Here is a 207,044-nt window from a genome sequence, read left to right as displayed (position 1 = left end):
CAACGAGCAGATAGGAATAAGTATCCTCAACTCCTATACCACCAACGTTACCTCAGCACTGCATTGCTAACCCTTACCTCCCATAACACCAACGATTCCCCTGCATTTAACCCCTTTTTCCCTATACCACCAACGCTGTATTAAGCCCCGCATTCCCTATACCACCAACGACCCTGCTGTATTAACCCCTGCATACCCTATACCACAAACACTTTAACCCCTGCTCCACCAACCATCACCTGATCCCTGTTGCTGAACTGCTGCAGTATTAACCCCTGCCTATACTCCTGCACTGCATTGCTATCCTTGCAGTGCTAACCCTCAGTTAACCCATCCCCTGCTGCACTGTATTGTATTTACCCTTTATTCCCCATAGGGATAGTATATTGCTAGGTTGGGTGGGCTGCTGTTATATGTGTGTAATTGTAGTTAGATTCTGGGGAGGACTTGGGATTGTGTTAGCGTAGTTAGGACCGTATTACTGTGTTGCAGTGTGATTATATTATATTACTGTGTTCTGCTATAAATATATATAGATCTATTCCAATAATATAGATATATATAATTATAAGCAATAATTAGACTGTAGAATTGTAATGTGTTAATAAATACCTTTTATTTAAGCACAGTGTATAGTCTTTTTGTTGTAGTAGGCGCCGCAGAAATAGCCGCAGGTAGTTCAGTATAGAGTAAGGTAATCAGTGTATTAGTATATTAGTTATAAATAGGCGGAGTCATCACTAGACGACTCACGCCTATTTAAGAATATTAATTATTGGTATTATCCAAAATATCAATAATTATTATTTCTCTTAACAAGTAGTAAATAGAATTTGGCATTCTGCCTCATTAACGAAGCTGAGTTTGACACTGCAATTTATGCAAATAAACATAGTGTCATGCATAGACGTGAGACGAAGCAAGTGTTGCGATATTTGCCACAAGTTAAGTTGCGATATTTGCCACAAGTTAAGCGGAGGCCATACATTTTACGGTAGGACGGAGGATTTATTGTTAACAAAGTTTTCAAACGAATCAGGTTCGGCTACAGCAATCTGAACCTGATTCGCTCAACACTAATCACAATTTTAACTAGGTACTCCACTTCCCAAATCTAGGCCTCATACAGATAAATATAAAAAATTCTAAAATTTTACTCAAATTAATTAATAAAAATATTCTCTAAATAATCCCACATATACACACCATGATTAGTAAAAACAAAAAAGGATATCAATTGATTCAATAAAATCATATTTCCAGAATACTGTATATTTTACAGTGCAAATTTAGGTATATATACTGATTACCGCAATAGTCCACAAATTGACTCCGCACTGTCACTGCGCTGATATATCAGATAGCAGGAAATAAGAGGCTTGGATACATCTGTTCAGATATACAGCTAGGAGGCTCCACAAAATCACTTTATTAGTATACCAAATTGTTGGAGATAAGACAGCTATATATTATTTGCAAAATGTCACTGCATTGACTTCCCAAAATGCTGAAGAGGAAAAGCTTAGATAGACCAGCTTAGATAAGCAGCTAAAAAGGTCGGCAGAGTGTGTCACAGCAATAGTAACGTTTAGAATTTGCGGTATTCATAATATCCAAAAGTTCAATATAAATACATTATTGCCTCAATGCATCTCGCTGTGTCCTAGAAAAGGTCACCTCAAATCGTACTCAATTGTTGGAATTTATGATCTTAAACAAGCCAGCTCTAATAAGCGGTGTAGGTTTCGATAAGAGTAGTCTTTGAATCGTCCCATATAACTCACTGTATCATCATATTTCAATATTGGAGATACAAATTTACATAAGTAAGTGTAGATATACAGCTTTGATATGCAGTGTACTGTACCACTCTTGAGCTTCGGGTTTGTATGGCAATCCTTCCAGACTCGGTATCTGCAGTATTCCTCACCTAATCGGCGTCCCACGTGTAGCGGGGCTGCCGATCCTTCCTGGTAACGTTTGCTCCAATGATTATTGCCAGCTCCGGAGCACTGTTATCCCATATAGTGTATATAGATGCGCGTTGTTCCAAAATATATGCAGATATTCTCTTGTGTACTGTCTCCTCAAACCATATGCGCTTCGGGGCTTCTAGCTCCTTCATCAGTGGTAGACAGTACAGCTTTTTGATTCCTTTATATAGGTAGTTTTTTTAGTATTTTTATTTTTTTAATACAGGTGGAGTTACTGCCAGTTAGGTAACATATGGAGGTTAATGTTTATTGTTTCATCATGTAAGAATAAAATAAATAAATAAAAATTAAATAAAAACTAGAAAAAAAAATGAAAAAACTATATACATATAAAAACCAAATAAAAATCAAATAGAATGGTAATGGAAAATTTCAAAACCGTGTTTTTCAGGACCACTTGCATCCTGAAGTTACTTTAAGGGGCTTACATAATAGAAATCACCCTAAAATGACACAATTTTAGGAACTACACCCCTCAAACTATTCAAAATTGATTTTACAAACTTTGTTTACCCTTTAGGTGTATTCCATGGGAATTAAAAAAAAAATGCAAAAAAATCATTTTTTGTGTGGAAATTTTCCATTTAAATTGATTTCTTCTGTAACACAACAAGGGGCAACAGCAAATCAAACCTAAATATTTATTACCCTGATATGCAGTTTACATCTACTCAATATGCGGTCATAACCTGCCTTATGGTCACACTGCAGATCTCAAAAGGAATGGAGCTCATTATTGTTTTTGGAGGGCAGATTTTGCTGGAATGGTTTTCAGGTGCCATGTCACATTTGAAGAGACCCTGAGGTACCAGCAAGGGAGCACTCTGACTGGTACCTTGCCGGCTTCTCTGGTGTCTATGCTCTCAGTGAGAGCGGAGACACCGGGGCTGGTACACTTTTATAGGGTCACAGTGTGGACGCAGTGTGGACGTAACTGTATGCCCAATTGCGTCAAGTTATATGCAATTTGTATGTACAGTTAGGCTACTTGCACACTCACGTTTTGGCTTTCCGTTTGTGAGATCCGTTCAGGGCTCTCACAATTGGTCCAAAACAGATCAGTTTTGCCCTAATGCATTGTGAATGGAAAAGGATTCGCTCAGAATGCATCAGTTTGCCTTCATTCAGTCTCCATTCCGCTCTGAAGGCAGACACCAAAGCGCTGCCTGCAGCGTTTTGCTGTCCGCCTGACGAAGCGGAGCCAAACTTATCCGTCCTGGCACACAATGTAAGTCAATAGGGACGGATCAGTTTTCTCTGGCACAATCGAAAACTGATCCGTCTCCTATTGACTTTTAATGGAGTTCATGATGGATCCATCTTGGCTATGTTACAGATAATACATGTGGTTGTATTATTGTAACAGATCAGTTTTTGCAGATCTATGACGGATCAGCCCAAAACGCAAGTGTGAAAGTAGCCTTACATCCAAATGCGTGAAGGGGTTAAGGAGAGGTCTGCAGCACAAACAGCTGAGATTTATAGAGAAAGCTTTTACATGCACCACACATAAGGCCCTAAGCTGAATGAAGTTTTTAATTTTCACTGAGGACACGCTTTAAGGCTGTGCAGTGCGGGAATCACACTCCGTGTGTGAGAGTGATCCTCCATTCTGGACACTGCTTGTCCTGCAATAGCACACGGCATTAGGAGAGTGAATGGGGAAGTGAATACGGCTACGCCCAAGCAACGGCCATGTGCATGAGGCCTTATACTGATTTATAATGCTGTGTGACTCTGCATGACCTTACTGCTACAGAATCATAGTGATATAAAATGTAGAAGTGAGGTCAAGCAGAGGCACATAGCATTATAAATCAGCATAATGCCCTGCGCTGCTGTAAGTCCAGAATGGAGGATCACGCTCACACACAGAGCGTGATTCCCGCACTGCACACGCTTGTGTGAAGCAGCCTTAAAACTGCAAACAAACCACCGGTCACTAGACCGAAAATCCCTGTAGGGGTACTACTATGTGAAGATTAAACATTTTTACTTTATTTGATCATTTAAAATATGGTTATAGATGAACCAATACCCACACACTTAAAACTATCAGGTGATAGTGCTGGGATGTACTAGGTTGCTAATTTTTACTATTTCCCTCACAATGTAACAATTTAGACAAGAGAAAGGAAAAAGATGGAGGAGGGTGGAATATTGTAGTTTTGAGTGTGCAGTTTGGATGCACAGGACGAAGATGTGACCCTATTTGGGGAAACTTAGACCTGGGCCCAGGTCATAATTGTATAATCCTATCACCTATTCACGTGGACCTGCGTATCACTTTCCACTGCCACTATTACCACAACATTTACACACATCCAGGAATATATAGAGTGTATTGCTCGTATTCCTATCACCATGTACACTTATTCAAGCACCTATTAAAGCACTAACAACTGCCTAAAATCAAGTTGCGCCTAACACTAGTCCCCACCCAACATGTTTCGCCGCGATGCGGCTTCGTCAGGAGTTAGGGGTATTAGCGTCAGCGCGCTGAGGAACAGAGAGCTATATTAGCTAAGTCACGCCCCTGTTTGTCCGCAGCGACTGACCTATTGGTCGCGGCTGCGGGGGCGTGTCAGCGGTACCGAGTACATGGACGTCTAGTGACCTCATCACCAAGCGTCCTCTGCAAATTCCGCTTTCCGGCACCATCTGATTGCGTCATCATCGGCCCGCCTCCTCCATGACATGGAGGTAGGAGGGGCCGCGCAGAGCTACACGTCTGCAAGTAAACAAAATCAGAAAGGTGATGGATGTCTTTTTGACTCAAATGAAGGGATACAGGCACGGGAATTTGGATTTGTATCCTACTACTTTTCAGATCGTACTTATGTAAAACTATGTTTATCAAAAAGCGAGATGGATCAATTGTTTTATTAGCAAACTTTAAATTCTCCATACAAATACCATTAACCTCTATCCTCCACTAGTGTCAGAAAAAGTACTCTGGGTCCACCTATACAAACCGGATTCCAAAAAAGTTGGGACACTATACAAATCGTGAATAAAAACTGAATGCAATGATGTGGAGGTGCCAACTTCTAATATTTTATTCAGAATAGAACATAAATCACGGAACAAAAGTTTAAACTGAGAAAATGTACCATTTTAAGGGAAAAATATGTTGAATCAGAATTTCATGGTGTCAACAAATCCCCAAAAAGTTGGGACAAGGCCATTTTCACCACTGTGTGGCATCTCCCCTTCTTCTTACAACACTCAACAGACGTCTGGGGACCGAGGAGACCAGTTTCTCAAGTTTAGAAATAGGAATGCTCTCCCATTCTTGTCTAATACAGGCCTCTAACTGTTCAATCGTCTTGGGCCTTCTTTGTTGCACCTTCCTCTTTATGATGCGCCAAATGTTCTCTATAGGTGAAAGATCTAGACTGCAGACTGGCCATTTCAGTACCCGGATCGTTCTCCTACGCAGCCATGATGTTGTGATTGATGCAGAATGTGGTCTGGCATTATCTTGTTGAAAAATGCAGGGTCTTCCCTGAAAGAGATGACGTCTGGATGGGAGCATATGTTGTTCTAGAACCTGAATATATTTTTCTGCATTGATGGTGCCTTTCCAGACATGCAAGCTGCCCATGCCACACGCACTCATGCAACCCCATACCATCAGAGATGCAGGCTTCTGTACTGAGCATTGATAACAACTTGGGTTGTCCTTGTCCTCTTTGGTCCGGATGACATGGCGTCCCAGATTTCCAAAAAGAACTTCGAATCGTGACTCGTCTGACCACAGAACAGTCTTCCATTTTGCCACACTCCATTTTAAATGATCCCTGGCCCAGTGAAAACGCCTGAGCTTGTGGATCTTGCTTAGAAATGGCTTCTTCTTTGCACTGTAGAGTTTCAGCTGGCACGGTGGATTGTGTTCACTGACAATGGTTTCTGGAAGTATTCCTGAGCCCATTCTGTGATTTCCTTTACAGTAGCATTCCTGTTTGTGGTGCAGTGTCGTTTAAGGGCCTGGAGATCACGGGCATCCAGTATGGTTTTACGGCCTTGACCCTTACGCACAGAGATTGTTCCAGATTCTCTGAATCTTCGGATGATGTTATGCACAGTTGATGATGATAGATGCAAAGTCTTTGCAATTTTTCGCTGGGTAACACCTTTCTGATATTGCTCCACTATCTTTCTGCGCACCATTGTGGGAATTGGTGATCCTCTACCCATCTTGGCTTCTGAGAGACACTGCCACTCTGAGAAGCTCTTTTTATACTCAATCATTTTGCCAATTGACCTAATTAGTGTTAATTGGTCTTCCAGCTCTTAGTTATGCTCAAATTTACTTTTTCTAGCCTCTTATTGCTACTTGTCCCAACTTTTTTGGGATTTGTTGACACCATAAAAATTTGAATCAACTTATTTTTCCATTCAAATGATACATTTACTCGGATTAAACGTTTGATCTGTCATCTACGTTCTATTACAAATAAAATATTGACATTTGCCATCTTCACATCATTGCATTCAGTTTTTATTCACAATTTGTTTAGTGTCCCAACTTTTTGGGAATCCGGTTTGTATTTATTCCTCATTAAAAAGGTATAAGGTCATCATGTGACCTATAACACAATATAATATAATATTTATTTTATATATTATTCGCATTTTATCATCACATAAATTGTCAGTGATAACATATTACAGATTTGCTATATTTCAAAGCAACGTAGACGCACATGTCCAATATTTATAAGAATGTTTATAAGAAGGCAGAATAGGAGAAACCTTCATTAAGTCCAGATGGAGCCTTACTAGATAGTCTATATATCCATTTGGCCTCTTCCTTTAATTACTTGACATCCAAGTTTCCACATCTGGGACCCAATTTCACTTGGAAGAGACCCCAGAATTTCAGCACATCTATACAGCCATTATGGACATATGAAATATGATATGATCTTTTTTAGTATTTATTGCACTGATGTGACCCGATATTCGTCTCCTCAATTCCTGTACTGTCTTACCGGCATATAATTTTGGACACGTGTATGAGGCTATATACACTATTCCGCTGCTCTTACAATTAAACCATTCCCGAATTTCATATTCTCTTCCATCAACTGGATTAGAGAATTTTTTTATTTTTGGCAGGAACCTATAGAAGGTGCAACCACCACATGGGTAGAACCCCATCAATTTTGATTTTAGCCACATCCTATTTTCCTGTCCAATTTTGGAGAGAAAACTGTGCACCAATTGATTTTTAGGCTTGGTCCCCGTCTAAAAGTGACACTAGGATAGGATGGGAGTACCTGGCGTAGATCTGGATCACTGGTAAGAATTTTCCAATATTTCCTCAAAATATTTGTCATCAAATGATGATGGCCATCGAAAGTGCCTATACATCGGATGGTCTTGCTGTCCTGTGAGGTCACAGGGGGGGCAATCCTACTTGGGACAAGAGATTCCCTTCTCAGAGCCTTGGCTCGGTTATAGGCCCTTTTAAGGGCCTTACGAGGGTAACCCCTATCACGAAACCGCTTATATAGATCATCTGCTTGGATTTTGAACAGTTTGTCCGTCGAGCAATTTCTTCTGGCACGTAAATACTGCCCAAATGGTATCCCATTTTTTAGGGCAGTTGGGTGCCAGTTTGAAAAATGGAGGAAACTGTTTGTTGATGTGGGTTTGCGATAAATATCCATTTGAATCTGTCCAGACTCACCCTTCTGTATTTTTAAATCCAAGAAATTTATTTGAGTCGGATGGATTTCAAAGGTAAAATGCATACTGATCTCATTTGCATTGAGTATCTCCACAAATTCGAGAAATTGCCCCCTCTCGCCCTCCCAGAACAGCAAGACATCATCGATAAATCTGCCCCAGTAACTGATGTACTTCGTGTAGGGTTCCACTGCCTCAGTGAAAACAATAGTGCCCTCCCACCACCCAAGAAATAGATTCGCGAAGGTCGGTGCACAGGGCGTGCCCATCGCTGGCCCGTTTATCTGGTGAAAAAAAGTCCCATTACATAAAAAATAAATGTGCGTTAAGACAAACATTAATAATCACAATACGAAATCATTATGTGCATAAAACTGGTTTCACACATAATTTTAGTGTCGCTTTTCTGCACTTTTTTTTACACCTGCATTTTTGTTGTGTTTTGCTGTAAAAATGCCATGTTAGCTGAAGGTCTATGGGAAATAAGAAAAACAGGCTACTACCATTTTTGTTCATTAGGTGGCGAATTTTTGTCTTGCTTCTTTTAAAAAATGCAGCATGCTTCAGCTGAAGGGTGTTTTGATAGCACCTTCTCTAAAGGAGAAAAGTTATGAAGAAAATGAAAAAAAATTTTTTTCCTGCTATAGAAAATTCGCTGATAATCAGTCAATTGTGAACCCAGCCTAAAAGTTTTTCTGGCTGAAGTGTGTTTCATAGGCCTGAATATGTATTGAACTATCGTACTAATTGTATCAAGTTAATATAATATAGTATATAGAAATATAATTTCACTTTTATTCCTATGTTTAAAAATGATACTTGAAAATGCAAAACGCATCTCATGCTCTCCTTAAACAATGCGCTAGGATTCCGTAGCCAGTGATCAGGCACTGATTAGTGGAGCTACCACCTTGAAGATAGGACGGCGACTCCTAGCTGGGACCTGACAACTCAGGCCCCTATTACCATCTTACATGTCCCTATGCATGTTTCATTAGCCAGCACTATGGAATAATTGCTTTGTATTGCACAACATGACACCAGAAGATTTGGAGCTTGACTCTAATCTCCCACCATTCCCACCATCTACCTCCATGAAAGCAGCCTAGGAACCATGCCCATTAGTTTGCAGTAGGAGCTAGAGGACTTGTATTCCCTGCAATTACCAAGTGAGTCGGTTTAGTGCAGATGAGCTGTGCGCAGGATACTGTCAAGAAAAAACCTTGGCCCTCATTTACTAATGTGATTGCATATGGATTCTGGTATAAATTGCAAGAAAAAGGAGCAAAAGTTGGCACAACTAGGTTGACAGAAAGTTTCTGTTTCTAGAAGAGGGCATAGCCTAAGCTGTGCTATTTCACTCCAAAATTGCACCACAATTCTGGCATAAAGCGGCACATTTATTAAGACCTGGGTTTTAGACACCGGTCTTAAAACCCTAAGCTGTCGGTGGTTCTGCCAATTTTATCAAGATGCCGACTCGGATTTTAAATGACCTCACCCGGCTGTAACAGCCCAGCAGCACATGCTAGGAGGAAAATACCTGTTTTCCCAGACCAAACCTCTGTGTCACATACCCCCCCCCCTTTGTTCAACCCTGAGGGGATGAACACACGCTAGACAGTGTACCCGCGTTGCCCTGTAACCGGCCTGCCCTGTGTTCCACCGGAAACTTAAAGTTTTGTAGGGAGAGAAACCATAGGGTGACCCGGGGATTTCTGTCCTTGGCCTGGCTCATCCACTTGAGAGGAGAGTGGTCAGTCACCAGGCGGAATTGTCTCCCCAATAAATAATAGGGGAGAAATTCTAGTGCCCACTTGATGTCTTGAGGAAGACAACAGGATGCTCCTCCCCACTGACTTTATTTGCCTAGTGGTGACAGGTCAGGGCCAATTCCACATCACCTCTATTTTGTTTACTTGGGGTTTGATGAATCCGCACCCAATGACATATCCCAGGTACTTAGTCTCTTCTAACCCTATCACACATTTTTTTGAGTTAGCGGTTAGGCCCACTTTCCGAAGGGAGTCCACTACAGCCTGCACTTTGGGTAGGTGATTTTCCCAGTCGGTACTGTGGATGACAATATTGTCCAGGTAAGCCGAAGCGTACCGACGATGTGGACGAAGCACAATGTCCATTAGTCACTCAAAAGTGGCGGGGGCGCCATGCAGACAAAAGGGTAAGACCTTATATTGATACAGGCCCTCAGGCGTCATGAAGGCAGTTTTCTCTTTGGCAGCCTCCGTTAAGGGCACCTGCCAGTACCCTTGCGTGAGGTCCAAAACAGAACAATACCGGGCTTGTCTTAACCTATCAATGAGCTCATCCACCCAGGGCATGGGATACGCATCGAATTTGGAAACCTCGTTACGTTTTTGAAAGTCATTACAAAACCGCAACATCCCGTCCGGCTTGGGTATCAATACTATAGGACTGGCCCACTTACTTTTTGACTCCTCAATGACGTCTAGCTGCAACATTAGCTGCACCTCTTGTATCAGACCGAGGGGCTGGTACCTCTTCTCCTAGAAAACCCGGCTGCGGGCTAGTTATCTGGCAGGTCGGGCAAGACTTACAAAACTCTTATACTTCTTTGAATATGCTGGGCCAGTAAAACCGCTGTAGAATACGATCCTGAATTTTTTGCAGCCCCAGGTAAATCCCAAGAACGTGTTGGTTTGCCCAATACAACATATCCTGATGAACCGCAAAATGGGGAAACATTGACTCTGCCCCAGTTTGTTGTGGTTCACCATATACTATTAACACATTTTCCCACGCGCAGGAGAGTTGGGTCCCGATGTTGGACCGTACCAAAATTATCCCCGGAGACATTGAGGTCTGCCAATTCAGGACCCAGCGGCAAGTCCTCCACGTCTCCCACCATCACTTAGTGGGGTTGTCTCCCCATCTTCCACCGAAGTGGCGGTCACCCCTACCGCTGGCCCTTCGGTCTTAGGTTCCCAGGGTTCTGGTCTCCCCCCTGAGTCGGGCCACTCTGCTAGGGTTACCCCTGTCTCATGGGTATCAGTCACTCTCATAGCAGGCCACAGTGCTGGGAAGCCCAGGAAGTCTCTCCCTATTATGATTTCATAAAGTATGTTTGTGGCGACAGCCACCTCGTGGGTCCATCTACCGGCCACTGTGGTTAGAGACACCACCGTGGTGGGGTAGTCTTTTAAGTCTCCGTGGATGCACATCACCCCGATTTTCCTGCCAGTATACTCAGTGGACTGCACCAGGGCATCCCTTACTAGGGTCACCAGACTCCCTGAGTCCAGCAGAGCCTCCGCCGGAATGTCTCCCACTTCCACCTGGCACAAGTGATCTAGAGACTCTGGGGTACCGGTTGCACACAGCCTCCTGGCATATAGCAACTGACAGTAGCCATAGTTAGTGTTCATGGGCTCAACCCGATGGGGACAGTCAGCCCTTACATGGCTAGGCTCTTGACACCGCCAGCAGACTATCGGAGACAGGTCCACTGTGGGTACATCCCGGGCGGGTTTTATCAGCTCAAATCTCCGGGCCTAGGGTGGAGATTTTCGGGGTTTGCCGATCCCCCTCCCGACAGAACCCTCCTTTAGATTCCTGGTAGCTTCATAGAGTTCCACCAGGTCCACCATCTTAAGGGCATTGCCAGGAGACACCTGACCGATCCAGTGCTGGAGAGGGTATTGCAAAGCCCTCCAGAACATATCGGCTAATAGTCTATCCAGCATGGCAGGGGACTCAGCACATCAGGCTGTAGCCACTTTTGCAAGAGGTGGAGTAAGTCATAATACTGGGTCCTCGCAGGCTCTTCCTAACATACGTAGGAATCAATATCGTTCCAACATATCAAAATTATTTGCCCTTACTACACCCCTTTGCGCCAATCTTTCTCCTCCAATATAGATAAATTAAACTTCCCTACCCTCTCGTGGTTCGGCCGCAAGAACCTACTTACATCTCTGATCCTACCCCGCCTTACATACCTACAACAGATTCTGCCAGTTCCTGTTCTTAAATCCTATTATGACTTACGTAGGAAAAAATTCTGGTCATTTATATGGAATGGGAGAAAACCTCGACTCTCATACTCCTTGCTTTCCCGGCCGGTGCAAGCGGGAGGGATTTCCCTTCTGGACCCAGAACTGTATGGCAAGGCAATGCTCCTCTCCATAATTGTAGAATGGTTGAGGGGCTCCAACCATAAATCATGGGTAGCTATGGAGCAAAAATTGATAGTAAGGCCCTTACACTCGCTCATTCTGGGAAACACTAACCCATCGAATATCCCCTCCTCACCATACCCAAATATTCGAGCCACCCTTAATGCTTGGAAATAGCTTCAATCAACTCATTGCTCAGTCCCTTTCCCTTCTCGCCTTCTCTTGTTGAGGGATATTTTGGGAACAGCTCCATTGGTTGTGATAGACAGCCCTCCACATGAGTTGAGGAGGTCCATCATTGCTATTTCCTCTTTCTTTGGTCCTACTGGTTCCATCCGTAGTACCAAAGACATACTAGAGCTACTTACTTCCCATCACCTCTATTTACCTCTAATATCCTTCCTCCACTCCTTTTTGTCCCGTAATATAAAAGGAGGTGACCTCGCTCGACCATTAGTTTGGTTTGAATCGCTAATAGATGACCCCAATCCCCCTAAAACGCTAACTTCACAACTTTACAATAGACTGAGCTCGTCAGCCTTGCTTACCAAACCGGCTTTTATCTGTTATTGGGAACAAAACCTTAGGGAGCTTTCTTTTTCCAAACTACCAAGCATATTCCTATCTCTCCACAAGTTGTCCCGGTGTGTTCGTATGCAAGAGAATGGATACAAACTCCTGACCAGATGGTACAAAACACCTGACAAGACATGCCTCTTCTCCGACTTGGCCTCAATGCAGATGCTGGAGGTGTCCCGGGGATAGAGGGACGTTCTTCCACATTTGGGATTGTCCCTTAAGCAACAAATGGTGGAGTGATATTTTCCGCATTAGTAATTAAATTTGCCACACCAAGGTGCAGATATCACCTAGTAAAGCTTTACTTAGTTATTATGAAACCAACAAGATACATACACCTCCCTACTTATTTAGACAGCTGCTTATGGCAGCTTGTCTCCTTGTACTGAAATATTGGCTATCCACGTCCCTTCCTCCTCTAGAGCAATAGAAACAGAAAATAGACCAGCTCTATCTCTTTGAAGAACTTTCCTCATGGGAAGCCCGCAATCACCAGAAGTCTTTAAAACAATGGCGATTGTGGAAGGTGTATAGACACTTAGATACATCCTAATAACTCATCTACACTTAAGCCGAATCTTTGCTATTTCTTGGCTTCTGTCTAAGAGATTTCGTAGTGTTTAGGCTTATTAGATAAGAAATATGGTTCTCAGCTTCGATTATAATTCTTCTCCCCTCCTCTCATCACGATTTTGCATCTTGATACTGCGATAGTTTCAAAATAATAATTGAGAACAATACACCTATGATACTTTGTTTGTTAAAGATGTAATGTTCTTAATATCTTGTACCTTGTTATTTTTTATAAATAAAAGTTTATAAAATAAAATAAAAATTAAAAATCCAACTTTGATCTTATCTAACCAGAGCACCCTCTTCTAAATGTTTGCTGTGTACCCTACATGGCTTGTGGCAAACTGCAACCAGGACCTTTTATGGCTTGCTTTCAAAATGGCTTTCTTCTTGCCACTCTTCCATAAAGGTCAAATTTGTGTACTACACAACTAATAGTTGTCCTGTGGACAGATTCTCCCACCAGAGCTGTGGATCTCTGCAGCTCTTCCAGAGTAGCGATGGGCCTCTTGGCTGCTTCTCTAAGTAGTGCTCTCCTTGCCTGGGTTGTAGGTTTGCAGTTGTGCCATACTCCTTTCATTTTCAGATGATGGATTGAACAGTGCTCTGTGAGATGTTCAGAGCTTGGTATTTTTTTTTTTGTAACCCAACCCTGCTTTATACTTCTCCACAACTATATCCCTGACCTGTCTGGTATGTTCTATGGTTTTCATGAGGTTTGATCGCTATTGTTCACTAATAAACCTCTGAGGCCTTCACAGAACAGCTGTAGTTATACTAAGAATAAATTATATACGGTGAAGTCTATTTACTAATTAGATGACTTCTTAAAGAGGACCTTTCATGTTATTTTTTAGTTTAGATAAATACCTTTACTTGCGGGGTACCCACTGCTGATGCTGCTACCCTGCCTGTTTTTTTCTAATATCGCTCCTACTCCCCGCTGTGCCTCCCTGCAGTTTTCCTACTTAGTATGTTAATACTGGGCATCGGTACAGGGAGGAGGAGACGCCAGGGTTTCTCAATGGGTGTCTCCTTCTCCCTGACTGTGCCGCGATCCAATCACAGCGGAGAGCGTCACAGCCAGGGAGAAGGAGAGCTTTTTTTTCTCCCTGAGTGTGAGAGTCTCTCCGCTGTAATTGGATCGCGGCACAGCCAGGGAGAAGGAGATGTTCATTGAGAAACCCTGGAGTCTCCTCCTCCCTGTATCGATGCTTAGTATTAACATACTGAGGGGAAAACTGCAGGGGGGCACAACGGGGCATAGGAGCGATATTTAAATAAAAGAGGCAGGGTGGCAGAATCAGCTGGGGGTAAACCGCAAGTAAAGGTATTTATTCAAACTAAAAAAAAATAAAAAAAAACATGAAAGGTCCTCTTTAAGTCAATTGGTCATATCAGAGTACAGGGGGGCTGAATACAAATGCATGCAACACTTTTCAGATTTTTATTTATTAAAACTTTTTAAAACCACGTACAGTATCATTTTCCTTTCGCTTCATACTTGCTACTTTGTGTTGGTCTATCACATAAAATCCCAATAAAATACATTTACTGTAAGTTTGTGGGTGTAATGTGAAAAATTGGGTAACGTTCAAGGGTTATGAATACTTTTTCATGGCACTGTACATATCTGTTGATTAATAACATTTACTCGTGACTGAGGTTTAGGTGCTTACTACACAAACTAAAATAGTCTACGTTCCTCAACATTACATATTTCATCACTGCTAATGTATTAATTAGTGCTTTTATTTACCTCTTATAGATTTATTCTAATGTAATTTTACAGTTCATTTAGCAAATGCATAGCATCCAGACTAAATCCTGACCCATTCATTTAAATAAGTACGTATATGTTTTTCATGCATCATCTTTGCGTTCTGGTGTTCTGTTTTTATGCTGCCCTGGCTCCATAGAAGTGAATTCTGCTAGTGTGAAAAACGGAAGGTATCTGGATGCAATGTGTTTTTCACTGATGGTTGCTAGGACATGTTGAGTGTTAGTCAGTTTTTCTTCACATGCATGAAAAACGCATGCAATCGGGATACAACCTGGAAGGAAAAAACAGAAGACCAGCATGTCTAACAGTGTCTAACATTGTGTTATATCAGTGACTTGTGCATGCTGCCACCCCGATCTCCCAGGTGGGCATGGGCACTGCTCCACTCACTTTCCATCCTTCTGCTCTTGTGGCCTGGAGTAGCCAGCTATTCTCTGTTTCCTTGGGGCAGGCCCAGCTGCCAGAGTCGCCTGTTCTCTCTATGAGGCTGCAGCCTGCTTCTTGCCATGCTCTTCCAGGCTCTTATAGAGCCAGCACACACCCTAATTTGCACCAACCAATGGTTGGTTACCTTTATTTAAGGCATCTTGCCCTATGAAAGGGTGCCTGAGCAATAGGTTCCCCGCTTGCTCAGGTCCTGTCCTCAGGACAGCGATACAGATGCCTGCCTGTGCTGCGGTAGGGGAGGGAGAGGCGTGTCCCTTTCCCTTCCTCTGATAGGCTGCCGGCCTAGTGCCTGCAGCCTATCAGAGGCCGGCGCAGGCGGCGCGATGATGTCATCGCGCCGCCTGAGCCATACAGCGTGGGACACAGGCCAGAAGAGGCCTGCATCGCATCACTGACATGGAGGTAAGTATGTGTTTTTATTTTTATTTTTATTATATACAATACTTTTACTGGCAGGGGCTGTTATTACTGGCAAAGGGGGGGCTGTTATTACTGGCAAAGGGGGGGCTGTTATTACTGGCAAAGGGGGGCTGTTATTACTGGCAAAGGGGGGCTGTTATTACTGGCAAAGGGGGGGGCTGTTATTACTGGCAAAGGGGGGGGCTGTTATTACTGGCACCTGGGGGCTGTTATTACTGGTGGGGGCTGTTATTACTGGCGGGGGCTGTTATTACTGGCAAAGGGGGGCTGTTATTACTGGGGGCTGTTATTACTGGCACAGAGGGGCTCTTATTACTGGGGGCTGTTATTACTGGCAAAGGGGGGCTGTTATTACTGGTGGGGGCCGTAATTACTGGCAAAGGGGGCTGTTATTACTGGCAAAGGGGAGCTCTTATTACTGGGGGCTGTTATTACTGGCAAAGGGGGGCTGTTATTACTGGGGGCTGTTATAACTGACACAGAGAGGCTCTTATTACTGGGGGCTGTTATTACTGGCACAGAGGGGCTCTTATTACTGGGGGCTCTTATTACTGGGGGCTGTTATTACTGGCACAGAAGGGCTGTTATTACTGGGGGCTATTATTACTGCACAGAAGGGCTGTTATTACTGGGGGCTGTTATTACTGGCACAGGGGGGCTCTTATTACTGGGGGCTGTTATTACTGGCACAGGGGGTCTGTTATTACTGGGGGCTGCTATTACTGGCACAGGGGGGCTGCTATTACTGGCATAGGGGGCTATTATTACTGGCACGGGGGGGCTGTTAATACTGGCACATGATTGGGGGCACTATAGGGGCATCTACTGAGGCCACAAAGAAGGGGTATTTTATATGGGCTCTCTGTACAGTACAATTTTATACTGGGACACATTATGGTGGGTACTATGGGGAAGGGGGGAGAGGAGTACGGGGGGCACTAAGAAGGGGTATTTTATACTTGCAAATTATGGGGGACACTGAGGGCATCTACTGGAGCATTTTATACTGGTACTTTATGGGGGGCACTAGGAGGAAGAAGGGTGTGGAGCACTATGGGGTCATTTACTAGGGGCACTATATAGGGGTATTTTATACTGGCACATTATGGGGGCACTATGGGGACATTAGCTCAACTGGGGGCATTACAAGGGGGTATTTTTTGCACTGTCACATTATAAGGAGAATTATTACTACTGGGGGGGCATTATGGTGGGCTTTATTACTCCCCCATGGTATGACCCCCTAGTAGCAGCACCAGCCTCTCCCTGCTTTGCTATCCCTCTGCCCCTTCTCCAAATCCTTATTATGAAATCTTTCTTATTAGGATAAAACACAACATCAGCTCCGCCGAGCCCCCGGCCAAAGTGTGGAAGTGGCGTCCGAGATCCCCAAGGGCCAAGCCAAGTAACTGTAAGTTTTCATGTGAAATATGTTTGTTATACACATATAGCCGACACTGTGGAGTCTGTTGTATAAGCACCATTGTTTTGTGGCGGCGGACAGAAAATAATCTGAAAGTGCCCCTCCCGAGACCAGGCTCTGGATCCGCCACTGGCCCTGTGCCTGATCTGTGTATTGTCCCTACGCTGCTTACCCTAACCTCGGACTGTCTGCCCTGACCTCGATATATCCCTGACCAGTTTTGCCTGTTGCCTCAGTGCCTTACACCAGTGTCTCTTGATCCCCGTGGGTCAGCTGTCAATTAGGCCTCTTTCACATAAGCGTATTGGTTCAGTTCCATGCATTGGAGACCCCAATTTGTGGTCCCCAATGCACGAGACACGTCCGTGCGGTGGCTGGGACGGATCCAGACCCATTGAACTTGAATGGGTCCGTGATCCGACCGTTCTGCAAAAATATAGAACAAGTTCTATAGAACTCCATAGTGCTTCCGTGATGCGGAATGCACACGGCCGGTGCACCGTGTATTGCGGAACCGCTGTATGCGGCCCGCAATACGGCCACGTGAGCACTACGGCTATGTGAAAGAAGCCTTACACAAAGACTACTCCAGAAGGCAGTGGCTTGGTGGTTCCCCTGCAGCGAAGCCCAGATCCCTGTACAGAGATTAAAAGGAGAAAACCAGGGGGCTTCCTTAGGAGTAGCCCAAAGCCAAATCTATTGATTGATGCAGTGATTCCAGACCCACTGCTGTAACACCTTGCACAAAATGTAAGCAGGCTGTCACTATGATCCCTCTTTGTTACAAGGTTTGCAATGGAAGTGCATGTTTGTTCAAATGGATAAAACAGCAGTGTCTGGGAGAAGTAGGACCCAGAACATAGTTTAAACATCTATGTTCAAGATAAGAGTTTTAACAAATAAATGAGATTATCAATAATAACATTAAAATAGATCCCAATCACTTAGTTGTTTTTAGACATTTATTCTTGTTTAAAACAATTTTCCAGGTTACAATGTCTTCTAAAATCACACAGTCAGCTCAATAACTTTACAGGTAATTATATACAGAACAATCAACTACAGAATAGTGTGCATATTCCAATGCAGGCCCATGACAAGAAGAATCCACACTTTTCTTCAACTGGCAGTAAAAATCTTACAATTACAGATGTTGTATCTGTATATATTACACATTCATTTGTCGACCACCCCAATGCCTCAAACAAATGCACAAGTTTCATACTTTTTAGAGCTAGATAGCAGTTTCCATGCAATATAGAGGTTATAACTCTGTACTGCCACAGATAATAAGGTTTGAAACTAAACCAACTTAAAGGGGTTGTCCACATAGCTGAGGAGCTACTCCTGGGATGTCTGGTAATCAGCTGTGAACTGTTGGAACCTGAAAGCAAGTGTTCAGATTCCCTGCAGCATCATTTCATGAGAAGTGAAGCTTTACATAATGCTAGTAAAGTGGGGTGTTTGTCTTTGGAAGTGCTGGTGCTCCACAGCAATAGCATATTTCATATTTTCTTCCAAAAGCAAATCAATGTGAATTTAGAAGTGAGAAATGACAGAGTAATGGAATAAGATATAAAGCACAAAACAGGGAAAAACAATGTACGATCAGCATGTCATACATATCAATATCTAAATAGTGCAAAATGTAAAATCATCTCTAAGCCTAAAGTCTATACAATATGTGTATACTTATTCTAGAGTTTGGCTTTTACAGACACAGTTGATGCCAAATGCTATTTCAATTCCTATATTTCTATGCAGTCCAGTTATGAACTGTCTGGAGTGGCTTGCGTTCTTCTGGCCAGGACGTGGCCGCTGGAGGCAATAACTGGCTTTAGTAGTGACATGTCGCTTAGGGAAAAGAAAACAGGCTGGGGATTGGAAGACGATGGGATAAGAGCCAGCGAGCAGGACCATCGCAGCATTGAGCAGGTAAGTATGATTCTTTAAGGAGGTGATGCAGGCTAGTGGCCTTACCTTACCAGGTTAAGGGGCTGGCCCATCTGGGGCATTGTTGGCATATTGCTAGGATATACTTTCAATGTCAGTTAGGTGCAGTTCCTACCTCCTCTCCATGAGGGGGCTCACAAAGTGAAGGAGAGAGCACTTTCCTATGGTTCTTTGGAAAATAGCCAATTGAGCATGCGCAGTTGTTTTTGGAAGTCCCACAGCAGTGAACGGAGAGTGGCCACTCTTGCGCGGTTCACTTTGGGGGGCTCCATTCTGGAGATATGAGCAGGTCTCAGAGGTGGGACCAGCACCTATCTGAAATTCAGGGCTTAGCGATATGCCATCAATGTCCCAGATAGGCTAACCCCTTTAATAATCACAAAAAAAACTCCCTCTAAAGTCCAAATCTCTTAAACGTTTGTTATACAGAAGTTTTTTTTAAACAAAATTCATCCTAGTGGACACGAAAAGTTGAGACTCTTTCTGTAAGACTGCTTCACATACGGTATGAATAAAGCGTAATTGCCTACTATTGACCAACTATAATAATATATAGTGGTAATAAAACATTGTGGCCTCTATTAAAATGAGTGCACACAAAAACTAGAGGAGCTACCAATAGCCATTAGTAGAATCTAGCTTCCACTTGTGGTCTGACTGCTCCCTATGGGCAACTTTCCAGTTTGTCTGCATTGTTCGTTTACATGATCCAAGTAAATTAGACGTAGAGGTAACATTCATTTCATAAACAATACCAGTGAAATCCTGAGCTGGGACATTTTTACATTTGCAACTCAAAGCCAAACCCAACTCTTACATGGATATGACATCATATATTTACAGCGCTTTGTATCTGAGAATACTTTATGACTGAAACAAACGATTGGTCTGCAATCACAACAATATAGAGGGTTGGTAAAATAAGATTTAATTCATATTTTTCAGTTACCCTAACTTTTCTTACATTTTTTTATTTACAATTTTTTTACAAACCTCGTGTTATGGACTATTTCAGCACACCAACATTATTGTTAACTAAGGGCTACTAGGAAGCAGATATCTATGTTATCCTTTTTACCTACTGTACGTGTCATACTATTTTGTGATTGTTCCTTCTTCTGGGCACAGATGTAAAACTTGAAGTTCCTGAGCATCCCTTTTGCCATGTGCCATTTATAATACTGGCGGTCTTTGGTCCACCTGATGTACCAGGACCTGCTCCTCTGCACCCCGTATAGATACGTCCCTGCTTCTGACTTTATCATTCTATTGGGATTATGTCATAAGACAAATGTATTACAATGTTGTGTGTACAGCTAATGGCACTCCCAAGTAGCATGACTCCCATCATCTCTTTAAACTAACTGAGTCCTGCCATGAGTCCTGTAAATGCAGGACTGGCAGCTGCTCGTATGATATTTTTCCATCCATCTGGTAACAAAGTCAGAATGGGCATCACTTAATATCAGCCGCCTAGGTTGTGCTACCTGTATGCCCCTTTGTTTCAATCCACTGAATGGGCTGATTGGCCATAGACCCTAAAGGGAAATTTCCCAGTGGGCCAATGCCCAGGGGACCACTTAATCTCTCCTCTTGGCGACCAGCCAGGTACATAAAGATCTGATGGTCTTAGCATTTAATAATGTAGGAGCATCAGGCACTTATGCACTTGACCAGTGACTGCAGGTGCCCTCCTGAATTCACCGATATTGCCATCCTCAGGATGATGATACATCTTCATAGTGTGGGGCACGCAGCAGTATTTTGTACTGCACTGTGGTATTTGGTTTCCCAGAGACAGTTTGTAGTGCTGCACTGTGGTATGTGGTTCCTCTGAGGCAGTATTTTTGCTGCACTGTGGTACCTGGTTCTGCTGGGGTCAGGGGTGTATCTATCACGAGGCAAACAAGGCATTTGCCTAGGGCGGCACTTGCCAATGGGGCGGCAAAATGCCTTGTTTGCTTAGTGATAGTTACACAATATGCTAAATATTTTTTTTGCCCCTTGTCCAATCCGATCCTTCACTATGCGAGCGGCATCACCGACACTGCATCCCCTGTCTTTTGCGTCCACTCGTTGCCATCGTGACATCACACGGAGGTGGAGTCACGGGCCAGCAACGCTAGGATGAGCCTTATCTCCTCCAAGTGCAGAAAGGATCCTGCACACGGTCACCGTGAACACTGAGGCCAGGCCCTGGCCACCAATGCACTGATCCCTGAGCCTGCTGTCTTCAAAAACTGTACTTAAATTACAGCAATTCACAAAAAATCAATGACTTAGTTGTTTTATGGGGTAAGGGGGTTGGGACCCATTGGGTGGTTAGAGGGGGGAGAATTAGGGAGGGGTTAATACTCCAGCTGCACATTGTTTTTTAACAACGAAGGGGTGGGTCAAATTTATATTAGGGGGGTGCCTGAGTTTAGTCTCGCCTAGGGAAGCACAAAACCAAGATACACCACTGGCTGGGGTGGCATTTTGTCCTGCATATGGTATTGCTGGCCCCACCTACTTCTGTTGTCCAGCCTTCTCTCAATTTGGACCCGCGTAGAACATGAGGCCACTTTAACTTTTTTTTTTCAGGGCCACTTTAAGTTCCCAGTCGGCCCCTGATCCACTGTCCCTATTCAGCTTTGTTTGCTGGTCTATCTTCTGATAAAATCCACTGCTCTTCATACACAATATGTATACCTCAACAAAATCTGTATTTGATGACTGGTTTTTCAGAACATGAAAAATGATCAAGGTTTTAATATGAAAATACAAGGCTTTCAGGCCCATGTATGTGTGTAATGTATGTACTCTGCAAATGTGGTGAAGTGGACTCAGTGACGTATAGATTTTTTTAATTAGAGCTAGAGGGAGTAAAAGCTCTCCTGACATGCTTTGGTTTAAAGGGAGTTGTCTCATCTGAGACATTCGTGGCATATCACTAGGATATGCCACAAATGTCAGATAAATGCAGGTCCCACCTCTGCCAGCTATTTTTGGCACTTCCATAGAAATGAATAGAGGGTGGCCACTCTGTGTCATACCATTCCCTTGTTATTCCTCTCTTGTATTCACCCCCCACGTGGGGAAGACAACTCTTGATATGGGAAAAGGTGACATCCAGTTGTCAATTTATGTATACAATTACAGGAGGAATAATAGAGCAATGGCACCATGAAGCTTTGTACGAAAAGATGCTTCAGATATATTACATAGGGAATACAAGAATTTAATAGAGACATGTCAAGAGAGCATGGAAAATGTTCACTTATGCCAAACCGATAATGACTAGTAGCCAACATTCCGGTTTGTATATGTGGAGCACTGTTCTGATTGCAGCTTCGTCTTTCATTCAGCCAACAAGAATGACGTATATCCATAGTTATGTAAACTACAAAACATGTCCATAAACGTGGGGCAGAAATAACATAAAAAAATGGTAATGGAGCTAGATGATAATCATATAACATAATACATTATCTACCTGGAAAATGAAAAAGAAAAAGAAAAAAAAATATTTACAGTCTCATAAGATAGAACAGCTTTTTGACTGAGGTGCTTGGTCAGCTACTGGGATGTTTCCTCCATTTTCTTTCCCTGTCACTGCAGGGCCTGTGGAGATAAGAAGAAACCATGAGGAAATAAAGAAGCAGTAGATTATTAAGTATATTCTCTGAATTCACATGAGTGGTATCGGACTGGGGCTACTTGGGCTCACAAGAGGAAATTATTCTGAGGCCCAACACATATCATCAATCATGTCTAATAGGCTGAATTACAAATAAAAATAGACTCCAATGGCAAGTGATTGACACCAAAGGCAGCCAAATGTTTTTTTTCTCCTGGACCTTTGGGGCCCACTATAGTGTTACAGCCTGGGCCCATTGGATCATCCTCTGGAACTCTGGTGGGCCAGTCTAACCCTGCACACGTGGAAGACTTTGTTGCAGAAAAGGGTTTAGCAGAAACCCATATGCTTAGTGCCAAAGAACTCCATTCAAATATATAGAATTGAAAATTTCAGGAACAATTCTATCAGATGTGATTTCACTCTTATACTAAGAAGTTCAAGAATTTCTGTAACCTGGTACATGAATTTTTGATTCCTATATAGACAAGAATGGCCACTAGTAGTATCATTTTGCTTTGATTAATAAGAATAATAGTCTCGCCCTATTATACCCCTACCTTGCTTTGCAGGCTGGTTGCCTTCTTTCTTCTGCTTCTCCTCTTCTAGAGCTTTCATTTTTGCATCATATTCATCAGCCAATGCCTTCCATTCCTTTTTGTTGTTGAGAATCCTGTCATACATTGGTTGTATCTCAGGATGGAATCTTGAAAACTCCTGGAGCAGGACAAAGAACAATCTATTAAAGGGGTTTTCTGAGATATTTTTATGACTATAGAGTCATAAGAATATACGTCCAGAATTGTCATTTTATGGTTAATTTAATTATTTACTAAAGCTGACAGGAGTGGTGAAAGGTCCTTTTTACCAATCTTTTTGTCCTACTGTAAACAGGTCACAGCATGGAGGCTGCTGCTCCAGCCAGCTACCTTATAGCTAGCCACAGAATCATGAGGAGGAGAGACATAGCTAAGTTCTTGAGACACACAGATAGGATTTCTTTACTCAGTGATAATAGGATCAAAAGGTTAGCACAAGATTAAAGGAAACCTGTCACCTCCCAAAACCATCCCAAGCCGCCAGCAGTACCTGCGTGGAGCCAGCATTTTATTTCTGATGATGCCTTTCTTCTTGAAGGCAGATGCAGCAAAAGTACTGAAAACATTGTTTTATCCCCTGCCCGGCGCGCCTCTCCACACATGCTTGAAGTCAAGGGGGCAGCGGCCTCCTTGCTTCAAGTCACGGTAACCACGCCACCTTCCTTGGCCCTTCACTCTGACTGACAGCGCTTATGAAGAGAGTTCGGCAAAGCCAGCTGAACTGCCAGCTGTCAGTCACAGCGAAGGGACAAGGAAGGGGGCGTAGTTACCGTGACTTGAAGCAAGGAGGCCGCTTCCCCCTTGACTTCAATCATGTATGGAGAAGCGCGCCGGCAGGGGATAAAACGTTTTCAGTACTTTTGCTGCATCTGCCTTCAGGAAGAAAGGAATCATCAGAAACACACTGCTGGCTACACGCAGGTACTGCTGGTGCCTTGGGATGGTTTTGGGAGCTGATAGGTTCCCTTTAAAGGAGGAAGGACTGGGATACATTTTTTATTTATTCTTTGATGACTGTCCTCAACCCAGAGTGGAATGGTATTAAAGCTCTTGCACTGCCCCTATAGACAGCATCCAGCCTTCCACCTGTAGCTACAGCCTGATGTCAAAACAGGGCAATGAGAGTCCATTAATAAATGTAAGCACTAGATGTTCTCTGTATTTCTGCAATGTGAATACATTCATACAGGACGAATGCATAGCAATACAATAACAATATTAATTATAACCCTCTTTTTTGTCATTCTCGTAAACACCACATTTTCATATTTTAATACTAACAATTAAATCTATAAAAATATTGTAAATTACTCATAATTGTTATACATTATTTTTCAAGATATTAAAAGAGTAGCTATAACGAACCAAGCCCTAACACCTCGAAAAAAAAAAATTCTTGCATGAACTTTTGCTAAAAAGGAAACAGTATAAAAAGGCCGATTAAGGGTCCCCCACTGTAATCTGGTAATTTGTGCGTGAGGTGAAGCCCTAAATAGTCGTCTCAATGAACCGCATGTGCAGGATGCACATTCATAGCGCCGATCCACACCCAGTTTCCTTGAGTGACAGAAGCCCAGCCAGAGCCTTGGGTGGGTGCACATCAGGTACACATTTTTGTGCAAACTGTGGGGGAGTATGGGGGAGTATGAAAATAATATTTACATCAATGGATCAGCATCACTTTAACACTATGGGATGCTGGCAGATTTCATTTAAGTGCCCGTTGTCTACCTAACCACATAACAAAGTAGTATTATTTTACAATACATATGTAATAAAGTTCATAATTTTCATAAATTAATAAATTATTTCTGATGATAATTTAATCACTCTAAATGTATACATAGGGATAACTTACCTTATATACAAAGGTGCATACAAAATCAATAAAACCACACTGCAGCTTAGGCAGCTCATCTGCTTTGTTCCTGTCCATCATTGGCTATAAGAAAACAATATTTGTTATGCTTTTAACTAAAATCTGGTCTGTGAAATAAATGCGCTCTCTATGTTATATTGCCCATTGCATACTCTCCAGATGGTAGCAGTCGATAGAACATGGGTGGAATTTTTTAAGTTAGGTTTGCTTGAGTCTGCATTCCATTATTTGCCCCGAATTTCAGTGAACCGTTGGTTCCTCATAATTGCCTGATTGCTCCACTGCATTTACATGCAGCGAACAACTTCACTGTATGAAAATGAGCAATTGCTACTGCCATTGGAGACTGTAGTCACCGGCTAGTTTCCTGCACTGGGGTACTGCAGCTCAACTCCTGCACTTGATTGTTGCGGTGCCCCATCATGATAGCCAGCACCAGTGGCTGGCAGAAACAGGAGATCAGTGGGTATTGGACTCCCACAAATCTGATATTGGTTTGGTGACATATCCTGAGGATAGGTCATTGATATCTAAGTACCTGAAAACTCATTTTAAAAAAAATTAAGACTTTTTTGCCTTTGAAAAAGGTCTCCCCAACATTAATTCCATGTTAATGGCAAAAATCCATGTTAATGGCAAAAATGTAATGAAATATAACAGCATAGCATATAAGCAAAAACAACACCAGCTTTCCGATGATCACAACATACAGGCATCATTTTTACATTGTTTTAAATTTTTTCATGATATATAGGACATTTTTTTTCATACTTTCTTGAATATTTTTTCTACTTTAGTTTTGTTAGGAAAAAATTGTACTGAACTTTAATTTGTTTTCTTAAGTGCTTGATTGCTCCACCTTCACTACCAACCCTTTTGTTGTATGGGTATAGGCAATTGCTACTGCTATTGGTTGTCCACATACAGATTCACTGTTTCTGGGCAGGAAAAAATTATTTTGGGTGCCTCATAAAAGATGCCCGATGAATGAGCATTTACTCATTCATTGGGTGATTAACGGCACAAATATACAGGGCAGTTATTGGAAACAACAATTGATATGAATTTTGGTTTCTAATAAGTGGTCCAATAATCAGCCCATGTAAAATGCCCGTAAGTCATTTATGTTGTATCTGGAGCTTGGTACACAAACAGTGATCTAATTGGGGTAATAACAATGCAGTCATTTGTTTCACTAGACCTCATTCAGACATGATCTCACAATTCTTCAGTTAGTACTGTGTAACTTACAATAGGGTTTTGTTGCAGTACAGTTCTTTCCAGGTCACCTTGTTCCCAAAACTCAGCGGCAACCAATAATGCAACCTGCAAGTTAACGTAAAAGGGATGATCCAGTAAATGTATAGCACCTTTGGTTCATATATTGACTACCACACATTCATGTAATATACCGTATAGCTCTACATTTATTTCCACTGATAAGTTGATCAGAGCCTAAAGGTCATTTTAAACAGACCAATAATCAAGCTAATTATATCAGGTATGAGCCTTTGAAAATGCTTTTTTTCAATAATTGGCCTGTATAAAAGATGCCGGCGATCACTGCTTGTTCGTTGGGTGATCCTGTCATTCAGCCAGCGCCAAAAATCATCATTTCTGCGCAGCGGATCATACTGCACAAACAAGGATCTGCTGCATAGGAACAATTATTTTTATGGGGAAAAACAACCACTCCAGCAGTCCCTTGTCCCCATCCATAGAATGGAGATGTTTGCTGCACGTAAATGCAGACCTCTTCTCCATTGACGATCAGGCAATTATCAGAAGCATTTAATTCATTTTTGATAATTGCCCAATATACTGGTCCATGTAAAAGGACCTTAAGGGCCATTTTAGACCACAATATTTTGTCTAAATATTGGGAACAAGCATTCATAGGAATTCTCCATGCCAATAATTGACCCGTATAATGCAAATACTCGTTTGTCGGCTGAAGGGCATTTTTCATCAGGATGATTGCAAAGTACATTCCCCTGTGTAATCATGTCAGGCATGTGCTGCTGACAATTAACAGAACGGAATGAGGGAGGAATGTCTCACATTCAGTTTGTATCAGCCTATGTAATCAGGCCGGTGCAAACCAGCACTGGTGGATGTGTTATCATCCATTGCCGCTCGCACTGCCCGAACATCAGGCAATGTAAAACAGCCTCATTCAGCCAACTCAGCTGAGCACTGGCGTCTCTTTATTTCAGTATGGAATCCCACCATTCAAAGCTTCTGACATGTCACTAAGACATGTCAAAAGTTTTGGATAATGACCCAATAAGGTCTGTCTCCTCACTTTTGACATTTTGTTAGCAATAGCACAAGTTTGTTCTTAAATCATTGGTAAATTATTATATTACCATGTTATGTAGTACACCGTGAATAGTGTGTATGGATGGCAAACCAGGGTTAACAAACCCTGCCATAATCTTAGTAGGAGATTAGGTATGTGGGCTGACCCCATACTTAACCTTTGGAGAGTTTAAAATGAGTGAGTGAGGAGGAATGAAGCAAGTCCATGTACTCCTCCTTAGGCCTTAGGAGACTAACAGATCACTGTGAAACATGCTGCTTCTGCTACAGTAAGAAGGAGAGAGAAAGAGAACTTGGAATCTGTATGACCAAGCATATGAGTCAACAATATAAGATGTGGCTACAGCTAAACATACTTTGTTACTTGTGAGGGATTACAGTTAAGACATCCATCACTTAACCACATCTTGGCCAGACATGCATCTAAATATCTGTGTCCCACAGTTGACAATACAGCCATAATTGCCATATTACAGTTACCGGTCAGAGAGTCTAGAGCCTTTAGCAAGATAGAGAGAAAAAAGGACAATTACTCCCATTCTTGTCTAAATCAATACACTGCTTTGATAGAATTGCACTGTGAACACTCAGAACTGTGTTTTGCTATAATTGGATGTACTATTACTCCCATTTTGAATGTTTATTCTTCTAACTCTGGCCTGGTTTTCTGACTCCTGCACCAAATACTGCCCATTGCACTCTACATGTCCTACCTTGCACCCATCCAGACACCTAACATCACGGGCACCCCAGCTACAATCAGGCATCCCAGAATCAGAGTGTGCTCCGAGGTAAGAAAGGATGCCCCCTCCTTTCACTGCATGGCTCTAGGAAGCAACATTGTGAGGTCTGCTGCTGTGATTGACTGTGACAGCCAAAACCGCTACCACTCCCATTGTGCCCTCCAGCTCCTGGCAGGTCACTGCACATGCTCCAAAATGCCAATTTCTGACTGCTGATAAGGAACATATGACATGATTTTAAATGTTATGCAGCTTATATTGAAAAAAGGAAATCCTTCAATATTGCATGACTACCTGCAACTAAAGTGATCTAAATTCAAGAACAGAGCTCTCTGAGCAGGGGAATACAGTGGTGGTCACTGATCTTCTGACATTTATCAAAATATCACTTTCTCTAGAGTTCCCCTATAAATTACATGAGGAGAAGGTTGTACGCTCAACAACATTTTCCATTTTATTAACAGTGGCTCAGCATTTTTTCAAGGATTGGGTCAGCATACCTTGCTCTGGATCTCCCAGGGTTTTGCAATGGCTGATAGGTCACATGCAGTCATCATCATTGCCCTAAAAAAATAAAGTGCTGCTTTATTGTATGAACAATATTCCCTATACTCATATTTTCACTAGACTGGCAACGTGATTGTATATTATCCTACTGCACATCATTACTGAAAAATATGACTTACTTTACAGATCTCATTATAGTGCATGGTATATTTATTGAACTGGACCCATCAGTCACTGGTATTGACATCATCGTTAAAGTGGTATTCCAGGACTTTAAAGGGGTTTTTATTCCATATAGGCCATCAATATCAGATAGGTTGGGGTCGGACCCCCACCAGTCAGCTGTTTGAGGAGGCCATGGTGTTCTGGTGATCGCCGCGATTCCTTGCAGCTTACAAACCACACCAATCAACCAATGAATAGCAGCTGTGCTTGGTATTGCAGCTTGGCCCCATTCACTTGAATAGAACTGAGATGCGCCTAGGCTATGAGCCCAATAAATGTGAGTTCCCTGGCCTAGGAAGAGCAGCCCTCACAGCAGCGCCATGGCCTCTTCAAACAACAGCGACCCCCACCCATCTGATATTGATGACCTTTCCTGAGGATAGGTTACTAAATTCAGAATCTCAGAAAACTCCTTTAATACTGATGACGTATCCTTAGGATATCAGATATCCAAATCGTTCTATCACCTCCAAAATCAGTTTCAAAATAAGTATACCGCCAAAATCCAGTCCTCTTAGGCTCCATTCACACATCCGCAAGTGTTGTCCGCACCCTTGTGCAGACCCACTCATTCTCTATGGGCACGGAATGGATGCCGAGAGCACACTATGTGCTCTCCGCATCTGCATTTCCGGAGCGCAGCCCCGGTCTTCTGGTCCGCAGCTCCAGAAAAAAATTGGGCATGTCCTATTCTCGTCCGCAATTGCTGACAAGAATAGGCATTTCTATGGGGGTGCTGGTCGGGTGTATTGCGGATCCGCAATGCACTATGGACGTGTGAATGGACCCTAATCCTGAGAAATACCCCAAAACATAACCATACCTTTCTAACCATAGATAGATCCTACATACAACAAACCATAAGTTGGTGGTGTTCATGTAACATACATGACAATTTCTTTGCGGGTCTGTTCCAGCATCATATACTCTGTCCACACTTGCTCACTTTCATATGTTTTAGACTGATCTACTATCTTCTGGAACATAGCCCTCTTCCTGTATGAAAAAAGGAGAAAAGCATTCAAGATATTCTGCACTTTCCACATCAAGTGAATACCAATGAAAACATTTTGTTACATGGATTTGAAGTTATTCCATTAACTGCTATATCCATATTCAAATTATTTTTTTTCTAGTTATCAAGCAATAATTATTGTCACTTGTGGGAATCACTTGTTCCTGCTATGCTTTGTTCCCTACAGGTTCACACAAAAGGGACAAGTTCTTGTGGGACTGTTTTCAATATACTGCCACCTTGTTGCCTGTATCATATGTGTGTAAGGTGGTGTTAGCTTTCTCTTGCTTAGGCCTCATGCACACAACCGTATTTTGTTTCCATGTCCGATCCGTTTTTTTGGCGGATAGGATGCAGACCCATTCATTTCAATGGGTCCGCAAAAAACACGGACAGCACACCGTCACACCGTGTGCTGTCCGCATCAGTATGTCCGTTCCATTGCTCCGCAAAAAAAATAGTGCATGTCCTATTTTTTTCTAGTTTGCAGACAAGGATAGGCAAAAAAAAAACGGATGCCATACGGAACGTCATCCTTTTTTTTGCGGATCCGCAATTTGCGGACCGCAAAACACATACGGTCGTGTGCATGTAGCCTAAGGTGCAGTTTTGTACATGCCCGGGGCATTGGGGAAGCCCAGTTACCATAGGAGGAGGAGAAGTACTTGATTGCATTGGCCTATTATTGGCCTCTTCCATTCAAAGTTAATAGAAGAGGAATGATTTCTGCTGCAGTCATTTTCCCCCCATTCATTTCTAATGATTATCGGCAGCACATTACACAGGAAGATGTGCTGCCAATAATTGTGCATCTTACAACTGGATGAAACATGCAAATTCGATGAAAAATCAGTGTTTACTTATTTATCAACTTATCGGCAACACCATTATACTGGTCAGTTATTGGTATCGAGCGTTAAGGTCTGAAAACCATCCAGTCTAATAATAGCAACTCATGGATCCTTTTACACTGCAGATTTTTCTGCTCAAAACAAGCACCAATTTACATTGAGCAATCATTGGTACTGTATCTGCTCTGAGCAACTGTTTGGGCATATACATGTGTACACGGCGGACTGCCACTTCTGGGCTTTTACAGTACTGACAGGGCAATGAGATGAGACTGGCGGGTTTCTTTCCTATGTGTAACATGAAAGAAATCCGCTAGTCGTGGGCAGGAGGAGGGGGGAAGGTCGGCTCCATGAATGATCGTTATTAGGATCGTTTGTCCCTCATACACTTTACACCATGTTGGTAACACCCCCTGTTTACATGTGCTACAAACCAGCGAGCCTTTCTTTACATGCATAAAAGAACCAGTCAGTGTTTGCTGATTTGTCAGCTGATCACAGCCCTGTGTATACTGGCCAATGATCGGGAATGAATGCTCTTACAAATGTTCATTTGGCCAATCATCTATCTCTGTAAAGGGCCTTAAAAGGGTTTTCCATGATTTTTTAACTGATGACCTATCCATTTCACTTGATTGGGGCTAAGCTGCTCCTAGGCCATGTGACACATGAACATGTCATCACTTGGCCTAGGAAAAGCAGAGAGAAGGCCGCGGCGCTCAAACAGCTGATCGATGGGGGGCCCAGGTGTCGGACCCCCACCGATCAGATACTGAGGATAGGTCATCAGTGTAAACATTGTTAAATGGCCCGGTTAAACAAACTGACTTTTTTTTTGGGGGGGGGGGAAACTTAGCATACACAGTATAAATGTTACTAACTGTATGGGAAAAATAATGAACACTGCTATTACATTATCTTCCTACTTAAAGAAGAAAAGCTGATGCATGCTTACTTGAAATACAAAGCCAGGTCTGTTGCGATAATTGCAATATCCATCATATGGATGGCATGATCATATTGTCTCCTGTTGAGGTTTTGGTAGATGTTTATTGTCTATGAACAAGACACCAGGCATTAGAGGGATATCATGGAAAGAGAAAATAAAGAAGGTAAGCATACTGTATAGCCATGATAGTCTCATAATAGAAGGACATAGCTGGTGGTAAATTGTATGTTCATCTTTGAATATCATTTAATACTTTAAATTCATAAAACTCAACTTGTATAAATTAATTTGCACTTTATTACAGTCTAGAGCTACATCCACACTTCTTGTAGTTTTTAATTTTTTTATTCTGTATCTCATAGTGGGAATGCACCTACAATGTGAATTTCAGACCCCTCCATGATTTCTAAGTGGGAGAATTTGCAAAATCGCAGGGTGTTCAAATACTTCTGTTCCTCACTATAACTAGGATGATTAAATTGGTCAAATGGGTCTTACAAAGACAACCCCTGATCACCTGATCCTCATGGGTCTGGTTACACTTACCCCTAGTGATCAGCTGTCCTTGCTGGGAAAGTCATGCCTGATCATACATTTTCCCTACTAATACATGTTGGTCTCAAGTCTGCCTGAGACTGTCACTGTTTGTCTGCTATGACACATATAGATGATTCCAAGCAAATTCAAAACTTTTATAAGGTCTATATACCTTAACGGCTCATTCACAGGACAGTGAAAAATGGACCAATTAAAGTTTATAGGGCTATTCACATTGATGTTTTTTTTTTAACTACCAGTAAACAGCAGCCATCAAAATATAGGATATGTCCTTTTTTGGCTCTTTTTCACAGCCATACAGACCCATTGAAATCAATGTGTTGAGTTAGTCGAGTGCATCTGACTAATGGGCATTAGAAAACGGGTACACTGTGCCAAAAATGGGCCTTTCATGATTCAAGAAGCATCAGGTCCTGGTGTCAGTGTCAGTGCAGAGCAAGTGTATGAGTTGATTCGATTTTTACATTTTTGGCACTACTAGAGGAACTGGTAGTGGTGGCACAACTGGAGTAACATACATATTGAGGCACTAGGGTCAATTACTTTTACTAGTGGCACAAAAGGGGCCATTACCTACACTTGGAGCACAATGGGGGTCATTACTGTACTTATACTGGGGAAGTACTGAGGGCGGCCATTACTTATACTGGGGGGCACTATTTTGGCCACTACCTATACTGGGAGGCACTCTAGGATCCATTTTTCATACTGGAGGGCACTATGATGGCCATTACTCATACTGGGGTGGACTCTATGAGGCAAATTCTTAACAATGGGGGTACTATGGGGTGCATTGGATGTCCAGAAGGCACTATAGGGGCATCACATATACTGAGGGCACTGTAGGGGTTGGGATTTAAAAAAAAGCCTATGAAATCCAGGTTCCAAACTGTCATAAAAAGCAAATAAATAGACGAAAAATTGATGCAAAATGGCCATGACAGTTTATCAATTTCTATTAGGCGTTTTTTCACTTTCATGTGAATGCAGCCTAACAAAACATATGGATGTGAAGGGACACTAGAACCCATACATGGACAGCAGCTAATTGGAAGATGGGACACTTTCATTGATGTATTTATGGCAGTGTGGGTAAAACATAATTCTGTGGGCTCCTAAAAATTATTTACACAAGCTTAGAAGTAACCAAACTAGGCCAAATTTTGTAATCTTAGATGGTTTAGCATTCAATGATAAACTGTAAATGTTATCTATTCATGGAAAACTTGTTCTTGAGGGTCTACAGTATCGTCAGGTAGCAGAAACAAATGAAAAGAGAGCTCATATTACCAAAAAATATATAAATTTTATTATCATATATTTAAAATAACAAAAAGAGATAAATAAATGCATGGGATGCCGTGAAACAAGGTGATGAGGGCGGAGAAAAAGCAGAGCGCCACCCTGGGAAGAAAGGTACACACGGAATGAACATAAAAAGATCAAAGTACAATCATGTCTAACATGGGAAAGAAGAATCCTGGGTACAGTGCCCAACCCATGGAAAGAATATGTGAATAGTAAAATACAATATTAGGTAGAGCAAGGTCAGCTCCTGCATCCCCACTGGATAAAGTTGCAGAAGTAAGTAGCATGAGGGACAAAGTGTGAGTAGACACAAATGACCACAAGACCAGCGGGGGGCAGGGTGAACCAGAGCTCACCTGAGAAGACCGTGTGCAAGAAGACCCAGGGTGGCGCTACCCCAACGCGCGTTTCGGCGTACCTTCGTCAGGGGGTCCTGACGAAGGTACGCCGAAACGCGCGTTGGGGTAGCGCCACCCTGGGTCTTCTTGCACACGGTCTTCTCAGGTGAGCTCTGGTTCACCCTGCCCCCCGCTGGTCTTGTGGTCATTTGTGTCTACTCACACTTTGTCCCTCATGCTACTTACTTCTGCAACTTTATCCAGTGGGGATGCAGGAGCTGACCTTGCTCTACCTAATATTGTATTTTACTATTCACATATTCTTTCCATGGGTTGGGCACTGTACCCAGGATTCTTCTTTCCCATGTTAGACATGATTGTACTTTGATCTTTTTATGTTCATTCCGTGTGTACCTTTCTTCCCAGGGTGGCACTCTGCTTTTTCTCAGCCCTCATCACCTTGTTTCACGGCATCCCATGCATTTATTTATCTCTTTTTGTTATTTTAAATATATGATAATAAAATTTATATATTTTTTGGTAATATGAGCTCTCTTTTCATTTGTTTCTGCTGTTTCACTCGGGAGCTTTTACCGAGTTACACTTTAGGTATATCCCCTGTGGCTACCAAGGGTGGGCATTGTTCCTTACCTGCCCTGGGGATATCCTGGGTCATTTTTGTTTATCTGACTAATACTTACTGAGTATCGTCAGGTAGTATCAGATATTTATTCAATATTACCTCATCTTTAAGTAGTGTTTTGCTGAATTCTAAATGATGCCTTTCTAGGATAGATGAACCGTGGAGCTTTGCTAGTGGATGTCCTGATCTGAAAAGAACAGCAATTAAAGCCTTAGTTTACATACTAATCCATTAGATGAGGAATGAAAAATGATCTTATGGCAAATGTTATGCCCAGTCCACACAACATTATGCATTGGTGTGTAACACTAAACATCATTCCCCATCTACCAAAGTTTTGAACCAATACTACATATGAACACCATCCATAGAGCATTTGTTCCCTAGTAAGCATCTAATAACATGAATACCCAATATATTTTTCTTCACATCTTTGTTCCTTTTCTCCAGCTAAACTGGTGAAAATAACCTGTCACGAACCAGTGGGTGTGAACCCACTGTGCCACATGTCCTACCTCCTCTAAGGACGTTGTCTAAGTGAACCCCTTGATCTTTACAGTACCCTTGATGGTGGGGATTCCCGAGGTGAACACCAGGTCGCTACCTCTTGAGGAGTATAGGCACACGAGGCCTCTGGTCCAGGCAGACCAGGAGGTACCTGAGAAAGGTACCAGAGCTACAGGCGTTGTCAGCAGGCTGAATCCTAACCAGGAGCAACAGTGCAAGACTGAAGGATGAGGCAGAGGTGAAGTCAGATAGGCAATAGGTCAGGGCAGGCAGCACAGGTACAGGTCAGGCAAACCGGGATCGGCAACAGGAGAGTCTAGGCAAGCAGGAAGGGATCAAACAGGTAGCAGAGTCCAGGAATACAAGTACGATTCAGGAACACAAGCGGATATCAGGAACCTTAGCAGGACACAAGGACCTTGACACTGAGATATTTGGGAAGGGCGCCGAGCCACTTATATATGTGCAGGAGGGCTAGGATTGGTTGGTGAGGTCAAATGATCCAACCCATGAAATACAGGAAGTGACACACGCTGGCCCTTAAGGAAATGCTGTAGGAAGCAAGCAGCAACCATGCTGTGGCCAAGGCTGAAAGGAAATACTGGCAGCAGATCACCACTGAACACGGGGCCCGGGACCGCGACGGTAAGCACGAGAACAGCGGCTCACAGCAGCCACTGTTACATAACCTATATAATGGTACGACAATGTTCCACTCAATGCCCACAATATGTCTGTAATGCAATCTGGAACTTAAAGGGGTTGGCCACTTTGCAGTTACTGTTGACCAACGTGTTTGTAAGATGATTATATAATACTTACTAATACAGTCTTTGTTTATATTCTGCACCATTTTCTATATTTCTTAAAGTATGCTGCCTTGTTAGCCAAGTCTTTTGTGTTGACTACATAGAGATCCTGTCCATAAAATGGCTGCTGGTCATCCAGGAAAATCACCTAACCCTGATGTCTCCTCCATTCAAATAAACTGTACCTGCCATCTGCACTTGCTCTGTTGGGAGTACAGTGCAGGTGCAGTGTGTTTGAATAAAGGAGACTGTGATTTGCCTGGTCACATGACCCTCCATCAGCAGCCATTTTATGGACAGCACAAAAAACTTGGCAAACAATGGTGCATATCTTATAAAATATAGAAAAAGGCACAGCATTTTAACAAAGGCTGTATTAGTAAGCACCATATAATCATCTCATAAGCACATTTGTCAACAGTAGCAGAAAGTGGCCAACCCCTTTAACCTTAGCCTTTCACCTTAAAATGCCCAGGCATTTGAGAAATAGCTCACGTCCAGTAGTAAAAAGTACGTCCATAAGGCTAGGTTCACATCTGCCTTCTGGTATTCTGGTAGTCTGGCAGAGGAACAGACTTCTGGAATTACCACATCCGGCAAAGCCAGAGATTGCTGGGGCCCACCGGATCCCTATTCTCTAATGCAGTGTTTTGTTTTTCTTTCAGGCAGAAAGCATGAAGTAATAGTAATGATTTATTCTCTACAGGGAATATAGTGGCACCGATTGGTGAGAATTGAATCTGAGCAGCAGAAAAATGCATACTTATGCAATTAATATATACCATAGTTTCTCGGAAAATAGCCCCTCCCCTTTTCATTACATGTGGCTGCATCCTAGGCAAGCGTCAATCAAAATATAACAGTTCTAAAGAAATGTCCAATTTATATTACATTACAGCAGAAATGTGTAAATAGTGTCTAAGTAAACTTACTTCATCTGGTACAGGTTATTAGTACCTCGATGGTCAATATCATGGCAGAATGCAGCAGTCACCATTGCCATGGCCTCCAGATCTGTATAATAACGTTTTAAGTTTCCTGTCTAAAAAAGAGAAATAGAAAGCCATACCCAACTGAAGAAGAAGTGAAGCTGGGCTTAAATGGTTATAGTTATTTGGGTGTAATGCAGCGTAGACTGTTTTCACTGGCATCATGGCCCTGTTCCCTCGGAATTGTGTTGTCCCTGAGGGGGCAGAATAGTCATGTCTGCTGCTCTGCCTATCAAAAAAACAAACCTGAGATCTGACTGTCCACTATAGAATACTTTTGCAGTCTATGGGATTTTCACTAGCTGCCTATCAGGCCATGCTTTGGGCACGGCTCTGCAGGAGGATTGCTGAGAAAGTCCTAGAAGCCTTCCAAAGGCTGTCATAGCAATGGATCAGAGCCCCACGGTTTTGTAGCAGGGGCTTTGATTGGAGAACAGTGGGAGCCCATTCTCTTTGTCTAACTACTCAGATGCCATGGTTGCTATTGATCACAGCATCTAAGGGATTAAATGATCAGGATTGGAGTTATCTTTGATCCATGTCTTTGATCATTTCTTATTTTTTTCAGGCAGCAAGGTGATTAAAAACATGGCATCTTGGGCACATCTAAGGGGTTAAATGACTTGGATTAGCATTATTTAGAATCCTGGTCGTTGTGGGTACTTGCCAGCTGTATCACACATTCGGCACCAGCCGCATATAGAGCACGATGCTGCTCCATACACTTATACTACACAAATGACGAACAGTTATGTTGTGGCGTGTGTAAGGGTCAAAATAAATATGAAAGCATTCTACACTATAAATATTATTAGGATTATTACTTCCTTACCATAAGGAGAGTGAACATGGTTTGTCCCACGTTGAAGCCATGCCGCCAGTTGTGATAGGTAATTTTTCTGTATCCTTTGCTTACTGAGAATATGAACCGCACTAAAACCTGTGTGACAACTCATATTGGTAAAAATGTTCATGTAAAGCACAGGTAGAAACAGAAAATATCATGAAAACACGAGGGGTTCATTGCACATTGCTATAGAGATCATTTTAATATTACTGCAACACTCTAGGTGAAATTTTAGATAATCTTCAGACCCATGGGAGATAACTTTTACCATACCAGATTTTGATCTTGATGATCAAAGTCACAATAAAAAGTTCCAATCACGTAGCTTAGGCTACTTTCCCACTTGCATTCAGAGCGGATCCGTCTGGTGTCTGCACAGACGGATCCGCTCTTATAATGCAGATGATGGGATCAGTTCAGAACGGATCCGTGTGAAAGTTGCTCAAATGGATCCGTCCAGACTTTACATTGAAAGTCAATGGGGGACGGATCCGTTTGAAAATTGAGCCATATTGTGTCAACTTCAAATGAATCCGTCCCCATTGACTTACATTGTAAGTCTGGACGGATCTGTTTGCCTCCGCACGGCCAGGCGGACACCCGAACGCTGCAAGCAGCGTTCAGGTGTCCGCCTGCTGGGGGGAGCAGAGGACAAACGCTGCCAGACTGATGCATTCTGAGCGGATCCGCATCCACTCAGAATGCATTAGGGCTGGACGGATGCATTCGGGGCCGCTTGTGAGCCCCTTCAAACGGAACTCACAAGCGGAGCCCCGAACTCTAGTGTGAAAGTAGCCTTAATGGTACTTGCGCTGCAGGTCCCAGAAGTGAAGTGGGTATGTTCACACAAAAGGTACGATACAACATTATTTGAACCGCGCTGCTTGCTACACCGTTGACACTTTATCCTTTGTTGCAATCGTCCACATAGTCCGACACAGGACATCAATACTCCATATATTGGTGTAACTGGACTTCTATCGGCTCCTCTGTAGAGTATCAAAAATCACACAATAGTGAGGTACCACAGCTCTGTGACGAGAAACAGATTTTGTGATATGCTGGCAATTTTATTCTGTTTGTGAGTATAATAAAATCACTGATTTTAACTATATCGAAGGTACCTCACTACTATGTGATTTTTTAAAACTCTACAGAGGAGCCGATAGAGGTCCAGTTACACCAATATATGGAGTATTGATGTCCTGTGTCGGACAATGTGGATGATTGCAACAAAGGAAAAAGTGTCAACGGTGTAGCAAGCAGCGCGGTTCCAATAACGTTGTATTCATCTTGATGATGGCTGCATAATTAAGCTCCACTATTCGACTGATTCTAGTTACCTCTAAAGGCCATTTTACACAGGCTGACAAGGCAATTATCGAAAAAGAACTGTGTGTTCCCAATAATTGCCTGACGTTAGCAATGGGGAAATTGTCTCGGACCCTTTTCCATAGTTCTCTTTGAATGGCACTCATTCTTTTGTATCCCTGTCTCCTGTACATTTATTGACGTCAATTGCTTTTCTTTATCAGGCATTTCAGGCTTAGGCGTAGTTGACCAAATTCTTCTTCAATGGGATGGATTGACTAGAAGTCTATAACAATGTTATTACTAATATTCTTCACATTTACTCAGCTCTCCAGTTGCATTATATTAGTTTCTTGCCTTATAATGTAACTTTTTAAGAGAGTTCTAGCCCAGCATGTCTTTCTTTGAGATGTCTATCAAACCTATTTCATCCCCATGCTGTAACAATTACCTTACCTCTTGAGGTATATGGAATTTGTCAACCACTTCTAACTCGTAGTACATCTGAATTGCACATTTTACTAAGAACAGCTCTGTTTGAGGCAAATCACTGAAGTGGAACTCATAAATCTCAGCTTTCTCTGGATCAGGCAGTTCTTCTTGCTGTAGGAACAGAAACAATTATAGCAGTTAGCCAGTAACAGGTTTTCTCATTGTGTTCATGTTATCATTACAGAATATAATAATATCTGTCTTATCTAAGGCAGAGGTGCACAACCTGCTTCCCATGATCATCAGGACACAGATGGGAAGGGAACAGTCGGGATGTATGAGTTTTATTGTAAACTATTGCCACTCAGTGATAAAAAGCTATGACCTACAGTTTGACCACCATGATTTCAGTGATGCTGTCGGAGCACCTGCCAAATCAGTGGCAGGAGCAGACTGCGGCATAGTTCCCTGTTCCTGCTTCAGCTACTTCGATAGGAGTACATTTCTGTAACAACACTTTCAACGATGTGATCAAATTGATTGCACAAGGAAGCCACTTGTAAAGGTGACTGCCAGTCTCAGCAGCATGATAGCCTCTGCAGGCATTTCCATAGAAAGCCATAGGTCTTATTTCTATACACACACAAAAAAAAATGCTGCCATGCAAAAAGTATGCCTGCATATTCTGTGCAAAATAATAAAATGTACAGTTAATGAGACAAAATTTGTACATGTGAATCACTTAAAATTACATGCAAAAGCAATTTTTAAACAAAGTATGTTACTGAAATATACTGTATATTATTTCATTAAATACATACAACATAAAATAACCCTGACATATTTGGTATCTCTGTGTGCACAACAACCTGCATAAATAAACAGGCCAAGAAAAAAAAAGGAACTGTGGGGATTTTTGCTATTAGCTGTGATAATCTCATGAAAGTTATTTTATTAGAGCTTCTACCAGGGGTGCCACCTGAGCCCTCCTCACTGCTGCAGGCCAGGTACATAATGACCTGATGCCTCTGAGGAAGTTAATGCTGGGAGCATCAATTACTTATGTATCTGTCCAATGACTGCAGATGCACTCCTGGATTCAATTGTATCTCTGTCCTCAGGATAGTGATACAGTTAAATACTGAAGCAGGACATAGGAGCCTGTGGCTCCCTGCTGTTCACCCTCAAAGGCCACAAGTCACTATATAAGGCAGGGTACAGATGGCACAGGGACACAAGCACCTCAGGCCACATGCTGGAAAAGGCCTGTGGCCTTCACCGGAGATGGCAACTTTGAACAGCATTAGGGTATTTGATTTATTTTCTTCTTTCCTTGGCCACTTGGGGAGCATACTACTGGGGCACTATAGCGGTCATTAGTAAGGGAAATCCAGGCAGCATGCTGAAGGTAGGGTTGGCTTGGTGCTGTGGCCCACATCTCACCTCCCCCTGCTCCATATCTGAATTAAAGACAATTGGATGAAGAGGAGGACAGAACGTGGTGGCTATTGATGGCCACCACAGAAGGACAGCTTCTGGAACAGTTGATTTATTGCTGCACTGAGATATTTGGTTCTGCTGGGATGGTATTTTGTGCTGTATTAGTGTTGGCCATTCTACTTGTTTTGGCTCTGTCTACTTGTATTGCTCCACCTTTTGTCTATTTGGACCTGCCTAGTGCCTACAACATAGTCCACTTTTAGGTTTTTATCCAGGATCACTTTAAATTCTTAGTCCCCCTTGGCTTTGATATTCAGATATATCTGCTTACCTCTCCCAGCTCACAGCAAGCCCCTTAATTTCCTGTTTCCTGTCACATGTGCTCTCCTTTTAAAGGAAGAGAGGTACTTGCTGCATTATCCCCTGTTACATCATCTCCTCCATAAGTGCGGGTCTGAGTGATGAGACCACCACCAATCTCTAGAACAAGGGGAGCATATTGCGTTCTCTCTCCTAGTTGCTGAAGAGGGAATCGGCATGCTTCTCTCTCCACGTTGTAGAGATTGGTGGGAGGTCTCAGCCAGGGGTCGAGTGGAGGGGGAACGCATGGGAACGGCGTTCCTGCACTTTTTTCATGGCAGGAACGCCGTTCCCTTTCAGCCTCAAGCCAGGAGAACACAGCTGAATCAGATTCACAGGGGGAGACGGAGCGCACTGTGCAGGGCAGGTTAAGGGAGGAGGGGCGGCTTCAGTTGAGAGGAAGCTGTCTGTGCGGTGCCGCTGCCTGCGACTCCTCTCATGGCGCCCCGCCCCCTAATGACATCATCTCCTTCACTACGAGATCATTTAGAATGTCTTTTAGAAAAGTTTGTCCTGGGATTCGAACTCACGACCTCTACACATCAGAGGAAGGCATTTACCCTCACAGCCATGAAAGCCGTCTAGGTAAATGCTTAAAAAAAAAAATATAAGACTTCTAATTATACCTAGTGTACTGATATCTAGTGTACAACCATACACATGACAGCTGCCCACTGTGTATGGATGTAGCAGAGCTGGGTGCTGGGTGTGTTGGGGCAGCTGTCATGTGTATGGTTGTACACTAGGTATCAGTACACTAGGTATAAGTAGAAGTCTTATTTTTTTTTTTTAAACAGCTACCTTGACAGCTTTTATGGCTGTGAGGGTAAATGCCTTGCCTCTGATGTGTAGAGGTCATGAGTTCGAATCCCAGGACAAACTTTTCTAAAAGTGTTTTTTTTTTTTTATAAGACTTCTACTGATACCTAGTTTACTGATACCAAGTGTACAACCATACACATGACAGCTGCCCACTGTGTATGGATGTAGCAGGGCTGGGTGTGTTGGGGCAGCTGTCATGTGTATGGTTGTACACTAGGTATCAGTACACTAGGTATAAGTAGAAGTCTTAGTTTTTTTTTTTTAAGCAACTACCTCAACAGATTTTATGGCTGTGAGGGTAAATGCCTTGCCTGTAATGTGTAGAGGTCATGAGTTCGAATCCCAGGACAAACTTTTCTAAAAGTGTTTTTTTTTTTTATAAGACTTCTACTGATACCTAGTTTACTGATACCAAGTGTACAACCATACACATGACAGCTGCCCACTGTGTATGGATGTAGCAGAGCTGGGTGTATTGGGGCAGCTGTCATGTGTATGGTTGTACACTAGGTATCAGTACACTAGGTATAAGTAGAAGTCTTAGTTTTTTTTTTTTAAGCAACTACCTCAACAGCTTTTATGGCTGTGAGGGTAAATGCCTTGCCTGTAATGTGTAGAGGTCATGAGTTCGAATCCCAGGACAAACTAAAAGTGTTTTTTTTTCTTTTTCTGATACTTCTACTGATACCTTGTGTACTGATACCTAGTGTACAACCATACACATGACAGCTGCCCCAACACACCCAGCTCTGCTACATCCATACACAGTGGGCAAAGTTACCTACAGTAGAAGTCTTATATATATATTTTTTTAAGTAGCAAGCTAGACAGCTTTCATAGCTGTGAGGGCATATGCCTTGCTTCTGCTGTGTAGAGGTCATGAGATCGAATCCCAGGACAAACTTTTCTAAAAGTGCTATTTTTTTAATTTATTTTTTAGTCCGCAGCGACACAAATTACAGCATGCTAGATTTTCTGTGCTTTTTTATTTTTTGGAGGGGGGGGGGGGTTGCAGTGGATCTTGGGTGAGTTCCCACACTTTTTTTCCCAGGACTTGACCCCTGGTCTCAGCACTCAGGACCCCAGAGTTCAAAACTTATGATACATCTCTATGACATATCAAAGGTTTTTTTTAAGTTAGTGACTCTTTAAGGCAAAATTTGCCTTGATAGTGCTCAACTTTTTCTCACAGGATAGCATCTTGTTTAGCTGGAAACGTTGTCTGAACCACTAGTTATTTCCTGTTGGGAATCACCACTCTCCATAACAGCTCCCTCAGACTGGGAAGGTTCACCAATATTTTCTGATGGTAGGACTTTTAAATGTCAGGCATTGCTGATATAAAAGTGTCCATCTTCCTTGTATTTCCTTTCTTGGCCATTGTCACGGGCAGTAGGTTTGGACCCACTATATCAACTGATCAGTCAGACAGTGCGCTAGTAGTAAGGGCGTTATCCTGGTGGTCCCATGTTTTTTTACCCTTTAACAGTTATACAGGGATCCAGTCCTTGCTGTAGGGGAGCCATCAGGCTGCTTCCACGTGTAATAGTCCTGGTGCAGTTGGCAGATGACCCATTGGGGGTCAGAGAAACCAGTGTGAAATACTGAGGGATCCAGCAATACTCATAGTCAGTAAACAGGCAGAGGTCAGTGCAGGCAGCAAAGGATCATTACAGTAGGCAGGCTAATGTTTGGGCAAGCTGCAGAGTATCAGAGTTGCTTAACAGGCAAAGGTACTGTATGGTACACTTGCAGACAATCAGAATAGCACACCTTCACTGGTAAACTAGAAAGCCAGGAACCTAAGATCAGGCACCCTCCTACTGGGGAAGGTGCCCTATGTAGTTATCATTATGGGAGACTTTAATCTTCCTGATGTAAGCTGGAAAACCAAAATAGCTAGTTCTGCCAGGAGTACAGATATTCTAAATTCCCTACTGGGATTATCTCTACATCAAGTAGTTGAGGAGCCAACCCGGAAGGAGGCCATTTTAGATTTAGTATTCAAAAATGGGAATTTGGTATCTGAAATTACTGTAGGGGAAAGCTTGGGATCTAGTGATCACCAGTCAGTGTGGTTTACTATGTAAGTACAGTGACTGATTCACACCACACAAAAACAAAAGTTTTAGATTTTAGAAAAACTGACTTTTCTAAAATTAGATTAGTGGTATACGAGTCTCTATCAGATTGGAACAGTTTCAATGGAGTCCAGGAGAAATGGGACTACTTAAAAGTGGCACTATTGAAGGCAACTGAAAATTGCATTAGACTTGTCAGTAAAAGCAATAAAAGGAAGAGACCACTGTGGTACTCAGCAGAAGTGGCCAAAATCATTAAAAACAAAAAGATAGCATTTAGTAATAAAAAAAAAAAAATGAGGATGACAGATTGGGCAGAGAGAGGCCAAACAAGTTATAAAAGCTTCTAAAGCGCAGGCAGAAGAGAAATTATCTCAGTCAGTGAAAAAAGGCGATAAGACATTCTTCAGATACATAAATGAAAAAAGGAAACTAAAACAAGGAATTACCAAATTAAAAACAAAAGAAGGAAGGTATATGGAAGAAGATAAAGAACTAGCTGACTGCCTCAATTAATACTTCTGTTCAGTTTATACAAAGGAAAATTAAGGAAAAGGACCTCAGTTAGGAAGGAAGACTAATGAATCTTTTGATGCATGTGTCTTTACAGAGGAAGAGGTTCTAAGTCAGCTGTCTAAAATTAATACCAATAAGTCACAGGGGCCTGATGGGATACACCCAAAGCTATTAAAAGAGCTCAGCGGTGAACTAGCAAAACCATTAACAGATTTATTTAACCAATCACTGGCAACAGGAGTCGTCCCAGAAGATTGGAAATTAGCAAATGTGCCCATTCACAAGAAAGGTAGTAGGGAGGAATCGGGCATCTATAGGCCAGTAAGCCTGACATCAATAGTGGGGAAATTAATGGAAACCATACTCAAGGAGAATATTGTGGAACATCTAAAATCCCATGGATTGAAAGATCAAAAACAGCATGGGTTTACTTCATGGAGATCATGTCAAACTAATCTTATTGATTTTTTTGATTGGGTGACTAAAATAATAGATGGCGGAGGTGCAGTAGACATCGCTTATCCAGACTTTAGTAAGGCTTTTGATACTGTCTCACATAGAAGGCTTATCAATAAATTGCAGTCTTTGGGCTTGATCTCCCATATTGTTGAATGGATTAGGCAGTGGCTGAGGGACAGGCAACAGAGGGTTGTAGTCAATGGAGTATATTCAGACCATGGTCTTGTTACCAGTGGGGTACCTCAGGGATCTGTTCTGGGACCCATATTGTTTAATATCTTTATCAGAGAAATTGCAGAAGGCCTCGATGGTAAGGTGTGTCTTTTTGCTGATGACACAAAGATTTGTAACAGGGTTGATGTTCCTGGAGGGATACACCAAATGGAAAAGGATTTAGGAAAACTAGAGGAATGGTCAAAAAACTGGCAACTAAAATTTAATGTTGATAAGTGCAAGATAATGCACCTGGGGCGTAAAAACCCAAGAGCATAACATAAAATCAGTGATACAGTCCTAACCTCAGTATCAGAGGAAAGGGATTTAGGGGTCATTATTTCAGAAGACTTAAAGGTAGGCAGACAATGTTATAGAGCAGCATGAAATGCTAGCAGAATGCTTGGGTGTATAGGGAGAGGCATTACCAGTAGAAAGAGGGAGGTGCTCATGCCGCTCTACAGAGCACTAGTGAGACCTCATTTGGAGTATTGTGCGCAGTACTGGAAACCATATCTCCAGAAGGATATTGATACTTTGGAGAGAGTTCAGAGAAGAGCTACTAAACTGGTACATGGATTGCAGGATAAAACTTACCAGGAAAGATTAAAGGACCTTAACATGTATAGCTTGGAAGAAAGACGAGACAGAGGGGATATGATAGAAACTTTTAAATACATAAAGGGAATCAACAAGGTAAAAGAGGAGAGAATATTTAAAAGAAGAAAAACTGCTACAAGAGGACATAGTTTTAAATTAGAGGGGCAAAAGTTTAAAAGTAATATCAGGAAGTATTACTTTACTGAGAGAGTAGTGGATGCATGGAATAGCCTTCCTGCAGAAGTGGTAGCTGCAAATACAGTGAAGGAGTTTAAGCATGCATGGGATAGGCATAAGGCCAGCCTTCATATAAGATAGGGCCAGGGGCTATTCATAGTATTCAGTATATTGGGCAGACTAGATGGGCCAAATGGTTGTTATCTGCCGACACATTCTATGTTTCTATATCCTGACACAGACAGACATAAGCTGGGGAAGAATTAGGAAATGCCCTATGGGAGAGAACTGCCTGCAGGAGAGGCACAAAACTCCAACGGCCAGGCCTGCTGTGGGTGAGAAAGAGGAGCAACAGGGTGTCCATACCGCAGGTCAGAGATGGAAGCGTAAGTAAGGCAGCACCTATGTCCACTCTGGAGTGGAGCAGTGGCAGGCCATCATGCTAACATCCACTACCTAGTATTCTGCTTGGTCATATATTGGAAAGGTCTTATCATTATGCCTTTGACGTACAACAACCTTATCTCCCTTCCGCATGGTAGTTGGCTGGACATTCTGACTATTGTCTGTTTCATCTTCTCCTTGTTATTTCAGTATGTTGGTCTTACTTGGAACTCTGGTAAGACAGGTAGTCCATGGTAATACATAATGCAAGGAGTTCTGTTTAGTAGTTGCGTAGGCATAGCATTGGCTGTAGTTGCCCATAGATTTATACTGTGTTTGTTCCAATTTGTGTGCTCCAAGTAAACAGCTTTAACTCTCTTTCCTAAACTGCACATGAATCATTTCATTATTATATTAGCTTGTGGCCAGCAAGTTGTTACCTTCCTGTGGGTGGACCCGAGATATTCAGAAAATTGTACAAATGTATGTCCATTAAATGAGGCCCAATCTGACTATTTTTGTAATACCATGCTGAGAAAATGTTGCCCAGCCGTGGTATGACACTGGAAAATAAGGCTGAAGAAATTAATGCTATAGCAGGGTATCTTGAATATTCGTTAACTGTCACCAGAATGTATTGTCCTTTAGGCGGTGGACAATAGATACCAATTGCTACTTCCTCCCAGACAGATGTAGATAGGAGGAGACATTTGTAAGGACTCTGGTTTTGATGAAGGGGTAACTAGCTAACATGGAGCAATGTCTTATTATTTCTTCTACTCACTGATACATGTTTGGGAACCAGACTTTTTCCCTGAAGAAGTTTTTAGCTAATTTCAATTTCCATATGACTTTCATGAGAGACCTGTATTATGGAGTTATGTGAGGCTTTAGGAACAACCAATTTGGTGCCTCAGAGAATAAGGTGCTCCTCAGTGACTGACATTTCTGCTCTCACATTTGAGAATCCTTTTAGCTCCTTTATTTTATGATCTCAAAACTTTGCTCTCTCAGTCTCATGGCATTTTTCATTCTGGATAAGATTTCATTTTCAGTTGCCTTCATAAACTAATCAGCTGAAAGTGCTTTGGCACTGCATGTACAGTAAAGCTGATATACTCTTTGGTTAACCAAATGTGTGGTTTGAACTACTTCTTTGGGATGTGTTGAAACATATTCAGCTGAAGTGCTATAGTTTCCTGGCCTGTGAACATTTTTTTTAAATCATAGCCTTGAGGTTACAGACCCCACAATTCAATCCTTGCTGGTATCTTGGCTCTTGGGTTTCCACAGATGATGAGGAGAGTTTAATGATTTGTATGAATGGAACTCATAAAACAGATGAAAATGATGACATCCTTAGGCAACCGCTAAGCTCTCCTTTTCAGGTTTAGAGGGCTTTCATGTACTTTTTAGGTCTTTTCTGGATGAAATGAAAGATGCACAAATCTGGATTGTTGCTTCTGTATTAACTAGGGTTGCTTTTAGTCCCACTAGACTCACATCCACAATCAATTCAGTAAGTAAAGGTGGATCAAAGTAGGTTTTTGTTGTTGTTGAGCAGAGTTCACTTTTAATATCAAAGGAGGTTTGGCATTCTGGAGACCAATTAAATCCACAGAATTGTGACTTTTTCACTGGTGCACTGATAGTTGTAAAATGTTGGATACTGTATATCTAGTAAACTAACTAGACATTGCAATAAAGGAAGGCACTTCACATACATTCTGAGGAACTGAGGCCATTTTTCAGCACCTGTACCTTTTTTTGGGCCAAGTGGAATTCCAGCTGCAGAATAAATGTGACCATTGAACTCCAAAGAAGTTTTGTTAAATTCAAATTAGACATTGGAGGATTCTTATGATTCTGTACATTTACGAGACCCAGTCTGTACCTTTTTTTATCTAATATTACTTATGAACAGTCAAGTGGTTCAATGCAGATTAATTTGTGCCAATATATTTTGCTGAGCTTTCTTAGAAATAAATATATAAATTACATTTAAATATCTATAGCCTATTTCATTTGTAACTTTTTTTTTTATCACAAAGTTTTTATTGATTATCTCCAAAAAGTAAAATCACAAGATCACATACAGGGCGTAATAGCGCCTAAACAATAGTTATTAACCACTTAAGGACCACAGGTTTATACCCCCCTAGTGACCAGGCCCTTTTTTACAAATCGGCACTCCACAACTTTAGCGGTTTATTGCTCGGTCATGCAACTTACCACCCAAATGAATTTTACCTCCTTTTCTTCTCACTAATAGAGCTTTCATTTGGTGGTATTTCATTGCCGCTGACATTTTTACTTTTTTTGTTATTAATCGAAATTTAACGATTTTTTTTGCAAAAAAATGACATTTTTCACTTTCAGCTGTAAAATTTTGCAAAAAAAACGACATCCATATATACATTTTTCGCCAAATTTATTGTTCTACATGTCTTTGATAAAAAAAAAATGTTTGGGCAAAAAAAAAATGGTTTGGGTAAAAGTTATAGCATTTACAAACTATGGTACAAAAATGTGAATTTCCGCTTTTTGAAACAGCTCTGACTTTCTGAGCACCTGTCATGATTCCTGAGGTTCTACAATGCCCAAACAGTAGAAACCCCCCACAAATGACCCCATTTCGGAAAGTAGACACCCTAAGGTATTCGCTGATGGGCATAGTGAGTTCATAGAACTTTTTATTTTTTGTCACAAGTTAGCGGAAAATGATGATGATTTTATTTTTTTTATTTTTTCTTACAAAGTCTCATATTCCACTAACTTGCGACAAAAAATAAAAAATTCTAAAAACTTGCCATGCCCCTCACGGAATACCTTGGGGTGTCTTCTTTCCAAAATGGGGTCACTTGTGGGGTAGTTATACTGCCCTGGCAATTTAGGGGCCCAAATGTGTGAGAAGAACTTTGCAATCAAAATGTGTAAAAAATGGCCTGCAAAATCCGAAAGGTGCACTTTGGAATATGTGCCCCTTTGCCCACCTTGGCAGCAAAAAAGTGTGACACATCTGGTATCGCCGTACTCAGGAGAAGTTGGGGAATGTGTTTTGGGGTGTCATTTTACATATACCCATGCTGGGTGAGAAAAATATCTTGGTCAAATGCCAACTTTGTATAAAAAAATGGGAAAAGTTGTCTTTTGCCAAGATATTTCTCTCACCCAGCATGGGTATATGTAAAATGACACCCCAAAACACATTCCCCAACTTCTCCTGAGTACGGCGATACCAGATGTGTCACACTTTTTTGCTGCCAAGGTGGGCAAAGGGGCACATATTCCAAAATGCACCTTTCAGATTTTGCAGGCCATTTTTTACACATTTTGATTGCAAGGTACTTCTCACACATTTGGGCCCATAAATTGCCAGGGCAGTATAACTACGCCACAAGTGACCCCATTTTGGAAAGAAGACACCCCAAGGTATTCCATGAGGGGCATGGCGAGTTCCTAGAATTTTTTATTTTTTGTCACAAGTTAGCGGAAAATGATGATTTTTTTTTTTTTCTCTTTTTTCCTTACAAAGTCTCATATTCCACTAACTTGCGACAAAAAATAAAAAATTCTAGGAACTCGCCATGCCCCTCACGGAATACCTTGGGGTGTCTTCTTTCCAAAATGGGGTCACTTGTGGCGTAGTTATACTGCCCTGGCAATTTAGGGGCCCAAATGTGTGAGAAGTACTTTGCAATCAAAATCTGTAAAAAAATGACCGGTGAAATCCGAAAGGTGCACTTTGGAATATGTGCATCTTTGCCCACCTTGGCATCAAAAAAGTGTCACACATCTGGTATTGCCGTACTCAGGAGAAGTTGGGGAATGTGTTTTGGGGTGTCATTTTACATATACCCTTGCTGGGTGAGAGAAATATCTTGGCAAAAGACAACTTTTCCCATTTTTTTATACAAAGTTGGCATTTGACCAAGATATTTTTCTCACCCAGCATGGGTATATGTAAAATGACACTCCAAAACACATTCCCCAACTTCTCCTGAGTACGGCGATACCAGATGTGTCACACTTTTTTGCTGCCAAGGTGGGCAAAGGGGCACATATTCCAAAGTGCACCTTTTGGATTTTGCAGGGCATTTTTTACACATTTTGATTGCAAAGTTCTTCTCACACATTTGGGCCCCTAAATTGCCAGGGCAGTATAACTACCCCACAAGTGACCCCATTTTGGAAAGAAGACACCCCAAGGTATTCCGTGAGGGGCATGGCGAGTTCCTAGAATTTTTTATTTTTTGTCGCAAGTTAGTGGAATATGAGACTTTGTAAGGAAAAAAGAAAAAAAAAGAAAAATCATCATTTTCCGCTAACTTGTGACAAAAAATAAAACATTCTAGGAACTCTCCGTGCCCCTCACGGAATACCTTGGGGTGTCTTCTTTCCAAAATGGGGTCACTTGTGGCGTAGTTATACTGCCCTGGCAATTTAGGGGCCCAAATGTGTGAGAAGAACTTTGCAATCAAAATGTGTAAAAAATGGCCGGTGAAATCCGAAAGGTGCACTTTGGAATATGTGCCCCTTTGCCCACCTTGGCTGCAAAAAAGTGTCACACATCTGGTATCGCCGTACTCAGGAGAAGTTGGGGAATGTGTTTTGGGGTGTCATTTTACATATACCCATGCTGGGTGAGAGAAATATCTTGGCAAAAGACAACTTTTCCCATTTTTTTATACAAAGTTGGCATTTGACCAAGATATTTTTCTCACCCAGCATGGGTATATGTAAAATGACACCCCAAAACACATTCCCCAACTTCTCCTGAGTACGGCGATACCACATGTGTGACACTTTTTTGCAGCCTAGATGCGCAAAGGGGCCCAAATTCCTTTTAGGAGGGCATTTTTAGACTTTTGGATCCCAGACTTCTTCTCACACTTTCGGGCCCCTAAAAAGCCAGGGCAGTATAAATACCCCACATGTGACCCCACTTTGGAAAGAAGACACCCCAAGGTATTCAATGAGGGGCCTGGCAAGTTCCTCGAATTTTTTTTTTTTTTTGCATAAGTTAGCGGATATTGATTTTTTTTTGTTTTTTTCTCACAAAGTCTCACTTTCCGCTAACTTAGGACAAAAATTTCAATCTTTCATGGACTCAATACGCCCCTCACGGAATACCTTGGGGTGTCTTCTTTCCGAAATGGGGTCACATGTGGGGTATTTATACTGCCCTGGCTTTTTAGGGGCCCTAAAGCGTGAGAAGAAGTCTGGAATATAAATGTCTAAAAATGTTTACGCATTTGGATTCCGTGAGGGGTATGGTGCGTCCATGTGAGATTTTATTTTTTGACACAAGTTAGTGGAATATGAGACTTAGTAAGAAAAAACAAAAACAAACAAAAAATTTCCGCTAACTTGTGCCAAAAAAAATGTCTGAATGGAGCCTTACCAGGGGGGGGGGGGTGATCAATGACAGGGGGGTGATCAATGACAGGGGGGTGATCACCCATATAGACTCCCTGATCACCCCCCTGTCATTGATCACCCCCCCTGTAAGGCTCCATTCAGACATCCGCATGATTTTTTACGGATCCATGGATACATGTATCGGATCCACAGAACGCATGCGGACGTCTGAATGGAGCCTTACAGGGGGGTTATCAATGACAGGGGGTGATCAGGGTAATCAGGGTGATCACCCCCCTGTCACTGATCACCCCCCCTGTAAGGCTCCATTCAGACATCTGCATGATTTTTTACGGATCCATGGATACATGTATCGGATCCACAGAACGCATGCGGACGTCTGAATGGAGCCTTACAGGGGGGTTATCAATGACAGGGGGTGATCAGGGTAATCAGGGTGATCACCCCCCTGTCACTGATCACCCCCCCTGTAAGGCTCCATTCAGACATCCGCATGATTTTTTACGGATCCATGGATACATGTATCGGATCCACAAAACGCATGCGGACGTCTGAATGGAGCCTTACAGGGGGGTTATCAATGACAGGGGGTGATCAAGGTAATCACCCCCCTGTCACTGATCACCCCCCCTGTAAGGCTCCATTCAGACATCCGCATGATTTTTTACGGATCCATGGATACATGGATCGGATCCACAAAACGCATGCGGACGTCTGAATGGAGCCTTACAGGGGGGTTATCAATGACAGGGGTGATCAGGGTAATCAGGGTCATCACCCCCCTGTCACTGATCACCCCCCCTGTAAGGCTCCATTCAGACATCCGCATGATTTTTTACGGATCCATGGATACATGGATCGGATCCACAAAACGCATGCTGACGTCTGAATGGAGCCTTACAGGGGGGTTATCAATGACAGGGGGGTGATCAGGGAGTGTATATGGGTGATCACCCGCCTGTCATTGATCACCCCCCTGTAAGGCTCCATTCAGACGTCCGTATGCTTTTTGCGGATCCGATCCATGTATCCGTGGATCCGTAAAAATCATACGGACGTCTGAACGGAGCCTGACAGGGGGGTGATCAATGACAGGGCGGTGATCAATGACAGGGGGGTGATCAGGGAGTTTATATGGGGTGATCATGGGTGATCAGGGGTTTATAAGGGGTTAATAAGTGACGGGGGGGTGTAGTGTAGTGTAGTGTGGTGTTTGGTGCGACTGTACTGACCTACCTGAGTCCTCTGGTGGTCGATCCTAACAAAAGGGACCACCAGAGGACCAGGTAGGAGGTATATTAGACGCTGTTATGAAAACAGCGTCTAATATACCTGTTAGGGGTTAAAAAATTCGGATCTCCAGCCTGCCAGCGAGCGATCGCCGCTGGCAGGCTGGAGACCCACTCGCTTACCTTCCGTTCCTGTGAGCGCGCGCGCCTGTGTGCGCGCGTTCACAGGAAATCTCGGCTCACGCGAGATGACGCCAATCGGCGTTAGCGTAGCCTGGGAGCGCCGCGGAGATGACGCCTTTCGGCGTTAGCTTAGCGGTAAGTGGTTAAATAGCCAAATTATTCTCAATTGTCGTTCAAGTAATAATACAAGCGTCTATTACACCGCAGAAGAGCATTTCACCCCTGCCAGGGGTTCATTGAAGGAGTGAAATATCAAAGAAGGTAAAAGAAACGAAAAAACAAAACAAAAATGACAATGAACATAGAACAGAATTAGCATTCTGAACACAAGGCTATCAGGTGTCTTACTAACCGGAATCGCTGCTCGAAACCGATTATGTCCTCAAAGGAGGGCCTATGAGCTATGGGTACTCTGGGTCTAAGTAAACAGGAAATCTGTTAGCACACATACCACTGACTGGAAATCCAAACTGACCATGCGGGTTGGAATTTATTTAAATACAGAGTGCCAGTATGAGACATTTCTTCGTGCATACAGGTGGAGTTTACTAGAGACATCACCTCCTGTAGGGGAGGGGTATTAGGATCCTTCCAATGCTTGGTGATCGTTAATTTGGTTGCCATGAGTATATGAGCCAACACAGTCCTACAGTTACTGTCTATGGCATCTATTCCAATGAACAGAAGTGCCAGTTTGGGCGATAGAGGAGGAAGTGTAGGCATAAGGGTGGCCAGTAGGCGCTGCACACTACTCCATAGATGGGAAACCTTGCGGCAAGACCATAGGATATGGAGGAGGGATCCCCTGTGTCCACATAATCTCCAGCAGTACGGAGTGGCAGAGGGAAACATCAGGTGTAGTCTATTCGGGGTAAAGTACCATCTTAGGCTAGTTTTAAAAATTGCCTCTTGGTGTGTCACACATCTAAAAGAAGAGGTGGCTATTCTGAAGGCTGCATGCCATTGTTCTTTAGAAAACGTTTGACCGAGGTCTTTTTCCCATGCTTTCATGGGGGGCGGTTTTGGCCACTCATTTCCCTGACTCAGAAGATCGTAAAAGAGAGAGATGCCTCCCCTTTTCGGGAACCTGTCATGCAGGAATCTTTTAACTATCTGCGGGAATTGTAGGGACCTGCCCTCCCTCCCCTTCAGAAAAGATCTGATTTGTAGGAATTTGTAGAAATCCCCATGGGGAATGTCATAAGTATCATGTATATGGGAAAAGAATAGAAGGTCCTCCTTGTCCATCAAATCGTGCACTGTTTTAACACCCTATGAGATCCAACTCCAAAGGTTAAATACTGGAATGTGATCAGCAAGACAATGCATGGATATGACCTGGGATGGGATAGTCCCTGCATTGCCAGTACTGCCCAGGTACAATTTCCACGCTGTGAGAGATAATTTAACTGTCTTCTATACTTTTATAATAGATAGTATAACTCCAAAAATAGTTACTACTTCACATTACTCATATGTCTACTTCACGTTTGGATCACGTTATGAATGCCATTTTATTTTTTGGGGACGTTAGAAGGCTTAGAAGTTTAGAAGTAAATCGTGAATTTTTTCAGAACATTACCAAAACTCACTTTTTGAGGACCAGTTCAGGTCTGGAGTCACTTTGTGAGGCTTGCATAATAGAAATCACCCAAAAATGACCCCATTTTAGAAAATACAACCCTCAAGGTATTTAAAACTGATTTGATAAACTTTGTTAACCCTTTGGGTGTTCCACAAGAATTAATGGAAAATGGAGATTCAATTTCAGAATTTTACTTTTTTGGGCAGATTTTCCATATTAATCAATTTTTTCCCCTAACAAAGCAAGGATTAACAGCCAAACAAAACTCAATATTTATTGCCCTGATTGTGTAGTTTGCAGAAACACCCCTTTATGTGGTCGTAAACTGCTGTACGGGCACACGGCATTGCGCAAAAGGAAAGGAACGCCATATGGTTTTTGGAAAGCAGATTTCACTGGGATCATTTTAAGCTGCCATGTCACATTTGAAGACCCCCTGATGCACCCCTAGAGTAGAAACTACCAAAAGTGACCCCATTTTAGAAACTACACCCCTCAAGGTATTCAAAACTGATGTTGCTAACTTTTTCATAGAAAGACCCAATTTTGGAAACTACAGGATAAGGTGGCAGTTTTGTTGGTACTATTTTAAAGTACATATGATTTTTAATTGCTCTATATTACACTTTTTGTGAGGCAAGATAACAAAAAATTGTTGTTTTGGCACAGTTTTTATTTTTTGTTATTTACAATGGTTATCTGACAGGTTAGATCATGTAGTATTTTTTAGAGCAGGTTGTTACGTACGCGGCGATACCTAATATGCATACTTTTTTTTTTTATGTTTTACACAATAACAGCATTTTTGAATAAAAAAATAATAATATTTCAGTGTGTCCATATTCTGAGAGCCCTAGTTTTTTTTTATCTTTTGGGCGATTGTCTTAGGTAGGGTATCATTTTTTGCGGGTTGAGATGACGGTTTGATTGGTACTATTTTGGGGTGTGTATGACTTTTTGATCACTTGGTATTACACTTTTTGTGATGTAAGGTGACAAAAAAATTGCCTTTTTAACACCTTTTTTCGTTTTTATTTATGGTGTACACCTGAGGGGTCATGTCATATTTTTATAGATGAGGTCGTTATAGATGTAGCAATACCTAATATGTATACTTATTTTATTTATGTAAGTTTTACACAATGATATTATTTTTTAAACAAAAATAAATAAATAAATCATGTTTTATTGTCTCCATTGTCTGAGAGCCATCATTTTTTCGGTTTTTGGGCGATTGTCTTAAGTAGGCTATCATTTTTGTGGGATGAAATGACTAGTTTATTGGCACTATTTTGGGGTGCATATGACTTTTTGATCACTTGCTACACTTTTTGTGAGGTAAGGTGAGAAAAAATGGCTTTTTTGACAGTTTATATATATATTTTTTAAATGTCTATTTTTTTTTACATTTAACACAATAAAAGCATTTTTGAAACAAAAATAAAATCATGTTTTAGTGTCTCCATAGTGTGAGAGCCATATATTTTTTTTGGGGGGGCGATTGTCTTACTGTAGGTATGGGCTAATTTTTTGTGGGATGAGGTGACAGTTAGATTGGTACTATTTTGGGGGCATATGCCTTTTTGATGGGTTGGTGTCGCACTTTTTGTGATGCAAGGCGACAAAAAATGTTTTTTAGCACAGTTTTCATTTATTTATTTTTTTACAATGTTCACCTGAGGGGTTAGGTCATGCGATATTTTTATAGAGCCGGTTGATACGGACACAGCGATACCTAATAGTATGTCTACTTTTCTTTTTTTCCCTATTTTTTACAATTTTTTTAACTTTATTTTGGGAAAAAGACGCATTTAAATCTTTTTTTTTTTGAAACTTTAAATTTATTTTTGTAACTTTTTTTAACTTTTTTTTTTGTTCCACTCTTGGACTTCAACTTTTGGGGGTCTGATCCCCTTTACAATGCATCACAATACTTCTGTATTGTAATGCATTGGCTGTAAGTGTATTACAGACTGTAATACACTTACAGCTTGCTTGCCTGAGAGATCCAGGGGGCTGGATCTCATAGGCTCTCCCGGAAGGCAGCCACGATGCCTAAGGAAGGCATCGGACTGCCTTCCCTGCCATCGGGTCCCAGTCACAGCAGCGGGGGACCCGGGGACCCGATGGCTGCTTCCTCCCTGCATAGACATGGCACGTGCTGCGGTCAGTGCTGACCATGGCTGTGCAGGGGTTAATGTTCATGCTATCTGCCGGACCCCTGCCGTGACTGCCAGACCCCTCTCGCGGATCTGCGGGGCGCGGCATAATGCTGCTGCAGCAGAAATATGTGCTAAAATTGATAAATTTTTTTATTAAAACATGACAGTTACCCTTTAAGGCCTCTTTCACACCGGCGTGTGCGGCCCGTTGCAAAATGCGGGCCGCAATACACGAGCTCTGTTCTGTGGGCATTCCGCAGCACAGATGCGGAACCATTCACTTGAATGGGTCCGCGATCCGCTGCGGCTGCCCCACGGACTGTGCTCGTGCATTGATGCCCGCATTTTGCATACAGATTTCCGGATCCGGCGGGCATTTCCGGTGATGGATCTGCCTGCCGGAATCCTCTAACACAAGTTTGAAAGTACGCTAAGATCTCATTTGTGCAGCTATGTACAGCTTCATGTTGTAGATTTTTTAGTGCTTCTCTTCATTCTTTCGATATTCTGAAATCACAGATCAGGAAAAAAAAGTTATGTTTTACTTACCAATATTTCATACAGTTCATCTTCTTCACATTCATCAGGTGGCAGATTTAACATTTCTTGGGTTTTCTGTGCATATAAAAATGTGCCATTAAAAAGCAGAACACTCTAGGCAAGCCCTGAATGAAAAGAATTGAAAGCCAACATTTTCATTAACCCAAATATTATCATTTTATGCATGATCGTGGACATATCTACCTATATGTAACCTGGGAACTGCTGTGCCTGATTTATTTATCAGTAGTGTTGGGCGCGAATATTCGAATCGCGAATATCGCCACTTCGAGAATTAGCAAATATTTAGACTATAGTGCTATATATTCGTATTCACGAATATTCTAGATTTTTATTTACTTGAACACATGATTCCTCCCTGCTTTTTGCTTGTGGGTCAATAAGAAGGCTGCAATATCTTTGTTAGAGCTTAGCAATATCCTTAGCAACCAATAGGAAAGTTGTCTACCCCTTTACTACTGTATATAAGAACCTCCCCAGCAGCCATTTTCTGCATTTTTTTGCATTTATGAGAGAGACAGCAGTGTCATTGCTGTACTCTGTACTTTGGTATGTCAAACTCATTACATTAGTTAGTTAGTTAGCTTATATACAGTATATAATACAGATAGTTAGTGGGAGATAGTCAGTGTAGGTTAGGTCATGATATAGTGTAGCTGATAGGTTCCAGCTCAGGGTGTTAGGTAGTGTGATAGGTTCTGCTGTCCATACATACATGCTACAGAAATAGTACTGTGATGTACAAGTTCACAACAATACTGTGACAATCAGTAATATGTATTTAGACCTGCTAAAATGTGAAGTTGCACGTATTGCGCCAAAATATGCACATCAATAATTGCCGATTTGCGCAATCGCTAATATATTGGAGCACTCTTCTGCCGTGCCAACCATTTTCTCCAGTCTCAGGAAACTTCTAGCAGCTTAAAAAATTTAGCAAAAGTGACCCATGCCTGTATTGCGCGCACATTATTCGAATATTACATTGCCAATTTTTGCAATCAAGAAAATGATCGCAAATTCTCGAATTTATTATGAATATTAGCCCAAATATTCATGAAATATCGCAAATTCGAATATTGCCCCTGCCGCTCATCACTATTTGTCAGTAGTTTTGACCTTGCTAAACTGACAGTGCTATGTAGGGGCTACGAAAAGCAGTACAAAAATACATCTTGTTGAGTTTTTCACATCAGAAGTAGTGTGACTATGAACTATATGTCAGGCAGGGGCATAGCAAGGGGTGGGGGTCAGTGGGCTTGTGCCCCAGGCCCAGAGGGTTGAGCCCCGAGCCCAGAGGCAGTTCATTTACATGGTGAAGCATGGAGTTGTCGTTCCCTGCTTCGCCATTCCGCAGAGGTCCAGAGCTCCCCAACAGGCCACACATTGCAATGCTGGGTGTGTAAGAGGAGCCGTGCAGGCCGGGAATCAGCCATTTCATACACAGCCAGCAGTGCAATGTGTGTTTGGCTGCATCTGCTGGGGATTGCCAGATGTGATCAAATCATCAGGGAAACAGGTGGGTATTTAGGTGTTTTGTTTTTTTAACTTTATTAATGGGGCTGAAGGCGGCACCTGGGACAAAAGGTGGGTGTTACTGCTGGGGAGGGCACAAAGAGACCATAACTGCTGTAAGGGAGCACAAGAAGGACATAACCACTGTGATGGAGACACAAGGTGGGCTAACTACGGTTAGGAGGCACAAGATGGGCTAACTACAGTGAGTGGGGCACAATGTGGGCATTACTACTGTGAATGGGCACAATGTGGACATTTTTACTGTGACTGGGGCACAATATGGGCTTGTGAACTGTGAGGGGGCACAATGTGGGGATTATTACTGTGAGGGGGCACAATGTGGGGATAGCTTCTGCAAGGGGGCACAATATGGACGCTACTACAGTGAGTGGGGCACAATTTAGGCATTACTATTGTGAGGGGCGTAAAGTGGGCATTACTACTGTGAAGGAGGCACAAGAAAGACATAACTACTTTGAGGGGGCACAAGGAGGACATAACTACTTTGAGGGGGCACAAGAAGAACATAACTACTGTGAGGGGTCACAAGAAGGACATAGCTACTGTTAAAGGGGAACAATATACCGTAGCCTAATTACACTGAGGGGGCACAAGGTGGACTAACTACAGTGAGTGAAGCACAATGTGGACATTTCTACTGTGAGGGGGGCACAATGTGGACATTTCTACTGTGAGGGGAACAATGAGGCCCTTACTATGTAAAGGAGCACAATGTGTGCAATTAATACTGTGAAGTGGCACAATGTGGGCATAGCTACTGCAAGGAGGGCACAATGTGAGCACTACTACTGTGACTACTGGACATTATTACTGTGAGGGGAACAATGTGGTTATATCTACTCTGAAGGGGCACAATATGGACATAACTACTGTGAGGGAGCAGAATGGGGGCATCACTAATGTGAAGGAGGTACAATGTGGCCATTACTGTTGTGAGGGGCAGAATGTGGATATTACTACTGAGAAGGGGCAGAATGTGGATATTACTACTGTGAGGGGGCAAAATGCGGATATAACTACTGTGAAGGGGAACAAGGTGGAAATAGCTTTTCTTTTTTTTTTCATATCAACCCCTGCAGTGCCCTCAGTATATATTACAGTATACATCTCCACAGTGCCCTAAATATAAATAATAGCCACCATATTGCCTTCAGTAGCTATAATGGCTACCCTGTATTGCCCCCAGTGTCTATAATGCCCCCATAGTGGTCCTAATATATACAGTATAAGGCCCCTCACAATGCCCCCTGTATATAAAATGCACCTCAATAGTGCCCTCCAGTATAAATATTGCCCCCAATAGTGACCTCATCATCTTGAATGCGAACAAAACTTGCTCGGCACAGGAGGTAGCAGGCCCTGACACTTCTAGTATTGTGATGTCAGGATCGGCTCCCTCCAGTGCATAACAAGTGTTTCCTCACATTCAAGTAGATGAGATGAGTAGTTTTTTAAAAATTTTAAAACCCATGAAGGGCCCTTTTATCTGTTTAAGGGCCGTTAGACGGGTGCACTCCTGTATAAACGCCCATTACAAACGGGCCCATTGATTTCAATGGGGTCTCTCTGGCTGTGAAATTGGCCAAAAATAAGACACTAATCAATAAAAATAAAAAAATGTGAATAGCGCCATAGACTTCCAATGATTTTGAAAATGGCTGAGTGACAGCCATTACAAAAACAGCCGTCACACTGCTATTTTTCCTGTTTGTGTGAATGTAGCCTAACCATCTGCATATCATTTCTACAGACACAAGGGCTCAGGTAAGCTCAATGACATAGCAGAAACAACAGAAAGTATAGAGTTAAACTGTTGTTTCTGGGCAGGAGTCTAGACCAATCACAGCCAGCCTTACACACCATGAGTCTTGGCCAATCACAGCCAGCCTCACACACAGCCTGTATGGGGAATTCCCTAGCAGGAGCTGCTAGAATCATTACACCAGAGGAGATAAGCTGAACATACATTCACTCCACTAGGAGCTGTGTTTTATGGAAGCAGAGAGGCCAAAATAGACTTCTAATGATTCTGAAAATGGCTCAGTGACAGCCATTACAAAAACAGCCGTCACACTGCCATTTTTCCTGTTTGTGTGAATGTAGCCTAACAATCTGCATATCATTTCTACAGACACAAGGGCTCAGGTAAGTTCAATGACATAGCAGAAACAACAGAAAGTATAGAGTTAAACTGTTGTTTCTGGGCAGGAGTCTAGACCAATCACAGCCAGCCTCACACACCATGAGTCTTGGCCAATCACAGCCAGCCTCACACACAGCCTGTAGGGGAAATTCCCTAGCAGGAGCTGCTAGAATCGTTACACCAGAGGAGATAAGCTGAACATACATTCACTCCAGTAGGAGCTGTGTTTTATGGAAGCAGAGAGGCCAAAATAGGTATTTAAAACTGTTATATAATGTTCCTACTGTTAATTTAGTGATTAGAACTGTATACTGAACCAGTTATGTATGTTTACTTACAGTTCCACCAATTGCAAACTACAAAGTTCACAATTGCAACCATTAAAATTCCATATTGCAATCCAAATTGCATACAACCATACCAGATCATACTCAACAAATCTGCAAATAGTATGCTAACTGCATACTGCAAATTGCGACCAAATTCAGCAAGTAGAACCATTAGTTAGACCTCAGATATACCCCTCAGAGAGCTCATAAAGTGCTTAAATAACTTAAAGTGAGAGTACAGATACTCAAGAGAGAAATATATCCACCATTTTATGTTGAATGACAAGATTGAACAGTTGTACCACCATCTTATGCATGCCGCTATTTTGTGATATCTTTTCAACACGTATTATGTACATGGACTATCTGCTGCAGAGGCAGCAGTGTTATATATGAAGAAAAGTTGAAGTAAATAAAGAAGTTATTTCAAGCATTTGGTGTGCTCTTTAAACCTACTGTTTCTATAGAACGATGCTAGAGGAATTACAGAGTAAGGGTCCATTCACATGTCCGTAAGTGTTTTGCGGATCCGCAAAAACACGGACACCTGCAATGTGCGATCCGCAATTTGCGGACCGCATATCACAGACACTATAATAGAAAATGCCTCTTCTGGTCCTCAATTGCAGACAAGAATAGGACATGTTCTATTTTTTTCAGGAACGGAAGTGCGGATTCCCAAAAAAACAGATCCCGAAAAAACGGATGCGGATCCCAAAAATGCGGATGCGTTCCAGCCCCATTGAAAGTGAATGGGTCCAAAAATTGCGAAATGAATGTGGACCCAAATTACGAACATGTGAATGGACCCTAATAGACAGTCTGGTTAGACTAAAAGGTCAGAAATATCAAAATTCTTCTAATGCCACAGCGCAAAAGGCACTTCATAGTTCTGCGCCTGCCACACATATCTCCGTTTTAATGACTCTGTGTAACCTACATACAGTATCTCCTTGTCTGAACCCGTGGATGTGTATGACTTGGTTTGACTTGTTACCTGTATTATCAGCATTTTAACCTGACACATGCACTAAAGTCAATGTAAATAAATGGTAAGAACAAACAAACATCTATACTTTGTACAGTCCTGATCAAAAGTTTAAGACCACTTGAAAAAGGGCAAAAAATAATTTTTTACATTGGTTGATCCTAAGAAGGTTCCAAGTTGAGCTTCAACATGCAACAAGAAGAAATGAGAGTGAGACAAAACATTTTTTGAGCATTCAATTAATTGAAAATAACGATTAAACTGAAACAGGCAGTTTTTTAGCTGATCCAAATTTTAGGACCACATGCCTTTAAAAGGCCAAATCTGTGCAAAGATGTGAATTCATTGTCATTTTCTGTCAGGTAGTCACACGTTGTGATGGCAATGGCATAAAAACTCTCTCTTTTTTAACGTGGTCGGGTTGTTGAACTGCACAAGCAGGGTCTATCACAGAACGCCATCACTGCTGAGGTGGGACGCAGAAAGACAGTCATTTGGAATTTCTTAAATGATGAGGGTTATGGAACAGAAAAGTCAAGTGGAAGACCCAAAAAAATGTAATCAGCACTGATCCAATTGGCTGTCCGTCAAGATACTGGACGATCCTTGACCCAAATTAAGGCCCTTACTGGTGCTGACTGCAGCCCCATAACCATCAGATGGCATCTGAGACTGAAGGGCTTCAAAAACAAAAAACGTCTTCAAAGACCTCGTCTCCTTGAACGCCACAGAACTGCTCGTTTGGACTTTGCAAGAGAGCACCAAACATGGGACATTCAAAGGTGGAAGAAAGTTTTATTCTCTGATGAGAAAAAATTTAACCTTGATGGTCCCGATGGTTTCCAACGTTACTGGCATGACAAGCAGATCTCACCTGAGATGTTTTCTACGCGCCACAGTGGAGGGGGCGCCATAATGGTCTGGGGTGCTTTTTCCTTCAGTGGAACAATGAAGCTTCAGGAAGTGCAGGGGCGTCAAACGGCCGTTGGCTATGTCCAGATGTTGCAGAGAGCATTCCTCATGACTGAGGGCCCTCGTCTGTGTGGTAACGACTGGGTTTTTCAAGAGGACAACGGTACAGTACACAGTGTCCGCAGGACAAGGGACTTCTTCCAGGAGAATAACATCACTCTTTTGGCCCATCCTGAGTGTTCTTCTGATCTAAATCCAATTGAGAACCTTTGGGGATGGGTGGCAAGGGAAGTTTACAAAAATGGACAACAGTTTCAGACAGTAGATGGCCTTTGTGTGGCCGTCTTCACCACTTGGAGAAATGTTCCCACTCACCTCATGGAAACGCTTGCATCAAGCATGCTGAAACTAATTTTGGAAGTGATAAACAATAATGGCTGAGATACTCATTACTGAGTTCATGTTTGGAAGTTGGATTTCTGTTTTGGGGGGGGTCTAGTTTTTTTTTTTTTTGAGGTGTGGTCCTAAACTTTTGATCAGCTGAAAAACAGCCTGTTTATTCGTTGTTTTCATTAAATTAAATGCTCAAAAAATGTTTTGTCTCACACCCATTTCTTCTTGGTGCATGTTGAAGCTCTACTTGGAACCTTGTTAAGATCCAGCCATGCTAAATATGATTTTTTGCCATTTTTCAAGTGGTCTTAAACTTTTAATCAGGACTGTATGATAGATTAGATGAAATAAGCACTGTGGTATCATTTAAAGTCAGGGGTGTAGCTATACAGGATGCTGGGAAAGCGACTGCATTGGGGACCCCAACTGAGAAGGAGCCCATCCAGGAGGAGGACTAAAATGCTGAGGAAGGGGGCCCATTCAAAAATTTGCTGTGGGGCCTAGTCATTTCTAGTTACACCACTGTTTAAAGTAAATGGTATGGTATATGGATATTTTTTTTTAAATTGCAACGCTCAAACACTAGTGTGGATGTAGCCTGGCAATATTTTTAGAACACCAGTTACATTACTCTAACTTGGAAACTTGAAACCTTCCCCATTACTGTATCAAGGCCGCACATAATTAGATATACATGCATGCCATTGAGGTGGAGGATGTTTTCTTACCAGTATTATCTGTAATTCCTCATTGGAGCACTTCACATGATAGTTAACCATGTCTTGATAGATATCTTTCCTGTTCTCAAGCTTGTTCATCTTGTCATAAGTGTCAGTATTCAGGACAGACCAGCCAAGGAACTGTGTCAATGACTGCAAGAAGAAAGCAATAAGCAGAATATGAATGAAGTTGTTGTTCGAACAGTAATTATCAGGGGCCTAGCTATAAGGGGTAAAGGAGTAGCGATCACATCTGGGTCATAGTACATGAGAAGGGCTCTTCTGCACTAGTGTTGGGCACGAATATTTGAATCGCAAATTTTTATTGCTAATATCGCCACTATGAGAATTCGCAAATATTTAGAATATAGTGCTATATATTTGTATTCGTGAATATTCTATATTTTGTTTCATCTGAACCCGTGATCCCCCAGCCTGCTTCTTGCTTGTGGACCAATGAGAAGGCTGCAATGTCTTTGTCAGAGCTTAGCAACATCCCTAGCAACCAATAGGAAAGTTGCCTACCCCTTACTATAGAAGAAACTCCCCAGCAGCCATTTTCTGTAGTTTTATTCAGTTCTGAGTGAGACAGCAGTGTCATTGCTGTGCTTTGCTGATTCATTACATTAGATAGTTAAATAGCTTATACCATATATATATATAATACAGATAGTTAGTGGGAGATAGTCAGCGTAGGTTAGATAGTGATATAGTGTAGCTGATAGCAGGGGCGGACATAAGCCGGTGCAGCCGTTGCAGCTGCACAGGGGCCCGGCGTGTGAAGGGGCCCATTCATACTAGTGAGCTCTTCTAGAAGCGCTCACTAGTATCATACTAAAAGCACATCCAGAAGCTCTCACTAGTATGCAAGAGATCGGCGATTACTTACCCCTCCAGCCGACTGTGTACAGCGTGAACTATGACCTGACGCTGTACGCAGTCAGGTCTTGTGACTGTGCAGCGCGGGCTGTTGAAAACCAGCAGGGCAGGCATTCACATCAGGACACGGAGAGCAGCGGAGCAGGAGAGGTAAGTTTTTATTATTTTTAGTCTGATCTGAGGTCTGATGGGGCCCTGGGGGTCTGTCACATCGATATAGGGGCAACTGAGATATGGAGGGCTGAATAAATAAACAACTGATATTGGGGGGCCCTCCTGAGTAACTGATATGGGGGGGTGTCCTGGGTAACTGAAATATGGGGGGCTGAATAAATAAACAACTGATATTGGGGGGATTTCCTCCTGAGAAACGGATATGGGGGTGTGAATGGGCATCTGATGGGGGGGGGGGGGGGGTCCTGAGCAACAGATATGGGGGCCTATCTGAGCAAATGACATATGTGGGGCCTGCCTATTTTATATACTGTAATATGCAAAATAACTGTTTTATATACTGGCAGACATGGGGGGCACTATGGAGAGGGAGGAGCACTATGGGGACCCTATCTTATATACTGGCACACATGGGCGGCACTATGGAGAAGGGAGGAGAGGAGCACTATTGGGGTCATTATACAGGGAAATTATACTGGCACACATTATGGAGGCATTTTATTCTGACACATTGTCAGGCACCATGGGGATAAGGGGAAGCGCACTATTGGGGCACGAAATAGGAGTATTTTATACTGGTGCAAATTATAGGGCACTATGAGGACCTTGTCTCAACTGGGGGCACTAAGAGGTTTTTTGGGCACACAGTAAGGGGCATTGGCACAAATTATGAGGGTACTATGGGGACATTGGCTCTACAGGGTATTTTTTATACTGCCACACAACAGGGCACTTTTATTTTTACTGTAACACATTATAAAGAGAATTATTACTACTGGGGGCATTATGGTAGGCTTTATTACAGTTGGGGGACTATGAGGAACATGAATACTAGTATGAGGACTATGGGAGCATTATTACTTCTGGGACACAGTGGGAATTTATTACTGTAGGGGCACTATTACTAATACTTGCTGTCTGGTAGGTAATTATTTCTATTGGTGGGACTTTGGGGAGCAGTATTACTGTGGGGGGCACCCTGGCACGATATCAGCTTAGCACAATTATTTTTAGGGAACATTATGTTTACACTATTAGTGTCAGGGACACTGTTTCCTGGGCACAATTATTTTTTAGAACACTGTGTGCCAATAATTATTGAAGGGGAACTATCTGTGTGTAACCTGTATAGAGAGCACAGCAGGCACAGTATTGGGGGTGGCAGGATGGGGTGTTAAGAAGGTGGGAGGATGATGGAAAAGTAGGAAACTAAGATGTCTGTCTGTCAAACTCTGCAGAGAGAAGAGATGGCTGAAAGAAATCATCATGGCGGTCTGGTTGAAAGGAGAAGATGAGGACAGAGAACATCTACATCAAAGTCGACGCCACTGGATGTACAAGGTATGTGGGGCTGTATTAGGCTACTTTCACATCTGCGTTAGTGATTCTGGCAGTCTGTTCCAGCAGAGAACGGCCTGCTGGAATTCACTGGAACAGCCGGCCCCATTGACTATACTATGGGGTACGGCAAAGATCCGGCCACAATCTGGCAAAAATGCAGAGAATCAGCGGGACCGCATGCTGCGGTTTGTGTCTGGCCGATTCCTTGCATTTTCAGCCAGATCAGGTGGCCGGAGAGTAGTGTCGCAGGTGTGAAAGTAGCCTTACCCTGTATGTTTCGTATTGCTATAAGTAATGTTAGGACGGAATAGGTTAGGTTGCGAATTTGGCTTGGGGGGGCCCAGGCACATTCTTTGCACAGGGGCCCTCTGCTGTCTGTGTCCGCCCCTGACTGTCCATACAGACATACATACAGACATAGTGCTGTGATGTCACAAGTTCACAATACTAGTGCACCAATCAGTAATATGTAGTCAGACCTGCTAAAATGTGAAGTTGCATGTATTGCGCCAAAATATGCGCATCATTAGTTGTCGATTTGCGCAATCACGAATATATTGAAGCACTCTATCTGCATATAAAGCTATTGTAATGTTCTGCCGTGCTAACCATTTTCTCCAGTCTCAGGAAACTTCTAGCAGCTTGAAAAATGTAGCAAAAGTGACCCACACCTGTATTGCGTGCAGAATACGTGTATATTACATTGCCGATTTTCGCAATCAAGAAAATAATGTTGAATTCTCGATTCACAAATTTATGACGAATATTCGCCCAAATATTTGCGAAATATTGCGAATTCAAATATTGCCCCTGCCGCTCATCACTACTATGCTGCACACTCGGCTATTTTTTAGCACTTCCATAAAAATTAATGGCGAGCACACCGTGCATGCGCGGTGCGCTATACTTCACTTTTGGGGGCTCGTTCTGGAGATAGGTGTGGGTCGCACCTATCTGACTTTGATGGCATATCCTAGTGGTCTGCCATAAAATTCTGAGATTAAATAATCCCTAGTTTTAAGTCTTTTTATGAACTAAATGCTTCAAAAAGAATAACTAACTAAGTCTAGTTTGCCCGTTTCGGTTTTCCAGCTTGAAAAGGGGGCTTAGCATAGTGTAAAAGGGTCATGTCTTAAGAGGTGACAACATGAACCAAGTTTGTCATGTGCATATAGGACCCTCTTGCCGCATCTCATGAGTTTATCTAACTTGCTATCAGCTGCCTAGTTTTGGCTTGAAATAAGTTACACTAATATCCTCAAATCTCTTTCAATAGCAGGTTTAGGCTACATGCACACCCCCGTGGCCGTATTGCGGCCAGCATACAGCGGGCCCGCAATACACAAGCACCGGCGGTGTGCATTCCGTATCATGGATCGCGGACCCATTCAATTGAATGGGTCCGCAATCACGGAAATGCGGAACAGAGGCACGGATCGGAACCCCACGGAAGCACTGTGGAGTACTTCTGTGGTGTTTCTGGCCGTGCATCCGCACAGCAAAAAAGTAGTGCATGCATTACTTTTTTGCAGTGCGGACTGTCGAATGCGGATCGTGGACCCCATTCAAGTGAATGGGTCTGCGATCCGCATGTGGCTGCCCCACGGTCTGCGCCCGTACATTGCGGACCTATGACCTATAGTTTAAATCACGTTTTATTTTAGACATCTAAAATCTTGCAGTTTTCACAATGGCCACTAGGTTTAATATTATGTCAAGAATCCCTGTTCTGTACAGATAACTTTTCAATAGCCATCACATTATTATCATATGCAGAATTACAATGACAGAGAACACCTCTGTGTATAGATAAGACAAGATTCACCATTCAGAATAGGTGATGTCAAAGTTTGTCCACCTCCTGAATTCTACACTGGTCACAGAGCATGTCTTAAAAAAATCTCCCATAGAAGTCAATGAGGTCTCGTCCTGTTCATTGTGTCTATGGCCCGTGTGGTTGCTCCTAAGGCCTCATGCACACGACCGTTGTGTGCATTCGTGTCCGTTCCGTCATTTTTCAGAGTTTAGCGTAGGTTCCAGTCATTTCTATAGAGCTGTGAAAAAAACTGACAGTCCTCCGTTTTTTCTCAATGTCCGTGATCCGTGATTCCAGTCCGTCTAAAAAATATAACCTGTCCTATTCTTGTCAGTAGAAAACGGAGGACGGACCAATTCAAGTCAATGGGTCTGTCAAAAAAAACGGATGCACAACTGGTATGTCATCCGTGTCCGCGTCCATGTCCGTTTTTTTCTACAAGACCTTGGTGCAATAAAATTACACTTTTCATTAACCTTCCTTTTTTTCCCCCTGTCAGACAAAAAAAAAGGAAGACACAAGGAAACACAACTGAAGCAAAATCGGACACGGACCACTGAAGCCAAATCACTGACAGTGAAAAAACATGTGCATGAGGCCTTAAGAACAGGAATTCTCAACATATTTTGTGTGGAAACTGCAGGATCTTAGAATATAAAAAAAATATATATATATAGATAGTGACATGTAAAATAAATAAAAAATACCAAAAAGTCTAAAACAAAATGTTTAACATAAAAATCTTGATTTAAACAATAGGTCATTTTTGATGAGACATTTCCTTTAGTGAGAACCGTGATATTTGAGGATGATACTTGCATCATGGGATGAACATGATGATGTCGCGGCCACTTTCGTGCCCCAATACTTAGAAGTAGATTTTATAGTATACATTACATCACTGGACTAAGTTCTTATGGGATTAGGTAATTTACATCTTGTATACACCATACGTGTGCTGCTATACAGTATCTAGTAATATGCCATGTTCTGTCATTGGTGTCAGAGGGAGGCTTCAATAACACTTCTAGAGCATCAATTCTTAGAACTGCATATTGTGCCACTCCTCTATTATTCCTAGTAATAGTTTATGAATTGCCAAAAGTCTCCAATAATGGTCCACCTAGGTGTCACCAACTGGTTGTGTTCCTGGGCACAGCCCGACTCTGGCGGAACTGATTGGATAGTGTCACCCTTCCTCAACTGCTAACACCCAGTTAGACTTTTATTACAGACTGCTAGGAATTAATTCATAAACTTCTAGAAGGAATAAAAGTGGAATGACACAACATAGATGAAAAGACGCTGCACAATTGTTATTACGTGGGGAAAAGGTTGTGTATTGTACTCACTTCAGTTAATACTTCGTCCATTTCATCAAATGGTTTTCCATCCTTTCTGTTGTAAAAAGTGGCAACCCCAACAATTTCTTCCTTTTTGTTGACAATTGGCAATGAAAGGACATTTTTAATAGTCCACCCAGAATCGTCAAGTGGACCTTTCTATGGACCGATAAGAACGGTGAAATGTTTAGTTTCTAAATGTTTATACGGTGTCACAAACCACAAGGTAGTGTGCATCATTTCACAGGGATCTATCTATCCATCTCATATCTATCTATCTATCTATCTATCTATCTATCTCTCTATCCATCTCATATCTATCTATCTATCTCTTTATCTCTCTCTCTATCTATCTATCTATTATCTCTCTAGCTAGCTATCTATCTATCTATCTATCTATCTATCTATCTATCTCATATCTATCTATCTATCTATCTATCTATCTATCTCATATCTGTCTAATATCTATCTATCTATCTATCTATCCATCTCATATCTCTCTATCTATCTATCTATCTATCTATCTATCTATCTATCCATCTCCTATCTATCTATCTATCTATCTATTTATAGCCTATCTATCTATCTCATATCTATCTATCTATCTATCTATCATCTCTCTATCTATCTATCTCATATCTCTCTATCTATCTCTCTATCTATCCATCTCATATCTATCTATCTATCTATCTATCTATCTATTATCTCTCTATCTATCTATCTATCTATCTATCTATCTATCTATTATCTCTCTATCTATCTATCTATCTATCTATCTATCTATCTCATATCTCTCTAGCTATCTATCTATCTATCTCATATCTATCTATCTATCTATCTCATATCTGTATAATATCTATCTATCTATCTATCCATCTCATATCTCTCTATCTATCCATCTCATATCTATCTATCTATCTATCTATCTATCTATCTCATATCTCTCTCTCTCTCTCTCTATCTATCTATCTATCTATCTCTCTCTCTCATATCTGTCTAATATCTATCTATCTATCTATCTATCTATCTATCTATCTATCTAGTATCTATCTCCTATCTATCTATCTATCTATCTATCTATCTATCTATCTATCTCTCTCTCTCTCTCTCTCTCTCTCTCTGTCTCTCTTTCTCTCTCAAATCTGTCTAAAATCTATCTATCTATCTATCTATCTATCTATCTATCTATCTATCTATCTAGTATCTATCTCCTATCTATCTATCTCTCTCTCTCTTTCTCTCTCAAATCTGTCTAAAATCTATCTATCTATCTATCTATCTATCTATCTATCTATCTATTTATCTATCTATCTATCTATCTATCTATCTATCTACAGTTTTATATGTACTCATGTCTTTAAGTTTTCTTTATTAGTTTTTAGAGTCTTTACCTCTGCACTTAGTTATGCCTGTGTATCTCCCGAGTATATTTACCTGAAACTCAAAATAATCATCAGCAGCTGTGTTCATAATATTGCAAATCTGAAAGAAGCAAAATTCAGTTTTCAGTTTACAGATTTGGAAACTGTAACAATGACATATGACTGTTATTAGACGAGCAGCTCTCTAAGTAATCTGAAATGAAACCGTTTATAGGCTTGTATGTTCTGGACAATCCCCTTTTATAAGAAAGGTCTTCTGACAATTCAAGTATACTGCTGCAGTGCCACCAGGGGATATGATGCATTACACACTTGTCCATTTCATAAAACGAATGTACTGATGCCATGGGTGCTCCAGAGTGGGAAACTCTTTTTTCGAAGCCACCCTTTAATTTGGCAGATGATACTCTATGCTATTCATTTGTAATACAACAAAATGCATGTATACAACCTGTAGATCTGTCAGATACTCATAGGAAGAAAGCTGTCAATCAAACTCAGCAACTTTCCCTCTACCCTATGCTGCCCTCTGATGGAGAAGCTTAGAGGCCAGGGCAGTTTTAATTCTTAGTGGCATCTGTTGCTTGTGTAGTGTCTTCTTTAGTGCTTTAAAAATGTATTAAATTATTAGATTTTTTGTATTCTGTTCAGCTGGTAGATGTATTAAATTAGTTTTCAAACTAACAGCATTTATCCTCTATCCTTGGGAAAGATGATATGTGTATGATCACAAGTAGAGATGGCCAGTTCGCAGTGTTCGCCAGCGAACACATGCGATCTGCCATCTTAACTCACAAGTCCGGCGAGCCAGTCTGAAACAAATGCGGTCTCTGGGAGCAGGCAGTTCTGACAACAGCCTCTGGGGGCCGTTCTCGGAACAGCCTGCTCCCGGAGACCGCATTTCATTTCAGACCGGCTCGCGCACAGGCACAGGTAAGGACCTACCTGTGCCTCGCCTCGCTGGCGAACATTGTGATCTGGCCATCACTGATGACAGGGAGCCTCACACAAATCATGCGAACTGGGGTCCCCGAGTCCATTGTGTGAATGGTGCTGTGGCTCCTTTCTATGGGATTGCTAGAGATAACTGAGCACTGTACCTAGCAGTGAATGGAGCAGGGGGCACACATGTGTACTACCACTCTCAGGGGCGTCGCTAGTCCAAAACATCCGGAAATAGGGCCCTGGATGTTTTGCCCTGAGAATCCAACAAAATAAATATAATCCACGTCACTCACCCGACTTGTATATAGATCAATATATTGAACATGATGCAGGGAGTAGTACTCAACGGATGCAGCAGTCCGACAGCTGTTTCGCGTCATATGACGCTTTCTCAAGGCCTGTCCTGCTGGACTGGACTTCGATGGTGTCAGTGTGTGGTGCTGACCACTCTACTTTTTCGTATGGTGGAATGTTTTGCCCTGGGCCCCAAACATTGCGACTGCGGCAGCAGTACAGCACATTTGTCCTCAAGACGGAAATATAGTTAAATACTGCATGTGGTGTGTCATGGGACCCAAAAGCATCTTTCCCCCCTGTTCACATTAATAGGCCACAGGTCACTAGGCCTGAAGCCTATTAGAGGATGTATCGATGGCGCAATGACCTGATTGAGCCACCTGAGCCGGGACATATGCTGCAGCAGGGCACAATCTGTGTACCATCACAGATGACGGCATTGTGGACGAGAATGAGGTATTTTATTTTTTTGTCACTATGTCTGCATGGCTATTGGAGCCAGGGCCGTCTTTAATATTGATTGGACCCTGGACAAAAATTTACTTGGGCCCCCTGGATCCCGCCTTCCCACACCTTAGCAGGCAATCACACACAAAAAATCCACACATCTGGTAGAGTACAGTGAATGACTGTAAATACTTCCAGTTCTGAAGACTCCAGCGGCTCAGGATCAGTGCTCTGGGCCCAGGCTGGAAGTGGGCACCGCTCTGCAGGAAGGAGACCAGGGCTCAGCTCACCCTAGTGTTACAGTGCACCCCAGCACCCCACAGTATGCAGTATAGCACCCTATAGTATACAGCACCACACAGTATGCAGTATAGCACCCCACACTGTACAGTACCCCACAGTATATAGTAGAGCAGTATAGCAGCCCACAGTATACAGCACCCCACAGTATACAACACCTCACAGTATACAACACCTCACTGTATACAGCACCCCAAACTATACACACTATACACGATACAGCCCCCCACACTATACAGTACAGCAGTATAGCACTCCACACTATACCGCACCCACAGTATACAGACCCCCACAGTATACAGTACAGCAGTATAGCACTCCACAATATACATCCCCCACACTATACAGGCCCCCCACACTATACAGGCCCCCCCACACTATACAGGCCCCCCCAGTATACAGCCCCCCCAGTATACAGGCCCCCACACAGTATACAGCCCCCCACAGTATACAGCCCCCCCACACAGTATACAGCCCCCCACACAGTATACAGCCCACCACACAGTATACAGCCCACCACAGTATACAGGCCCCCACACAGTATACAGCCCAACACACAGTATACAGGCCCCCACACAGTATACAGACCCCCACATAGTATACAGCCCCACCACACAGTATACAGCCCACCACACAGTATAAGGCCCCCACACAGTATACAGCCCCCCACACAGTATACAGCCCACCACACAGTATACAGCCCACCACACAGTATAAGGCCCCCCCCACAGTATACAGCCCACCGCACAGTATACAGCCCCCCACACAGTATACAGCCCCTCACACAGTATACAGCCCCCCCACACAGTATACAGCCCCCCCACATAGTATACAGCCCACCACACAGTATACAGGCCCCCACACAGTATACAGGCCCCCACACAGTATACAGGCCACCACACAGTATACAGCCCCCATAGTATACAGACCCCCACAGTATACAGCCCACCACACAGTATACAGCCCCCACAGCAGTATACAGGCCCCCCACAGTATACAGCCCACCACACAGTATACAGCCCACCACACAGTATACAGTCCCACACAATATACAGCCCCCCACAGTATACAGGCCCCCACACAATATACAGCACCCCACTATACAGTAGTTTACAGTATATTAACATAACAGCCCCTGTCACCTTTTTCTGATGTAATCTTCACACAAAAAAGCTCCACAGTTAACTTCTCCTGCAACACTCCTGATAAGACCTGTGATGACCTCATAGCCATGTGACCAGTAATTGCTAGGTTACTGGTCACATGGTAATGATGTTATTAAGGTCCTAGATCACAACGTTAAAGTACACAGACAGCTTGACACCTGGGGCAGTAGCTAGCAGGGCTCAAGAGGCAGCTGCCTTGGGCCCCCCAGGAGCAACTGGGCCCGGGGCAGCTGCCCCTTTTTCCCCTTGGTAAAGACGGCCCTGATGGAGCGTTATAGGGATCAGGCTGCATAACTACTAGGGTGCTATAGGGGATAGGGTCTCCATGACTAATGGGGCCCTATAAGGTTCAGACTGCATAACTACTGTGGTCCTATTGGGATCAGGGGCTGCATAACTATGGGGGTGTTATAGGGGTCAGGCAATACATAACTACTGGGGTGCTATAGGCGTCAGGGGCTACATAACTACTAGGGCACTATAGAGGTCAGGGGCTGCATAACTACTTGGGCACTATAGAGGTCAGGGGCTACAGAACTACTTGGGCACTATAGAGGTCAGGGGCTGCATAACTACTTGGGCACTATAGAGGTCAGGGGCTACATAACTACTTGGGCACTATAGAGGTCAGGGGCTACATAACTACTTGGGCACTATAGTGGCTGTATAATTACTGGAGTGCTATAGGAGTCAGGGGCTCTATAATTATTGGGGCACTATGGTAGTCAGGGTCTGCATAACTACTGGGGCACTAAAGGGGGCATTATAGGGGCAACTAGTGGAGGGCACTACATGGGGCCTTATTACTACTGGGGGCACTGTAGATGGGTCTTTACTGTGCATGCTATGAAGGGGCCTTATTACCACTGAGCGCTGTATAGGGGGCCTCATTTCTACCGTGGGAACTATAGAGACACCTTATTACTAATGGGTGCACTATAGTGGGCAATACTATTGGACACACTATGGTGGGCACTACTACTAAGGGCCAACTCTTTGGGAACAGTATCAATTTTTTGGGGCAGTGTAGAGGGAACTGATTACTAATGAAGGAACTCTGGGAGAAAATTATTACTATTGGTGGGACTTTTGTATGGAGCTATATTTATGGTACTGTTATTTTTATAAGATGTCTGTTTGGCAAAATCTACAGAGACGAGAAGCAGCTAGAAAAAGGTGTCATGAGCGGAATAGAGAATGTTGGGAAAGAGAACATCTACATCAGAGGAGACATCACCTGTGAGGCACTGGATGTAAAAGGTATGTGGTGCTGGATAGTCCTGTATGTTTAGTAGCATTGAATGTAGTATTCATCTAGCAAGTACAATATGTCCTTAGTGGGAGGACAGGTGGTGCTTGTGATTAGTAGGGGCCCCGGTGGTTGCCCCCCCCCCCCCCCTGCAGTCATGTATTTATCACCTTTTTCTATTCTATGTATAGAGGATAAATGTTGTCCATGGCCAAACCCCTTTACTAATGTATATTTAATGTATATTATACTTACAAGACCATTTTCTGCAACGTATGTAGGAAGTTTACTAGCCAAGGCCCAATGATCTGCAGGTGGGTTCCTGTTAAAAACATAATATTAAACCTTAGTGTTGTTGTGGAGAGTAGGACTTGGCATTATCAGCATATTTCACGTGATGAGAGTCATTGTACTAGATATGTATGAGATGAAGATAATTATACCTCAGGTTACAATCTAATAATTTGAACGCGATTTCCTAAGGGCAGATGGTAGAACTGGATCTCCTCCGTGGGCAAAATAGCTTTTGTTTTTCTCAACTTAGTTGTCCAAAAGGTAATTTAGTGCTCCTGCCTAAAATTGCTACAGATAGAAAGATTCTACAGGTGGGGGTATGGCAGCAGTTTGCAGGTGGTGGAGTGCCCACCTTGCTCACCAAGGTCAGCACTTCTCTCAAATGTTTTGGCATCCCCAGGACATCAATACAGTTGAACCCTCAGACAGAGTAGGGAGTCATAGCCTCCCTGCCCTAACATTCTTTGTCTTGTATGCCGCAGGCCCTCAGGCCTTTGTCCTATAGGACACTGGGCCACACATAGGAAGTTTAGCATCTTTCTACAGGTGGCACAGTAACGCCGACACATAGGGCTGTCTGACTGATGTGTTCATTTTCCCTGCTATATATTTTCTGAGCTGTGCGACCGTGGTTGTGCAACAAATTCTCACTGGGTCTGTTCTGACTCTGTCTGCTTGTTCAGTATTGCAGCTTATATCTGTATCCCTGCTCTCTTCGGATTGTGTTTGGATATGTTCAGATTCAGTCTGTGTCTGAATTCTGACCTTGTTCCGTCTGCCATTTCCCTGTGTCTGCTCCATAGCTTAGTATGTACTCTGCCTGACCTTGTCTGGCTCAGCCTGTGTTTGCCTTGAAGTCATGTATTCTGCCAGAGTGTTCTCCACCTAGTTCTGTTCTGTCTGTGTGCTTTGCCTATGTCTCTGGTGCTTTGCACTGTAGTCTCTAACACCTATGTGTCAACTTCCAACTACACTGGGGCTATTCCAAGAGGTAACGGCCTGGAGGCCTGCCTGCAGCGAAGTCCAGATCCCTGTGTACGGGTTAAAAGGTGAAAACCAGGGGACTGCCAGGACAACACCCTCTGTAATGGGCCGAATGCACATGGCCGTGTTTCACGGCCGTGAGCGGTCCGTGGAACCATGGGCTGGATTCCTGCTGAGAGCAGGAGCGCACAGCGTCATTGGTTGCTATGAAACCGTGCGCTCCCTGCTGCCGCCGCAATACAGTAGTACACTGGTATGATCTATACCAGTGTATTACTGTACTGTGGCGGCAGCAGGGAGCGCACGGCGTCATAGCAACCAATGATGCTGTGCGCTCATGCTGTCAGGAGGAATCCCGGCCGGGTTTCCACGGTCCGCTCTCGGCCGCGGAACACGTCCGTGTGCATGAGGCCTTAGCCAAACTTGAAACTGGTTAGTTAACACAGTAGTTCCACAACCATTGCTCGTAAGAGTTTGCACAGGCCCTGTCCTTAAGAATGGGGTATTGGAAGTATCAAGCCCTGCTTCTATCATGGTGTGGTATTACCTGGGTTGGGAGCTCACTCAGATGAATGATGTGTTTTTTTGCCCATCCCCCACAATGAGCCCCTAACTATGACTCTATTTCTGATCTTTGCTTTTTGTTTTAATATAAAGTAATTTATTCTTCATCCATTTCTTTATGGCCAAATTGTCATCTATGTCAATTCTTATGTACTGAGTAGCTAACTAATTGAAACTCCTGTTTGTGTTTGAATGTGCATAGCTGTAGTGTTTATGAGATCAACAGGAACTACATGTAGGTTGAGAAGTAAGAAAAAGCACATATAAGTCCCTACATACACAGGGGTAAGCAATCTTCCTAAAATGGGTCCTGATGCTTTTGATTATATATCTCTATCAAGTTCTGCTTCTGTCATTCAAAAGATATGATGTTTGTGTGCGGCTTTGCAACAAAAGGAAAGTGATGCTTTAGGCTTTTGTTCAATGGAGCAACCATAAAATGAGAGACAGAGTATTGGCAAAGTGACTTCCTTCTTGAATACCATTCCCTGTTAAATTATACAGTAGGGTTGAGTAGTAATATTTTAGATTATAATATTAATACTTAATGCATGGAGTTGTCAAGTGAAACATATTGATGTGCTGTAAAACTAGTCATTGTAAAATTAAGTAATGCTTATCTCATTAAAACTTACGGAATAACTTTAATTTCTTCTTTTCCATGCAATATGTAGTCGATCACTTTATAAAATGATATTTCCTGGGAAACAGAAAGCAAATGATTTTAATTTTGTTGAAGAATGAGAACCACTTTTAATCATAATCTTCCAAATAGCATTTAACCAGAAATAGCTATTGTAGAGGGCTCTACACGCCAGAATCCTGGCTTCAAAAAGTCACAAAATAGGGATTGTATCTTTTTGGCCTTTATTTGCACACTTTTTTGTGACTTTTTGCATTTTTCACCGCTCATCTAGTTTTGCAAAGTGGGTAGGAAAGTGACTGTGTTACACAAGCCAAGCTAACTTAAAAGGGGTTGTTCAGCCAGTACATACTGATGACCTATGCGCATGATAAGTCGTCAGTATCTGATCGGCAGGGGGTCCAACTCCCTGGATCCCCGCCGATTAGTTGCTTGAAAAGGAGGCAGCAAGCATTAAACAGGTATTTTTTTCAAAAAGGGAACAAAAAGGTTTTTTTAAAAAGGGAAAATCACTTTTTGAAATCAAACCAGACTGGCAATCAGCTGATCATGGAAAGTTGAAATACCTTGTGATAAACTTTTGTGGTTTTCCCAGAAAAGACAACCCCTTTCATGTATTTGTAGGATGTCAATTGAATTAGTGGGCTAAACACAACCGATGTAACAGGCACCAAAGTATTTAAGAGTAGGTAGTGGGGTGAACTGTTTGAGGATCCATGGGCTTCATAGCTTTCACATTTGCGGCACAGTTGAAATATGCCGGGGTTCGGCCAGAAAAAAAAGCAAAAAAACGCTGCACGCATTGGTATTTATCAGGCTGATTCAATGCCAGAACAGCCTGCTAGAAGGCTGTACTGCAAATCTGAAAGAAGCCTAATAGAACTTATTGGCACCATCTAATCTCCAGGAAATGTCAGAGGGCGGATAACCATGAAGGCACTCTGTATTGTGGGGGTAATCACAAGTTCACCCACTATTTCACTTAATATTACATCTTATAAATGTCTTTATCGAAAAAGTTGTCTTCATTAATCTGCTCCTACTACTACTATTAATACTCTACTTCTACACACTACAGTATATTGTTACTTTGACACTGACTAAACGATAATGGTTTTCATATTCTGTATATATGGGGCTTACAACTACAGAAGATCAGGGCAACACTGAAAGTTAGGGCGAAAGCATTTACAATAGGAAGGTACAAAATGTAAATCTGATGCCATACTCTCCCATCCGGTGTTTTTGGTCCTGAATAAGGGGGCACTTCACCCATAAGCACTGGCCATTGATCAAAAAATTCCTGCAGAAAGAGCATAGTATTAGCAAGGTTGTTATGGGTGACACACATATATTGGCAAATACTAAAATGATTATTATACATGATGTCTGACAAATATTATCCCAAAAATTCACATACTGAAGTTTTTCGTGTTAATATGCAGTAAAAGACTGTATCCAGACATAAATAAGAATGTATTGGCTGCATACCTCTGTACCTTATTGATTTATACAGAATAGATATTACTATTCTTGTGAAATTCTAATAGATATTACTATTCTATTGTATTTAGATTATATATATTTAATAAATAATTTGAATATGAAACTGCTCAGTCCTTTGTACAAAAATAGTAAAATTCTACACGAAGCTACACAATTGTGTATCACTCAAAAAAACACCTTTGTCTTTGTCATGTCCAGAAGTCCCACGGAGTATCTATCACAGTTAAGGAAGGCGCGGACTGTATAAAGGGCTTTGTGAAACTGTCTCTCAATGTCAGTAAGTTCTTCAAAAACCTTGTTGGCTGACCACAACAGTATCTATAGAAAAGAGTAAAAAGGGGAAAAGCTTAGATTTTTTGCTACTTTTCGAGAATTTTCCAAAGGGCATATGCAGATATCTTAGGGTATCATGGCAAACTTAGTAAGAACCTTCCTTTCCGAGAGATTTCTTCAGAATTTACATAAATTTTTATTGAAGATAAAAAAATGTATTTAAAAAAAATGTACACCCACTTTATGGCATGCATAATGGCAACAGTAAAATCTCTATGCAGTAAGCTACCCCCTAGAGGTAGCTACAGGAAAATGCCATGGTTTCATATCAGGAAGCAAGGTGAATTCAGCACTCGTTCCTCCCCATCCTTAAGTGCCATAGCAGTTGCATCGTTTGCCTCTATGCTGCATACCCCATTGGTTGCTTCCATATACCAATGTTGACAAGTTTCTCTTCAGCGATGCAGTTAAAATCTAGTATTACATGCAGCCCAATAAAAAAGCTGTATTAAGTCTGCCAGAGAAGGGGCAACTAATTTTAGGTCAAAAGACCCTTTTAAGGGTTTTTATGTCTTTTTTTTTGTATTACATACCAAATACGGTACTTTATTTCTTCTTAAGGCACTCAATGTATTGCATTAATCTTATATTGACATACCTGGCCCCTTCTAGTTTCACAGTTGTGAAGGTAGGATAGATGATACACCTTGAGTATCAAGTTGGCAAAGTTGAGGTACTTAAGGAAAATCTGAAAAAAATATATAAGATGTACATAATAAATCCTACCTTAAAGAAAACAATTATGTTATATTTTATGAGATATTTGTTTTTCTTATCTCACTTGATATATAGTTGGATTACCCATAAAATTATTTGCAAAGGTTACGGATAGCAACAAATGTGGATGTCTTGGCTTATTAGTAGACATGATTACATGGATTTTTTGTACCCTGATCTAAATGGGCTGGTCAAGTCTAGTTCTCAGCCAAAATATAATATTCTATAATTAATATTCTATATTCTAATATTTTTATTGTTGCCCGCAGTTGCCTATTTAGGCTTCAGTTGCATGTGGATTCCACCTCTATGCTGTAGATTTCTGCTATTTCACCATGTCAGACATGGTACGGGCAGGTATTTCCCAGCAAAGTGAATCATTTGTTGGGGGGAGTGTACTGTACCTATCAACTTATGTCTCCTACTGACTGGTGCACTGGGATAGTGCAAAAAAGTGATGGGTGTTCTATTCCTCTTCCAATATCATAGCATAACAATGCCAAGTTTGCCTTGCCAGGGCCAAGGGAAGCGCAGCAGTGTTTAGGGTGTGGTATATAAATGCATCTTTTAAAAAAAAAAATAATAGCTGCTGCCGACACTGTGGCTTTAAGACAAACCCAAACACTGAGCCTCTCATGTTGACCCGCTACTTACAAAAATGTTTATAACTAATAAAGCTGATTATACATGTGGCATATGATGGGTAGTCAAGCGGACTTAAGCAAAACATGAATGACGGGCTGGAAATAGAGTCCTGGACAGCTTCTAGCCTTGCTTTCTCTCTCTGTGCTCGGCCAACACTGCATGTTCCTTGCTCCCCTTGGGAACTGGTTGCCTCTGCTTTTCAGGATGGGGAGCCACTATTGCTACCCATGCTGCACATACCTAAACTGTGAAGAGACTGCTATTTATAGGAGATAATAAAGGGTGGCATACAGGGACAGTGTATAACAAGGGTTGACATAGGGTATAACAAGAGATGACATAGGGCAGGGCTGGCCAACCTGTGGCTCTCCAGCTGTTGCAAAACTACAATTCCCACCATGCCCTGCTGTAGGCTGATAGCTGTAGACTGTCTGGGCATGCTGGGAGTTGTAGTTTTGCAGCAGCTGGAGAGCCGCAGGTTGGCCAGCCCTGACATAGGGTGGCAGAGTATAACAGGGGAAACAGGGAATCCAATCACTAGCAGATTCTGAACTGCACCATTCAGCCTTAAGAGCTTCAGATAAGAATGAACCAGAACCTCATGACTGACTAGTCCTGTCCACTCCAAGCAGAAGATACAAATTATCATCAGCACTGGTGTAAGTTCACATTTGCTATGCTTGTTTTATCAATATACTGTATATCCATTTTTTTGCCTAAACATGGCATTTTTGGGGAAAGTACATCAAGCTATATTCAAGGATTTACTGATGCCATTTTGTATCTTCTACATGGGGCATAACAGGGGGTGATACGGGATAGCATAGGAAAGTGATCAGTGAGCAGAACCAATAACCAGAACCATGGGCCCTAGGTACTGTACCTCAAATCTGCAGCAATTCTGCCATGTCTGCATCCAGTGGTTCAGTGAATCCACACAGGTTGGAATTAATACAGCAAAATTCCAAACTTTGCAGGTAGCATATGCAGAGTTTGCAGTGGATGCCGTAGCATATTTCTATGGCAAAAGTTGAAGGCAGACTCTCAAAATTCTGTTGCACAGTGTGTGAATACGGGAAAGCCCATTCATATGTATATGGTACAGACTGACACTGGATTTGATCTGAATTTTGGCACAAAATCCATGTGTAATTCAGAATTTCTGAAAGTGGGCATAATGGGGTGTATTCAGTTTGTGTACCTAGGGAAGCATGAGCTGAAAATACACCCGTATGGCTTGCAGCTCTAGATTATACTTCTGAAGACTGACTTTTTCCTACACTGCCGTGGGCGAGTTTGAGACAAGAGTGAATCACTGCGTGAAACACACGGTATTATAAATCTTTATAATGCCATGTCGCCTGGACAAAGAGGCAGAGTACACTATGGGAATTCACTCTCTCACATGGAGCGTGTTTTACGGAGTGAGCACTCTCATTGGAAATTAGATTTTCTCTCGCTTGGACTAAGTATAGTGGAAGGTTCTGTTGGTTACGTATATGTCTAAGTCTAAATCTTAAGTTGCACAATCCTGACCAGAGATGGTCTGGGAAACCTCAAAGAACAGGATGCACCTGCTGCATGATACAAGTTATACAACTTTTCACAGTTTAAGGTATAATCCAATAGAAACTAATCAGAAAATTGTTGTCACACCATGAGTACTCCACACACACACACATATATATATCTATATATGTGTGTGTGTATATGTGTGTATATGTATTTATATATGTATATATATGTATGCATATGTGTGTATATATGTGTGTATGTGTGTATATGTGTGTAAATATATGTGTATATACAGTACAGACCAAAAGTTTGGACACACCTTCTCATTCAAAGAGTTTTCTTTATTTTCATGACTATGAAAATTGTAGATTCACACTGAAGGCATCAAAACTATTAATTAACACATGTGGAATTATATACATAACAAAGAAGTGTGAAACAACCGAAAATATGTCATATTCTAGGTTCTTCAAAGTAGCCACCTTTTGCTTTGATTACTGCTTTGCACACTCTTGGCATTCTCTTGATGAGCTTCAAGAGGTAGTCACCTGAAATGGTTTTCACTTCACAGGTGTGCCCTGTCAGGTTTAATAAGTGGGATTTCTTGCCTTATAAATGGGGTTGGGACCATCAGTTGCGTTGTGGAGAAGTCAGGTGGATACACAGCTGATAGTCCTACTGAATAGACTGTTAGAATTTGTATTATGGCAAGAAAAAAACTGCTAAGTAAAGAAAAACTAGTGGTCATCATTACTTTAAGAAATAAAGGTCAGTCAGTCCGAAAAAATTGTAAAACTTTGAAAGTGTCCCCAAGTGCAGTCACAAAAACCATCAAGCGCTGCAAAGAAACTGGCTCACATGCAGACCGCCCCAGGAAAGGAAGACCAAGAGTCACCTCTGCTGCGGAGGATAAGTTCATCCGAGTCACCAGCCTCAGAAATCGCATGTTAACAGCAGCTCAGATTAGAGACCAGGTCAATGCCACACAGAGTTCTAGCAGCAGACACATCTCTAGAACAACTGTTAAGAGGAGACTGTGTGAATCAGGTCTTCATGGTAGAATATCTGCTAGGAAACCACTGCTAAGGACAGGCAACAAGCAGAAGAGACCTGTTTGGGCTAAAGAACACAAGGAATGGACATTACACCAGTGGAAATCTGTGCTTTGGTCTGATGAGTCCAAATTTGAGATCTTTGGTTCCAACCACCATGTCTTTATGCGACGCAGAAAAGGTGAACGGATGGACTCTACATGCCTGGTTCCCACCGTGAAGCATGGAGGAGGAGGTGTGATGGTGTGGGGGTGCTTTGCTGGTGACACTGTTGGGGATTTATTCAAAATTTAAGGCATACTGAACCAGCATGGCTACCACAGCATCTTGCAGCGGCATGCTATTCCATCCGGTTTGCGTTTAGTTGGACCATCATTTCTTTTTCAACAGGACAATGACCCCAAACACACCTCCAGGCTGAGTAAGGGCTATTTGATTATGAAGGAGAGTGATGGGGTGCTGCGCCAGATGACCTGGCCTCCACAGTCACCGGACCTAAACCCAATCGAGATGGTTTGGGGTTAGCTGGACCGCAGAGTGAAGGCAAAAGGGCCAACAAGTGCTAAGCATCTCTGGGAACTCCTTCAAGACTGTTGGAAGACCATTTCAGGTGACTACCTCTTGAAGCTCATCAAGAGAATGCCAAGAGTGTGCAAAGCAGTAAACAAAGCAAAAGGTGGCTACTTTGAAGAACCTAGAATATGACATATGTTCAGTTGTTACACACTTTTTTGTTATGTATATAATTCCACATGTGTTAATTAATAGTTTTGATGCCTTCAGTGTGAATCTACAATTTTCATAGTCATGAAAATAAAGAAAACTCTTTGAATGAGAAGGTATGTCCAAACTTTTGGTCTGTACTGTATGTGTGTATATATGTATATATGTGTGTGTATGTGTGTATATATGTGTGTATATGTATGCATATATGTGTGCAGATATGTGTGCATATGTAATGTGTATATGTATGTATATACAGTGCTGTTTGAGAATTTTCAATATTTCTGAATAAATTTAACATAAAATAACATCACACAAGTTCTAAACGTAGATAAAAGTAACAAAATCAAACAAATAAATCAAACATATTTGACTTGCTAAATAATTTTTTGAGGAAATGATCCAATATCACATATCTGTGAATGGCAAAATGTGAACTTTGTGCAGCAATAACTGCAACTAATTGTTTCTGGTATAAGTTGATTAGTCCTACACAGCAGCTTGGAGGAGGTATAGCCCATTCCTCTGTACAAAACAGCTTCAACTGTTGGTGTGGTGAGTTTTCTCTCATGAACTGCTTGTTTCAGGTCCTTTCACAATATTTCTATTGGATTAAAGGGGTTATCCTGGCTTTTTAATATTGATGACCTATCCTCAGGATAGGACATCAATATCAGATCGGTGGGAGTCTGACACTCCGACACGCCATGGGACTGCAGCAGCGGACAGGAAGAGAGAAGGGAGACGGCACTTGTGCACTACACGCCGTCTCCTCGTACAGCTGATCGGTGGGAATGCCAGGTGTCGGACCCCCACCGATCCGATATTGATGACCTATCCTTAGGATCATCAATTTAAAAAAGCCCGGACAACCTCTTTAAGGTCAGAATTCATTGTTTAGAATTAATTGTTCTATCAATGAGGGCCAGATGAACAAAACAGGCCCAAACCATGACACAATTACCGTCTTTCACAGATATGATGAATTTTATGCTGGAATGCAGGGTTTTCCTTTCTCCAAACACAGTGCTTCTCACCTTCCGGGCAGCAATGTGCTTTTTAGAGAGCAGCGGCTTTCTCTTGCAATCCTGCCATGCACACCATTGTTGTTCAGTGTCCTCCTGATGGTGAACTCATGCACATTAACATAGCCCATGCGAGAAAGGCCTTTGTTTTGTAACCTTTTCCAGCCTGGTTAGCATCAACAACTCTTCTTCTGAGATCCTCTTTTATTCATGCCATGATACATTTCCACAAACATGTATTGTGAAGATCAGACTTTGATCCGTGTTCTTTAAATAACAGGTCTCCCACTCATACTGATTGTCATACCATTTATTGAAAACAAATTTCGCCTTCAAATTATTAGCTTACCCTAAAGGTTTACATAATTTTGCCACTCACTGACGTTATATTGGATAATTTTCTGCAATAAATAAATGACCAAGTATAATCTTTTTGACTCATTTGTTTGATTTGATTATTTTTATCTGATGTAGTTTGAGGCCAAATTTATGCAAATTGTGAAGGGTTCCACTTTTAAGCACTAATATATATATATATATTCAATTCCTCACCTCTTCATCCTTCCTAGTAAAATTGGAACCATCATTTTTGTTAACAGCCATTATTACAGCCACTACATCTTTTCCATTCATTACAGGGGCAGCCAATATGGACTTTGTTGCATATTCTGTAAGGTTATCTACGAAATTGCAAAAGTGGGTGTCCTAAGGAAAACAACATGTTATGAAACATATAACTTTTTTCCTCATACATTACTACACAACCTAAAACATGAATAGGAAAAAGCTGAGAAAGGGGAATGACCCAGTGTCAGTTATAGAACTTGCTATGAAATAGCTCAATATTTACTTACCATACGTTGCCCAAGAATCTGGTTGTGAAAAACTCATTGAATATATCCTGTAGCCATTTATAGCCTACATTTTACCCAAAAAATACTAGAAAGGCTAGACTGGTAGGGCAGTGGACATGGCTTCAATTTTAGGCATTCATCAATTCATGGTTGCTGAAGGGATATAGTCATAGAGCAGAACATAATGACTCCTATTTTTGCCATTATGGTGTCCTTGGTAGGTGTCTTGTCTGACTAAGCAATGATCCAACCATGACTAGGTTTAGAGCTACACTGATGTAGTCAATGTGATGTAGAAGACTGCTTATCTCTTTTCTTAATATGTCAATTTACAGTTGCAAGAAAAACTATGTGAACCCTTTGGAATGATATGGATTTCTGCACAAATTGGTCATAAAATGTGATCTGATCTGCATCTATGTCACAACAATAGACAATCACAGTCTGCTTAAACTAATAACACACAAAGAATTAAATGTTATCATGTTTTTATTGAACACACCATGTAAACATTCACAGTGCAGGTGGAAAAAGTATGTGAACCCTTGGATTTAATAACTGGTTGAACCTCCTTTGGCCGCAATAACTTCAACCAAATGTTTCCTGTAGTTGCAGATTAGACGTGCACAACATTCTGGAGTAATTCTTGACCATTCCTCTTTACAGAACTGTTTCAGTTCAGCAATATTCTTGGGATGTCTGGTGTGAATCTTGAGGTCATGCCACAGCATCTCAATCGGGTTGAGGTCAGGACTCTGACTGGGCCACTCCAGAAGGCGTATTTTCTTCTGTTTAAGCCATTCTGTTGTTGATTTACTTCTATGCTTTTGGTCTTTGTCCTGTTGCAACACCCATCTTCTGTTGAGCTTCAGCTGGTGGCCAGATGGCTCTAAGTTCTCCTGCAAAATGTCTTGATAAACTTGGGAATTAATTTTTCCTTTGATGATAGCAATCTGTCCAGGCCCTGATGCAGCAAAGCAGCCGCAAACCATGATGCCCCCACCACCATACTTCACAGTTGGGATGAGGTTTTGATGTTGGTGTGCTGTGCCTCTTTTTCGCCACACATAGTGTTGTGTGTTTCTTCCAAACAACTCAACTTTGGTTTCATCTGTCCACAGAATTTGTTGCCAGTACTGCTGTGGAACATCCAGGTGCTCTTGTGCAAACTGTAAGCGTGCAGAAATGTTTTTTTGGACAGCAGTGGCTTCCTCTGTGGTATCCTCCCACAAAATCCATTTTTGTTTAGTGTTTTACGTATCGTAGATTCGCTAACAGGGATGTTAGCATATGCCAGAGACTCGTGTAAGTCATTAGCTGACACTCTAGAATTCTTCTTCACCTCATTGAGCAGTCTGCGCTGTGCTCTTGCAGTCATCTTTACAGGACGGCCACTCCTAGGGAGAGTAGCAGCAGTGCTGAACTTTCTCCATTTATAGACAATTTGTCTTACTGTGGACTAATGAACAGCAAAGCTTTTGGAGATACTTTTACAACCCTTTCCAGCTTTATGCAAGTCAACAATTCTTAATCGTAGGTCTTCTGAGAGCTCTTTTGTGCGAGGCATAATTCACATCAGGAAATGCTTCTTGTGAAAAGCAAACCCAGAACTGGTGTGTGTTTTTTATAGGGCAGGGCAGCTGTAACAAACACCTCCAATCTCATTGATTGGACTCCAGTTGGCTGACACCTCACTCAAATTAGCTCTTGGAGATGTCATTAGTCTAGGGGTTCACATACTTTTTCCACCTGCACTGTGAATGTTTACATGGTGTGTTCAATAAAAACATGGTAACATTTAATACTTTGTGTGTTATTAGTTTAGGCAGACTGTGATTGTCTATTGTTGTAACTTACATGAAGATCAGATCACATTTTATGACTAATTTGTGCAGAAATCCATATAATTCCAAAGGGTTCACATACTTTTTCTTGCAACTGTATATCTCCCATACATATGTCCTTCCTTCCTTAAAATGTTCTTTACTACATAACTAAACCAGCATACAGCGTCACTTATTGCAATAATATTTGACACCAGAAGATGGCAGACTATGTCCATTTTTCTTTTACTATAACTTACAATATTACCAAATAATTTAAAGTCAAGCCCAGGTGTCTAGAATCGAGAAAGTGCAGACTCAGAGCCCCCGCCCCCACTCGACCTCAATCTGATTAATGTTGTTTTAATAAATGGTTTGTAAGTACTTAAATCATCTAACACAAGTTGTTATGTCAATTATAAGGGAAAAGATTGCATATAATAAAAACATAGTAAATAGCAATTTTCAGACACTGAAAATACAGTACATTGCTGCTACCCAACATCTGGAAGGACAGTTTAATGTCATATCAATATAAACATTACCTTTGGTCACATTGGCCAACGAGTGCAAGAAATACGTTCCATGTGTCAGAGGTATTTCCAGTCCTGATTGCTGCTCCTATAACATGAACCCGTGGCATTTTAATGATTTATAATGCTGTGTGTTCCTGCCTGACCTCAGCCCTAATAAGTTGTACTTATGGCATTATGTGAGTACCCTTCATTTCAGTTAGGATTGGGCAGGAACACACAGCATTATAAATCATTATAATGCCGTGGGTGCATGTCATAGGAGCAGCATTCAGGATGGAAATATGACACACAAAGCATATTTCTCCCTCTAAATATATTCATGTGAAATTGGCCAAATAAGCTCTACCATTGCAAGTGGAACCTTCAGCTAATGACATTGTCTGCCAAGTCCAGATGTATCAAATGTTAACTTGACGATTACCACGTTAATTACACAGCAAGCGCCATTGACAGTGTCACATTTAAGTTTGTTGCAACTGTGTTATTTAATGCAATATCCCAGTTGTCTGGTATATATTAAACCCTTTACTATATCTACAGATGTTTTAAAATATGGCATTGGATCAGGAGTCGCCAGTTGCGTCCCTGGGATATCTCAGTACTATTGACATGACAGCTGTAGCCAACCACTGGCCTGGTTGTGTGCATGAATGGTTCTGAGGCCAGTGAGAATACCAGGTTCCTGTTTTTAATCAGTGCTACATTTGGCCTTATCAAGGGCCTGTGCTGCTGGGATTCCTTTATTTTTTTTTATACTGGCTTTATTGGTCTTGTGTATTATATAGCTCAATAAAATTATATTTCTTTTTGCTATACATTGGGTGTGTGACTATGAGATCAGATGTGACAGTTATAGATTTTCACTATGCCACTGACCTTCTTTAGCCTGCTGTTGCTGATTTGGACTGGTGGTGTGAGCACTCATTCTGGAAGTAGAAACCTTCCCGGATATTGCAAGTGGTTCTAAAGACTGTAATGTGGGTATTGAAAAGCTGCACATAAAGACTGTTTTGTTGCTTTATTTGACAAGCTCCATGCCTATCATTTATATCTTTGCAACAACTAAGCTCGGTGGCACATTGGCACAATGCTCTGTGCAATCATCAAGACTGTGCCCTCTCTGAGAGACTGGTACCTGTATGCTCATTGCCTCACTGCAGTTAGGGTTAACCTTGTCAAAACCCAAGTGAGTCACTGCACCATCCTTAAGTGGGGTACTATACAATGGTCAAAAGCCACAGATATGAATTTCTGATCCTCTTACACCTTTCCTTCCACCATGCCACAACCTTAAAGGGGTTGTGAAAAATTGGGGAAGGTTACTTATCTGCTTTCCAACACTGGCTCCACAGAGCTCTCTCATTAAAAACATCCAGTTTGACTGCTTATAGCCAATCACTGGCCGCAGAGGTGACCAGATCCCCTTGCATCATGTGATCATGTGTCATGATGTAAGGGGAGCTAGTGACCGGGTCCCAGAGGTGTAAATTGCAGCCATCCAATTAACTTCAATGAGATAACTCCATCCTATTCACTTGATTTGGAGGGAGTTGTCCCATTGAAGTGAATAGGGATGAAGGAGCTGCAATTACACCAGCTTGCTTCTGCAATGTCAATGATAAGCGTTGCATTCTCCTTAAACAGCTGTTTAGATGGAGTGGTGCTGGCAGTTGGGCCCTCGCCGATCTGATATTGATAACCTATCCTGAAGATAAGACATCAATATAACAATAATGCATTTTGTTTGGTTTTCCAATAACACATCTGTCTTTTTTATGTTTAATTTACATTTTTAACCAACCCTCTGAGCAGCAGGGGTCATATTCGAATTTGCGATATTTTGCGAATATTTTGTAGAATATTCATTGAATATTCGTTGAATATTTGCAAATTAGAATATTCGTTAGGAGTAGTGTTGATTGCAAATTTTCGCAATGCAAATTTTTGTAATGAGAATTTTCGTAATGCGAATTTTCGTAATGAGAATCAATGAGATCGTGAAAACTCAGATCTGATAGTATATTCCAACCCCCAGACGTTCCCATGGTGACGGGGACGCTTGTCGGGGACGAGTATGCCAAAGTGGAACAACTGTACAGATATTTTTTTAAAAGACGAATATTCTAAAAAGTTGTCAATAAGTGAGGTTCTTGTTAGGTCACCAAGTCAGTAGGATGACCAGAGTGAGGAAGTGAAATCACTGACCCAACCTGGGAAAGTGGCAAGCCGAGCAAGAACAGCAGTACAGAGGTGGAGGGATCCGCAGCACCGCAACAGGCTGGAAGAGGCAGTGGGGTGGCAAAAGGGAGAAGGCGGGTCACACCAAACAGTCCCTGCAACATTTCCCTGGAGCACCCCCTTGTGGCAATTTTCCTTGCCAAGGGTTAAGTGTTCCGCAGTCTGGCGCTGTTTTGAGGAAAGTGCGGACGATAAAAGAATTGTCATTTGCAACCTGTTCTGTACCAAAATGAGCAGGGGCATGAACACTAGCAACCTCACCAACACCAGCATGATCCACCACATGGCATCAAAGCACCCTAATAGGTGGGCCGAATGCCTGGGTCTACAATCAGTGTCTGTGGTCACACTACTGTCTCCTCTTCCCCTGTGTTACGTGCTGGCCAATCCCCTGTCCAAGATGCAGGCCCGGATGCCTCCTGCCCTGCACCTGGACCTTCGCAAGCACCATCAGCTAGCACATCCACTCTGTAGAGCACCTGGGCATCCTAAAGTGTTCTACTCTTGTCGTCATCATTGTGAAAATGAAAGGCCTTGTTGTTGACTCATTCAGTGAAAAACCTGACTGAAGGAACCCTAGGGTCAGTGGCATAACTAGAACTGACTGGGCCCCCAGCAAATCTTTGAATAGAACTCACCCTTGGCTCCCTTAATGCAGACCTCAGACCAGACCACAAAAAAATACTAACTTCCCTTCTCCTCCTGTGGGTGTCTCTTCTCTTCGTGCAACACTGTTTCTAGGCACACCTAACATGGCACAGTGTCAGGTCAGTGCTCTCCTACGCAGACTACATCCTGTCCTGAAGCTGTGCACAGCCAGAACTTGTGCAGTGCAGACACCCAGAGAAGAAGAAGAACTATACTCACTGCTCCCTGGTCCCTGAAAATAAATCCATTTATTCTTTTCCCTGGACCCTTTATGTGTTCGGGCCCAGAAGCAACCCCTTCCTCTGCTTCCATGGTAGCTATGCCCCTGCCCAGGGTTCTTGGTAATCCTGACTAGAAAACACTGATGCAGAGTATGACAAGTAAGGTTGAATCATGATAAGGGAATATGGGCATATAGGAATCAATACTTGTGAGTAGGCCAGGGTTTTTTGTGTGGGCCTAGTCACAGGGTTGACTAAGTATATTGACAGGAGATACATCTCTAAAAATCCATACTGGCTCAAAATGATAGAAAGTTCTTAAAAAAAAAATTCCAAGCATGAGGCATTTTTGTTAAGTAGTAGGAGGAGACAACATGTGAAGGAGCGTCATCCATTAGTCAGTTCCTGGAAAATGCTACAGTTTAGGCCATGAGCACCAATAGAAAAGCAAGTTAAAGGAGTTGTCCAGGTTCAGAGCTGAACCCGGACATATCCCCATCTTCACCCATCCAGCCCCCCTGATATGAGCATTGGAGCATTTCATGCTCCAATGCTCTCCTTTGCCCTGTGCTGAATTGCGCAGGGAAATGGCATTTTTTGGCGATTTGGTGATGTACCGGGCTCTCTATGGGGACTGCTAGGCAGAATCACTGGCACTAATGGGCGGGCTTTAGTTCACAGGGAACACTGCTGGGCGGAAGTCTTCATCTAGCAGTGTGCCGATGTAAACAAAAAAAAAAACTTGCCCTACTCCGATGCTCATCGGGGCGGAGGAAATCGTGGGAACATATTAATTAAATTTGCAGCATGTTACCCTTGGCAGTGTAACCTACAGATGCAATCAGAGACACATAACCAGGCTGATCAGGCCCCACCCTTTTGCTCTAGCCGCTCTTCCTATTGGCTGCTTGCCTTTGACAGTCCTGCCCAGTGCCAGAGTCTGCATTCCTACGTAGCACAGGCTGCAGTGCTGCACAGCCAGTATGGTTGCCTGCCGCCCTCCCCAAAATCTGAAGTCTGCAGAGCGCGGCGGCGGGTTTAAAGGTAGCCCAGCAGGCAGCACAGTGATTAGGGAAGAAAGTAGAAACTGCCTCCTGCCTGTGATGTGACTGAGCAAGACAGAAAGAGGCAGTAGACCTGGACGTCACCTTCAGCCTCTCTGTCTCAGGCTAGTACTGACTCTATAGGTAATAAGAGTTAAAATACTGTTAAAATGTTTTATTTTGCACATTTTATTTCCTTGCCCCTGGAAAGTGCAACTCCCAGCATGCCTTGTCAGATGCAAACATACAGGACCTGCTGGGAGTTATAGTTTTCCTTTCTGCAACTTGCTGTAATTTTATGTTCCAACTATGATGCAGGCATCTTGCATTCTCACCCTCTACCCGCACCATCAATTGCCAATACAAAACCAGAAACCACTGTATACAAGCAAATAAGGGTGGGCTCACACTTGCGTTCTGGCTTTCCGTTATAGGTTTTTGTTTATAACAGAATGCGCAGACGGAATGAAAAATGGAAACCTTTAATGGCATTCCATTTTGATCCGTCACAATAGAAGTCTATGGGTAGCATAACAGATCTGTCTGGTTTCTGTTGTGCAGGATGGAAAACAAAGTACTGTCGACAGGATCCGTTTGCTATCCAAACTACTACTGACTGTACAACGAGTTGCTTAATGATAAACACTTTGATATAGTGCATTGCACAATACCATTCTGTTTTGCACACTGTATTGTGTACTAAACTACAAAGATTCATGTATGTAAGGCCACAAAATGAACAAGTAATATTTTCCGTTTATGGCAGCTGTAGGATGGGCCCCTAGAATGATTTCCACTGGTAGTTCCTAGGCACCCCAGTCCAGACTGTCCTTAGGAACAGCATTGTAAGAGTGTGCAGAAATGAGAGGAGAGCTCCAGAACCACCAAAGTGTAGTGGTGTCAGAAGCACCAGAACTTTGTCACAAAGTGTCTGCTGGGGCTCAGAATAGAGTGGCACAGGAAGAGGAGGCAGCCGCAGCTTAGAGCGGTGCTGCAGACCGGAAATCTCTGGAAATACAGGAGTCAGTATGAGTACAGCACCTGTGCAGGAACAGTGGAGTGTGTGTGAGAACAGTGCTGCGGTCCATGGTACCTGGGGCATCAAACTACTAACTTAAAAGGAGACTTCCATCAAATATGTTATTTTTTTAATCACATATTAGCAACCAAAAACGGGTGGATGGTTTTCTGGATATAAATTTCTGTGTATTCTACTTCCTGTCCTGGCTCTTTAACTTCATGTTTGGACTTTAAGCAAACAGCCTCGCTTAACTTTTTTACTTAGACCATCACTAGAGAGAGCCCCCTGTAAAGACTCAGAGCATCACATCTTATACTACTCAATGCAAAGCTCTTTTGTGGGCATCTTTATCAAGACCTATTGAGAGAACAGAGCTGCCACACTGTTATCCTAATTCTGAACCAACTATTATCATGTGGATTACCTTGCAGATAAGCTCTTTTCCTCACAGCAGCAAACTGACAATTTGATAGAGATCTACTACAAAGGTTTAATCATTTGTCTTGACTGCTACAGAAGGACACGAGTTTATATTTTTAAAGGCAAAATACAGCTGAAATAAAAAACAAAAGGAGCCAAAAATTGTAATAAACAGGTTTTTATGTATATTCTATATTCAGGTACTGCGCGAGTACCTGAATATAGAATATACTTGTCACTTGTGAACAGCAGCGGTGGCGATACCGCTGCGGTACAGCAGCGTTAGCAACTGAAAGTGTAAGCGCCTGTGTAATAAAAATAAGGAGTGTTCCACTAAGGTTTTTATGTATATATTTTTTTATTAAATTAATTTTTATTTTTCCTTCAAAACATAAAAATTTAACAAACATGATGTTACAAAATTACAATACAAAATATGCATATTTTAGATACATTTTTCTGTCATGAATGCTACAGAAAAAACACAATTTATCCCATCTCCCCCTCTCCCCCTCCCTCATTATCGTTGTCTGGGGGCACATCCGCTGCAGCATTAGACCTTACGACCATGTCAACCAGGTTCTATCCCATCTAGCTTTCTGACTTATTATAAATAGCAATTTTTTCATATTTCCTCACTTTATCAACCAGGTGGTACTATTCAGATTTCAACAAGGGTTTTTTTGAGCCCCAGTTCCTAGCAATTATTACCCTGGCCAACATAAGTGACTTCATCCAGAGCAGATTTTCCCGTCCCTGTTCTTCATATATATACGGAGGTGCCTAAAATCGCAATAGTTATATCTATCTCCGCATCACATGAAGAGCATCTGCGGAGCTGTGAAAGAACATTGGTCCAAAAATCCTGGACTAGAGGGCATGCCCAAACCAGATGTATGAAATCTGCACCTTGGGCCTGACACCTACGGCACCTATCTGAAGCATCCCTATAGAACCACCAGAGAGAGGTGGGTGTGTAGTATAAACGGTGTAGGATCCTAAACTGAATTAACCTGTGATTCCCGGATATAGACTTTTTTGAACATTTCTATAGATTAGTTCCCATTTTAGTGTTTTGTTATTACCAATATCCTGACCCCACTTCCCCTCACTTCTAAACTTATTCAGTTTGGCCATTTCCGCTCTCTATTTACTGTAGATTAGTGAGATAGAAGTAGTATTCTGATATAAGTTAAAACACCATTCTATAAATTCATGTGACTTAACCGTAAAAACACCTCTTTATCTTTAGTACACATATATGCGTGCTTAATCTGAACGTATTTATACCTTTCTAATATTTTTATATCTCTGTACCCAAATATATCCTCCAAGGTCCTAATTTCCCCATTGTGTATCAGTTGCTCAACACTAATTAGTCCCTTCCTTTCCCAAAATTCAATATCCTCCATTTTATTAAATTTATTACAATGCACATTATACCATAGAGGGGTAAATTTAAATATATGCGTGATTCCTAAGATAACTTTAAGTGAATTCCATATAAGTTGCATAGAGTGCGATATACTACATTTTTTTCCCATCTTACCCATATATCCAGTTTCTAAGATGCTAAATATGTCCCGCTGGGGCCCCCTATAATTTTCAAGAAGTTTGGAGAATGTAGAAAAAGGTGCAGAGATGTACCACTGTATTTGAGAGGCCGAAAAGTAGCCCTGTAGGCAAGGGAGGGACAGACTACCATTCTCCTCTGCTAGCCACAGATAGTTCTGTTTAATACGTACTCTTTTCCTGCCCCATATTAGTTAGTTGAACACTCTCTCTAGAGATTTGAAATGTATGTCTTCAATCCAAATCGGACAGGGAATCAGTGGATATAATATCTGTGGGGGGAGAACCATTTTAATTAAAGCAATTCTATCCGCCTGCCCCAGCGTCAATTTCTGCCATACATATATTTTATTTTTTATTTTTTCTATTAGTGGGATAATATTCAATTTGGTATACTCCTTCACCATAGGGCTGATCCGAACCCCTAAATATTCCAGTAAGTCTGTTAACCTTAAGCATCTAACCTCTCCGACACTAACTGGAGGTGTTTTATTTAATGGGAGCAGAGCTGACTTCTGCCAGTTCACTTCATATCCCGAAAAGACGGCATCGGCATACAAGCTAATTTTGTCCTGCAGATCCTGGCACCCAAAGCCAAAAATATGCGTATCCTGTTTAATTCGGCATGCCAGGGGTTCCAAGAAAATCGCAAATAACAAAGGGGATAAGGGACAGCCCTGTCTAGTACCCCGTTGTAACTCAAAGGAAGCCAATAAAGAGCCGCTCACATTTATCCTTGCCCTGGGGGATTCATACAATAGTTTTGCCCATTTAACAAAATTCGGACCAAAATTCATCCTATACATTATTTCCCACAAAAACTCCCACTCCACCCTGTCAAACGCCTTAGCTGCATCTAAGGACAGAATGGAGCGGTCCTCTCCCTCTGCCAGGTGGATATTCATTAAAGTTCTTCGGATATTGGTCCGAGCTGAGCGCTTTGGTATAAAACCCGTTTGATCTGAATGAATTAGGTTAGCTACTACCCTCTAGTCTATTAGCAAGTGCCTTAACACCAATTTTATAATCCGTGTTGGTAAGGAGATGGGTCTATATGACCCCATCTCCAATTCACTTTTCTCTTTTTTTAAGACCAATGTGTTAATAGCTACAGTCATTGATGCGGATAGGTGGCCCTCATTCCAAGACACATTTAATACCTGCAGCAAGCGTGGTAACAACACATCACTATACCACCGGTATAATTCAAAAGGGAGGCCATCTGCCCCTGGAGGGGAATTATTTCTAGTTGGTTTCAATGCCTCTTCCAACTCCATCAGTTGGAGAGGAGTCTCCAGCATCAATCGATCCTCCTGGGAGAGGAAGGGGAGGTTAATCCTATCTAAGAATATCTTATGGTCAATATGTCGATCCTTTAGGTCTGATCTATATAGTGTAGCAAAATAACTGACAAATTCTTGTTCAGTATCCGCTCTGTCTGTACATATGTTTCCCTTACACGATCTGATGTTTTTAATTATTGTCGTCGTTTGCTGATTTTTAATCAGGGAGGCTAATAATCTCCCTGGTTTACCTGCCTCACAAAACTGTTTTTGCCCTGCAAAAAAAAAAAACAATCTTCTGTAGACATTTATCCTGCAGGTGGCTGTTGTATTCCTCCCTTGCCTTCAATAAGGACTGCCGTACCTCTGCACCTTGATCCATGGCTACCCTCCCTTGTAAGTTGTATATCGGCTGTTCCAGATCAATCTCTTTCTTAATATACGAAGCTTTGGCTTTTTGAATTTTAGAGTAGACGATGCCTCGGATAAAGGCTTTTATGGCTGAGGATGGGGAAAACCCTCAGCCGTGCGATGCCAGAAGATGGATGATCAGTACAAGGCCAGGACAGGAATCAGGGAGCAGGACACCTCCTATCAATCCCTAATTCTGACCCTGTCTCCTAGCCGTATGAGCCGACCCTGAAGGTAGGAGTGCTCATACACCGGAACCTGATATTCCTGCTAGCCCTCAGGGTGGCCCTGGACTAGGAGCTGGGTAAGACTACCTGTTCCTCCTAGATACGGACGAACAGGAGTCTCACTGGCCAAGTTATAACGAAAGGGGAACAGAAACAGACATATGGCAATGGCAGGTAAGTGCAACTAGTACCACACCTACCTGCCACAGACACAGAGCCTGGAACCCTAGTATAAATGCTGCTGTCCACAACAACACAAGAGACAGAGCACACACCACACAGGAAACCAGGAAACCATACGCTGCAATAAATAAGCATAACACAAACACATCCTCATAACATCCTGTATCACATTTTATGACCACAAGGGTGGCCCTCACTGGCAGATGGTATATGGGACCAGGAGAGTGCCTCCAGCTTAATACAAGGCTGGAGTACCCCTCAGACATCAGGTCTTAACTGAGGCTTTATAGCCCATGTAGCCACACCCACAATCAGACATACCCAGTGCACACACACTAGGAAGGAAGTTAACCCTTCCAACACCAGGGAAGGGAAGACATCAACTTAAAGGGGAAGTGCACATAACTCAAACCCTGTACACACCAAACAGGCAATGTGCACACATATAAAGGCAGGTTGCCAGGTGCAACCGCATGCACATTGCAGCAAGCTGCCCAGCACCAGCTCAGGCTGCCAAACAACCACATGTTGCCAGCGGCAACCACAAGTGAGGCAACATACTAGCGGCCCTCACCTGTGGCTGAACAACAACACCAGACCGCAGGCAACAGCATGCGGACACAGGAGTCACGACCATGACCATGGTCGTGACACAGACGTAATGATCATGAGCAGTACCAACATTAGGATTCCAAAATTCTTACAGGTCACTCCCCAGTGCTCCCTGGTCCTGAAGTATGTTGAGCCAATGGGGGTTCAATCTGAAGGTGCGTGGTCTCCCCACAACCTCCAGGTTTTTTACTACCAGAAGAACTGGGGAGTGGTCCGAAATCGTATGTGACTCATATTTCATACGGACAAACCTCTTGATAAAATGAACCGTTGTAAAAGCCAGGTCTATCCTAGATAAGGCCATACACGAGCGACTGAAGCAGGAGTATACTCTTGCCTCTCCATATAGGTGACGCCAGACGTCTATTAGTGCCATTTCCTGACATATATTGGCTAATGGCGATGCCCCTCCCATTCCCCCCCACTCCTTCCACCTGAGGATATCCTGTCCAATGCTCGATCCATAACTTCATTAAAATCTCCAAGCAATATGATCGGGCATTCCTCTCTTTGACTTACAAAGTCAAAGAGTTGAGAGATAACATACAGAGAGAAGGGTGGAGGGACATAGACAAACGCCAATATACATATTGTCTGGGACCATCTGCAATGGAGAAACACAAACCTGCCCTCTTTATCTATTCTTTGTCTGATAGGTTTGTACTGTACTTTATTGTGTATATACACACTAACCCCCCGTGAAAAGGAAGGCATTCAAGAGTGATACTCCGCCTGTGCCCACTTTTTCTTCATATGTAGTGCAGTGTCTCAATAGTCAGGTGAGTTTCAATTAGACATACGATCGCCGGAAGGTGTTTACCAATGACATCAGATACAATAACTCTTTTAGTTCTGTCCGCTAACCCACGGACATTCCATGCAAAAAGTCTGTCTGTCATTAGACTACACCTATCCGGGGTTTAGATCCATTCTTGGGAGTACAATCTCCCCAGCCTGTACATCATAGATATGCCCCCAGACAACAAGTCCCTTCCCTCCATCCCTCCCGCCCAACCCCTCTTTCTGGTCATCAGGGAATAACATCCCTGACAGCCCCTTCCTCTCTGCGCTCCTCCCGTCCCCCTCCCCATCACCCATATCCACTCTTTATTTAATTAGCAATCCCCTCTTGCTCCATCCATAATACTAATCCATCCAATTTTGGGAATAACAACGTCTTTCCTTCATATATTAATCTAAGAGTTGCTGGGTACATCATGGAATATTACATTTTTACAGCTGCTAACTGTCTCTTCAACTCACAAAATGCCCTGCGTTTCTCCTGAGTATCTCTAGAATAATCTGGGTAAATCTCAATCCCTCAGAATCTTATCCCTGTCTTTTTGGGACAACAGTCTGATTAACATTGCCCTGGCAGGGGCACCCGGTGGTTTTTTTTTAACGGGATCCGATGCGCCCTTTCTACGGAAAAAGAGAGAGAGAGACTCTGTTCCTATATTCGTTGCTAGCCAACTCTGGACAAATTCTTCTGGCGCATCACCCTCAACCCCCTCCGGAAATCCTATCAGCCTTTAAGTTAAATCTTCTGGACATGTCCTCCAGGGAAGCCAATTTATCCTTCAATGTTTTATTCTCATATTCCAAGGCACTGGCTTTCCCTGTGGTCACGTCCAGGTCCTTTTTAATTTCTTTAGTGAAGCCCTGTAACTCCTTAACCCTGTCTCGTATCTTGTTCATGTCATCTTTTATTAGGGAAATATCAGATTGTACAGATGCCACCTTTAAAGAGAGCTCCTTCAGTGATTGATTGGATAGATGCACCGCTGTCAATATATGAGCCAATTTATTATCAATTAACTCCATTCTATTTTCTCCAGCCGAGATCCCATCAATATCACTTCCTATATCAATTTTATCAAGGGTAACAGGATTTTCCAGGGGTGGCTGTGATTTCTGGACTTGTCTCGTCTTATGAGGAGATTACTTTTTTTTAGGAATCTCTCTATTTTTGCTGAGGGGCTACACGGGCCTCCACTTTTAGGTGATGAGTACCTCGACGATTTCCTGTTAACTGCTTTAGGAGGCATATTTCCGAAAGGGGTAAGGGAAAGCGCCAAAATATAGCTATTCCATTCACAAAAAGAAACCAGAGCGGTACCACTTTAGAAGCTAATACTGTAGCGTTGAAGTGCCACAGTATCAGCAACTCAATACCTTTAACAGAAATCCTGCAGCTACTGTACCTATACAGAATTCAATTACATGTACCCTGTAACAATAGTAGTTGCTAAATAAATAAACACCCAGTAAATTAAAAGGTTAAGGAGTTAATAATCGAATGTCCAAACAAGTAGATATTCGTAACTCTCGCCACTCCACACCTTAGGATTCCAGCAGAGAGAATCCGAGTCTAAAGATTCATGCATTCATTAGAAAAATCGAAGTAATAGCATGTTAACATGTTTAGTTGGTGGGGTTAATAAATGTACCCCTTTCTGATTGAAGTGTCCGTTTAAGGATGTACAGACATTCTCTGTAGAATTGTACTGTGTGCCAGTGCTGGGTTGCCATTGTTACCAAAGACCAATATCAACATACTGTATATAGCATCTAAAGACTGTTAAGTTGCCTATTATCATGACTGTAAAATCCAGTATATAGTCCAGAGCTGCCTATTTATTACCTTGACTTATCCTTTTTGCAAGATCTCCTACAGTAAGGGCTCATGCACGCGTCCGTATGTATTTTGCGGTCTGCAAAAAACGGATCCCCCAAAAATACGGATGATGTCTGTGTGCATTCTGTTTTTTTTGGAACGGAACAGCTGGCCCCTAATAGAACAGTATTGTCCTTGTCGTAATAGGACATGTTCTATTTTCTTGTGGAATGGACATACGGAAATGGAATGCACATGGAGTAACTTCAGTTTTTTTTGCTGACCAATCCAAATTAATGGTTCTGCATACGATCCGCTCCCCCAAAAAAACAACTGAACGGACGCGGAAAAAAAATACTTTTGTCTGCATGAGCCTTAAAGAAACAGTGTCTAAATTGGATACCCAGGGATAGTATGGTCTATATGTCTGGCCTGAGTTGCATTGTAAGCAGATTCGATAACATTTGTGTTGAATGATCGGGAGAAAATGAGTAGATAAGGTTTTGTTTATCTGCTTCAGTTATAACTTTGCTGCTGTTCTGATCAGGTCATGTTGAAGGTTCCACCAATAGAGTAAATGGATTTTGTATATGGAAGTAGACTGGAGGATGCAGTATTGATTTTCTGGAAATGGAAAATGGATGTAAAGGTAGTTGGTGATCAAAATGGATAACCAGTGCTTTTATTGACTGTAACACAGGACCAATGGATGGGCTGCTGTTCCTTTCACAGAGGCATTTTAATAGTAACTCTAGGCCCTTGCCCACCAGTCAAGGGAAACTTTCTTTTTTCTAAAATAATACAGTATTAGCTGGCTAATATTTTAATCCTATCATAAAGCAAATATCAACTAGATACCATAAATTAGTAGCATCCCAATGCCTAACAAACTTAGACAAGTACACCAAAACCCCATATGGAAATGTACTGCTGGCACACATATAAGCCCTGCTATGTGATGTAAAGCTTTTTTGTAATATATAATTACATAGTTAATATGGTTGAAAAAATACATAAATACATCAAGTTCAACCAAGGGATGGGTGGGGATGTGAATTCCAGAAGTATGTTCTGAGCATTCTGGTGTATGCTGGGCAGATATGACAAAGGATTAGTGACCATTCTGATGGTAGGTTGCACACAGTGTGGCGTAAACTCAGTGTCAGACGGAAATCCCTTGGGCTCACCAGAGGTAATGATTCTGAGGACCCACCCTCTGTGTTGATGGGACCTTAAGGCCCCTGTTTTACTAGGGATCCATTATTGTCAGAGCTTGGGCCCACTGGATGATCCTATAAAGGTGCACTGTGCCACTTTTTTGGAGTGATTTTGGCTGTTTTGTCAGTGGAGTAGGCATTTGTGCCAAAATGGCACCATTCTCAACAAATTGCATTGACTAATTTACTGTGGGCAACCAGATGTTTTCAGGGAGGGTTTCAGTTTTAGCCATATATAAATTTAAAATTGTGACATTTTGAAAAAGAAAACTTGCAAGTCACCTGAAGAAAGTATACTCCAATCTGCTGGTGGCATACAGATTTTTACAAACCTCTATAATAAATGTGGTTAGACTTTAGACTCAGAAATCCATAAAGTAGTTCATGTGGCAAATTTAACATGGCTTGCAACATTTTTTTAAGCTTAAAACCTAGAAGACACTAAAAACACAGCAAAAAAATCATATATGTATTACCGTAATAAATACATTACCCCCTTAGACATAGACTGTCAAGACATGCACCAGATTATTATAGGGTCCCGTGGATGATAAATCTAGTGCAGGGATAGACACTTTTGTCTAGCTCTATACCAACTATATGTTGGCTTATTTTAAGACAGTGTTTTATACCAGAATTGTGATGCAATTGTAGGCTACGTCCCCTTTCCCTTAAAGCCATACCTCCTCCACTAAGCTACACTACTTTTTATGAAAGTCAAAAAAATGGAGAAACTCTAGTTGCGCCACATTGCCCCAAAATTGCATTAATTTGTGCCACTTTTTTAACAGATTCTAGGAGCGGATATGTTAGTAAATTTCACCTACAAAAAGAATGAAAGTTCTAGCCCAATTTATTAAAAATATTACATTTACTGGATATTATTATTATACAGAACAAAACAATATATATGTGTACTGCCGAAAAAAGGGGGTGGGGGCAAAAGTCCCTACCGAAAGCACTCTGGTGCCAACAAATATGTAATAAATAGGATTGGACGATACCAGTTATAACACGTCACTACCTAGTAACTGGTCATAATACATGTACAACAGAGACAATATATATGCAATAATTCCATATGAAATGCAGCAGGATGGAAGATGACAAATATCAACATCATACAGGTCCATATATATTCAGCATATAAAGCATTCAATCAAATGCCTAATGACAACATCCCTTACAAACTGATAACAGAAACTGCATCAATGTAATAAGCTATGCAAGCCCATGCCCTGAGACATGTTGTATGGTGGATGTGGCGTGACCAGGATATGAACCACCTCGACATGTGTTTCACCCTCTGGCTTTATCAGGAGGTGTGTGAAGGTTATAATGACCATGTGTATATACTCACTATAGGGTGATGATCAGAACAACAATTGAACTCAGGGCTCGGCGTTGCATCTGATGGCTTTCTTGGAGCAGCTCAACTCCAATAGTCTCAACATTAAATTGACATGGCAGATTAGTCAGCAACAGGTGGAGTTTTTGGCCATTTTGATAGTAAAAAATATTCATGGATACATTTCGATATTTTAAGGATATCTACAGCCACCAACTCATTCCTGCATGCCTCATTTTCCCATTATCCGAAGATCCATAAAGATATTCCAGTGGGTCAATTCTTTGACTACGATGCAGTTGTTCTACCGATAACTGCTTTGAAAAGCAAACGGCTTCCCTTTCAAGGCGGTTCCAGGAGCGTGGCTACATTCATATGGATATTGAAAGAGGTTATCATAGAGCAAGGAGATCCCTGTTGGTAGGTAAACAAAAACCTAATACTAATCAAAAAACAAGATTTATTTACAACCTTTAATGCAAATTGGGGTGAAATACTTGAAATTTTGTAATGGCATTGGCTGATTTTGCCTTCTGACAGTGATCTAGCCTCTGTATTACACCCATATCTATCCATTACTTGGAGACGTTCAGGTAATTTGAAAGATATTTTGACTTCAAGCCATATTGTCCCCCTAGAAGTTGTTGTCCTTTGGGGAGTAGGGGCCAGACATGGGGGTCATTATTCTTGTGGAAAGTGTCCAGGATGTAAATTTGTTGAACAAGCAATGACATTCTGGGATTCCATCACAAGTCGGGAATACTAAATTGTTCTCAATATTACTTCCCTTACAGATGCTGTAATCTGTTATATAACATGCCCCTGTGGTTTAATTTAAATTGGGATGACATCCAGACGATGAGAATACTGGAACATGTTAATAAGCTTATAGCAGGAGGCAGAGCTACTGGTGAAGCCACAGATAACTTGCAGACTATTCCAAGACACTTCTGAGATTTTCACAATGGCAACGGTGAATTGTTGTACTAGACACGGCAGCCCCCAAAGGGCTAAATGAAACCTTGAACTTCAAATCCTTCTTGTTTTTATCTTTTTTGATTTATTGTTATTCTTTTATAGGATGGCATTATTCCTCGCCTATTAACCATTGTACTTTGTGTGCATCTCGGACCTATGAATTTGGAGGGCCCTTGCCATCTGCATCTTGCATGATTTTTTTAAATTGTTTTTGTTAATGTGTTTGGCATATTTATACTTGCTGTCACTTTTTTTAATCATAGAATTGTGATGACTGCATTTATCATGTTGCATGATTATATATTGCACTGTCACTTTATTAGAGTACACTGTTGCACTTTATTTTTGTATTACACTGTTTGGTTAATGATTGATTTTCATTTGAGATCGATTAGATGTTAATGTCACTTTAACAGTTTTTTACATATGCACTTTAGTATTACGGCACACAGGTGAAAACACATACCCCATTTTTAATATCCGACTGGCATTATGCCAATCAGTCTATATGCACAAAAGGTGATCCTGTGCATATGTCCATTTGTACTGATACATTCTGTCGATGCACAGATGTACATCTCTGGTGTGCTGCGCTCCACCACCCAGGACATGCCGTAGTGATGCATAGTCTTGTTTGCATACTCCTGATGTGTGCCTGTGCGTGGGCCTGGACTCACATCACCAGGATGTCGCTCTGATTTGCATAGTTCAGGTGAGTTCAATTGATGTTCTGATCACCCTCCTATACTGAGTATATATACCTGGTCATTTTAATCTTCACACACCTCCTGACAAAGCCAGTGGGTGAAATACGCATAGAGATGGTTTGTATCCTGGTCACGCCACATCCAGCATACAACATGGCTCTGGGTATGGGCTCGCATAGCTCATTACATTGATGGAGATTGTAAGGGATGTTGTCATTGGGCATTTGAATGTTTTAAATGCCGAATACAGTTGCAAGAAAAAGTATGTGAACACTTTGGAATAGGGTTGTTGCGGATATCGAAATTTCGATACCCAATCGATACTTATGTCCAGGTATCGATACAATACTGGGATTTCCATTTTTTCGATACTGGGCTGTGCTACTGCACAGTCTAGTATATCTGAACATGAGTGCGCTGCTGTCAGCGCGCTTATGTTCCCTCAGAAGCACATGGGAGAAGGAAGCAGTGTCTCTCTCCCCCTGTGCTGCCGCTGCCACCAATGAAAGCAGAGAGGGGCGGAGGAGGGGCGGGCGCACTGCGCCACCAATGATGCGACTTTTCCTACCCAGAGCGGCACCCAGAGATGTCCCAGCACGTACCATTATTCCTCTCCTGCTCCATATGCTAATTACTATCAGAGCAATGGGGAGGAGACATCAGCTTCTCTAGAGGGCGCTCCTTCTCCCTGCGCTGCGATTGGACAGCGCTACAGCCAGGGAGAAGGAACACCCACTAGAGAAGCTGATGTCTCCTCCCCATTGCTCTGATAGTAATTAGCATATGGAGCAGGAGAGGAGACAGTAATGGGCACAGCGGGCGAATGGAGCGGTGCCCAGGAATAATGGTAAGTGCTGGGACATCTCTGGGCGCCGCTCTGAGTAGCCTAATACTGAAAGTTTGGACCCAGGAAAAGTAGTCTTTAACACATAATACAGGAGGCGGGTGCGGACAGCAGAATCACATTGCCGGCACCCTGCCCCTGATGCGGCACCTGAGGGGTTAACTGCCGCTGATCTACCAGTACCTGCCTCCTGTATTAACGGCTAATTATCATTGGTGGCGCAGTGCGCCCATCCCCCCTCTCAACCCCCCCATTAAAATCATTGGTGGCACATTGCGCCGGCCCCTCTCGAGCTCCCGCGTATTAAAATAATTGGTGGCAGTGGGCCACAGGGTCCTCTCCCCTCCCCCTCATTGGTGGCAGCTTCTTATGATCGGAGCCCCAGCAGTGTAATCCTGGGGCTCCGATCGGTTACCATGGCATCCAGGACGCTACTGCCATGTGTGCACAGAGCACAGAGCAGCAGGGACAGTGTGAAGTCCTATTCACCCTGATAGAGCTCTATCAGGGAGAATAGGACAAGGGATGAAAAAAATCCCAGGTTCTAGCCCCTAAGGGGGGAAATAGTTATTAAATAAAAAGTGCAAAAATAAAAAAAGTAAAAAATAAAAAAATCTAAATATTAAGCATGAATCACCCCCTTTCCCAATTTCACATATAAAATGTATAAATACTAAATAAACATATTACATATCGCCACGTCAGAAAAGTCCAAACTATTTAAAGATTTAAAAAAATCTATGCGGTGAATGCCGGAACAGAAAAAATTAATAAAAACTGCGCGATTCACCATTTATAAAAATGCGGAATGCACGTGGCTTTTTTGGTTTATTTTTTTTTCGCGTGGTATCGAATGGTATTGAGTATCGCAATATACTTTTTCGTGGTATCGAAACCAAATAAAAAATTTGGTATCGCAACAACTCTACTGTTGATACTGTTGATTTCTGCACAAATTGGTCATAAAATGTGATCTGATCTTCATCTAAGTCACACCAATAGACAATCACAGTCTGCTTAAACTAATAACACACAAATAATTAAACGTTACCATGTTTTTATTGAACACACCATGTAAACATTCACAGTGCAGGTGGAAAAAGTATGTGAACCCCTAAACTAATGACATCTCCAAGAGCTAATTGGAGTGAGGTGTCAGCCAACTGGAGTCCAATCAATGAGATGAGATTGGAGGTGTTGGTTACAGCTGCCCTGCCCTATAGAAAACACACACCAGTTCTGGGTTTGCTTTTCACAAGAAGCATTGCCTGATGTGAATGATGCCTCGCACAAAAGAGCTCTCAGAAGACCTACGATTAAGAATTGTTGACTTGCATAAAGCTGGAAAGGGTTATAAAAGTATCTCCAAAAGCCTTGCTGTACATCAGTCCACGGTAAGACAAATTGTCTATAAATGGAGAAAGTTCAGCACTGCTGCTACTCTCCCTAGGAGTGGCCGTTCTGTAAAGATGACTGCAAGAGCACAGCGCAGACTGCTCAATGAGGTGAAGAAAAATCCTAGAGTGTCAGCTAAAGACTTACAAAAGTCTCTGGCATATGCTAACATACCTGTTAGCGAATCTACGATACCACCTATTAAATCATCCAAAAGATGAGATTATGTGTGCCAAAGAGTTATAACACAACCAATTGAAACAAAAGACACACATGTACAATTATAACACAAATATTTTATTAAATAATAAATATAACAACAGACCATAGACAATGATAAAATGAGTAGCAGCAGTGCAGATAAGCAGCTCAGCCGCCTGACTCTGTGTAAATGAATCCAAAAATCCAAGAGAGGAATAGGGAAACAGTGTATGCTGCACTGAGCAGGCAATATAAACCCTACCCCCAATACACGTACAAGCCTCCAACCCCCACAGATAAACATACAACTGCAAAAATAGGAGCCAGAAAAAAAGGTGAAATAACAGCACCTATAGCTAGCCTATAAGCAGTATGGAGGGGCAACAATAGTAGTAATAAATGTTGAATAAGAAAAAATATATACTATAACATATTACCTAGAGTTGATTGGAGGCACAGATGGAACAAACCCAGGTCTGGCAGAGAGCGCACCCCGACGCACGTTTCGCTCCTCCGCTTTCTACGATACGTGAAACACTAAACAAGAATGGATTTCATGGGAGGATACCACAGAGGAAACCACTGCTGTCCAAAAAAAACGTTGCTGCACATTTACAGTTTGCACAAGAGCACCTGGATGTTCCACAGCAGTACTGGCAAATTATTCTGTGGACAGATGAAACCAAAGTTGAGTTGTTTGGAAGAAACACACAACACTATGTGTGGAGAAAAAGAGGCACAGCACACCAACATCAAAACCTCATCCCAACTGTGAAGTATGGTGGTGGGGGCATCATGGTTTGGGGCTGCTTTGCTGTGTCAGGGCCTGGACGGATTGCTATCATCAAAGGAAAAATTAATTCCCAAGTTTATCAAGACATTTTGCAGGAGAACTTAAGGACATCTGTCCACCAGCTGAAGCTCAACAGAAGATGGGTGCTGCAACAGGACAATGACCCAAAGCATAGAAGTAAATCAACAACAGAATGGCTTAAACAGAAGAAAATATGCCTTCTGGAGTGGCCCAGTCAGAGTCCTGACCTCAACCCGATTAAGATGCTGTGGCAGGACCTCAAGAAAGCGATTCACACCAGACATCCCAAGAATATTGCTGAAACAGTTCTGTAAAGAGGAATGGTCAAGAATTACTCCTGACCGTTGTGCACGTCTGATCTGCAACTACAGGAAACATTTGGTTGAAGTTATTGCTGCCAAAAGGAGGTTTAACCAGTTATTAAATCCAAGGGTTCACATACTTTTTCCTCCTGCACTGTGAATGTTTATATGGTGTGTTCAATAAAAACATGGTAACATTTAATTCTTTGTGTGTTATTAGTTTAAGCAGACTGTGATTGTCTATTGTTGTGACTTAGATGAAAATCAGATCACATATTATGACCAATTTTTTTGCAGAAATCCATATCATTCCAATAGGTTCACATACTTTTTCTTTCAACTGTATATATGGACCTGTATGATGTTCATATTTGTCATCTCCCATCGGGTTGCATTTCATATGGAATTATTGCATATACAGACGTGGACAAAATTGTTGGTACCCTTTGGTCAATGAAAGAAAAAGTCACAATGGTCACAGAAATAACTTTAATCTGACAAAAGTAATAATAAATTAAAATTCTATAAATGTTAACCAATGAAAGTCAGACATTGTTTTTCAACCATGCTTCAACAGAATTATGTAAAAAAATAAACTCATGAAACAGGCATGGACAAAAATGATGGTACCCCTAACTTAATATTTTGTTGCGCAACCTTTTGAGGCAATCACTGCAATCAAACGCTTCCTGTAACTGTCAATGAGACATCTGCACCTCTCAGCAGGTATTTTGGCCCACTCCTCATGAGCAAACTGCTCCAGTTGTGTCCGGTTTGAAGGGTGCCTTTTCCAGACTGCATGTTTCAGCTCATTCCAAAGATGCTCAATAGGATTGAGGTCAGGGCTCATAGAAGGCCACTTTAGAATAGTCCAATTTTTTCCTCTTAGCCATTCTTGGGTGTTTTTAGCGGTGTGTTTTGGGTCATTGTCCTGTTGCAAGACCCATGACCTGCGACTGAGACCAAGCTTTCTGACACTGGCTAGTACATTTCTCTCTAGAATTCCTTGATAGTCTTGAGATTTCATTGTACCCTGCACAGATTCAAGACACCCTGTGCCAGACGCAGCAAAGCAGCCCCAGAACATAACAGAGCCTCCTCCATGTTTCACAGTAGGGACAGTGTTCTTTTCTTGATATGCTTCATTTTTTCGTCTGTGAACATACAGCTGATGTGCCTTGGCAAAAACTTCGATTTTTGTCTCATCTGTCCACAGGACATTCTCCCAGAAGCTTTGTGGCTTGTCAACATGTAGTTTGGCATATTCCAGTCTTGCTTTTTTATGATTCGTTTTCAACAATGGTGTCCTCCTTGGTCGTCTCCCATGTAGTCCACTTTGGCTCAAACAACGACGGATGGTGCGATCTGACACTGATGTTCCTTGAGCATGAAGTTCACCTTGAATCTCTTTAGAAGTCTTTCTAGGCTCTTTTGTTACCATTCGGATTATCCGTCTCTTAGATTTGTCATCAATTTTCCTCCTGCGGCCACGTCCAGGGAGGTTGGCTACAGTCCCATGGATCTTAAACTTATGAATAATATGTGCAACTGTACTCACAGGAACATCTAGTTGCTTGGAGATGGTCTTATAGCCTTTACCTTTAACATGCTTGTCTATAATTTTCTTTCTGATCTCTTGAGACAGCTCTTTCCTTTGCTTCCTCTGGTCCATGTCGAGTGTGGTACACACCATATCACCAAACAACACAGTGATTACCTGGAGCCATATATATAGGCCCAATGGCTGATTACAAGGTTGTAGACACCTGTGATGCTAATTAGTGGACACACCTTGAATTAACATGTCCCTTTGGTCACATTATGTTCTGTGTTTTCTAGGGGTACCATCATTTTTGTCCATGCCTGTTTCATGAGTTTATTTTTTTACATAATTCTGTTGAAGCATGGTTGAAAAACAATGTCTGACTTTCATTGGTTAACATTTATAGAATTTTAATTTATTATTACTTTTGTCAGATTAAAGTTATTTCTGTGACCATTGTGACTTTTTCTTTCATTGACCAAAGGGTACCAACAATTTTGTCCACGTCTGTATATTCCCTCCGTTGTACACAGGGCCATGTTTAATGCGGGGCAAAAGGGGCAGCTGCCCGGGGCCAACTGCCCCATTAGACGCACTTTTCCCCCCCAAAGTGGGGGAAAAATGCCCATGCATCTTATGGGGTGAATAATAATAATGGAAGCGCTCATTAGGACTGGAGGACCAGGAAGTGGTGAAAGCTCTGTACTCACCGCTTCCTGGTCCTCCGCTGTTGGCTGTGAAGGCTGCGCACAGCGTGAGGGTGCTCTGAGACCTTACGCTGTGTGCACCGGTTCACAGCATAGCCGACAGCAGGAGGGAGAAGATTGCGGGCGGTGAGAAGCGGCAGTGTCCAGGAGCAGGAAAGGTAAGTGCTTGATTATTTTTTTTGTGATATGAGGCTGGGGGCTGCTGCGTTATGGCTGGGGTCTAATTATATATGGCTGGGGTCTGATTATATATGGCTGGGGCTGATTATATATGGCTGGGGGCTGATTATATATAGCTGGGGCTGATTATATATGGCTGTGGGCTTATTAGATTTGGCTGGGGGCTGCATTATAGCTGGGGGCTGATCACATATGGCTGGGGGCTGATTATATATGGCTTGGAACTGATTACATATGGCTGGGGGCTGATATGAGACATGGGAGACTGATATGAGGCATGGGGGTCTCACCTGAGGTCTGATTGGGGGTCTTCTTTATATTGGGCTCTGATCTGAGGTCTGATCTGAGGTCAAATTAACATTGGGGACCTTATTGGGGCTGTGAGCTGAAGTCTGAATAATATTGGGGGTCTGATTGGTGGTCTGACCTGAGATGTAATGAAAAATATTTTTTTATTATTTTCCTCCTCTAAAACCTAGGTGCATCTCATGGGGCGAAAAATATGGTACTTGCTTGCTCCTCCTCCCGACCTCTCCTGCCCTTTGCATACGCTGTGCGCCATGACGTCACGCGGAGGCACTGCAATGCTAGGGTGAGCCAAGCCCCGGTTTCCTTCCTGAACTGCAGAGCAGTGCCCACTTGCAGCCCTGAGCCCAGCTGCCCTGAGCACTGATCCTGAGCCTGCTGGAGTCTTAAGAACTATAAGTATTTATAGTAATTCACTGTAAGCTATATTATATATATATATATATATATATATATATATTGTTTTTGTGAGTAAGGGTGCTGAGTGGTTGGAGAAGGGGGGTGGAGAAGTGGGAGGGAGTTACAGGTGGTAAAGCTGTGTATTTTTTCTGTTCCAATAATAGCTACTGATCCTTGAACTCTATAATTATTATTATGGTCTGCAGACCTGGTGGTGACTCCAATTTTTTTATTGTAGGTTGTATCATTCCCTAGACACATTTGCTGTTAAACCATACACCTAAATCTTCTGAAAATAGCACAAATTGTACATTCTAATAGATGTAATTATCACAATTACACCCCTTGTAAAAGTATTCTGAATAAGTTGCAGATCCTGGAAATTTAAAGTGAATCTGTGAAACATGCTACTCTATTTCTGCGGCACATGTGAGGACATGTAGAAAGGAACTCTGGGAAGGCGGGATCACCTATAATGCCATGCATGCAGCCAATCAGCAACCAGCCAGCCCTGTGATGTCACAGCCCTATAAATAGTGTCAGCCATCTTAGAGTCTGCCATTTTCCAATGTGCTTAGTGCAGGGAGAGATGTCAGCAGGCGCTAGGGTCAGTGTTAGAAAAAAATTAATTGTGCTAAAAAACGATTTACAAGTGCAGGGAAAGATTATTCAAGTGCAGGGAAAGGATCGGGAGGAATCATTCCGCAGCATTTCTGTTGAACAGGGTTCAGTCAGGGAGGTGACAGCCTGGGTAATAGGAACAATCCTATTACACCTTGCTGCACTGACTGGGGATCCAAATTGCCATTATACAGCTCTGTAATCCCAGCAAACCGTTCTTATTGGGGTGCAAGGCATTAACAGGGGTTCTACATCTTATTTGCCCATGTGCGGTGCAGTTATATGTTCTGACACATTTTTGGGCTTGTATTAGGGGGAAAAAAGGGCTTATTAGTCGTGTGGTGAAGTGCTAAAATTAAAGCCCTTTTGTTGTGTATAAGTGGCAAAAGTAAAATATATTTGCCTCTCAGCTGTGCAGTTATATGTTCTAAAGCCCTTTTTGTTGTGTATTAGTTGAAAAATAAAAATATATTTGCCCTTCAGTGGTGCAGTTATATGTTCTAAAGCCTTTTGTGGCGTGTATTAGTTAAAAAAATATATATATATTTGCTGCTCAGCGGTGCAGTTATATGTTCTAAAGCCTTTTTTGGAGTGTATTAGTGGAAAAAGAAAAAAATATATTTGCCATTCAGCGGTGCAGTTATATGTTCTAAAGCCTTTTGTGGAGTGTATTAGCGGCAAAAAATATATATATTTGGTTTGTAAATATAAATATTTGGTTGGTAAATATATACAGTGGGATGCGAAAGTTTGGGCAACCTTGTCAATCGTCATGATTTTCCTGTATAAATCGTTGGTTGTTACAATAAAAAAATGTCAGCTAAATATATCATATAGGAGACACACACAGTGATATTTGAGAAGTGAAATGAAGTTTATTGGATTTACAGAAAGGGTGCTATAATTGTTTAAACAAAATTAGGCAGGTGCATAAATTTGGGCACTGTTGTCATTGTATTGATTCCAAAACCTTTAGAACTAATTATTGGAACTCAAATTGGCTTGGTAAGCTCAGTGACCCCTGACCTACATACACAGGTGAGTCCAATTATGGGAAAGAGTATTTAAAGGGGTTAATTGTAAGTTTCCCTCCTCTTTTAATTTTCTCTGAAGAGTAGCAACATGGGGGTCTCAAATCAACTCTCAAATGACCTGAAGACAAAGATTGTTCACCATCATGGTTTAGGGGAAGGATACAGAAAGCTGTCTCAGAGATTTCAGCTGTCTGTTTCCACAGTTAGGAACATATTGAGGAAATGGAAGACCACAGGCTCAGTTCAAGTTAAGGCTCGAAGTGGCAGACCAAGAAAAATCTCGGATAGACAGAAGCTATGAATGGTGAGAACAGTCAGAGTCAACCCACAGACGAGCACCAAAGACTTACAACATCATCTTGCTGCAGATGGAGTCACTGTGCATCGTTCAACCATTCGGCGCACTTTACACAAGGAGATGCTGTATGCGAGAGTGATGCAGAGGAAGCCTTTTCTCCGCCCACAGCACAAAAAGTGCCGCTTGAGGTGGGCTAAAGCACATTTGGACAAGCCAGCTTCATTTTGGAATAAAGTGCTGTGGACTGATGAAACTAAAATTGAGTTATTTGGCCATAACAAGGGGTGTTATGCATGGAGGAAAAATAACACAGCATTCCAAGAAAAACACCTGCTACCTACAGTAAAATATGGTGGTGGTTCCATCATGCTGTGGGGCTGTGTGGCCAGTGCAGGGACTGGGAATCTTGTCAAAGTTGCGGGACGCATGGATTCCACTCAGTATCGGCAGATTTTGGAGACCAATGTCCAGGAATCAGTGACAAAGCTGAAGCTGAAGGCTGGATCTTTCAACAAGACAACGACCCTAAACACTGCTCAAAATCCACTAAGGCATTTATGCAGAGGAACAAATACAACGTTCTGGAATGGCCATCTCAGTCCCCAGACCTGAATATAATTGAAAATCTGTGGTGTGACTTAAAGAGAGCTGTCCATGCTCGGAAGCCATCAAACCTGAATGAACTAAAGATGTTTTGTAAAGAGGAATGGTCCAAAATACCTTCAACCAGAATCCAGACTCTCAATGGAACCTACAGGAAGCGTTTAGAGGCTGTAATTTCTGCAAAAGGAGGCTCTACTAAATATTGATTTAATTTATTTTTTGTGGTGCCCAAATTTATGCACCTGACTAATTTTGTTTAAACAATTATAGCACACTTCCTGTAAATCCAATAAACTTCATTTCACTTCTCAAATATCACTGTGTGTGTCTCCTATATGATATATTTAACTGACATTTTTTATCGTAACAACCAACGATTTATACAGGAAAATCATGATGATTAACAAGGTTGCCCAAACTTTCGCATCCCACTGTATATATATTTATGTTGGTAAATTTGAGTCAATGTTCTTTATAAAAATAATCTAAAATTTACATTTGAATTTCTCTAGACAGAGAAATGCTTTAGGTCATTAGGAGGCTCAAGTTTTTACAAGCAATATTTAAATTTTCAAAAATAATTCCAATACCAACTTTTTTTTATGATCCATTCGGTTATGGAGTCACTTTGAGGGGCTTACATAAAAAAAACCATCCCTACTTTAGAAATTATACCCCTCAAATTATTCAGAACTGATTTTAGAAACGTTGTCAACCCTTTAGGTGTTCCACAGGAATTAAAGGAACATCAAGGTGAAATTTTAAAATGTCATTTTTTGCAGATTTTCCAATTTAATCTATTTTTTCTGTAACACAAGGGTTTACAGCAAAACAAAAGCCATCAATATTTATTACCTTAATTCTGTAGTTTACAAAAATACTCCATGTATGGTGATAAACTGCTGTATGGGCACACTGTAGGACGCATAAGGGAAGGAGTGCCATATAGTTTTGGGAGGACAGATTTTGCTGGACTGCTTTTTGGGGCTATGTTGCATTTGAAGAGACCTTGAGGTACCTCTAAAATTAGAAACCCCTAAAAAGTGACCCCATTTTGCAAACTACATCCCTCAAAGATTTTTGCATTATCTCATTGATAGAATTTAGAAACACTTGGCTAGAAATAAAAAAATCCCCCACCAAAATGTTGCTTTAGCCCCACATTTTTCATGTTCACAGGGCATAACAGGAGAAAAAGCACCCCACAATGTGTTACCCACTTTCTCTTGAATACGACAACACCCCATATGTTGTTCTAAACTGCTGTATGGCCACACTGCAGGACTTATTTGGCTTTTAAAGGGAAGATTTTTCTGGAATGGTTTTTGGGTACTATGTTGCATTTGAAGAGACCCTGAAGTACCCCTACAGTGGAAACCCCCCAAAAAGTGACCCCATTTGGTTGCAGTGTAGGGCAAGCATACAACAGGTGAACCCATGAGATAGAATCTGAGTGGAGTCCCATATTAAATAGAAATTATAATCCTTGTAAATTGGTCCGCCAACCCAAACTTCCCACTCAACTGTATCAAACGCCTTGACAGAATCCAGGGGACAAATGACCGTATCCCCAGGGTTATATACTGGAAGCTGCATGTTAAGAAAAAGGTGTCTAATATTACCTGCCTCGAACTAGCCGGCATGAATCCAGACTGATCTGTGTGTATAAGGGGGAGATAACCTTAGAAAGGCGCATGGCAGTACCTTAGCCAATATTTTAATGTCCGTGCGAAGCATGGAGATAGGCCGGTAAGGGTCCAGGTGGAGTGAATCCCTCCCTGGTTTGGGCAGAATGACAATTATAGCTTCCTGCGTGGATGTGTGGAGCAACCCTGGTTTCCATAGCCTCCTCCCCAAATTTCTTATAAATCTCCACTGGTAGCCCATCTCTATCAGTTGCAATGGGCCATTCATGTACTTCCTTCAAGGTATTTATTAAAGGGTTTAGTGATTATTTTGACCTCACATGTGATTTGAAAAAATGTATGCACACCAGATGGTGCAAAGTAAAAACTTAATTTTTTTCCCACAGATACACCATTTCAGTGCCCAATATATTGTGCCCAGCATGTGACTGTGTGAAAAGTCAGCCCGCTTATTATTATGCCATGCTTCCTGGTTTTAGAAACACCCTACATATTGAACTATTCTTTTGCCTGAACATATGAGAGATCTCAAGAGTAAAAGACCACCATGCACATTGTGAGGCCCAATGTGGTGATTTACAGGGGTGAAATAATAAATGGAACCCCTGAGAAGTCACCCCATTTTGGAAGCTCTGCCCCTTAATGGTTAGAGTGAGCTTTTTGATGCTACAGGTATTTAGCAGAAAATGAAAATTTGAAGATTTCCCACAGATATGGTATTTTACTGTCCCATATGTTGTGCCCAGCTGATGCCATCTGAGACACATCATTCCATTTAAATTGTTAGATGGGTTCTACTGAACACTAAAATGCCATACATGTGGATATAAACTGCTGTTTGAGTACGCTGCAGGGTTCAGAAGGGAAAGACCACCTTATGGCTTTTGAAGTGCAGATTGTGATGGATTGGTTTACAGCTATGTTGCTTTTGGAACAGTTTCTAGGGTACCAGTACAGCTTTTTTCTAACAACAATATTGTTTTAAATTTTGTCTTGACAGAGCTATGTAAGGGCTTATTTTTTGTGGGATGAGTTGCCATTGTCATTGGTACTATTTTGGGGTACATACAACTTTTTGATTGCTTGATATGATTTTGTCCCACTAAGGGATCTCAACTTTTCAGGGTCTAATCGCTTTTAAAATGCAGTACAATACACACTGTATCATACTGCAATACTGCATTGGAGCTGTCAGTTTTACACTAACAGTTCACCTATCAGACCTAGGCAGAGGTTTGGGCCTCACAGGCCTCCAAATCTGGCTGGTTCAGAATTCTTTGTAAGTTCTTGGGCTGCCATAGCAGCTTTGAGAAGAGCTAATAGGGTGAGAGAGAGTACCCTCCCGCTTTAAATCACTTAGATGTGGCAGTCAACGAGGAACTTGGCATCTAAGGGGTTAATCCTCTGACATTAGCATTTACAGAGATGTGGATGGATACAACAGGGACTTGGCTGTTAGACACAGTCAGGCCCCTGTCATTGATCAAGCAAGCACAGCTCCTGTGCCCAATTTATCAGCACCCTGTACATGTTTGGCGAAGAGATTACATTTCTGCTAAGGCTACATTCACATGAGCATAAGTGTTTTGCGGTCTGCAATACCGTCCGTGTGCGTCCTGCATTTTGCGGACCGCACATGGCCGGCGCTATATATAGAAAATGCCTATTCTTGACAATAATAGGACATGCTTTATATTTTTGATTGGGGAACAGATGCGGACCCATTCATATGGTTGTGTGAATGCACCTTAACTCTAGGTTTTGAAGTCAAGGAGGTGGTCCTATCAGTGACTAATAGCTCTCTCTGTATACACAGTCATAGAGGGAAGGTTGACAATCACTGATAGGACCGTCTACTTGACCTCAAAACCCAGAATGAGCAAAGATTTAAATATGTAAATTACAAGTTTTACTGAACCATTTCCCATAAAACTATAAGTATATATATATATATATATATATATATATATATATATAAAAATAAGAAATTCCGCAGCACATCCAGGTTGTAAGAAAGTAAAAAAAGACTTTATTCACCAAGCATGCGACGTTTCAATCCTCTCAATGGGATTTTCCTCAGGCAGTGACATAGTAAGCAGTGCAATGTGCGTATTTAAACGCTTTCACATCATTAAACAATCAATAATCTAAGTACATCCATTTAAAGAAAATACATTTAAAAATAGTGATACAAACAGTATTATCAATATCCTGATACATTCACATTGTATCCCCGAATTCAATTCAATGATGCAGTGTTAATCATTCCCATAACCAATTCGGCATATCATATACAGCATAAAATATTTTAATTATGACAATTATCAATCCAGTATCAATCCAATATTATTAATTATGACAATTATCAATATTGTCATAATTAAAATATTTTATGCTGTATATGATATGCCGAATTGGTTATGGGAATGATTAACACTGCATCATTGAATTGAATTCGGGGATACAATGTGAATGTATCAGGATATTGATAATACTGTTTGTATCACTATTTTTAAATGTATTTTCTTTAAATGGATGTACTTAGATTATTGATTGTTTAATGATGTGAAAGCGTTTAAATACGCACATTGCACTGCTTACTATGTCACTGCCTGAGGAAAATCCCATTGAGAGGATTGAAACGTCGCATGCTTGGTGAATAAAGTCTTTTTTTACTTTCTTACAACCTGGATGTGCTGCGGAATTTCTTATTTTTATACATTTGGAGGTGGATTGCCTACCCATCCGCTGGCACTCCGCATATACCTTACAGATAGTGGTGCTGCCCACACTTTCTCTCTCTCTCTATATATATATAGATATATATTCTCAGCTCTTCCTGCTCTATAACCTGGTGCTCATAGCTTACATTGTATTTTCATGATGACAGGTTCCCTTTAAGCTTTGTAACCAGCAGCTTGAAAGCTAAAGTGAACTGCTAAATCAACCTGTGCCTCTAGGTTAAGCTAGGACTGTTCTAATTAAATTAGGATTAAGAGATTAGCAGTGCCCATGTGTGTTCATTATATAACTGTGGGAACAATACAAGGTGCAAGAAGATGTATAAGATTCAAATGTAAGTTCATTTTCAATGAGATTCATGCCACCTGTGCACCTGTCATTTCAGAGGACTTTTCAGAATAAACTGTCATATATTTGTATATGAGGAATAAAACTTTAGCTGTCCATTATATGACTTGTACCCTGCTTGTATCATGGTTTTTTTCTCTGTAAGGTCATTTTTTAACAGTAATTTGTCCATAAAATCAGCCAATACCCTGCACACGTAGAAAAGAAAAGATTCAGCTCCCCTATCTCTTTGTAACACCCCATAAGAGGCAGCAGCATGGAAGATATCATGCAGCAACGAGCAATAGTGATGAGACTATAGGGATGAGACAGTAGAAGCAGCAGCTATAACCTGATCCGTCAGTGATCCTTAACAACAGACCTCTTGTGAATGGTTATATCATTGAATTCAGGGAACAGTGCAGTAAACAGTGCAAGGGAGAGAGGAGACAGATAAGTGGAGAAAGAAGCATGTTTTGTAGGTGATGTTATGTAGGTCATATTGTAAAGTTTCTTTTCTTTGCATATACCTAAACAATAATTCTCCTTTACCCCTAAAGGATGCTGACAGTTATTGCTTTGTCGCCTCTATACTAGTGTTGAGCACGAATATTCGAAAAGCTAATTTTTATCTCGAATATCGCCACTTCGAGAATTTGCGAATATTTAGAATATTGTGCTATATATTTGTTATATCGAATATTCGCCATTTTTTCCATCTGAACACATGATTCCTCCCTGCTTCTAACTTGTGGGCCAATGAGTCATTGGCCTACAAGCAACTTAAGCAGGGAGGAATCATGACTTCAGATGGGAAAAAAATGACGAATATTATAAAAAACAAATATACTGTATAGCACTATACTGAATATAGTGCTATATATTCGTTTTTTAGAATATTCGTCATTTTTTTCCATCTGAAGTCATGATTCCTCCCTGCTTAAGTTGCTATATATTAGTTTTTGACCCACGCATGTACTGATCACATAATATTTACATATTACGCGTCATTAAAAAGCTAAATTTAGCCAACTAAGAGAGGCCATAGGCCAAACTAACTGGGACAAAGTCCTCAAAAAAAAAATACAGCCACAAAATGGGATATCTTTAAAAACATCCTAAAATCTCATTGTGAGAGGTACATACCGTATGGTAATAAAAGGTTAAGGAATAAAAAGAAACCAATGTGGATAAATAGAACTGTAACGAAAGCAATAAATGACAAAAAGAAAGCATATCATTCACTGAAACAGGAGGGGAGCACGGAAGCACTGAAAAACTATAAGGAAAAAAATAGAACATGTAAAAAACAAATAAAAGCGGCCAAACTAGAGACCGAGAGATTAATTGCCAAAGAGAGTAAAACTAACCCTAAAATGTTCTTCAATTATATAAATGTTAAAAAGTATAAATCTGAAGGTGTCGGCCCTTTAAAGAGTAATGAGGGGGAAGTCGCAGAGAGTGATGAGGAGAAAGCAAAGCTGTTAAATATTTTTTTCTCCAATGTATTCACTGAGGAAAATAAATTGTCAGATGACATGCAGAATGCAAAAATAAATTCCCCATTAAAAGTGTCCTGTCTGACCCAGGAAGAAGTACATCAGCGACTTAAAAAGATTAAAATAGACAAATCGCCAGGACCGGATGACATACACCCCCGTATCCTAAAGGAATTAAGTAATGTCATAGCCAGACCCTTATTTCTGATATTTGCAGACTCTATACTGACAGGGAATGTCCCACAGGATTGGCCCATGGCAAATGTGGTGCCAATATTCAAAAAGGGGCCAAAAACAGACCCTGGAAACTATAGGCCGGTAAGTTTAACATCTGTTGTGGGTAAACTGTTTGAAGGTTTTCTGAGAGATGCTATATTAGAGCATCTCAACAGAAATAAGCAAATAACGCCATATCAGCATGGCTTCGTGAGGGATCGGTCATGTCAGACTAATTTAATCAGTTTCTATGAGGAGGTAAGTTCTAGACTTGACAGCGGCGAATCAATGGATGTCGTATATCTGGACTTCTCCAAAGCATTTGACACTGTACCACATAAAAGGTTAGTATATAAAATGAGAATGCTCGGACTGGGAGAAAACATCTGTATGTGGGTAAGTAACTGGCTCAGTGATAGAAAACAGAGGGTGGTTATTAATGGTACACACTCAGATTGGGTCACTGTCACTAGTGGGGTACCTCAGGGGTCAGTATTGGGCCCTATTCTCTTCAATATATTTATTAATGATCTTGTAGAAGGCTTGCATAGTAAAGTATCAATTTTCGCAGATGACACTAAACTGTGTAAAGTAATTTACACTGAAGAGGACAGTATACTGCTACAGAGGGATCTGGATAGACTGGAGGCTTGGGCAGATAAGTGGCAGATGGGGTTTAACACTGATAAATGTAAAGTTATGCACATGGGAAGGAAAAATGCAAGTCAACCGTACATACTAAATGGTAAAACACTCGGTAACACTGACATGGAAAAGGATCTAGGAATTTTAATAAACAGCAAACTAAGCTGCAAAAACCAGTGTCAGGCAGCTGCTGCCAAGGCCAACAAGATAATGGGTTGCATCAGAAGGGGCATAGATTCCCGTGATAAGAACATAGTCCTACCACTTTACAAATCGCTAGTCAGACCACACATGGAGTACTGTGTACAGTTCTGGGCTCCTGTAAACAAGGCAGACATAGCAGAGCTGGAGAAGGTCCAGAGGAGGGCAACTAAAGTAATAACTGGAATGGGGCAACTACAGTACCCTGAAAGATTATCAAAATTAGGGTTATTCACTTTAGAAAAAAGACGACTGAGGGGAGATCTAATTAATATGTATAAATATATCAGGGGTCAGTACAGAGATCTATCCCATAAGCTATTTATCCCCAGGGCTGTGACTGTGACGAGGGGACATCCTCTGCGTCTGGAGGAAAGAAGGTTTGTACACAAACATAGAAAAGGATTCTTTACGGTAAGAGCAGTGAGAATATGGAACTCTCTGCCTGAGGAGGTGGTGATGGTGAGTACAATAAAGGAATTCAAGAGGGCCCTGGACGTATTTCTGGAGCTTAATAATATTACAGGCTATAGCTACTAGAGAGGGGTCTTCCTCTGGATCAACTTGCGGGATAACAGGCCGAACTGGATGGACAAATGTCTTTTTTCGGCCTTATGTACTATGTTACTATGTTACTATGTTATTACCTTGCCAATTTTCAAGTTAAAAAAAAATAAGAATGTAAACTATAACGAATATTTAAATTCGCGAATATTCAACAAATATTCTACAAAATATCACAAATTTGAATATGACCCCTGCCGCTCATCACTACTCTATAATACAGAGCCTAATAGGAGATTAAAAACTACCATTAAAATACATCTGCACGACGCAATTAAATTGTGGATGACATGGAAGCTATTTATTGTCTGTGGCATCTAAGTGGCTAAACGGCCACTGTTACAGCTGAAACTCGCTGCAGATGGTACCCTGCCTGTGCTGTAAATGTACAGTGCTTTGCCCCATGATCCACCAACACAATACATTTATCGAGCAGGGCATGAAAGGTTAAAGTTAGGCACTCATTATGTGCTACTTAGCAACAAATTTCCATGATTTACATTATAGTGAATACTAAGGGTAGGGCCTTGAAAACCGTGTGGCCATTTCTTGCTGCGGGTGGCTGTGAATGTGGCCAGCCTCACCATAGGGTCATACCCTAATAGTGTCAGTTTGTGGTCCATTGCTAAAGAGCACCTGACAGAAAATGAAATGGAATGTGCTTAGAATTTTCATAGCACTTTTAGGTGTTAATTCCATAAATGTGATACTAACACAGTTAAAAAAGGAAATATTCCTGCTTTTCATCCACTTTATTTTTGACCTATTCACTTTAAATGTATGAATAAAGTGTGTTGCTTTAATGACCTGAAAGAAAAAAGGTTGGGTTTCTAGTGGGGAATATATATATTGTCCATTTACAGTAGTCGTTTATTGTTTATTTTGTCTGTATAAAAATGTACCAGTAGGATGGTTTTCCTACTTTCCTCTAATATGATCAGTTACTCTTTCTAGCAAAAGATATAGGGAAATATTCGTTAGCTTGTTGAAATTATTAAATTATGTTCCTATGCACCTTCCTAATATCTTTCAACTACTACAAATAGAAAACATATAGTAAACATATCCTGTATAGAAGGTACTAGTTTCTCCTTTCAAGTGTAGTACTGCTAGTTCCATAAATCCCTCAGCCTCTTGCTGTTATTTGCTTTCTTTAGATCTACCACTTGCCACAAATAGTCGTTTAGGACTGGTTCCTGTCAACCTCTCGTGTAAGAGTTAAATATGCATGTCATATGAAGCATGAGGTAAGGACTTGTCACAGATCTCAGCAAATCACCAGTCTTCTATGGCTTGTGAAGGCATGAAGGGTGTACATTGACTTTCAATTTGAGGACACTGAAGACACTGGAGTGTATGTCAGTCCAAGAAAGTGGACTGCTCTCCAAGGAAAGAAATGGTTGCAGATACCATAAGGAGACCTACACGTACCAGACATTTATGGAACATCCAGGGCCGGTGCAACCATATAGGTGAACTAGGCGTTCGCCTAGGGCGCCGGCCTGCTGGGGGCGCCCTGGTGGGCTCCCCCTGACTGGGGCTGCAGCCCTGGGCGAGCGGCTCTTGAGCCGCCCCCAGCGCCGTTACAGGGGGGCCAGGAGGTGGAGGTCCTTCTTAAATATGGAAGAGCAGGCATCTGCTTACCCTGATGGCAGGTGTCTGCTCTGCCAGTAAATTACCGGAGGAGAGGAGGAGGGCGGCAAGGGATGCTATTCTAGCAGCTCCCCACTCCTCCCTCATGTGCACTCTGTGAGGCCGGAATATGACGTCATTCCGGCCCCGGCATACGAAACGGCGCTCTGGAAGACTGAGGAGCTGCATCACACTGGACCCCAGGGAGGTGAGTGTTTAAGTGTTTGACTGAGTGAGTGTCTGCCTGTGTATTTATGTCAGTGAGTGAGTGTATGTATGTCTGTCTTTCTGTCAGTAAATGTATGTGTGTCTGTCATTGAGTGTCTGTGTGTGTATGTCAGTGAGTGAGTGTTTGTCAGTGAGTGTGGATGTCTGTCGGTCAGTAAGTGTCTGTTTGTCAGTGAGTATATGTGTGTGTTTGTCAGCCAGTGAGTGTCTGTCAGTGAGTTTCTGTGTGTGTGTGTTTCAGTGGGTAGGTGTATGTCTGTCAGTGAGTGAGTGTGTGTGTCTGTCTGTTAGTGAGTGTATGTGTGTCTGTCAGTGAGTATGCCTGTCAGTGAGTTTCTGTGTACGTCATTCAGTGAGTGTCTGAGTGCGTGTCTTTCTGTCAGTGTGTGTGTCTGTCAGTGAGTGAGTGACATGGGGGGCGGCAAAATGGATCTTTGTCTAGGGCTGCAAAACTCCTTGCACCGGCCCTGGGAATATCCTGTTGATTTGACATAAATTTGGAGATGGGAATACCGTTTTAAAATGGAACCAGCAGGTTCTACTGTACCTGCTCAGTAAAACCCTCACTTCCATTGGTGTGGTGAGGTAACATATTGCCCTACATATCAATACCTCTACTGATACCTCTACAATACCTCTACTTGTGGACACTAACTAGTTTTTCTTTTTTCTGGACAACTTATCCAAAAATCATGGACAGACTACATTTTTTGCAGACAAATTGGAAAACCATAATGAATTAAAGAGATGATAAGTAATACACGTCTATAGCTAGATATACTGATACAAACACATTACCAGCATTTACTGTGAGATGTAAAATTATGATAATTACCACTAAAATAATCTAGGAAAGTACCACCAGCCTAAAAAAAATCACAGACACATCTATTTTTTTTTTCAGGGACACAGGAAAAAAGTTGGCAACCCTGACCTTCACAGCTCTGTGGCAAAAAAAGGTCTAAATGTTTGGACAGATTCTCTTTAAAGGGATTGTCTCATGACAAACAATGGGGGCATATCGCTAGGATATGCCCTCATTGTCTTATAGGTGTGGCACCTATATTGAAAAAGGAGCCCGAAAGTGAAGGGCAGCGCACTGCGCATGCGCAGCCGGCCTCCATTCTTTTTTCACTGCTCAGTGCGCTCCCATTCACTTCTATGGGGGCTGGCTTGGTGGTGGTCAGACCGGAGTCCTCCAGCCACCACCTTGTGTGGCTCCGTTCTTGATATAGGTGCGGGTCCTAGTGGTGAGACCCGCACCTATAAGACAATGGGAGCAAATCCTTGCTATATGCCCCCATTGTGTATGACACGACAACCCCTTTAAGGACCTTTTCCACACAGTGCATGTATTTCTATTAGTAAAACCTTAGGGGACAACCACACGGCCCTACCCTGCTGAGACGTGGCTGTGGCGACTAGAACCACGTGGTCATGCAAGTTGAGGAGGTATTCAACTATTTCATTACAAACTGTTTTTTCACAAATCATTGCTAATGGCTGTGAAGAATAATCCGTTTGTAATGAGCCTCACAGCATACTGTATCCTTACTTTGTACTTTTCCTTCTGTGAGAATTCACTCTTGGCTTTAGTTAAAAAAAGCTAATGCAGCAAAGGGAGCTGTCTGACCTGGCTGTACAGTATTGTTAGTATGAACTTCTGTCTTAATAATGTATGACCATAAGGTGGCACCATTGTTCATAAAGTGAATGATTCGTCAATGCAAAGTTACAGTGGCAATATAATGAAATGGGTATTATTATTTCAGACATAATGGCATATCCACAAGGATAAACCATAAATGTCTGATAGATGCGGGTCTCACGTCTGGGACTAGAAAAGAGATGAATGCATGAAACAGCTGTGACGCACATAAGAATGAATGGAGAAAGTCTCCGTTTAAGCCCTGAAAAGAGTTTTTCAAGATAAATACTGATGACCTATGTTCTCTCCATCCCCATCGATCAGCTGTTTGATAATGCACTGTTGCTCCTATGAACTGTAGTTTTTTTTTTTGTTCCATTTTTGATCACTGTTATTTAATTTTTCGGGGGGACAGGATGACAAAAAAATTGCAAATCACTAGTGATGAGCGTCAGGGGTCATTTTCAAATTCACAATATTTCACAAAAATTTTGTAGAATATTCGGCGAATATTCACGAATTCGAATGTTCGTTATATTCTAAATTTTTTCATTCGAAAAATCGGCAATGTAATGGTATATTTTGAATATAGTGCTATATATTAGTTTTTCAAATATTCGTAATTTTTTTACTCAAAAAATCAGCAATGTAATTCATAACTGCGCAAATTCGAATATTACGCAATCAATACAGGCGTGGGTCAAAAAGGAATATATAGCTCTATATTTGATATAGTGCTATATATTTGTTTTTTAGAATATTCGCCATTTTTTTCCACCTGAAGTTATGATTCCTCCTTGCTTAAGTTGCTTGTCAAGAAATTTAAGCAGGGAGGAATAAAGACTTCAGATGGAAAAAAAATGACAAATATTCTAAAAAGACTAATATATAGCACTATATTGAATATATTATATTGAATATAGTGCTGTATATTTGTTTTTTAGAATATTCGTCATAGTTATCTTGTCATTGCCGAATATTCTAAAAAAACTAATATATAGCACTATATTGAATATAGTGCTATATATTAGTTTTTTAGAATATTCGCTATTTTATTCCATCTGAAGTCATGATTCCTCCCTGCTTATATTGCTTGACAAGCAACTAAAGCAGTGAGGAATCATAACTTCAGATGGAGAAAATGACGAATATTCTAAAAAATGAATATATAGCACTATATCAAATATAGTGCTATATATTCCTTTTTGACCCACGCCTGTATTGATTATGTAATATTCGAATATTACGCGATCATTACATTGCCGATTTTTTTTGTAAAAAAAAGACGAATATTCGAAAAACAAATATATAGCACTATATTCGAAATATTCGCAAATTCTCGAAGTTGCGATATTCGCGATAAATATTCACAATTTAAATATTCGTACTCAACACTATTTATCACACAGGAAATTTTTAAAAATATTTTAATAGTTCAGTCATTTTCACATGCGGCAATACCTAATATGTTTATTTTTTTATTGTTTATTATATTTCTATATGTAAAATTGAGAAACGGGGTGATTTGAACTTTTCATATATTGGTGTTTTTATTATTATTTTTTATTTTTTGTCAACTTTGTTTTTATTAATCATAGAGACAGATTGACATCCATAGCACATACATTAGGCATTACAGTGTCCCAACAAGGGACGTATGACAGACATGGATGAATTACATGAATCAGAAAATAATTCAATACTAGTATTACATCATACTAGGGATTACAATTTCCTGATGTATAGCTGTAATCTCTAACCTATGTCAAAAATCTACCATTAAATAAGATTGGTGGAAGTCAGAGAAGGTAAAAAAAATCAATAAGCAATAAAGAATATAAGAAAATAAAGACTATAAAGAATATAAAGGAAGGAACAGAAAGAAAGGAAGAAAAGCAAAAAGAAAGAAGATAGAAAGAGAGGAGGGGGACAGGGAAAAGGGAGGGGGGATACTGCCTCCAGGAACAACATCGCAAGTCAAGCAAATCAGTCAGGAAGTAGGCTAACCTGTGAGTCCTTACAATAAGGTGAAGATAGCCAAGGACTCCAAATTCGAAGAAATTTGTGGTGAGCACGACATGACCTGCTGGACATCTCTTCGAACCTGCAAATTTGATGTACCTTTCCACACCATTCTTTGATGGTGGGCGGGTCCACACTCAGCCATTTCAAGGGTATCAAGGACTTCGCTGCAGCAAGAAGATAGGTAACTAAAGACGTAGAGGATTGACGTACGTCCTTCGACGAGCAACCAAGAAGAACCACTGCCGGGGTCAGCTCAAGGCTCGTCCCTACAACTACCTTGATTATATTCTCCAGTTCGGACCAAAATGGACGGATAACTGAACAACTCCACCAGATATGAGTATGTGTGCCAACTTGCACATTGCATCGCCAGCATCGGTTAGTGGGGGCTAATCCGTGTAAATTCAGAAACTCCGGAGTCTTGTACCAGCGAGTAAGTACTTTATAATGAGACTCTTGGAGACGTATACACCTTGAGTGACCATGGGAGTGCTGAAGAATCTGTTTAATTTCCGGCTCAGTGAGGGAAATTCCCAACTCCTTTTCCCAGGAGGCCACAAACCCAGGGTCACTCAAGTGTTTCATACTCCTTACAATGGCTAACAATTTAGACAACTTGTTCAGTCTAACGGCTGGTATCAGCAACTCTCTTTCAAAGTCGGTGGGAGCCCTAAAGGGGTAGTTGGCCTGTAAGAAATCTGCACAACAACTATTAAAATGTGAAATGTGCAGAAACGTAAGCTTAAAGTTCGGTATAAATGTCTGGAGATCTGAACGGCTGGGAACCCCTCCACTCGGGAACAGGTTGGTAACGGAGATATGAGCAAGCTGATCCCACATAGGCTGGAAAGTCAAAGATTCCTTTCCGATGGCTACAGGTATCAGACTAGAAGGCAACAATGGCGAGATTCCAGGTGCCAGCTCAGGTGACATTAATGTCCACACGTTTGAGGCTCCCTTGAAAAGCAAATTACTATCTGACGAGTTGTACATTATACGCTTCTTGTGGGGGGAGAACCACATATCCTTTAGTAAATCACCCCTATATGCCTCCCTCGACCACCTAGAGATACAATCCGGGGCAGAGAGGGTAGTCAGATTGAACCATCTCCTCAGTTGGATCGCTGAATAAATAGTGCTAACATCTGGCAGTCCTAATCCACCTTTGTTTACAGGTCTGGTGAGGAGAACATGTGCCAGTCTTGGTCGCTTCTGTTTCCACAAGTAACGAGAGAAAAGCGATTTCAACTTTGTAAAGAAGAATTGTGGTAGTGCGATTGGGAGCATCTGTAATTTGTAAAGGACCTTCGGAAGCACATATGTCTGGATGACATTCTTCCTACCTATCCACGATATCAACGGGATATCGTAATCTATAAGGATTTTTTGAATCTCATCTAGGAGTGGACGGAAGTTCGCATCATCAATTTTGGTTATGGATGAAGGGATATTCACTCCCAGGTACTTAAGAGAGGTTTGGGCCCAAGAAAAAGATGATTCCTTTCTAAGCTTCAAGATTCTATGTTTTGCTAAGGAGATATTCAATAACTCAGATTTTGTAGTATTCACTTTAAAGTTTGAGACTTCCCCAAAGCAATCAAACAGTTTGTTTAGGCAGGGCAGCCCTCTCTCAGGGTTGGATAACAGAAACAGTAGGTCATCCGCAAAAGCCAGCATTTTCAACTCTCCATCTGGCGTAGAAACACCACTAATATGCGGTTCCTGTTTCACTTTCTGAAGCAAGGTTTCCATCACCAAAACAAAAAGAGTGGGGGAGAGAGGGCAACCCTGCCTGGTACCGTTTGTTATATCAAAGGAACTAGACAAATGATCATTGACCAAAAGAGAGGCCGACGGGTGGGAATACAATGAAAAGATTGCATCTACAATAGCAATTGGGAAGCCAAACTTCACAAGAGTAGAGCGCATGAAGTGCCAGTTAACTCTATCAAAGGCCTTCTCGGCATCTACTCCGAGAAGGACCAATGATTTGCTCTCCACGTGTGCCTGATGTATTGCTGTAAGCAGTTTAATCGTGTTGGTCCTCCCCTCCCTCCCCGGGACAAAACCCGATTGCTCCACACCTATCAGATGGGGCAGGAGTTTCTTTATCCTTAAGGACAAGAGCTTGGCCCATATTTTCAAGTCCAGATTCAAAAGAGAGATGGGTCTATAACTCCCACACTCTGTTGGGTCTTTCCCCTCCTTGGCTATGAGAGTGATGTGAGCCTCCTGGGACTGCTTCGGTAGAGGATCACCTCTAAACAACGCGGAGCAGTGTTCTACGAGATGGGGCAAAAGCACCTCCTGGAATTTCTTATAGTAAAGCAGGGGAAGACCATCTGGACCCGGACTCTTCCCCGGGGGAAAGGAGGCGAGGACCTCAGAAACTTCCTGTTGTGTGATGGGGGCAGTTAGTGTGTTGATCATGGCCTGATCTAATTGCGGTAGAGAAATATCCCTTAGAAAACTGTCAATCAAAGCCTGCCTCTGTGCCGAGTTAGACATATCGTTCGTCCTATCTAAATTATATAGTGCTGAATAAAACGCCTGGAAAGCCTCGGCCATCTCAGGTAGAGATGATGTGATTGTCCCCGCAGGATTCCTTATCCTGTGTATGAGCTTTTTCTTTTTTGAGCAATGTGGACATGAGCTTCCCTCCCTTATTGCCATGAGCATACAGCTTATGCCTGAAGTGCAAATAAGCTTTGGCCAATTTGTTTTGTAAGTAAGTGAGAAGCTTTTCCCTTAACACTCGAAGTTTCCCCTGTGTAGCCAACGAGCTAGAGCTTTTGTGCTCTTTTTCTAAAATAGTGATCTGGCTCAACATCTCGTCAATAACCCTTTGCCTATCTTTCTTGATCTTGGACCCCCACGAAATGAAGAGTCCCCTAACAAACGCTTTGTGCGATTCCCAGACTATCGGAAATTTGGGGCCCGAGTGTTTGTTCTGTTCAAAGAAAACTGAAAGTTGAGCTTGTATATCTGAGTATGCTTCCGCATTTTCTAAGATCTGCTCATTGAGCCGCCATCTCCACGTCGTGGGAGAGCCATTCGTGAGGGTTAGTGATAGGTGAACTGGCGCATGGTCTGATATTGTAATGATCGAAATACCTGTATCTGTCACTCTCGGCAAAAGGGAGGCCTGGACCAACAGGTAATCCAACCTCTGATGCGAGTTATGTACCTGGGAGAAGTATGAGTAGTCCCGAGCAGAGGGGTTCTGCAGCCGCCAGACATCTGTGAGGGAAAGTTCAGACAATTTAGACCTCAACTTTGCTAAAGCACGTCTAGAGACACTCGACCTAGAAGTCGAGGAATCAAGTGAGGGATCTAGCGTAACATTCAGATCTCCTCCTAGAATAATCGGACCGTCCGCAAACAACTTGAGTCTATCTAAGGCATCTAAGAGCCAAGGCACTTGTGCATGATTAGGTGCATAAATATTAGCCAAGGTAAACTTGGTAGTATATACCTGGGCTCTTAGATACAATATTCTCCCTTCTAGGTCCGTGTGTTGTTGCAGTATCTTAATAGGAATAGATTTGTGTACAGCTATGGAGACTCCCTTAGAAGCTGAAGAAGTGTGGCATGAGTGGTACCAGTTAGCGAATTGTTTGGAAGGCAGTTTCGGAATTTTATGTTTCTTAAAATGGGTCTCTTGTAAAAAGAGAATGGAGGCACGTAGTTTCTTGAGCATGTCCAGCACGTGATGTCGCTTATTAGGGGTATTCAGGCCCCGCACATTAAAGGATGCGCACCTGATATCGCACATATTCCAGAGGCACAAATGTCACGTGGGAGAAGGGTAGGGAGAGGAAGAAAGAAAATAAGAGAAAAAATAAGAGAAAAAAAAAAGAAAGAGAATGAGAAAACAAATAGAAATGTGTTTTTGAGTAAGAGTAAACTTCAAAACCTTGAAGCCTAATATAGGGTGAGCTAATAACTCAGGGGTGGGGATGAGAGAAAATGTTCAAAATGTGAACAAGTCTTGACCTGTGGTGTACAAACATATAACGTTATGCATAACATATTCAAAAGATCGCCAGATATGCTATACCTTAGATCAATCACCATTTTTGACCCAGGGAGGGGGGGGGGGGGGGTAAGGACAGGGGGATGGTGGAGGGGGGGGGGGGGAAAGAACAAGGGGAGAGAGGGTGAGGAGATCAGGGGAGCCAGAATATTTAAGACTAACATGCTAGCAGATATGGACTAGTGAGACAGCGCTTCGCCACAGATTCAAATATCACCTCAATTATAATTCTATATGTTAATATATCAATATATTACATGCCAACATATCAAACATTGAGATATTACGACTCACTGTAATTGAGCTGTGATTGCTATTCCCCAGACAATTTAATATCTCACCCTGGCCGCTTATATGAGGCGGGGAGAGTGAGAGCACAAGGCGGATAAACTGGTATTCTTACTGTTCCCTAGTGCGCACGATGTTTCACCTCATCCATCAAGTGACTCAATAGTGATGGAGAAGATGAAACAGCATAATCCGCATCCACAGTACACTCAATACAATTGAGGTGGTTAGCCCAATCACATTGAAATACAGTAACTTAGAAGCAGTAATCAGCCTACCACGCGTTTCATGTGGTGAAGAAACCATTGAGCCATCTAACGCTGATCCACATTGATAAATAGAAGGGGTGGGGGAAGGGAGGGTGATGGGGATAAAAAGAAAAGAGAAAGAGAGAGAGAGGGGGAAAAATAAGGATCAAAGTAGACATTCTTGCAAGGTACAGACTGACTGAAAAGGAAGAACCTTATCAATAAGGAGAGGAGACGTTCCTCAACAGGTAAACCATAGCGGTGGAGAACAAAACAGTTCCGCTCACGGTAAGTCTAACCGAAGAAACTGCAGGACCAACTAGAATTCAATTGTCCCTCGCAGACATGGCTGAAGAAAAATCCAACGTTGGGGCTATCAGAGTTCAGCGATGAGGTGAGTTATTTGGCAGCAGACGGTCTTTTCAGACGCTGAGGCTTCGGACGAGTGAAGGTCTGCCATTCATCCATACGCGGCAGGGGAGGTAAACGAACCAGATCAGCCGCAGGTGCCCATGACGGTATCTCTATAGGATCAATGTCCAATGCAGGCCACGCGGCATCCAGGTCAGCTGGGGTCTTGATGATGATTCTTCTGTCATTCTTCATGATCGAGATCCCGAAAGGGAATAGCCATGCATACTGTAAGTTCTTTTCCCTCAGCTTGTCTAGTAACGGCCTCAGCATTCTGCGCTTCTGCAGAGTAGACGGAGCTATATCTTGGTATAGGGAAACCTCAGTCCCCTCATACTCAATCGGAGATTTCTCCCTGGCCGAGCGGAGGATTGCAGCTGTGTCTACATAGGATAACAGACCACATATTACATCTCGTGGCGGGTCACTAGGCTTAGGCTTCGACCTAAGAGCTCTGTGTATACGCTCTATAGTGATCACATCTGCCCGGTCTTGTCCCAAGAGACCAGTGAAAATTTCGTGCGCCACCTTGGGGAGCGCCTCCCCAGCCCAGGATTCAGGTAACCCCTTAATTCTAACATTCTTTCGGCGGCTCCTGTTCTCTTGATCTTCGATCAATGTGAACGCTGTATTAACATGGGCCTCAAGTTGCTCCGTTCTGGCAGCTAATCCGGAGGCATGTGCAGTGAGATCCGAGCATGTCGTCTCAAGGGCTTCCGTCTGGAACCCAAGCGCATGTAAGTCTGTTTTTATGACTGCCAAGTCGTCTCTTACTGGTCTCAGCGCCTGGGTCAAGGTTTTCTTGAGCACCGCTGCTGTAAGCGTTTCATTCGGAGTTCGCTCCTCATCGCTACTCGAGTGACGCTCCTCCTCAGATTCCCTCTGCTCAGCGGGCTCCGGCGCCATCTTGGTCAGAGTAGCGGGAGAACTGGCATGTCTTTTAGTGAAGAGTTTCGTGACTGCAGCTTGATTCATTTGCGGTTTGCTAAGTCCTTCACCTTCTCTCGGCTGGTATCTCCCTATTTTGCCCATATTTAGGCGATTTATCCAGCTGGATCAACGTTAATGCAAGTACGTGGCAGGAGAGAGCTCTCTCAGGCTGCCATCCAGTCCGCGGTCAAGCTCCGCCCCGGTGTTTTTATTATTTTTGTAACCTTTTTATTCACTTTTTATTTAATAATGATTAGCTCCCTTAGGGGGCTAGTACATGGGATCTTTTGATCCCTTCTCCTATAGAGATCTATTAGGGTGAATAGTATTTTGTACACTGTCCATGCTAATCTATGCCTCGTGTATATGTAGTGCCCTGGAGCAGGGGTACTGTGGACATTTGCTTCTGTTTGCCCTATTAAAAGTTATAAACTCTACTTGATTTTATCTGAAAGGGTTAGCTTGCATTGTTTAATACAATGTAACTGCATTTTATATGTAAGTTGTGATATATATTCTGTTCATTTGCACTGTTTTTGTGAGACTTTGTAGAAACGGTTAATGAATACTAAGAGACTTTTGGGACTTTGAAAGATAAGCTGGTAATTTTACACAACTGCCATAGGGTTTAAAGAAGAATATGTGTTGGAGGGAAAAAGCCGGACTTGTTTACCACCAAAACCAGATCACTGCAAATGGTGCTGTGAGTCGGACCTTGGCACCTATCGGACAATGTTCACACACTAAAGTTAGGTTAGCAGTAGGTCCCACTACACTGAGATACCGTGGCGGGGTGTGCGGGCTCCGATATGTTCCTGACAGGAATATATTGGCTAAAATCTCATTGCTGGGGCCTGCGTTAGCAATGGATCACATGTGGAAGATCTGCTCGCCCGGTTATAAATACGCTACAGTATTTGGGGTTTGAGCATTTCATCCCAGTAAAGCCACTCTATTCTGTGATTTTTCTTGATATGTATTGAATGTGCGGACGCTTATCGTTCATAACACTCTAGTTCACCTGGTTGCCTGTGTCACATGGCCTGCCATAGATGGGGCACGCAGCCTCCGCCCTCCTCCCATTGTATTAGTGATCTTACTTTGGAGGTATGTGGGAGTTTAGCTGTTAGTCGGACCTTGGCACTTATTGGACAGTGTTCACACACTATAGGTAGGTTAGCGGTAGGTCACGCGTTACAACTTACAATGAGATACCTTGGTGGGGTGCGCGGGCTCTGATATGTTCCTGACAGGAATATATTGGCTAAAATTTCATTTTTTAAAATCAGTGCGAGGGTTTAGCCTTGTATTGTCAGTTGCATACCAGTGTGGTGCACCATTTGTAGTGATCTATTTACTCTTATATTTCATCCACACATTATTTCATCTTGTGTAGGATGTTATTGTGGTACATGTGGTCCACTGTCGTCATCCTCCATTGTATGCATTTTTGCTGGGGATTGCCATAAGCAACGGATCACATGTGGAGGATCTGTTACCCCGGTTAGAAAATACACTACAGTATTTGGGGTTTGAGCATTTCCTTACAGTAAGGCCACTCTATTCTGTGATTTTACCACCAAAACCAGACAGACTGACCTTTTGGATGTCTGGAAATATGCATGAGTGACCAGAAGAAGACGCTGAGATGCAGACGCTGAGTCACATACCATAGGTCACCAGCCCTGTGACCAAGGAGCCATCCGGACTACTGAGCCACAGAGAGCCTCTGGTGAGCAGCAACAAATGGTGACACCTCAACGGTGTCCAGGGGAAGCAGCGTAGCATTGGAACCACCCCAAAAGCGGCCACTGCACATTGTTTAGCATAAAGATTAACATGGCACACTTGGAAGGCTTCAGTAGAGTCCATGATTTCAATGCGGGGGCTCCGATTGGAAGGCAGAGGGCGCTACATCCTTCTGCCTAACTCCACAGGTGCCATAATCAGCATTGATCGCGGCACCTGAGGGGTTAAATGACGGGGACAGAGCATGTATGGAGTGGGCATTTGCAGCCGTACATGTATGGCATTATGCATTAAGGGCACAGTCAGTTTTCACTTTCAGGACACTTGACTTTGAAAATTTATCATGTGTCATTTATGTGGTGATTACTTTGGAATAAATATACAAAGTGGTCAGACAACTTTTACCACTGGGACTCCTTCTGCGTCTTGAATGGGGTCTCTCTAAGTCACAAACGACAGTCCATCTCATATTTTTTTTTAAAGACGCACCAAAACCACAGCCATTTCCTTGCGAGAGGTCACTTTAATCTTCCATAGAAAGCAATGTAATCACATATCTAGGATTAGTCCATAAGGTGCATAATGTCCATAAACTTATTTTTAAAGTACCAGGTGATAGATTTTAGAGACACATTGTATTTTGCAGACATTAATGTGCAGAGGAACATGCATTTAAATGAAAAGTGCAATTTTTTCACAGATATGGAATTTCAGTGCCCAATATATTGTGTCCTGCTTGTGCTATCTGAGACTCACACCCGACTTCTTGAATTTATAAGCAGGTTCTGCTGGGTATGAAAATTCCATAAATTTGGAAAAAAATTGCTGTATGGGAAGTGGCGTAACTAGAACTGACTGGGTCCCACAGCAAATTTTTGAATGGGCCATCTGCCCCTCCTCCCCCGGCATCCCCCGGCATCCCCCACCTCCAATGTAACCCTCACTCCTGCATCTAGTCAGGTTGCTCTCTCAGACCAGACCATGAACCTGCTCTGTCAGTTTCTACATGTATATACTGTATGTCATGTCACTATATATACTGTCATTGATATAATGTCATTGTATAATACTGTTATGGGGGCCCCGACAATAAAATCTTTCACTCCGTCTCTCGGACGGGCCCCTTCTGAGTTTGGGTCCCATAGCTTCCCATGCTTCCACTATAGATACGCCCCTATACGTGTATTGGCATATGCACTCCAAAAGCACTCCATTTAGCTTTTGGAGTGCAGATTTTAGTGTAATGCATTTGGGTGGTAAATTACATTTACATAGACCCTAAGGTACAGTGAAAACCCTCAATATGTAACCCCATTTTTGAAACTTCACCCCTCAAGTTATTTATCAAGTGGTGAAGTAAGCATTATGACACTGCAGATTTTTTACAGAAATTAATGAGCAGTCCCCAATATGCAGTGCCCAGCTAGTGCCATCTGAGAAGCACAAAGCCTCTTATATTTTTAGGCAGGTTCTACTGGGTATGGAAATGTCATAAATGTGGACGTAAACTGCTGCTTGGATAAGCTGTAGGGATCAGAACAGAACGACCACCTTTGAGCTTTTGCAGCACAGATTTTGATGGATTGGTTTACGAGTGCCATGTTGCTTTCAAACAGCCACTGGAGTACCAGTGCAACTATTTTCTGACAACCATATGTTGTTGTTTTTTTATGTGGGATGAGATTATCATTGGTATACACAAATTTTTAAAAGCTTTTTAATTTCGCTTTTTGGGAAGCAGGATAGAGAAAAGGCAGCAATTCCACCATTGCTTTTTAAGTTTTGGGTTATTCCGGTGTACACTGTACAAAAAAAAAAAAAATATATTACATATTAACTTTATTCTGCTGGTTTATTCAAGCAGAAGTAAATTTTTAAAACAAACTGCAATAAAAAAAAGTTGCCATTGGCCTCACTCACTGTATTTGACTTTTATGTTGGAACAGATGCTTCAAAAATATGGGACTCTTTCTGACCATATTTCTCTATTAATTTACACTAGACAACCGGTGTAAATACATTAATAAATCTCTTGCTTCTCAACTATTACAAAGCAGACTGACTGAAGCCACCACTAGAGGGAGCTCGGTGCAAAGAAATGTATGTGGATTGGATGCAGACCAAATTTATGTGGATTGGATGCAGACCAAACTTACAGTCATGTGAATGAGGTCTAATGGTGACTGCATTAAAATGCAGTGCTTTCAGGTCAGAAATAGAAGCCCTCCTCCACCCAGGACATTTAGTAGTTGTGTGGTCTGCCTCCATTGAAGGTATGTGCCTGTCTGTGTTTATATATGGGACTTCATGTATTTGCCTGTGTGTGCATACCAGACTGTATGTATCGGTCAATGTGTGTATATGGGACAGTATGTATGTACCGGTGTGTATATGAGGCTGTGTGTATACATCTGTGCTGAAGGTTATGGATTAAGGTTATGGATTTCCTCCACTGTTTTCCTGGGATAGGACAAGTAGAGGTAATGGCCCCTACTGTCTGCATGTATTGTAATATTGTGCTATGTACCTATGCCCTTGCAGGAGGTTAGATGTTGGCAGGCCCCAACCCTAACCGTAGGTCAGGGTATATTGAAGTTCAGAGACAGAGGAGGCAAAGTCCATGTGCTCCCTCTTCTTAGGCCCAGGAGACTATAGAGGCTCACCAATCTGTATATGATAGAAAGAAGTAGAGGAGTAAGGTGAAGGAGAGTCTGCATTGCTGAGCACTGGATTCAGTAAGGTAACCTGCTACCAAAAGCTGATAAGAGTTTACTGCAGTGAGGGACACTGTTAAGGGTACCGTACATTTACACAACCGTATTTGCAGAACGGATGTGGACACATTCATTTCAATGAATCTATACCTGCGTTTCAAAGCCCCACAAAAAGGATAAATCATGTTGTATTATTGTCCGCAATTACGGACAAGAATAGGCATTTCTATCATAGGGCTGGCCATGTGCGTTTCGCAAAATGAGGAATGCACATGTCCAGTATCCATGTTTTCCGGATCTGCAATTTGTGGACCACAAAACTCATATGGTCGTGTGAATGTACCCTAAAGGGGTTTTCTAAGACTTTTTTACTGATGAAGTAATTAGTGTCTGATTGGTGGGGTTCCAACACCTGGACCCACGTCTATCAGCTGTTTGAGAAGGCACTGGCACTTGCAGTAGCACCACAGCCTTTTTTGAGCTCACCAAGAACATTGCCGTACACTGTACAGGCGCTGTGCTTGGTATCGCAGCACAGCCTTACTCACTTCAATGGGGCTGAGCTGCACTTAGGCCTTGTGATGGATGTACGTGGCCTAAGCAAAGCTGAGAGAAGGCTGCAGTAACCACTGCGAGTGCCAGTACCTTCTCAAACAGCTGACTGGCAGGGGTCTTGGGTGTTGGACCGACTCCGACTAATCGGATACTGATGACCTATCCAGGAGAGGTCATCAGTTACAAAATCTCGGAAAGACACCCTTCACAACTAGAGATGACCTGGCTAATCGTATCTCTAAAACCCTGTATCCCTCAGTGGATGGTACAGCCACCATAGAAAGAGTACCATTGTGCACCATAGATTTTATAGGAGGAGACTTAAGAAAGACAGAGTAAAGAAAACCACAACTCTCAACCTTGCCAAAATCCATACATCGCTATCTGGGAGAGAATTGCACTGTGTCAGGGCCGGTGCAAGGATTTTTGCACACACAAGCGAAGCTACATTTTGGTGGGGTGGGGGTGATGTAAAAAGGAGGGTGTGATGTGACATAGAGGGGGATGAGAAATGTGACATGAAGGGGGTTGAAATGTGACATGGAGGGGGGAGAAATGTGAAATGTGACATGGAGGTGGGTGATGTGACATGGAGGGGGGTGATGTGACATTTCTCCCCCTCCATGTCACATCACCCCCCTGCTTTTTACATCACCCCCTTTGTATCACATTTCTCCCCCCATGTCACATTTCTCCCCCCCCTGTCTCATTTCCCCCCCCCATGTCACATTTCTCCCCCTCCATGGCACATTTCTCCCCCTCCATGGCACATTTCTCCCCCTCCATGGCACATCATGTGCCCCAATGGAATAAAGGGTGCTCCTCCTTTCGCTGCATCGGTCCTAGGGAGCAACAGTCTGATAAAAGCTACTATCATGGATTGTGATAGCCAGAGCCACTACCATTCCCGTCCTCTGCTATGGCTCCTCAGGGGCTAGCTGCACATGAACAACATTCCCCATTGCCCAGCGAGTTCAGTTTAAAATACTAACAATCAGATATAAGGCCTTCCACAACCAGACCTCTCCTTACATCTCTGACCTGCTTTTTCAATATATCCCCACACTTAATCTCTGATCCTCTCAGGACCTACTTCTCTGTTCTCCTCTCATCTGTTCTCCACATAATCGACTACAAGATTTCTCATGTGCCTTTCTCATACTCTGGAACTCGTTATCCCAGCACATCAAACGCTTCCCTAACCTTCAAAAGTAACCAAAAAACCCACCTCTTCAGGAAAGCCTACCACCTGCAATAAGCATGCTGCCACCACACAGCCAACTGAGCAGCATTTACCCTCCTCTATTGTGTTCTTCCCTCTTCTCTTACAGATTGTAAGCTCTTGTAAGCAAGAGGGTCCTCTCCCCTTCTATACCAGTGTGCTAACAGTTTCTTGTTTGCTGTATTTTTATATTATATATTTGGAACCCCCTCTTGATGTACAGCGCCATGGAATTAATGGTACTTTGAAATAAATAATAATTATAACAGATTGGGCAGTTTCTATCTTTACTGTGGAATTATGTCACAAGTATGAAGATAAGGATTGCTACATCAGTATATCTATTTATCTGCAGGTGACCTGTATGTCAGTGTAAATATACAAGTCTTTATTTGGTGTGTGTGTACAGTCGTGGCCAAAAGCTTTGAGAATGACACAAATATTAGTTTTCAAGTTTGCTGCTAAAGTGCTTTTAGATCTTTGTTTCAGTTGTTTCTGTGATGTAGTGAAATATAATTACACGCACTTCATACGTTTCAAAGGCTTTTATCGACAATTACATGACATTTATGCAAAGAGTCAGTATTTGCAGTGTTGGCCCTTCTTTTTCAGGACCTCTGTAATTCTACTGGGCATGCTCTCAATCAACTTCTGGGCCAATTCCTGACTGATAGCAACCCATTCTTTCATAATCACTTCTTGGAGTTTGTTAGAATTTGTGGGTTTTTGTTTGTCCACCCGCCTCTTGAGGATTGACCACAAGTTCTCAATGGGATTAAGATCTGGGGAGTTTCCAGGCCATGGACCCAAAATGTTAACGTTTTGGTCCCCGAGCCACTGAGTTATCACTTTTGCCTTATGGCACAGAGCTCCATCGTGCTGGAAAATGCATTGTTCTTCACCAAACTGTTGTTGGATTGTTGGAAGAAGTTGCTGTTGGAGGGTGTTTTGGTACCATTCTTTATTCATGGCTGTGTTTTTGGGCAAAATTGTGAGTGAGCCCACTCCCTTGGATGAGAAGCAACCCCACACATGAATGGTCTCAGGATGCTTTACTGTTGGCATGACACAGGACTGATGGTAGCGCTCACCTTTTCTTCTCCGGACAAGCCTTTTTCCTGATGCCCCAAACAATCGGAAAGAGGCTTCATCGGAGAATATGACTTTGCCCCAGTCCTCAGCAGTCCATTCACCATATTTTCTGCAGAAGATCAATCTGTCCCTGATGCTTTTTTTTTTTAGAAAAGTGGCCTCTTTGCTGCCCTTCTTGACACCAGGCCATCTTTCAAAAGTCTTCGCCTCACTGTGCGCGCAGATGCGCTCACACCTGCCTGCTGCCATTCCTGAGCAAGCTCTGCACTGGTGGCACTCCGATCCCGCAGCTGAATCCTCTTCAGGAGACGGTCCTGTCGCTTGCGGGACTTTCTTGGACGCCCTGAAGCCTTTTTAACAAGAATTGAACCTCTTTCCTTGAAGTTTTTGATGATCCTATACATTTTTAATTGAGGTGCAATCTTAGTAGTGACAATATCCTTGCCTGTGAAGCCATTTTTATGCAACGCAATGATGGCTGCATGCGTTTCTTTGCAGGTCACCATGGTTAACAATGGAAGAACAATGATTTCAAGCATCACCCTCCTTTTAACAGGTTAAGTCTGCCATTTTAACCCAATCAGCCTGACATAATGATCTCCAGCCTTGTGCTCGTCAACATTCTCACCTGAGTTAACAAGACGATTACTCAAATGATCTCAGCAGGTCCTTTAATGACAGCAATGAAATGCAGTGGAAAGGTTTTTTTGGGATTAAGTTAATTTTCATGGCAATGAAGGACTATGCAATTCATCTGATCAATCTATCTTCATAACATTCTGGAGTATATGCAAATTGCTATTATAAAAACTTAAGCAGCAACTTTTCCAATTTCCAATATTTATGTAATTCTCAAAACTTTTGGCCACCACTGTATATCTATGTCTACGCCACGTTGTATATATCTGTATTATGTTATTACTGTATGTATAGCTCGCTTTACAAAAAATGAAAACTGCCTTTTAGCACCACCTGGTAGAAAGAAGAAATCCTATAAGTCAACATCCAACCCATTAAACAGGTCTTTGAACACAACTGAGATGCAAGTCAAAGCAGACACTTATCTGCAGAGAGATGATTTTAGGGTGCTTTTCATCAGTGCTGAGCAGAGTACAGGTTTGGCTGGGTGAGAGGCCTTTGAGAGGGATCAAGGGGTACGGTTTCTCTTTAGGGAAAGTGCCATGTACAGTGGCATGCAAAAGTTTAGGCAACCCCTGTCAAAATTACTGCTACTGTGAACAGTTACATAGTAAAATAGTTCATAAGGCTTAAAAAAGACATAGGTCCATCCAGTTCAGCCTGTTTTCCTACAAGTTGATCAAGAGGAAGGCAAAATTTTTATTTATTTTTTCAATTTTCTTCATTTTAGAGGGGAAAGAATGAATGCCTAACTCCAATCAGGCAATCAGAAAAACTCCTTGGATCAATGACAAGTCCAAAAATCTTGTTAGCCATAACCTGAAGTATTATTATACTCCAGAAATGCATCTAGGCACATCTTGAACTCTGTTAGTATGTCCACCATTACCATATCTTCTGGCAGAGAGTTCATTTAAGCAGTTAGGCAAGTTGAGGATGAAATGATCTCCAAAAGACATAAAGTTAAAGATTAAACACACTTTCCAACATTAAGCAATAGCAGTGTTTTATTTTGGTTTCATACAATTTTAGAGAAAAAAAGAAAGGAGTACCTTGCAAACAGATGGGAACCCAAGGAGATTTGAGTGCTCAGATAGCTTTGACTAAGGTCTCATACCTTAAATACCCTGTTAGGGTTAAGACTGGTTCACAATCATCATTAGGAAAGGTCAGGTGATGCAGATTTCAAAACTTTTTATAATACCCAAACTCCTGTAATCTTGTCCCAAAAAAACAGCAGCCATAGGTTGTTCTAAGCAGCTGCCCAAGACTCTGAAAATGGTTGAGGTTCACAAAGCAGAAGATGACTATAAGAATAGAATAAAGCATTTCCAGCTTGCCTTTTCCTCTGTATAGTAATTAAGACATGGCAGTTTGCAGGAACAAGGAGGTGAAGAGAAGGTCTGAAAGACCAAGAAAACAGCAGGTTATAGGATTGCAAGAAAGGCAAATCAGAACCCCTGCTTGACTGCAAAAGATTTAGCAGGCTCTGGAATTGTGGTACACTGTCCTAGGGTTCAGCGACACCAACACAAATATGTTTTTTATGGAAGAGTCATCAGAATAAAATCTCTCCTGCGTACACACAACAAAATTCAGCATCAGAAGTTTGCAAAAGAACATCTAAACAAGCTTGATGCATTTTGGAAACGTGTCCTATGTCCCGATGAGGTTAAAATAGAACTCTTTGGCCACAATGAGCAAAGGTATGTTTGGAAAAAAAGGTCACAGAATTTCATGAATAGAACACCTCTCTAACTATTAAACACGGGATCAATGATGCTTTGGGGTTGTGTTGCAGCCAATGGCACAGGGAATATTTCATGGGTAGAGGGAAGAATGGATTCAATGAAATTCCAGCAAATTCTGGAAGCAAACATAACACCAACTGTAAAAAAAAAATGAAAGTTGAAAAGAGGATGGCTTCTACAAATGGATAATGATCCTAAACACACCTCATAATCTACGATAGACTACCTCAAAAGGCACAAGCTGAATGTTTTATCAAGGCCCTCACAGTCCATTGATCTGAACTTTATTGAAAAGCTGTGGCTAGACCTCAAAAGAGCAGTGCATGCAAGATGGTCCAGTAATCTCACAGAACTGGAAGACTTTTGCAAGGAAGAATGTATAAAATCAAGAATTTACAAAAAAGCATTTACAAGCCGTGATACTTGCCAAAAGGTGTGCTACTCAGTATTAACCATGTTGGGTGCCCACAGTTTTGCTTCAGGCACATTTCCTAGTTTGTTATTTTGAAAATAAAAAATAGTTTTTGGTTAAAATACAAAGGGAACGTGTCATCTTTAACTTTATGCCTTTTGGAGATAATTTCATCATTACCTTAAGTGTTCACAGTAACAGTAATTTTTACCTCGGGTGCGCAAACTTTTGCATACCATTGTAGGTGTAAAGAGATTTATAAACTACGCAGTGTTCCTCTAGGATTAAGATAAGCAAATTAGCTTCCATTTGTGCAATGTGTAATTGGTGTGTATACGTGTCTAGTGTACAGGTGTATATGTATGAGTAAACATATTTTATTTAAAAAATCAACAATGAAGAAGCAGCTGCTTCTTCAACATGGATCTTATGATGAGAAGAATTTGGGCCAAGCCTTCAGAGGCCTGCACCCACCTAAACTGAATCTTTGACTGTGCTGGTTTCCTATCATGATTCTAAGGTTTGTTTAACATGTACACCATGAAAGCTACCAACATACATGGTAAATGTTTCCATTAGCCAAACAGACAGTTAAAGATAGTGCTTCTGGTCTCATTCTGGCAAGTGTGTCAGTATAATTTCCAACTTTATCCAGTGGAAAAAAAATGTCACTGTATGGTATCCATCAGAGGCATCTGTTCAATGTATACATAAATGTTTAGCGGAGACCATAAATGTGATATGAACAGCCTGATATGTACAGTACATTCTGGTATTATTTACATTTATATGTTATTAATATGTATAACATATTCCTATTCAATTTGTGAGATAGATTGAAGGTGGGAATACATTTCTTTGGTGGGTATAGAACCCACCAAAGAAATGTATTCCCACCTTCAATCTATCTCACAAATAGCCTAACGCAACACTTCTGGCAGGTTGCCAATAAGCCCCAGCCTCTGAGAGGGCTTTATATGCTTCTGAAGATGACAGGCTATCTGACAAAGCCTTTAGATGCTACAGTGGTTATTGACTGTGGCATCTAATGAGTTAAAAGGCCATTGGCGCTATTAGTTCCAGCCTGGCTCCCATGGTGCAGCTCCTGTGACCATGCAATGTGATATCTACAATCAAGTACACTTCACATATGATGTACCGTATAATTACATCATTTTGTCTTAAGGGGGCTAACGTATATGATTAAGGCATTTTCTGAGGAAAACTCCTGAACTGGAGTGTACTGGCATTAAAGACCCTAACTCTCCTCTTTTTTTAATCGCATCCTCCAATCCCAGGTTTGAGTGTAAACAGTAACCCTCCAAGATGGCAGTGAGTTACCTACATGACCATCTCCCCATATGCATCCTCTGAAAGCACTCAGTGCATCCACAAATACAGGAAACACAAGGGGAGATTTCTCTATCCCCTGAGCTGCTGAAAGATGCGCCTAATTTATGGCAAGACGCAGACCTCGTCATATATTAGTCACATCTGCTGGCTGTGCGTGCTTATAATCTGAACCATACTACAGCTCTGAGCCGCTGGTCTTCTTTTACACAGAAAACTGGCCTAAAAGAAGATAAATGTGACAGACCCGATGGCTATGCCCCTTCCCTCACTGTTCCCCCACCCTCCTTTTCACAAATAGGTGAGGGCAGAGCAGAGACGCCACTTGTTTTGGCGCAATGGTGATTGAAAAGTCGAAAACATGGTGTTTGGGACTTTTTCACCAGATCTAGCATAGGGAGATAATAAACCTCCCCCCAAATCTTCAGTATCTGTGCATGTTCTGATTGCTTGAGTGGCCAATCTTTTTAATCTTTTTGCTGCCAAGACAATTTCCACATAAAAATGGGGTTTAAGAATGTTTAAGATGGTTTGTTTGGTTCATAAATGCCACTTATACCCATTTGCACATATTTTCACAAAATTAATGATGTGCCTGTCATCAATGAGCCGTCTCTAACAGCCCGCTCCTATATATGAATGATGGGAGACAGTTACTGTCTGAGAGCCAATTAAGCATATTCGAGGACAAAATTTGAAGTTACAGTTGCAAGAAAAAGTATGTGAACCCTTTGGAATTATATGGATTTCTGCACAAATTGGTCATAAAATGTGATCTGATCTTCATCTAAGTCACAACAATAGACAATCACAGTCTTCTTAAACTAATAACACACAAAGAGTTAAATGTTACCATGTTTTTATTGAACACACCATGTAAACATTTACAGTGCAGGTGGAAAAAGTATGTGAACCCTTGGATTTAATAACTGGTTGAACCTCCTTTGGCAGCAATAACTTCAACCAAACGTTTCCTGTAGTTGCAGATCAGACGTGCACAACGGTCAGGAGTAATTCTTGACCATTGCTCTCTACAGAACTGTTTCAGTTCAGCAATATTCTTGGGATGTCTGGTGTGAATCGCTTTTTTAAGGTCATGCCACAGTATCTCAATCGGGTTGAGGTCAGAACTGAGGTTTAAGCCATTGTTGTTGATTTACTTCTATGCTTTGGGTCGTTGTCCTGTTGCAACGCCCATCTTCTGTTGAGCTTCAGCTGGTGCACAGATGGCCTTAAGTTCTCCTGCAAAATGTCTTGATAAACTTGGGAATTCAATTTTTCATTTGATGATAGCAATCCGTCCAGGCCCTGACACAGCAAAGCAGCCCCAAACCATGATGCACCCACCACTATACTTCACAGTTGGGATGAGGTTTTGATGTTGGTGTGCTGTAGCTCTTTATCTCCACACATACTGTTGTGTGTTTCTTCCAAACAACTCAACTTTGGTTTCATCTGTCCACAGAATATTTTGCCAGTACTGCCGTGGAACATCCAGGTGCTCTTGTGCAAACTGTAAACGTGCAGCAATGTTTTTTTTGGACAGCAATGGCTTCCTCTGTTGTATCCTCCCATGAAATCCATTCTTGTTTAGTGTTTTATGTATTGTAGATTCGCTAACAGGGATGTTAGCATTTGCCAGAGACTTTTGAAGTCTTTAGCTGACACTCTAGGATTCTTCTTCACCTCATTGAGCAGTCTGCGGTGTGCTCTTGGAGTCATCTTTACAGGCCACTCCTAGGGAGAGTAGCAGCAGTGCAAAACTTTCTCCATTTATAGACAATTTGTCTTACCGTGGACTTATGAACAGCAAGGCTTTTGGAGATACTTTTATAACCCTTTCCAGCTTTATGCAAGTCAACAATTCTTAATCGTAGGTCTTCTGAGAGCTCTTTTGTGTGAGGCATCATTCACATCAGGCAATGCTTCTTGTGAAAAGCAAACCCAGAACTGGTGTGTGTTTTTTATAGGGCAGGGCAGCTGTAACCAACACCTCCAATCTCATCTCATTGATTGGACTCCAGTTGTCTGACACCTCACTCCAATTAGCTCTTGGAGATGTCATTAGTCTAGGGGTTCACATACTTTTTCCACCTGCACTGTGAATGTTTACATGGTGTGTTCAATAAAAACATGGTAACATTTAATTATTTGTGTGTTATTAGTTTAAGCAGAATATGATTGTCTATTGTTGTGACTTAGATGAAGACCAGATCACATTTTATGACCAATTTGTGCAGAAATCCATATAATGCCAAAGGGTTCACATACTTTTTCTTGCAACTGTATTTTGCCATGTTTTAAAAGGGGGAAGGAGTCAGCTGATCTAGCCCACTAAAAAGAGCTAAAATCCCCATCACTACACAGAATCATATCTGAAGGGACCAAAAATATCTGTAATGCAGCGCGAATTAGGTAAAACTACTAATCATCTTACTTATTTAGTAAGAAAAAAACAACCCGTTAAAACTGACCCTACCTTAAATATCCCCTCTGATTAGTAAGGTGGGAGTAGGGTAAAAAAACATAAAAATAATTGTCTGAATCACATCTCTAGGGTCACTACAAAGCTGTACAGGGTGAAAGATGATCTTTATTCTTCTGGCTGCTTTCCCTTCCTGCCCCCCGCCATCCTTACAGTGATTGAGAACCAGGAAGTTAAGTTTTTTTGCTGCGCCCCAAATATTGCACCTAGAATGTTGAGCCAATCAATGTCCTCCACCAACTTCTCATTGATACTTCTCTTTTCCTCAAGCCGTTGCAAAATTACATGTAGGGAGAAGTTGGAGCTACATTCGCTCCGTCCTCTATTTTACATTACTACTCTAGAAAGGTTTTCTTTAGGACTGAGGAGCTCTGTTCTCTTTAAGCTGAGTGTGACAGTGTAGTTTTAGCAATTCTCCCTGTTCAGCTAACATTTGCTTTCATGCTGACTTCCTGAGTCCTCCCTTTTTCTTTATAATGACAGCTGAATAACAATTGTTCAGCCTAGTTACAGCCAGGACAGCACTAAAGCCTGGTGAGTCAACCTCAATGGACACCAGGTATGGAGGAATAACCTCTATACTTCCCTGTACCACCAGGGATTGTGACATTAACCCTTTCTCTGCACTAAACCACCAAGGATACTGGCAGTAACCCCTTCTTTGCAGTAGACCACCAGGGATTTGGGTATTAACTCATTGACTGCTCTAGACCACCAAGGAAAATGATATTAAAGGGTTTCTCCAAGATAATTAAAAATCTTAGCAAAAACTTGCCCTTCAATTGACTAACATAAAACATTGATGTGATACTCATTGCTTTCTGCCCTCCTGCCATTGTTTGTTAGAGTGAGTTTGCATTAGATTTTGTAATTCTGTTATACTGTTCTGTTATAACCGGTGTGAAGGATAAGCCCTCTTTCGGGGGTCAGTCTCACAATTAACTCCACCAACAACCAGATTTCAGGTCAGATATGAGATTTATTTTCGCCACCAGCAAAAACATAAACCATACAAAATAAAGACCTGCCCGTCTAGGCACTAACTACTACAAAAAAAATAAGCCCTCACTCATCTATACAGAGAGCTATTCACATAAGGAACATAAGTGCGGCTTTCTCCAGCTCTATAGTCCTGCAGAATCCTGGCTGTAACCCTTCAACAGCTTCTGCAGGGATTGTGGCCCAGTAGTCCTCCCGACTCCAGCCTCATGATCCTTAGTCCCAGGCATCACAGCGTCACCCAAAGATCCAGCTAGCACCTAGCCCTGTGGCCCCTCAGCCAACCCGGTTGAGACCACTTGTACATAGCCTCCACAAGAATCTGTTTCACCAAACACTCTCCCCTGACTGAGTCTGGGCTGGGCTCTTATCCCAGACTGATTGTGGCACCTGGTACTGCCTCAGACCTAATGATTGCCGGGGAAGACATGGAAACTCCTGCCATAAATCTCCTCTAGCAGCCATGAAGCCTGTCACTGCCTCACACAGGGTTATAACAGAATATAACGGAATTTAATGACGGAACCCTTTAAAAGGCATTCAGTTTTGCTCCATCCTAATAAATTTCTATGGGCACAAATAACGATTCCGTTTTGTTCTGTTTTGTACGGATGGAGTAGAATTAACACTCCTGTTTTCTGAGATTTCTGAGTTGTGTTATCTAATCTAAGCAAACACTTTCAATTGCTTTTCAATGGCTTTTGTCTCAAGATAACGTGATGAGTTAAGAAATTTTAGTTAAGAGCTGAAGTGCTAACCATGCTACATCAAGAAGGTTTGTACACAAACATAGAAGAGGATTCTTTACGGTAAGAGCAGTGAGACTATGGAACTCTCTGCCTGAGGAGGTGGTGATGGTGAATTCACTACCAGAGTTCAAGAGGGGCCTGGATGTATTTCTGGAGGGTAATAATATTACAGGTTATAGCTACTAGAGAGGGATCGTTAATCCAGGGAGTTATTCTGATTGTCTGATTGGAGTCGGGTAGAAAATTGGCTTCTACCTCATAGTTTTTTTTTGCCTTCCTCTGGATCAACTTGCAGGATAACAGGCTGAACTAGATGGACAAATGTTTTTTTTTTAGCCTTATAAACTATGTTACTTTATTGTCCAAGGAAAGAAAACTGGTGAACCGGTGACAGATTCAACATTGGGCACCCAAGGCTCATTAATGTGATTGTTGAGTGAGGACTAACCTATCTGGTCTGATCCCACAAAAGACATACTGTAGTCCAAAGAATGGATGTATTATAGAAAGAAGGCAAGCTGCCGATGGTCCACTTAATGGAGGCCCCACCTTTCAATTTACTGAACTTTCTGTTAGCATCTTGGTGCCTGATACCATGGGACAGCTGCAGAGGTCTTGTGGGGTTAAGTCAGTGCTGTATTGCAGACACAAGGAGAACCTAAAAAATATTAGTCAGGTGGTTTTGAGGTTACGGCTGATGGGTGCCTAATATCGTTAGTTCCATTTTTCCCACCAAAACACCTAAGAAAGATGCCAGAGCTAAAAGATGCTGCATTTTGAGAAGCCAAAAGTGGATTCAGTCAGAAGGAGAAGTTTAAGTCATTGGTTTTTAATCTACCTCTTGCTTTGGCTCAAAAAACTGCAGCAGCATTTCTTTCCAAAAAACACTGCCCAGATTTAGTAATCCTGTAAATGGTGTAAGCATTGCCTGGCTCTCTAGACCTGCACCAGAGCACAGTGGCTTAGGTTGGATGATATATCTGGTGCAGGGATAGACACTTCTCTGACTCTATATCAACTATTAATTGGCTTAGACTGGGAAAGAATTTTACGCCAGATTTGAGCCAACATTTTGGAATAAAATTGTGCTTCTTAGGCTGTGCTCCCTTTCCCCCAAAGCGCAGCTCTCAATTTCTACTAATCTCCACCCCTTGTCAGAATATCTAAGGCCTCATGCACACGACCGTAGTTATGGTCCGCATCCGAGCCGCAATGGGGCCGCATAAGATGCGGACAGCACTCCGTGTGCTGTCCGCATCTGTTGCTCCGCTCCGAGGCTCCGCAAAAAAAAATATAGCATATCCTATTCTTTTCCGTTTTGCGGACAAGAATAGGCATGTCTACAATGGGCCGCCCGTTTCCGCAAATTGCGGTTTGAGGACGGCAAAAAAAGGCACGGTCGTGTGCATGAGGCCTAAGAGCGACATTCAATATGGTGGAAAAGCTTGTCATGTTTTGCAAAAATGGCAGATGCAATGGAATATAAAAAACTGAAATTAAGCTAAGTAAATCTCTGTTGTTAAATGCACTGAACGAAACAGTGCAGCATCCAGTAAAATGCTAGGTCTCATGACCGAAAACAAGCTGACCCCATTATATTTCATGGGGTCCTTTGGTCTTCTGTTATTTTCATTGCTCTGCTGGAACAGGAGAATGATAATAGCAGTGCAGATATGAATGAAGCCTAAGCTTGTGAGCAGAGATGCTGTGGGTCATGAGTTGGAACATTTTAGCGTCCATGGTTTATCGGCTGTAAAAATCGATTAAGCAGGTGGTTGCTCATCTATTGTAAACTATACAGAGTTTTAATTGTAACTGTGGCTGAATGTGCTTCACATTATAATTTAAAGGGAGCCTCCACTAATCCACTACTTGAACGGGCCACGGTACCTCTTCATCATATACAAGTACAGTGTCATACATTGTATAGACTTTTAAGATGTTTTTGGGTCTCCTTTTTGGGTCACCTTAGTCAAATCCTGTCTACTATACTAATACATGAACAGTACACCTGCCTCTGACTTTAGTAATTTGTGTCTCTATACTTACCCCGATCCCCCTTTTGTGCACCTGAAAATGGGCATTGGAATGCATTGAGAGGACTGCTGGGCACATACACACAATGGAGAGGACTATATGCATTCCACAGCTGGTTTGCGTAGGAGTATCAACCTATAACTTGCTATTCTACGGTGAGTGGCAGGGGAGCTATACATTTATTTCCCTACTTAATAGGGGTTGTCAGGGCTTGACAGATCAGATACCCTTTTAATGGATAAAATATCACTGTTACCACCATGTGAGAGCAAGCATAACAGTGGACATACCTAGACATATAGTACTGTATGTGAGAAAATATTCCCTATACTACATCCAGTGTAAAGGTTATATCACTGCTCTCAATGTCCCCATCCTCTACATTTGTACAGAAGCATTTACAAACATTACTTCTCGATGTGAAGTCTAGGCAATATGGCAAGGCTTCCTCTAGTAAGTGCCGCTCCTCTTGTGTAAATATGCAGATAACAAATACATATTTGTAGAGAAAAGAGCATCATGGCTGCATAGAATACATTTTACTGCGCACTGCACCTAGTAGTAGAAAATCCCAGGTCCAAGATGTGATTATATTGGGGTCCTTGTATTCTAAGGAATAACTGAATGACAATAAATTTCTATAGCTAAGTAGATAGTTCCTGCCATTTTAGGCTCACACATATCTTATACATAGTTTTAAATTTGCAGGGCAAAGGTTTAAAAGTAATATCAGGCAGTATTACTTTACTGAGAGAGTAGTGGATGCATGGAATAGCCTTCCTGCAGAAGTGGCAGCTGTAAATACAGTGGAGGAGTTTAAGCATGCATGGGATTAGGCATAAGGCCATCCTACATATAAGATAGGGCCAGGGGCTATCCATAGTATTTAGTATATTGGGCAGACTAGATGGGCCAAATGGTTCTTATCTGCCGACACATTCTATGTTTCTATGTTTCTATGATAATGGTGCCAGATCCGTTTTTTTATCTGGCACCCATTTACTTTTAATAGTTTTATTTTCAAAATAATACTACCGGATCTGTTCTGAATGGATGGAGCCAGTTATATTAGAGCAGAAGTGTTTTGTTGTGGTTTTGAGACCCCCTGCTGGATCTTAAAACCGTTCAGCAAAAATGCTGATGTGAAAGTAGCCTAAAGGATTGTTCCCATACATCCGGTGCATCACTTATGATGCTGAATGTCAAATAGCACTAGACAGAAAAACTGTGCATGATATGTTTTCTGTCCAATGTTATCAATGGATAAAAGCCAGATCTGTGCACTGAAGTACTGTCCACATGTGTCTGTCTCCAGGCCTAAAACAACTGGCCAAGCACAACTGATATATGTAAAGTGGGCCTTAAAGGGGACCTATCCTAATGCTCTGCTCTCTGAGGGCAGAATAGTATAGTGACAGACATGTTGATTTCAGTGGTCTGTCACTTAGGAGTTAACATGAAGTAGTTTTTCAGAACCCCTAAGTTAATTTGTGCAGCTTGCCCTGCAGCAAGGAATCCAATGTATTCATGATATGTGCCCCACTAAGATGAGCATCAGAGCATTTCATGGAGATCCAGTGACGTACCAGGCTCTCCATAGGGCTGCCAGGCAGAGGCTTCCACCCAGCAGTGTTCCTGGTGATGTCACCGGCACTGATAGGCCGGCTTTAGTTCTGCCCTAACCTGGAGTGTAATGTCCGGATTCAGCTCTGCATGACAGGTTTCTTCATATGCACCGTAATATGGAGAAACCTGTCTGCATACTAAGATATTATTTTTTCTGCAATTACTATGGTTTTTAAAAGATTTTTTATTTATTTGGACTCTCCTGACCTGTTTTTACCATGTATACAAAACCCATGATGCACTTCTTCTGTCTCTGCTGCCGCTTCAGAACCACCTCTAATAACACCCAGCTAGGTTATAGCTCCTCCCACCTCCCAGCTAGTTACATAGACACTCCCATTTCGCTGACACGCCCATAGACATTGCATCACAGGAAATAATAATAAAGAGCTGCATGGACATGGTCATGTGACCACATCCCAGAACAGAACATAGATAGGAGAAGTAAATGGAAAATAAATACTAAATTACAGTTACCTTCATAAATGATTATCTTAAAGGATGTTGATGCAAACTGGAAAACTATTTTAGGTTAAATTATATATCTTATTAATAGAAAAGAAGCATTTGGATGTGTAATACAAAACTGATGTTTTGAGGAAATAGAAAATATGAAAGAGTAAACAAGGCAGTCCCATATTTGTAATGATGAAATTTATATTTTTTTCATAAAAATAGGAGAGTTTTTCAACAGTGTTTTCGTGGGGAGAAATTTCTAAGCAGTGTTCCGCAAAAGAGTTTTCCAATAGACATAAACATTAGGGATGAGCGAACTCGAACTGTATAGTTCGGGTTCGTACCGAATTTTGGGGTGTCCGTGACACGGACCCGAACCCGGACATTTTCGTAAAAGTCCGGGTTCGGGTTCGGTGTTCGTCGCTTTCTTGGCGCTTTTGTGACGCTTTCTTGGCGCTTTTTGAAAGGCTGCAAAGCAGCCAATCAACAAGCGTCATACTACTTGCCCCAAGAGGCCATCACAGCCATGCCTACTATTGGCATGGCTGTGATTGGCCAGAGCACCATGTGACCCAGCCTCTATTTAAGCTGGAGTCACATAGCGCCGCCCGTCACTCTGCTCTGATTAGCGTAGGGAGAGGTTGCGGCTGCGACAGTAGGGCGAGATTAGGCAGATTAACTCCTCCAAAGGACTTGATTAACTGATCGATCTGCAGCTGTGGATCATTGAGCTGCTGATCCTCAATTGCTCACTGTTTTTAGGCTGCCCAGACCGTTTGTCAGTCACATTTTTCTGGGGTGATCGGCGGCCATTTTGTGTCTTGTGGTGCGCCAGCACAAGCTGCGACCAAGTGCATTTAACCCTCAATGGTGTGGTTGTTTTTTGGCTAAAGCCTACATCAGGGTGAAGCTGTCACACCAAGTGCATTTAACCAGCAATAGTCTGTTCATTTTTTGGCCATATACAAAATCAGGGGCAAGCTGCGCCTGTCACCAAGTGCATTTAACCCTCAATGGTGTGGTTGTTTTTTGGCTAAAGCCTACATCAGGGTGAAGCTGTCACACCAAGTGCATTTAACCAGCAATAGTCTGTTCATTTTTTGGCCATATACAAAATCAGGGGCAAGCTGCGCCTGTCACCAAGTGCATTTAACCCTCAATGGTGTGGTTGTTTTTTGGCTAAAGCCTACATCAGGGTGAAGCTGTCACACCAAGTGCATTTAACCAGCAATAGTCTGTTCATTTTTTGGCCATATACAAAATCAGGGGCAAGCTGCGCCTGTCACCAAGTGCATTTAACCCTCAATGGTGTGGTTGTTTTTTGGCTAAAGCCTACATCAGGGTGAAGCTGTCACACCAAGTGCATTTAACCAGCAATAGTCTGTTCATTTTTTGGCCATATCCCAGTCTAATTCTGTCACTAAATCCATACCGGTCACCCAGCGCCTAAATACTAGGCCTCAAATTTATATCCAGCTAAATCTGTCCCTAGTGCTGTAGCTGGGCGAGTTATTTAGTGTCCGTTCAAGCACATTTCTTGTTCTGGGTTGAAATACAATTCCCAATTTAGCAATTTCATAATTTAGTGGTTCCTGCTATATCAGAGCTCTTTGAAATCTATCCCAAAAAGGGTATATAATATTGAAGGTGCACATAGGGTCATTCAGAGTAACTTCACACACACCCGCTACTGTGTATTTCCAAGTCTAATTCTGTCACTAAATCCATACCGGTGACCCAGCGCCTAAATACTAGGCCTCAAATTTAATTCCCTCTAAATCTCTCGTTACCCACCGCTGTACTGTTGTTGCTGGGCAAGATATTTAGTGTCCGTCAAAGCACATTTTTTGTTCTGGGTTGAAGTACAATTCCCAATTTAGCAATTTCATAATTTAGTGGTTTCTGCTATATCAGAGCTATTTGAAATCTATCCCAAAAAGGGTATATAATATTGAAGGTGCACATAGGGTCATTCAGAATAACTTCACACACACCCGCTACTGTGTATTTCCAAGTCTAATTCTGTCACTAAACCCATACCTGTCACCCAGCGCCTAAATACTAGGCCTCAAATTTAAATCCCTCTAAATCTCTCGTTACCGTTGTCCTGTTGTAGCTGGGAAAGTTATTTAGTGCCCGTCAAAGCACATTTTTTGTTCAGGGTTGAAGTACAATTCCCAATTTAGCAATTTCATAATTTAGTGGTTCCTGCTATATCAGAGCTATTTGAAATCTATCCCAAAAAGGGTATATAATATTGAAGGTGCACATAGGGTCATTCAGAATAACTTCACACACACCCGCTACTGTGTATTTCCAAGTCTAATTCTGTCACTAAATCCATACCGGTGACCCAGCGCCTAAATACTAGGCCTCAAATTTAATTCCCTCTAAATCTCTCGTTACCCACCGCTGTACTGTTGTTGCTGGGCAAGATATTTAGTGTCCGTCAAAGCACATTTTTTGTTCTGGGTTGAAGTACAATTCCCAATTTAGCAATTTCATAATTTAGTGGTTTCTGCTATATCAGAGCTATTTGAAATCTATCCCTAAAAGGGTATATAATATTGAAGGTGCACATAGGGTCATTCAGAATAACTTCACACACACCCGCTACTGTGTATTTCCAAGTCTAATTCTGTCACTAAACCCATACCTGTCACCCAGCGCCTAAATACTAGGCCTCAAATTTATATCCAGCTAAATCTGTCCCTAGTGCTGTAGCTGGGCGAGTTATTTAGTGTCCGTTCAAGCACATTTCTTGTTCTGGGTTGAAATACAATTCCCAATTTAGCAATTTCATAATTTAGTGGTTCCTGCTATATCAGAGCTCTTTGAAATCTATCCCAAAAAGGGTATATAATATTGAAGGTGCACATAGGGTCATTCAGAGTAACTTCACACACACCCGCTACTGTGTATTTCCAAGTCTAATTCTGTCACTAAATCCATACCGGTGACCCAGCGCCTAAATACTAGGCCTCAAATTTAATTCCCTCTAAATCTCTCGTTACCCACCGCTGTACTGTTGTTGCTGGGCAAGATATTTAGTGTCCGTCAAAGCACATTTTTTGTTCTGGGTTGAAGTACAATTCCCAATTTAGCAATTTCATAATTTAGTGGTTTCTGCTATATCAGAGCTATTTGAAATCTATCCCAAAAAGGGTATATAATATTGAAGGTGCACATAGGGTCATTCAGAATAACTTCACACACACCCGCTACTGTGTATTTCCAAGTCTAATTCTGTCACTAAACCCATACCTGTCACCCAGCGCCTAAATACTAGGCCTCAAATTTAAATCCCTCTAAATCTCTCGTTACCGTTGTCCTGTTGTAGCTGGGAAAGTTATTTAGTGCCCGTCAAAGCACATTTTTTGTTCTGGGTTGAAGTACAATTCCCAATTTAGCAATTTCATAATTTAGTGGTTCCTGCTATATCAGAGCTATTTGAAATCTATCCCAAAAAGGGTATATAATATTGAAGGTGCACATAGGGTCATTCAGAATAACTTCACACACACCCGCTACTGTGTATTTCCAAGTCTAATTCTGTCACTAAATCCATACCGGTGACCCAGCGCCTAAATACTAGGCCTCAAATTTAATTCCCTCTAAATCTCTCGTTACCCACCGGTGTACTGTTGTTGCTGGGCAAGATATTTAGTGTCCGTCAAAGCACATTTTTTGTTCTGGGTTGAAGTACAATTCCCAATTTAGCAATTTCATAATTTAGTGGTTTCTGCTATATCAGAGCTATTTGAAATCTATCCCTAAAAGGGTATATAATATTGAAGGTGCACATAGGGTCATTCAGAATAACTTCACACACACCCGCTACTGTGTATTTCCAAGTCTAATTCTGTCACTAAACCCATACCTGTCACCCAGCGCCTAAATACTAGGCCTCAAATTTAAATCCCTCTAAATCTCTCGTTACCGTTGTCCTGTTGTAGCTGGGAAAGTTATTTAGTGCCCGTCAAAGCACATTTTTTGTTCTGGGTTGAAGTACAATTCCCAATTTAGCAATTTCATAATTTAGTGGTTCCTGCTATATCAGAGCTATTTGAAATCTATCCCAAAAAGGGTATATAATATTGAAGGTGCACATTGGGTCATTCAGAATAACTTCACACACACGCTTCTGTGCATTTCCAAGTCTAATTCTGTCACTAAATCCATACCGGTGACCCAGCGCCTAAATACTAGGCCTCAAATTTAATTCCCTCTAAATCTCTCGTTACCCACCGCTGTACTGTTGTTGCTGGGCAAGATATTTAGTGTCCGTCAAAGCACATTTTTTGTTCTGGGTTGAAGTACAATTCCCAATTTAGCAATTTCATAATTTAGTGGTTTCTGCTATATCAGAGCTATTTGAAATCTATCCCTAAAAGGGTATATAATATTGAAGGTGCACATAGGGTCATTCAGAATAACTTCACACACACCCGCTACTGTGTATTTCCAAGTCTAATTCTGTCACTAAATCCATACCGGTGACCCAGCGCCTAAATACTAGGCCTCAAATTTAATTCCCTCTAAATCTCTCGTTACCCACCGTTGTACTGTTGTTGCTGGGCAAGATATTTAGTGTCCGTCAAAGCACATTTTTTGTTCTGGGTTGAAGTACAATTCCCAATTTAGCAATTTCATAATTTAGTGGTTTCTGCTATATCAGAGCTATTTGAAATCTATCCCTAAAAGGGTATATAATATTCAAGGTGCACATTGGGTCATTCAGAATAACTTCACACACACACGCTTCTGTGCATTTCCAAGTCTAATTCTGTCACTAAATCCATACCGGTCACCCAGCGCCTAAATACTAGGCCTCAAATTTATATCCCGCTGAATTTGAATACAATACATTGGGCCAAATAATATATTTGTTGTTGTGGTGAACCATAACAATGAGAAAAACATCTAGTAAGGGACGCGGACGTGGACATGGTCGTGGTGGTGTTAGTGGACCCTCTGGTGCTGGGAGAGGACGTGGCCGTTCTGCCACATCCACACGTCCTAGTGTACCAACTACCTCAGGTCCCAGTAGCCGCCAGAATTTACAGCGATATATGGTGGGGCCCAATGCCGTTCTAAGGATGGTAAGGCCTGAGCAGGTACAGGCATTAGTCAATTGGGTGGCCGACAGTGGATCCAGCACGTTCACATTATCTCCCACCCAGTCTTCTGCAGAAAGCGCACAGATGGCGCCTGAAAACCAACCCCATCAGTCTGTCACATCACCCCCATGCATACCAGGGAAACTGTCTCAGCCTCAAGTTATGCAGCAGTCTCTTATGCTGTTTGAAGACTCCGCTGGCAGGGTTTCCCAAGGGCATCCACCTAGCCCTTCCCCAGCGGTGAAAGACATAGAATGCACTGACGCACAACCACTTATGTTTCCTGATGATGAGGACATGGGAATACCACCTCAGCATGTCTCTGATGATGACGAAACACAGGTGCCAACTGCTGCGTCTTTCTGCAGTGTGCAGACTGAACAGGAGGTCAGGGATCAAGACTGGGTGGAAGACGATGCAGGGGACGATGAGGTCCTAGACCCCACATGGAATGAAGGTCGTGCCACTGACTTTCACAGTTCGGAGGAAGAGGCAGTGGTGAGACCGAGCCAACAGCGTAGCAAAAGAGGGAGCAGTGGGCAAAAGCAGAACACCCGCCGCCAAGAGACTCCGCCTGCTACTGACCGCCGCCATCTGGGACCGAGCACCCCAAAGGCAGCTTCAAGGAGTTCCCTGGCATGGCACTTCTTCAAACAATGTGCTGACGACAAGACCCGAGTGGTTTGCACGCTGTGCCATCAGAGCCTGAAGCGAGGCATTAACGTTCTGAACCTGAGCACAACCTGCATGACCAGGCACCTGCATGCAAAGCATGAACTGCAGTGGAGTAAACACCTTAAAACCAAGGAAGTCACTCAGGCTCCCCCTGCTACCTCTTCTGCTGCTGCCGCCTCGGCCTATTCTGCTGCTGCCGCCTCGGCCTCTTCCTCCGCCTCTGGAGGAACGTTGGCACCTGCCGCCCAGCAAACAGGGGATGTACCACCAACACCACCACCACCACCTCCGTCACCAAGCGTCTCAACCATGTCACACGCCAGCGTTCAGCTCTCCATCTCACAAACATTTGATAGAAAGCGTAAATTCCCACCTAGCCACCCTCGATCCCTGGCCCTGAATGCCAGCATTTCTAAACTACTGGCCTATGAAATGCTGTCATTTAGGCTGGTGGACACAGACAGCTTCAAACAGCTCATGTCGCTTGCTGTCCCACAGTATGTTGTTCCCAGCCGGCACTACTTCTCCAAGAGAGCCGTGCCTTCCCTGCACAACCAAGTATCCGATAAAATCAAGTGTGCACTGCGCAACGCCATCTGTGGCAAGGTCCACCTAACCACAGATACGTGGACCAGTAAGCACGGCCAGGGACGCTATATCTCCCTAACTGCACACTGGGTAAATGTAGTGGCAGCTGGGCCCCAGGCGGAGAGCTGTTTGGCGCACGTCCTTCCGCCGCCAAGGATCGCAGGGCAACATTCTTTGCCTCCTGTTGCCACCTCCTCCTTCTCGGCTTCCTCCTCCTCTTCTTCCACCTGCTCATCCAGTCAGCCACACACCTTCACCACCAACTTCAGCACAGCCCGGGGTAAACGTCAGCAGGCCATTCTGAAACTCATATGTTTGGGGGACAGGCCCCACACCGCACAGGAGTTGTGGCGGGGTATAGAACAACAGACCGACGAGTGGTTGCTGCCGGTGAGCCTCAAGCCCGGCCTGGTGGTGTGTGATAATGGGCGAAATCTCGTTGCAGCTCTGGGACTAGCCAATTTGACGCACATCCCTTGCTTGGCGCATGTGCTGAATTTGGTGGTGCAGAAGTTCATTCACAACTACCCCGACATGTCAGAGCTGCTGCATAAAGTGCGGGCCGTCTGTTCGCGCTTCCGGCGTTCACATCCTGCTGCTGCTCGCCTGTCTGCGCTACAGCGTAACTTCGGCCTTCCCGCTCACCGCCTCATATGCGACGTGCCCACCAGGTGGAACTCCACCTTGCACATGCTGGACAGACTGTGCGAGCAGCAGCAGGCCATAGTGGAGTTTCAGCTGCAGCACGCACGGGTCAGTCGCACTACAGAACAGCACCACTTCACCACCAATGACTGGGCCTCCATGCGAGACCTGTGTGCCCTGTTGCGCTGTTTCGAGTACTCCACCAACATGGCCAGTGGCGATGACACCGTTATCAGCGTTACAATACCACTTCTATGTCTCCTTGAGAAAACACTTAGGGCGATGATGGAAGAGGAGGTGGCCCAGGAGGAGGAGGAGGAGGAGGAGGAAGAGGGGTCATTTTTAGCACTTTCAGGCCAGTCTCTTCGAAGTGACTCAGAGGGAGGTTTTTGGCAACAGCAGAGGCCAGGTACAAATGTGGCCAGCCAGGGCCCACTACTGGAGGACGAGGAGGACGAGGATGAGGAGGAGGTGGAGGAGGATGAGGATGAAGCATGGTCACAGCGGGGTGGCACCCAACGCAGCTCGGGTCCATCACTGGTGCGTGGCTGGGGGGAAAGGCAGGACGATGACGATACGCCTCCCACAGAGGACAGCTTGTCCTTATCCCTGGGCAGCCTGGCACACATGAGCGACTACATGCTGCAGTGCCTGCGCAACGACAGCAGAGTTGCCCACATTTTAACCTGTGCGGACTACTGGGTTGCCACCCTGCTGGATCCACGCTACAAAGACAATGTGCCCACCTTACTTCCTGCACTGGAGCGTGATAGGAAGATGCGCGAGTACAAGCGCACGTTGGTAGACACGCTACTGAGAGCATTCCCAAATGTCACAGGGGAACAAGTGGAAGCCCAAGGCCAAGGCAGAGGAGGAGCAAGAGGTCGCCAAGGCAGCTGTGTCACGGCCAGCTCCTCTGAGGGCAGGGTTAGCATGGCAGAGATGTGGAAAACTTTTGTCAACACGCCACAGCTAACTGCACCACCACCTGATACGCAACGTGTTAGCAGGAGGCAACATTTCACTAACATGGTGGAACAGTACGTGTGCACACCCCTCCACGTACTGACTGATGGTTCGGCCCCATTCAACTTCTGGGTCTCTAAATTGTCCACGTGGCCAGAGCTAGCCTTTTATGCCTTGGAGGTGCTGGCCTGCCCGGCAGCCAGCGTTTTGTCTGAACGTGTATTCAGCACGGCAGGGGGCGTCATTACAGACAAACGCAGCCGCCTGTCTACAGCCAATGTGGACAAGCTGACGTTCATAAAAATGAACCAGGCATGGATCCCACAGGACCTGTCCGTCCCTTGTCCAGATTAGACATTAACTACCTCCCCATAACCATATATTATTGGACTCCAGGGCACTTCCTCATTCAATCCTATTTTTATTTTCATTTTACCATTATATTGCGAGGCTACCCAAAGTTGAATGAACCTCTCCTCTGCCTGTGTGCTAGGCCTAAATATATGCCAATGGACTGTTGCAGTGGTGGGTGACGTGAAGCCTCATTCTCTGCTATGACATGCAGACTGATTCTCTGCTGACATGAAGCCAGATCCTCTGTTACGGGAGCTCTCTCCTCTGCCTGGGTGCTGGGCCTAAATTTATGACAATTGACTGTTGCAGTGGTGGGTGACGTGAAGCCTGATTCTCTGCTATGATATGAAGACTGATTCTCTGCTGACATGAAGCCAGATTCTCTGTTACGGGACCTCTCTCCTCTGCCTGGGTGCTGGGTAGTGTTGAGCGCGAATATTCGAAAAGCAAATTTTTTTCGCGAATATCGCAACTTCGCGATTTCGCGAATATTTCGAATATAGTGCTATATATTCGTAAAAACGAATATTCGTTTTTTGTTTCCCCCCCCCCCCCCACAAAATTACAGTACACATATAATTGATTGTTTCCCAAAGGTCCAACAGCTCAGATCTTACTCACATTGCCTAGAAAGTGATTGAGGCGCGAATCTTCGTAAGGCGATTTTATTAGCGCACATGCGAATATCGGCACGTCCCAGAACAGAGGCAAAGGGCTTTGCATTCATACATTAGTGAATTGAGTTGCGAATCTTCGTAAGGCGATTTTATTAGCGCACATGCGAATATCTACACTTGTCCCAGAACAGAGGCAAAGGGCTTTGCATTCATACATTAGTGATTGAATTGAGCTGCGAATCTTCGTAAGGCGATTTTATTAACGCAAATGCAAATATCTACACTTGTCCCCAGAACAGAGAGGCAAAGGCCTGTGCATTCATATAGTATAGCACCATATTCGCGAATACGTAGAACTTCGTAAAAGTCGATTTACGAATATTCGTATTTTTTATTTTACTTTCCACCTTACAGATTACATTGATCTGTACTCTGTCAACTACTGTCATCACCCCCCACTGTATCTCGATTGATTCCCAAAAGTCTCACATTCCCTAGAAAGTGATTGAGGTGCGAATCTTCGTAAGGCGATTTTATTAGCGCACATGCGAATATCTACACTTGTCCCAGAACAGAGGCAAAGGGCATTGCATTCATACATTAGTGATTGAATTGAGTTGCGAATCTTCGTAAGGCGATTTCATTAGCGCACATGTGAATTTTGCATAGCATATGTATTATGCGATAATTCGAATTATCGCATATGCGAAATAATAACGAATTTGAATAATCGCGAATATTTTACGAATATTCTTTCGAATATTCACAAAATTTCGCGAATTCGAATATGGGACATGCCGCTCAACACTAGTGCTGGGCCTAAATTTATGACAATGGACTGTTGCAGTGGTGGGTGACGTGAAGCCTGATTCTCTGCTATGACATGCAGACTGATTCTCTGCTGACATGAAGCCAGATTGTCTGTTACGGGACCTCTCTCCTCTGCCTGGGTGCTGGGCCTAAATATATGCCAATGGACTGTTGCAGTGGTGGCTGACGTGAAGCCTCATTCTCTGCTATGACATGCAGACTAATTCTCTGCTGACATGAAGACAGATTCTCTGTTACGGGACCTCTCTCCTCTGCCTGGGTGCCGGGGCCTAAATATCTGAGAATGGACTGTTCCAGTGGTGGCTGACGTGAAGCCTCATTCTCTGCTATGACATGCAGACTAATTCTCTGCTGACATGAAGACAGATTCTCTGTTACGGGACCTCCCTCCTCTGCCTGGGTGCTGGGCCTAAATATATGCCAATGGACTGTTGCAGTGGTGGCTGACGTGAAGCCTCATTCTCTGCTATGACATGCAGACTAATTCTCTGCTGACATGAAGACAGATTCTCTGTTACGGGACCTCCCTCCTCTGCCTGGGTGCTGGGCCTAAATATATGCCAATGGACTGTTGCAGTGGTGGCTGACGTGAAGCCTCATTCTCTGCTATGACATGCAGACTGATTCTCTGCTGACATGAAGCCAGATTCTCTGTTACGGGACCTCTCTCCTCTGCCTGTGTGTGTGCTGGGCCTAAATATATGCCAATGGACTGTTGCAGTGGTGGCTGACGTGAAGCCTCATTCTCTGCTATGACATGCAGACTGATTCTCTGCTGACATGAAGCCAGATTCTCTGTTACGGGACCTCTCTCCTCTGCCTGTGTGTGTGCTGGGCCTAAATATATGCCAATGGACTGTTGCAGTGGTGGCTGACGTGAAGCCTCATTCTCTGCTATGACATGCAGACTAATTCTCTGCTGACATGAAGACAGATTCTCTGTTACGGGACCTCCCTCCTCTGCCTGGGTGCTGGGCCTAAATATATGCCAATGGACTGTTGCAGTGGTGGCTGACGTGAAGCCTCATTCTCTGCTATGACATGCAGACTGATTCTCTGCTGACATGAAGCCAGATTCTCTGTTACGGGACCTCTCTCCTCTGCCTGTGTGTGTGCTGGGCCTAAATATATGCCAATGGACTGTTGCAGTGGTGGCTGACGTGAAGCCTCATTCTCTGCTATGACATGCAGACTGATTCTCTGCTGACATGAAGCCAGATTCTCTGTTACGGGACCTCTCTCCTCTGCCTGTGTGTGTGCTGGGCCTAAATATATGCCAATGGACTGTTGCAGTGGTGGCTGACGTGAAGCCTCATTCTCTGCTATGACATGCAGACTAATTCTCTGCTGACATGAAGACAGATTCTCTGTTACGGGACCTCCCTCCTCTGCCTGGGTGCTGGGCCTAAATATATGCCAATGGACTGTTGCAGTGGTGGCTGACGTGAAGCCTCATTCTCTGCTATGACATGCAGACTAATTCTCTGCTGACATGAAGACAGATTCTCTGTTACGGGACCTCTCTCCTCTGCCTGGGTGCCGGGGCCTAAATATCTGAGAATGGACTGTTCCAGTGGTGGGTGACGGGAAGCCAGATTCTCTGCTATGGAACCTCTCTCCAATTGATTTTGGTTAATTTTTATTTATTTAATTTTTATTTTAATTCATTTCCCTATCCACATTTGTTTGCAGGGGATTTACCTACATGTTGCTGCCTTTTGCAGCCCTCTAGCTCTTTCCTGGGCTGTTTTACAGCCTTTTTAGTGCCGAAAAGTTCGGGTCCCCATTGACTTCAATGGGGTTCGGGTTCGGGACGAAGTTCGGATCGGGTTCGGATCCCGAACCCGAACATTTCCGGGATGTTCGGCCGAACTTCTCGAACCCGAACATCCAGGTGTTCGCTCAACTCTAATAAACATAAAATCTTAGGTAACAAATGAAGAGCCTCTATCTTGGAAGCACATGGCATAGTTTTCTAAACTGTAAGCTTCACCCTAACCCTGCCCCTGAATAACTTGGTCATAACTTTAAAGTGTCACTGCATTATCATTAAAATTTTGATATGTTATAAGGACATATAAAAAGTTTAGATTGGTGAGGGTCTGAGTGCCAGCGATCTCTAGAACGAGGTGAGAGAAGAGTCTACTTAATGCACTCTCCTCATCCGCATCCACATAATCACTTGACAGTTCAGTTACGTGAGCTTCTATGCAATATTATGGCTGTAATTGCTTAGCATTTTTCTTCATAACGGCACTTTCAATGTATTGCATTTCTGGCATATTTTATGTTAACCAGTCTTAAAATAAAATGATGAGAGAAAATAATGTTAATGTTGAATGCTTTGTTGTGTTTTTTTTGTATGTTTGCATATATGATAGATGGCTGCCACGTTGACCGTGGAGGTTAAATAAGCTGTCATATGTATACTTTAGTGATTGCCAAATACTTCCCTGTCATGTACAGTATCTCACAAAAGTGAGTACACCCCTCCCATTTTTGTAAATATTTAATTACCGGTAGATCTTTTCATGGGACATCACTGAAGATATGACACTTTGATACAATGTAAAGTAGTAAGTGCGCAGCTTGTATAATAGCATAAATTTGGTGTGCCCTCAAAATAAATCGATACACAATCATTAATGTCTAAACCGCTGGCAACAAAAGTGAGTACAACCCTAAGTGAAAATGGCCAAATTGTGCCTAATTACCCATTTTCCCTCCCCGGTGTCATGTGACTCGTTAGTGTTACAAGGCCTCAGGTGTGAATGGGGAGCAGGTGTGTTAAATTTGGTGTTATCGCTCTCACACACTCTCATACTGGTCAATGGAAGTTCTACATGGCACCCCATGGCAAAGAACTCTATAAGGATCTGAAAAACAAATTGTTGCTCTACATAAAGATGGCCTAGGCTATAAGAAGATTGCCAACACCATGTAACTGAGCTGCAGCATGGTGGCCAAGACCATACAATGGTTTAATAAGACAGTTTCCTGTCAGAACAGGCCTCACCATGGTTGACCAACGAAGTTGAATGAAGGTGCTCGGCGTCATATCCAGAGGTTGTCTTTTCAAAATAGATATATGAGTGGTGGTGGTGGGGGGGGGGGGGAATAGGGGGTTCAGCCTGTCAATGTTTAGACCATACACCGCACACTGCATCAAATTGGTCTGCATTCGTTCTAGAACCTAAAGATGATGCACAAGAAAGCCCACAAATAGTTTGCTGAAGACAAGCAGACTAAGGACATGGATTACTGGAACCATGCCCTGTGGTCTGATGAGACCAACATAAACTTATTTGGTTCAGATGGTGTCAAGCATGTGTGGCGGAAACCAGTTGAGGAGTACAAAAACAAGTGTGTCTTGCCTACAGTCAAGCATGGTGGTGGGAGTGTCATCTTTTGGGGATGAATGGGGGCTGCCGGCTGTGGGGAGGAACCATGAATGCCAACATATACTGTGACATACTGACGCAGAGCATGATCCCCTCCCTTCGGAAACTGGGCCTCCAAGATAACCTCTGCCTTGCTAAAGAAACTGAAGGTAAAGATGCTGGACTGGCCAAACACCCTATTGAGCATATGTGGGGCACCCTCAAATGGAAGGTGGAGGAGCGTAAGTTCTCTAACATCCACAAGCTCCGTAATGTCGTCATGGATGAATGGAAGAGGATTGTAGTGGCAACCTGTGAAGCTCTAGTGAACTCCATGCCCAAGAGAGTTAAGGCAAAATATTGACACTTTGGGCACAATTTGGCCATTCTAACTTAGGGGTGTACTTACTTTTGTTGCCAGCGGTTTAGACATTAATGGCTGTGTGTTGACTTATTTTGAGGGCACACCAAATTTGCACTGTTATACAAGCTGTACACTAAATACTTTACATTGTATCAAAGTGTCACATCTTCAGTGTTGTCCCATAAAAAAAAAAGATCTAATAAAATATTTACAAAAATGTGAGGGGTGTACTCACTTAGATACATGTATAATTGTCATTATGCATCCTGCTACAGTTTTAAAGTAAATATTTGCCCATAACATGTACACATAATTGATGGCATATCAAAAGTATGTGATTGCAAAAAATTGGAATTGTATGTCCATACATAAAAAGCATATAACTCTCCTTGACATGTCGTCCACCTATATCACCTTAGGCTACTTTCACACTAGCGCTTGATCGGATCCGTTCTGAACGGATCCGATCATATTAATGCAGACGGAGGCTCCGTTCAGTACGGATCCGTCTGCATTAATAACTTAGAAAATGTTCTAAGTGCGCAAGATGCCTGAGCGGATCCGTTCAGACTTTCAATGTAAAGTCTATGGGGGACGGATCCGCTTAAAGATTGAGCCATATGGTGACCTCTTCAAGCGAATCCGTTCCCATTGACTTACATTGTAAGTCTGAAGGGATCCGCTCGCCTCCGCACGGCCAGGCGGACAGCTGAACGCTGCAAGCAGCGTTCAGCTGTCCGCCTGTCCGTGCGGAGGCGAGCGGAGCGGAGGCTGAACGCCGCCAGACTGATGCAGTCTGAGCGGATCCGCTCCATTCAGACTGCATCAGGGCTGGACGGAGGCGTTCGGGTCCGCTCGTGAGCTCCTTCAAACGGAGCTCACGAGCGGACCGACGAACGCTAGTGTGAAACTAGCCTTAATGGGATTATCCTCTCAGACACAAATGAGGTCAGTAGAACTGCCTTAGAAATTAGTAAATGTTTAGTTAGTGTGCGTAGCACATTTAAAGCATTGTAAAAGGTATTGCTTGTGACATGTATAGATTGAGAATATATCAGGCTATTTTAATATGGAAAAATACAAGTTTATGATATCTGTAATAAAAAAAAACCTTACATTCCATGATCCACTATAATATGTGCACACTGTAAGGCAGCTTATCTTCTAAAGGTGCAACTACATAACAAAGAAAGAATTAATCCCGGATTAAATATCCAAGTGTGTTGTATATGACCCGTTTGAACTGCTGCATGGAATTATTTTGTGCTAGGTACACCGGTTAGACTAAGAAAGAGACAAGAGACAGTGCAAGCCTAGTTTCTAGATATTTAAGGAAAAATAATAGTAATAAAGTAATCTTATACTATTTTATTTATGGTTTACTCACCTCTGTTACATTTGCAACATTAACTAATTTTTTAGTCTGCGCCACATGTCCCAGTACACCAGTATCCAAAGGAAAAACAATTTCACAGTCTGGTGGCACCAAGCATTCTTCCATGGTAGCATCCTTATGGACATTAAAGAGTCTGGTGGCCAATTCCGCAGTACCATTCCTCATGCGATACATGAACAAACTCATACGGTCCGCTTGAATAATAAACGATATCCTCTTGAGTACATTGAACACACATCTTTCCACATTGAGGTTTTCTTGGAATCCTCTAATCAGATCGAAGACTATTTCACTTTCATCCACGCTGCTTAGGTCATGGTATGTACTGAAGTCCACATTGGTGTTGTCAGTGCTCAGAAGCTCAAATATAATACCAGGTCGAAATTTATTGTCATAGTAATCTTTGGCAAAAGTCGGGTTGGAGTCTAAATATTTCTCCACTGCCTCCTCTGTCAGTGCGCTCATGTTGACTACAGTACTTACGGATCAGATTGCACCTTCCCAGGAATGCCTCTGAATCCAGTGGAGATAGTTCAATGCATTAAAATAAAAATAAAAAAATAAAAAAATATTCGAAATTAGAGAAACCCAGGGAAATTCAGAAATCCCATGGGTGTTTCTCCTTCAGGGGGACAGAAGGAGCTCATGCCATCTCCCTGCTCTGAGCTGTAAGCCTGATTTGGAAGCATTCGTGTAAGATGATTCTTAGCAAGGCCAGCATTATTCCACTAATAGTGAAGGTGAAATGGGGATTACCCTGATCATTTTAAATGGTCACATGACTTTTCTATAATCCAGTAACCAATCACATTAAAGGCTGAAGACGATTGCCAATGATGCTCAGTACATTGTGTATGGCAGATTAAGAATGAGTAAAGGAAAGCAACATTCTGGTAGAAGAAAACTGATCAACAATTCACAGTATGCTGAAGGATGCACACAAGTGGAATTGGGATACTGCAATCGCAGCTGCTTTATTTACTTTATAACTGAATGGGGTTCTCAGGGAATTAAGAAAATGAAAATACTTAAATATTACTTTATTATAAAGATATTCTCAAATACCTTTCATTAGTTATAATAAGTGTTGAGCGAAGCGAGCTTCAAATGCTTCATCTGACGTCGCTTCAGTCAAAACTTCGGAATAAGGGCTTGTTCACACGAAAGTGCCGTTTTTTGCGATCCGCAAATTGTGGAAACGCAAAAAACGGATGCCGCCCGTGTGCCTTCTGCAATTTGCAGAACGGAGCAGGAGGCCCATTATAGAAATGCCTATTCTTGTCCGCAAAACGGACAAGAATAGGACAGGACTCATAATTTTTGTGGGGCCACGGGACAGAGCAACGGATGCGGACAGCACACAGAGTAGACCCATTGCACATCACATCTTTTGCGGACCCATTGAAATGAATGGTTCCGTATATGGACCGTATGCGGAACGCAGAAAATGTTTGTGTGAATGAGCCCTAATACTGTACGGAGATCGGTCTCAATACAGTATTAGAATGTGTGGGCTCCGATGAGCTGAAGTTAGTTATTCACGAAGTCGCGTGTGGTTTCGTTGAATAAATTCGGTAGTTGACTTTTTAAATGGAAAACCATTTTAAAACTTGAAACCGAACTCAGCTTTGGTTCCAAGGTACTAGTCGGAACTGAAACCGAGTTCAGTTTCAAGTTTTAAAGTGGTTTTCAACTCTCAATTTTAAAATCAGTTTGAGGGTTTAGTAAGACCGCAGAGTGCACCTGTCTTTGCTATTGTTATATTGTTATATTGATTATCACATCCACATTGCTATCTTGTGTAGGATGTCTATTGTGGTACTTGTGGTTCGCTGCAGGCATCCTCCACTGTAATCATTTTTGCTGGGGATTGCCATTAGCAACGGGCCACAAGTGCAGGATTTGCTCCCCTGCATATATATGCACAACTGGATGTGGGTTTGAGCACTTACTGCCTGTTTAATACCACGCCATTCTTTTCAGTTTGTATATATAGAGATGCCTGGAGGCGTATAAATTGTATAAACTCCAATTTAAATGTGCCTGCTTCCCATCCACAGGCTACATTTAGGTGCACCTGTGAGGCCTGGGCCATACTAGCCAGTCTTGAGTGGCACTCGCAGACTCTTCCCTCCTCCCATTGCTAGCATGGTTACATGCTGGAGGTAACTGGTGAGTTGTTTGTGAGTCTGACCTCATGCTCCTGTAATTTGCCCACTGGCCCCTGGTATTGCCCATACGGCACAGGTAGGTGAGTGTTAGGTCCTGAGCTACTTGAGAAACCTTGGCGCGTTGCTCGGGCTCAGACATGTCCTACACCGTAGGCTAATCTCTCAATTTTAAAATCAGTTTGAGGGCTTAGTATTGCTATTGTTATATGGTTTTCAACTTAAAAAATCAACTACTGAAGTTATTCAACGAAGTCACGCGTGACTTCGTGAATAACTAACTTCGCTCACCGGAGCCCATACATTCTAATACTGTATAGAGATGGATCTCCATACAGTATTATTCCGAAGTTTTGAATGAAGCGACTACGGATGAAGTATCCGAAGCTCGAATCACTCAACACAAGTTATAATGGCTCGTTTTGCCTCAGGAGAAATTAAATGGCCACTGTATTAGTACACATAAAACCTGTCCTAATCACACAGGAGGACAAATTACTTCACAACACTGAGCTAAAGAGCTGCCTCAGCCTCCACTCTGCTAGTCAGAGATTATGATCCTGAATACAGCTGATAAGATCTTCAGCTAAATCTATGTGGGAATGGAGTTCATGAGGAGACATGAAGTACAGAGAGGACAGGCAGAATAGACTGGCAATGTGGGGCTGTGGTAATGGAGACTGCATACAAGAGTTGTTGCTCATTACCCCACCTCCTCTCTGTACTTCATGTCTCCTCATGAACTCCATTCCTACAGAGATTCAGCAAAAAATCATATTAAACTGTATTCGGGATCATAATCCCTGACAAGCAGAGCAGAGAGGAGGATGAGGCATCTATTTAGCTCAATGTTGTGAAGTACCTTGTCCTGCTATGTGATTAGGGTAGCTTTTGTACTAATGGGATGGCAGCCATTGTATTTTCCGTGATGATTGCTCCCCAGACAAAATGAGCCATTATAACTAATAAAAGGTATTTGGGAATATATTTACAGTATAATAATTAATATTTGGGAATATATTTACAGTAATAGTTAATTAATTTCTTGTATTTTATCTTCTTAATTCCAAGAGAACCACTTTAAAGGGGCTCTCCAGACTTTTCAAGATCTCCATGCTTTCTTCACACCTATGAAGGAACACAGCTTGGTTAATACTTACCGATCACTCATGCCACCATTACTGCTGCACTCACATGGGCTGTGGGCTCTTACGCTCACGTCCCAACTTGACGTGTTCCCTTGTCATTCTATGCAGCTGAACAGGAAGACTGTAAAATATTTCCGATTGGAACTGCAGTATGCCAGACCAAACAGGGGAATTAGATGTGCGGTCACGGTGTGAGCAATAGGTGGGCCGAAGTGAATACAGTTCTGGTTACTCACTGTTACGTCGTCCCTGGGCAGGCTCGCATAAGTGAAGAGGAGAACGGCACAATAGTTCTCTGGGACACACTCTGATGTAAGGGACACAGGCCAGATAGTGGTTCGAGGTGCCCTTGATGAGCTGTATTAATGTGCCTATGGCAAGGTCCCTTGTAGTCGTGATGCCAGTACCTTTTGTGGTGGTACAACCATTTACTATAGTGTTAATTGAGGAACTGGAGACTGAGACTAGAATGGTGCAATTCAACTTATAACTTTTACTGAACGTTGCTCCTGGTAACAGTAACATCCAAGTATTAGTAGTAGTAGGGTGGCACGGCACCATATGAGTGTCTCGGTATTTGGTTTAAGCAGACGGATGGTCTGTTGTATGACCCTTTTGGAGGCAGGTGAAGCAGTAGGCATAGATTTGTGTAATGCCTCAAGCATCTCAGTGTAACAATTCCTAAAGACATTCATTCCTAGGATCACTGCAGAGCCACCTTTGTCTCCATCTTGTACAACAATAATACCTTAGGTCAGGCCTTGTGTGGGAAGAGAGGTGAAGGAGTAGAGTAGAAAGTGGTAGTTGAGAGGAGTAGAGTGAGTTGGTAAGCTGAGACTACACACCACAGAGTAGTGGGTGAAGTCTGATGCCGCAATGAGGTAGAGCCAAGGTATGAAGGGCAGGAGAGCGTTTTCCTCCTGTGATTCTCTTATCCTACATCCTACAACCAGAGGATAGTCCCTGGAAGAAAACCAAGCTAAAGAGAGACATCGATGATAACAGCCACTACCTAAGGCTTAATGGGCACCTTTGCACATGGTGGAGGACAATCTAGCTACAGGCAGCCTCACCATACATTGAAGAATACAGATTAGCTACCTGTTCAAGGGCTTGGAAGATACAGAATCGATAGGACTAAGCATACCAATAAGTATTGCAGGCAACCTCAACAAATTACACTGGTTTAAAAGGGACCTTGAACTAAAGTTAAAACCCAGCCAAACCTATTAACAGTGGATCAACAGAATTCCTCTAAAGAACAAAAGACTGTATTCTGTCTGGATGTATATTCCGCAACTGGAACCAACTTCAGTAAAAGTTGTGAGCTGTAGCCTACCACTGTCTACTTCAACCTCCACCTAGGCTGGTGCTTCCCTACCACAGAGTGTGCCCCGGAGGATTTAATGCCGTCTTCCTCATCACTGTGCTGCTGGCCCAGGGAGGCTTTCTGCTAACTGTGAGTAAACCGATGAACTGTATTATTGCTGGCCCCTCATCGGCCCACCGCGCACCTCACGTGTAGCCCCTGCGGTTCTGGCATGCCACATTATTAAAATGTTGGCGTCACAAACAGGATATTAACCCCTGCGCCTTATTTGAAAGACTGTCGCATGAGAATAAGCCCCTTTGCTTTATTGAGAGACTTTTACTTATTGCACACTGTATTGGGCTACAGAACTGTTTAAACTGTTTGGAAATTGTATGGAAGTGTTATGCCAGTCATCAGCATAAAAATCACAGTGTCAAAAGTGAGAAAATCAGACATTTGTGTGTTACTAAAACGGCTTGCTGTCATTGAATAGACTGTTTCTATGCACTTAAGATGGCCACCAGAGGCCTTCTTGTTTGAAAAAATACTGTGCCATCACTGTGGATAAGTTAGTGACACCCCCTGAAGAGCGGGAAAATCTGGTGCCGCCCATTTATGCAAAATTGTCCGGCCAGCCCGTCCTACCTTTACTGTATAAATTCTGAGAGGTCGAACCTATATGCAAACACAGTGCCCTCTCCTCTGCCCTATAAAGAGTTCTGCCATAAAAACAAAATTGGTGGAACCATGTGTGGAATATCAATGTTTCCACCTGTTGGATGTTGTGACAAAAACACAGCCACTCATGAATATCTTAATGTCCAAAAGACTGCTCCATTTTTGTGTGTCACCAAACCACCAAAACCAATTGGAATACTGACCATTGTTGCTTCGGACACCCGACTCCCTGAGACCGCCCCTTGTACTGTAGATAATGGTTGCTTCGCCCCTGTCATTCATACAGACCTAGGAGGCGGGCCCAGCACTCAGGAAGAGCGTGACGTGCATGTGCACGTTGAAAAGAGAGACGGTGATTGCTTCCTAGAAAGAGAAGTGTATTGCCGAAGCAGCATGGCAGAGAAGAGAGTGAGCTCTGCGCTAGAGACTGGATCCGAACGGAACCTTGCCACCGCACCAACATGGACCCCTACGCCCATTACTCCTGAACTGCAGGTCCGTGTCCAGGACTCATGGGATCACCACTGGAAGGAACGCAGTGTGGATCGCAATACTGAATCGGCGGATTACAGTACAGGTCAGCACGTAGTCGCGATGCCACGAAACCGGCCTCCGAAATATGCCGAAAGGTCTGGTCTGGTTGCTGATTCCCCCGCCATGGCATGGCCAACTACTGAGCAGACAGCACTTTGGGCCAAGTTGTCCACGGAAATCAAGTCGGCTAGACTCCCGCGCACACACGCTTGCAAAAAGTATAATGAGGGTCTGACTCGCAAGTTGCTGGAGGAACCAGAAAGGACTTGCTGATTACAGTACTAAGATTGGGCCGAGTTCTTGACTTTTGTAAGCAGCGAGGATTTGGGTTTATCCGTGATATGGAAACCAACAGGGACTATTACGTGAATCGCCGGTTTGTAAAGAGAAAGGAGCTCCCTAGTCGGCTACATAGTCGGTACGTCAATGAGACAGTTGAGTTCACCCCTGCAGAAGGTAAGCGTGGACCATACGCTACTGTGGTACGTCGATCAGGACAGCCCATGGAGACCCAGAAGCTTGCCAAAGACTCTGAGTCTGAGGAGGATCTGGAACAAAAACTTTCTACTGCCCCCGTGTGGCCTGATTAGCTACCTGTTCAAGGGCTTGGAAGATACAGAAACGATAGGACTAAGCATACCAATAAGTACTGCAGGCGACCTCTACAAATTACACTGGTTTAAAAGGAACCTTGAAGTGAAGTTAAAACCCAGCCAAACCTATTAACAGCGGATCAACAGAATTCCTCTAAAGAACAAAAGACTGTATTCTGTCTGGATGTATATGCCGCAACTGGAACCAACTTCAGTAAAAGTTGTGAGTTGTATCCTACCACTGTCTACTTCATTCTTCAATTTAATTACAACTGGTTGTACCACCATTAACGGTACAAGCACCCTAAACACCACTGCCATCAAGGGCACCTCAACCTCCATCTAGGCTGGTGCTTCTCTACCACAGAGATGATTTTGTGCTGTCTTCCTTATCACTGTGCTGCTGGCCCAGGGAGGCTTTCTGCTAACCGTGAGTAAACTGATGAACTGTATTATTGCTGGCCCCTCATCGGCCCACCGTTCACCTCACGTGTAGCCCCTGCGGTTCTGGCATGCCGCACACATCATCTCTGTATGGCCTGGCTTGTGACAGTAGGTAAAAATAGGTCGCCTGCGGGGCGTTGGAGGGGTCATTTGGGCGCCCGCCAGGACTTCTGGGATATATATCTTTGTAGTCAGAAGTGAAAAGTTATTTTCGTACAGGTGTCTCATCCTCCAATAATAAAGGCTTCTCCCACTGTTCTAATTTCTGACACACCTTCTCCAGGCTTTTTGTCAAAAAGTTAACCTGTTCTGTCAAGGCTGCTACGGCATCAGGGACTGGAGTTTGAGCTGCCTGACTGGCAAGAGTTTCAGCAATTTTAGCAGGCTCTGGCTGCGGACTCTTTCCTAGAATACTAATGGCTAGCTCTTTAAAGTCTAGGAAGGTGACACTTGGGTGTTGTGCAGCTAACATTCTCAACGGGCTTTTTAGGTTGTCAGTGTTAACACCTTCAATGAATTGTTCCTTTAAAGTTTTGTCTTGGTCTCTGCCTCACGGGGGTCTACCTGAACTACAGCTCTAAGGGCTTCTTGTGAAGACAATGCAAAGTCTCTGAGTTACTCGTTGTTTCGTGCTGAAGAACCTCATTTTGACTTCTGACACGGTCTTGGGTGGTGTAGAGTCTCTCAAAGATCTGTCCCAGTGTTCTTCTTTTAGAGCTAGGCCAGGACTTCACCTCCCAGAGTGCGTCTCCCTCTAATTGTGCTACAAATATTTCCATTTGCTGCTTTGTGGAGACAGGGTACAATCTGAATAAGGCACACATTTTCTCTTTAAAGTCTCTTAGGGTGTGAGCTTCCCCAGAGTATCGGGGAAACCAAGGAGCCCCAAAGTAGTAGGGTATGGTTAGTGGCATCATGCTGGCTGCTGCAGCGGCTGGCGGTGTACTGGAGCCAGCTGTTGCTGCTGCAGGGGATCTGCCGAGGTCAGGATGCGCGGCTTCTTCCCGAGCAGACATGGCAATAATAGTTTATTTTAATGCTGTAGGCGAAATTTTACTTTAAGCGATTTTTGAATGGGGTTGCTATAGGCAACTGTTGCGGGTGTATGGCCCTTTAAGACAAGCGATCGGTGCAGGCCGGAGCTTACTGTTGAGGATAATGCTTATTAAAGGACCCCTTATTACTGATAGAGGATCTCTCACCGACTGAATAGTAAGATCGGGCTTATACTTGCTTCTATCCCCGTGGAGGTTGGCTGGCAATGCAACAATCCTCCTCTCTCTTGCACGCACATCAGATCTTGTGATGCGCGAGAGTACGTCACACACAAGTCCCGTATGCGGAGTCTCTTAAACGAGATCAACAGCCAGGAGGGGTGGTGCTACACTTTGCATACAGCCTGGCCTCCCCGGACAGGAGTGGTAGGCGGCACTTACTTTGTATATGGGGCGTATGGGCCAACTTTCTCTGCACTGGAAGGTGATGTAACTTGTTTTTTCCGGCCAGGATGCTCTGTAATCACGCTACTGACTCTTGAAAAATCCACAATTTTGCAGTTTTAACGATGCGGTTTTGCAGTAGAATGACAGCTCAATAAATGCAGATGGTTTCTAAGCAATCTAAACAGTCTTTTGGCCCAATAAAAGCAATAAACTGTTGGGACTCATTCACAATAGGCAGCCTATAATGATGCAGAGTTTTGCAAGTGCTGTTCACACAGTTAATTAAAGGCACATAGGAATTTATCAGAAATCTTGTTCGTAGACGCCAATTTTAATTATGCAGTATGCCAGACCAAACAGGGGAATTATATGTGAGGTCACGGTGTAAGCAATAGGTGGGCCGAAGTGAATACATGGTTACTCACTGTTAGGTCGTCCCTTGGCAGGCTCGCATAAGTGAAGAGGAAAACGGCACAAGAATTCTCTGGGGCATACTCTGATGTAAGGGTCACTGGCCAGATGGTGGTTCGAGGTGCCCTTGATGGTCTGTATTAATGTGCCTATGGCAATATCCCTTGTAGTCGTGACGCCAGTACCATTTGTGGTGGTACAACCATTTACTGTAGTGTTAATTGAGGAACTGGAGACTGAGACGAGAATGGTGTAATTCAACTTATAACTTTTACTGAACGTTGCTCCTGGTAACAGTAACATCAAAGTATTAAACAGTCTCTTTGAGATGGGCAGGGGTAAAACTGCCACAGGTCCACTTCTGACAAGTGTAATGTCTCTCTAGCTATTAAATTATATAGGCTTGTAGCCTTACTGGTAGAGGACTTTTATGCTGATCCTGGTTATCCCAGTGCAGGTTAGTGAGGCTGCCGGAGGCTAGTGAATCCTTCACTTTAAGATCCAAAGGTCCTATGGTGCTTGTAAAGATGGCCGTAACCCTTTGGGGGTCTTCTTTAGTATTCTCTGAATTAATATCATGCTGAGTGGATGGAGAACTTCAACTCAGACTGAACTGGACAGAACTGGTCTGGAACTAACTGGCTAGGCCAGAGCTGAGCTATATATATATATATATATATATACAGACGTGGACAAAATTGTTGGTACCCTTTGGTCAATGAAAGAAAAAGTCACAATGGTCACAGAAATAACTTTAATCTGACAAAAGTAATAATAAATTAAAATTCTATAAATGTTAACCAATGAAAGTCAGACATTGTTTTTCAACCATGCTTCAACAGAATTATGTAAAAAAATAAACTCATGAAACAGGCATGGACAAAAATGATGGTACCCCTAACTTAATATTTTGTTGCGCAACCTTTTGAGGCAATCACTGCAATCAAACGCTTCCTGTAACTGTCAATGAGACATCTGCACCTCTCAGCAGGTATTTTGGCCCACTCCTCATGAGCAAACTGCTCCAGTTGTGTCCGGTTTGAAGGGTGCCTTTTCCAGACTGCATGTTTCAGCTCCTTCCAAAGATGCTCAATAGGATTGAGGTCAGGGCTCATAGAAGGCCACTTTAGAATAGTCCAATTTTTTCCTCTTAGCCATTCTTGGGTGTTTTTAGCGGTGTGTTTTGGGTCATTGTCCTGTTGCAAGACCCATGACCTGCGACTGAGACCAAGCTTTCTGACACTGGCTAGTACATTTCTCTCTAGAATTCCTTGATAGTCTTGAGATTTCATTGTACCCTGCACAGATTCAAGACACCCTGTGCCAGACGCAGCAAAGCAGCCCCAGAACATAACAGAGCCTCCTCCATGTTTCACAGTAGGGACAGTGTTCTTTTCTTGATATGCTTCATTTTTTCGTCTGTGAACATACAGCTGATGTGCCTTGGCAAAAACTTCGATTTTTGTCTCATCTGTCCACAGGACATTCTCCCAGAAGCTTTGTGGCTTGTCAACATGTAGTTTGGCATATTCCAGTCTTGCTTTTTTATGATTCGTTTTCAACAATGGTGTCCTCCTTGGTCGTCTCCCATGTAGTCCACTTTGGCTCAAACAACGACGGATGGTGCGATCTGACACTGATGTTCCTTGAGCATGAAGTTCACCTTGAATCTCTTTAGAAGTCTTTCTAGGCTCTTTTGTTACCATTCGGATTATCCGTCTCTTAGATTTGTCATCAATTTTCCTCCTGCGGCCACGTCCAGGGAGGTTGGCTACAGTCCCATGGATCTTAAACTTATGAATAATATGTGCAACTGTACTCACAGGAACATCTAGTTGCTTGGAGATGGTCTTATAGCCTTTACCTTTAACATGCTTGTCTATAATTTTCTTTCTGATCTCTTGAGACAGCTCTTTCCTTTGCTTCCTCTGGTCCATGTCGAGTGTGGTACACACCATATCACCAAACAACACAGTGATTACCTGGAGCCATATATATAGGCCCAATGGCTGATTACAAGGTTGTAGACACCTGTGATGCTAATTAGTGGACACACCTTGAATTAACATGTCCCTTTGGTCACATTATGTTCTGTGTTTTCTAGGGGTACCATCATTTTTGTCCATGCCTGTTTCATGAGTTTATTTTTTTACATAATTCTGTTGAAGCATGGTTGAAAAACAATGTCTGACTTTCATTGGTTAACATTTATAGAATTTTAATTTATTATTACTTTTGTCAGATTAAAGTTATTTCTGTGACCATTGTGACTTTTTCTTTCATTGACCAAAGGGTACCAACAATTTTGTCCACGTCTGTATATATGTATGGGAGGTATTATCTCCCCCTAGTGATAAACTCAGTGTAATGCAATCTAAATACACCTGTAAGCAAGGATTATACATAAAGATGCATTGCAGCATAAAAAAAAGGCTATATATGAAATGCAAAGCAATACACAACAACTTTGCAGTACCCACGAGGGTAGTGGGACACTGCAGAACCTGAGCCAACGGCATTGGTGACATGAGTGACACTGGCTGTCTTTCTTCAATAGGACAGCAGAAAGCATCAGGTTTCAATTCAAATGAATGTATTGTTAGAAAATAACATTTAAATCAAGGTTTAACCATAAACATTAAAAAAATTGATTTTTGGTAGTATCCAGTTCGCTGTAGGTCACTGTATACTGTTTGGAGTGATGGGATGAGGAGCATCTCGTTATCATTAGAGGATGAGCATGTTAATGACAACTCCATTGTAGGCCCAGAAAAGGCAGGATAGTAAACGATGCACACAGATAAGGCCATTCCTCCCTTTTCTCTAAGGGTGGGAGCTGTACTCCATTACTTCACAGAGCACTCAAGTACTTTTTGTAAAGGTCCACATACCTGGGTGTGCTATTTGGTGAAGGTCTGAGCAGCAAAAAAAATTATACCAGTGGTGTGTAGTATGCTGCAGCAAGTTTTTTTTTTTTTTTTTTAAATAAAACCATACCTCTAATCCCACCCAATCCCCTTTGTGCCCCTCCCCACACTGTAAGGGTGCTCTCTTAGTACCCCAACAGTATGAGAATGTCCCCTTAGTGCCACCTCATTATAGTGATGCCCCTTAGAGGCCCCTAGACCAGTGATGGTAAACCTTTCAAAAAACGGAGTGCCCAAACTGAAACCGAAAACCCACTTATTTATCGTATATATTCGTTCTTCATTTTTTTTCCATCTGAAGTCATGATTCCTCCCTGCTTAAGTTGCTTGTGGGCCAATGAGTCATTGGCCCACAAGCAAGAAACAGGGAGGAATCATGTGTTCAGATGGAAAAATGTACAATATTCTAAAACCGAATATATACTAATATATACAATACGAATTCTAAATATTCATAAATTCTCGAAGTGCCAATATTCAAGATTAAAATTCGCTATTTGAATATTTGCGCTCAACACTAGTGAGTGCTTCAATCTTCTCTTTGTTGTGGAGACACACACTGCCCCAACTGATGGGGTGATGACCTTGAGAGCCATCATATATGACTGTCACCCCTAGTAGTGATACGAAGGACACTAACAGCTCAGTGATATGTGCAGAACATCCTGCAGTCCTGTGGCAGTACTTGCAACTGACATTTTCGAGCAGGATAACACTAGCCCACAGCCAGCAAGCCTTACCCAGGAATGTCTCTGCTATATTACAACACTTTCTTGGCCTGCCTGTGCAACAAGCCCCTGAGGAACCGATGTAGAGGGTGGGAGTGGCCCTGATGAGATGCTGTGTCACGGTGTACTCCCCAGGCCATCACTCCCTGCGGTTCAGTGCAGTGAAAAAGTGGTTTGAAAGGGTCAGGCAGATGTTGTTGTAGAAGAAAAACAAACGTTTTACGTTACTGAGTGCAAAGAATAAATTATAGTACATCCAGCTGTCATCTGTATAAGGTGCAATGTCTCTATCCATAGATGATGAGGTATAGTGGCAGGCAAGATGGCAGACAGACTACTAGAGTAGTCCTTCTCTCTCCTGATTTTCCTTATCTAGCAGCAATAAGATGGCACTTGTGTATAAAGATATCCACTTCTGATATGCAGGCTTTTGCATGTGCCTGTCCTTAACTGTGGTGATGGGTGTCTTAAATTGTTTTCTCCTCACCTGCAGTGATCACTCCGCGGACTGTAAACACTGTAGCTTGCAGATCTTTTGGTGGCCTGGGACCCTGCAGTCTCCCTAAAGAAGTGGTCATCACAGATGAGCTGTTTCTCTAGTCCCAAAGGCCCTTGGGGTGGGAGCTTATGGACATGGTCTCTCTAGGGCTCGGATTCCTAGCAGGAAGTAGGACCAGTCCACTCCCACCAAGAGGGGAGGAATGAAAATATATGTTCTATTCCTAATGCCAACCATACTTTATCATTCCTGAAGCATATGACACATATTTAAAAAAACATAATTTGATATAATATAATAAACATATCCTATCTGGCTATAAAGATATTCTATTTGGAGTAATGCACCTGGTTGACAGATTTATGGGACCAACTGGGACACCTGCTTCAGCAACCTATGAGTATGCAGGATCTACAGGCCCAACTGCAACATCTGCAGGATACCATACAGAACTTTTATGCCTTCATGTCCAACCATATCTCATCTTGCATCCAGGCTAGAGGTGGCCCGACAGGGTACTAGAGACTCTTTCAGTTATACAGTTTTCCCCAATAATTTATCCTTTCGCTCTAATATTGTAATCACTTACGCACAGTATATCATTATTATAGTCAAACACAGAAAGTTTCATTCCATTTCAACAACTCCTCCTTGATGCAGTTTTTTTTTTTAGCCAAAGCCAATTAGTGGCAAATATAAAGAAAGGGCTTATAATTTTTTTCCTTAAAAGGTACATCTGCCCATACGATGCATCTAGGTTTTAAAGGGGAAAATAAGAAAAAACATTTTCATCAGACCTCAGATCAGACCCCTAATTATAATCAAACCTAGGTTCAGACCTCCAGTGTTAATCAGACCTCAACTCAGACTCCCAGTGTTAATCAGGCCTCAGCCAGAGCCCTAATCAGACCCCCAATTAACTCAGCTCAGACTCCCAATGTAATGTAAACCTCAGCTCAGACCTCCAATCTTAATTAGACCTCAGATCAGACCTCCAACATTAATTAAACCTCAGCTCAGACCCCCAATCAGACCTCAGATCAGACCCCCAAAGTTAATTAGACCTCAGCTTAGTCCCCCAATCAGACCTCAGATTAGATTCCCAATGTTAATTGGACCTTTACATTATACTCGTTTAATGTCAGGACGAGTATATTCGTCCAGGAGCGCTAAGTACCAGTGCTCCAGGACGAGTATACTCGTCCTAGGTCCTTAACGTGCTAATCACAAATTTATTGTGAATTTGTCGCAAATATATTACGTTGCCGATTTTTTGCTATCAAGTAAGCAATGACTGGAGATCACGAATTCTCGAATTTATGGCGAATATTCAGCCAAAAATGTGCAAAATATCGCGAATTTGAATATTGCCTATGCCGCTCATCACTAGTGGACAGATGAAAACTGCAGCCTGCAGCGGTATTTGTCCGGCCACTCCTCAGCAAATCGGCCGGATCTCTGCCAGTCTCCATTATAGTGAATGGAACCGGATGATATCTCGGCAACGCATGGTAGTTCCCGGTATTCACAGATCTGGCAGGTTTTTCCCTGCCGGAACAGCCTGTCAGATCTGTTAACAGGCCTTAGCAAGATGAATGCAGCAGTTTGTAGCTGTTTGTCCATTTGAAAATCATGGTAGACAATCCATAATGTGATAGAAATTCTGATTATTGAAATGTATACAATTTACACAACCTAAAATTATATATATATATATATATATATATATATATATTCAAGAAAAATGGCAGCACTGGCTGTGTTCAGAGAAAATTGTGTCAACCAGCAGATTTGACTTGGGTCTACTACTAAGGCCTCATGCACACGACAGTATTTTTTTACGGTCCACAAAAACGGGGTCCGTAGGTTCATGATCCGTGACCGTTTTTTCGTCCGTGGGTCTTCCTTGATTTTTGGAGGATCCACGGACATGAAAAAAAAGTCGTTTTGGTGTCTGCCTGGCCATGCGGAGCCAAACGGATCCGTCCTGAATTACAATGCAAGTCAATGGGGGCGGATCCGTTTGACGTTGACACAATATGGTGCAATTTCAAACAGATCCGTCCCCATTGACTTTCAATGTAAAGTCAGGAGTCCCTTTTATACCATCGGATCTGAGTTTTCTCCAATCCGATGGTATACTTTAACTTGAAGCGTCCCCATCACCATGGGAACGCCTCTATGTTAGAATATACTGTCGGATATGAGTTAGATAGTGAAAACTCATATCCGACAGTATATTCTAACACAGAGGCGTTCCCATGGTGATGGGGACACTTCTAGTTAGAATATACTACAAACTGTGTACATGGCTGCCCCGATCTCTTACAGGGAGCCGTGATCAGCACAATTAACCCCTCAGGTGCCGCACCTGAAGGGGTTAATTGTACGTATCATATCCCCCTGTAAGAGATCAGGGCTGCCAGGCAGCAGGGGGCAGACCCCCCCCTCCCCAGTTTGAATATCATTGGTGGCCAGTGCGGCCCCTCCCTCCCTCCCTCTATTGTAATAATAGGTTGGTGGCACAGTGTGCGCCCCTCCGGCCCCCCCTTCCTCCCTCTATTGTAATAATTTGTTGGTGGCACAGTGTGCGCCCCCCATCTGCCCCCCTCCCTCTATAGCATTAACAACATTGGTGGCCAGTGTGCGGCCTCCCATCTCCCCCCCCCCGATCATTGGTGGCAGTGGAGTTCCGATCGGAGTCCCAGTTTAATCGCTGGGGCTCCGATCGGTAACCATGGCAACCAGGACGCTACTGCAGCCCTGGTTGCCATGGTTACTTAGCAATAGTACAATAATAGAAGCATCATACTTACCTGCTGGATGCTGCGATGTCTGTGTCCGGCCGGGAGCTCCTCCTACTGGTAAGTGACAGTTTATTTAGCAATGCGCCGCACAGACCTGTCACTTACCAGTAGGTGGAGCTCCCGGCCGGACACAGACATCGCAGCAGCCAGCAGGTAAGTATGATGCTTCTACTATTGTACTATTGCTAAGTAACCATGGCAACCAGGACTGCAGTAGCGTCCTGGTTGCCATGGTTACCGATCGGAGCCCCAGCGATTAAACTGGGACTCCGATCGGAACTCCGCTGCCACCAATGATCGAGGGGGTGGAGGAGAGGGGAGGCCGCACACTGGCCACCAATGTTGTTAATGCTATAGAGGGAGGGGGGCCAATGGGAGGCGCACACTGTGCCACCAACGAATTATTACAATAGAGGGAGGAAGGGGGGGCCGGGAGGGGGCGCACACTGTGCCACCAACGAATTATTACAATAGAGGGAGGAAGGGGAAAAATCGGGGAAAAATTCCACCAAAAATTGTGGAAAAATCGGAAAATGCACCGTTTTGCAGCCAAGACCGTGATCCGTGTATCCTGTCCGTCAAAAAAATATGACCTGTCCTATTTTTTTGATGGACAACGGTTCACGGACCCATTCAAGTCAATGGGTCCGTGAAAAAACACGGATGCACACAAGATTGGCATCCGTATCCGTGATCCGTGGCCGTAGGTTACTTTCATACAGACAGATCCGAAGATCCGTCTGCATAAAAGCTTTTTCAGATCTAAGTTTTCACTTCGTGAAAACTCATATCTGACAGTATATTCTAACACAGAGGCGTTCCCATGGTGATGGGGACGCTTCTAGTTAGAATACACTACAAACTGTGTACAAGACTGCCCCCTGCTGCCTGGCAGCCCCGGATCTCTTATAGGGGGCTATGATACGCACAATTAACCCCTTCAGGTGCGGCACCTGAGGGGTTAATTGTGCGGATCACAGCCCCCTGTAAGAAATCGGACCCATTGACTTGAATGGGTCCGTGAACCGTTGTCCGTCAAAAAAATAGGACAGGTCTTATTTTTTGGACGGACAGGATACACGGATCACGGTCTCGGCTGCAAAACGGTGCATTTTCCGATTTTTCCATGGACGTGTGCATGAGGCCTAAGGGTGTTATCCTGGCAAGCCTCTGGGTTTCAACCTTTAACCCCTAATACAGGGATCTTGGCTTTGCTGCGCAGGAACCATCAGGCAGCTAACTCCTAGAGTCGTCTCAGATTGGTTGATAGCTGACACAGGGGGTCAAGAGACACATGTGCAGAGCACCGAGGGAAGAGGCAAAACCATAGACAGGGACAGACTGAAGTCAGGGCAGGCAGAATACGAAAGTTGCAACAACAACAACCGGGAATGTTCCCTCTGACGCACAGCTATTTGACATGTTCAATGTGTTGTTCCTTGTGTTGAACATAGACCTTTGAAGTTTTGAACTTTCTGTGTTGATAACTTTTGAATCACAAGAGATATTTTAAATCTTATTGCTTGCAATCGATGTCTGAGAAAATTCTGGTCTTCTTTGATATCCTACTGTACATCACCCCCTTCCCATTAGTAAAATTTGCCCTAATTTAACGATGAGCCCAGTCCAGATATTTGACATATTCCCGTTCCATATACAGAAGCAAGGTATGCATACCTTCTCCATATATTAACTAATGCTACTGAGTAGTGTTCAGCAAATTGAAATATCTGAAGTGGACTTTGATCCAAATTTCAGGAAAAATTCTATTTGCCACAAAACCGAAATTGGTGGCTGAAAGTATCTACAAACTGTTACCACATATGTGCATGGACACAGAGAGAAGGGCAGCAGAGAGCAAGTCATCTGAACACCGCTCATACCGAACACAGGTCATATACGTCTATCTATATCACTATGTTGTATTGAGTGATCTCTGAATGCACTTGTAGGACTTCTATCAATTAGAAGAAACAAAGCACAATTGTATCTATCTTTTCCAAAGTGAATATATACATAGCCTTCCAGGGCCTGATTTAAATATGTGCAGTATATGTAGCTGTAGAGAGAGGTAACAAATGGAGCAGACAATGAGCAAATGTGGAACTATCTTACTGAATTAAGAAGCCAGAGGGCACAAAGAGAAGTATCAACTGTATGAGAGGAACTAAACTTAATGGTAGCATGACTTGGGAAGCACTAGAAGGGTGCACTATAATACTGGAGGAACTACAGAGGGCATTACAACTACTGAGGGCACTACAGGTCGCCATTATAATTGTTCAGGGCACTAAAGGGGGTAGACAGTTGGCTTTATATCTAGCAGGTAGCTTTACAAGGGGGTATTAAAACTATAAGGGGCTCTTCAAGTTGGTATTATAACTACTAAAAGCTCTACAGGGGGACCTTGTTACTACTGGGAACACAGGGAGTTTTATTACTTCTAGGGGCAGCTTAGGGGGGTCTTATTACTACTGTGGGCACTGCGGGACAATATTACAACTGGAAATTCTTTGGCGAAATTATTAATTGGGCACAATATGGAGGGCACTAATACTAACAGGGTCGCTCTGTGGGAACATTATCACTGTTGGTTGGCAGCATGCCGATAAGCCAGCAGGATGGAAGCAGTTGGAGATCGGGAGCCAAATGCACTTGGGGTAGACCATCTGCTTCTCAGGAGCCTACCTATTAGGAAACAACCAGTGGTGCACAGGTTCATAAAGGCAGCGTCAGGCAGTACGCACGGAGTGGTGGCGGTAAAATGCCATCCTGGGCAGAAGGTGAAGCACGTTCAGGGTGCAAATGTTGGCACTACGGCCCTGCGTCAACACATGAAGCGTCACCATGAAGGGGCCTGGACAACTGGACAAACTATGGGACTAATGTAGTGGTACAGCCGGATACAGCAAGCGCTGCATCTCCTAGTAGCCCTCACCCCTTCTGCAGCAGTTAGGGCTCCTCAACCTTGGCAAAAAGAAGCTGTTGCTCCTTCCCTTCATCTGATGCTCCTCCTCATCACTTGTTTTGCCAGCAATCGATCACTGATGCGATTGCAAAAAGACAACGGCATGTTTGTGCTCATTCAACGGTACAGAAGCTGAACGTGCACCTGGCCAAGTTGCTGGTACTACAGCCCCTCCCTTTCCATATCGTGGACTCTGAATCTTTCAGAGAGCTGATGGCTTGTGCACACCTATGGTGGAGAGTCCTAAGCCGTCATTACTCTAAAAAAGCTGTACTAGCCCTGCACACATACTGTATGTTGAGCAGAGGGTAGGCCAGTAGAGTTGAGTGGACACCTGGATGTTCAGGTTCGCCGGATACGGCCGAACTTTGAAAAAAAAGTTGAAGTTTGGGAACCGAACTTCACCCAAATTCGACCCCGAACCCCATTAAAGTCAATGGGGACCCAAACTTTGGAGCACTAAAATAGCTCTAGAAAAGTCATGGAAAGGGCTAGAGGGCTGCAAAATGTGGCTACGAGCAAGGCAAGTGCTCTGCAAACAAATGTGGATAGGGAAATGACTTAAAAAAACATAAAATTAAATTAAAAAATAATAATCTTGATCTAGGAGGTCCATATGGAGTAGGAGGTTGAGGAGGCGGTGGATGTGGCGGTGTAGGTGGAAGCGGCGGTGGAGGAGAAGGAAGTAGCCAACACAGTTTTTTTGCTTAGTTTTTTATTTTATTTATTTATTTTTTGTTTAAATTTGGGTAGACCCGAAAACATTGGGAAATATAAAAAATAAAACAAAGAAAAAGTGCACTGGAGTACAACAATGGCTGGGTGAGGCCGGTATACATGTCTATTCTGCACAAGGTATGGACAAATCCTGTGGGATCCCTGCCTGGTTTATTTTAATGAATGTGAGCTTGTCCACTTGTCTGTGATAAACACCTCCTGCCGTGCTAAACAAACGTTCAAACAATACACTGGCTGCAGGGCAGGTCAGCACCTCCAAGGTGTAAAGGGCAAGCTCAGGCCATGTGCCCAATTTGGAGACCCAGAAGTTGAAGGGGGCAGACCCATCAGTCAGTACGTGTAGGCGTGAGCACACATACTGCTCCACCATGTTTCTGAAATGCTGCCTCCTGCTAAGACGTTCCATATTAGCTGGTGGTGCTGGTTGTTGTGGCGTGCTGACAAAACTTTTCCACGTTTCGGCCATGCCTTCTGAGGTGCTGGTAGTGCCCCAGCAATTTTTGAAATTTAAGTCCCTGTCACCTATGCAGAACAGGGGTTTGTATACGTAAAAACTGGGTTCATGTCACCCACCAATGGAACAGACGATTTTACAAAACTTAGGTCCCTGTCACCTATGCAGAGCAGGGGTTTGTATATGAGAAAAATGGTAAAATGTTACCTGAGAATGTAATAGACGATTTTTTGAAATTTAGGTCCCTATCACCTATGCAGAGCAGGGGTTTATTCATGGCAAAATGGTAAAATGTCACCCAAGAATGTAACAGGCGCTTTTGCACCCTGCTCCCTCTTTTGCTGTGCTGGTGCCTGTGTACGACCACCGCCTCTTCCTCTAAACTGCACACGTCACTAGCATGACCTTGATTCCATGTGGGGTCTAGTACCTCATCATCCTCCACATCATCTTCCACCAACTCTTTACCACTGCTCTCCTTGTCGGTCTGCAGACTGCAGAAAGCCGCAGAAGTTGGCACCTGTGTTTCGTCATCATAAGAGACGTGCTGCGGTGGTCTTCCCATGTCCTCATCCTAAAAACATAAGTGATTGGGCATCAGTGCACTCAATCTCTTCCACTTCTGGGGCAGGGCTATGTGGACGGCCCTGGGAAACCCTGCTAGCAGAGTCATCAAGAAGCATGATGACTTGGGGTTCAGACTGCGTGCCTGATTTGCAAGGGGGGTGAGTTGAAAGACAGTTGGCCATGGGCTGTAGGTGCCAACTCTGAGCTTTCAGCAGGAAACTGGGTAGGAGACAATGTGAAGGAACAGGAGGCACTGTCAGCCACCCAATCTACTATCGTCTATACTTGTTCTGGCCTCACCATTCGGACTGTCATAAATGCAGCGTAGGCCGCAAAGGTACTTTATGGAAACAAAATTAGATTTTTTTTCACCCACAGTGAAACAGATGGATTTACAGATTTTATTTCAGATTTGCAGTGCAGGCCGCAAAGGTACTTTATGGCCAAAGAAAAAGTGGTTTTTTTTTACCCACAATGTTCCAGTTGTATTCACTGATTATATTTCACTATCAGATTTGCAGTACAGGCCGCAAAGGTACTTTATGGAAAAAAAAAAAGATGATTTTTTTCACCCACAGTGAAAAAGATGGATTTAACAGATTTTCTTTCACTATCACAAATGCAGTGCAGGGCGCAAAATATTAATTTGTCCCCCCAGAATCTAACAATTGGATTTACTGAATTAATTACACTCAGATATGCAGCACAGGGGTACTTTACAGAAGAAAATGTGAATATATCAGCCTCTGGGTCCCTGAACTCACAGATGGATTACCTATATTATTTTCCCTTCCCCTGGCACAAAAGCAGTGCTGGTTGCACTTAAGAAAATGGGTATATGTTGCCCACTGAACTAAAAAACAGGATAAAATTATTGTCCCTGGCACATATGCTGTGCTGATGCACTGACCTTGCAAAAAATGGCCGCCGCCGCCCACCTAACTAACAGACGGATAAAACTTGTTTTTCTGTGTCACTAGGCTCAGGGCAGAGTACAAAAATGTACAAAAAAAAAATCGCTGTAGATCGCAGAGTTAACAAGCACTTCCTATAACAGATTATTTCCTATTCTCTCCCTCACAGCAGCAACATCCTATCCCTACACTAGTAAGAGCTCAGTGACGTGCGGCGCTAGAGGCTGGGTAACATGTGCAGCGTCCCACTAGCTTATGTGGGAACTGCAAAAGCTTTTTGTTGTCTTCTGTAATATCTTGTTGCATTGTATTATCTTGTGAAATACCTTTTTACCAGGCTGTCAGGTGAACCTCATTCATCTCACCACTAGATGGGGGTAGCACCACAGTATATATAGGGTGGTTCAGGTCTAGTTAGGGGGTTAAGAGTTGGGAGTTGTGAAGGAGAATGAGATGGAATGAGGAGCTAAGGGGGAAAGAGAGGTCCCCTATCCTCTCAGCTCTCTCTCTGGGGCTCCACGGCCCAGAGGAGCCATCGTACACCTTAGTATTAAAGCCAGGAAGACAGGAAGAGGTAAGTCTACATTCTACTATCCACTCTTCAGGAGTAACAAGTGAATTTGTAGTCAAGTTTATTATTCAATAAAGACAAAGGAAGGACAAAGCCATTATTCTAGGCTCTAGGCACCTTTGTATCTAGGTGAAGGACTTATTCGTCTCTGGCAGCCTCACCGTTAGTCTAAGGACAGATAAGGGTTCTGTTGTATCACTTGTGTAGAAGATCAAGACTGGAACTACGTCAACTGAGACTGAAGCAAGGCAAGCAGCTGACTATCAGTGAGTACCTAACTACCCTAGCCTGACACATTACTACCAACAGCCTGTTAATGGGATTCATCACGTCGAACTTGCATGTATACAAGAGACTGTCTTATTACTGGATGTAAACTGTTATCAAGAATCTGGTTATAGTAAAGTTCCTAGTTGGATTTAAACTTGCCTCATTCTTCTAACTTCATACCACTACCATCCTCAACACTTTGCACCACCAAGGTGCTGGCGTCACTACAATACCTAACATACACTAACAATACCTACCGTACACAGGCACCAGATTTATTCTCCTGGTCAAGGAGAATATAGGTGCCCAGGCACACCCAACAACTTGGACAGGTAATGGCAATGCCACCTCCGCATTTTAAACCTGGGATTTCTGCACCAAAGTCTTTCTCTGCCTCTTCATCCTCCACCTTGTCCTCAGCCTCCACTGTAGGCACAGTTCAGAGAAGGTCCTCCAGCATACCACCTATGCTATGTTACGTGGTTCTGCACCTGGCCAGCCTGGGTTAATGGAGTCACACCGGGGACGAACTGCTCTGCGTCATCAACCAAGAAATCAAATCCTGGCTCTCTCCTCGCCAACTGGAGATAGGAACCATAGTCACCGATAACGGTAAGAACATTCTGTCTGTGCTACGTCAGGGCGGGCTAACCAATGCACCCTGCATGGTGCACGTCTTCAATATGGTTGTCACCCGGTTCCTGAAGTCTTCCACCCAACTGAGAGACATCTTGAAAATGTCCAGGAAACCATGCATGCACTTCAGCCACTGTTACAGTACAAGACACGCCCTCCTTGAGCTGCAAAGACAGAATAGTGTTCTCCAACATCGCCTCATATTGGACCTTTCCATATGTTAGAACTCTACCCTCCACATGTTTGACCGACTGTATTAGTACAGTAAGGCGCATGCAGCTAGTGTAGCGATTAGTGTAAAGCATAGCGAAGGTATTGTAATTGTAATATAAAGGCATAAATAGGCGGAGTCATCACTAGACGGTTCTTCCTATTTATGAATATTAATTATCGATATTCGCATAAAATTGGTGATTAATATTCTCCCTTTACACATTGTATCTCTGTTTTGCACCTACTCCTGTGTTTGCTTTACAAATACTGATCAAATGCTAGCGGTTTGAAAGCAGGTGCTCAAAATACAGGTACTGCTTTTTTGGGGCTGTTCTTCTGAGGGATTTCCTGGGTGCAGTTATTTTCATTTTGTTACTTAGTTATTGTTATTTATTTATTTATTTATTTATTGTCTTTTTGTTAAACTCTGCAGAGACACACGTTGGCTGAAGCAAGTCATCATGGTCTGAATGGAGAAGATGAGGAAAAAGATTGTCTACATTAGAGAAGACATCACTGGATGTAAGAGGTATGTGCGATGCATTCTCCTGTATGTTTTGTAGCTCTGTACGTAATAGTTTCCAAGTATGTCTTTAACCATAGGGCTGGAGGGAAGGGGTTAGGTTGACAATTTGGCATGGGGGGAGGCTCTATTTCAGTTTTTGCCTCTGGCAGCAGAAAGGCTAGGTGCACCCCTGCCCCTTGCCACAAAGCACTGAGGGAAGGGAGGGGGGCCCAGGCACATTCTTTGCACAGGGATCTCTCTCTGTGTCTGCCCCTAAATGAACAACCAGGAATTCTATACAGAACTAGGTGGTTTATCTGCCTAAGTGACAGGGGGAGCATGAGGAGCTAGAGGGCGATGACAAAAACAGTGCAGATGACCCCTACAGGCCACTGCAGTATGCAGTGGAGGTGGAGGCAGGGAGTCCCTCCTAGTCCCTTTCACAAATGGCCAGCTGCATGCTGAGTTGCTTGAGTATTGGCTCTTGACAATGGTAGACCTTCCCTACTGGTCCAAAATGGGGGCCTTTTTACACTTCTGAGAGTGATGAGAAACTCAACTACTATAAACCCATCCTTTGTAGTGGGTTGGTCGCCGCTGACATGCACCATCACCCAGCCTCACAAAGGTCTAACCGGGGGACCCTCTGAGCTCATACTCCACTGCCATGACTTTTGAAAGGAGGGGGGCAGGCACAGGAGCAGCACCAGCTCTATCAGCAGCAACTTAAGTCTTGAGTCTCTGATGATCAATTTTCTTCAGCCGCCTACTGAAGAAACCATCCAGCAGCAGAGCATGGAGTAGAACCTGAACCAGCAGGTGGTGGCATACTTGGACTGCAGCTTGTCACCCCAGTTCCAAGATCCCCATGTCTACTGGGCATCCAAACTTGAATTGTAGTCGTAACTGGACGAGTTTATCCTGGGCAAGCTTTCCTGCCTGGCCATCAGAGTGGGTGTTTAATTTGGCGAGTGGCATAGTTACTCCAAAAGAGAACTTGCCTTTCAACACAAAATGTTGAGAGACTAACCTTTATAAAGATGAATCAGGCCTGGATCAACCAGGTATCCAGACACCAGTGCCCATGAAATAGACTAGATCATTCTGGCAGTAATGACCTTACCACACCGTAACATTGTGACAAATGGCCCATTACTTCTGCCCATGTGATACTGCCACTATTCTGATGCTGTCAACCACCTGATGTCACACGCTCGCTGCCTCTACTTCCATCTGCTCCTAATGTTATCTGCTACCATCTTGTGCTGTTACTGCCACTGCTGTTGCTACCCCCTCCCCACTCTATTCCGGGGTCAATATTGTCACTCTTCATGCTGTTGCCACCCTCCCCAATCTGTTCCAGGGCCACTATTGTGATTCTTCATGCTGTTGTCATCCTCACCATTCTGTTATGGGGCCCCTAGTGTATTTGTTTGGTCATGTTGACATCACTGTTTATCTTTCTGTTCTTCTGATTCATCAGAAGAACAGAAAAATAACAGAAAAAAATACTGTGTCTTGTCGTTTGAGTGTCTAGAAGGCCTCTATCACACGGTCAGTATTTTGCATCATGATTTGGAAGCCAAAAGCAGGAGTGGTTTCAAAACACAGAAGACATGCAAATATTTGCATCATATGTTATCTCTGTTTTGGACCCACTATTTTTGTCTTACCAAAACTGATCAAATACTGATGCAAAAAACTGACCAAATACTGACCGTGTGATAAAGGCCACTAAAGTCCTGCATGCATGACTTCTTTTCCATCTGAATGAAACCAATTTCAGATGCAAATGGACAAAACTCATGCAAGTTGAGCATGAGGCCTCTATCACACGGTCAGTATTTTGCCTCTCGATTTGATCATGATTTGAAAGTCAAAAGAGGAAGTAGGTTCAAAAAACACACCAATACATTAGACCTGTAAGGCTGAGTTCATACTTCAGTTATTTGGTCAGTTATTTCCATCACTTATTGTGAGCAAAATTCAGGAGCCAAACCTACCCTCAGATAAGGTACTATAAATAGATCTGCACCTGTTTTGTGGTTTTAATGCTCATCTACATTATTTTAACAATAACTGATGAGAATAACTGACCAAATAAGTGAAGTGTGAACTAAGCCTAATAGCCACAGTCATTCTACAGCTAAGGCTCCTTTCACACTTGCGCTCGTCGGTCCGCTCGTGAGCTCCGTTTGAAGGAGCTCACGAGCGGACCCGAACGCCTCCGTCCAGCCCTGATGCAGTCGGAATGGAGCGGATCCGCTCAGACTGCATCAGTCTGGCGGCGTTCAGCCTCCGCTCCGCTCGCCTCCGCACGGACAGGCGGACAGCTGAACGCTGCTTGCAGCGTTCAGCTGTCCGCCTGGCCGTGCGGAGGCGAGCGGATCCGTTCAGACTTACAATGTAAGTCAATGGGAACGGATCCGCTTGAAGATGTCACCATATGGCTCAATCTTCAAGCGGATCCGTCCCCCATTGACTTTACATTGAAAGTCTGAACGGATCCGCTCAGGCTGCTTTCACACTTAGATTTTTTTCTAAGTTATTAATGCAGACGGATCCGTACTGAACGGAGCCTCCGTCTGCATTAATATGATCGGATCCGTTCAGAACGGATCCGATCAAGCGCAAGTGTGAAAGTAGCCTAACAGAAGGGATTCAAAGGCATGTGTTTGCACTGACACAACATGAATTAAAAGATCCATTTTTTTCTCCACTACTACTATTGGCACTGCCTCCATGTCCTTAATTTGTTCCACTAAAGAGTTATTGGGACACAGCTCCTGCAGGGGAGAGCAGCATTATTATGTTGTTTTTTTACTTTACTAATGGCTGCTGTATGGTTTTCTTTTGGTTTAGCTAGGGATTAGCTAGGACTGAGTGCTTGGACTTTTTTCTTCTACTTTTAATGACACTTTTGGTCTGCTCGTTTTGGCTGATCACTACTCGTCTTATTGCATGGTTGCTGAGGGATATGTTACTGACACCATACCGCATGTAGTAGTGCCGGCTGTGTTTTCTCTTTTTTTACTGTGGATTAGCTAGAACTGTTAGTGGCCTCCACTATAATATGCATGTCCAGGCTCGGACTGGCCCACAGGGGAACAGGGGAATCCCCCGGTGGGCCCCTGAGAAAGGTGGGCCCCCAGTCCACCAGCACAGCATCTCAAATAACCTATATCAATATAAGAAACTGGGAAGACTATCCCGTTTATTATTATAAACCCATTGGAAGGTTAAGATGGCCTCTAGGAATCGAGGCAGGCCAGCTGGTATCCTCTCTTCCCTGGGACCCACTTTTTGAAGTTGTTGCAGAGACATCCCATAATCAATCTGTAAGATCCTCACCTGCTTTGCACTCCAGGGGAACCAAGAGGGGTCCTCGTGGAGTTGCGGGACAGGTTATGCGTGTCTCTGATGCACCAGCGCTGACCCCTTTGCGAGCCAGTGCGGAGATGCGTTCGCGTGGACATCGGAGGGGAGGACCGTCGGAGTCCCGGGGACAGAGTGGCCAGGCGAGTGACAAGACGCCGCGGCCAGGGTTGTCTCCGGTGTCTCCTGCGACTTCCGTTTCCGCATCTGGGTCCACGCGCTCGCATACTCGCGCTGAGTCAATCATGCGTCCGTGCGTACGCACGAGGGCAGGTTCGCAAAGGGATACACGGTCGCGAGTACGCGCTTCTTATGCACTTCGTCGACCAGTGGCGCATATTATACTGACTCACAAGAGCAAAGTGGATTAGGGAGCCAGCCATGGGTTAATCAACTTGTGATTGCCTTAGGCCTTGTACTCAGGTGCAGGGCAATTTGTTCACCTATGGTAGTGGACACTTGGCACCCTGGGATTGGACAGCAGGCTTTTAAAAGGAGGTCTCTCAGGGTGATCAGTGCCCACTGTTATTTTCCCTCAACCAGGTATAGGACACAACTCCTAGTGACTGAAGACTGCCAGGAACTTTGTCCTTACAGCGGACCCAAGATCTGGAGTGACTCGACTGCCAAGTGCACAGCATCATTCAGCACTGGTTGGGACTATTCCTGGAATCTGCTTGCCTGGTTTTTTGTTATTATTCCTTGTTACCAGCAAGTGTCCTGGACGTTTATGTTTCTGGTGAATAAACACCTTTTTGCTTTCATCACTGGTCTGTTTGTTGGTGCCTTGCATTACACAATCATCTTGTAACGCCTTGTTGCTGTCTGCCTTCATGTAAGCAGATAATATTTGCATGTTGCTGTATAGTGGGCCCCCAGAATGAATTTTACTGGTGGGCCCTAGGCATCCCAGTCCGACACTGTGCATGTCCATATATAAGACCTGCCTATCCTGATGCACAGTAACTGTTTCACTACCATAAAGGACTAGCTATACATGTTGCTGCAATGCACAGTGATGTACACCTAGATACACTCTCCTTAAAGTTTAACTGCAAGCCAGGATAGAAGTGATTTAATGTATGGTACTTTGTGACTAATTACTTCGTAACAAAGCAAATTTCCTTTTTTTTTTCTTTAAACTTTGCTCATATCTAATCCTGAATTTTTTTGTAAAGAACTTTTCTGCTGAAAAACTGCCACATCTTTGCTTCCTGTACCGCTACACTGCACTGAAATCCACAGCTGCACCAAGGGACCCTGACTTGCACCTCGAAACCTTGAACATACAGATGGAGCAGAGTTAACACTCTGCTTTCTGAGATTTCTGAGTTATCTTTTCTCACGATGAGTTAAGAAATTTGAGTTAAGAGCTGGAGTGCTAACCATGTTCCACCTGTAATGTGCTCCTTGACCGTCATCAGACAGATGTGCCAGAATGCTGGTTTGGCACCAGAAGCAGATTGTGCATCCAGACCACATGAGATGACTTTGGAGCCTGCTCAGAATGTGTGAGCACAACAGGCCTGATCACTGTCACTGTGGAGTGCAATAAATGTTGTCACTGAGAAAAGAGATGGTTGGTGGTGAGACAGACATTTACAGTCTAAGAGCCATTGCTACGTTAGTGTGGGGCCTGTGGGCTTTGAAGAGTCAGTCTTGAGTTAGGGCTCATGTACATGGCCATAGCTGTTTTTGCAGTCCGCAAATTGTGGATGTGGCAAAACACAGATACTGTCCGAGAGCCTGCAGCCATTTTTTCCCCCACATAATTTTTATCACATAATACAGCTTTATAGTTTGATCAGCCCTTGTGCTAGTTGTATTAGCTGATGCAGAATGTTAAATGTAGCTGAACCATCAGAATCTACTGGTCACCTTTTGGAGGACCACCAGTAGATCAGGACAGACTATTTGGTCACCCCTGCTCTAGTTGATCAAATCCAGCAGCAGAACAGTCATTGGGGCACATTTACTAATCCTGTAGACAGTGTGAACTAGACATGCACCAGATTTATCCCAGTGGCTCAGGCTGGATGATAAACGTGTTGCACAGATAGACACTTTATACTAACTACTGGTTAGCCTCGCTTGTGACAGAATTTTACTGAACTGTGGCACAATTTTGGTGCAAAATGTTGCATGTTAAGCCACAACCCTTTTCCTGATAAGCCATGATCCTCTGAGCTAGGCACAGAAAATTTCTCTAAAACTAGATGCACCAAAATGTGCCAAATTTTGGCATGGTCTACAACAATGTCTAGATGCACTGACCCTGTTAAATGTAGGTCACAATTTTTACCACACAAACTATGAAATAAAATAGTCCCAAATTATAATAACATATTTGCCCCATAATCTGGAACTTTTCACTTCTCTCTTTACTTTCAAAGTGATAGTAAAAAGGAGTGGTGCTTAACAGAGTGGTAGTAGCTAACTCCTAGCTGGCGTCGATTTGAGTTTCTGTTGCCTCAGTAGATCTGCCCTTGTCTTATAGAATTAGAGCTCTAATTTTAGTCTTTGTGTGTGGCATATATGGGCTGTAAAAGTAAGGCTACTTTCACACTAGCGTTTTTGCTGGATCCAGCAGGGTTCAGCCAAAACGCTTCCGTTACTGATAATACAACTGTCTGCATCCATTATGAATGGATCTTTAACATAGCCAACACTATTGTGTCAGAGAAAACTGATCCGTCCCCATTGACTTGCATTGTGGGTCATGACATTTTGCTGCGGTTTGCTCTCCGTTATGAGAACAGAATGCATTTTGGAGCATTCCGTTCTGTTCAGTTCAGTTTTGTCCCCACTGACAATGAATGGGGATAAAACTGAAGTTTTTTATTCTGGTATTTAGCCCCTCTGACGGATCTCAATACCGGAAAATATTAACGCTAGTGTGAAGGTAGCCTAAGTAACTGATTATTTGAAAGTAGACTTTTTGATGAAAGCCTTTGTACTGTACCTTGTTGTAGTACCTAATTCTTTCAAACTGGTTGAACATCCAGGATAGGAGACGTCTCCTATTCCAGATGATAGAGAACGAGCTCGGCTGTCATTAGACAGCCAAGCACTGGCTTCTTCTGACATGGGACACCTGTGCAACACTTTAAGGCCTCCATAAAAAAAGACAGCAGCCAAGCTAAAGCCCCCAGCTGAATACTCCAATTGTGCTTTTGCTCACATACATGTACTGTGTAGACATTGAGGGACATTTATCAAGACTGGCGTTCCCATACTCTATTCTTCATCCCTGTGCAATGGAGCGATTATCACCTAATGTCACGGCTGAGGATGGGGAAAATTCTCAGCCGTGCGATGCCAGAAGATGTTAACTGCTGCTCGGCCAGGACGAGAGAATTAGGGAGCAGGTCACCTCCTAGAACATCCCTAATCCGTCCCTAACTCCTAGCTGCATGGGCCGACCTTGAAGGTAGGAGGGCCCATGCTCAGGAACCTCGGATCCCTACTCACCCTCCGACCGGTCCCTGAACTAGGAGTGAGGGTAAGACGACCTGTTCCTTCTGGACACGGAGGAACAGGAGTCTCACTGGCCAAGCTGCAAGGAATGGGGAACAAATACAACATACAGATATGACAGGCGAACTACAGTAGTTCCAAACGTACCTGTCACAGCAACGCTGACTGGAACCCATGCATGACTACTGAAGTCCATAAAACACTCAGGGACACAGCACACATATCACACAGGTAACCAGGACATCCATAGTTGCAATAACAGATAAGAAAGGAAAACATCAGGTGAACATCAGTATAAAACCTAAACTTAAACTTATGACCACAAGGTTGGCCCCCACTGGCAGGTGATATAACACAGGAGGCTACTCCAGCTAGTCATGGCTGAAGTACCCCTCAGACTGGAGATAACCACAGAGGCTTTATAGGCCCAAGTAGTCACATCCACACAGACAAGACCCGGGGTTCACACACACAGAAGGGAATTAACCCTTCCAAAACCAGGAAGTGTAGTGAGACCACATAAGGGGAAATACACACAAATACTCACTGCAGCTGTTACCGATGACAACGACATGTGTGGCAAACGTGTCCTGGGAGCCGGCCAAAAGGCCGAGACACTGCCACCACATGTACATCAAACCAAACGTTGCCACGGGCAGCTACAGTGAAGGGAAAAATGTCAGAGTGCACACCAAACATAAAACAGAGTGCACACCAGACATTCGGAGTGCATAAATACACACACACAACTCCAAGGCAACCGCACATGAGGCAGACAGCAAAGTGCCCCCAGCTGCGGTTGACAAAACAAACCAAACCGCGGGCAACTGTATGCGGCTCCCAAGGAGTCACGGCCATAAACATGGTCGTGACACCTAATTTATTAAGAGGCAGAAACTCAAGTCTACACCAACTAGGGGACGGCATAGGCTTCAGCTATAACCAGGGGCATAGCTATGGCGGGTGCAGAGGTAGCAGTTGCTACAGGGCCCAGGAGCCTGAGGGGACCCAAAGACCCTTGTGCCGCATAAGAAGACACTGGTATTGTAGAAAGTGCATGCTGGTCAAGTTGCACCTCTGGCTGGAAGGGGTTATGTCAAGAATTTGGCATGGGGGAGGTGCCGTTTCAATTTTTGCCTTGGGCAGCACAAAGGCTATGTGCTTCCCTGCCCGCACTGAGGGAAGGGGGGCCCCAAGCTGAACTCTTGCACCAGGGCCCATGAGCCTTTAGCTACGCCCCTGGCTGTAACTTATATTAAATCTGTTATACAGTAGTAAATCTGGTGGGCTGTGTGAATAAATGTCCCCCAATGTATGTCTCTAGCACAGTGGAGAATTCTTAGCTTCTAAGAATAGCAAGGCATGAGAGTATCCACACACTTTCACACTTTCTCTACCATGTTTTACTTTTAGTATGTTGTTCTTACTGTGGAATGCTGTGTTTTCATTTATTTCAGATATTTTGGAAATTTGCCTGGAATTTTCTAGGATGAGTCCAAATTTATTTACAGGCCATAAAATCTCAGGAACCTGTTTTTACATACGGTAAGTTATCAATCTGTGTCAGTTGCACTGTATAATGATCATGCTGATGTGTTTGTGAAAGGTGGCTCGTGTTGACACTACTTCTCCTAACTGCTAATATTCACTTGTACAATCTTTCAAACATCAGCTGTCTAAAGTGCATTTAAGTAGAAGTATTATTCCTTAAAGGGAATGTGTCATCAGAAAATGATCTATTGTTTAAATCATGTTTTATGTTTAACATATTTTTAAAGACTTTTTGGTGATGTGAGTTATAATTTTCCATGTCAATATCTATATTTAAACAAAAAACATAAAATTCAGCAGTTTTCGCACTGGCCACTCAGCCTAAGGCCTCTTTCACATGACCGTTTTTTTTCCATTTACGGGCCGTTTTTTGTGTTATGTATACGGTCCGTATACGAAACCATTCATTGCAATGATTCCACCAAAAAATTTAATGTACTCTGTATGCATTCCATTTCCGTATTTCCGTTTTTCTGTTCCGTTGAAAGATAGAACACGTCCTATTATTGCCCGCAAATCACGTTTCGTGGCTCCATTCAAGTCAATGGGTCCTCAAAAAAACGGAACACATACAGAAATGCATCCGTATGTCTTCCGTATCCGTTCCATTTTTGCGGAACCATCTATTGAAAATGGCCCAGCTCAATTTTTTCTATGTGATTACTGTATACTGTATATGCCATACGGAAAAATGGAACGGAAAAACGGACCAACGGAAAGAAAAGATGGAACAACAGATCTGTGAAAAACGGACCGCAAAACACGAATGAGGCCTTTTTCCGTTTACACTCCATTTTTTGCATTCAGTATATGGACCGTATATAGAACCATTAATTTAAATGGATCCGCAAAAAAAACGGAAGGTACTCCGTATGCCTTCCGTTTCCGTATTTCCATTTTTCCATTCCGTTCGAAGATAGAACATGTCCTATTATTGTCCGCATAACAGACAACGATAGTATAGTTCTATCAGGGGCCAGCTGTTCTGTTCCGCAAAAAATGGAATGCACACGGACATCATCCGTATTTTTTGCGGACCGCAAAATACTGAAAAAGCAATACGGTTGTGGGAAAGAGGCCTAATAATAGACGACAATAGTGATGATCGAGCATGCTTAGCCGAACACCAGTTCGGCTCGAGCATTGCAATGCTCGGCACATCGTGGTGTTCAGCCGAATACCGCGTGTGTGTGAGCGACATGCTCGAGTCTCCTTCCCGCACGTTTGTTATCAATCTGTGTCAATTTCACTGTGTAATGATCATGCTGATGTGTTTGTGAAAGGTGGCTCGTGTTGACACTACTACTCTTACTGCTAACATTCACTTGTACAATCTTTCAAACAGCTGTCTGAAGTGCATTTAAGTAGAAGTATTATTCCTTAAAGAGAATGTGTCATCGGAAAATGACCTATTGTTTAAGACCCCTTTCACACAGGCGAGAATTCTCTGCGGGTGCAATGCGTGAGGTGAACGCATTGCACCTGCACTGAATCCGGACCCATTCCCTTCAATGGGGCTGTTCAGATGAGTGGTGATTTTCACGCATCATTTGTGCGTTGCGTGAAAATCACAACATGTTCTATATTCTGTGTTTTTCACGCAACGCAGGCCCTATAGAAATGAATAGGTCTGCGTGAAAATCGCAAGCATCCGCAAGCAAGTGCGGATGGGGTGCGATTTTCACGCATGGTTGCTAGGAGATGATATTAAAGTGTATTCACTGTATTATTTTCTCTTATAACATGGTTATAAGGGAAAAATAATAGCATTCTTAATACAGAATGCTTACTAAAATGTGGATTGAGGGGTTAAAAAAAAAAAAAACTTACCTCATCCAATTGATCGCGCAGCTGGGCATCGTCTTCTTGCTTCTTCTTTCAGGACCTGCAAAAGGACCTTTGACATAATTGCGCTCACCACATGGTAAGCGTGGTGACGTCAGCGCAGGTCCTGCTAAATGAAGATAGAAATCTTCTATCTTCATTCAGCAGGACCTGCGCTGACATCACCATGCTCACCACGTGGTGAGCGCGATTACATCAAAGGTCCTGAAAGAAGAAGCAAGAAGACGATGGCAGCTACGCGATCAATTGGATGAGGTGAGTTAATTCTTTTTATTTTTTAACCCCTCAATCCACATTTTAGTATGCATTTCGTTTTCGTATTTTTGTTTTTACGTTCCGCTGAAAGATAGAACATGTCCTATTATTGCCCGCAAATCACGTTCCGTGGCTCCATTCAAGTCAATGGGTCCGCCAAAAAAAAAGAAAAATGCATCCATGTTGGTTACTGGCATTACAGTGATTGGCTGGCCGAAACGCGTCATCGGGTGCTATAAAGCACTCGATGACACGGGTTCGGCCAGTCTTAATCAGGGAGAGCTCTGCGGTAGGGACAGTTAGTGTAGGGAATAGAATTTTAGGTTTTGGTTGGTTAGGCAGGGTTGGTGTTAGAGACCCAAAAGTACTTTTAAGGACTATTGTTGTGTTTGGAAGCAATATATATTTCCACTTCACCACCATGACGGCCCAGAGAGAGATTGACCCCTGACCTCTGTAGGGGCAGGAACAGAGATAGGTTTAAAAGGACCCCTCCCACCACCATTCACCAGTGTGTTCCTGCCCCTATAGTGGCCAGGACAGAGAAAAGTCCTCTCTGGCTTTCAGGGAGGTGAAGTGGACCTCGTTTTATTATTTTGAAATACCTGGGTGACCGCATCGGTGGTGTTCTTTGCCTCCCTCGCGGGTCCTTTTCACTCAGAGATGCTCTCCGACGGACTCGTTCTAAAGCTGACAGGGGACGCCGGGGTCACGCTCCCTGTTGTGGGAAGCCTGCCCTGAGCTGCCGCGGGTCGTCTACCTCTCTGTAAGTAGCCGACCGGAAAGACGCTCTGCGCTGTCGCGCGCGTCTGACGTCACTTCCGGGCCGCCGAACGAAACCCGGAAGTGGAAGGATTTTTATAAAAGATGCTACCAAGCACTTTCTCGCTGCGCTCTCTGCATCGCTCTCCTACCAGAACATGTCGGATCAGGAGAAAGAGCCACAGCAGAAGGAGCAGACCGCTCCCGAGCGCCCTTGCGTGAGTAGCCCACCTGGGCAAGTCAGCAGCTTCATAGGTGGCAGAAAGGGGGGGGGGGTGAGCCTTAGAGGGTAACCACTATCCCCTCCCCCTGGTGGGGTCTGCTGGTATACTGCATCTAGTCTTTGCTCCTATACCAGATTGACATAAATTTAATGGGCTGCCTCTTTCACTTAGGCCAAACTTACTTAAAGAAAAGTAAAGAAGACCGCCAGATGCATCCAGTGCTCCGTCAGGCTTCCTGAGGATTATACAAGAAAACTGTGCAAGGATTGCATTACTAAATTAGTAAGAGACAAACAGCCCTCAATCATGCAGGAGTTTAGATCCATGATACAGGAGGAGGTTAAGTCTTCACTGGCCTCCCTCCGTGAGGATACCAGGGGGATCCGCCCACCTAAAAGACCCAGGGGGGCAGACATCCCCTCTGACTCCGAAGATTTAGAGGACGGTGCCTCATCCTCTAAAAAAGAGAACGACGACCACCTATCTGAGGGCGAGATCGTTGAGGATTCCAGAAAATTTTTCTTCACTCCCAGTGAAATGAGTGACCTTCTAAAAGCTGTCAGGGATACCATGGGGGTAGAAGACATTCAGCAACCCCATACGGTTCAGGAAGAGATGTTTGGGGGATTGAGGGTCAAACGCTCCAGGGTATTCCCCATAAACAAAAACATTAAGGAGATGGCGATGAATGAATGGGCCCATCCAAAAAAGAAGCTGGGTATATCCAAGGAATTCAGAAACCGCCTTGCATTTGACCCATCAGACTCTAAAATTTTTGACGAGGTCCCTAGAATTGATGTCCAGGTGGCTAAGGTCAATAAGAGAACCTCACTTCCATTTGAGGACTCCTGTCAGTTAAGGGACACTATGGAAAGAAAGGCTGACAGCTTATTAAAAAGGTCCTGGGAGGCAGCTATGTTTAGTGTCAAGACAAACATAGCCGCTACTTCAGTCGCCAGGTCTATGTACCTATGCCTGAATGAGTTAGAAGGTCTTCTATGCAGCAAAACGCCCAGGGAACAAATACTAGATTCCATTCCCTTGCTAAAATCTGCCACAGGTTTCCTTGCGGACGCCTCTGCAGAGACAATTAGATTTTCAGCCAAGGATGCAGCCTTGTCCAATGTGGCCCAGAGGGCACTTTGGATGAAATCTTGGTCGGGAGACATCTCTTCCAAGATGAAATTGTGTTCCATAGCCTTCTCGGGTGAATACGTGTTTGGTCCTGTACTGGACACGATCCTCGAGAAGGCTACTGATAAAAAGAAGGGGTTCCCTGAGGATAAAACCCCTAAAAAGAAACCCTCCTTTCGTGGTCAATATACCCAAAGTAGTTCCTTTCGTGGTAAAGGTAAAACCGGACGTTGGAGTTACCCCAAAGGGGGGAGAGGTAGAGGGTACCTGCTTAATCCCCAAAACAAGGTCGGTGAGAAACAGTGACGCCAGGATAGGGGGAAGACTATCCCAACATTTTGCTCAGTGGCAGCAGACTTCTCCGAGCCTCTGGGTGCAAAATCTTGTCAGGTTTGGATACAGAATAGAACTATCTTCCCCCCCTCCGAATGTATTTCTGATTTCTCACCACCCTTCTCCTTTTCAATACAGCCAGATCTGGAAGGAGGTCCAGAATCTCCTGGACCTAGGAGTAGTAATTCCAGTTCCCGAGCTTCAACGAGGGCGGGGGTTCTACTCCAGCCTTTTCTTGGTAAAAAAGCCGGGGGGCTCCTTCCGCATGATCATAAATATAAAGAGGCTAAACAAATTTGTGATCTACAAAAGGCTCAAGATGGAATCTTTAAATTCTACCATCCCCTTAATTCAAAAAGATGCGTCCCTATGTACATTCGACCTGAAGGATGCATATTATCATGTTCCCATTCACTCCCAGTCTCAGAAGTTCCTACGTTTTGCAGTAAAGGATCACAGGGGGTCTGTTCACCACTTCCAGTTCGTGGCTCTCCCCTTCGTGCTGGCCTCAGCCCCAAGGATTTTCACGAAGCTGGTGGTAGAGATGGTCGCCTCCCTGAGACCTCAGGGGGTGACGGTCGTCCCTTATTTAGACGACTTTCTACTAATTTCAAACACGGTGGTTCAGTCTATAGCAGATCGAGAAATCTTCTGTTCCCTTCTGACATATCTAGGTTGGGTGATAAACCTAAAGAAGTCCTCCCTAGTTCCGAATACCAGGGTAAAATTCCTGGGGGTTTTGCTGGATTCGGAAAAACAAACAACCTTCCTTCCAGCAGAAAGAATCCAGAACCTACGGTCATCAGTCAGGGCCTTCCTGAGACATCGCTCCTTCTCGTTCAGAGAAACGATGAGCCTTTTAGGTCAGATGACAGCCTGCATTGTAGCAGGCCCGTGGTGCCAGGCCCATTACAGAGCCCTTCAGTCCTGGCTTCTAAGAAAATGGGACAAAAATCTGACCTCGTTGGACAGAAAGATCGTGATCCCGGGCCACAAAAAATCTTCAGTCCGGTGGTGGCTTCAAACAAAAAATTTAAAAAAGGGCATGGTCTGGTTCAAGACCCCAGCAGTACATATTCAGACTCCGATAAAAAATTTACTCCGATCTTTACCAGGGAGACTGGCCTCCGAAGATTGCAGCTCCTCCAACTACAGGGAGCTCAGGGCAGTTTGGGAGACAATACGAACAGCCGCTCCAAAACTAAGGAACCAACATATAAAGGTCTATTCAGACAATGTAACGACCGTGTCCTACCTCAAGCATCAGGGGGGCACACGGTCTCAGAAGCTGGAAGGTCTGTCC

The 207,044-nt window shown here is 42.7% G+C and overlaps 1 protein-coding gene across 2 annotated transcripts; it reads right to left on the bottom strand.

Moving 5' to 3' along the window:
• Positions 1-22,543: 22,543 nt before the first annotated feature.
• PDE6A (phosphodiesterase 6A) lies at positions 22,544-169,723 on the bottom strand. 2 transcript variants are annotated; one of them, XM_044277463.1, is made up of 22 exons: positions 169,250-169,723; positions 86,547-86,699; positions 80,916-81,005; positions 80,162-80,302; positions 79,707-79,781; positions 78,471-78,535; positions 76,249-76,315; positions 71,642-71,689; positions 70,217-70,366; positions 64,664-64,807; positions 57,620-57,685; positions 39,502-39,648; positions 37,720-37,827; positions 36,831-36,940; positions 34,682-34,769; positions 31,742-31,842; positions 29,809-29,916; positions 28,689-28,752; positions 26,375-26,449; positions 25,103-25,186; positions 23,206-23,362; positions 22,544-22,629 (listed from the first exon to the last, which is right to left on the bottom strand). In XM_044277463.1, exons 1-22 carry the CDS (start codon positions 169,721-169,723, stop codon positions 22,544-22,546), a joined length of 2,601 nt encoding a protein of 866 aa, XP_044133398.1. The 2 variants fall into 2 exon arrangements, with proteins under 2 accessions (XP_044133398.1, XP_044133399.1); XM_044277464.1 differs by having other exon boundaries at positions 22,544-22,608; positions 23,227-23,362.
• Between the last annotated feature and the right edge of the window lie 37,321 nt (positions 169,724-207,044).

This window comes from Bufo gargarizans, chromosome 2 (assembly GCF_014858855.1).
Source record: "Bufo gargarizans isolate SCDJY-AF-19 chromosome 2, ASM1485885v1, whole genome shotgun sequence".
In the NCBI taxonomy this organism is placed as follows: Eukaryota; Metazoa; Chordata; class Amphibia; order Anura; family Bufonidae; genus Bufo; species Bufo gargarizans.
Note: the sequence above shows the minus strand (reverse complement) of the source record. Positions and strands in the feature narration are given on the sequence as shown.

What these genes read in the sequence shown, in the direction of transcription:
- PDE6A (XM_044277463.1), bottom strand. Translation starts at nt 169,723, where the DNA reads ATGAGCGCACTGACAGAGGAGGCAGTGGAGAAATATTTAGACTCCAAC. An exon ending in ACGTTGCAGAAAATGGTCTT is followed by an intron (nt 71,690 to 76,248) that starts GTAAGTATAATA and finishes TGCTTCTTTCAG; the next exon opens with ATTTGCAATATTATGAACAC. An exon ending in ACCCGCAAAGAAATTGTCAT is followed by an intron (nt 28,753 to 29,808) that starts GTATGTTACATG and finishes TTATTTTTTTAG; the next exon opens with GGCAATGATGATGACTGCAT.